This window comes from Uloborus diversus, chromosome 2 (genome assembly GCF_026930045.1).
Source record: "Uloborus diversus isolate 005 chromosome 2, Udiv.v.3.1, whole genome shotgun sequence".
Classification (NCBI taxonomy): domain Eukaryota; kingdom Metazoa; phylum Arthropoda; class Arachnida; order Araneae; family Uloboridae; genus Uloborus; species Uloborus diversus.
In genome coordinates, this window is record NC_072732.1 from 86,194,375 (window position 1) to 86,482,732 (window position 288,358).

The window sequence follows — 288,358 nt, forward strand, 5'->3', positions numbered from 1 at the left end:
TTGGGTTCAATTTTGGCGCCAATCGCGCCAAGAGGGTGCTGAATTTATTTTTTATTATCATTATTTTTTAGCGAATAAAAATAGTTTTATTAATGCAACAATAAGAAAGATAAATCGTAATAGATTGTCGTCTGCGTATTTCTCGCGATTTTAATTGTATGGAAATGATCGGAAATATTATCTCAATGATTTAAAATTTTTAACTGTTGCCATCTTATGTTTGTTAACAAATAAAATATTTGTAATTAATTCAAGCAAGGCTTTTAAAATAACTTTCAATTTTCGCTCTTTGCTTTGCTTTTGCAATAATTCAGACATTGGGATGGTCGTCAAGTTTTTGCATGTGTAATTTCGTTTTTGTTGGGAATATTGCTTCCTCGTCAAGCATGGGGAGGGATCAGAAAAAAAAGGAAAATATAGAAGAAAGTTTCGTAATGGTCACAACATACTAGTTTAGTATAATTTATTTCTTATGTGTTTATACTCTAATTCTAATTAAGCAGTTTTTAAACATACTTTTTCATTAAGTAAGTGCGTTTAAGCTTCTGAAATTGTGTGGTAATCGAGGGGAAATAAACAACTACTCTACATTCCAAAAATGCATTCACTAACAACTAAAATGAATAAAAATACGAAAACAAAATCTCGAAAGAAATAGCTTTTTTCATTGTTGTATGTGACAAATAAAGCATTTTTTTTTGGCTCCGACAATAAAAATTATAAAAGTGCCGCACATTTATTTCTCTTCCTGAACGTTTTCCCTATTACTCTACATTGAATACCATTGCTTTCTTGGGTAGAGTTTTCCCCTTCTCTCCCTTACCCGCTCTGTCCGCGGCTTCAAGTGCGCGCTGCAAGTTTACGGCTTTGGGCGTCTCCCCTTTCTTCTATCCTCCTTGGAAAATACGCGGCGATGTCTCATGGGGGAATGGTAGAGATAAACTTTGCGGCGGAGATGTCCCGTGCCCTTCGAGACCAAGGGGCTATGGGGTGCAAGGCTAATATTCTGGTTAGGTGGTCAGTCAAACGCGGAACTCCAAGGGTTTAGTTCCCAACCACGTTTGATACTCATACTGTTTGAACATATAAGTACTCACTCTTTATTTTCGCAGATAGTATTGGAGGCCAGAGCCAATCTCTAATGATATGCATCCATCTCTGAGCATCGGCTTCGTTCTCGGCGGCCAAATACATCAGCAAGGAATGACTCGATGCAATAGCCCACGTACTGAATGGTCTCGAACTAGATCTGCAGCGAAATAGGCGCAAGCCGTCTCGTGTTGCTCGTATTTGCTTTTCAGGTTTCTCTTCGGAATTTCTGGAACATCGTAACACGAGCTGAGGTTCCCTTCGACCAGCAGGCTGAGAAATGGAGAAGTTCACCCACAACCGTCGCCAAACCTAAATGGGAAAAAGTTCTAAGTGAATCTGCAAATTCTATCTGGGTGTACTATCAGACTATCTGGGTATACTGCCCTTTTTAGGTCAACTATTTATTTGAGAAAATCTTTTAAAAGTTATAAACCTGGGCGCAATGTACTTATGTGGACCGGGGTAGCCCGATCGGTTAAGCGTCAGGCTTGTGGATTCGATACTGGTCACGGCCAAAGATGCTAACATTAAATCCGCTGTTTAATTACAATAAAGTCTTCAAGATGCCTCTGATTCGGGATCTCAGATGTTGATCAGCTCATGGTATAGATGACAATGACAGCTGAGCCTTTCCCATCTAAGCGATTAACCAGCTCGGTAATAGGCGCGGATGCCCTGGAGCATGGGCGCCCCCCCCCCCAAGGGGGGAAGTGGAGACTCGAGTCCCCCCTTAGAAATTAGAACTTTTTTGCTTATAGTACTTTTTTCTTTGCAAAAATGTGAAAACATTTCTTCTCCAGCCCTTAATGAATGGACCTCCATGTTATGGTAATTTGCTCGTCCACAATTACAAAATTAACAATTTTATATTTCAATTTCGAAGCTGAGAGACTACCATGAGCTCATCGATAAGCAGACGTGGGGGAAAACTTAGCTCCACCTTTCCAAAATGGGAATTTCAGATAAAATTTGAAAGAAAAGATGCTTGATGGCGTACCTACTGAATTTTATGATTTTCAAAACCTCACATGTGATATGATACTAAAGCAGTGAGAAAGGTAAAATTAGATAAAGAAGAGTTTGCTATAGTTTGTTTTATAACCAAGAGAGATGGCTTTATTCGAATCAAATTAGAATCTAGAAATACGCCACAATAACACTAAGACCGAAAATTGGCAGCAGTCAAATAGTTCAACCAGCGCGCCAAATTATATTTTATAGTGATCAATATGATTTCAGTTTGAGGGCTCAAAAATATTCAAATTTATTTAGCAACTTTTTTGTTTCAAGATGTGGATTATGTCGGCTGTTTCAAGCTACATTTACATTTTCAAATTTTTACGCTTAACCATTGTTCCCTATCGTAGGCACATTTTAATTTTTGAGCTAAAGTTATTGACTAAGTGGAGAATTATCTTTTGTTTTTTTCTAAATAAAGAATGCTTGTATTACTTAATTTTACCGTACCTATGTAAGAATTAATTCATGTGGAAGCAAATTTTTGTAAGTAATAACTTCTAATACTTTTTCCTCAATGTACGGTGCATCACGATGTTCTTCATTTTTGACGCTATATTCGTGAAATTCAAAGCATGTATGAAACTTTAAAGTATAGTTTATTGATAAAATGATCTTATTCAGTGTGTAATCTAAACAAAGCGCCTACTCTTAAGTGATTTACATCAAATTTATCAAATTTTTATTTTTGATGAAATTATTGTAACTTTTCCCAGTTTTTATGCAGTAATGGTTAACTTCAAGGCGCGGGGGAACCCTCAAGATATTTTTTTCTGTCGAAATCCTTTTGCCCGACTAAATATCTCTATAAAAGGCAACTTTTCCGCAATATTACTTAACGTTTATCAGATGTTGATTTTTTTTCACTCCACCCTAGTGCACACCCCCATGCTACAAACTAATTTTGTGTCAAATTTCATGAAAATCGACTGAAAGCTATTAGGTCTAGGAGCTATTCGTGTCACAGAGATCCAGACATCCAGGTATCTAGACATCCAGACAGACGTCCAGACTTTCAACTTTATTATTAGTATAAAGATAAAGAAGAAGATGATCAGAAATACTTTGTAAACAAAGGTTCTACACTGAGTTAAACAATTATAATTTTTTTTTTTACTTTAAAAATTTGTTACATATTTTTGTAATAATAAATGATAATATTGGTTCTTATTTTATCCTTATATTTGTGCGTTACTTTACCAACAAAATTCATAAGATTCAAATAATTTGAAAATTTTCGAAGAATTGTAAGTGCCATTTTTAAGGAGTATTTAGCATGTGTGGAAAGAAAATATAATATTCAAAAGAAGTACCTTCATTAGACTTCTTTCATTACTTCCTCTTGGTGCTTTCACGTCTAGAAAACCTTCTACCAGAACTTTATCACTATCGGCCGCCATTTAATTTGAAGAAATAAGATGTAAAAATATAGGATGCTAAAAGGGAAAGGAATTAATTGCAATGATGTTGGGAACAGCCTCTAGCTGATAAGAGCTGTTTTATCTGTTTTATCAGTGAACAAGAACAATGGTTTTAATAATTGCATCTAAACAGTCCATTTTTCTCAAGCAAAAAATGAATCACTTCCTTTTTTATCTTTAGATCGTGTAGCATTTAAAAATATTTCGAAGCATTTTGAAAGTGCATTTTTCCTCTTTCATTTCCACGCGAAGTGTAAACGAACCACACATGAAAAAGGTCTTAGATTTATGCAGGAGCGTGCATGGGGGGGGGGGGCGGGGGCGGGGGGGGATGAGAAGAGACATCTATATTGGCCCGGTCCCGAGCTTGAAGGGGCTCGAAATTTTTAAAATGAGTTTGTGAAATTTTTAAAATGAGTTTGTGATGTTGTGAAAACAATATAAAGCCCGTAATAGTCAATAACCGTGAAAGTCATTTGTGATGCTGTGACGGGGCTCAAAAGTTCTGTGTACACCCCCGGATTTATGATATTTTTCATAGTTTTCGCATTAAACTTGAAATTAGTTTACTTTGAAGTGGTAAAAGTATTGATGGTCTCAGTCTCCTCCAGGGCCGATCCTAGCAGTTGTGCAGCGTGTGCACCGCACAGGGGCGGCCAAAGCAAGGGGCGGTCGCAGACCGCATCACGTAGTTCTTTTAATCAAGCAAAATAACTCAAGAATTTCTCACAAAATAATTTATAGTAAGTCGAATAAATATGCTGAGTTTCAAATGTTCAATTATCAAAGTAAGTGCCAATTTCCGGAAATTTGAATAGTTTAAGAAAAATAGAATGTTAAGGCACATTGTGTTGGTTTATTATCTACTCTTTACACAGATGCATTTGGTTACAAAATTTGTGACAGAACCGGTAATTAGGCATGGATACAAAGGAAGGGCAAAGAGGGAAATGGCCCTCTCCTGAAAGGGAGCCTTCTAAAAGGAGCACCGAGGGTGGCCACTAATCCTTACCCCCAAGCTTTTATAAATCGTAAACAATGAAGATATATTTTATGAAAAAAAATATACAAAACAAAAAAAAACTATGCTGAGAAGATATTCTCGCAAGCATTTCAAACAGCTAATTCTGTGTTCAACAATTTTGGATGCGTGTAGAGCCAATGGAAAATTGTGACTCCCTTGAGAGTCAAACATATATGAATAACGAACTAAAATTTTGTAATTTTTCCCCTTATAGCAATTTTTTCTAATTAAAATCACGAACGAACTGTCCGGTTTCAGATCAAGTAGGAGGACAGGGCCCTTGCTAAGGACAGCAAATTTAAGTGTAACTCCAAAACGAAGATCCAAAAGGATGCCATACGAGACTATAGAAGGCTTAAAACTGCGTTTTTAGGACTTAGTTTCGGAAAATTGATTTCAAGGACCCAATTAAGTCTCTTATTCACCCCTTCTACCTTAATTTAATCAAACATAGCCTAAAAGTTATGCCTCCAAAATTCAAAATGTGTCTGGGAACAGCCCTTAATGTCATCAAAAATTGCTTAATCGCATTCTTCGAATTTCTTTTACGAAATTTTTGCAGTGGAGGGCTCCAAAAACCATTCCCTAACATTACCACCAAAGATAGTCTGAATTAGCGCCTTAGAGAAGCCTCTAATCCCACCCCCTCTCACTAAAGTACTCAAAAACTAATTAAAATTGTGCTCTTCAAACATCACTTTCGAAAAACTTTCGGATAAGAACTCCCTATCCCCCTTTTCTCCAAAGTAAACACTACTATAGCTCAAAATTTCGTTTTTTGATTGTTCCGTGGAGCCATCAAACCCTTCCTGCCTAAACTAGCATGAAATTGACTTCAGTTTCAAAAAGCAGCTCGTCAGGACACACTGAAACCTCGCTAGCTTTTTGTTCCATCGTTATCACACAATGCCTAAAATACGATTTTGGGACTTCAATTTCTAAAAAACTCCGGAGGAAAACTGCCTGGTTACGTAACTTTTCACGGAGCTGGGGCATCCCTCATCAAACATCGAGTTGAGATGGAGAAAAGTCTATAGTTGTATTTTTCAGATATTAATATAGAAACTTGATACTGAAATGTGAAGAAAGATTTATATGAACGTCAAGCATTAGTCAAAAAATACAAATTGCTCTTGAGGGGCGGCACATTAGGTCTTTGCACGCGGGCGACACTTTGCCGACACCCTAGGATCGGCCCTGGTCTCCTCCAATGAAAAGCATTTATTTATTTATTTCTGATTTTTTGCTATTTTTATCTTTGCTATATCGCACTTTTTGCGCGATGTTCCATACCCTGCAATATGTATATTTAGTATATCGTCGCCTCAGAGCAACACTAAGACATCTAATCCCAGGAATAACACTAACATATCCTACTGTTGTTCTGAGGTGACGATATATGATTTTCTGAATAGCTCCTGTGACACTATGAAGATACTTGGCACCGACGTGAAACAAACTAAAGAATATTCTGAATTTTAGTATCGTTTCCGATATAGATATTTTTCCTGTCAAATGTCATGTGTATTTGTCCAGACCAGATAAATATTTCAGCGCACTAATTACCTTAACTTTTCTACCAGAGGGACAGAAAAGTAACGTATTTTTTTTTTCAAACAAATATTATTTGACAATTTCCTGTTTTTAATCAGTAATGTACATACTCTTGTTATTAACAGCTTTTAACCATCTAATATGCAAATTTTCGATTCCGGACCAATAAAACCAGATAATTTCGTAGTAGTAAAATGTCTGGAGACGGCAGCTTGGATATCATCCCTTTTTTCACGTTTTTTGTCACATAACTATCAGAATAAAAGGAGATCAGATGATGCAGTGTCGAGTGAGTGTGTTGGGCGAGGCAACCACCTGAAATTCATTGTTTTTTTTTTTTTTTTTTTCAATTTTAGAATTACATTGTAATTTGATTTTCCTTCATTCCTGTCGATATGTGACAAAAAATTCAAAAATTTGGCTGATCTTCAAAATGCCATCTTCAGATATCATGATCCAAAACCTATTGACTATTGATTTGTATCGGTCCAGGACTGAAGATTTGCTCACCAGATGGCAGAATGTTGTTGATAACGGTAGTGGTTAAAACGTGGTTTAAAATTAAAAACTTGTTAAAAATTTAGAGTTTGAGAAAACAAAAAACAAAACCACATTACATTTCAGCCTTCATAAATAGAACTTATTGATTGCTGTTACATGAAATAAAACATGGAATAAGATGAAAGTGCATAGCAGTTGTGAATTCTACATCAAAGGTGGAAAAGCGAGCCAAGAATCGTTTCGAAACTTACATGATTCAGTGACACAAATTCATTCTCGTCTGTTCGTACGCTTTGCTTTTAGCGTTCTTTTTCCTGATTTTTTTCCCATTCGAAAGAGTGTCACGAAATTTCCGAGAAGTTCTCACACTTCGCTTGGGGATTCTATTTCTGTGCTTAAAAAATGAGTTCAGTTGTTTGTTTTGGAATAAATGTGGAGCTGCTGCTACTAGACGATCCTCGTCATAGTGCTATTTTTGTACGAATAAAAGCTTTTGTTTCCGTATGAAGATAGCATGTATAGAAAAATGATGTAGCTAAATGTATATACATATCAGTTACTGTCTTGTTCAGAAAGCAAATTCATTCATAGAATGCTCTTTTTGACAGAAAAAAAAGGAAATGAAAGACATATACAATGATGTTTTTATAGCTATTCTCTCCGGACATTTTTCTACGTTGGTCTGGCAGAAAAAAGCATTTAAGTCTAGCATCTGCGCATACGTTTCATTAATTTTTATCAAGAAACAAAGTTAATATTACTAACAATTTTACAGAATAATGAATACTTTTTGAATACATAAGTAAATAGAAATTGCTGGTATTGCAATTAATAATTTATACCTAAGAAATAACCTAAGTATCAATAATAACAAAAAAAAAGATGTAAAATAATTATAGTCTCAAAGATATTAAAGGATGGGCAGGAGTAGTTCATTGGGATGTCCTTGGACCAATACTTCCTATACATGAACCGGACCTGGACGTCTACTGTAAAAACGATTCAGAAACGTTCCTGGAAAATAATGGGTAGCTGATGTGCCCACTTTCTGCCAGTAACATATTTTGCAAAAGCCAGGAATGTTTTCCACCAAAAGTCAGTAACCATCCTAAAATAATCTTTGAATCTTTCTGAAGAATTTAGAAATCTCCCTGGTTCAAGACAGTCTGAAATTTTCAAGGGAAATTGATGGGTTTGATGTAATTGATTAAAAAATCACTGAGTTACCAAGAAAGCTCCAGGAGCATCAATAAAACTATGGCCTGAGCAACGGCAGAATTGCGAGTAAGAACCAAGTATCTCCCTTTTCTGCAATTCCTGTCTTGCAAAGCTGCAGCTATCCAAAGACTTATTCGCTCTCATTATTGGAGCTTAATCAACCTGGACTAAGCTCCCAAGCTCTCGAATCGATTAAGCTATGGCCTTATCGAACTGTGAATCCGATATACTTATTAAACACTCTTCAGTCAATCTTTAAACCGGTAGGTAAAAATATTTTTCCCAACAGTGGAAAGTCTGCATTCCTGCAACTTGTAAAGCAATTCAGGAAACTCTTTTGCAAATATAATTGATTTTATGGGGAAATAGACGAAAACCCGTGAAATCCATGGAAATAATCAGTGATATTTCGGACATTTTTTACTGCCCAAGGGATCACAGTAAATCGTCTCTGGTGCGATTTAATACGTTGTCCTCTTAATGTCCAGGGGACTTCACAAAGCGCATGTCTAAAAGACAGTCTACACAGGAACGGATATTCGAGGGATCTGTCACGGACGTCGGGAAAGATAGAAAATCACAAGTTTCGAGTTTTTCGTTTTTTTTTTTTTTTTTTTTTTGTTTAATGGGAAAAACAGTAAACGCTTTATTCAATAGCATGGAATAAAAGGTAAACCAATTGGTAAAATGGTTTAGTATCTATGAGTGACTGAAGATGACACTTGTATGTACTAGTCCACGATACTTGGCTTGGAGTTTTTTACTCCGCCTGTAAAATTTACTTTTTGCGACTTTCTATCTTTCCTGTGTCAGCCTCTCAATTATTTACTCAACCAATTGTTACATAAAACCACCTTATCACTCGTTCCTCCAATGCGAGAGCAAAAGTTCTTTTCGACCGATGCACCATATTTTCCTAAATAAATGCAACAGCTCCCTTTGCTTTTATGTTGAGTCTCTAATTTATCAGACATATATAACTGCTAGTGAAACAAGCAAAAACCGTGCATTCTTGCACGGATACAACCTACACTCATTCATTCAGAGAACATCAAAAACACAAAATCAAATTCCTTTTAAGCTGCGAAGCAGTGCCACCTGAACCGAATTTACATATCTGGCAACACCATTTTTGTACATAAAACTGAGACACATGGTCATGAAACAATTAGTTGTAAAGTTAGGCAAGACATTCAAGCATGTACAACATCTGTTCCTAAATCTTTCGGCAGCAAAAGTTAAACCAGTTGTTTCCGTTGGACAAGAAAATTATTGAGTGCTAAGTAGGACTGGGCGATATCATAATTTTAATACCGCGATAAATCATTCTCCAAATATCCATATTTTTGATATATTGATATATTCTTGGGAGGGGGGGGGGTGCAAAGGATCGAAAAACAACAAAAAACATTTCCAAATACAATATTTTTCTAATTCAAAACTTTCCTGGAGGGGGGAGGGAGGAGGGCGAGCTCAATGGTATAGCTCAATGCATGACAAAAGAGCTTCGCAACGAAAAAGTTTTAAATATTCAATTCAGTATTTTGTTTAAATCTTTCAATTTGAGCAGTCTCAATAATTTGAATGTACTTTGAACTATGTTTCGTACTGATGTCGTAAATAGTTTGTTTTTAGTCATTTAATAGTTTTTGCTTTAAGATTTTTTACTTTTTAGTTGAGTAAGATTAAGTAAAATACTAATAATAAATCTTTAAAGAATGCAGCTATAAATGCACTGCAATTTGATATGTAACTTAAATATTTTCGGGAGAAAAAATTAAAATTAAAAAATTTATTTATTTATTTATTTATTTTTGAAAAAATCTGAATATTATCAAAATTAATGCAGTAAACTTCTTTTTTTTTTGGCGTTTTTAAATGAATTTCAAGACATTTTTTTATTTCAATGAAATTTTTCATAATTTTTAAAATCCACGAATTATGTATATTATTCATTTATGTTACATTAGTATAAAAAATGCTTAAAAATTGTACTTACTTTTTATCTTCATCCGACGGTCTTAGAGAATCTTGGTAAACCATCCAATAAATGTCATCAATGGACAAGCTCAGCTTTTTCAATCATGGTAACTCAATTCAATCTTCGCTAATGCGTACAACTTTCACAAACAACACTATGTCATCGCATTAACATTAATGCGTACAACTTTCACAAAAATCACTATGTGAGTGCATTAACGGTAATGTTAGGGTTTCCGGCGATAACGCTTTAAAATTGGATTACCGGTTCAAGTTGTGCCTCGTGTTATGAACGGAATAAAAATGTTCCCTCTTATTATTAAAGATAAAGCTACTAGTATTTTCATTCAGGTATGAGTTGCGATCCGTTAAGTGAGATACGACAGCTCAGATGGAAATGATTGAGCTGGCGGTGCATTTTATTTAATCTCATTAGGTTTTTTTCGTTTTTCATTTCTTTTTTAATACAAACATTTCTGTTCAGTATGTTTCGCAAACCTTTTATTCACGTAATGTCAATGGTTTACGTTTAATTAGAATTATGAACCGAGTTGATACCTCCATTGATTAATTTTTAATTGTTACATTAAGATGCTTTTTTAACCAACAGGCATTCCCTTTTCAGGGCCCACGAGAGGCCTTATCAGCCTTGTCAGAAACTAGGGCCGCGGTCCTTAGAAGGGCCCCGCTCTTGAAAACTTTTTAGGGGGATGGGATCTGGAAACCAATCTGACAATGGGTCCACCTTGACCTTCGACGGCCCTGTTAATTTTCCCTTGTACCATAATTAAAAATAAAATAACTGATTGAAGAATGCAGTTAATTTCTTGAAATTTCAAGCACTCATCCATCATACAGAACTATAAAAAGTTATGTATTTTTCAGTCAGTATTTCAATTTCTCCGTAATTATTTCCCGTATTTCCGTTTCAACCGCTATATCGGACGGATAGAAATCTAAATATCGTTACCGTGGTAATAGTTATATATCGATATATGACGATATATCGTTATATCGCCCAACCCTAGTGCTAAGAGTTTCCTAAGCTTCTCAAAGTAAAGGAGAATAAGGCATGGATCAGTTTTGTTAAAGTAATTCTTCTTTAGGAAATCATAAAGTTATGAGTGATTGCAATACCGGTATACCGCTATACCGAATACCGCTATTTGAAGCTATTTTGCAATTTCGTAATACCGGTATTTGCTGGGGCATAGTAGCAGTGTTTTCGGTATTATCTAAAAATAATAAATAGTTTTATATTTAAGAGTTTTCAATTTAACTGATTAGATATCTGCTGTTATTTTAAACATGAATTTCTGTTTCGATAAGATACAATACCTAAATCAATCTAGAATCTATTGAAGTAATAAAATAATAGTTTAAAAAACTAAAAAAACACGCTTTCGTAGCAAAATGAACTAAAAAGTGAAAAGTAATCTTTGGATGATAGTAGTTGACCAATCACTTAATTTTAATGCAATACAAAAAAGCGTGGGGTGCTGTCTATTTACATTTTTGCTTGGACAACAAATGGAAGAAATTCAAGACAACTCCCCCTCATAAGAAGCTCCTCACGCTTTTTTGTATTACATTAAAATTAAGTGATCGGTCAACTACTATCATCCAAAGATTATTTTTCACTTTTTAGATCATTTTGCTACGAAAGCGCGTTCTTTTTTAGTTTTTTTAAACTATTATTTTATTTTTCTGTTTTTTAGTCTTATGTTGGAGAATCATCAGGCGACGAAGTTATTTATAAAACGAGTGCGAGGTAATATCTTAAAGTTAAGACAAGGGCACCCCGATGGGAAGCTACTGTGAGTCATCGATGTATGTTTGCGGGAATCATATTTATATTACTTTGAAAATTTGAGATGCATTTGAATAAAAGTTTTGTTCAACAATGGTCTGATCAGCAATGAATTTCCAATTGAAGGCTCACCTTAATTTTGGCATAAAATTCGTTAAAAACAATTATATTTCATGTTCTAATTACCTTGGAACATTGAAACAAATTTTGTCTGATGCAGAAAAATGAAAGGTTTTTGTAGATATTTTTAAATAATTTTTGTGAGCATTTTTTAGTGTATTTTTTTAAAAATTTTCCTTTTTCACATTGTTGGATTTATGCCAAAATGTTGATTAAAATTGGATGAAACTAACAATTAAAAGAGTTAATTAATTAATTTGATTATAGAACATTGCATCGTCATCGGGGGTGAGGTCGCGTGCCAAATTTCAAAATAATCCGATCGCAGGAAGTGGGCGAAATTTGAGCTGCAAGATTCCGTTACAAGATACATACATACATACATACATACATACATACAGGTGAAGTTAATAAAAGCGTGTTAAAAATGGCTTCAAAAGCAGGAACTCATAGCACATCAATGAATAAAAGTAACGGACAGATTGCAAAATGATATTTTCATCACTTCTTTCATCTATTACTGCTATTTTAGTTTCATGAGTAAGGAAGAAGCTAGATTTTTAATTACGTCAAAAAGGTTTGTTTTGAATTCTTTCATCTAAAACAGAAAAAATGCAAGTATAGATTGTTTCTCATAATTATTACTGACCCAGGCAAAGCCGGGTGTTTTTGCTAGTTGCATATAAATTTGGTTCAGTGTGCCGCAAGAATCGAGCTAACTATCAAGTGTGCCGTAAAGTAAAAAAAGTTGAGATGCACTGCTATAAACTACCCCCTTGCATACGGCCCTGCACATACAGGATTGCAGGCTCGCATTGAAAGTTCTAGAGGTTTCACGGTTGCACGGAGATTGCGCGGCTTAGGTTGCACGCACCGACTATTAGCGCAACAGCATTGCACATTTGAAATGCATTTTCCGGAGCTCAAATTAACCAGTGATCTTGAAAATTTATTAAATAAAAGCATATTAATAAGGCATTTGCCTTGTCCAAATTTCATTACTATACAATAATTTTTTTTCTTTATGTTGGGATTTTTTTTTTTTTTTTTTGGTCAGTGCATAATAAGCTTTTTTTTTTTTTTTTCAAATAGAAACCTGAAAGATTGTACGTTTCACTCAAACTTTAACTTTTCGTTGTCCTGACCACAAAAAGTGTTTACAGTGCAATTAAGTTTTCCATGTTTTTATGATAGAGTCAGTTAGATAATTGTACTAATTACCAAACTATCAGTACACTGAAAAGAGAAAACTCCAAATTTTGTAACACTGACAATCATGTTGCAATTGATAGGGTTGCTTCAAAGCGTCGACGATTTTATTATTATAAACAGATTCACTTCAAAACGCTTACAATTTCTTAAAAATATTCCTTGAAATAATCATCGCATTAAAAAAATTAAAAAGAAAAAATTCAGCATTCATTTAAATTTTGACATCTTGAATTCAAATTATGTTTTCGCAATCAGGAATTGCGATAGTACCGTACTCGTTGGGTTTCTCGTTTCTAAAAATGGAATGGAATGGAAATGACTAAAAAATTTGCACCCGTCATATTATGACTAGTGGTTTTCTAGAATAGGTAATACGAGGCATATAAATATTAAAAGAAATGATTATAAGGATGCTGGAATTAAGTGAAAGATTTTATCGCCCATATCCACCAGTACACTTATCGTAAAGATTATTTACAGTGTATGAGTGTATAACGTTATGAATTTTTGTTTCCTATCAATCTTAAATGATGGGAACTAATAATCTTGACATTTTGTATTTAGATGAATATTTGCATTTTAAGTTGCAGCGTAAATTAACACCCTCCCTCCCTTTTTAATGTAAAGTCTGCATGAGTTAATCCCTGAAAAAAATAAAGAATAAAATCAAACTGCTGATGATTTGTAATTAGGACAACAAAAATTTCGCTCTCTAAAAAATATAAAAAACAGCCCCGTTGTGTGATAATCTGAAAAATCAGAGCAACATCAAGTTTGGTCAAATGAAGATAAGAAGCAATTCCTGATTGTTGGGGAAAAATTCGCTGGGGGGGGGCTTTAAGAATGTGCCCCCCCCCCCCGTCGAGCTGGGTCTGCGGGTACACAGATCCGGGCCTGTTCCCGCGATTCTACTTTTTTCGTCTCCAATAAAATCACTTCAGTCAAATCCACTGCGGGTATGTCATCAATTTTCACGCCCGGGAGACAGACGCCGGAACCATGAAGTTGGGGCGAGCTTTCTTTTTCCGTCTCTTCTTGGCAGACGATGAACAAAGTCGGTGAAGAATGTGTGCATTGTGAGGGCGCCACCCGCGGAAAAGAGGGGGGTCACTGCCCCCGCATATTCACCGGGGCGTTCGCCTGAATTACATCCTTCACTGCAAACATGAGTATCGTGTCCAGATTGCTGAGTACGGCCGAATGCGAGCCCGGACTGCATTACCGGAACCCGGTGAGTTCAGCTGCCATTATTATATTTAGCACGCGGACGGGCATGAATTTCGATATTTTGCGAGATTTCCTAGCATGGGTTTAAAGAAGAGTTAATATCTTCGCTTCTTTAGCGCATACTCAAGAACTCAGGGGCGCTCCGATAGGAGGTCACTGTGACCTCCTAAAGTTTTACCTCTTTCAGCAAGTTTTGACCGACGGATCTGCCAACTTGGAGATGATATTGCATTTTGAGGTGAAATTTCTCATGCGAGGACGGTGAAATTCTGCTCCGCAATTTTTTGTGGGACGGAAGTGACGTAGATGTTTTTTAACTGTTGCCAAAAACAATGAAAAATAGTAGGAAACAAAATGTTAGAATTCTTCCGCTTTTTCTTTGTTGCCAAAAATAGTAAATAATAATGACAAATTATAATAGTTTGGGTTATAAATTTAACGAATTGATTTCAAGGTTGAACTTAAGTAAGCATGCATTTGTGGGTTTTGGGCAAAACTTTTCAACTAATGCGGGTTTTCGAAGATTTCTTTGATTCAATCAAATGTTTGAAAGCATAATCCACATTGCTTAAGTTTATCCTTGAAATTTGTTTGTTAACTAACAAATGAACTTTATAATTACTGTTATTTTTTATTGGTAGCAATTAATCAAGATGATTTCGAGTATTTTTTAGTTTTCTCTCTGTTTAAAATATATTTTTTTCATTAAAATGTACAATTTTGTTGTAAATATGCCAACGTCAGGAGTATAAAAACATGAACGTGGCGTGAGAGAAAACGTGAAAGTGAAGTTACAGTTCAGAATGTAAAATAAATAAATAAATAAATAAATAAAGAGAAGATAAAAGTTTCACTCCTATCGTGTGTTTTTACGGCAAACATTTTTTTAAATTTAATTTATGATTAATTTATTTTTTTAATGATTTCTAATGTCTCTTCTCACTAAGATGTAGGTATGTGTGTTTGCTTGTATTTCATTATTCGGTTAAGTTTGTAGTTCTATTTGGAAAATGAACTACTTCACACCTCCCAAAAATTTATGTTTGGGGCAGCCCTATCTATCCAATATGGATGCAGTAAACTTCATCTTGCAACCAGACTCGTCATTTAGGGGATCCCTGGTACTAGAAAATCAATTTCTATGTATCTGGGTTTGTTGTTTTTCATGTAACATGCAGGGGTGTACCTATCACGGATGTTATCCGGGCGTTCATTTGTAGTGCCTCCCCCTTCTCGTTCCCAACAAAAACAAAAGAAAAAAAAAACTTTTAATGTTGTACGTAAACATTTGACATTTGAGACAGTGTAAAGCAAAGGGATGTAAGTGGATATTTTAAAGTTTCGAGCACTAGCACAGCTAGAAATACCTTCTGGGGGAAGTGATCAAAAATGCCTTCTGAAAGGGTTTTTTGATCAAACAGCATAACTCATATGCAGATAATTCATACGCATAAACTACTGTATTAGAATTTTCATTTATGTTAAAACTAATGCCTCAAGGGGTGTTTTCACCCCAAAACCCTCCCTTCGCTGCGCACTAGTTTCGAGTAAAACGCGTTTAAAGTTCATATCCTAGGTAGGCTTTCGGTGAAGAATTTTTTCTAAATCATGCTGGAGTATTAGCACCTACCAGGGCTACTATTTCCATCTCTTGCCCCAGAAGAAGAGGAGAGGTACTATTTATACTGGTCAACTACAAATTTCTTATTTTTAGCATTTACATCACTTTGCTTCTCACTGTCTCATTTGACATCCTCTGACACCTCCCAGTTGTTGGTTTCTTGGTTTCAGATGCTCAGATAAATCTGATAAAGTGGGTCCCTGAGGACCCACGTTTGTACGTAAAAATGAAGTTCATACAATTTTCAGAAACAACTCATTCTTAACTGTGTAGTGTAACAAAAATTTAATTCGTTTAAATACATTGAAATGAAACTATAATTACCCAACGCAACTTATCATTAATTACAAAATATATAACGTTTGATAGATTAAAATAACTTAAAATAGTTCAAAACACTTTTTAGAACTGAAGTAATATTTTTATATTTTTCATAATTAAATACATTTTGTTTATAATCCCCGAAAAAGATGTTTGCCTGGGGCGGACCGCCCCCACCGACCCTCGTAGAGACGCTACTGTAATAGCTACTTGTAAATGTACTGTAATACTTGAGTCATCCCCTCGAAAAATTTGAAATGTCGGTCCTGTTTGCACCCCAACACATGCTTCATGAACTTCACTCCACTTTTAAAAATTGAGTCCTGCTGGCAAAAACGTTTGCAGGATTTCACGCTCCCAAATCAAGGAACATAAACAAATTTTCTGTGACTAACCTCCCTCCATCTTTTCTTGTTTATCATTCTATTTTGTGCGCTCTCCAACGTTCTCATTTTATTTTTCTCGCATAGTATTTTTTTTTCTCTCCTAAACAGTAAAAGTGATGACTAAAACAACGGAAGAAATTTAGTATAAAATAATGCTGCGAAAATATCAGCAGCAGAAAAATTAATTTTTTAAACGTGTGTGATTAAAAAAAAATGCTTTGCCCCATGAAAAAAAAGTAAAGGGGAAAAAATATACCTACTCTTTTTTTAAAGGTACAATTTTACTACCAAAAATAAAAAGTAATACTTCAATAAAAGTATGCATTGTAGTTGAAAAGAAAAAGAAAAAAAAAAAACCAATTTGTCATTTTGAAAACAGTAAGTTATATTAACTCTTGCACTTAGTCATAAAATGGGAAATATAACAAAATTTAATTCGAATTTGAATAACCAATTTTTCAAAAAAATGCAAACTGGTTTATTTCAAAACTATCTCAATCCAAATTATTTTTACCTTAAAATAATTACACAATATTGCGACATGTTTTTTTGTCTCTCCTGCTGGTTTTCACAGGCGCTGGCAACTGGACTCCCTAGGAATTTTTAAGGGAGTAATGGCTCTTATAAGAAAATTCATAAATTTGTTTTCATCATTTATTTTTTCAACTACATAAAACCAGTTTAATTCTTAAAGCAAAGTTACTGGAGTTGTTTCTCCTGGATCAAACTCCTGTTTGGCCGGGTGCCTAAACAGAGAACATTTTCCTAATTAATTGGAACAGAATCTAAAGAATGCTCCTATCCACCATTTCGATCTACCTGATATAGATCTGCCAAAGAACTGAATATTTAAAGTCCACGTTGCTCATGGGGACAACATCCGGTAGAACGACTTTGTGTCGTGTCATTCGATCCACTTTATTTAGTGCATGAGCATGAGCGCCATCCTAGAAGGAAATATGAACTAAATGGCACATCGCATAACTAATTTATGTCATGTGTGCTCTATAACAATTTTATCTCTGTTTAGGCATGAAAAATGTATTTTCTTTATATAACTTTAGAATCCTTTCGTTTACTTAGAGCTATTGTGTATGGTTCTTTCATGTTTATCTCCTCGACAAATTTTCGCTTATATATTTTGAAATATTATTTAATATTAAAGGTTAATTCTTTAGGCTGTAAATAATTAATCATTAAATCATGTCTATGCCTTTCGAAACTCTTTGCACCAAAGATATTCACTTGATTCATTTAAGACATACAATACATTTCTTTTTTGTCTCCTGTTTGGTTCTAAGTTTGGCACATGCAGTAAAACCCCTCCTAACGGACACCCTTCAAATGTGGACACCCTCCTATGCGGACACTATTCAATTCCCTGATTCTTTGGTAAATAAAATTATTAAACCCCTGTCCTGCAGACACCCCTCTACTGCGGACAAAATGTTTTGTCCTGTTAGTGTCCGTATTACAGGAGTTTCACTGTATTTATCCTATCCATCTATTACAGTCTAATCCCTAATTTTCACTGCAGACTCAGATATCACTTAAGCACGTTATTCAATTCACGTGCGTCACGGAAATTTTTCGAAAACTAGCTCAGGAAACTATTATTCGTCTTTCATTTCTTTCATATTTTGTTCTTAGGATGCATTTGTAAAGATGGCTCTAAAGCAGCACCGGTACACCAATCAATTGAATCAATAAACTCTGCTGCTTCGAAAGTAAAGGAGTTTGAAAAACCCGAACCATCTAAGTTCTTTTCCCTTTTCTTTCTAGAGTTGTGAAATACACCTAACTGCTGGTTTGTTCACCCCTCCCAAGCGCAGTGACACCCCCCCCCCCGCCCTCAAATGCTGCTGAGTACCTCCTAGACACCACAGATACATAAAATGACTCCTTGCTCCACAAGTTCGGCCAAAGAGTTAGAACTGGTACCAGGGGCGGATCTAGAGGAGGGACATGGGGGCCATGGCCCCTCCCAAAGCCTTGTGATTGTAGGAATTTTTTTTTTTTTAGGGAAAAAAAAGAAAAAATTTTTTTGAGAAGATAACAAAATTTAACACATGTATTTTACTGAAAAAGAAGTGTAGGTCTTAATTTCGAGATAAATTATATCCCTGTCCTCAAAACAAAACTTTTATTTCCAAAATTTTTCTCCATCTTTTACATCATTTCTGGATTCCAACTACAGACACTTGGACGATCTCTAAATGCTGCGGTTCTTCAGAGTATACACAAGACCAAAGAGAGTCTAAATTTTATTTTTTATGGATTTAATTTCGAAACTAGGAGGAGAACCCCCTTTTCCCACGCCCTTTCACAAAATGATTTGATATGTAGCAAAAAAATTGCATTTTAAGTCTTTTATTTGGAAAAAAATGTCAACGGAAACTAGCTTATCCAGTCCTTATCACTTAACTTGCTTAAAAGCAACTTAAATGAATTTTTTTGGAACTTCAATTACAAACGAGTTTTGATAGGACCCCCTGCCTCCCTAGTTTATATCGTGATGAGGAAGGAGGTTTTTTGGAGGAGCTAACGAATCTTACATCCCTTTCTAAAATATGTATAAATGTAGTTAAAAATCGAATTTTTAGAGCCTCGAAGGCAAAATATTTCCAGGAAGGAAGGATTCTAAGCACCTTCACACTTAATTTAATGTATGCAAACATTACCTAAAGGTGCATTTTTAGGCTGGACAGCTGAAGAGCTAGAAGAGCACCCCTCCACTTCAAACTTCTCAATGTATAATGACAGAATCTTTTGGTTTCTAAGCTTTATTTTCAAAAAGTATTTTGGGGCCAGCGCCCAAAACCTGACCTTTCTCCGTACATCATCAAAAATGGACAAAATGCGTTTTTAGTTTCCTAATTTTCAAAAATTACTTCGAAATTTAAATCTTGAAACATTTTTGAGGGAGATTCCTAAATCCACCCCCTCACCTAATGTCTCGATACCCCGAAAATTGAGTTTTTAAAACTTCATTTTAATAAAATTTCTGGTAGTTATCAGGGCCCAATTTCCCAATAGGCAGAGTAGGCAGCTGCCTAGGGCGGGCAAACTTTTCAGGGGCGGCAAATTTGCTATTATAAAACACATTTTTTTAATTAAATTGTTATTCTTGAAAGTAAAATCTTAGCATTCTTTCATTTTCCTCAGAGACAATTTTTTCTTGTAATTTAATAATGATTACTTTGACACATCTTATGAAAGTCAAATGTTTTTCAATCATTGTATTTGCCTAATCATCAGCAAAATTTGCCGAATAAAAATTTTTTTGAGAGAACACTGTGATGATTTCATCGGGGCGCCTCAGAATGTGAAACGCCATCATTTCTTCATAAGTTTGACATTTTGATTCTGGGAATACTTTTTTAGGTTTTTTTGAGTCAAAGATAGTTTGCTTCTTTTATAGAAGGGGGCAGGGGTGGCAGATTTCAAATTTGCCTAGGGGTGGCATGGAGCTAAATTCGGCCCTGGGAAGTTTGTTCAAAAATTTCGGATGGCCCCTTCCAAAACAATCGGCTGGATCCGCCACTGACTGGTACTGTCATTACTTAAAAAATTTCAAGATTTTTTGCTTGAAGGTACTAAAACATGCCAGGTTCCCCATGTTCATATGTGCCCCCCCCCCCTCCCTCTGAATCATCAAAAATTGATTAAATTTAATGTGGGTTCTTACAATCGCATAATAATTTCTGAAAATTTCCTTTTTCTTAGAAAATATACGAAATAAATTTAATAACATTATTGAAACAACCGGAAAACCAGCTATTGCCTTTTTCCGAGATTCAAAAGCATCCAAGAACTGAGCAAGCTTTTATAGATATGCCAAGAAATTCCAGGCAACACAAAAACTGAGTCATGAATCAGCATAAATTTCGTTGCGGACAGATTTTATGATGTTCTGTATCCAAGTACTCTTTCTATAATCTTCTCAAACACTTTCCTGCCGGAGTGCAAAAACGCTAAAAAATATTTCTTAGCGTCTGTTTAGGTAATAAGCGATGATAAGTTGCTGGAAGACAACTAAATTAACTGTGACAACTCGATTGCCTGAAATAACTTAGCCAGCTGGCAGAGTTTCGGCGAATCTTTATTTAATGAAGAAAGTATACATTTTTTCTATGTTTATTCCTCTTCATTCTTTCGAATAAAGTTATCAGTCATATTGCAAGAACCAATTCACCCCTGGTTTTCATGTACCTCGCATAACTAAAAAACTGTACGCCGTAATAAGTTAAAATTTTGTATGTAGACTGAGTGGAGTCTGGTTGTGCACCTCTCTTTTTGGTTGTGCACAGAGGTTCCAAAAGAAGCGTTTACACTTTTTCTTTTTTTGAGCCAAATCGGTGTTATTTTCAATGACGACTAAGAAGCATATTTTTCTTGATTATGTTCGATTTGATCGAACTATATCTACCAGTCACGTAGCGAGAGATTTTCTTCTGGGTGGAGTAAAGAAATTTCTGGCTGCACTTTTGGTGGATAGAATTCGTTCGAATCGAATCATCAGTTATGTTAGAGTTGAATTTTCCCCTGAAATGATGTTATGAATGGACGACCACTTGGTGACAAATTGAGCGACAAATATTTCACTAGGTACTGTTTCTAATTTGTTATTTCAGTATGATTTTTCGGAAAAATTACTTCTGGAATAAAATTTTGTGAAAATCCGATTATTAGGTTGATTAAAAGTTATTCAACGTAACTTGCTTTCTCTTAATGGCATATTCAACTCGATTATGTTCATTTCGATGGAATTTTATCTACCAGTAGCGTATTGAAAAATTTCAAATGGATGAGGCAGTGCAAATTTTTGACTTCGCTATTGGTAGATACAATCGTATTGGATTCGATCGAATTCTGTTTGAGTTGAATGTGCCACTTCAATTTAAAGAGTTTCAGTTGAATTTTTTCAATAATACGATTTTCTTTAAATAAAAACACGAGTTCACAGAAATTCCTGGTCAAACTGGCTTAGTTATACTTTGAAAAACAGAGTACTTTTTAACCCTACTTTCCAAGTAAAAGTCGGAGAAAGACGAAAAAAAGCATGAAAGAAGGCTTACTGCACCTTGAAAATATTACAAAAAACAAAAAAAAGGTCAAAAATAAAGAAAATAATTAAATAAATATCGTAAAATTAAAAATTGGAAAGTATGGTATTGAGATGGGGAAAAAATGTCTGTCAGTCTGTCCCCCACTAATAACTTTTGAGTGAATAGTCCGACTCGAACAATTTTTTTTTGTTCTAAAGATCTCGGCCAGGACACCTCATTCCTATATTTCATTTTTTGATTTGAACTATTTTTGTTCAATTTTGAACAGTTCAAAAAAACTTAACATTAGCGCCTACGGGGAAATTCAAGGCAATTCCGAACTGTGAGGCGACTTTGCTTCAAACAGACTTTGTAAGAAAAAGCTTTTGGTGAAAAACTTGTATATGAAATATCTTTTTGATTTGAACAATTTTCTGTTTAATTTTGAACAGTTCAAATCCCTTAGCATTAGCACCTACGGGGAAACTGAAAGTCAATGTAGATTCCGTACCTGAAAGCGGAATTGAATTTACTTCAAACAAATTGTGTTGGAAGTAGCTCTTGACGACAAACTCTAGACTCCGACTCCGAGAATTTAGGGGTATCCGACTCCGACTCCTGTGCCCGACAATTAGTCGGACTCCGACTCCCCGACTTCGACACTGACTTCGTAGCTTTGGCAAAAATTTATACATGGAGGACAAATGACTGACTCCGATTCTTAAATATTCGACTCCGACTCCTTTATCTCAAAATGAGATTGACTCTGACTCCGACTCCGAATCTATGGTTTTAACTGTGAAATAATTATTGTTAATATGACTTGTTTTTATTTTCACGCTAAAGTTTTAATTTAGGTATTCAATTTTCGGCGGGTAAACTCGAAGTCATTTATGTTTCTACATAAAGATATGCGCAGACCATTTTTTTTTTTTTTTTTTTGACAATTAAAATTACTTTTTTAAGTTGACATTTTATTGTTTTTATTTACTTTGGTAAGTGCATTAATTCATTAAAAAAATATTTTTGGCAACAGGGGAAAAAGAAACTTTTTTCTTTTTTTTGATATGATGTATTTATTTTAATAAGCTTATTAATTTTAATTATTATTTTTACGTTTTGACTCTGTTAATGAATTTTTTTTTTAATGGAAAAAGTGCATTAGCTGCTTTGTTTAAAAGGTGCCGCTATTTTATTTGTTCGTGTATTTTTTTATTTTTTTAGGCATCTAATTTTTTAGAGGAGTGAGGAATATTTTATTCCTAGAAATCAGCTTGAAATATTTAAAAAAATATGTTTGAAACAATTTGCGATTTTAGCTATTTTTGAGAATATTGATCAGCTACTAAAAATTCGTATGCGTATACGGGAAAGTACGCTCGTTTAGTTCTAGATGGAACTTCTTGTTAAAAATTGTCTCAAAGTTCCCTAATGCTGCTAAAAATTAAAATACGTATTTAATTTACATTTTAAACTGCAGCACTTAGAACCTCTGAACTTTGCAGTTTATTAAACACATCTTGTCGTAAAATAAAATATTTTTTTAATTAACCTATTTGACATGGATACACATTTTAAAATTTACATACATACATTGCTGGAAGTAGACTGGCCCCCCAGAGCTTCTCTCTTATAGTGTTAAATAGATTGCATCCAATTACTTATCCAATAATTACTTTTTTTCGTCAAAATTTTCTTCATATGTTTTTTTAATTTTGGTTCATCAAACGGTAAATTTTTTTATAAATAGGACATGGTCATTTTTCAAAACATAAATTTTTTTATTAACATGAGGAACAGCAAATTGAAAAATTGATTTAAAATAAGACAAAAAAAGATAAATTTCTCAGAATTATCTTCTAAACCAGTGGTTTTAAACCTTTTGTTTCCCAGTCTTATTTTTGAACAATTCCAGGCCCCATATGTGTACTGAGACACATACGTATATTTATACAAAAGCCTATATAAGCTTTAGTAGTTTCAGAAATCAGACCAAGATAGCTTATATAAACTTCTTGCATATATTTCGAGCTCAGATTAGAAATTCAAACATCATTTTTTTGATTTACTATGCATTTGTGTTAAATTTAAATTGTGAGACTCAAATTTCATAAATTTATAAAGTGTAACAAATAATAATAAAGGTTAGGGATCCTTGTTCCAAGCATAATCGATGGTCAAGCATCAGAATTACAATTGTATAATTTTTAAATTTAGTTAATTAGATCCCTTCTACAACTTAAACAGTATCATGAATAAAAGTTTATTTAGAACAAAATGTGAATGCTCAGAGATGTACAAGTGCTTAATGTACAAATGCTAACGCATAATGTACGCAAAATATGGAGCTCAAAAGATCTGCAAGTGCTAAGTTAATTTTCAAATGCTTAAGCATAATGTAATGAATAGTAATGCAAATAAGTAACTTTCATCAAGAATATTTCAACACAGACCAAAACAGTTAAAGATGAAAATTCTGGCTCGACATCAATGTTTACTAATACTTCGTGCGTAGCTTCGCGGAATTTGTCCCAAGTGATGAAATACGTTACAATTTCGTAGCACAAAGTTCTTTTAGATAAGTTTATGAGTGAGGGAATTGAAAAAATGTAACAAAATTTGCGAGTAAAAATAACAGTATTTTTTAAAATAGTGTATACATACAGTATATAATACAACCAACCAATCTTTATCTAGCCATCCTCGTTGCAGAAAAGAAAGCAATGATTTTACAAGTGTGCCCAAATGTGACCAAATATGCTTTCAAATGTTTTGACGAACCACCTGTTGTCTGGACTCGGGTGTTGGCACGCGAGGTTTCAGTATCCAGAACACCTTCGGAACACTTTTGAAACATTTTCCTTCTGACGGAGCATATTCAGAACACGGAATAGTGCACATTCACATATCAAGATCACTTTTTCTGAAACAAAGTGTTCCAAATTGTGCAGGTTTATTTGCATTGTAACAGCAGTCAATATTTGTTTGAAGTTTGATCTAAAATGATTGATTTATAGATCAAACTCGTTCACTGGATATTTGATAGTTTTTGAGAAGTGTTTCTAAAAATATAATTTTTTCTCATCCATTTTCTTGGGTGAAAATTTTTGTATTAAGTCGTATAATGATTCTTTAGTCATTTATTTTAACTTTCGTGAAGATTCTGAGAAGAAACGAGAACGTGTGCAAAACCAGTAGAAAATTAAAAAATGTATACCAGTAAGTTTAAACCTGCTTTAAGCACGATGGGGGAAAAGGGGGTAAAATTTCTTTTACAGCTATTTTGAGGAAACCCTAAACTGATTTTTGGTGGTTGAACAAAAACCCGGAAGCCCTCGGAACACAAACAAAAAGCTTTCAATTTGAAAATTTTACCGAAAATCAAATGACTTATTTATAGTTGTTTAAAACAACACAAAAAAGATTTTTCCTCAACTAAAAGGCACATAAAATGCATTTCTTAGTAAAGTAAATAACTTCGGCTTCCATCTGTAAAAGTGTTATTCTTTAATTCCAAGAAAAGCGACTGACACAGCGGGTAGAATGAGTAGAACAAATACAGTTTCCAAGAACACAGTAGTACAGATTCAACAACACACACACACACACACACACACGACTGAGTTTGGAGGGTCGGTATGAGCCTTATTGTTCGTTGAGAAACTTTATAAGAAGGAATACGATGTAGCAACTATTCAGGTGTTTGAAAACCGATACTTTAGTAAGATTGACCTTACTTTCCATTTTCGACTTTTGACCAGGTATTTTGGTACAAATACTCCTCTGTGCGCCGAGCCCCCTCCAACCATAAAATTTCCAAGTGTATACTCCTCCGATTTTGCCCCAGGCCCCCTCAAGGGACGGACCAATAGTTTCCGATTAGGCTGGCATGGCCTCTCGTCGGCCCTGTAGATACTAAGAAATAAAACTGTGTCGTTTATTAATTTTCCCCACGGAAATTTCCCAAATTAGAACATAAACTTCCTGGAGAAGTGCTAACTTTTTCTGTTTTATTTATTTACATTTATCTTTTGTGATGAAAGGAGCAGATATACATTCACCCCAGAGACTCTCGTTTCTTGTCATGGTTAGGATTTAAACGGTTCTCTGAGGAGAGATTTATTTAAAATTTTGAAGGTTTACTGAAAATATATGAGAATGGGGTTGTACCACGACGGGTAGGACGAAAGCATTACGATAAATAAGAATAATAACAGTTCCAAAACGTTCTAATGAACTGTTACAACAGATTGCTACAGTTAACTTGAATGATAATTGTTACAGATGAACAGTAGTGTTTAACCAAACAGGATAGGAGAAAATAAAATCACATGAAATTGTTTAACAGATTGACTGAATAGATATTAGACTATAGAATTTAACTTTTAATTTCACGGTGTGTTAGTCTATTAAACAATACTATTATTTGAATCACAAAAGATTAGTTAATGCTACAAAATATAATACACTAAAAGTACACGATGATTAAAATAATAGAACTGTCTGATAAACGTTATAAAAACTAAAAACTAACACTAATTCAAAATAGTGAAGGATATGATGCTAAGGGGGCTATATGGACATTATTGCGACTAAAAGGCCTGGGGGCCATGTGCCATAAGCATTGGGTCAATGTAGCCTGGGGTCCATGGGCAGATGAGAACAGATGAGAAGGAGCAAGACCACAATGATATATATATATATATATATATATATATATATATATATATATATATATATATATATATATATATATATATATATATATATATATATATATATATATATATATAGATATGTATATATATATATGTATATATCATTCATTCACTTATTTTCTTATTAGTTCGCTATTTTATTCACTCATTTATTTATTTTTGTTTATTCTTTCATTTTCTTTCCTTTTATTCGTTCATTCTTTTATTTTTCTCCCATTTATTTCATGAAAAAATCTTTAATGATCGAATTGAAAATATTTCATTTTTCACTTTGTTCCATAGAGAAAAAAAAGATGAAAAATTTCCACCTTTTTTCTGAGGCACAAATTTACTGCAAAAAAAAAAAATATCGTTTCAATGCCAGTTTTGTAGTAATAAAATATATTTTTCTTCCTTTATGTTCCGTAATTTTCAGAACAAATTTCCAATTTGATACTTTTGAGAAAAGTAAGTTATCTTAACTATTTCACTATATCCCACATTCCCCTAGATACCGATTCTAATGATTATCATTTATTTATTTATTCTTTTATTTATTTATTCTTTTATATATTTCTTTCTTTCATTTATTTATTATTTCATTTAATTATTATTATATTTATTTATTTATTTATTTCCTTATTACTTTTTTCATTTTTGTGCAACTAACAACTTTTAGAAATTGGATCCGTTTTTAACTAGTATGTTGTGGCCATCACGAAACTTTCTTCTATATTTTTCTTTTTTTTTTCTGATCCCTCCCCATGCTTGACGAGGAAGCAATATTCCCAACAAAAACAAAATTACACATGCAAAAACTTGACGACTATCCCAATGTCTGAATTATTGCAAAAGCAAAGCAATGAGCGAAAATTGAAAGTTATTTTAAAAGCCTTGCTTGAATTAATTACAAATATTTTATTTGTTAACAAACATAAGATGGCAACAGTTAAAAATTTTAAATCATTGAGATAATATTTCCGATCATTTCCATACAATTAAAATCACGAGAAATACGCAGACGACAATCTATTACGATTTATCTTTCTTATTGTTGCATTAATAAAGCTATTTTTATTCGCAAAAAAAAAAAAAAAAAAATCAACACCTCTTGGAGCGATTGGCGTCAAAATTGAACCAAAGCCTGTTTACGTATGGATTCACATATATTCCAAATTTCAACCAGAACGTAGCATAACTTCTTGAGATAGGGCACTCAAAATGGAAAAAAAGAACGGGTGATTGCGCTACCCGCTTTTTAGCTGTTGACACAAAAATAAAATCAGTTCTTATACCCACTAAGGGCTACTTGCCGATAAATTTTTCTTTCATTCCGTTCATTATTTCTTGAGATACAGCAGTCACAATTGACGACAAAAAACGTTCTATAGCTCAACCCCCGTTTGAGTTATTGACACCAAAATTGAATCAGCACCTGTTCCTGTTAATACCAACATATGGACCAAATTTTCTTTGATTCCGCCAGTTACTTCCTGAGGAATAGCAAGCACGCGTAACTCGAAAAACGTCCCATTGCTCCACCCCCCTTGGAGGAATTCGCGCCAAAAACTAATGGGCACAAGTTCACATAGGGGCACATAAGTGTACTAAATTTCGTTCGATTTCATGCGGTAGTTTTTGTTGTAGAGCGGCCACAAAAAACTGGTCACACACAGACGTGACACACACACACACATACACACACACATACACACACACACACACAGACAGACATTTTCCAAAAATGGTCGAAATGGACTCAGCACACCTCAAAACGTTCGAATCCGTCAAAATTCGAAATTCGAAAATTTGCACGAATCCAATACTTTTTTCTATATATTAGATATAGAAGAAAGTAAAAATATCTTCCTAGTTTTTACATTTTTACTTTCTTCTATATCTAATATATAGAAGAAAGTATTGGATTCGTGCAAATTTTCGAATTTCGAATTTTGACGGATTCGAACGTTTTGAGGTGTGCTGAGTTCATTTCGACTATTTTTGGAAAATGTCTGTCTGTCTGTGCGTGTGTGTGTGTGTATGTATGTGTGTATGTATGTATGTGTGTGTGTATGTATGTGTGTCACGTCTGTGTGTGACCAGTTTTTTGTGGCCGCTCTACAGCAAAAACTACCGCATGAAATCGAACGAAATTTGGTACACATATGTGCCCCTATGTGAACTTGTGCCCATTGGTTTTTGGCGCGAATTCCTCTAAGGGGGGTGGAGCAATGGGACGTTTTTTGAGTTACGCGTGCTTGCTATTCCTCAGGAAGTAACTGGCGGAATCAAACAAAATTTGGTCCATATGTTGCCATTAACAGGAACAGGTGCTGATTCAATTTTGGTGTCAATAACTCAAACGGGGGTTGAGCTATAGAACGTTTTTTGTCGTCAATTGTGACTGCTGTATCTCAAGAAATAATGAACGGAATGAAAGAAAAATTTATCTGCAAGTAGCCCTTAGTGGGTATGAGAGCTGATTTTATTTTGGTGTCAACAGCTAAAAAGGGGGTAGCGCAATCGCCCGTTCTTTTTTTCCATTGTGAGTACCCTATCTCAAGAAGTAATGCTACGTTCTGGTTGAAATCTGGAAGGGGAAGGGGGGGGGGGGGAGGGGAAAGAGGGAAATTTATTAAATTAAGAGGGAAAATCTCTTATCTGGGACATGCAAAATCACATTACAACGGTATGATACATTGAAAATTCATTACATTAAGCGGAATATTCTTTTAACCGATATTCCAAAATGCAGGCTCGACAGTATTTGATGAGTAGTCTTTTGGAGAATAGTTAAATATTAGTTGATAATACTAACTCTGTATTTGGTACTATTCCCAGAAAAAATGTATTTAACTATTAGTTGAAACTACAGTTTTTCTACTTGTTAGTAGTTGGAAATGAACTACTTTTTTTTTATAGTGATTGCCTAACGCTAAGAAATACCAAGTTGGAGGCTATTTCAGCTCATTAATTTTTTAAATAAAATGCTGGTTATTTATGCTTATAATCGTATTATACATATTTAAATTAAAAATTAAATTTCATTCACCGATACGACCGACGGTGATGGAGGTAAAGAATGGATCGATAGATAAATGTATCACCGTTCTTGAAGTTTGTTTGAAAAAATTAACCCAAGGAGACAAAGAATTGTTTAAAAGACAGAATGAGTTCAAGAACTACAAACATTACTTAGTAAAAAACAGAAAAATGCTTCTAACTACTGTGTCTCTGACAGCATTTTCCCCACTTCTCAGGTTATCCTCGATTCTTTCCTTGCCTAAAAGTGCTACAGTGCCAATTTGGAAGAAGGTTAGGAATGTCAAGTTAAACGAAATGCGTTTGTCTTGGGAGAAATTTTTGCTAAAACTGATCCCGCCTTATGGGATTTACTTCTTTGGCGAGAATATATTGGAAACTCTTGAGACGCGAATAAACTGAACTGTCTCTTGGCATCAAACCAACCTTTTTTGTTCTTTTTCTTTTTCAGATTTAGCCTACTTTTGAACTAAGGAGATAAAATAATAATAACAAAAATTAAAATTTAAACGTATACTTATACACACATGTTGAGTAGGGCGGAGCGTAAAAACATTTTCAATTTTGTTTTTAAACTTGTCCGAAAAAATTGGGTACTGGTGAGTCTGTGTATGTTGCATGGGAAAAGTTTCGGGAAAAACAAAAAAATATCTCCTGCCTCTATTTCTCTGGTGATTTTTTAGTCATTCTACGTCAAGTTAGCCAAAAAATGTTTTTTCTCAACTATGCCACCTCAGGTTTCGATAAAACATTCAGAAGTCTTGCTCTTTGACACCTTAATAATAATAATAAAACTATCATTCATAATTGACTTGGAGGCTCCGCTCATTGTTCACTTCGCTCGCCAATCTTTGGTTGCCGCCTGCGGAGGGTCACAGTTAATGGTTTTCATGGTATTTTAATCAATTTATACCTATATCATACCATAACACATTTCAGGGACCCTCGCACCATTCACTATTTGTGGTTTAACCGGTTGAAGATTGCTCTGTTTTTTGATCCAGCCCAGAAGACGAACAATCCCTGATTCAGCACCCCCAGAGGTATTGATTCGCTTAGAGGACTTTGGAACCATATCGTATTTAACGTGTCCCAATCACCATTAACGATCATGGAGGATCTTTGACCGACTGGCATCGAACCCAGGACCCCTCGGTTACGCTTTACCTATTAGGCCACCACAACCTCAATTCATATCTATAGGGCCGTTTCCATGGACATTTTTGACCCCGGAAAAAACCTGCTTTTCACCGCATTCTTGTTATTTGTGGGGTTTATGTGGAATCTTTCTCCTCCTGCTCGCTTCTGGAGGAAAATCGGTGTTATTACCCAGAATGCATTACGCGAAACAAGTTCGTCTGCTAGCCACTAAGAAAGCTGGGTAAAAACCGCTTTCTCTGGTACAATGGAAAACCTCTTTTTACGTGGAAACGGGGAATTTTTCAATCGGTTTTTTGCCGAGCCAGAGCGGGGATTTACCGGGTCGAAAAGTGTGTTGTGAACGCGGCTTATGATCCTTTAAGACTCAGAGGGGTCATAATGGGCGAATGGCTTCCCGTGGATGTCCTGTACCCAACTATTGACCAAGTAGACATTCACAGTCTGGATGAGATAGGTTTACAGACACACAAACAGTCGCACAGATTTCAGTAGTTTAGAAGAATAATTATTTTTGAAATTCGTTAAAAAGCACTATTTTACTTGTCATCAGTACTTCAAAATGTTGTAACACTATGGCAGTTACAGAGCTGTGTAATAGCCTATTTGAAAGATGATTGTGCAAAGTTCAATATAATGTGTGATTTGAATGCTTTCTTCCTTTTTTTTTTTTTTTTTACCAAACTTTAAACTTTAATGATTTAAAACGCTCATCATTTCCCAAAGTTTTTTTTTCTTTATCGTAACGTCATAACTACCTTAATTCTTTATCAAATTTAATAAGTAAGGCATTAGATGTTTTTCAATACTTTCGGCGAAAAAAAATCAGACAAGTTTTGTCTCTTTTGAGGAGAAACCCGATTTGTTTTGTTTTTTATAATTCATCGCTTTAATGTACAGCATCTCGAAAGTAGAGTTCCACTGATTCAATTGGTTAGAGCTTCATGCTAACAAAGGGAATTATGAAATCAAACTCTTTTAGACCCAATAAATGTCGTTTTAATGATTTATTTTCTTTAGCAAATTTCCGATCCAAATTTCCATGAATATAAAATCTAAACTCGTTGCAGAGTTCTAAACTACAGTTCTATTGCTGATAAATCAGAAAACGAAGCATTAAATTAACATGGTAAATCGCAGCATAAAAGTTTAAAACTTTTTCGAGAACTTAGAGGCATTGATTTTAACTCATTTTGCTACCTTATTGCGCACTGCTTTAGTGTACAGCGTCCCAAAATGGAGGCCAACTAGCTCAGTTGGTAGGGGCGTCATGCTAATAACGAGAGGTCATTTGATTCAACCTTCCATAGGCCAGAAAATGTAGTTTTTGAATGACTAATTTTCCTCAGCTGAATTCAGGTCCAAATTTCCATGAATATGTAACCTTAACTCATTGTGTACAGGATTCAAAGCCACAGTTGTGTTGTTACATTAAAATCAGAAAACAAAATGTTAATTTTAACATAGTAAATGGCATTATATACATAATTTCTCAAAGGTGTTCTTGTGGGTGCGTCCTGACTTCGATAATACTTCATTCAACTTCATCAGTAAGACATGAATTTAAAGATTTTTTCACCGCTATCAACGAAAAATAAACAAGCAAATCACATTTAGCTGTTATTTGAAAAATTACATTATTATTATTATTATTATTATTATTATTTATTTCCTGTTGTTGAGCGCGAATGCTTTGCATGAGTCGCAACAAGTATTTTATTTTAGAGAAGAAATAAAAATATTGTTTGCACACAAAACCTAAATAAACGCAGACGACATTGATCAAGAAAATTTACCAAAATCTATTGTTAACACACTTTTGAAATAAAGACTAAAGGTTGCTCTTGTTGCTTCATTATGTCATCCTAAACGAAACAGAACAGAGCCAGCTCGCAAAGGTGTCAAAATAGCTTTTCGAATGCATCTCTGACGCATGGCAACGCAATCCTGCGCAAGACTTGTTGCTTCTCTTACCTCCTGTTGTTCCTACAGGTATTGGGGGTGGGAGGATGCTGGATGGCGGGAAGAGTGTGAGGGGGAGGAGGTTATTTTGGTCTGATCTCTGGAGGAGTTTGTATTTAGAACGTGGAATATTTTCACGAAGAAGCACATAGTTCGACAACGTCCGCTTCAGTCGACCGAGAAATATCAAGAGAGAGTTTCTTCTTCTTTTGAGTATTCGAACCGAAAAAGTAAGTTTCCTTTTTAAAATAATTTGAAAAGAATAACATTTATTAGGGATAGCCGTTACACCGACTATTTTTAAGCTTCAAATATACCTCCATTAAGTATAATTAATACATAAATTAATGCAAAACTACTAAAAGAAACTATTAAAAGAAATTAAAAAAGGTCTTCATTTTGTAATTAAAAAAAATTGATTGAGCAAGAAAACAAAATCTGAATTAAAGTTTACGCGCAAATGCATGAATGCAATGAAAAAATCCTTTAAGAATTTTAAAAAGTTTATCAAGTCTGCCGGTTGTAAATTTTGATATCATAACTGTGAAAATCACAACAAAATTATGTGAAAGTATCAGAATAAGGGTAAACAATTTTTTTTTAAAACTACATACAATCTCATGTTAATGAAATGACTATTTCATCATCAGCTAAAAACATTTGGGAACGGATACATAAAAAAATTGAGGGAAACGAAGATCCTGAAAATGATATTAATTAAAGCATGAAATTTTAAATATAACTGTTGATAGGGAATGTATGCTTTTAAAACTGCTGCTTCGAAATTTAAAAAAAAAAGAATAGAAAAATGTCAATAATTCAAAAAGTTTTATTTTTGTTTGATTGTTTTCGCTAAAAAGAAAATTTTTCAAGAAACTCGTTCAGTTTTCTTATGTCTTTACGTTGCAATACATATCTCTTAACTGCCTGCAAATGTCCTATTTTCGGTTTGAAGAGAATTAATTCGACATTTGCATGACTGTCCAAGTTACAAATGTGTTCAACTATAAAGTCAACAAACCTAACCACGCAGCATCGTGAAGGCTACTCAGATCCTAATCACAGCATTGCGACGTTGCCAAGTTAAGTTTACCCAACTATAGACGATAGAAAAATGCTGAAAAGAAGAAATTTCAGTAAAACAAAGACATTAAACTCAGGCTGTTCGTCACTAGCCTTTCATTACAATTGGGAATTCTGTTTCAATAGACCAGTGGGGTGCCCAAGTAAAGGCCAAAAAGCCATATAAGGCATTCGAAGCCGATTCAAGTGGTCCGTTATGATCAGTGTTATGAATTGAAATCTATGTTCTGTAGCCTTCCAAAACAACAGATATTCTATACTCGGTGTCAAAACTGTTTGTTGCAAATTTGAAGCCAAATTTTTAGAAAAAGTTTTTTTTATAAAACAGAAGAAAATTTCGCATCAGTAAACTAAGCATGTTTGAATGATAACATTAGTTCTTGGTTTGTAATTTTCGTTCCTTTTCCCGAGCTTCCTTTAGCCCCGAAACACGTGTATGCAGTAATCTGTAATTTTGAGCAATTAAACTTTGCTATCTCTTATCCTCATGTATGTAATAGCCAATTCAGTGATCGAGTAACGCTCTGACGTCCTCAACAATGAAACTCGCGCCATAACATACGTGACGGCATTATTTCATTGTTGAATCACCGAAAATTCAGTAAGTCTTACTACTATTATATATGCGAAAGTTTGTCTGTATGGATGTATGGATGTATGGATGTTTGTTACTCTTTCACGCAAAAACTACTGAACGGATTTTCATAAAACTTCACAATACTATGGCTTATGCATCAGAATAACACATAGGGTAGTTTTCGTCGCGTTATGGGGGGCAAAACCCCCTTAGGGGGGCAATAAAACACAATTTTTGTTTAAATTCTCTAATATTGGGATGAAAAAATACTTGCACATATTTACATTATATGTCCATCGAAAGCTCTGATTTTTCTGCTGAAGATGGCACCTGTTCGAAATTTCTAAGTAGAATAAAAAACGAGTTATGAGCTTTTTAGTTCCATGTTTGAAGGCTTTCCTCAACTCAATACAGTATTTAGTGTATCATCTCAACTCCCTATCGATAGCGGCAATTGTTGTATTGTTGACTATCTTTGCTTTTCGTGACTGTTCAAGGCTTTTCTCAAGTCAAATCTTGAAGTAAGATTTTTGCACAAGATTGGCAAATAATACATGATTTGGCTGATCATTTTCCACTTAAACGGATCTTTAATGTAATTAATGGTTTTTATTATTATTTATGCTGATTGAACGCTTACTCATTATCCAATCAACCAGCAGATCGTCAAAATTTTTGCATGCATTGGGCAGTTTTTTCAACGTCGCTGTTTTTGAAGCCGAAGACTACGTCATAATGTTTCTCAGCTTTCACCATGTGAACAAAATATCGCCAATCAAAGAATTTTCAAAAGACTTTTTTTACTGTGTTAAATAATCCAGCAACTAAATTAGGCAAATCCATAAACAGCACAAAAACTTCCATTAATTTTCCTTTTCGCACAATTTCAAACAATCAACAGATTTTACAACTTATTTTGGAAACATTTCGGATGAAACTGTTTAGCGCCATTTTATGGTGACCAAAAGTATCTCAGAATCTGGCGACGATATCTCTGTAACGAAAATTAATATCATATCGTTTAACAAAGGAAGGAAAGAAGGGGGGAGAATCATCGAAAGTACCCCAAAACGACTCTCGCAAATTCGGTAAAATTGCACCAAGAGCCCACAATGATTGAAATTTCTTAAAATAGCTAACGCAAGTATAAAGGGGATTACGAGCGCAGATACTTTTTTTAAATCACTTCGTACTTCATTAGCCATACAGAGAAGGTTTTAGACTCCATGTTAAAAAAAAAGTATCAACAGATTAATCTTTTTAAACATGAGAAGATTAATTTCATGTTTTGGAAATTTGTATATGCTTAAATATAGTGCTTTCGTTTCTAAATCAATACTATTTTGTTCTTTATACTTATTGCTATTTTAGTTTTATGGGTAAGGAAGAAACTCGATTTTTACTTTCTTCTATATCTAATATATAGAAGAAAGTATTGGATTCGTGCAAATTTTCGAATTTCGAATTTTGACGGATTCGAACGTTTTGAGGTGTGCTGAGTCCATTTCGACCATTTTTGGAAAATGTCTGTCTGTCTGTGTGTGTGTATGTATGTGTGTGTGTGTGTGTGTGTGTGTATGTATGTGTGTCACGTCTGTGTGTGACCAGTTTTTTGTGGCCGCTCTACAACAAAAACTACCGAATGAAATCGAACGAAATTTAGTACACATATGTGCCCCTATGTGAACTTGTGCCCATTAGTTTTTGGCGCGAATTCCTCCAAGGGGGGTGGAGCAATGGGACGTTTTTCGAGTTACGCGGGCTTGCTATTCCTCAGGAAGTAACTGGCGGAATCAAACAAAATTTGGTCCATATGTTGGTATTAACAGGAACAGGTGCTGATTCAATTTTGGTGTCAATAACTCAAACGGGGGTTGAGCTATAAAACGTTTTTTGTCGTCAATTGTGACTGCTGTATCTCAAGAAATAATGAACGGAATGAAAGAAAAATTTATCGGCAAGTAGCCCTTAGTGGGTATAAGAACTGATTTTATTTTTGTGTCAACAGCTAAAAAGGGGGTAGCGCAATCACCCGTTCTTTTTTTCCATTTTGAGTGCCCTATCTCAAAAAGTAATGCTACGTTCTGGTTGAAATTTGGAATATATGTGAATCCATATGTAAACAGGCTTTGGTTCTATTTTGACGCCGATCGCTCCAAGAGGTGTTGATTTTTTTTTTTTTTTTGCGAATAAAAATAGCTTTATTAATGCAACAATAAGAAAGATAAATCGTAATAGATTGTCGTCTGCGTATTTCTCGTGATTTTAATTGTATGGAAATGATCGGAAATATTATCTCAATGATTTAAAATTTTTAACTGTTGCCATCTTATGTTTGCTAATAAATAAAATATTTGTAATTAATTCAAGCAAGGCTTTTAAAATAACTTTCAATTTTCGCTCTTTGCTTTGCTTTTGCAATAATTCAGACATTGGGATGGTCGTCAAGTTTTTGCATGTGTAATTTTGTTTTTGTTGGGAATATTGCTTCCTCGTCAAGCATGGGGAGGGATCAGAAAAAAAAAAGAAAAATATAGAAGAAAGTTTCGTGATGGCCACAACATACTAGTTAATCACGTCAAAAAGATGTGTTTTAAATTCTTTCACTTAAAACAGAAAACAAAAGCAAGTAACGATTTTTTCTCTTAATTATTACTGACCCAGGCAACGCCGGGTTTTTTCACTACTTATTTACAATTTGATAGTAATTTTTGGCGATATTTTGACATGCAGAGAAATACTTTATTTTGACTAGGCTGAACTGGATCCGGTAAAATAATTGTTTTACTGGTAAGAGTGTAATTTAAGGAGACTGAAGAAACGAAAAAGTGGTCAACAATGAACGCTATCTGCTGGAGTTTAGGGATAATCCACTGGAGTTCGAATTAAAAGAACAACTATCAAAATATCACCAAACATACAATTGCTTTGTTCAAATATAGAAGCAATTTTCATCCAACATTCACTGTTGGGTGATTTTCTAGTTTTACTATATTTGAAGCCATTGAAAGCCATTTTGTGCAATAATGATTGATGCTACGTAACAATAGTAAACAACATCTATATATCAAGCACAAATAAGCAACCAGATTGCTGACACGTGTTTCAGGGTTTCATGGAATCCTTTACCTATGCAACGAACATGAGCTTTAAGATGAAAAGTCACCCGAGAAGTCATTAGATTAAAAATCATTTATCGGATGACTTTTCAATTTGAAGCTCACGTTCCTTGAAATAAAAAAAAGGTTCATTGAGACCCCGAAACTAGTGTCTGCAATCTGTTTTCCAATTTGTGCTTGTTATACAGTCAAATCTCGATAACTCGAAGCTTAGAAATCAAATATATTTTTATCTCGAAGTTTTTATTGGGTCCCAAACTCTTGAGGTTGGAGTGGAAACTTCCCATAACTCGACCTACCAATAACTCGAACGTTTTAGCCGGTCCTTTGGATCTTCGAGTTATCGAGAGTTGACTAGACGTTTTTACTATTGTTACTTTGTTGCGCAAGGGGATTTATTCATTTCGATAATTGATATGCTTGTTACAGTGTAATTGCCTCCATTGCAGCTCCAAATGTTAGTATCATACCCCCACATACAAATACAACAGCTAGGGTAATTAGTATGATTTTTAAGGAGAGAATAATTTAAAATATATTTAAAAAAATAAGGATGACAAGAAATCAAGTTCTTTGCCACTCGCCATTGGGATTCTAAACATCAGCAATGTACTCTGTCATGCAAAACTCAATGGCTACTGTAAATACTGTATCTTTAAAGACATATTACTATAATTGATAGATATAAGAACATTGGAATCTATATCTTTGTTACTAGCTTTTGTTTACCACGGAAGCTCACGCAAATGCAATACTGTTACAATATAAAAATATTATTTGAAGAATAAAAATAAATGAATAAGTTAAATAAATTATTGTAGCACAAAGCTTATTTGATCGATTTTCGTATAACAACAAAATAACAATAATAATCATATTTTTCATTTCAGAACGTTCCCTATGCCTGCAGTATTCCCGGAGGGCTCTGCATTGGGAGTAAGATCTACATACACGGGGTACTCCCCCCGGGGCTACAACCATCATCGTCCGGGTAAGTGCCTTTTTTTAAAAAGATAACTAATATTTCACGCGGTTTGTTATGTAGCTCTATCCCATGACTTAATTAAGAAATTATTGCTACTTTGAAATATTCGGCTGCAATTCCTTGCTGAAATTTCGTTCCTTATTAATATAATCCTCGCGAAATCTGAAATCAGAGTAGAGGTAAACGCTTTAGTTTCTACAAAAAATATATCTGTGTGAGATTTTTTTATATCCATAATTCATCGTGTTTGTTGAAATGAATCTATGTAGAAAATTGGGGTTATTTTGTTAAAAAAGTTTCAATAAAAGTCATGAGTTAAATATTGACACTGATCAAACTAACTCACAACGAATGGGTGTCAATTTAATTAAATTGCATAACTTACATAGATAAAAACTACTTTGTGATAAAATCTGTGCGGGAAATTAGTGTTTAGTAAATTGGTGTCAGTTTTTATCAGAGTCAGGCGAGTCAGATACATACCTTTTTTTCATTTTTGATTTTGCTGAAATTTCCTCAGTAGTTTCTTCTAATCATTTAGATGACACATATTTTTTTCTTGACAATTTTTTTTTTTTTTTTTTGACCACTAAAAATACGAAAGTTGGTTCCTTAGTCTTTTTCTAGAATCGAGATTTTTCAATTCGATTATGTCTGTGAGTTGGGCATCAACCAAAGTATTTTTCGCTATTTCATCATGACACTTAGCATATTGCACATGACGACATACAACTTGAAACATATTGCACATTTTATAGCTAACTTTCAGTGCAGCGTGTTTGGGGTGACTAATGTTTGTCGGTGGAAGTGAAAAAGCATCATGTTTCAGATTTCATATGCACTGAGGTTATTGCAGTGTTCACCTAGCAGTTTGTTTTGTTCATCATATTTTTCACCTGAATAGCTCATTAGTTGCATGGCTTTCCTTCAGGGCTGACGGGAAAAAGCTTTTCGTTGAACTTTAAGAAAGCGTACTTTTCGTGATTTTATATTTCCGTGCACTGATGGTCAGTATAGAGCTTGAATAATGAATAGTGTATTTCAAAGAAAAAAAAAACTGCTGAAGGATTTCACGGCCGGCGTCAATATAAAGAAAAAACATATCCGGGATTATTTGCCGTGGTCGAATTGGAGAAGAAAATCCAGACGTTTCGTCAAGCTCTACGGTTGATATCCTCAGTGGGTAAGTTCGATGCGACTGATGAGCTGCTTCGGTCGCTCTGGTATTTAACCAAATACCAGAGCGATCGCTCTGGATAGCAACAACAACTTTATCACTTTATAATAAAAAAAATATTTTTTGACTTAGAACAAAATATTACAATATGAATATCAATTTTTGAAAAATTGACTGTATTATCATACGCTTAATCTTCAGCGGTGTTTTTTCTTGCCTGGAATAGAGTACATGTACTAGTACATAGCTGAAATATTACCAGAAAGATGGTGCTAAAAGCAAGGTAGATATTGCACCATTTCACTTTACCCGACATTCCCCTACAGATAGTATCAATCGGATGCAATATATGTTCAAGTGATCAGAAAATTAATTGCACAAGCAAAAATATGGCAGGCATTGTGTTAGTATATAGTAACTATTATTAGGGTAAATAATATACTGCAGGAAAAAAAAAACCCTTAGAGTTCATCCCTAAAGGATATCACAATTTTAGGATAAGGGAGAGGAGAGGGGTTGAGAAATTGTGAGTTTGTGACGAGGGAAAGAGAGGTGGCAGCAAGAAGTTTGACATAACACATATTGATTTGTGTGAAAACATTTTTAGTAACAATATGTCTATGGAATATAGCATGACATGGCATGTGGCAAGAGGAGTGTGGCAAGGTGAAGTGCGACACTTTGAGGCAAATGGGTAGAGGGGGTCAAATGTGCTGAAAAAGCTGTAGACTCATTTATGAACTCCACTAACCCTTTTTTTTCTTTCTCTTTTTGTAAGCTTTTTTCTTTTAAAACCGTCCTAACCATAGACTAATAATACAAATAGACCGAGCTATGGCAACCTTTTTGCTGCTCATAAACCAAACCATGTGACTGGTGGATATCCTAGAAACAGCAGACGTTGATCATAGCAGACGATCAACGCCCGCGAGAAATAAAATAAATAGAATTGATGGAACACGGAAGAATGATCTTTTATGGAGTCCAATTTGTAAATTTGTTATTCTAAGTTGTAAATATTTTGTTAATATAGTGAGTTTTTCGTTTAGATAGTATTGTGAGTTTTCTTTAGTCAATTTCAATAACTCTCTAAGCAATTAAAGGTGCAAGCGCCCAAAAAAGAATCGGCAAACGGTAAGATTTTTACCTACAATTTCAATTTAAGATACCGATTAGTACATTTTTGCGTTAACTTTAAACGTTTACGCCACTACGTGCACGCCAATGCTGACGTAGCAGTTCCAAATGAAATAAAAGTTACTGAAAACTGTGATCAAAAACTAATTACTAATGTCAAAATAATGCATAACTAAAAGAAAAAAGTTCAATCTCTGCACCTGGAAAGAAATTGTAATGAAAACACATTACGGTCTTAAAATACATGTCGAGTTCCAAACTATAGATAATCCTGCCATCTAGCAACCATGCTGCCAAAGTTTTCGCCAAACCTCCCACCAGTCACATGATGTATCCATGAACCAATTTTTTCATCAGCAAGTCTGGGAAAGCACGGTCTACTCTTATTATTAGTCGAAGGTCCTAACAGTTTCCTAACGGTCCTAACTGTTTCCTTTGGATTTTTTGTATCGTGCTCTTTAAAAATCCAATCTTTCTTTCATTTCCTCTATTCATTTTAGTCAACTATGGTGATTTCTAATCTTTGAGTGATTTTTCTTTTCTTCAGTGCAGGGGAAGGTAGTCCAAAGTGTATTGATCAAAGTTCCTGAAAAATAACATATGATTAACATTTTATATTACACTAGCTGCGTTGCCCGGCTTTGCCCGGTCCTACTTGAAAATAAAAATTGTGTTAAGTGACGTATATTCAACAATCAGGCGTAAAAAATAAATTTAAAAAAAACATCATGATTTCCCTTCCAAACATTGACGGCAAATATTAAAATACTTTTAAGAAATTAAATCCAGAAAAATGGATCTAAAATGCGTAACCATGGAAACGCAAAATAAAATAAGTTTAAGGAATTAAAAAGCGAAAGAAAATGGTTCACAATTTGAATGGAATCGAGATTTCAGAAACTTGATTTAAAAAGGCTTGTAACTTTTTTCCCTTTCGAGATAAAAGCTTATTTTTTCGACCATAGGTTGAGTTAATTCTGGAGCTACAGCAACTACAGCAACATAATTTTCAAACACATTTGGAAGGCTTCAATTTCTGATTTGTTTAGCTTTTGAAAAGACTATAAATAGATCTCAAGACCAAACTATGTCTTCTTTCGGTTTGGACTTGAAACATACATATTCCTCTCATGGGAAACTATCTATCGCTTGCTCACAAGTGGAAAGTTATCATACCTATCCGTGTTAGCAAAACAGAGGTTAAACAAGAAAATTATGCATAACTTGGTGCTTAGATAATTTTCAGTTTTTAAATAGTACAAACAATATATCGAAGTCAATGTTATCGATTTCATTTACAAATTTAATTTTTATATGTATTTAATTTAGTTAATATATTTTGTAAAGAAGTTATTGATTACAAACTATAGAGAAATCTGAGATAAATAAAGTGCACATTCTAAAAGTGTATGTTGGTTTACGCTTAATTTCTACGTTCCAATATTTTACAAACAGTTTCGATATTTACTATTACTTTCAATTTATTTTGCTTTGATTTATGGCCGAAGTCATACTTGCAAAATTTACTAAGAGTAAGTATAGTTCTTTTGCCATTGAAAATTTAGTTAGTACTTACTAAATTCAATAAGTACGTAGTTCAGCCTAACACGCTCATTATCAATCTCATATGATATGTTTTAAAATTGGCTAGACTATTTTAAGCTTCAATAAAAATATTAATTAGATTCTATCAAAATATTGAGTAAAAGAATATTTAATCCAACTACTTCGCCACAGCAACGCGTGGCTGGGTCAGCTAGTATATATATATATATATATATATATATATATATATATATATATATATATATATATATATATATATATATATATATATATATATATATATATATATATATGATGTTTTAACACAGATGTATAAATCTCTGAAAAACCGAATGGAAAAAATATCGTAATTCCATTTGAAAAAAATTGGGAACAAATAGCGGTTCAGCAAATACTGTTCAGCACATTAGTTAAAAATAAATAATTTAATAAAACTCATTTCCCCCTCAGACTTCAAGTACTACTTCGTAACACTCTAACGGTATTCTCAACCTCTCGTTTGGTGAACCACACCGATCTTTGGAAAATTTTACTAGTCTTCAAAAATTCTTACCTAAAAAAACTATTTCTTATTAAAAAATAAAATAAATTGAAGTCCTTTTAATGTTGATTTTTTGATTGTTTCTCGTAATTTTGCGCAACAGTGAATTTCCAACCCCTTCAGTCTGCATTATGAAATACTTAACGAAAAATATTTCTATTTTGTTGACAGTGTACTATATTAAATACTATCTTATAAACAAAATCTCAAGTTTTTAGGCGAATAATTAAAAGAGTTATGATGCGTTCAATATTCCAGACATAATTTTTTAAAATAAATATTTCAGGTAAAAAAAAATGATGAAATATCAATCAAATTTCATCGTAAAGTGTTCTGCAAACAACAATAAAACATAATATAATCATTTGAAATGATCAATTAAAAAAAATATGTTTAAAAAAAATTCATCGCCTTTATAACGAGAATCCATGGTGGGAAAAATGAGCCAGTCTTAATCTCCCAATCCTTCTTTGTTAGTGTTGTCAATCCTAAAACGAAAAATTCTTGCGCATATAATTAACAAGCAGAATGTAAAGAGTCAAAAAGAAAAAAAAAACAAGCAATTTCATCAATTATTAAATGATTAGCATCTGTTTAAAATTTATGTCCGGTATACTGGAAGCCATGTCTGAGGGGGAAATGAACCTTTGGTCGTAGGGAAAAATAACTTTTGTTTCAGGTGAGATCAATAACTACTCATCCTTACGTTTAAGTTTTACCGCAAATAAATCATAATGAAAATGTTAATACCAACTTGCGCAACAGTTCTTTAATGTTATCGGTTTTCGACCGATCCGTGAATTTTTTTCAGATTTTTACCGGTCAACGGGTCAAAAAAGGTTGGGAAAGGCTTTTCTAATTGATTACAGTTCCATCACCCAAAATGAAAATAAAACCTTTTCGTTGACTTTCGATATTGTAGTGGATTTTTTTAAACCAATTCTTTTGTTATCTTGGAACTATTTATAATTTTTATGGACAAATATTGAGCAAAACATATTTATTAATTGTCTTTTAATAGTACTTTTCATTACACATTGAAATATTTTTGCAACGAACCTTCAGGGGCCTCAAATTTTGTTCGCTGTAACGGGCAAGTAATGTAATGGAAATTAAATCAGGACTGAAAGTTTATTTCGTTGAATTGGACATTTCGTTGTATTGGTATTCGTTGTAATAAGATTTCACTGTACCAGCTTAAGTTTTGACTACCCCCTATTTCTTTTCTCATACCAAAGAATTCCATATTCACGTAATTATGTATAATCTTAAAATAAGAGATATGTGCTATTGAAAAGCATTTCACCATCAGGAGCCAACTCATCTCTTGCTGGTGAAGCTCGATATTTTAACTCCTCACTCCTACATAGCCATAACAGGATGTGTCAAAGACACGAAAGTCAAGATTAAGAGCATTCGAAAATGTTGGAGGAAAGACTAGAGGTAGGGGACTTTGAGCATCTTCCAAAGAAAAATCGGGCCGAAGATCAAAATGACTAATTCTTCCTTCCACTTCCTGACTGAAGGGTACAGATTCAGAGTAAAAACAAAGTTCCTCTTGCTGCTCAAAATAGAATGTAATTTTTTCTATTCATAAAGTTCACTCTCAAGGAAGTGAGGGTGGATGCTAGCGGGAATGTATCAGCTATATTCTATGCCACGTTTATCAAAACATTTTTAATTTTATTGATGAATATTTTTTGTCTTTCAAGGAAAATTCGATGTTCATTGAAAATAAAAAGAATGTTTTATTCAGCGAAATGTTGCAGCACAAGGTCGCGATTGTATGAATAACTAGCAAAACGCTTCTACCTTGCATCTACACACTACATTCAATAGCACAACGCCTACCATAACTGAAAAATACACAAGAGCCCTTCACGCAGAAGACAACGTACGAGAATAACCAATCATTACAGTAACCACATTCAATATTATTTTTGAATGATCTATACCAGGGGTTCTCAAACTTTTTCGACTCACGGCACCCTTTGACGAAATAGAATTTTCTCGTGGAACCCTAGTCCATCTCTGTTATAGGGTAAATGCGCTAAACAAGACCATTCCTAAAGTTCATAGCCAAATATCACGCTCATTTATGTCGGAATTGGCACCAGCTTTTGCATAATCATCGGATGGCCTTATTGGGCTACAATCTCATTTTCTAGGGTATCAAATCATAGGAAAAAATGACGGTACACAAAGACATTTTTCTCTTTGAATATGTCAATTACATAAATAAGGCTTCAAGCACATTTTTTATTTTATTTTATTTTATTTATTTATTTATTTATTTATTTATTTTTTTGGTAGTAAACTACAGTTAACCATGTAGAAACAAAATCTACAGTAAAATAAGCTAAGATAGTTTTGACATTTCTCTTCTGTAATAACTTTTGCTACATTGTTGCCTGGTAATCTAAAACTGCTTGTTGAAGAGGCTTAATTATCAGTCAGGCTTTATGATGATGCTGAAAACTAGCGAACTTTTACTATGCTACATCAAAAAATAGGGGGATGGCTTTATTGGTCTACATGGCCTTATTTGGCACACCAACCTAACATATAGATGGATATCATGGACACTTCGCGGCCCCCCTCGCCTCTTCCTATGGCACCCCAGGCGGCACCCAGTTTGAGAAATCCTGATCTACACAAAGTAAATTAGGCTACCTAATTCAATTCAATGTGCGATAATATTTTCATTTTGAATTGAGCTCTTTTTCCCTTGATTGCATCGTTCGTCATATTTTTTCCCATCAGCTCTTTTGCCATTGAAACAAGTAGCTTTTCCAGCAAGATCTTGTGAATTTAATGTTTACATCAGGAAAGACTCAAATCTTATTATTATTTTTTTTAAAGAATTCTTATAGCAATGTGTTCATTCAATGTACCGTATGTTTTGAGTTGACTATCAAAGATATTTTCACTCTGCCAGTCTTTACTGGTTTCTGTCAGTTCATCTTGCGTAGCTTGAGTTACTTAAAATATTTATCGATTAAAAAAAAAAAGCGTTAAATAACCTTTTAACCCCAATGAAATTCGTCACAGATGGATTGTCTGGCCACTAAACCAATAGCAATTTTTTTGGGGCGACTGAAATAGTTATTCTTAGCTCTCTATTCCGCTTAAGGTATGATATTATCTACATTCTTTGGTATTGACTCGAGTCATTTCTCTCTTTGCAGTTTCTCCGTTGCTCTCCAGAGGGGTGCGGACGCAGACCACGCCGACATACACCTTGACCTCCGCGTCGTACTGGGACCCTCTCCCATGGTGGTACGGAACTCCAGGCTTAATGGAGTATGGGGACTGGAGGAGCAGCTTGTGGGATCGTTCCCCTTCCCCGCACATCCACGTCCCTTCCTACTCGTCCTCACTGCCTTTATGGACTCCTTCGAGGTAAGCTTACTTTTTATATCTTCAATAAACAATGAATATGAGTATAAACTTCAAGATATTGCCTTAAATGTATACTGGTGGCGTCCCGTTCAACATAAGGTCACAATCACAAACTCTGGTAACTGGATTTGTTCAATAGCCAAGAAGTCGGTTAGAGAATTCTGGGAGAAAGCATGTATAGAAGAACTGCGGAGCCAGAGGAAAAGTGAAAGACTCCGATTCTGTGAAATTTACAGCCTTCTACTCCGACTCCTTTACCCCAAAGTCAATCTGACTCTGACTCCGTCTCCGCAAGCACTGGCAGAAATGCGGACTTTGAGAGAGGGAAAATGACTCCAACTCCATTACCCAAAAATCAGTTCGACACCATGACACCGACTCCGCAGCACTGATATATACAATAAAAACATAAGAGTAAGGAAATTAATTGAATTGTTAACAAAGACATACGTTATATAGAAAGAGTTAAATCATGATGCATTATATCTAGTAAGGGATGCATCTAACATGGCGTGTGGATTGCAGACGCGCCATGCAAACTCAAATCAACTAACTGTTAATGAGGCTGCGAGAAATGCTTGTGGCCACTAAGCCCTGTTCTCTAAGATTGCGACTTTTAAAGTCTGGAGGACTGGTTTCGTGTAATGGATCTTCCTAATGCGTCCCAAACATATTCTATTGAGATAAATCAATACCTTTGTGCTGAAAAGTAAAGTAAGAAATAATAACGTCAAAAAGCACAAATTGCAGATAACTGCAATTTGTGCTTTTTGACGTTGTTATTTCTTACTTTAATGTTCTATTGGATTGACATCCGCACGACAAATGTCTCTCTTTCAGGAAAACGTTCCTGACTATTTTGGACATTGGAAATTTTATATTTAATGATAGTTAAAATTATTTAGAATATGAGCAAACAGAATTTTTTCGATAAAATATTTTGACAGAAATTGAAGCTATATTGTGTATATTGTATACTATAACATTTAGATTGGAAAGCGATCTAGCAGAGGAGGCTATATCTTGCTCCGAAATTACTCAGTTTTGAATTCTGAGGAGATAAATACTGCGCTTTGTCCGCGTAAAGCACAATCTTAAAGACTTTTTTTTTTAATTTTCTTTCGGGCTTGAAATCATGACCTTTTTTTTAGTCTCTTCAATCAATTGCACTCAGCTCATTCCGATGATAATGAACATTTTATATGATTTAAGTACAGGTGTTTGTATTTGTTGCTCGGTCAAACTACTTGAACTGCAAATGATTTTCAAAGGAATTAATTATATGGAAAGCTTTTAATTCTTCGTGATGTTTCAATTTATACAATACAATACTATTCATCACAAAAATTCATTTTAGATATTTCATCACGGTTACAGTTTACTTTTGCTTTTCCAGGGCGAGGTTAATGGATCTTCCCCATTCTCGTTCAAAGTACGAGATGGACTGCCGGTATCTTCCGTCACCCATCTGGCGATCTCGTCTGGGGTCCTCATTCGGGCAGTACATAAACCAGTGGAGACTATGGTAAATACACCTTTTCGAGTCCATCTAAAGTTATAAGTTCAAATTTTATTAAACATATATTTTTGTATAAAAACCTTGTAGATCTTGACCACATTCATTTAGTCAACAATAAAGTGGTTCATGGGGAGTTGCTAAGTCGTCACTTTCTATACTGCTCAGTGGCTTAGAAAAGAGTGGCAGGCGGAGGTTGTCATAACATCGGATGGAAACATAAAACTACATACATAACAGGGTGAATTCGTAAATTTTCCAATCCTGGAAAGCCATTGAGAAATAGTCAGAGTACTGACAAGACAAGGACGAAACCAAGGTGTTGTTTGGGGATTTAGCCCCCCCCCCCCCCAGAACTTTAGGTTTAAAGTCATTGCTTGTATTTAAGAGAGAAAATACATGTTATAACCCATCCCCCCCCCCTCGCTCACCCGACACGTACCTTTCATGTGGTCTCCTAACAGCTAGTGAAATTGAATCTATATCAGCTACTTCCTCACCCTTATAAAATGTTACACCATTCATCCATCCACCAAGACGGTTAATAAACAATTTGTCAAGTCACATTGTATAGTTTCAACCCCACAAGACATCAAAAATTGCCTCATCTTCGAAGATGGTTTGTCTCAATTCAGCTCGATATGACAAATTAATAAAGCTCTAGACTAGGAATTCTAAATAGGTAGCCACTGGCTACCTAAGTCCCAAAAAATGGTAGCCACTTTTGTACTTTTTGTAGCCATTTTTTTTTTTAAGTGTGCTCGCAGCGCAAAAAATAACCTATTCACTATTAGTAATATTGTAACGGATCCGGCGAGACTTCCAACTCTCTTGAAAGGACGTCACAGTTCTTGATAAAAACACAGGAGCTTTATTTACACTATGTACAGAAGAAATCGTTAACAACTGCTAAATTAATGATCAGCAATTAAACAAATATCACTCAACACCGTAAACTCAACGGTTACACACGTATTTACTTCCAAATACGAAAACAACACAGCGAAACGCCTCGCCATAAACAGAGAAAATACGCTCTCAGTTCGAATTCTCAATCGAAACTAACTTTTTATCACGCGGGACGCTTTTATAAACATCGAAAGAAATCTCTCAAATATTCCACAATATTCCAAACGCATCTGGAAAATAGTAGACTGTTATCAAATTTTATCAATGATCAAAAAAGAAATAGGGGGATCGTATACTTTAGCCGAATGTATAGGGGTTGTATATTCATTACGGGAAACTATTTACAGGTTACGTTACTACAATAATTACTATTTACAGAATTTGTAACAATATTAACAACAAATTAAAAGATTTTGATACTCTATAAACACTAGAAATAAGATTTCCCTGAATATATTTTTTAATATTAAGATATACATGTAAGCATACAACAAAAAGAAATATTTTGCACAAGGTCAAAATATGGCTCTACTTTACCCTACAGTTGTCAGTTATAAGATTTTTTCCCCCTTATAAATAAAGTAGCAGTTCGCTTCCATTAATCCAGAATTTTGTTGATTTTCGCTAGGTTTGCCAAACTAATCTGGATCTTCTTTAAGTAGGTTGGGATATGGTTCTATTAAGTTTGAATTTTCTTTTTTCCTGATCGGAGCTAGTTCCAATCATTGCGGCTTTTCTTTACTTCAGTGGCTCTGATCAATTCCGTCAATATCAATGTAAGTCTTATTTGATTCAAATGAATTTTTCCCTATACGCATAGAGTACTCTATGCCTATACACAACTTTTATTTGATAATCTCTTATTAAACGAATACATACTTTATAATCCAGTGGCTTATATATGTTTTTATTTTGGAGGGGGCCCATATAACCAAGATTACTCCCCCCCCCCCTTTTTTTTTCGTAACTTCAATTTTTTGAGTGGAGAGCAACAGTGCGCTGATCTTCCCATCCTTTTCGAGATGGGACAAGGAACTGTCACCCAATGGTGCAACCAAAAAAATTGTCTTAAGACGGCATTTTTTAAAAAATCTTGCTCCCCCCCTCCATCAAAATTTCTGATGGTGGGGGGGGATTCGGGGGCTCACTCCCTGAATTTTTTGGAATCGTTGTCCAAAGAACGCAGTTTTAGACTGTCTCTGGTGATGCTACAGGGAGAAAAGAATAGGAGAGTCTTTTGCGGAAATTTTTCGAAATTGAAGTTCTAAAAACGCAATTTCAGATTAACTTCGATGATGTTACGTTCATGACAGTTCTGGGGCTCTCCCTGATAACTGTTTTGAAACTGAAGTTCTAAAAAACGAAGTTTAAAGCAATATTCAGTGATATTGGGTGGAGGGATTTAACTCTTCACATCAAATTTTTTGATATTGTAGTTTTTTCAGATTTCATAAGGGAGCAGTCGGAACCTCGTCCGAAAGTGTTTCGAAATTGAAATCTTAAAAGCGTGATTGTGGACCATATTTGGTAACGTTAGGGGTTCGGCCATTTTTCAAAATTGAATCTCCATAAAAGCAATCTTAAACGATTTTCGATGCTTTCATAAGGCAAGGCGTTTGGTAATTGTCACCCGGAACTCCCGTTGCAACGCGATTCGACTTATGCAAAATGGCTACAACACGATTTTTTCACCAGTAAATAATTTTAGACCTAACGAAAATTCCTCCCCGGCAACACGAAAATTTTCAGAAAGAATTTGCAGTGTGAAAGCATCAGCCTTGCTATTGGCTACTGAAAATATTTTTTACGTAAAAGGACTTTCATCCCTTTAGCATCACTGGCTGCTGAAATTCCCTCACAGTACTTCTTCGTTTGTGTATACAAATAACTACTGCGCATTTACTATTTTACCATATGTTTTTCAGTCTAAATGCGAAAATTGATGAAATACAGGGTGTTTCAAAATGAATATCGGGGTTTTAACATGTTGTAATATTTGTTACACCAAATTTACAGCCACAAGTGATATTTATCAAATGAAAGAGAAACTCTCAAACAGTTTTACATAATAGCCTACAAGTGTTCAATGTGAGCACCATTCGTCACTCGGCACACGTCAAGACGATATGCGAGTTCTTCCCAAACTTTGATGAGTGTCTCATTAGTAATTGCTGCAACAGCTGTTTCAATCCTGTTCCTTAATTCGGGAAGGTCGGCTGGCAGTGGAGGCACATACACACGGTCCTTAATAAGCCCCCAAAAATAGAAATCACATGGCGTTAGGTCGGGTGACAGTGGAGGCCATGGGAAACAAGCCCTGTCATTAGGCCCCTCACGGCCAATCCAGCGGTCGAGTACAGTTAGGTTAAGCCAATCGCGTACCTCATTATGCCAGTGAGGCGGCGCGGCGCACCATCTTGCTGAAAGATGAAGTTTTCTGTAAAACACAAGACGCTTTCTGTTCTTTAGTCGCCATCTTTGCTACAAGCGCTTTCTAGCGGATTGCAGCAGAAACATTCCACGCGCATGCGCACTGATGCCAACAAACAAAACCGTTTGAATTTCTCTTTCATTTAATTTATCTCTTGTGGCTCTAAGTTTGGTGTGATAAATATTATAAACACGTTAAAACCCCGCTATTCATTTTGAAACACCCTGTATAATGATACCTATGAGCAATGTTCCATCTAAAGTTTGTGAAGACAGAAAGAAAAAGAGAAATTTTCTTACAATTAAAAAAAAAGCTGAAGGTTCTCGGTGTGCTTGAACATATAAAAAATGCGTCGAAGCGAACTACTGCACAGTACTGTCCAATCCCGGATTGTATGGAATTTTCAAACTTCCAGATAAGACGAATCTATCTGAATGAGGGGGAAAAGTAAAAATTTGATGCTGGTGTTCCGCTCATTTGAATGAGACTCTGCTTCTTCAAAAGCTGGTATCGCTGAAAAATAATAGATTCGTCCATTTCCGGCGGATGTTTGTCTTTCCATACAATCCAAGGTCAGACAGTATTATCATAGTACATCATTTTATTATCACTACGTACTGTACGTACCGTACTGGCTTATTTTATGTCTCTCTTTCCCGCTGATCACTGATTTTGTGCATCATAACAGTATTTCATGTTAATTAAAACAGCTTTAAAAAAATAAAAATAAAAATTCAGTTCTTTACGTAAGAAACGGTATTGTATGATTAAGGAATCGTTTAAAACAGTTTGAGGTAGTTTTAATAAGTGTCTAAAATAATTAGGTATGCTTATAAAAAAATTTACATATACCCTTTTCCACAGCGCGAAATTTCGACTTACGCGAGGAGTCTTGGAACGCATCCCTCGCGTAAGTCAGGATTCGACTGTATTGTTACCATGGACACTTCGCGGCACCCCTCACCTCTTCTTGTGCGGTACCCAGTTCGGAAATCTCTGATCTAACGAATTGTAATTATTATTATCACTATCATATTTATTTATTTTTTTTTTTTTTTTTGTAGCTAAAATTTTGGAAATTATTTGTGAGCAACTAAAACCAAAAATAACTACATTTATTCAATTTTTTTCCAGATTTCGGAGGGGACTCGGGCCCCGTCAGCCCCTTCCTTATATACGTCCTTGTTATAATCTGTGTTACAATTTTATATCTTTCAGTGAAGTGTAATTTTATGTAATACTTAGCTGATAATTTTCTGTAAATTTTGCTTTCCAGCCGAGGAACTTACGTCTAAGTTTAGGTAATGGGGCCAAGGTGGGCGATATGTTTTATATCCGAGGAGAGCCCACCCCTGAAGCCAAGAGGTAAATTCCTTTTTAAGCTATTTATAATTGGAACAAGTAAAATTATTTCTGAAAATTTTTCTGTTCTGTTAGAAATTCTTTATTTGTAATGTAGTAATGTACTTTCAATGTAAAAACTATCATGAAAATTAGTACTTAATTATTCTACCATTCAATGGTCTCAAGACTCTTAAAATGTTAACGCGAAGCGACAAATACCAATTATTTAAAATATTGTAACTAAATTTTTGTACAGGCTATGATTAAAATTTTAGTTTTAAATGAGAGATGAAAATCTGAGAAAAAATACATAATCCAACAACAATTAAATAGAGCTATTTTACTACAAAAAAAAAAAATAAATAAATAAATAAATAAAAATTATTTCTTTCTCAAGTTTGAAAAACAACATGTTTTTAACAGCGTGCACCTAAACCTAACCTAAAATTTATAAAAAAAAATATTCATTTATTTTTTTGAAATTTAAAATATAAATATCATAAATATCTTACTTCACCAAAAGTTTGGGAAAATGTTTTTTTTTTTTTTTTTTTTTAAGTAAAATACATGAAAAGTTTAATTTTGGGATATCATACGTGGAAAACGAAAAACATTCTACCGAATAAAGGAGGTTTAAACGGCTGTTGTTGACAAAAATCTCTTAGGGGAGAGTTAACGTTTTTTTAACGATAACAAGAAAAGTTTTCTAGTTATGGTAATAAATGAAGTATCAAACTGTTATGCGCAACACATATTTTTTTTTAATTTAAAATTTTAAAGTTTAAAAGTTTGAAGATTCCTTAATGTATGGATTATAATTTATTCGTAAGCTCCATTGTATTACATTTAGTGATTAAAAAAAGCGAGCTTTTAACCTTTTTTTAAGTTTAGCATACATATAGTACAGTGAAATCCCGTTACTTCAAGGGACCGCAAATTTTGTTCGTTGTACGAGAATTTGGTTGTAATGGAATTCAAATAATGTAACGGCAATTATATAGGGACTGAAAATGTATTTCGTTAAAACGGAAATTTTGTCGTATTGGTATTCGTTGTAACGGAATTTCACTGTATATATATTTCACGAAATACCGACAATTTCTTAAAGGTTAATGTCATACGACTGAAAATACTGAAAGAAAGTACAGTGTACTGCTAAATATTAGATAGTAATTGGCATTGCAGAGAATCAATTTGGCATATGCTAATTTTCTTTAACCTCGGAATCCTCGGAATAACGTCTTAAGTTTTAAAAATCCATTTTGAAATGTTGTTTCAAGGCTTACGAAGCATAAAACTTATTTTCTTCGGGACTAGAGATTGTTATAAGGTGTGGTTACTATTCTTCTGGTTAACCATTCGCTTGACATTTCAAACCTCATCAGAGTGTAAAATGAATCCAATGTGATGTAGGAACCTATGTAACAGCTATTTTTGAAATGTTGCTTCAAGCCTTACGAAGTAAAACAGAATTATTTTCTTTTGAGATAGGGATTGTAGGACGTGGTTTACACACAAGGTTTTTGATTAACCTTTTGCTTGCAATATTTCAAAATTCTTCAGAGTGCAAATAAATTTGAAGAAGTTTCTGGTCTCCAAGTTAAACGTAAATGTATGTAATTTTAGAAATTTTAAAGAACTGTTTTAAAATGTTTTTTCAAGCCTTACAGAGTATAATAGAATTGTTTTCTTCTGGTAAAAACTTATAGTGTGTGGTTCATCCGTATTTTTTCTGGTTAACGTTTTACTTGACATATTTGAAGCTTCTTCAGAGCAAAAATGAGTTCAAAGGAGAAGCATGGCCTGTTTATGTGGACGCTTGCATTTAAATCAAGATTATTCATTTGTGCTCTTGAAGAATCAGGATTCAAGTGAAGCAAAAAATTAGTCAGAAGCCTCTTGAATAGGTCACTTGTCTATAGGCCAGAAGGAATTCAAGGTGTTACTTTCTTTGTGAAGAACGTTGCCCAAAACGCATGATAATTTTGCATACTTTTTAATTTAATCAAAACCTATAAGTAAAAGCCGAGTTTTTTAACTTTATTAATTATTCTCAAAGAAGCAATAAGTAGAAAATTTAAGGAATTAAACAGGAGTATTTTTCTGTTAATGATTATTACTCAGTAAAGAATGAATAGACATGATTGGCATTCACTATGACATAAGCCTGGTTAAAATAAATAAATATATAAATAAATAAATAAACTTTTATACTTGTACTTGATCATTTTAATGTAAAATAGCTTTATACACAAGTAATAAGAGAGGTATAAATATTTCAAATGTATTGTTTCAATTCTTAATACTTTCTATGTTTCATCAAATCACAAAGACTTTTAATATTATGTTTTTTCAATTGAAAAATTTGTCATAATTAAACTTGTTAAGTAGAGGAATGTTTCCAAATCTTCCCCTACTGTTCCAAATCTAAAATATTTAAAAGATAAAAAGTTTCCATGTGTGAATAAGTTTTGAACTACGGGACGCACCTTAGACAATGAGCGATTACTGTAGTATGTTTTCTCTGCACTGGGTGTTAAGTTGCAGTAGAATGGTATGTACAGACAAACGTCACTTTTTCGTTGGTAATATTTTAATTATGTAGTAACACATTTAGTATAAGGGCATTCAAATGAAACCAGGTCACTAGAGTAAATTAACGGCAGCAATTTTATTAACTCAAAAATAGTCGCCAAAACTGTTGGCATATTTATCCCATTGCGACACTAGGCGGTCAATTCCATCTTTGAAGAAGCTAGTAGGTTGCTATCGCATAAACGACCGAACCCAGTCACACTTCGTCGTCCATTGTGATCTCCGCGATATTCGGTGTGTCGTCTGCGAATAGCTTGTTTTAGAGGTCTAAAAACATGAAAGTCGCACAGTGAAAGGTCTGCACGGTAAAAGGGTGCACGGTGGATGTTCCAGCTAATGCGTTTCCAACCGAAACTACTGCAATGTCGTCTTCACCGCATTGGCCGCATGTGAACGCCTTTGGACAGCCTGCCTGGCTGTTTAATGGCTCGTCTAAAGATCTGTAAAGCGGCTTATTAACTCTGGACATTGATGGTGGTTCCTCGTTTCAGGAATTCGACAAGCAGTGGGCTCAAGAAGTGGGCCCCTCCCCCCTTGTGGTCAAAACAGGACATGTTTCTTAGTGGACGATAACTTGTGTTACCACCTTCTCTTCGGCGTTAAACCACGCTCTCACTGTGCAACATGAAACGTGTCGCATGCGTCAGTCTCTCTACCAATGGATGGTGTCTCCATACATGCAGTTATGAGGCATCACCAGCATCACCTAACGTCGTGTGTGAAGTTAGACGCAGTGACCTGGTTTCATTTGAAGGAACCTTATATATTCCAGTGAAGATAAAGTTAACTCTGAAAATCAAAGAATATGATAATAAAAGCAATTTTCAAATATTAATACTCATATTGTAACATTTTGTTGTAAGGCAAAAATATTTTTAAATAATAAAGTTCTTTTTATTAACGTTCAAAATATTAATTGAGTTCTACTAATATTCGGTGCAGTATTTATTTGTTTAATGTTAAGCTTATTTGTGTTTAAAATAATTTGTAATTTTTCAAGTGCATGCGGAGCAAAGTGAAATAGCTTGTTTTCTTATTCAATACTTTGTCAAATCACTTGCATATTTTTTAAAATAATTATTTCATTTACATTTTTTTTATTTAATAATTTTCTTATTTATTCATTGATTCACTTATTTTCTTATTCATTGTCTATTTTATTCACTCATTTATTTTTCCTCGTACATTAATTAATTACTTAATTTTTTTGTTTGTTTATGTTTTCCTCTTTTCGTTTTATTTATTCATTCATTCCTCTATTTACTCATTCATTTGATCAAAAATATCTTTAATAATCAAATAAAAAATATTTCATTAGAGAAAAATTTCCTTTTTTGCGTTGCCCCATGGGAAAAAAAAAGTGAACATTTTCCACTTTTTTTGGAGATACAAAGTTATTGCCAAAAATAAAAAATAATGTTTCAGGGCAAGATTTACTATAAAATATATTATTCCCTCTTTATGAACCATAAATTTTAGAAAAAAATTCCTATTTATACATGTTGAAAAAAGTAAGTGGTCTTAATAAAATATACAATTATGGTTCCATTTCATTTTGCCCCACATTCCCCTACGTAATTCAAGCGATGATTGCTAAAAATATTTGAAAAAGAAAAAATTGCTTCAAATGTGTACCATTATTGCCATGCTTTAAAAATGTGTTGCATAAAATCACTACTAACGGATCAATTCAACAGCATGTTAATTTTAACGTAATTGTGACACGAATCGCAAAAGTCAAGAACTATAAAGAAAATAAAAGCAAAAACGTTTAAAAGAATTTGATACAAAGTAAAGTGACCGTTGCGTTCAAATAAATATTTTACGAGGGTCATTCAATCCTCATATGAATAATAGCCGATGATCGAGTAACCCGGGTGTTTCAACAATGAAACTCGCGCCACGGCATGATAATTTGATAATATGTTTTGGTAATGTTGCATGTTAATAAAACATGCAGGGAAAGACTTTATTGTGACAAGGCTGAACTCGATCCGGTAACTTAACTGTTTTACTGGTAAGACTTTCCTTTTCGGAAAACGAAGAAACCAAAACAAGTAACGATATCTACTGGAGTTTCGAGTTAATCCACTAGTGTTACGGTTAAAATTTCAACTATCAAACTATCATCAAACAGGCAATTGTTTCGTTCAAATGTAGAAACAATTTTTACCCGTCATACCATGACGGCCGACTTTCTAGTAATTAAAGAAACAAACGGACGTGGAGAAAATACTGTTTACTTCTATGCATAGTGAAACTTTCCCTACTTTTCAATATAATCTCGATTAACATTTATGCACTTGTCCCAACGGGTTACTAGCGTTTTTACAGCGGCTACAAAGAACTTTTTGTCTTGATGTCGGAGCCAATTTCCCACATAATTTCTTGGCATTCCCGTTATCCTGAAACTTTTTCCCACTTAATGAATCCTTTAGTTTACCGAACAAATGAAAATCAGAGGGTGCTTAATTGATCCTATAAGAGGGATGAGGCAGCACCTCCCAGCCAAATTTATTTTAGCAATGCGGTTCTACGGGTTAATAGAACAACGGGAGAACTTGCGTTGTCTTGCTACAGAATCAAACCTCTCCGAGTATAAACTGTAGCAACACAAAACTTGAACTTTTTCTGCAATCACATCCACTCTCCCCCCCCCCCCATGGTGTTCTGTACGAAGAATGTCTTAATTCGAGCTTGAAAGTAACTTGAAACTTCAATAAGCCGGTCAGAAAAGTGCTCTTCAGACACTGACACTCGACCACTTTTGAACTGCTCAACCAACTTGTAAAGATTTCCACGGTTCATATAACTTTCACCGTACTCTTTAATCATTCTAGAGTAAATATTTTGGCTGGTTTTTCACTTTCATCCTTCAAAAAACAAATCACAGAACGCCATTTAACCATCAAGAAGACTCGACATCGTTTAACATAATAGAGCAACGTTTATTAATCCATTGTTTAGATCTGATCACAGTGAGACCAACTTAAGATCTTAAGATCCCAACTGTATTAAACTTGTACTACCACTAGTCTTTTCTCCACATCAATTTGTCTCTTTAATTATTGAATGCCCCTCGTCGTATAAAGAGAATCAGATATGTATTTTAATGTTTCAGCAGCACTTTGCCCTTAGTCTCATATCCGTGTCCCTCCCACTCCCCTGCTTTAATTTTTATTAGGATGTTCTTAACGAATTTTCTCTCATTATATTCATTTTTTAATGTGCTCTTCAGTTTCGTCATCAACTGGCAGACAGGCCCTGGAAAGTTCGATGACATCCTTTTCCAGCTTAATCCTCGTTTGGAAGAAGGCCGCGTGGTGAGGAACAGTCGTCTTGATGATACGTGGAGCAAAGAGGAAAGTTCTTCGGACTGCCCCTTCAAACCTGACGAACCTTTCCTTCTCACCGTGGGCGTAACCCCGTTGGCTTTCGAGGTGCTACTCGATGGAAAAGAATGGCTAGAATATGCTCACAAACAAGACATCTCAAATGCCATGACTCTTTTCGTTGAGGGTGATCTTCAACCATTAGACATAAGCGTCGATTCTGCATTGGTATGTTTAAAATGATTTCAAACAATAACCAAAAAATTTGTTTTTACCGTGCAATATTAATCTACAATAGCTGTGTTTTGATGAACCTTATATTATACTAAAAAATCGCCCGCCAAGGTATGACGGGTGAAAATTGCTTCTTCATTTTAAAAAAGCTTTGCTTTCTTGTTTGATGATATTTTCATAGTTGAAATTGTAACCCTAACTCCAGTGAATGAACATTAAACTCCAAGCGTTCATTGCTAACCATTTTTTTCGTTTCTTCATTCCCCTAAAATGACACAGTCTTACTAGTAAAACAGTTAAGTTACCGAATCTAGTTCAGCCATGTCACAATAAAACCTTATTTCCCTGAAAAACATTACCGAAACACATTATCAAATTATCATGCCGTGGCGTGAGTTTCATTGTTGAAACACGCTGGTTACTCGATCACCGACTGTTATTTTTATGAGGATACTTGACCGGCTGAAAGTACCGTATGACCTAAACTTCGGAATCCCAAAATTTGGAACATTTTTTATATATATAAAAGTATAAAATTTTAAGAAATACTTTTTTTTTTTCTTTTTTTTTTAAATTTTTAAGCGTTTCGATTCCTCGACGTTTAGCTATTACCTTTTGAAAACACAGCACTTTCAGTTCACCTTATTTTTACGTTTCTTCGATGCCACGTGTCATGTGTAAATTAGCGTTTTGCTGCAATTTTGTAGCAATCTTTTAACATCCACTTTCGGTTAACGATAATTCTTTCTTTTTCTTCTCATAAGTATCAATGCAAGCCTATTGAACAAATGTACAAATCTATTTTTAGTAAAAATATATATTTTTTTTATGTATCTATCGACTTATGCATGACAAATACTGCACAACAGGAGAGTTTTTACTATCTTTTCAGTCATAATCTGAAATCCGGAAAAGTGGTGGTCCCGAGCATTACGGATTTGGGGTCCCATCCAATAAACGTTGACATTAGGCAGGGCCAGTTTTACCTCTGAAGTTACAGGAAGCTCCGTTTCATTTCATGGTCCCTGGCTTTCGGTTTGGGAAAATGTTTCGAAGTTTTACAAACATTATTTTCAAAAGTGGCCCGGCAGAATCCAGATTTATTCTCTCTCCTCTACAGAAACTGACAATAGATACGGTCGCATTGTAATTCTACAGATAGTTATTGAACCGGATACATTATAGTTCACAATAAGTTTTTACTTAAATGAATTAATAAATTGTAATAAAAAGCACATTGTAAACAAACTTGGCCTAAATCTTTGAAAGCATAGTGTGTATTTTCTTTTGCTTAGGCAATTTTTCTGGGGAAGAGCACCTTCAAAAACGGGTTTCAAAACACATTTTTGAAGGTGTTTTCCCCCAGAAACTGGAATTTAAAATAAGTTTTTCATTCATTTTAGCCCCCCCCCCCCCCCCTGTGGGAGGCTCAAGTTCCGCGAGTCTTTACAGTAATTACGTCCTGGCATCAAGATCGATAAATACATGCTGAACAAAACGTCTCTAGACGAGAAACAAGAAGTAGAATTGAATTTTTTGGTTTCTTAGAAATGATTGATACTGTCTGACCACGGGTTGTGTGGAAAGACAAACATCCGTTTTACAGCCGGAAATGGACGAATCTATTATTTTTTACCAATGTCAGTTTTTGCAGAAGCAGAGTCTCATTCAAATGAACGGAATACGCGCATCAAATTTTTACATTTGTCCCTTATTCACATAGATTCGTCTTATCTGGACGTTTGAAAATTCCATGCAATCCGTGGTTGGACAGTACACATGTTTACTGATTATAAACATGGCTCAATTCTCATGGGAGCTCAGCTTTCGAACTTGCCAATTTTATGTGAATTTTTAAATGTTAGTTGAAATCCAGGCTATGCATGAAAATAATTCTGAAGACTGTATTGTTCCCGTACTTCTTTAGTTAGAAATGAAACGCTGACTTTATCCAAGACATTAAATAAAGCAACTAAATACTTGTTTTTCTTTTTCAGTCGAACCTACCATCTACAATGAATGGAATTAAAACCAAACCCATTCGTCTTCTTTCATTATGCCCTGTAAGTATGAGAATGACTTTTTCGTGCACTTTTATTAAACTCACAACGTCTGTTATGTACAAATTTTAAAATCAATTGTACACTCAGCTGTATCTTACGCTGTATACTGTCACTCGATTTCTGCTTGCTGGAAGGTGCGTAGAAATATATTGACAAGTAAATAATGTGTACGATAAAACTTTCATGACTGCAGCAACATGCAAAGGGAATTGAAACTTCGAAAAAGAACGTACAGAAATTTATGATGCATGCTGTTTGATCATCAGAATCCGGAATTAGCTCCTTCTGATTTCCATCTTTTGCTCACTTGAAAATCTTATGTTTTCAAACTTTACCTCGTTTGCTTTCCAAGCACGAAACTCCTGCGAAGCCTATAAACTTGAGGGTGAACATTTTCTCAGATTTTATCCTATTCTGTTTCCAAGTATAAAATTATAGCTCAGACTCAACTGACGAATTGGTTCACATTTTTTTCCCTTACTTGATCTACTTTATTGATTAATACAAGTGTTAAAACCATTTTGCTACGATTGCCATAACATAAACGAATATTACGTAGAAAACATGATATCGATTGAATAAATTCGATTTTCCAGCTTGCTTCATTAAAAAAAAAAAAAAAAAAAAAAAATTGAACCGGTGGAAAATTTTTTACATTTGTGGAATATTACTGGAATGACTAAGAACATTTTTATAGAATAATTTGTATTTTTATTTTAGGAACTACCTTCGACTTCCAGAATCACAGGTGGATTTGAAAAAGGATGTTTCTTACTGCTCTCTGGCAAAGTCAACGCTCAACCTAAAAAGTATGTGAAATCTTCTTTCTGCATCCTTTAAAGCGAATGCTGTCACAAAAACAATATATCATATAAAATACATTATTAACTAAAAACTTCACCCATAAACTGAATACCGGGTCTAAAGGAATGCAAAATTCATGCAGTTTCAAAAACAAATATAAGGTCGCCATAAATTTTTTAAATTTGTAGTTTTAAAAATGCATTTTAGACAGTTTTTGGTAATGTAAAGGGGGAAGGGAGAGGCACTCCCCCGGTCCGTTTTTGAAACTGAATCTTTTGAAACACAATTGTCGATTATCACCTATTATGTTTTGGAGAGTGGGCTCTAACCCGAAATTTTTCGAAGTCACAGTTGCAAAAAGTTTTAGATGTTCTTTCGTGATGTTAACGAAAAGAGAAATTCGGGGCCAATCCCCGGAAATTTTTGAAATTGAAATTTTCAAAAGACTAATACCATCTTTGGTGACGTTAAGGGGACCGGCAATTCTTCCCAATTGAAGCTAAAAAACATAACTTTGGTTGACTTTCAATGATGTTGGGGGGGGGGGGGGGGGAGTTTTCGGAAGTTCTCCTCCGGAAAATTTTTGAAATTCAAGCCCTGAAAACTAAAATTAAGACAATCTTTAAAGATGTTGGCGAGAGATAGAGAGAAAGAGAGAGAGAGAGGGGGGCGGGACAGAGATACATTTAATTTTTGGGGAGCTCCAATGGAATTTTTTTCAAAATTGAAGTTTTAAAATCGAAAGTTTAGACAATCTTTAGTGATATTTGGCGGGGGGGGGGCATCTTGAATTCTTCCGAGTTTCAGTCCAAAAAACGAAAATTTTGATAACTTTTCTTTTGCATGTAAAACTTTGAAAATCCCCGCTGGCTACAGCCTTGCTTCCACAGACATTTTGCAAAATGTAAGTCTTTAAAATGCTATTGCCGACACATCAGTTAGAATTAGGGGAAGGAATGGGTTCAGTGATTTTTTGGAAGTGAAGTTCTAAAAAGCGCAATTTTAGACGACCACTCGATGATGTTATGAGGAGAGTATTTTGAAGCATTCCCCCAGAATCATAATGAAGTTGTGAAACGCACTTTTAGAATACCTCTTCTAAAGGAAAAGGGAAGGAATGGGCTCGGGGACCTTCTTGGATAAACCTCTATATTTTAGTTGTTTTAGAATTTAAATAAAAATGATGCGGCAGCTATATATATAATCCCCCCTCTCCCCACCAAGCATGTGTAAACCAGATACGTAGTAAGAAGTAAAAAATGCAATTCCCCCTCCTTAAAACAATTCTGGATTCATTATCGTGTTGCATTATTTGCTACACAGAACTGATTGAACAAGTGCAAGTAAAATGATGAAAAGAAAGAATCTTTCAGCTATAACTTTTTATGATAAGTAGATTAAGACCTTCTGTAGATTCCTTCTTAAGGTTAAAAAAGATATTTTGCCTTTCAGATTAGAGGTAAGCATACAATGTGGGGATAGTTCTGATGAGAGTGACGTGGCTCTCAAGTATCAAATCCTCTGGGAGCAAGATGGAACATCAAAAATCTCACTCAATTCTCGAGAAGAAGATAGCTGGGGCCAAGAACTGAAAGTGAAAGAAGTCGAAGGCCCGTGTCCGAAGAGGCCATTCGATTTCCTGATCGCGAGATCTGAAGATGGATTCCATTGCTTCATAGATGGACAGGAAAATGCCCACTTACCATATCGCTTGGAAGATCAGCTTCCGAACCATGTGACTCTGTGTGGAGATATCGAAACTCATAGGCTGCTGCTGCTTTAATCCATGCAAAATTGACCAGATAGAGGGGGGATATTTTGATCATTTAAATAGTTTCAGATTAAGCCTCACTTGGCTTATTCTATATTCAAGAGAGAATAATTTTGTAAGGACAAAAAACTATGTCTGTGATAACTGAGAATTAAAGGGCAATCCAAGAAACCAGTGTTTTTTTTTTCTTCAGTAAAATAAAATGCAGTAAAATAGGATGTCAGTTGTAGTCAGCAAGTTTCTTGTGCTGTGCAAATAATTATAGAAACTTTTCTTAGCAATGAAAATCTTACTTTGTTGTTAAATGCTATAGTATTTCTTTGTAACTTTACCTTGTAACAAGAAGCTATGGTACGTTGCATAAAAAAAAAAAAAAAAAAAAAGAAAAAAAAAGAAAAAAAAAATAGATTCAGAGAGCTGCTGAGAAATTATTTTAAAACGCTATAAAAAGTCCTGTATTTAATACATTACAATTTTTAATTGTATGCAAAAACTAAATGTTTATTATACCTATGAAGAGCAGACAAATTTTTCAGCAATAAAAATCTGCCATAACCACGTTGTATCAATGAACTAAATTCAATTCTAAAATGTACCCTTGATTCCAATTTAGGTTTATAAATTAGGCTGATCTTTGCTAATGCTTTTTTTTCTCTATCTCATCAAATAATAGCAAAATTAGTGCGATTTTTACTTGCTGTGTATTGCTTTCCATTCCTGCTGGGTGATATATATTTACTAATAAACTGAATGTTCCTCGGTTGCTCCCGCGCTGAGTGGCTTGATAATCTTAAGCAAATGAAACAATAAAAGACTACTGGTATGGAGAACCATTTAATCAATTATAATTATTGCTTTAAAAGTATAACAAGTTAATATTGATGCTTTCAATTTTTATAATAAGAGTAGGTGTAAATGCTTAATAAATATGTTCATAAGTTCAAGAGTGGTTTTAAAGGATAGTTATGTTTGTTTAACCATTGTGCCACAGTACAGCACAGCAAAATGAAATCGCAAAATGAATGGGTGTAAACTATTCATTGCATACTGGGGTGCCTGGATTTTGATAGATAGATCTTTACACTCTTGACTGGTTTATGATTGTACAAAGTCATGTAAAATAATTATAATAAAGAAATTTTTAGGCAAATGTTTCATAGAATTTGTCATGCGCATATTTTGATTGCAAAATATTTTGTGACATCATGCAAATATTTCAAATAGTGAAAGCCCTTAAATTGCATAAGAGTAAAAGTAATAATAAAATTTAATGCTCTGTTTAGGCACACTCACTAACCTGGAATTTTAAAGTGAAAGTGCTGACTGTACAAATGTAAAGGAACATAATAAAGCAACTCACTAAATATCTTTCAAAGGATGCCACAGTGTGTCAATAGTGCGACATAGCTTGCATACAGGGCTGGATTTAGGGGAGGGCAGGCGGGGCTACTGCCGCCCTCCCCTACTGTATGTACATATATATATTTAATATATATGTACATACAGTAAAACCCCTCTAATGCGGACACTAACAGGACAATTTTTTTCGTCCACAATAGAGAGGTGTCCGCAGGACTTGGGTTTAATAATGTTATTTGCATTGGAACTGGGGAATTAAAAACTGTGCGCAGAAGAGGGGTGTCCGCCTTTGAGGGGTGTCCGTTAGGAGGGATTTTACTGTATCCGATATTTTTGACCCTTGAAAGTTAGGATATTTTGTAAAAATTTTATTGTGGGGGGGGGGGGCTTTTTTGTGGAGGCCCCGGGGCAATAGCCCCGCCTGCCCTCCCTTAAATCCGACCCTGCTTGCATAGGTGAACTTGGAGAATCAAGAGTAGCTGAGTATATACTGCCGTGGGAAGTTAAAGCACAGTATATGCAGAAATGAGTTTTTTGAGATATTTGAAGAAACACGTTATAGATTCCATACTAACAGGGAAATGTTGAAATTTGACGGGGGTTTTCGTGATTTATTTTTATTCAGAAACCAAATAAGCAAGTTTGTGCAATAAAGCTAAAGTACAATAAATTACAGGGTTCGTACACTTGTGGTTACAAAAAATTTCCCGACTTTTCCAGGTTATTTTTTAAAAAATTCCAGGTCAGTCGCTTCATTCAAAATTAAGTTTAAGTAACAATATTTTCAAAATAATCAAAATTGTTTAAAGTAGCAATGCGTAAGAACTCAAACTTTTCCACTTGTAGATTAAAAAAAAAACAACTTGGATTTTTTTAAATTTTTTCTTTCACAATTTAAGTTTTTTTTAAACATTTTGTTCAAAATTGTTTTTATTTGTTACCTACTTGTTGAAAACAAAGTACTTTCAACTTCTTTTAGCGTTTCTTTGATGCCCCATGTCATGCATATTATCTGCAGCAATCTTTCTCTGCTTTTGGTTTACAATTCTTCTTTTTATTTTCTTCTTTTTATTTTAGTATGTAACACAAAACATATTGAGCAAAGTACATAGCTATTTTTCAGTATAAATAAGATTAACTTGTTGCATCGATGGGCACACCATACAATGCATAATAACAAAAATCAACATCCGTCGATCATAGGCCAATGCCAATAATCATCAGTTTTGTTTTCTTTTGCTTATAAAGGATGCTTACATTAAAATTAAAAATTTTCTTTTCTAGAAAATAATTAATTTTTAAAAATTCATAATTAATTGCTCATTTACTTTCAATAGTTTACATTGAGACAAACATCCAATTATGTATTTGTAAATTTATGTCTATACTTCCATCTGGCAAACAACCAAATATGGCGACAAAGTAAAAAAATTAAGATAAATAATAGATTTTTGAACTTGTAGCAAAAAAAGTAGTTATAAATAATTAATAATTCTTAAAAAACTACAATTATGACAAAATAGTCAGTTTTTAGCACATAAGAGTCTAAATCAATTAGAATACAAAAAATGTTCTGAAGATAAAATTTTGCATTTTTCCAGAAAATAACTACAAATTATCCAGAAAAAAGGGCACATTTTGCATTGTTATCAATAGTTTGCATTGCAATAAACATCCAACGCCATTTTCAGAAACTTAGGCACTTAAAAAGTCTTGTGTACTGCCATCTTGGGAATGACACAATATGGCGGCTACGACAAAAAGTAAGAAATATTTTTTTGAATTTGAGCATGAAAACAATTTAAAAATAACAAATCTTCGTGAAACTACAATTCAGTTGTAAAGTTTTTAGCATATTTGCGTCCAAGGCAATGAGGATAGGATCAAGTTTTAAGATCAAAATGTTTCATTTCTCAAGAAAATTATTTTATTGAAAAAAAAAATTGCAGCACATTTTGCGTTGTTTTCATTAGTTTGCATAAAAGAAAACATCCAGCTCTGCTTTGTTTTTGGAAACTTAGGCATTTAAGCATCGTGTCTACTTCCATCTTATGAATGACCAAAAACGGCGACTACGTTTCACACTTAGCTGTGTGTGTGTGAAAAGACTTTTCGATAAAAAACGATTTTTCCGATCGACCCCACCATCCGCAGGCTTGTGCTTCAGAAGCAGTAAAGTGTCTTCTCCCCTGTTGAGTTTGTGAATAATTCCTGTTCACTCTAGGATTTTTTTTTCGTGGGAACTATTGGGGGGCAAAAATGGCGTCTGCGGAAGTTTTTTTTGTGAGTCGCCACTTTTTTTTTATTGCCAGCGTCATTTTGCCTCAAAATTTTTACAATTTCTTTCAGGAAACATGGCTGAAAAGAAGATTAGATCTCACAGAAGAAAATTCCCTGGAAAAATTGAAAAAAAAGTTTTTTTGGAATACATTTGGAAAATTTCCTGACTTTTTTGACTATGTCATTTTCCCTGACAATTCAAGGTTTTCCCGGAGCGTACGAACCTTGAATAAATTAAAAATGCAAAAGAAAAAAAAAGAAAAATTTGCAGATACTGTACAGTATTTTCCCACAGATATACAGGGTGAGTTCGATCGAATCTGCCATACGAAAGGGGGTTATAGATGAGCCCAAGTGGAGCATAGAACCACCCATTATCGTGTCCAATCCTTAACCGTAACCGAGTTTTGGTAAATTTAAGGAAAATGAGTAAAAAAACAAAATTTTGAGAAAACGGCCGATTTCTGAAATTCTTGTAGGACATACAAGCAAAATTAAGTACATATTTGGAAAGAGCAGACTAAATCCTACAAAATGATATCTTTCGCATTAAGATAGTCGCATTTTACCGAGAGCTACAAGCTTTGAAACATTGGACACACTCAGAATTAAAATGGTGCCAACATTTTTAATCGACATTTTCAAAAACAACCATAAGAGCTACAATCGGGCAAATCTAACAAAAACTGGACCAATCCATTAGCTTTCAGATGATACAACAACAAATCATATTGGGCTTCATGTTCAGCTGAAATTCAGGCTTTTGTTTGAAACAGTGTAAAAATCTGCATTCGTTAAAAAAAGGAAAACCGGCGAAGAGTCGCACTTTTCTGTTTTGAATTTTCTGTTTCACGATAGCATGTTGCTTTCTTTGTTTGAAAATGATATTTTTATATAAAAATAATAGTTTTAACATTTAATTTAGAGAAAAAACACATGAGATAACGATTCGTAGAAATAAAAGAAGCATTACTTTCCCGTGCTTTTCACAAAGGGAAAATCAAGAACAAAAAATGTTACACCAACTTCAATTAGTACATTTAATAAACCTTCAAAATTTGCAATAGCTGCTGAAATTGGTCACTGCCACATCTGATACACGCTCTTGCCCTTTTGCGAACGGAAACAACCGTTGCTCTTAAAGAAATTTCATTCCTTAGTTTCCCTGCTGCTTCAGCAAGCCGGTCGCTCAATCCTTGCAAACTTGCTACTTCTGTTTTGTAAACTTCTTGTTTTAAGAATCCCCAAACAAAGAAGACCACTGGCGTCAGGTCTGGGGATCTAGGGGGGCAAGGGATGGGGCCCATACAACCAATCCATTGGGGATGCTGTTCAGTTAGAAATTCCCGAACGGCATTTGAAGAATGTGGAAGGGCTCCATCGTGTTGAAAATGATTTCCGCTCTCTCCTGAACAGGAATAGTATCAAGAAGGTCAGGCAAATGATGTTCAATGAACTCTAAATATGAGCTTCCTGCATTATAAGGCCTTAAAACGTATACAGACCCATCAAAAGACTTCCGATTACGATTTATGATTGTGAAAAATATCGTCTGAAAATAAAAAGCATTTGTTTAACAAAACAATTAATGATAAAAACTAAACAGAATTATTCATTTGTCATAATATTTTATGTATCGTTTGCTTCTTTCTGATATTTTGTAAATGTGTTTTGAAAATTGCTAGAATTATGATTCTTTGTGTGTTTTTAGTTTTTGAAAGTTTTCGTTAAAGTTTCTAAAGATAAATTGCTATATTCTTTTCTCGATTTTTGGGTATGTCTCGATTTTTTAACGAAGAGTATGCTGACATGCATTTCGTGTACGGATTTTGTGATGGTAATGCTCGCAGAGCCGAGAAAGAATACCGGCTCCGTTACCCAAATCGTTCTGCATCTAATAGATGTGTTTGCCTCTATACATCGAAAGCTCAGAGAGACAGGTTCATTTGGTACGTTGTTCGAGAGGGGCCAGGATCACCGTTCTGCCAATGTTGAGGAGTATGTGCTGGACCGAGTAGTGGAAAACCAAAGTGTGAGTTCACGCTCAATTGCTATAGAAGGTGGACTATCACAACGTAAAGTGATGAAAACATTGCACCAAAACAAGTATCACCCGTATCATTTTACTCTAGTACAAGAACTGCGCAATTCAGATTTAGAAAAGCAGGTAACATTTTGCAGATGGCTACTAGCACGAGACACTGAAGATCACCATTTTCTAAGAAAGATATTGTGGACAGATGAGTCGTTGTTCACTAGAGGGGGCATCATATATTTGCATAACTGGCATCATTATACTGAACATAATCTTTTCTTAACCCAAAACTCATCATTCCAAACTCAATTCAGCATAAATGTTTGGATTGGCGTAATAGGAGATCATTTAATTGGTCCGTATGTGTTTCAAGGTAACATAAAAGGAAACACATATTTAGAGTTCATTGAACATCATTTGCCTGACCTTCTTGATGCTATTCCTGTTCAGGAGAGGACAGAAATCATTTTCCAACACGATGGAGCCCCTGCACATTCTTCAAATGCCGTTCGGGAATTTCTAACTGAACAGTATCCCCAATGGATTGGTCGTATGGGCCCCATCCCTTGGCCCCCTAGATCCCCAGACCTGACGCCAGTGGACTTCTTTGTTTAAGGATTCTTAAAACAAGAAGTTTACAAAACAGAAGTAGCAAGTTTGAAAGAATTGAGCGACCGGCTTGTTGAAGCAGTAGGGAAACTAAGGAATGAAATTTCTCTAAGAGCAACGGTTGTTTCCGTTCGCAAAAGGGCAAGAGCGTGTATCAGATGTGGCGGCGACCAATTTCAGCAGCTATTGTAAATTTTGCAGGTTTATTAAATGTACTAATCGATGTTGGTGTAACATTTTTTTGTTATTGATTTTCCCTTTGTGAAAAGCACGGGAAAGTAATGCTTCTTTTATTTCTACGAATCGTTATCTCATGTGTTTTTTCTCTAAATTAAATGTTAAAACTATTATTTTTATATAAAAATATCATTTTCTTAAACAAAGAAAGCAACATGCTATCGTGAAACAGAAAATTCAAAACAGAAAAGTGCGACTCTTTGCTGGTTTTCCTTTTTTAACGAATGCAGATTTTTACACTGTTTCAAACAAAAGCCTGACTTTCAGCTGAACTTGAAACCCAATATGATTTGTTGTTGTATCATCTGAAAGCCAATAAAATGGGCCAGTTTTTGGTAGATTTGCCCGATTGTAGCTCTTACGGTTGTTTTTGAAAATGTCGATTAAAAACGTTGGCACCATTTTAATTCTGAGTGTGTCCAATGTTTCAAAGCTTGTAGCTCTCAGTAAAATGTGACTATCTTAATGCGAAAGGTATCATTTTGTAGGATTTAGGCTGCTCTTTTTTCAAATATGTACTTATTTTCTTTGTAGGTCCTACAGGAATTTCAGAAATCAGTCGTTTTCTCAGAATTTTGTTTTTTTACTCATTTTCCTTAAATTTACCAAAACTCGGTTACGGTTAAGGATTGGACACGATAATGGGTGGTTCTATGCTCCGCTTGGGCTCTTCTGTCACCCCCTTTCGTATGGCAGATTCGATCGAACTCACCCTGTATATAAACTACAACATCATTTGTAACTTTCAGTGGCAGTTTTCAAAACAAGCACTGACTGGAGGATATTTAATCTGTTTCCTGTTTCTATTCTTTGTTTGCAAGCATTTCCAGAATCAAAATAGGTATGTGCGAGGTGATTTGGCTTTGTAGTACATATGCTACAAAAGTTTGATGCTTGGAAGAATTAAAAAATTGAAGAATTAGAAAAAGTTACAGTAACTTTGCTAATGCTTCTTGAAGTGTCTGGAAGGAGATTAAAAAAAAAAAGAGTGAATATTCTCAGAGTGGTTCTTGATTTGTTATTTCATCCTGTAAAGGTTATATAAATAAAACAGAAAAATAAATACTCACACACTAAAATTCTAAAAATATTCAAATTTAAATTTATTTTACATGTGATTCACACAAGTTTACAGATAAATTTTAACACAGAATAAGATATAATGTATTCGAAATATATACTACATTTGTACACGAACAATTCATTAAAACTCATACTCTACATAATAAATAAGGAAAAAAATCAAATAAAACTGTTCAGGTCTTTTTTGTTGTCCTTAAATTTTTATTACTGCTTGGTTTTTTAGCAGTACTATGCTTCACAATACGATCACCTCTAAAAGCAGCACTTAAAGCACTCGGGTCAATATCTAGATTTATTTCATTAGTCCTTAAAGCTGTGTCTATTTTCAGACTGTTTGTAGGTAACTGACTGGCACCATTGGATGGAGATGTTTCATAAGCCGAATCAGCTGCATAACTTGATATTCTAAGTTGTGTTTGTGGAGAATATCTGTTCTTCAGAAAAGATGGCGATTGATTTTCTTCTCTAAAGGAGTAAAAATAAAAGTTTCAGAGCAAAAGTCTCCATTTGTTTTAATGATAATAGATACTACTTAAATAGAATTTGTTAATATGATTTTAAAGTAAACAATTAAGGAAAAAGATAACATGGGTTAAGAATTGGATCACTGTTAATCAAAATTCTAATTGAATATTTTGGTTTTCCATTTAAATGATGCAACAATACTAGCTGTATTTTACAGGCTATGGCAGCCCGGTCAGTTAAGCACTAGGCTTGCTGATCAGATGATTGAGAGTTATGGCCAAAGTCCATTGTACATGCTAAAAGCAGCTGATGCGTGTTAAATATATCGTTATTGCAAAGGGTATATTGATTCCTGTAGGCGCTAGCTCTCAAAGACCCCATGGCATGTTAAGGTCCAAACTGTGGTAGCAATCTAGTCCAAACTCTTGAGACAATGCCACCCTGCTTCCATAGATATCAGTACAGAGTTCACACTCTTCCAGCAGATTAAAATATAGGGCTTTTATATGGCCTTCTTCCAGGACATTTTTTCACGATACAGGTCAACTTCAAGCCAGTGAGGCAACAAGAAATTTTTCATGGTGAAAAGAGTTTCGCTTATAAACACATACATAGACACATATATAGGTATACAGTAAGACCTTGTTACAATGTTACTCTTGGGGACTTCACAAAAGTAACCTTACAAGTGGGGTGTCCTTATTAACACTTTATTTTGTTAATAAATAAGCATGCATATAAATAGCAAAATTCTTTGTTAAAAATAATATGTTAGAAATTATCAGTTTATTAGGTTGTAACTTTTTAGTAAATGTCTTTGCTCGTTTATTAAATGTCAAAGGGTTCGTCAAATTGTAAAAAATAGGGCCTTTGATTCATTTTTAGGGCTTTTGCCTACTAAATATAGGTTTTACAGGACCCATGGATTATCTGCTTTGATACTTGAGCAGTTTTACCAAAGCACCATATAAGCATCCCGATATTCATAATTTGCCAACCTGATATTCATAAGCATATTCATATTTTATTGCCCTGGCTTTTAAACTATTTTTTAAAAAAAATTGCCGATTACTTTTAGCTTACTTAATAGAAAAAGTTCAAATAAAATATAAAAGAATGTTTAATTTATCATTAAAAAAGAATTCTAAAGATTCTAACTGACCAATTATCATTAAACAATGAAATTATTTTTAGCTTTCTAGCCCAAGTTTTTAAGTTAAAAAGAGAAAAAAGAAATCCAAAAGAGGGTTAAAAAAAGAAAGGGAAGCTTAGGCGTAACTTACTTAAGCAAAAATTAAGAGTAGTAATTATTAAAATCTTACTTCGGCATAAATATTATTGGCACAGGCATAAATCAATATTTCTTATTTTTACGAGAATTGCCACATATCGTTATTGGCTCTTTTACTTTCCTCCTTAAAGCAAAAAACAAAAGTAAATGGACTGACATACTTCTCTCAAATACAATATTTCATGGAGAAAAGACTTAAGAACAGAAAACGTCATTGAACAGAAAAATAAATGACAAAATTGAAAGTTAGTAGATAAAACAATTAAAAACTATATAATAGAAAAACAAATGTGTTACCTCAATGGCAATTTTGAAGGCGCATTATCCAAAGAAGCAAAGTTTTGGGGAGACTTGTCAAAATTAGGTGTAATAGGTTTCTGTGTCAAAATCTATTTTGAGTAGGAAAATAAATGTTTTAGTAATAATTATTGTAAAAAGCATATTATTCGATACTTCAAAATTAATTACTAAATATTACAAAAGCTTTAAAAATAACAGCATTGAGTTCATAATTAGAGATACAAAACTTCCAATTCCTGTAGTGAATTGAGGGAACTTAAATTTTGAGTTGACATGCAATTTTAGGAATTTCAATCAAAGAACACTGACATTTTTAGGAAAAATTTACTAGTCTTGAAAATGTTTCTGCGGAAACAACATTTTTTGAAATTCTTTTGTAAAAACTAAAACAAAAAAAAAAAAAAAATCTATTCCTTACAAACAACATAATGGTCAAACACTTTTCTGAAGATTAAAAAATATCTATATAAATGAGAAAAATGGTGTCTGTAACAGGCTCAAAATCAATCGGATGAGATTTGAGGGACAAAAGTCAGACGAAATGTTTCACTTAGGCATACAGAATGATAACGTTGATTTTCGTTTATTAATCATTCAACTAAAACATGGAAAAGGAAGATGATAAGCATATCATACGATTCAAATTCCATCACTGGACCCAAGTACAAGCAAAGTGCAATGAAAAAAAGGAAAGAGATTTGCTTCCTGCTGTCAATCACAGCTTTTCCATGACCCACAAATAACAAAACATTCACAAGACTGATGAAGAACAATCAAGATTAAATCGCAGAAGTGCAGCACAAACAATCATAGTTTGTAGCCAGGATTTAATTTCGTAGTGGATGCAATGTATTAAGAAATTGATAATAATATTAATTTAAGAAAGAGAGTAAAACCCAGACCAATAACATACATCCTCAAATCTGAATTTGCTAAATATCCTTTTTCAAACTAGTAGTTCTGGAAACAGAAAACACTACATAACACAAATATATAGATTAGTTAAAAACTTGATTTGAGGTTTCTAGGAACCCCTTTTTCAATTCAAAGTTGTGAGCTTTTGGATGTAAACACATTCCATAAAAGCAACAAACACAAATAACTGGAGCTCAAAGCCAAACTTTATTGTACGATTCCCTTCCCAGAAAAAAAAAAAAAATGCTAATCAATAACTTTTTCCAAAAAATCCCACATTGCTTAACGGTTTCCCTCCAAGGGAATCATGCAATAAATTACGGGTTTGAGCTCCATTTTGTTTTGCTTGTGGGTAATTCCATGGTGTCGGACGTAAAAAATGAAGAAAAATTTCTCAGTTTTAATTCCATTTACCAAATATAAACTGTTCCAAAATGATCAAATTTATTTACAAGATACTTACTACATCCCACTGAATAAAAAATCATGTTAGTTTTTCAAAATAGATCCCTAAAGTATAAATTAAAAAAATTTAAAGAGTTGGTGTCGGACGTAAACACACAAATAGTAAAATTGATGGTTCACTTAAAAATGATTAAAAGTCTGTGAATTGGCTTACAGTTTAATTTTAAAAACAGCATAATTCTAAAGTACACTTATGATTGAAGCATATATTACAGTTTTCAAATGATATTATAAGGAATAAAATTATTTAAAAAAATATTTTTAGCTTGGTGTCGGACGTAAATTTTCGGTGTCGGACGTAAATTGTTCATATTGGATGTAAACTATTGCTCTTAAATGTAAATACATAACAATGATTACAGTTATAAATATGTAAATTATAGGTAACATATACTGAAACAAAATTTACCAGGTAAATTCAAAAGTAGGGTTGATTGGGGGAAGTGGGACACTGGGGTAAGTGGGTCACCCCCCAAAAACTGAAATATCCATGTGGTTTTTATACTTTTTTACATTGATCGAGTCATAGTTCATCATAGTGATTGGTTTTGCATATATTTGGGTTAAGTGGATTTTTTTCTAGGTCAGAGAACTTAGTCAAAAAAAAAAAAAAAATTGAACAATATTTTTTGACGAGTTTAAGCAGCATTTTTCAAAGAAGTGTTCCCCGGTTAGCATTTATTTTTTTATGATCATTAAACATTTATGTACAGTTTAACTTAAAGTGCATACTGCAGTCAGAATTTTTGAGTAAAATATTATTAAAAAGTGTTTTAGAGGAGGGGCCCTACTTACCTCGTAAAATTTTGCTATAAGACGTCCCCAAACTATGGGGTAAGTAGTCCCCCCCCCCCCCCCTAACAGTGAGGATTTGAAAATCAAAAGCAACTTTGATGAAATATTTGTATTACTCAGGGATGAGAGTGGTCAGAGGGCAAAAAGGAGGAAATCCAAAAAATTACGTAAAAGGGATGATATCCAAAAAAATTTCGTGAAAGGGATGATATCCAAAAACGCATCAAAATAGAACCTGGAAGCCATGATATCCAAAAATTCAACAAAAAAATGGCTAATTTACCAGTTTTAAAGGTAATACGTATTTAATCAAATATGAGTAATAATTTTGTACAATTTGCGACATTGTACCATTTCTTGCAAGGGTGTTTATTCCTAAATAAATCTAAATTTTGAAAAAGAGGCAACAATTTCTAACCCGAGTCCTTGAACAAAGGGTTGGGGGAGCCAGAGTTCAATCTTGGCTGCATCACACAATAGTGTCAACTTTTCATATTTTTTAGAGAAAAATACATTTTTTTCATTAAAAACATTTGAGTTTATAGTGTTAAACGAGTGAGAACATAAATTTTAAAATTAGATGTTTGTAAAGTAAAAATTTACAACAGAGAGAAAAATCTCAAATTTCTTTATGTGGTAGAACATACTTTTCATAGTAAGAATTAAATATATATATATATATATGTATATAAACGATTGGTTATCTTTTTCCTTGCATTGGAACCTAAAATTTGTTTTTGAAAACTTCCTAATACAATTTTGGAATAAAAAGAACAACTTGCAGCTGCCTCATTTAATCATGAAATCTCAAAACTTTTAACAGGTTGTAAAACCTAAACCATTTGAGATTCACCATAAATATTTTTTACTTTCTTAAATACACAAAAAACGCAGCCATGCCAAGTTAAAAAAAAAAAAAAAAATCGAGACTGTGGGTGCTAAACCACATTTTTTGATTGAGTTTTGCATTTTTTCTAAAATAAATTAAAGAAATAAAAATATTATTGAAATGATGAATAAAATAAGCGGATATAAGGTAGAAAAGAGTAAAAAACCACCCAACAATAGAAATAATTGAAATACTTTCAGGATGCAAAAAGATTGAAATCTCAAACGAGGCATGCAACTTTCGGCGCAGCACGTGTTTGACGTCGTTGGCATGATTCCAAAACGTACGTTTTTGGCAGATATCGCGGAGGACGAAGATTTAAGGCGAAAAAATAGAACAAATAAGAAATTAGAAACCGAAAATTTTAAAAAATCGTATTTTTTTCCGATTTTTGAGAAAAATAAGGCTTGAAAGAGGCAAAAAAGGGGAGGAAAAGGAGGAAAGGTTTTAAAAGCCAACAGAAAAAGCCGGAATTCCGGCAAAAGCCGGAAAAATCTCATCCCTGATTACTGAAATACAAGACAACTATGATGACTTAGTAGGAATTGATAGTTCAGCTACAAAAGCTGATGATTAGTTATTTGCAGGCCCGGACTGGCCATAGACTTGACCGGGACTTTTCCCGGTGCGCCCTCTCGAAAGGCGCCCTTCTGTCGTTTTCTTATTTTCCAAAACAATGTTTTAGCTATATGGAATAAATTATGTGAAACAAAGAAGTGATTTTGCATTTGAATATTTTTACATGTAATAGCAATGTTCTTTTTATTTATATAAACGTTCCCTTTTATTACCCCCATAAAGCAATTAGTCCCCTCTCGTTTCGTAAACAGTCTACTCCCAGGGCATCGTTTGTGGCTTATCTATTGCTTCAAGGTTCAGTTCTGAGGACAAAAACGGACCCATGGTGTTACCCCAATAAAAAAGGGATGTGAGGGTGAAAGTAACAGCACATATCTATGGTCAAGAAAACGAGAATGGTTTTATTTATTGACAGTACACTTTAATTGCTGTAAGAGCGGATACCATGATTCCCTGTTCTGCTAACGATCATGAGTGCAATAGAAGCAAGGAAGAAGACAAATAATGGTAATATTCGAAATCTGCGCATTAAAAATAGTATAATGTCGAAATAAGCCGCATAAAATCAGTATTTTAGTGGATGGATGAATATGAAGACAGATTTCACATTTTTTGTAGCTCCACAAAAAAAAAAAAAAAAAAAAAAAAAAAAAAAAAAAAAAAAAAACGAGGACAGGACTGTATGGTGATTTCTTGACTTTTTGAGTCAAGACCCTCTTTTTTGGAACTAAGATTTTCACATGGCGCCCTTCCCAAAATAAAAGTATGACTTGTAACTGACAGTCAAAAATAAATATGAGTCGTGTATCTGCATGGAATAGCCCTTATTTATCTTGCAGTTCTGAAAAAAATGGAAAAAGGTGTCATAAATAAGTTTAAACTAGTTGAGCAAAAATAGTAAATTTTCGAAGTGGTCCTAGGAGGACTGCAGGGCTCCCCGGTGCACAGTTGGGGAATTACTGAACTAAACAATAAAGATGCCGAACAGTTTTAAAGATAAAACATTTTTCGATTTTAAACTCAAATTTTTGTCAATTAAAATCATAACAAAAGTTCAAGATCTTTGCCGTTGGCAAGCTTTATGTTCAAAACATATTCCAGTTTTTGTAAAAGATATAATTCCTTCACTGTCTTACTAGCCAGAGGTGTGCACAAAGGAAGGGGATCATGGCATAACCTTTGGCATTGAAATTTTTGGGGGGTAACTTAAGAGATTTTTTAAATTTCATTTTGGGGGTCACGTTCTCGGGGGGGGGGGGGGGCGTAGCATTTGGACGAGGGAGTTCGTCATTGCCCTGGCGGTGGGGGGTTGTCGCCCTTGTCTAAGCTACAGTACTACCTTAAACATATTTTTATTGAATTTCTGCATAAAATCATTACATTATTACATTTTATGCTTTTTTTATATCATTTTGGGAAGTTTTTTAATCTGTGCTTTCCCTCAGATGAAGCTCTATACCCCCCCCCTTGCTATCCTGTTAACTTATGAAGGTTATTATTGATAAATTTTGCATTAATGAAACAATACAATTCATTAAGAGCGAAACGAAGTCTGAAGAAGGAATGTATAACGATGTCGCTAATAAGTAAAATGCAAAGGTATTACTACTAGTGATGTCGTTAAGGTGGCCGAAAGGGGGGGCTTTCCGCCCCAGGTTTGACCTGTCTGGGGGAGGCGGTGACACCAAAAGTAGAACTGCAAGTTTTTGAAAAATATGAAGCTGAAATGCATTTTTAAGACTTCTAATTTGAAAAATTTCCAGGGGGTGGGACTGCCCGGACCCCAATATTTCCCACTCCACATCATGGAATTACTACATACTTCTATACTTAGAATTAGGTTCAAATATTCAATACTTAGACCTAGTAGTGACCTCTTATACCAAAAAAACTGAAAACCGATTATCTTTCCCTGTATGTGAGATACGTTTAAAGTAATTACGCAGGGCCAACAATTCCACAGAATCCCTCCCTTTTTTGATCTTTCGACGCTCACATTCGTCTAGGGCAAATTACATAAAAAACATTCATAGTTTTTATTTGTCTTTTGTATATTATCCTGTTATTTGTATGAAGCTGAAATGCATTTTTAAGACTTCTAATTTGAAAATTTTCCAGGGGGTGGGACCGCCCGGACCCCAATATTTCCCACTCCACATCATGGAATTACTACATACTTCTATACTTAGAATTAGGTTCAAATTGTCAATACTTAGACCTAGTAGTGACCTCTTATACCAAAAAAACTGAAAACCGATTATCTTTCCCTGTATGTGAGATAAGTTTAAAGTAATTACGCGGGGCCAACAATTTCACAGAATCCCTTCCTTTTTTGATCTTTCGATGCTCACATTCGTCTAGGGCAAATTACATAAAAAACATTCATAGTTTTTATTTGTCTTTTGTATATTATCCGACTTAAAATTTTGTTTTTCACAAATACAGTTGTTTCTAAAAATTGTAAAATTTTTATGTTTACATAAAATCTAAAACTTTTTTTCTTGCGTTTCGAGGAAGTGGGGGGGGGGGGGGGAGGGGTGACATCACAAATTACCGCTCCGAGTGTTCCCCATGCTAGGTACGCCACTGGTATTACGAATATTAATAGGAGTCAAGAAAGACTATATTAGAAATGTAATGTGAGAAATATCGAAATAACCTTATTCGTTTTCTATCTGCAGTTATAGTTATACACATTTCAGGATAGTATAAAGCCTAAATAATAAAGAGAACTTTTTCTTTCACAGAATAAAAGTTAAAGATTCTAATCAGTAAAGCATTTTATGATCGTCTTTCGAAGCATTCTTGTACTGTACAAGAGCTTTTGAGTAACTATCTTTTGGTAAGCAGAAAAAAGGAAGCATACATATAGGCCACACACTTGTTTTATGGCTTTAAATGACACCTTTTAAGATGCTTTTTATGGATAAGGATATGCGATGCTTGGGGATTCGTAGCAGTGGATTTCTGCTTGACACGGGATGACAACTATCATAAATTCTATGCAGTTAGACTACAGAGGTCCAATTTGCCGTTACTTACATGAATCGAAGAGTCATTTGGATCAGATTTTTGCATTAGTGAACAAGTAATTTTGAAGCGGCAGCAAAATTGGATATATTAAGTCAAAGATCCTTTCAACAGTAGGTTACTCGTTTCAGTTTTTATTATTTTTTTAATTGCGAAAATATTTTTCTTTATGTATAATCTTAACTTATAGAATTACGATCTATGATTCATAACTAACTGCATTATGATCTAGCTGCAAAATGACAAATGATATAGCAAAACTTTTGATAGTACATATGGTTAAAAAAACAACGTACTTAGATAAGCTGAAAAGTCTTGTGTTATCAATTGAAAACTATTATTTTAAAAAGTAAAAAATATTAAAATCAAGCCTGTCCTTAAACTATTTTTTTTTTCCATTCTCCCTCTCTTTTTAATATGATTAGTTCATTTTATGACGGCTCTTTCTAGGTTGCGTCAGTTTTCAAAAACAAAATTTCACACTCAAAAAGTTTTCTAAACTTTTAAGACAACAGAACCATAAAAATGAATGGAAACGTAAAAAAGTAACACTTTAGACAGCGAGAATTTCTGAAACGAATTTTCAAAAATTAGATCCTAATCTAAAAATGTTTAGGAAAAAATATCATCACGAGAAAAACCCCCTGTTTTTCTTACCCTGCGGAACAAAAAACTTGTAATTTTAATTTTACTTCGAAAAAAATTAAGGAATTCTTAAATGAAAAAATTAGGCAAGAAGGGGAAAATGGGACATGGGCGGTCAAGAAATTTATTTGTTCTTCTTTTAAACTGAAATCTTTGATTTTTTTTGCAAAAGTTTTATCAATTAACTAACTCTTTCATTTATTCCTTATAATGGTCACAAACAATAATAGTAATTATAAATGTATATCTCTACATAAAAAATGATTTCTTAAGTAATTTAATTTTCGAACTTTTCCCAACAGTTCCAGTGTTATCAAAATAAGCAAAGAGGCAATTAGGTTTACTGGATGAGTTAGTTCGATTGGTTGTATTTTCTTGTAACTTTTACCCAAGATATTTGCTATGACATGATCATGTTGTTAATCATACTAATAATAAATAAATAAATAAATATCGGATTTGAAAAAAAAATCAGACTTTTAAAATAGACTTTAAAGACTCTAGATATTACTTATGTTTTATTTATAAAAAATATGTATTCTAAACATTAAGCAAAAAACGTTACATTTTAACTCATTTTCATGGTTTCATGGGAGCAGTTACTTTATAGCATACATAAGCTGTTTTCATTACATTCGTGTCAAATTCGACGTTTGAGATGCAAAAAAATAATAGTATACTATAAGTACAGAACAAATGAGTAAACATAATTCGAATAATCTTTTGATTTTGAGGACTGAAATTAATTAATCATCAGTGTCATGTCTCATGTTATATACACATCCACACTAAATTCTTCATCTTAATTCTTCTTTATTAATTTTTATTTTTGATAAATTATAACATTTCTTGACTTATTACCCACATTGTAAAATTATGTTTTCCCTTCATGACTGAATGCCTTTTTTGTATTGCTATTCATCCAAAAACATACCTTTTTTTTTCTTTAAGTTGGTGTTGGTACATTTATAGAAACTAGTAATGGCCTGATATTCATTACCACTCTCTCATACTCTCAAAATAATTGCATAGCTAAAATACTTTAAAGAAGCATCATGCAGAGATTTTTAACAGTGCAAAGAAAAAAAAATACTTTTAATGAAATGGTATTTTTAATTTATTCTTTTTGAGTTTTAACTTTAGCACAATAAATAAAGTGAAAAATTTTTTTTTTTTAACAGTCTTTGAAAACGGACAACAGTTTCAAACCTGATATACATCTCTTTTTAATTTTGAATTGCAGAAGCATTTTGTATGACAAACTATCATACGCAGGAAAAAAAACTAAAAAAAAACCTGGGCATGAGTATCGATCGCAGAGAAAACCTCGTCAGCATAAGGAATCGACAAATTCATGTAACAAAATGACAGCATCATGTTTTAAAACAACTGCAGATACCAGTCAAATTCAATTGACAACACACACACACACACACAAAAGTATCACAGCAAGAGGTGTTTCCTAATGCTGTTAACTAGTGAACGATGCATTTCTGAAAAAGGACGAACAAGAAATGAATTTTCGGAAGTAGTGTCTGTTGAGAAACATTTAGCAAAACTTCTCATTCTTCGAAACTAGAAATTCCCCCCCCCCCTCCAACCGCCCCCCGGCGTTACTCAAATTTTCAGGGAGTATTTTGGTGGTCTTTCTTCTCTCTTTTTTTAGGGACTCTTTCTAGGGATAATCAGTAATATTTAAGGGGATGTGCCAACACTCTTGTGGGGGGGGAGGTCTCTCCTACTATTTTTTAACTTGCAAAAAATATGACTTCTCGTTTCGACATTTTCTGTAACAAAAAAAATGGCTTTATTTACTTCTCAATGATTTTTTATCCCCTTAAAAAGTCCACACCAAATCTTAATTTCTTTGATATTATGGAGGCTAAATCGGCGCCCTTCAACTCAACCTTCCCGCGCCCTGTTGACCACCCAGTCCGGCCCTGGTTATTTGTGAAACTTACATGAAAGAAAACCATCAAGATTTATATGGGTTGAATGTTGATAATGGTTCTTCCTTAGCCAATTTTACATAGACGTCGTCATTTAGTGTTTCTAATTTCTTTTTACATTTATAGTTTTGGCAAATTTGTCAAAATTGATCTTAATCAACTGTATTACATTCATTCAACACACCTTTTCTCAAAAGGGGTTCTACTTACCCCTATCAACCCTAAATGTATATACAATAAATTCACTAAGTTGTTTTTTATGCATGTTTCACTTTAACTTTGAAATTAAAGGCAAAAAAAGGAAAAACACAGTTGAAAACATATGCTATTTAAAGGAATGTAACAGTGTCGGACGTAAATGGTGTCGGACGTAAAAAATTTTTTACGTCCAACGCCTAGATTTTAGTAAAAAATATTCCCTTGTTACAAAATGAAAATAGGTTACATCAAAGAGATTGAAATTCTTACTTTGTACCCAAAAATACATGTATGTAGCTTCAAAATTATTGGCTCAGCATAATTAACTGCTCATTTTGGTGTCGGACGTAAAACACTTAATGTACCCCAGAGGAATTATTTTACAAATCAAAATGAATTATATTTTGACGCATTTTTGCAATATCACCAGCAAAGCTCTGTATCATTAAATGGTTATTCATCTCAATTCATAATATTTGCATGAATGTTTTGGAAAAAACAGAATTTCTTCAAGAGTCTCTAAATATGGTTTGAAAATACTCAAGATGTTGACCTTGGTTTAACCTGCTGTAACTTATTTATAACTGAAGTGATCAAATTTTAGACAGGCATTTCAAAATATACAATTCTTTACCTTTAAAATGACACCTCATTTGTTTACATATTTTAATTTTGAAAATTTGATCATCTGGTTGACCTTATCATGGACTTGCCCTTGTGTTGTTACTTGCTATTTCAGCTGTCTGTTGTTCATTTTTGTAGCTTTTACCAGATGCCTTTACATCCAAAAGCTCTCACAAATCACTGTTCCCTCGCAATCACTGCATCCAGTTAACCCTCACTAGGGTTGGTACTGTGGTGATTGGTGGGGTTTAAATAAATAAATAAACCCTGAGAAACATGTGTCTGCAATAATCTGTAATTTTGTGCTACAATACATTGTATAATTCCCGTTTCTTCTCGGCACAAAGGTATTTATTTATTTCTTAATAGTTCTGGAATTTAAAACGTTTTTACATCAACCAACTTTTAACAGAAGGACTCAGACAATAATTTTGCTTTGAAGTCGCTGCTAACCAAAAACTATAATGTAAGTGTATTTTGCTGTAACAACAATTTTTTTTTTTTTTGTGAAATAATAAAATTGTTTTTCAATGGGGGGGGGGGGGGGGAGGGGGTATGCTTTTCTATTCAATATTCCTCCTTTTAGACCAGGATTGGGAAATATGTATTAAAACTTGAGTTTTCTTTTATCATATGAGTAAGAAAATTATGTGAGAACAAATGAACAATTTCATTTTTCATTTTGGGAAGGGTACAGACCATTTAGACCCTCCCCTTGGCTAAGCCACAGCTTGTAATATAATTGCTTTATAATGTAATTCAATGTATGTCAGCAAACTTCTTTTAAAATCATGTAAATAAGTATTAATAATCTTCAAAAACTATATTATAACAATATAGTAATTTTGACATAATTGCTGTACTTCAATGATATTTTGTTCCAATAATTTGCAGGTCTGTCGCTATTAAATTTGAACTTATTTAAACAGTGATACATCTGCTCTGCCTTAGTTGTTTGAGCACAATGTCATTCAAAGTTAACTAATCAAACATGCACAGAGAAAACGTTAATTCACTCTTACAGCGATGTGCGGACGAAAACTAGCTTTTGGAGCAATCTTGGGAGCAGGAAAATAGTGAGTTTTGAGCAGCTTGGAGCAGTAAAACGGTGAATTTGGAGCAACCCGGAGCAGTAAAATTGCAAATTTGGAGCAGCTTGCTGCGGCAAAAATTTAAATTTTGCATCAATTTGGAGGAACTATGTATATTTCACGCACAGAAACATGTGTGATATTATAAAATAATAAAAAAGGAGATAAGGATGCAAAAACGCCGTAACTCCAACTACTAACTGAAGCTCTCTTAATTACATTTATTATTATTTTTTTATTATTATCATTGTTTTTGTCTAACATTTTAAATAAAAGACAAGTCATGTCCTGCTCTACATTTTCCTTACACTGATTTAAATTTAGTTCACATATTTACTTTGCTTAACATACCACTACTTTTGCGCACATCTAAGTTACAGTGCTTTGATACCTACGTTTTAAAATTTGTTTGCATTTATGTTGTTCATATACATGTAAACGACATAAGATATAATACATAAAACTCAAAAGCATATTCATAAAAGCTAAAAAAAAAGCAAAAAAGAATGGTTAAATTTAAAAACTTTACCTCGACAAGTTACAAGTGCGATTTAAAGAGCTATTAATTAATTTTGTTTCTCCTTTTTTTCCTTTCTTTTTTTGGTATGCGTAGGTTATTTACTTACATTTGACCTTATATATATATATATATATATATATGTACATATATATTTGTTATATATGTTATATACTGTACTATTTAATTATGATATCTGAAGATCAAGCAAAGGCAACATTAAAACCTTTAATTTTTAACTGTTTGATATTTAATTACAAAATTAATTATGAAATTACAATGAAAAAAAAATGATTTTGAAAAATGATGTCATAAGAAAAGGAATTTTAAAATACACGTGGGGAAAATATGAAAAAATAAATAATAAATAAAAAATAAAATTTTAAAAAAGGAAAAAATGCTAGCATATTCATTACCAGAGCATTAGAATTCTCTGATTTTTGCTACCTTATGTATCGTCAACCTAAATTAGAGATCATTTTTCTGCGCTAAAATCTTTAAAAACCTAAGATTAAAAACTGGTGAACAGTATTAATTTTTACAGATGGCATTAGCTTAAATCAATTTGGATGCAACTAGATTGAAATTTTTGATTGGGCGTGCCAAGAAGACAAACTTGCAAGTCCTCTTCTTCTGAAAACAAAAGATAAGAATGGTTGAAAATATTGGTCAATACAAAATTTTTCAAGTCAAAGGAACAGAATCACATTATAAAGTAAAACAATCGAGTTTTTCAAAAGCGGATGCAATCGGATTTTGAAATGTATAAAAAAACTCGAGATTATGTCAAAAATCATAAAAACAAACTAAATGCATGAACTTGGATGATTATCTGCAAAAACTACCAAATATGCTGAAGGAACTGCAACATTACATGCAAAATCATACTTTTGGCGCAGGTTTGTCCGATTTTGGCGCAGAAAAGTTCAGTTAGCGATCTTTTGGAGCAGTTTGGCGCAGGATTGGCCATTGGCGCACCTGGCACATCCCTGCCCTTGAATCCCCAACATTGTCCCCCCCCCCCCTTGAACTGCAACATTTCAACATTTTCAACCACAGAATTTTCAGAATGCATTGGAGTTTTAAGCTCTGTATCTCAAAATGAACAAAAATGGAAGCGAACCACAACCCAACAAAACTTTATGAGTAAAGAGTCAAACATAAATATAAAGAAATCCAGGCTTGGCAACTATTTTTCAGTAATTGCCTTCTTTGATCATATAATATATGTATATCACATACATCATTAACATGATAGTATAATAAAAATAATAATGATTTGTACATAATAGTGAAATGATTCTAAAAATTGAGTTTAAAAGTAACACAGATGATAGAGAATAAACTTATTTTTATTTTTCATTGCAATCTTAATATATAAAAATCTTCTGTGCGGACGTTTGTCACCATAAGGCTTTTAAACGACTGGAGCGATTTTTAACAAATTGTTTGTGTGCAATTCAGCTGTGGCAAGCGTGGTTTCAAAGCGCGATGGATCGAATCGGAAACGTTTTTGTTAATTAATTAATTAATTTAAGTATTGGATGGCTATATCTCCCAAATGATTAATATTTATTTTAATCTATTGTTGAGCGAGAACTGAAATAAATATTTAACCCGTTGCCAAAGGACAATAAGTAAGCCAGCTCTGCTTTTTGTAATGAAATTTCCTACTGTGACATTTCAATTGAGAATAGACAAACATAGAGAGAGATAGTGAAGCCTTCATTTCTTGAGAGCAACGATTTTAGGTCCTGTAATATACTATTTTAAAGTTAAATACTGGAAAAAATCGGGTTTCTTTCACTAACCAAATGATCAGAAAGTATCGTACCTAGCAACATTTGTTTCTCGGCGCAAATCCATCTGAGTTTTGCCACAAGTGGCAAGAATTATCAAACTAATCAGTACATTATTATAGGAGGGGATATTTCGATAATTGGGAATCTGGTGATCTTTCTTCATTGGCGTCAATTTTTGGTCTAGCGCCTACGCGAGAGGTATTTTTCTTTGCAGATTAAAACAAAGAGATCCGAAACATCTATTCACATAGGGTTGCTATAAATCTGCAGGGTTACCAAAATAAAATTATTTACGCCAAAAATGAGACGATGGCGCCAGATTCCCAATTATCGAAATATCCCCTTGAACTAAAATACGGTGGAATTTAAAGACGAAACAAATTTTATTTTAGTCTAGATAAATTGCAACAAAAGATCAGTGCAGTGGAAGATTTTTATCCTTGGCGGAAAAAGATAGTAAGTGAAACAAATGCTCAGAGAGAGAGAGAGAGGGATTTAAAAAATTTCGTTCAAAAGATCGGATGGCTAATCGGTCGGAGTTCACTCCGCTCACTGATCGACTGGATTAGAGTAACGTGGTGGCTTGGCGACTTCGGCCATAACAATAGAGTTGCGGGATTACTTGTTTGCATTTTAAAGCTATTGTTTATGTAATTTATTGTATTTTTTGTTTATGTAGCGAAATATTTCAAATTGCAAAGAATTGTTTTTGGTTCTTAAAGAGTGTTTAGTCATGTTAGTGAAGAATGTTCATTTTACATCGGGAAGGGTGGGGGGAGAGTGGTTTTCGCTTATTCAGTGAACTGTTTTTACCTTTATCATTTTTTTAAACGATACCCTTTCAATTGTTTTATTTTTTTTCATATGGGGGACGTTGCAGCGGGATTTGCCTTTTATTTTTGATGGGTAGTTAGTTTTTTACACTAAATATCTGAGGACGGTTTTTATCCTTTGAGTATGGCTGAAGGAACAAATCATACAATGTATGAAAAAAAAACTTTCAAGTATGCGAGAAAAATTAGTTAATAAAACAACTGCTGACATCAAGCAGCTTAAAACATTTCCTTTTTACTTATTTGTTTCAAGAAAAAGGTTCAAACACTTGATAGTTTGTTGAAATTTTTCAACTTTTCAATTTACAAAGTTTGAACACAACAACGTCTGTCGGGTCCTCTAGTTTAATTATATTTATATATTTTCCTCCTCAAACCTGTTTTAAAATCAGTTCTATTTTTTACTCCATTTTTCCCAAAGGAAAAATAAATAAACAAATAAAATATTTCTTTGGTAATTTTTTTTTTCCATTTTTTATATTTAGTTGTCTCTTCTCTGTAAGGGTGACGCTTTGAAAAAATTGGGGGGGGGGGGGCCTCCAGGAGCATGTAACCTCATGGGGGCTCCCCCCATGAATTGATTTTCTTGTCATTTTTAATTTTATTGACCTTGTTTTAATGTTTCTAATGAAAACTTCAAAACTGAATGAAGAATTGCTCAAGTCAAAAAGTAAAACATGGGAGACTAAACTCGTTATAAGCGAGTTCGACTGTATTTATTTATTTTGTAGGCAAAGCTTTTCCCCTGTTTTAGTATGCAGCTGATTCAAGCGGCTACTTAATTTGTAGACTAAAAAACATTTTTAAAAAGTTGAAAGTTTTCGATTCAATTTAAAAAAGGGTGGCAATAAATATCAATTTTTAATTAGAAACAAAAAGAGTAAAATATTAAGGTAACTTTTGATAAACATGATCTTATATTTTCAGGAAAACAAATTATTTAATACTAGTGGTACTCGCATGGCTTTGACCATTATAGAAAAATTGAAAGGTCTTTTGGTTCGCCTGTATATTTAAATAATGTATGGTGAATTTTCTCGTCAATTGGCTTTACCCATTTTATGGTTCCACGTTATGATAATTTCGCATCTCGCCAATTGGCTTGTGCCCATGTTACGGTTCCACGTTATGATAATTTCGTATCTCGCCAATTGGCTTGTGCCCATGTTACGGTTCCATGTTATGATAATTTCGTAATTTACTCGTCCGTCTTATGATAATTTTGTTCTTAAAAAAATAGAAAAAGAACCACATTAAATTTTTGAATAATCGCTTCGAGGTGCCATGAAAATCGGCGGAACGGTCAAGGAGCTATGCGCGTCACAGAGATCCTGACAGACAGAGAGACTTTCTGCTTTATTATTAGTAAAGAACAGAGGCATATTTTAAAACAAAAAATACCTGGCCTACACTTGGTGGACTGGGAACCAAATTTAACCGAGGTAAACACTGAGGCACTATACCGCGGTCCGTCATTTGTCTGTTTAAGAACTTGATAACTGAAAAAAGAAAACATCAATGCAATATTAATTTCAATGAGATTCTTGATTTCAGATGCAAAATACAATCAAGAATTCATATATTGAAACACTCACCATTTTCTTTATTCTTTAACTCTTTTTCAAGAGAATGGTTTTTTTCTTTTAAGGAAGAAATCATTTCAGATAAAGATTTTGTCTGTCAGAAAAAAAATAAGCATCCATTGGTTTTTAGTTACTAACAACACATAAAATTTCATCAAACAGTATTTGCATCTCACATAAAAAGATTAAATATTTAGAAGTTAAAAGAGTAAATTCAAGTGCAATATGACAACTAAAAAGAAACACTAATTGATTTAGATCTATCTGTTTATGTTTAAGCATTGTTGTACAAACTTCAAAGCTATAATATCAAGTTAATGTTGAACTGGGCACGTTAGTGGAGAGAAATTTTATTCTTAATTCATGTTATTATTTGCCGTGAAGAATGAAATGAAAATACAAAGACATAGGTACCTTGGATATATATTACTACAAACGTTTTAAAAAAAAAGATTTTCAGTGATAGAAATTATTTTGTGCATTTTTTTCTTCTATTTTTGAACTCAATGATGATCATTTAATACACAGAAAAATTATTGCCTTAAAAACATATTAAGAAAAACAATCAGGAAATTATCAAAAATAAAAGCTGAAAACAAGTAAATTTTTTAGTTATATGAGACACAATTAAACATCATAAAATTTATCATAAAAGTTTAGATTACAAGACAGGGAATAACATTACTATAGTTTTAAATTATGCAAAGAGCATAAGTTCATGATGCATTTGTACAGAATATAGATACCTTGCTTTTTATTTCTGCCAACTCTAGAGACTTTTCTGAGTTTTTTTGCTGCAGAGTCTCAATCATTTTTTCGTCTTTAGAAATAGTACTTTCTTGCTTTAATATAACTTTTTCTTGTTCTGTAATCTAAAATGCAAAATACAAGTTGGCAAACACAAAAGAATATCATACAAATTGATAACAGTGAAGAAAATCTTTTAAGCTACATTGACAACATAACATTTATCAGAAAAGAAAGGAAACAATCTAATTATATTTGTCATAAGCCAGGGATCTGGCCAGAGGATATTTGGGTCCGTTAACGGACCCTTCACAAAAATCCGATCAACCAAAACGGACCTTTCACAAAATCTCGATCAAACAAAACGGACCTTTCACAAAATCCCGATGAAACAAAACGGACCCTTCACAAAATTCTGATAAACAAGATCGGATCTGTCACAAATTGTTTATTGAAAGAGCAAATCTGAAAGCAAAATAACGCATATTTCTGTGTATAAACCGCATATTTCTCTGTATAAACCGATAATTTTTGGAACCTTTTTTTAAGTCAAATTAGAGGGATCAGCTTATACAAAATCGGCTAATTTTGAAAAAAAAAAGAAAAAATCGGCACTCTTGCGATGCTCCTGCAAGCGATAAATAATTGCTACTGCCAAATAAATATAATGGTTGTTTGTTTTATCACAGCTAATTAGCAGCGGTGTTGTTGTAAACTTTTCTGAAAAGGCATTGGTAAGCACTTTTCTCCACTCATGATTTAATAAACAATAATAATATATATCTGCGAAATGAACTTAGAACTGCAAAGGGATAGTAAGGGTGAGGAAAAAATATGATCGCTTCAGATAGGGTTACCAACTTCAAAACTATCACCACTTAGCGTCTGGCGTTGAACCTTTATAATGAGATTAGAAAATATTCTCATCATTTTGTCGGCTTGTCAATATTTGCGTTTTTACGGTGCGGTGCGATGTTTAATTGTTCTTTTGGGAGAAAATTATATGGGTTTTGATTTTTCGATGCTAACAAGGATGATTAACTTTAAGTAAACTCTTTTAATTACCGTTTTTTTTTTCTTTAGATGTCTACATTTTGAAAAATGCAATCTTTTAACATCCGATATGAGAATCATATTTTGTTCTTTTTTCAAGCTAACTTCGCTTTATTAGGATTCAAATAAATGAAAAGTCTCTTTATTTCTGTTAGAACTCTCATTTCAAGTTTTAAAAGCCAAATTCCATAAATTCTGTTATGATTCAAAAATTAAAATGCTGAATAGATGGTTTATTTTATTATTATTTATATTTTTTTTTCGGGGGGGGGGGGGGGGGTCAACTGTGTTCACAGATATTAATGATATGTTATCATAGGACTCTAAAATGCAATTTTAAAATAATTTTATCAAAAATATTTCTTTTACAAGCCGTTTTTATACTTTTGACGCCTTCACTTTGAGAATTGCGATCTCTTTGCATCCGCTATGGGAATCCGATTTTTCGAATTTTTGATGATTATTACGCTTTGTTAAGAGGTAAACAATTGAAATTTCTTTTTATTTTTGTTAAAATCACGGAATTTATAAGTTAGAAACGAAATTTCATGCTTTTTAAGAGTGTCTTGGGTCAAACAGTTGAATGCTGAACCCTATTCTGAATTTTGTTTTATTTATTTATATTTTTGTTATAATTATTTTAAATACTGTACAGAAATATATCTAGTATAATTTAACATAATGCAGAATGGTAGATAAATATTGATACTTGAAAGAGCGATGCCCCCCCCCCCACGCCAAATATCAGAAAAAAAAATCCAGAATGATTTTCTCGTCATAGAAGAAGAAAACACTCAACTTTAAGTTTAATTGATGCAGTTTGTGCCATCTCTAAATTCTAAAATTTCGTTTTAACAAAAATTTTTATTTTTTTTTAATTTTATTTAATTTAATTTTTTTTTTTTTTGCGAAATTTTTTGATTTTTCACAAAATTAATTCATTTTTCACAAAATTATTTGATTTTTCACAAAAAACGGACCCTGTGAAAAAACCTGGACAGACCCCTGTAAGCAGAGGCGGCGAGTGGATCTTATCATTGAGAAGGAATACTAATGGAGGTAGCGACAGCAAATGTCTCAGTCAGATAAGCTTCAAAAACATTTCTCCCAGGTCAGGTGACTAGTTTGGCTGGGAAGTTGTCGCTTTTTGGCACGCAATCGCTCTTTTGGCTCTAAATATTTTTCAGACGACGGCACTTATTATGAAGTTGGGGCTGCAAATCAGAGCTGCAGAGTTGTAGCGAAAATGACACTCTGGCTCCAACTCCTTTATCTAAAACATAGTCCGACTCCGATTTCAACTCGGAGTTTAAAAACCGTCGGACTCGGACTCTTAACATCGAAATCAGTCCGGATCCAAGTCCGACTCCGCAGCCCTGCTACAAATTAGAGTTGCGGAGTCGGAAGTAAAATGACCGACTCTGAGAATTTTTGAGCATTCGACTCTGACTTTTTTTCTTCAAAATCAGTTCGACTCTGACTCCGCAGCCCTGCTACAAATTAGGGTTGCAGAGTCAGATGAAAAATGACTGACTCTAACTTCGAGAATTTTAGATCCTTTGACTCCAACTCCTTTACCCAGAAACGCAGTCCGACTCTGACTCTTGCAGCTTATAAGGACTTAGACTCCTGATGCCGACTCTTTTACGCCAAAATCAGTCCAACTTCAACTCCGCAAGCCTGCTACAAACTAGGTTTGTGAAGTCGGAAGAAAAATGACCGACTCTAAAACGGGGAATTTTAGAGCCTTCGACTCCGACTCATTTACCCCAAAATTAGTCAGACTCCGATTTCGTGTCAGAGTTTCAAAACCTACGACCTCCGACAACTTTACTTAAAAATCAGTCCGACTCCGACTCTGCAGCCCTGCCACAAATTAGGGTTGTGGAGTCGGAAGAAACTGGCCGACTCCGACCCAGGGAATTTTAGAGCCTTTGACTCCTACTCCAACTTTTTTTCACCCCAAAAGCAGTCAGACTCCGATTTTGACTCGGTGTTTCAAAACCTTCGAATTCCGACTCTGACCATTTTGCTTCAAAATCAGTCCTACTCCAACTCCAATTTAGGGTTGCAAAGTCGGGAGAAAAAAAGCAGACTCCGACTCCGGGAATTTTAGAGCCTAAGACTCTGATTCCGAACTCGCAAGACTAGCAATCAGTAATTATACACCAAGCTTACAAAAGTAGCAGATAACATACAGTACAAATCTTTTAATAAGGATTGATTTCGGATAAATTAGATTTTGAATTGTTTCAGCACATAATGTAAATATTTATTTGATTTGTTGATATTATTATTTTGAATTTCAACTCTTAAACATTGATTGTTCACCAGAAGGTTTTTAGAATGAAGGTCTTTCTTCCTGTCTTAACTATCTATGCAAATAACTATTTGACAGTTATTAACATTACTAATTTATGTATAATTTTTGCACACATTTCTGGTAGATCGAGACAATTCGTGAAAATTAAAAGTATCCCTTTTTTTTGGTAAAGTCTGCCCATCTCTGTTCAATTCAAATGAATATGTATTCTGAAAAAATATCGTCTGCTTTCGAAAAACAATATTATTAAAACAGAAGATTAAAGCCAAGCCAAGTAAGAAGAAAACAAAGTAGAATAATTCAACCGCCCTATTTTTTAATTTATCGTCTGCGTAAATTTATTTTTATGATATTTTGGAAACAATTAAGAGTTGTTATTTTTTCTGAGAATATTAGATCGACCAAGTGTGTTGTGAGTAAGCGAAAGTTTTCAGCCTGAATTATTGTGATAAGTTTTTATGTTGTGCATCGGTGTAGTTAAATTGAGCGCAGTCTACTCTTATTATTAGTCTATACTGCGAACCTTTTGCCAGTTTTAAATAAATAACGGATACAAATACAGGCCTGTCATTCAAACTCCCCCTCCCCACTTCTTCCCGGATTTTAAAATATGATGTAACTGCATTTTCATGTATTTTGATTTTTATTCCTTGTAATGATGGTCATGTACAAATATATGTTTAAAGAGTTCGCTCATTGACTGAAAATTTATGGATTCTTGTGCCTTGTAATCAATGTTTTGAAATTATTTCATATGCAGGCACACTAGTATTTAAATTAAAGCATAAAAGTAACAAATATTTATTTTCAAATCTAAAACTTGTTCTAAACGCATCTGCTGTTCATAGGAGCTTGGCGAGAAGCTACTCGCCAACAAAGCAAACGTACACAAATTACTCGAGAGCCGTTAAAATAATTACTAGTTAAGTAAAAAGTGTTTTTATGGAACTAAAATGTTATTTGCACTCATGATATACAATGTTTTATTACATTTAAAGGTAAAATCAGTACAAAAATTTAAAAATTATAGGCAACTGTGGGAAATGTACTCGTTGAATGCACATATGTTATTTTTTTCTTTATTTAGAAGTAAAAAACATTTGTACATACCTGAGAAAAGTTACTGGATTTCCTGGTATGGCTTTTTCTTCACAATTATAATGCTACAATACTGCTTTATTGCTACAAATCTAATTTTTCCCTTCTACAGTTAAATGTTTTTATCATTCATGGCTTCAGCTAATGAAAACTTCTTCAGCAGTTACGGTCAACTAGAAATTGCTCCCCAGGTCACATGGTATGGTTGCCGTTTCGCGATAGTAGGGTTGCACTCTCTCCATCTATTCCTTCTCAATGGATCTTATAAGTGCGGGACAATTTTTTTTTAGAAAGTTTAAGACTATTTTAGGCTATCTTGAGTGACTAGGGGGGGGGAGGGCTTCTGATGTTCTCTAGCGTAAATGTTTTGGAATTGTAGTTTATAAAACACCGTTTTAGTAGAGGTTTGTCAACGTCTGGGGAATGGAGAGGAGTTTCCGGGGTTGTTCCCGTAATGTTTTTTTAAAATTTAAATCAAGTCTAATTAACAATAATAATATCAAAAACGAAGAAGTTTCGATTGTCTCTGGTACTGTAAGAGTAGCTTTTCCTGGATTTTTTTTTTAAACTGACATACTAAAGATGCAAATTAAAGCCATCTTTAGCAAACTTACTTAGAGCAAGGGGTTTGGGATTCTCTCCCAGAAATTTTGTAAAGTTTAAAACATTTTTTAAATGTCTTTTTAAACGTTATTTCAGAGTTCTCTTTTATTGACTTAAGGAGGAACGAAAGGGTTCCGAGGTTTTCCCAGATTTTTTTTTTTTTTTGAATTGATGAAATCCTAAGAACTGAGTCTTGAACATCCTTTGGGAACTTCAACAAAAGATCTCCGGATTTTTTTCCTTCTCAATTGAAGTTTTTATAACTCAAATTTAGGCCATCTTTGAATTTAAAGAAAGAAGAGAGTGCGCTCGGGGATTTTCTCCCAGAAAATTTTTAAAATTTAAGTTTTAAAATTGAAATCTTAAACAATATTTGGTGAAATTAATGTTCGGATAATTTCACTCAGGATGTTTTGAAATTGAAATCTTAACCCTAAGGCAATCTTTGAAAATAAAAAAAGTGCAGGGGCAGTCGCCCCCCTTGCCCCCTATTCCGAATTGCTGCCACTGGTCATACGCATTATGCACAAACAGGAGCAATATTAAAAGTTATACCCAGAACTAAATGAGAATACTTATCTGTTTACATAGATTTTACAGCATCAGATCATAATTCTTTCAATTAGCTAAAATTGCAAATTATGTCAACATACCTTTTTAACATTTAATGCTGATTTCTAAAACCAAAATATGCCTTTATCATGAAAAAAAAAATGATGAAATAGAATTTGTATTAAATTCAGTTTCTGAAGTTGTTAGGTTTTACTTCTCAATAAATTTCAACTGTTAATAACTTCTCTGTTTGGAACACTTTAAAGTTAATTATTTTTTCGAATATTTTTGCGTATAGTTTCACAAAAAAAAAAAAAAAGAAAGAAAAAAAATTCCTGTAACATACTATTTTGCAGTAGTGTTAAGCAATAACTCTACACTAAACTTTAATCCTTCATAGAACTTGAGAAATTGCAGGACCTGTTAATAAATATCCACAAAAAAGTATGCTCTCAACTGGTGTGAAATCTGGAGGTTGTGCTTGTGAGAGAAATGACAGAAATCTTATCAGTATTATAAATGTTGGGATAACCACATAGTGCTCATAATACAAATAGTGATCATAAACTCATAATACAAGGGAGTTAAATTGAAACACAACCAATCAGATAGATTTTTTACAGACAAAAAGCGAGGGAGCATATAATACACTGAACTTACTGCAAATGCATAAACATCATAACTTGATAATCTAGTGCTATGCACGATGCATTACCCCATGCTGCATGTGTCCCAAAGCAGGATACTTTACGATGTTCTACAAGGTAAAATCATTTGACCAAAATTGTTCTGCAAATACTTCAAGCATTTTATGTGAAAAAAAGTGACATTTTCCACAAATTGGGTGCCAAAAATCAAAATTGATTCATATAAGAGTTTTTTTTTTCTTTTAACTGGGCTGTTGCTATTTATTTCTGTGAAAATGAGATATTTCTGGAAACATCAAAGCTTTCAAACCAAATGACTAATTAAAGAGCACTGAACTTGGAAAACTAGTTGGTCATGAAAACGATAAAATCAAAAAAAAAAGTTAACTAGGTGTCAAACCTAAACAGATTGAGATTCTCCAAAAATAGTTTATATGCTTTGTCAAACCATTTTTTTGGTTAATTTTACATGGCATGAAGGAGCCATTAAAATAATATTACTAAATAAATAAATAACTAAAATAATCAATAAATGAGTCGATTTTGGGTAGCATATAATAAAACACTTCAAAACTTTCTAAACAATTGAAATATTTTCTGGATGCAATGGGATTGAAATCTCAAACAAGACACGCAATTTCCGTCGATGAACGTGTTTCAATGTTGGCATGTTTCCAAAACATATGTGTATGGTGGAAATTGTACTGGATGAAGATCGATTGAGAAAGTTCTACAAAGGACTTATTGAATTCAACATCGTGAGCTTTCTGTCAAATTATAGTAATTTGTGAGAATTTTAGATTTTCTTGTAATTTTAAGAAACAGAATTTCTGCAAAATTCTACCTTGAGTTGGAAGATATTTGAAGAAAATCTGCAGTTTCTGCAAATTTTTGGTACTGCAGTTTTTGCAAATTTTTGGCACTGCAGTTTCTGTAGATTTTTGGCACCGATGTTTCTACAGGTTTTCTGCACTACAGTTTCTGCAGATTTTCTGCAGAAATTTCCCTGAAATTTGCAGTTTTCCTCTCATATTTGAACAGAATTGTTCTGCAGCTCAGGCATCTGTTCTGTAGTATTCTGCTTTGGGGTGCATGTGAATTTACAATTAGAATATTTTACTCCATAAGAATATTCACAACCTGTCATGGTAAAGTCACAGTGACATCACTGCGAGTGACAATTGTCATAGTGATCAAACCAAACAAAAAGAAGTCACCAAAGAGAAGAAGTCACATTTTGACACATTTGTGATTTTTATGTGATTTCACTGCAACATCACTGTAATAACTGAACTGGATCCAATCGCTTTGTAATGTTGTAAAGACATAAAATTGTGACCCTTACGTAATTTGATGCAGAATATTTTGCTTTTTTTTCTAAAACCAAACTAGTCTATTTATTATTCTGTCATTAACAAAAGAATTCAAATGCAAAATTTTAGCAGAACAAATAAATTCCTTAAAACATTTGAGATGCAACCTTTTTGTGATTGTTGCAAGATGTCCTGTTACATCACTGTCTTCTTGCAGTGGCATCACAAACTGATGTCTTTTTTAATTTGGAAGCAAAGTAACTGTGACCAAATTGAGACTGGAATGATTTTGTTATATCAGAATATCATATCAACCTAATTGTATTATAAAACCATTATTTGTTGTTGTAGTGAAATGTTCAGAGTGTCAGTCACAAGCTGCTCAAATCAGAATGTCTCATGGGAGTCCTGTTACATTTCATTACCATTCAGGGTCCCCCATACCTACCACTATACATGTTTTAACCGGTTGAATGGGGCCCTGGAGACAAGTTTTTTCAGCCCGATCAAGAGCCAAGCAACCCCTGATCGAGATCCCCAACAAAGGTATTGATTGGGAATGGGAACCGGAGGACTTAGTGACCACGAACATATTTAACGCACCTTGTCATCATCAATGAACATGAGAGATCTTCAACGGATTTGCATCGAACTCGGGACACTCTAGAGTTTGGACAAACTTAACTTGGCAGCGACATAATTTTAGGATTAGGATCTGCATAGCCTTCAAAATGTTGATAGGTTCAGTTTGCTAGAATTATAGTTACAAGTTTGATACTGTATTGATGCATTTGAGTTTAACAAGACTTTGCAGCAATGTGTTGCATACCTGTAGATCCCAAGAAACACAAAAGCTCAGGTCCTTAAAAACATCTGAAAATTAATAAAAAGTGAAAACTCCTTTTTGAATAAATGCACTAAACGTAACCTTTTTTTTTTTGTTGTCCATGGGTACAACACCCTGTTCACCTCGTGGACAAGCGCCTTTGTACTCATGGACATACAAAAATATATATATATAAATAGGTCTGAGGAACTCAATTATACTAAGTACATTTTCATAAGCCATTTTATATGGAAATACTTCAAACATCCATTAAAAATAACATTTAATAAAATATCTAACAGAAATTAAACTTTGAAAATTAATCGAGGTTTTTTTTCCCTTTTTTAAAAAACTTTCCTTAATTTTTAAAATTAGTGAACTCTTTAAAAATGTTATTACTCTAAGGAGAGTTAATGATGTTATGAATAATTAATATGTTTTTAAACAAAACAATAACTAGATTCATGATATTATGGCTCTCTATTTACCTACATTATAACCTCAATTTATATGCAAATTGAAACCTTTAACGAAAATTAGCCCATTACAAAAAAAAACTCAGTTCAGATTAAACCAACGAAAATCTAGAAAAGTAAACTTTAAATGAAAACAGGTGGGATTGTCGGTCTGTAGATCCTACAACAGGTGGGAGTTACTTCAACACTTATCTTCGAGCCCTACTTCACATTCATCATCATTGTTGAAAACAAATTTCGGACGTTGATGATAAGGCACCATTTTGAGGTACTTCACTTAGTAAGAAGACTCACATGTGACCCAAGGAGACTAAAAATTGCTGACCGTGGGCACATATGGTTATTTGTCCTTGGGTACAAAGATACGCCATTTTGGTTTTGCAAGACAGTCACATCGACAGGACCAGTTTTATAACATTAAAAATCAGAAACAAAACCTTCAAAATATAGGGAGTCATGATACCTACAACAAAAATGAATAATACAATACACGACGGACGAAAAAAAAAAGAAATGGATCATGTTATTTTTTACTTAGATCCTACTAAAACCGAAAAAATGCAAAAGAATCTTAAATGTTCATTTGATGGCGTTGAAACTTCCTGTGGTACTGGAGAGGGCTGTGACACACACGTTGAACCCAAATTAGGATCTCTCTCGACGATACCCAGAATTTCCCAACCAACATCTGTAGGTACAACCGTCCGTGGGTTGGTCTAGCTTCCCCTACTCATTTATTTTGATTTTTTCTTTATTATTTCCTACTAGTGGTACCCGCACGGCTTTGCTCATAGTTGAAAATTAAAAGGTCATTCGGTTCGCCTGTATATTTACAAATAATGGATCACGGATTTCTCACCAATTGGCTATGTTCATTGGCTCTCCCATTTCACGTCATGATAATTTTGTAATTTACTCGTTCATCTTATGATAATTTTGCTCCGGAAAATGTTCTTAACACCTTGAGGACCAGTGAAAGGAAAACAAAGTGCAGCTACGGGACCGAACGTTCCGAAATGGAACGCCGCCATCGGCCCCAGCATTTACAGCAGTTAAGTCTAACTTTACAAAAATATTCATATAAAGTCAGTATTTCAAAATAATGACTTCAAATTTTTAATTGCGTAAACAATGTACTACTGATTACAAAGAATACGACATTATTAGAAGAGAGTAAAATAAGTAGAATACTAAAATTTTAACTATGCGCACAAAACTAAATGATATGCACACAAAAACAAAGTTAGACATCATGAGTGTGGAATCAAAGAAAAAGAAATGTAGCTAAAATAATTTGTAAAAAATGTAATTTTAATTAAAAGAACTTAGTTCAAAGAATTTAAACTAGTTAAATTCCCAGACGACAAGTTTCAAAACCACTTCATTAATGCACTCGAAAACATTCCACTTAACTCACTTCACTAACCATTTTTATTGCAGTTTTCCAGTCTCCAAATGAAAAAGAATAAATAAAAAAGAACAAAATCAGAAAGGATTCAAAAATAATCATGAACTTCAATGCCCCTTTAAATCATTTGTGTACTTTAATTGAGCGGGAGAATCCTAATAGTCTGGAACACATAAGCAAAAGTATTTTAACCATCCTCCCCTTCCCCATAATTTATTCAACTAGATGTAAATCTCTTTCAATTACTCGTAACAAAAAAAGAAGCAAAGATATAAACAAGAGCAGTTGAGACCTAAAAATCATATGCGCAGAGCAATGATTCACTGTCTGTTTACATCTATCCTAATGAGAGGCCCAAATAAGACACTGGAGCCTGTACATGAAGGTCAAACAGCACGTGACTCGAATATGGGAAATTATTGCCATTTAGCGCCATCTATTATCGTTCAAATATTCAATTCAATCGTTCCATTTCGAGAAAGCATATATGTGACGCTGGGACGTAAGTATCGATCAGAGCGCATAGCAGAGAAGTGCCGCTGGGCTGATAAGAGAGGAATCGTTGAGTCTCACCGAAGAGACCCTGGGTGTGAACGGGTTAAAATTAAAATAGAAAAAGAACAAAATCGAATTTTCAAAAATCGCTTCGAGGTGTACACCCTCATGCTACAAACTAACTGTGCCAAATTTCATGAAAATCGGCCGAACAGTCTAGGTGCTGTGCGCGTCACAGAGATCCAGACATCCTCCAGACAGAGAGACTGAGCTTTATTATTAGTAAAGATATGCACGTCCAATGGCAAAAACTGGACAAAACTGATTTTATCCAAGCCGGTTTCATCAAGGGTTAAAACCACCACTGGCTGAAACTCTAACAACCCAAGGCCTAAAGTACAATGTCAAACCTTCTTAATACTGAGTGACTTCAAATAAAAACATAAACCCTCTCAATTTAACTCCTCTTAAAAATTTCATGTTTCAGTCTGCACTATAATCCCCCTCTGGTGGGCACCCCTGCTCTTACAGGAACAAAAGGTGGTTTTTGTAAGAGCATTATTAGAGTTCCTGTAGTGAGTGGTTCCATGAGTAGTTCCTGTAAGAGCATGTATTAGATAGGTTTCATAGCAAAAGCTAACAACAACAACACACACACACACACACAAAAACTTACTCTTTCACGATTACATTTCACTTCCACTTGGAGCTTCATAAGGATATCATTTGATTTAACTAGATCTTCTTTCAAGCTTTCATAACTTTTAGCTTCAATACTGATTTGAACTTTTAACCGTTCAACTTCAGTTTCCAATCCTCTCTAAAATTAAAAAAAAAAACAACAGAAAATAAACTCTAAAAGTTGTTAAAATTGTGTTGAAACTATATATATAAATTAGTTTAATACATAATAGGGCTGGGCTATGTAGGAATTTCCACATTGTAAGCCTTACATCACGATGTTGTAATACATCATGATGTAACTCAAGTGGTTTTTCATCTTTTTTAGTTTTACTTAAACTTGTTTGTTTTAATTTTACAAATTATGCATACAATTTTAAAATATTAAATGTTGTGGACGATACTTACTAACAGATTCTAACACCCCCCAGTAAGAAATGACCAAAAAAAAAAAAGGTTTAAAAATACAAAATAGGGATGTGTCGTTCATTAACAAAGGGTTCTAAAAGACAGACTCCTTAAAATGAACGGCAGATCTTTTTAGTGATGGTATTTATTCTATGTCGTTCTTTCCAGGGCATATTTGAATGGTTTTTTTTTTGGGTAATTGCCCACACAGTCAAATATAATTGGCCCCACAGTCAATTAAAATTGCCCACCTACATTTTCCTAAATTTTACCATCGGTTATGTGTTTCTATGTATTTTTTATTTTTCTGTAAAAAATGGAAGCGTGACCCCTAACTGTTCCCACAAGGAAAAGTTTAAATAAATAACACTATTAAACAACAATGTCTCGCACTCCAAAACTCATAGATGGCAGCACGTAACACGTACAGAGTTTTGTGGATTGACGTCATGTAATCTTCCCGTAGAAATTTTTTTTAAGGTGAAACCGGCTCCACATGTCCTGTACAAAGCTTGTAGTGCGTGGCCATATGAAGCATACGTTTTTACGCTCTCTATTACATTCTGTGTTGCAGTTGCATTCGATCGAGTATGCAAGTATGAGTGCGAAAAGAAAATCACAGCAGCAAATTTCTATTAAAGATGCATTTTTTGGTGAACCTAAGAAAAAGAAACTAGATTCAAATGGTTCTAATGAAGAAGCAAGCATGATAGAAAAGTCATAGGCGACATTTGCCGCATATTTCAAAGCCTCCAAGAAAGTTTTCAAAAAAGCAATATCATTCTATCAGACATCATCACAGTTTTGAATATAGCCATAACTAAACTGGAGTTAATGATAAATGCACCTTATCCCAGTGGTTTCAAAGCTTGGGAGAAGAAAAGAAAGATGACCATAAAAGAAGATACTTCAACGTCGGGAGAAAGTCAATTCTAATGTCACAACATTTTCAAGACATTTTGAATCAATAAGACAAGAAATTGTCCTATCATCAATAAATATTCTTAAAGATAGAGTTAATGGCAAACAGGCTGAAACTTTAAAAACTTCCAAAGCCTTATGCGTTGCAGGATCAGCGGCAGAAATAATCTCCATCGGAGAAAATTTACTTTCCAAACTGTTTGCGAAGGAAGTTTCTGAATTTGCAGATTCGGTATGTGAAAACTAACCGCGGATTGATCAAATTCCAACTCTCCCAGCTAATTCGGACATTAGTTCCTGCACTTCCACAAGACTAAAGAAAATGTTCGTCATATCCAAAGGGCCACTCAAAAAAGTTGCTTGGAACACTTAACGTGGCAACTCCCCGTTCGATGCATGTGGAGCAGGTAGTTTCCAATTATAATATAGTCAAATCGGACCATCGTGCTGGAACAACAATTGAAACAATAAACAAAAGATTGAACATTGCTCTAAATGGCTGTGGGACGGCTTTTTTCAACCCGCGGCCCTCCGTCATAAAATTTCTGCAAATTAAAAACCGAAGAGAAGGAAAACTAGAAGCTGAACTTTACAAAGAGAAGTTTTATAAGAAATCTTTTTTTGAAAAAGACAATGTTATTTGAATTTGGTTGCATTAAAATGAAAATGAATGTTTGTATTATAATGAATGGAGTTAAAAAAATTCAAAAACTGAGTGACTGTTTGAACCAGTGGTCGGAAGTAGCGCGCTACAAGTAGCGACGCTACTGAAGTAGCTACATTTTTTAGTAGTTTGTAGTGTAGCGCACTACTTTTGAAAATAAGTAGAGTACCGAGTAGTTAGCTACAAAAAAAGTAGTTTGTAGCGATTTCTAAAAACTACTTTTGAATAAAGTTTAAAAAAAAAAAAATAAATAAATAAATAAAAAACGAGGTTTCAAACAATCTGACTAGTGCAAGTAAGTCTTATGCGAGTACAACTTGCATCAATCAGATTCAAAAGACTGAAAAATATGAGTTGACATCAAACATATTTTGACGCCATAATTTCAATCTGTTTGACGCCATTAGTTTGTTTGGCACTGAAATTTTCACATTTCCGCAATATTCGCTTTGAGTGGAGCATGACTTAGAAAGAAAAGAATATGTGATTACTGACAAGTAGTACCACGTACCACGTTAGTATTTTCTGTCAGCAGAGAATGTCCCGTGGATGAACATTTTATACGTCAATATCCGGCTAATATGGAAGCTACTGTAAATGTTATGGAAGAGAATGATATTGAACTGCTTTGGCCGGCTGACAACAAATATTACGTATGATGACGGAAATTTTTCCGTTTCATGCAAACTTTGCCAGCTAAGCTTTCGATATCAATGTCATCGACATATGCAGCCGAATCTCAACTTTCGCAAGGGATGCGTTCCAAGACTTCTCGCATAGGTTAAAATTTTGCGTTGTGGAAAGGGGTATACGATATTTTATGAACATAATATCATTTTAGACATTTGAAAACATCCTTCAAACTGCTTTAACCGATTTCTTAAATTCCTATTACCGAGCTTAAAGTTGGAGAACTGAAATTTTTCTGTATTAAAAAAAAACTGTTAAATGCGGTTAGGATGCACAAAATCAATGGGAGAGAATGACATAAAATGAAACAGTACGGTACGTACATATAGTATGTAGCAATAATAAAATGCAGTACTACAATGGTACTTTACAGTAGATACAGTAATTAATTTCGACGCACTTTTTAGTTGTTCAAGCATATCGGAAATCTTTAAATTTTTTAGTTGACAGAAACTTTCTTTTTTTCCTTCCATTTTAAAACTTTATATAAACGGCCCACTTATGTGAAATTATGTTGCATCAACTTCATATTTAAAATTTGAGAGTTGTGGAGCAGCAATTTGTAAATTAACAAAGTGATGTTTCGACAAGTACAGTGCAGAGTACTTTTGCTTTCAGTGATGCTGAAGGGAAAGTCCATTCACGAAACTAATATTTAGTGGCCAATAAAGAAGAAGATACTTAAGACTTGCGATTCCCTCCCGAATATTTTCGTGTTGCAGGATGGGGAATTCGCGTTAGCCCTAAAATTCGTTACTGGAGAAAAGTTCACTATTTAGCCATTTCGCGTGAGTCGAATCACATTGTAGCGCAAGTTCAATGTAGTTTAAAATTGCACATTGAAGTAAAGTAAACATTCTTAGCTATAACAGCAAATATCCAACGTTGTTCAGCACAAATAAACAGATTTCCGAATACACGTGTTTCAAGGTTTCAAGGAAACCCCTTTTTCAATTCAAATTTGGGATATTTTTCCTAATTCTTTATTTTTTCTTTTTTTACTGATGTAGTGTTGATATATCAACAAAATAAAAGGATTAAATATTGTAAGTTTTTGAGGTCACTCATTGAAATTGAAAAATGCTTTTATTTTGTTTTATCAGAAGCGTAAGAAAAGAGATGATGTCCAGGTCCGAACCAGTAGCTTGAAGTTCAAAATCAATTAACTAATTCCTACAAAATATAAGCTCCTATAAAATTTACTCTACTTATGATAAAAATTAAAGTTTCTCATTTGTTTAAAAGATGTTTTTCACCATCAAATCAATTTTATGTACATATATGTATATCTATGTAAAATTTTAATCAAGTTATGACTGCATCTATTTATATTTTCAAGTAGCCGAGTTGCACTTCTTGAATGAAATATTCACTGTCAGGAAAGGATAAAAAACTTGAAGGTTGGAATCGTTTAACTTTTTTAAATCCTTTCTTGCAGTGAATATTCATAAAATCGGAAAAAATGGTTTTAATGACAAATTGGTTCAGTTTATCCATTCATCAATCCATTGAAAGAATAAGTGATATTCCTTGTTCCAATGAGCCCATTTATTAATCTAAAGCACTTTTTGAATTTTTTCGTTCAATCCTCAAACGGTGTGTATGTGTATGCTTTTCATTCAATTATTTTTTAAGTAGCGAAGTAGCGACTACTTTTCAAAAGTAGTTTGTAGTTGCTACATTTTGAAAAAAGTAGTTGTAGTTAACTACTTTTGTAATGAAGTAGTTGTAGTTCGCTACAAAAAAAGTAGTTTTTCCAACCACTGGTTTGAACTATTTTACAGCGTTTTATGTTCTTTACACTCTTTTCCTATCGAACAAAATGACCATTAGCAATAATTTTCCTTTTTCCAATTTTCACACCCCAACTCTTTTTTGGCGATTATTTAACTAGCATTAACTGCACATTTACAATCCCTACCCCCTTTTGAGAAAGTTGGAGTTGCCCACAAAGTCAAATTTCCTTAAAATATTCCCTGGTTCTTTCTGTCTCATTAAATTTCTGAATTTTAAAATAGTTTTATGTCTTTTGATTTTACGACTTTCATTTTAGATATTCAAAATCATTTTTATTTTATTTTCACCTTGGTATTGCTTTGTAGGGCAATGTTTAATTGACAGTAATTTATTTATTTATTTCTTTTTCAAAATGTTTGACGTCAAGTCAATTTTATTTGTTTATTTTTTTTTAATAAAAATTTAGTTATGTAATTTTACACTATATAGGAATCGAATTTACCATTTTTGAAATGGAAAACAGATGTCTTACCTCTGGATCACCGAAAAATAGTTTACAAAATGAACTATAATTGCTTTATACAACTAAACTTTGAGCATATCTTCTCGATGCAAAAAGATATGAGTTATTAAAAGCAAAGTCACGCATATATTCCACAAGCTCACATCTTTTATTTTAAAATGGATTTCTGGAAACACCAAAATACGTATCTGCAATTTTTGTTGCTACTTTGCGCTTTGAACTATGCTTTTTTTATTTCGCAAGTGATTTGCAAAGCTATGTTTATCAAAATATTTTCCGGTAAGAGCTATAAAATCTTTTTACACTTTCTGCATATTTTGGAACGAGTGAAGGTCTTTGTCAACTTAAGATACTTTCACCATTGTTTGCTTAAAAAGTTTCCTATAATTATTTCGCCATCGTTGCTAAGCCCCAACAGCTTGACAAACTGCTAATTCAACGTTTTTATGAAAAAATTAAAGATTAAAACAATAATGATTGTAGATAGGTGTCTGTACATTAATGCTTGGATCTGTAATCAGTGCAGTGTCGATGAAACCGTTTAGAGAAAAATTCTAAACCTGTTTATTGACATGAGATGTACACTGGTTTGTGCAATACACAATGGACTATTCAACACAAAAAGAATTTTTCAATTTCAACCAGTAGTTCCTGAGATTAGCATATCAAACAAACGAACTCTTCCGCTTTATATTATTAATAAAAATTTATTTAAAACTATTTTTTACAATTAATAGAAAAAGTCTTTTGATTTAGCACAAAAAAGATTTTTTATGTAAAACATTTTTAGATTAATAAAATTAATTAATCATATTATTAACAAAGTTAAATATTTCACAATTGCAATAAATAATTGTCATGATTGTCTAAACTTTGAGAAAGGATGAAAGCAATCTTAGCATTAGAGTAATTTCCATTAATTCCAGCCTTAAACTTAATAGGGCCCTTAACTGTTTCAGGTATGGGGTCCCCTTTCGTAGCATGAACCAGGGCTGTGGAGTTGGAGTCGGTGTCGAAGAGTCGGAGTTGGGCTGATTTTGGGGTGAAGGAGCGGGAGTCGTTCGAAAAACTGCCGACTCCGGGTATCTTTTTTTTGCTTTAATTTTCACTGACTTTCCTTGCATTAAAAAAAACTGACTACCAATTAATTTGATTGCATGTTTAAAGCCTACTAATAAGAAAATAACTGTCATTGTGAAAACCAGCTGGCTTGAATGTTTATTGAACTTTCTGTAACAGCTACCTATGCCGTCTCCCAGCTTGCTTATTTCTAACTTTACTTAACTGATAGCAACTGTTGACGAACAGTTTTGTTGCCTAACATTTTCTAAGTAAGCACTTTCAAATAATAGTAATGTCTTTTACCTGCATCTCAGTCATGAAATAGTAAAGGAATGTATGTATCGCTTGAGCAAGTCGGGAAACTTTTGAGGGTGCTTGGTAAATTCAAATATGTGTTGGCACAAAAGTGCAAATCCAAAAGATGCGATAAAACATAAATGTTTTTTTTTCCAATTTAAAGATTTTATCTAGGAAAGCTTGGTTATCACTGAAAAGTACAAAATCAAATTAGTACATGATTTATTGGTTACAACATATTGGTTATCAATAACTGTAGTTAATCCAATGAAATTAAAATTAAAAATTCAGCCAAGAAATGTAGGTATAGTAAAAGCTATTCGTACAAAGCTACATACCACCGCATTTTGTGTAAAATTTACTCCAGATGTACATGTACCTGACCTCTCTCCGCAATATAGTGCAATATTTTTGTTGAAATTTTTAAGATGAAATTTAAGATTTATTGGGGACATTTTTCAGAATCAAAGTATTTCAATTTTTATAAACTCTGAAATTAAGTTTAGGTGTCATCCACCATACGGGTGTCACCTGGGAGGGGGGTGGGGGGGATCGCCCCTCTCAAGAAAAGTTTTTTGCTTTCGCAAAAAAGTTTTTTTCTCTCAAAAAACTTTCTCTCATTCTTCTCTGTGCTTTCAAAAATTGAAAGCATAGGATTTGATCAACATCTATTTGTTAAAAATTACAGGGGAGCAAATTACTCCTTTTAAGTTTTTTTAAAAATGGGATTTTTAAGTAACCTCACTTTAGAAATTGCAACTATTGAATAATTTAATTTTCAAATAGAATTCCTGACGTTGTATGCATCTTAAGTTTACAATAAAATACAACGTGAAAATTTCATAAAAAGCAATTGATATTTCAATCTCTGTTTAGGGGTTTCCCCCTTCCGATGAGGGGCGGGAGTGATTTGAAAAAAAATAAAGCCAGAGTCGGACATTTCAAAATCATGGAGTCAGAGTCAGGCAATTTTCTTCTGACTCCGCAGCCCTGGTTTGAATAACATTTCTCTCGTTGGTGTAAGAAACATTTATTTTATTTTTTCCCCCTTTAATATGTTTGTCTCTTTCCTCTGATACATACAGCAATACTTTTACTTTTTTAATTGTTTTTTCCATGATATGCATTTTTGGATTGGCCTTAAGAGAGGGAATAGTATCGAGAGAGGGACTCAAGACTCCCGTTTAAGTGGAGTATAGAATATTCCCAATTGTAAGGGACCCGGGGGTTTCGCCCCCAGAGGAAAGTTTGCAAAATAAATATAAAATTCTGCATTTTGAAGCCACATAAGATGTAGTTTGAACTACAAAAATATCAGCACAGAAATAAACAACTTTTTAAAAGTTCTATACACTTTCGTAAATTTAAATAATGCACAGTAAAAATTGTTTGTGATTTGACAAATCATCGACAGCAGTTGACAGAGAGAAAGAGGGCGGGAAGAAAAAAGAATGCATTATTATTTGCTCATATTGGCTTTCGGTACAATTAGTTTTTAATCACTCCTCCAACCCACCGACAAATACAACAATGAATTAAATATAAAATAATCAATTGTAAAAAATGCTTTAAAAGAAATGGTGTACAGATTTAGAAAATAGGTAAGAAGAGAGTAACATGCTGCCCATTTGAACAATTTATAATTTATACACTTGATAAGAAATACAATTGGAGCCCAACTTTGCTCGATTTTCAAAGACTTATCTCATTATTTTCAAGGACTATAGAACAATTGAAAATATTTAACTCACTTCATTTGTATTTTCCAGTCTCTGATATTTTAGTACTTGATTGTACATTTTTACACTCCAGTTCTAACTTTGTAAGAAACAGTTATTTTAAATTTAAAAGGAAAAACAATATAGATTTCTCATGACAACAACTTCTCTTAAGTTGCAAGTGGGACAGAAAATGAAAAGGAATAAAGTTAGTGCATTTTTTTCCATGCTAAACATATTGACAATATGCAGAAGTAAGATAAAAGCACCTAAAGAAGTTCCAAAATACTGCATTCGGAATTATATAAATAGCAAGATATGAAACATGCGAGTCTCAAAAATTTGTAATATGTTTCAGAAACGTAAGAACCATGGTTTTTACATATTTGGTGTAGGATAAAGCAAGGAACTGAATTTGACATATTATTTGTATTCCTTCATCCTACCCATTTGAACTTTGTAGCCACACTTTTCCAAATTTTCAAGCAATAGAAAACGAAATTTATTTTTTCAAGTACTTTTCCTTTTTTTTCCAGAACAAATCATACTAATATCCAGGAGTTAAGGGTCTCTAGCAAAGCAGGGCCCTAATCTGTAGCTTGTTTAGCTTGTATGTAAATCCAGGCGCCTGGCCTTATGCCTAATTCTCCCCCTCCCCCAGAACAAAGCGACTTGAAATTTAACTCCATCCTAAACGTTCTTCATCATTTCACAAAAAAAAAAAAAAAAAAAATAAATAAATAACAATATTATTATCTTCACTAACTATACCTTTGGTGAGCATCATGGCCAAATTTTGCAATTAGTATTTGTTCATACTCAGATGTAACTGAATGAATTTTCAAAAGGGCAAGGAAAAAAAGGTCAGAGTGAAAATCCTCACCAAAAAAAAAAAAAAAAACATAAAGACTGGAATGTAAAAGCGTACCAGCGGTGAAAATGAGTAAATTTCAAGCCAAATGCTCAAAAGTTGGCATGTATGAGGTGAGAGTACAAAACTTACCTTTTCCTTATGATGAGCTTCAATTTCATTTTGCTGTTTGTGCATAGCCTGTTTTTGATTGTACAATTCGTTCTCTAATTCAGTAATTTTATTTTTTAGTTGACCCTTATGCCTAACTTCAGATTCCAAATCATCTCTTTGACGTTTGATAGCATTAAGTTTTACATTTAATCTTCTCTCTTCATCTTCTAATGATTGTATTTTTGCTCTAAGCTCTCTTATTAAATCATCTTTTCTGAAGTTACTTTCTTGTAATTCCTGCGTTGAAAAAAAATTGGTCAACAGAATATAATAATAACATAATACTTGACAACAAATAACAAATAGCATTAGCATTTAATTGCAATAACAAATAGCATTAGAAGCAATACTTCTTCAAATTGATAGCTTTTTAGACATTTTTCTACACAAATAGAAATATAATAAACAGAGAATTGGCAACTTTTCCGTGGCACGTCACTTGGCTTGATTTAAATCTTTGTGATCTTTTATCGCTTTGTTTATTGCCGTCCTACCGACTCTAAAGCCTGAATGAAATCTTCATACTTCAAATTATAATAGAGCAAAGCATTTGATTCAACTCAACATTATACCATAACTTTATTGATTTTGCTAAAGCTTTTGACAGCATAAATAGGGAGTCTCTTTGAAAAATTTTGAAGATCTATGGACTGTTGCAATAAAAACTGGAGTAAGATAGGGATGCATGCTGTCAGGACTGTTATTCAACATACTAATTGACTGGACAATGAGACACACCCTGAAACAATATAAAACTGGAATAAGATAGACTTTGCATGATCATCTTGATTTAGACTGTGCAGATGACTCGTACTATTGTCAAACCTTGAAACTATGAAGTCAAAAAGTAAGCTGGAAGAAAGTGCAGGAAAAGTTGGATTGAAAATAAATGAAGCCAAGACAAAGATGATGAAAATCAAAAGTAACAAAAATGAAAAAAATTATATAAATGGAAAGGAAATAGATGAAGTCGACAATTTTATTTACCTTGGGGCATATGTTTCATTTGAGGGAGGTACAAATAATGATTTATTAATAAGAATTAAAAAAGCTCAATGTACCTTCAAATCTGTATAAAATATGGAGATCTAACAGCATACACACAAAACTCAAAATACAAATTTTCAATTCAAAAGTTAGAGCGGTCCTACTCTATGGCAGCATTACATGGAAGCTCACTAGACAGCAAATAAAAGAGCTTGATGCCTTTCAAACTAAAAGCCTGAGAAAAATATTAAACATATACTGGCCAAATAAAATATCGAATATAGACCTATACAAATGTACAAATTGCAAGCCGATAACCACACTGATAAAAAAGCACATAATGTCATGGATAGGACATGTTCTCAGAATGCAGGCAATAGACCCTACAAGAACTGCTCTCACGTGGACCCCTGATGGCAAGAGGAAGGAAGCGCGGGCGTCCGAAACTAGCCTGGCATCAGATAGCCATTCAAGAAAGAAATGCCTTCTGTTGGGCAAGCTGGGGGAGTGCCAGGGAGGCGCATTAAACCGGTCGGGATGGAATGTTACGCCAGCGGCCTCATGCGCCACTAGGCGTTAAGAAAATCAAGTCAAGTTATTGCCATCCTGTTTGATCAATGTAGCATAGAAACTACTTCTTGGGTGATATCATGTGTTATTTTGCTGCAAACAAGCCTTTATGAAATAAGCTCTAAAACAAGACTAAGAGTTTCATTAAAATGAAAAAAAAAAGTCTCAACATTATTAAAGAAATGCATTAAATTGTAAAATAAGCCGCCAAGTTTACAAACAAGCTGTTAAATAACGCAAAAAGTTTCATTCAAATAATCCACCAACAAAATAAAATAAATAAAAGCAAAATGTAAAATCAACTGTTGAACACATATATATGCTCATTAAAATGTTATATCAGAAAAAGAGGAGCAAACATGATGACATAGAAGTTATTTTTTATTTTTCACTTAGGTACAGAAAGTAAAAAAGTTGCCAAGTCAAGAGGCGAAAATGTAACAGAGACATTTTTATTAGCCTCTATGATCTAGAATTGCATAAAATGTAGGGAGCTTGCATAAAGAATAAAAATATAATATAATAGTGCCTTAGTGAGCAAAAAAAAAATTTTATTGCTAAATTTGTAAAAAAAAATTGGCGGCCAAAACCTTAACCATATATCTCCTAGTACAGTAAAAATAGGGGTCGGACCCAAACATCCAAAAAAAAAAAAGCTAAACCTGGTGCAAATTGTTTATTACCCTCCCAATAAGAACAGGTAAAAAGTCCCACCCCATTGCGCGTCGGGTTTTGGAATGGGGGGCATCTAAAAATTGCTATTTTGGGTATTTTTCCAGAATTTGTTGAGTAAATTTAAAGTGAAAATATTATGTTATACTAAATTTAAAAGCATGAAATTAAAAGCGTTTGACCCCCAAGAGGGATGACATGACGCACCAATGCTACAGAGCCCCTCCTATCCCCGTAAAACGAAGCAGTACCCTCGAACCCCCCTCCATACATTTCATATGGAAACATTATTTTATGCTAAGTTAAAGTTAGAAATCAAGTATGTCCATCCTCCAAGAGCGATGGTGCAGCTCCTCTCAAAGCTACAGAACCCCCCCCCCCCTTTCTGCCAAATAAAATAAATCCTCAGTACCTCCCCCCCCCCCCCACCTTTTATTTCAAGTAGAAGTATTATTTCATGCAAATCTAAAATGTATTAAATCAGGACTGTCCACCGCCATAAGAACAGTAGCTCAGGTCCCTAAACGAAATTATATACTAAAATATTATCCTCCCCCCCCCACCCCCTCTGATGGTGCAGATTTGATTAAATGGCCAGAAACATTACGCTGAACTGTTTTTTGCTTTGAAATGATTTCTCCTAAGCTTGTAACAAAAAGTCTTCGTTATCAAGATGTTTTTTGGAATCTAGATCCTCAGCAAAATCGTTATTGTTGTAGCTATGTCTAACGCAGTTTGTGCATATAATTGAGCACTTCAGTCCACTTTCAGACTTTTCAATTATTCACTATATCCAATGAACCCCTCAGAGCAAGCACAAGATTTGAGACGCAGAAAGTCTTCTAGAGCAGAAGGCTTAGCTGTTGTAATAGGACGCAGATTATATTTCTGTGGTGCTTTCTTTGCACCCATCAAAAATGACACTAGCTTTCCCATACTTACAAGTGACCTATACACTGCGTTGCTGGCATATTTCCTTGAAGCTTACATATCATTACCAAAAATATGATCAAGCAGGTATCTTCCATCTATTACATATGAGGCAGTGAGAAGCAAAGGGATGTAAGTGGCAAAATTAAAAATTTGGAGATAACCAGTACAAATGGTTGGTGAACCTCTCCTCTATCTTGGGGCAAGAAATGGTACTAGTAGACCTGGTAGTTGCTTCTATACAGCTTGATTTAGAAAAGAAAATCAGTGAAAGCCTACCTAGGATCTTATCTTTAAACACGTTTTATTCAAAACTTGAAAATGTCCACTTACATCCCTTTGTTTCTCACTGACTCATATATGACACCAGCTGTTCGTTCTGTGATGTTGGATGAACCTTTTGCTTCAGATAATAGCACTTTAACGATACAGGATTTCTTTCCTTCTGAAACAAGATTCATCGAATACTGATGGAGGATCAGCGCATAACTCGTACCAGAAGTTTTTTAGCAATTTGTTATTCCATCTTTACTGTTCATACCATTCGGTGTAAAAGATGGTTTGTGCTTACACATCTTTACAGATAGTAACTACTCTCGTAACAGAAGCTAAAGACATCACTGCTTAGCTCCGTTACAAAGAAATGCCACAAAATTGTTTGCCTTCAATTTCCTTTGATGTTACTCCCCGAACGTTAAAGGTCTCATCGCAACTCACCTTATCATCAATGAGCAATACCACTACCAACTTGAGAGAGAAGAAACTTCTGGGGGCTTTAGAAACGGATTGTGATTTCCAAACTGGGAGACAAAAAGGTGTAAATATTTAGCATTCTATTGTTGTATTGCTCATTGCTCTCATCAAGACTTATTCTATCGTTGAATCACTATAGGTTCTAGACCACCTGAATTTGTCACTGCGTTAGATCGTTAGATCGAATTCTTTTTATCGCATAATATACTCAAAAGTTTCAGATAATGTTGCAAGAGTATATGTCCGCATATTTAGCATAATTCACATATTCACATAACCAGCTGCGTAAAAGAGGTAGCTTGGTGTTTGCAAATGAGAACCCCCACCGACTTAGTGGGTGCAGAATTGCTGCATTGCCCAGCTCACTATTGGCAATTCCGGTTTGTCCCACCCTTACGGTGATGGCAAAAGATTGTAGAAAAGTTGAAGTAAGTTAATCAAGAAGAAGTAGGGAAACTTTGGACAATTTGGACTATTTTTATGCTGCTCAGGAATTTTGTTTTCCAGCGCTCTAAACAGTTTAATAACTCCAGTCACAAATAACTTGGTTACTGAGCTCGCTTAGATCTTTTAGAATTATCATTCTGATATTACCATATCATTGTGAGGCATTTTGTACTTCGGAAAAGTTTAAGTCAGGGAAATTTTTTCGTAAACTTCACTGCAATAGTTGATTTTAGAATGTAAATTCAGGGTTACCCCCTCCCCTCAAAGCAATGGCGCACCCCTTAAGTGTGACGGAGTACCCATCCAGAATAAAAGTCCTTAAAAAAGAAAGAAATACCCCTTGGAAAAACTGCCTTAAAAATTTCAATGACGCAAAGCTGCTCCATGGAAACCCCCCCTCCCCCCGCCTGTGCACCCATGTTAATTAGAATTTTTTTCTGTGAGAGTTTATTGTTTTACTATTATAGAGTGGTTTCTGCGAAGTTTGAGAATTTTTTTTAAGTAATAGAAATTTTTTTTATTTAAATAGAGGATTATTTTGTCCCCCCCCCCCTTCCCCCAAAACCCGACGCGCAAAGTGCTGGGACTTTTTACCCCTTCTTGCTGGAAGGGTAAGAAGTAATTTACAACAGGTTTCACTTTTTTTTTTGGATGTTTGGGTTTGGCCATTTTTTGAGCTAATTTTACTGTACTATCCAGGTGGTAGTCAAATTATAACATCACTTAAGTTTGCACTGAAATTAACACTAATTTGTCACAAAAAAAGGTGTTTTTTTGGAACATTTGAATGCAACCAAAAGGGGAGGTGCAAAACTACACCCCACCCAGAGTTTACTTACTGCAATTCAACCTTCTATGGCAAACCGTTTTTAAGTTATGCGAGATACAGACATACATACAAACGACAAAAGAAAACTTGAGAAAACTAACTTGGAGATGTCCAAAATGGATATTTCGGGCATTCATACCCTTTTAGGTACATGTTCATGTGCTGAAGGGACACAAAAAAACGTTCAACATTTATTCCAGAGAAAAAAATGGAAATTTAGGCTGAAATTTGAGTGAACAATTTTTCGCACTGACGATACTTCCTTTAATATGTAAAAAAGAAAATAAAATAAAATCTGACTGAAACTAAAACAATTCATTTGAAAATAAAATACTTAAGGGAAAGCAGTCGAAACATTTTCAGTAAAAGACAATGCAGTTCCAAATTAAATTTTAATACATATTAGTATTGTTAGATCCAATATGCAAAATCTTTTTTTAAAAATGATAAACATATTAACACAACTTAAAAATGAACATGGCTGTTTGATTAAGAAAACATACTGAAAGAAATTTTGAGCAGTTAATTTTTGATTGCCATTAAAACTCATCATTGAACTAAAAGGTTAAGTTTCATATTAGATTTTTGTGAAAATTCATAAGTCAATTCACAGATCAGACAATAATCTTGAAATCAGCTTCAAGTTAAAAATATACAAGTCATATTTTATACATGAAGCAAATTTCATACATTAAAAATATTTTGCGAGGTTTCAATTTTTACGGCTTCAAGAGGCTCGAGAAAATAAGTGCTTTCCCAGTAATCAAACTTTGGAGTTTTTGAAAACATTTTGAATTGCATTCTGTTAACTGCCTTGCGATTCTTGGACACATATCTCGTCCATTTAACATGCAGCTCTGGGACTGCCATACTGCAAGGTGTTTGAAAATGAGAAAGCAAAAAGGCATAATTTTGAATATATCGGGCATAATTTTGAAGTAGACTATACTGCCTTCCTAAGCCTAATGGGAGAATCTCAACTTTTTTTGCAATTGCATTGCTAAGGAATGTTTGAGAGGTAACCCATCTTTTTAACAAGCCTAAAGGCCGTGTCTCAATTATAAACTGTCAAAAATCACTAACACAATTTGACGTATCTCAAATATATTGTTATTTCCTAAGCTAAAAAGCATTGTCTCAATTTCCTTAGTGTAAACGTTTGTAGTTAAAATTTTGCGTTAAAAGTGTGTGAGAAGTTCAATTTTATGAAATGTCGATTTGCCGAAAATTACTCTCTCGAGATACGCCCATTAGGCTAAGGAGCGCAGTATATCAATCAAGAACACAATAAGGTTAGGAAATTTGTTACTTTTTTGACACAATGTAACAAGAATGCTCATTAATTATCTTTTTTAAATACTTCATCTCATGTTATACCTGAAAGAGTTTATTAAACGCTATTAGTAGGAGAGAGTGTTGTACCTTGGTACACTGCTAATTTCTAAGAATCTATTTTTAGCAGTTTTTTTTTCTTTTTGTAATATCTAATGGTAACCTTCACCACTAAATGGTGCCATAGTAATAATCAACATCAATAGAGTTAAATTGGCGATTTAGTGAGAGAAAGAAAATTTCATGACTGTAAAGTAAATATTTTCTTCATTTTTATGTCTTTGTATTTGTAAAACTAATCAACTGAATTTTATTTTGACATTAAAGAGAAGTACTTTAAATATCTTGGTTAAGAGAGAAAATAATGATAGTGCATCTAGATTTACCACTATTTTTATTTTTCTGAAACCACAAAGTGATTGTACCTTGGAACAGCAAACAAATTGTACCTTAGGACACGTCATCCAAAGGCACAACATATGCATGGTTCTTAATAATTAAGATATGTTTAGGAACATGGAAAAATATAGGATAATAATTCATTAATTCATTATTCAGTATTTAATTCTTCTCATGAATTTTTTTTTTTTTTTTTTGATGTAAATTGGATTCAAATATATGGCTGTGTTTCCTGAATCATGAAGAGTTTCCCATGGTACAACAGGATGTGTCAAAAAGTACAACAGGATGTTGTGAACCTTGGGACAGTTTGGAACCCTTACTTTAAATGACTGGAAGTATTTTATTTTCAAACTGTCTGAATTTTAAAAAAAATATATATATTGCAGACAAATAGGTTGCAGTATTTTAATGTGACTCTTAGATTTTAAATTTGATTTAAATAATTGATGTTAAAAATTAAAACTTAAAATGAAAAGTGTTCCAAGTTACATCACTGTCTCCTACAGCAATTTGAAATGGATTATCTATAAATTTTGTGAAGAAACAAATGGCCCTTTATCTATTTTTTCAAGAGAGATTTTAGATTTTTTTGGTCATCAGCAATCAAACGATAGTATAATACATTCAAAAAGAGAATTTACAAACATATTTACATAATCTGTGGTTAAAAAAGTAAGAAAATAAACAAAGAACCTTATTTAAATTATCTAAAGCATTCACTCGAGCTTCAAGCTGTTGAATTTGCTTACGAAAGTTTTTATCTTTTTCTCTTCTCTCCTTTTCAATTCTCGATTCTTCTTCCTTTAGTTTCTATAAAAAATATTTATGACAGAAAATATAAATATTCTCATGACAGTTGTACAGAAAATTATAAACTAAAAATAAGTTGTTCAAAAGTTTATTTCCATGTTGAAATCTAACTATTTTCAAATGAAAACATGATTAGAATAGAAAAGATGATTTTTAATCAAGTGTATAACTACTTTCTAGGCTAGTTGGTCATGGGAAATTTAAGAATATTCTGGCTAATGTTGAGGGCAGACACTTATAGTTTTGCTGCTCCAGGTGATGTTGACAAGTGACACCACCTCGTCTTGTAACAAATATTTTTTTCCTCTCTTAAATCATCGAGCATTCTTTCACGAATTGCTGTAATTTGAGCTACAAGGAACAAAAACCTAAAGAACTAATTTGAGTAATCCATTTTTTCCTTCTTTTTGCCTCCTTACATTTTGCTGTCATGAAATTTTCCGTCCTAAAAATCTGCCGCCCTAGGCAGTGGAGACAAATGAGAAACATAATTTTGTATTCATTTGTGCTTGAACTGAATTTATGCATCAAATCATCAAAGTTTGCTGTAAATATGGGCAAAGCAATAAAAAGCAGTGAAAAGTGTTCAAGCATCATTCACAATCAAAGCTGTTAATGAGGAGCCGAGATTTAAAGAGAACCCGAATTTAGCGAGGAAGTCAGAAAGATTTGGTTGGTACAATGTAAAGTTTGTTAGCTCATAACTTGTTTTTAACAAACACAACTTGCTTACAGCGAGCAATACTTTTGTGTTTCATTAAGTTTCTACTGACTTCCACATCTTAGCTTATTATTTCTTGGAAAAATTCCTTTAAAACTCTGAAGTCTACCGAAAGTTAATGTGGAGTCATAAATTCTGAAAACAAGTTTTTTATATTTGTGGAATAGAGAAGCATAAATTTTACACATTAATTGACTTCAATCTTGTAACTTCTGAGATAAACAGGGTGTATCAGTACAGCGTTAACAGACTTTCAGGGCAGATTGAGTACACCTAGACCATGGGAAATCACATAGCAATGCATAGTCGGAAACGCCCTCCTGGCGAGGTAGTGACGACACAAAACACCAAAAAGACAAGACAGGAATAAGAGAGTTAAACATATATATATTATCGTTAGTGCAGCTAAAAACTAAGAAAAAAGAATATTAAGGAACCAACGATTGTCATTAATGTAGTTTTTCGAAATCACGACCCCAGGCCATGGTGCATGCCTCATATATCTGGCTCATTGAAGACTGAAGCACCATTCGGTTTATGTAGTGATATCTATCGTGTACACCAGACAAAAACTTACAAGCATTTTTGCTGCATTTAAAATAATAAACATGTTTTCTCCTCTTATTTGTGTCCTGTCTTCCTCGTGCTTTCTGTCGTCACTATCATGTCAGGAAAGAGTTTCCGACTATGCATTGTAGTGTGATTTCCCATGGTCTAGGTGTACCCTATCTGCCCTGAAAGTCTGTAAATGCTGTACTGATACACCCTGTATGATACTTCTCAGGATACTGTGCCTCAAATTTGAGGTAATGCAAATGGAAAAAAAATAATAGTGAAAGCTATGGCGAAAACAATAAATGATGACAAATCATTAAATTAAGGAAATTATTAAATCGGGTATCGTTAAATCCAAGTTAGACTGAACATTTTTTTGGCTAGTTTTAAACATCATATTTTATGGAATGATGTGCCATTTATTTTCATTATAAATGCACATGAACACTTTTAGTAGTTTTTAGTCTGTAGTGTGTTCAAGGTAGTATTTTGCTAGGGTAAGGAGTTTTTGCCAAATGTAAAGGCTTTTCATGACAGAGTGAGGATTTTCGATGGACCATATTCTTTTAGCTCGTAAGATGAAAACAGACTCTAAAAAAACAAAGACAAGTTTTCTTTTACAGGATTTGGCATTTTATAGGGCATTTCAAAATTAAATTACATTGATGTATTTGCACATTTGAATAAGCTTTAATTACAAGTATTAAAGCTCGAACAATGCATTTGAATTCTTTACATGAGAAACTGCTTCATAATCAAAAGCAAGTGCATATTCCTCCACTAATGCTAACTGCATTGTTTGCATAGTAGGTGCATTTTTGCTGCAACTACTTTTTTATTGTGAGTACTAATCTTCATTTAAAAAGTAAAATTAAAGAGGAGAAATGAAAAAGTGTTTCACAATTTAATTTGCTAAAGAATGTAATTATGTTTGCAATGCAGAATATAGAGATTTTTGAACAACAAAATTTACTGCTTACTTCCAAAAATGTGTAGTATATGGAGGATTGTATTTAATAGATCAGCAGTTTAAATGTATTGTGTTTCATAAAATTTAAAAGATCAATGTTATGCACACAAGAAGCATCATTTTTTTAGATAAATTGGGATGGAAAACATATTAAACAATTAATCAATAAAAATATAATAGTGAAATATTTTAGTAAACAATACTTCTAAATAACACATTCATCTCATACAAGGGCAGATTCAGACTACCATTTTATAAGGGGCTTGGGAAGAGGAGGGGGTCATGCTGAAGTACATAGAGTTTTGGGAGCGAATAATTTCTGAAACTGCTTGGGTGTCAATAAAAAGCACCGAACCTAGTAAAGCATAAAATTTCAGAAGAAATGAAAGCAAGTAGTATTTCAAGTATTTACTATTATAAATAATTCATAAATGGAAAAAAAAATACTTCAGTACTTTACATTCTATTCATAAACTAGTTGAACACAATCTGTATGAATAATATTGTCCGCAGTTTAGAGGGATGGGACTCATACAAGCCTCTCTTTGAATCCGCCCCTGATTGAATAAACATTAGATAGAAAATTTAATGTTTGCATGGAAAGAATACATAAAAAAGAAGAAAAATAGCCTTCAAACTCTAAATGAACATAATTTATTTACATTTTGATACTTTTCTTTTTCCACCTGGAGATCTCTTGAATACTTATTTTCTAGTGTAGCCAGTTCTGCACTTAGGTCTCTTTTTACAGCTTCAAGTTCTCTGGCTTTACACCTCAAAGTTTCCTGATAATCAGACGACTTTTCTTTAAACTCTTTTTCTAAAAATGTTAACCTATTTTGCAACTGTAATTTGTCTTCCTACAAAATAAAAACAAAACAGTTGATCTATAAAAGCTGCAGTTCTTTAGAAGTAGCAAAAAAATGTCATAATATTAAGTATTTTTAACCAACTTCAAAAAAGGAGGTTATGATTTAGTATTGCAGCTTTTTCTGCAGGTTTTCGTATTTCTCCAAGAATACTGGACCGATTTAAAAAAATTCTTTTTTTGTTTAAAAGGGTATACTTTCCAGATGGTCCCATGTAAATTTGATCTGGATCTGATGAGGGGTCCAGGAGAAATCTAAGAAATTTTTAATTTCATACGTTGTGGCTACGTAGACCAGCTTTCGTCAGCTGCGCGCACGTCACAGGTCACGTGGTTTTGGCATGAATGGTGTATTTGTTCGACGGAGGAATCTTGTTTAAACAACATTTAATTCTCACGCATCTCAATGTTTGATTTTTAGGGTGCCGCCTGTTGATTTTAATTATAGTCTTACTAATGTATTTATTACTCAAGTAGCAAATCAGCAAATTAAATGTATTTTGCTTCAAAAACAGTTGAATTAATTTAATATAAAAAAAAAATTTATTAATAAATAACTTCATTTTGTCATTAAAATGTTTTTTTTTCCTTAAATATTTCGGTTTTGAAATATATTTAGTGTTCAATTCAAGGGGAATTAAAGACAAAACTCCCCCCCCCCCCTACAGTTAAATTTATATTCCTTAATAAATATATCGTAACTTGTGTCGGATTTCTGAAGTTTGACAAGTATTCCAGATTTAATATTTCATGACGCAGTAAGTTTAATGTACAGTTATGGCAATACTAATTAACAGACTTCGTTGGAATTTTTTCATGTACTATGCTCCCAGTGGCGTAGCTACACTGTCTGCCGCCCGGGGCAGATCCTCAATTTGCCACCCTTTTAGTGGGAAGTAGCATTAAAGAGTCCAAAGTATTTAAAGTAATAATAAGTTTTTAACAAAGAAGAAAATAAACTTTTTTTTCTTCATATTTTTCTTGCAGAAGAAAAAAAGCCCCACCAAAAAACTCCAAAAGTCAGGTCAAAATTCGGAAATTTAGACAATTTTCAGTAATGCTAATAAAACAGAGGCTTGAAGCTCCCTCCAGATTGTGTGTGTGCTTTTTTTTTTTACTCAAAATTAAAATCAGTTTTATGTTTACCTTGGTGACGTTAGGAGATCCGGATTTTTTAAGGAAATTTTCTGAAATTGAAGTGTTAAAAACGTAATTTTGCGCTGTCTTTGGATATGTGAAGATATTGTGGAAGGTTCAGGGGGCAATGTCCTTAAAGTTTTTCAAACAGAACTGAAAAACACGTAAGTGTTGCCTAGTATATCTAGTGGTGTAAGGGCTTCCCCTAACTCCAACAAAAACTGGATTTTCCTTCCAAAATATTTTTAAATTTGAAATCAATTTTAGGCGATCTTTGATGACGTTTAAGAGAATAGGGAATGTTCGGGAGCTCTCTGGAAGTTTTTCGCTGCCGAAGTTTCAAGAACTTAATTGTAGGCTATGTTTGGTGACATAAGCGGGGGGGTCAAATGTTTTCAAAAATGTTGGGAAGTCAGAAGACTCTCCTGTCTCTTTCTGAGCAATTTTTTGAAAATGACGTCCTAAAAATGCGACTTTAGAGGCTGATTGACTGACAACGTTATGAGAGAAAAAGTTCGGAGGTAGGTTTCTCACCCGAAATCTTTTTCGAAACTGTTGCTCATTTTAAGCTCTTCATTATTGAGGAAAAAAAGGCTTTGTGGGTTTCCCTCGGAAATTTCAAAAAACGAAATTAGGAGCCAACAATGATGCCGTTAGGTAATTTTGTGCACATGTGGGGTCTCTACCTAGAATTTTTCTGAAATTGAAGTTCCAAAAACTAGACTTTAAGCTATTTTTGGAGTATTGGACGGAAATGGGGATTTTAATGTTCAAAGTTGATGTCCTAAATACACATTTTAGACTATCTTTAATCACGTTACAGGAAGGGTTTGACTACCCTCAGGAATTTGTTGGTATTGAAGTTTCAAAAATTCGATATTAGGATAAATGATGAGATGTGAAAGAATGGGGTGAGCGCTATTCCTTGGAAATGTTTCAAGACACAAGGCTTAAAACTGCACTTTTCGGCTGCTTGGTGACGTTAAGAGATAGGAAGGTTTGATTGCTCTTCCCAAAAATTGTGACATTTATTGATGATTTAACAATGCAGTTTTAAGCTGCCTTTAGTGGGTCAGAATGTTTCGGCCTCCAAATACAAAGCTATCTTTGGCAACATTAGACAGCGAAGGGAGAGGGGGTGAAAATGGTGCAACCAAAAAATGCTGGTTTAGTCTATGTTTCGCCAAGTTAAGGTAGAAAGGGATGGTAAGTGGGTTTCCTCCGGAAATTCTTCAAAATTAAAGTCCTGAAAATGCAATTTAAGCTTTGTGACAGTAGGAAGAAGCATAAAGATTGCAGAAATTTTCCTAATTCAAAGTTTTAGGAATGCAAATTTAGGGTCTCTTTGATTTCTCAAAGGTAGTTTTAACTCCCTTTTGGATCCATGCTTGAGCAAATCACTTAATGTTGACAAACTCAGAAGTTTCCGCCCAGGGTACAAGCAAGACTAATTTCCTTAGAGCAGAAAATAGTAAAGGGAGGGAGCAAGTCCAATCATTGGCTTAGCAAAAGGTGACCCAAGACCCCAAGTTACATGACTCAACAACGATGAATGGTTGGCCTGTTTTGCGTGAAACAAACGAGAGAAACCTGTTTCCTTCCAATGTTTTGCTTTAAAAACCTATCATGTGACTTGAGACCTTGAATTCACCCATGAAAGTCTTCACTCCCTCCACTTTATTTCTTCTCAAAGCTTACTCTTTCCCCTTCTCCAAATCTGGAGCTGCTATATTAGTAAGTTTGAATGATTTTCTTTTTCATTGATAGGGGGACGATAAGATAAAAAGGCCCTTTACACTTGATTAACCATACTGTGATTCATGAGAAGAAAAAGTTGTGCATCAAAAATCAAACAATAGTGCTGAGATGTCTTTTAGTAAAACATACTAGTATCAGAGTAACTTTGAATTACAGTAATTTTATTATCATAGTCGGACCAAAACCTTACAATTCGAAGACTTTTTTTTTGCCTCCAGTAATAGATCAAAAGGATGATTTCCATATTGGAAAAATGTGTTGAATTTTTTCGCATCAAAAGTGTGAAATTGCCGACCCCCCCAAAAATGCCGCCCGGGACGGACTACCCCTCCCTAGCTACGCCACTGTATGCTTTCCGATTATTAGAAGACTCCTAATACTTTTTGTTTTCCTTATAACTCGGTCAAAAAGGAAAATTTCTCAGTTCTGAAAAAACAAAAAAAAAAAAAAAAAAAAACTGTAGGCTCTAGAAGTAATATTGCTTCGATACATAACTTAAAATAACTAATAAAAAATTTCTAACAATTGTTTTGGCATTAAAACTGAAATTTCTGTGTTTTATATAACATGCAGCAGAACACATAAGCTACTAAAATAAATATGTCAATTTATTTTTTGGGGCATTTTTTAAAAAATACTTTCCTTCATACATTAGTCAATAGTTGTTATTTTTCAGTTTTAAAAAATGCTATGTATGTTTGAATTGGTGCTTGTGTTTTATCGATGATTTTTCTATTTATATTGTTAAGATTTTTTTAAATTACTTGCTGTTGTTTCATACACTTATCATTGTGCTACCTATGAGTGAGGCAATACAATTAATAATATATGTAGAATACATCTAACACATAGCTGCAATTTGCACTGTTTAAATGTAAAACATTTTATTTTAAGTATTGATTATATTAAGTAGGAGAGGGGGGCACCTTTGAACACAGTAAATATTATCTTTAAAAAAAAATTTTTATGTTTTTAATGTATATGGCAGCACATTACTATTGTTTCACTGCAGCAAACTAAGCCAAGTTTGATCATTTTGCATGCATACTATTGTCTGAGCAAGGTATGTGTTTTTTTCTCTCTAAAATCTAAACTTTTCAAAACAAATTTGTAAGGTTTTTGTTAAAAAACCTGTAATTCTACAATTCTAAATGATTTTATAATATTTAAAGATAAGTTTTAGCTTTAACTTTTAGGTTTTGTTTTGTTATTATTCTTAAGTCTACTTGAGTAAATTGTTCTAATTTCTAATTCCATATGATGGGGTACCTTTGAACAGAAAAGTTGGGGCACCTTTGAACAAATGAAACTTAGAAGAAAAGAGTTATAAATGCACCTAAATATTACTATTTTATTTTGGATTTAAAACAGGGTGGCGACAGGAACTGTGAAAAAAAGTTCCCTGACTTTTCCCTGATTTCCCTGATTAAGTTCACCAAATTTCCCTGATTTACGTTACCAATGATAATGGTTTTCTTTCTTTGCTCTACTTGAAATCCATTGTATGTTTGTATAAAATGCAGTATTTTAAACGTTTTAAGTTGTGTAAAGTTGTTGAACTAAAGATATATTTTAAAAAGATGCTACTTTTTTAATAAAATGGTTTAAAAAAAACATATCAAGTCAATTTTTTTAGGGAAAAAAAAGCCTACAAAACAGCATATTCAATTTTTCTACATGGAAAGATTATAGAAAATTAAAAAAAAAAATATACTTTCCTTCCAGAAACCACTTAGCATAAGAATTTTAAGAAACTATTAAAATTACTCTTAAAAACATATGTGTATTTATGATAGAACTAAAAAGCAATTGAAATTATTTTGAACTAAGTTTTCAAACAGTATAATAATTGTTGCAAGAATAACAAGTAATAGTGAAATAATAGAAGTAATGTAGTTATTCTTATATAACTAATTGAGATATTTATGCAAAACAGATGAAACCATTTGACATCCATTCATAGGGAGCTTTTCTCTAATCAAGAACATAGGTTTTAATGAATAAATACAGCATTTTAACAATAAAAAAATAAAGATTTTTTCTTAAGTGCACAAGTTCACTCTATTTCAAATGATTTCAGTATGTAACGAAAAAAAATCTTAGATTCCTTTCGTAAGAAAGAACTTGAAAATGAGAGAAAAAAAAAGAAAAAGAAGATAATTTTAAAATATATAAAAGAAGAATACAACTTGGTTATAAAATTAAAGAATCACTTAAGTCTGAAGAAAAGAAAACCTTTATAATCTGCGGTGACAACAAATAGTATAACGGCAAAAACAAAAGTTTTTTAATTGAAAGTTCAATTTTAGCAATTAAATTTAAAACGCGAGGAAGTAATAACTTTTAAGCTTTTCTAGTATTAATACGAAAATCAAAGATTTCTTCTTGAAATCATGATTACAGTATGCTAATTACTTCGAGACAACGGAATACAGGCAAAGGAGCTAAGGCATTAATGAAGGCTTCCTCTTTGCCTGTATGGTTGTTTATTTTACATAGCATTGGAAGCGTCAAAGGAAATTTCAAGCTAGGTAAAATAAACAACCTAACAGACACAGAAGCAATCTTAGGAAGTTCATCCTGTGGTTAATAAGTAAGATTCAATGACGTTGAGGAAAAAAGATGCACAAATATGCGGCAGCGTTTAATCGCACCTCATTAATTTTACTTTTTTTTTTTTTTAAACAGATAATTGGCGGAAAATGCGTAGGGAATTAGGGTACTTAATTTCGTAAAGCAAAAAAAAAAATTTTTTTCTTCATAAAATCAATTTTCCCTGATATTTTGTTATTTTTTCAAATTTCCCTGATAATTCCCTGACTTTTCCCTGATTAATAAAGTTCCCTGACTTTTCCCTGATCTCCCTGATCTGTCGCCACCCTGTAAAAGAAAACTATGAAAATGAAGACATACAAATTACTGAATAGTCTGTTTTTTAATATCAAAGTTCTATTGATATATAAACTAGAGACGTACCGAGTAGCACTTTGGCCGAGTTGCTGAGTACCGAGTACTTGGCCTTTCACTACTCGGCCCAGTACCGAGTTACCGAGTACTCGGCCTTTCACTACTCGGCCGAGTTACCAAGTACCAATTATGTTTTAAGAAGAACCACCGACACACATGTGATGAATTTTGAACTTATTGGAATAGTAGTATAGACCTCCTTGTCCATATAATAGTTTTTAAAACTAAATTCCTGCTGAAATTTAATTTTGCGTTATATTAAAACAATTTTGTTTGTGTCAAAAATATTACAAAAAAATTATTTTTAAAATTAAAAATAAATAAATAAAAGGTATGATTTATCAAGTTGGAGTTAAAACAAATTACATTGCAATCCCTCTAATGCGGACAATTTTTTTTTGTCCGCAGGACAGGGGTTTAATAATGTTATTTGCATTGGAACTGGGGAATTAAAAATTGTCCGCATAAGAGGGGTGTCCGTTAGGAGGGGTTTCACTGTATACCAATCAATTATAGTTCTAGTCCACCAAACATAAATAATTTTTAAAAGCAGACAAAACAAATGTACATGAACATTGCAGACACGTGTTTCTGACCCCCCGTTACAAGGAACGTCTTTTTCAGTGCATAACATGTGAGCTAAAGAATGTAAAGACATACAACAAAAAAATCCGACTTTTGTCGGATGCCTTTAAATCCACGAGCTCCCATTTTGTGCATTGAAAAAGAAATTCCTTGTAACGCCAAAACACGTGTCTGCAGTGTTCCTGCACTGTGCTTTTAACGTTGTTTTATTTAATTTTATTTTTTAAGCATAGGTATTTTTATATTTTTTATAACTAATTTTTGTTTGTAGCAAAAATCCATTTTTAATATAAAAATTCCATATTTTCTATACTTACCTTTTTTGCATAATTTTTAATAAAAAAGTTTTATTAACTTTGGGGACATTAAAATATTTATTCCACTGAAGCATTACAAACTTCATTTTTCTCAAAATTTAAATTTGACTTATAAATTTTAATTGTAAATGATTGCAGAATATAATGCTTGCTCTTCTTTTTATAAATTTTAGTATCTGTCTTGGACAATATTCAATTTTTTGCAACTACTCGGTATTGGCCGAGTATCTGATCAGAATTTGGCCGAGTACCGAGTAGTTACCGAGTACTCGGTACGTCTCTAATATAAACCTACTTTTAATTACTACTCTTGTTTTTTATTTTGCACATTGCCATTATTCCTATTAGAGAAAAATGTCTTCTATAAAAAAAATCCAATTTTGAAGATATTATTTTGGATACAGATGAAGAGGAAGAAGCTCTTGTTCTAGAAGATTTGCATGTCAACCATTTCATTATAGTTCAATTCCAAACTAAATGAACTGTTCTTCATTACGTTGGTCAAATTGAACAGCAATTGCAAGACAAAACTGAATTTAATGTCAGGTTTCTTCGCAAAAAGGAAAGCAATAAATTTTACTTTTTCCAAAGCATCAGGCATCAGCACAGTAAATTTCTAAGATATAGTTAAAAAAACTACCACAACCACAGATTTCTGGAGGGACCTTATGTGCTGTTACAACATTTTGCTTTGATGTCAATTTTGATTCATATAAAATTAATTAAATAGTTATAACTTTTTAATTTCAGTTAAATAAAATGCTCTAATTTTATTCTTATTATTTTGTAATTCTTAAAGGTATGTTATTTTTGATAAAATTACTCTATTATTACAATTTGATTTTGTTTGTTCAAAGGTGCCCCATGCTTGTTCAAAGGTGCCCCTACATGGTTATGTATTTAATGCACACAAACATATCGATCTTCCATGGAAACATTTCCTGTTTTGCAAAAATATTGAGAAAGATAAGAAAACTGACACTAACAAAAGTTGGGGCAAACCTAACCTGGCAGCATTGTGAAGGCTATGCAGATTCTAATCACAGCATTGTGATGATGCTAGGCTAGGTTTGCCCTAGCTATAGATACATGTAATGGTTCAAATTTTTCAATAAAAGGTGCTTTCACATGTTTTAGGGCTACTGAAATTTTTTTTTCAAGAACGAAAACAAAACTACAAAGCATTTAAATTCTCTCCCTCCCCTTGTTCAGCTTTATTATTTGTCCCTTGCTTTATCATTTGTCCGTGTAAAACCAGGATATCTAAATACTGATAAACCATGTAAATGATACGTGCAGAGGACTTCAGAGTGCCATGCCATGAACTTTTCTCCTACCTATGGGAAAAGCTCCCTGTTGCTTCAAAATTTACACAAAAGCTAATTTAATTGCATATCTATCTCCATTTTATGATAAGTTTATTAAGAAACATTCAATGAAATGAGAGAAAGGGGGGATCCTAGGATTGGAAAGGGGGATAGAACCAAACACTGATCAGAGGTGAAGAGTACTAAACCTAAATAAAAGTCCCAAAAGAAAACAATAGCAATAGCAAAATTCGGCAAGCTCCTAATTTGAATATCATAAATTTGTCAAGGTTCAATAACATGAAGACCAAAAATTTTAAATCTATGGACAGAAAACATTTTGCAAATCACATAAGGTAAAGGTAAGTTTCTTCATAAAAAGGGAACAACAACAGGTTGTTTAAAATACAAATTCTACGTATAAATATGCAAAATTTGAAAAGGAAAGCGTAGTAAGATAAATTTTCAATTTAATATGAAAACAATTGTTTTCAAGATTATTTACTAAACAACTGTTATCACAAAATACAGGAAAAGTTGAGAAAAATCAGCATTAGAATAAAAAGATAATAGCCCTAAGCAAAACATTAATTATTTTCCAAAAAAAAAAAAAACTTTTGAAACTACAGTAAACTCGCCTTTAATCCATTCCATTAAAATGCCACGTAAACCAAAATCATGTAAATTAAGACTTCACTTAATATTAGTGTGAAAATAGGGATTAGGTTCTAATGGTTAACAAAAAAATTCTTCAATCCAGAGTTAGATAAATATGTAATAAATTTCAGTAACAAATCAAACAGGTCATTTGAGGCAGTGAGAAGCAAAGAGAATTAAGTGGACTTTTTCAAATTTTGAGTAAAACACGTTTGAAGTTCAGATCCTAAGTAGGCTTTCATTGTAATTTTTTTCTAAATCATGCTGCATAGCAGCACCCACCAGAGCTACTAGTACCTCTTGCTCTAAAGCAGAGGAGAGGTTCTCCTACCATTTGTACTGATTATCTTGAAATTTTTAATTTTGACACTTACATCTCTTTGCTTCTCACAGCCACATTTGTCATTGTCAAAGAATGTTACATAACTTTCAATGTGAAAGATTTTGATTTTGTCATTGATGTCTGTATTCTAGATAGTTTTGTCCTCCATTGTCTCTTTTGAAACCCTTTCTTCAATGAGCTTGTATGAGTCTAATAACTTTGCTTCTAGAACTCTTTCTTCTTAAAATAATTACAAAAATATATGTCTTCGGTGACCTAAACTTGCTTATTAGCAAGCCAAAACACTGTTCATTGCACGTTATCAGCAATCTCAAGGTTTTAAATTTTGAAGGAAGGGAATTTTTTTTTTTTTTTTGTAACTCTGCTTTTGAATGAAATAAAAACTCATCTGCATAAAATAAATTAAAGACGTCAAATATTACACCGTGTATAATCAAATCTGCTTAAAATAATGGTCTACTGTATTAAAAAACATACTATTTTCAAAGAAATCGGGCAATTTAAAGCCTACCTTTAGATTTCGAAAACATGATACAAGATATTGTTTAACAGCAGATTCTGAAGCTACCACTAGTTTGATAGATAAATGTGTTAAATGCTTGAATGGATTAGTTTCTATAACATCCAAATTTGATGGTGAGGAGATATTACCAAGTCTATCATTAACATTAAATGTTAATATGAATCTGAAAAAGAAAAAGAGCACAAAATCAAAACTTTGCAAAAGTATAAATCAGATAATAAGATAAATAAATACCTTCGTGCTGTACAGTAGAGTAAGAAATAACAACGTCAAAAAAGCACAAATTGCAGATTGCTGCAGACACATGTTTCGGCATTACAGGGAACGCCTTTTTCGTGCCTGCAGTAATCTGTAATTTGTGCTTTTTTGACGTTGTTATTTCTTACTCTAAATCAGATAATGTTCTAATTTAAACAGATTTTAAAAAAGCAGTTTTTTCTGAACTACAAGTCTTAGTGGAAAGATAGAATGAATTACAATAGACTCCTGGTTATCTGCAGTAATTAGCTAATGGAAAAGCCGATCTGCTAAATTGACAAATAATAAGGAGATATACTGAACCTCCTAATCAAAAACCCTTAATGTCTCAGAAAAAAATCCGACTGCATTTTGCAAAGTTTCTATGTATTTTCCAACCATAGTTATCTCGTTTCCCCCCCCCCCCCCAAAACCCTTGAAATGTCGAAATTTTTGCACAGAAGCAAGTTTCAATTGCTGCTTTTTCCTTGGAAAATTGTTTTAACAGAACCAGTTTCAAAGACAATTGCTTGTACTGATGCTGATTGATCTGAACAACAAATATTTTTTACAACTAGGTATAACTTGAGAATGCAATAGAAATAGCATTATAAGTTTATAAAGTCTGACACTGATGAAGAAAACCTATTTTAAAAAATAGCTATTTCGGATTTAAATGAAAGTTTTAAAACATTTTATACCTATCTCAAAAAGCTTTTTTGGCTATGTAAATACATTTCTATATGAATATCTTTTGTAGTTCTCAGAAGATTTTGACTATTTTTAACTTCTCACCAAACGCCAAAGTAACCGGGATATACCTTCTGGTAAGAGAGGGTTTAGTTACGGTTGGGTCGTTCCACGTCAAATCAACCACAAAAATGGGATTTTAACACCCACCGTCTCGGAATTTGATCAAACTTGGTATACTTCATCCCTTTATGGTTACAAGCAACCCCCTAATTTTTTTTCTTTCAGTATCAATGCGTTTTGATTTTACAGCCTTTTGAAATTTGGCGATTTTACATTTTTTGTCATTTTCCAGACACTCAAACTGAGATGTTGTTGTTTACGAAAAAAATTATTTCTTGGTAACTAATGCTATAATCTTTTTGAAAATTTTTACTCAAAATAGGAAGACTTTGAACATGTTGATAAAAAATATTTCAATAATCTTAGTTTGCACAAATTTTTTTTAAAAAATTAGAAAATTGAAAATTTTGAATTTTTTTTTCAAAAAAAGATGTTGGCAAAAAACTGAATTTCAACAAAAGGGTCAGTTTTAAAAATCATGATTTTTTTAAAAAATGATCATGAATATGTACTCTAACTTATCCAATGAAAAACATTAGGGGACTTTAAGGGATTCTGCCCCCCCCCCCTCCCGATTCTGGAAAAAAAGCATAAAACATCATACAATCTCTTCCATATTCTTAAAAACAGAATTGTCAACAATTATGACAAAAATTCAAATATAATGTGTTGAATATAGAATTCAAATATAAAAAAAATATACTTAAGCTTCTATTTTATTTGAAATAGTTTAAAATTTGTCAAATCAACCACAAAAATGGGATTTCAACACCTACCATCTAGATTTTGATGAAACTTGGTATACTTCCTTATTTTGTGGTTAAAAGCAATCCCCTAGTTTCTTTTGTTTCAATCTCAATGTATTTTAATTTTATAGACTTTTGAAATTTTTCGATTTTGCATTTTTTTGTCATTTTCAAAGATACTAACTGAGCTGTTGTTAATGGGGGAAAAAATGTTTCTCAGCAACTAATGATATTACCTTCTTGAAAATTTTCATAAAAAATGTTAAGACTTTAAATATTTTTATAAAAAATATTATAATAATCTTAGTTTATACAAAGAATTTTTTAAAAATCAGAAAGTTAAACATTTCGATTTTTTTTTGGTCAAAAAAACCATTGTTGAAATTCTAAATTTTTAACATCAGGGTCAGTTTTAAAAATCATGATTTAAAGAAAAAATGATCATGAGTATGTGCTTTAACTTTTCCTATGAAAAAAGTTATGGGTCTTTTAGGGATTCTGTCCTCTCCGCCCTAGAAACAACAAAAGCATCATAGAGAAAAGTTTTTCCATGTCTTTGAAACAAGAGTTCCCAGCAATTATTTAAAAAATTTAAATATGAAGTGTGTTAAATATTGAACTCAAACATATAAATTTAATATTCAAGCTATTTTTTTATTTGAAATAGTTAAAAATTATTACAATTATATTAAATATAGACACTCTGAAAATAAGATATCATGAAATTCAAAAGTTGCAAACAACAATATCTGCATATGGATTACTGCATTTTAGTCCAGACAAGTTAAAACAAAAGTAAAGTCTTAACACCAATTCATAATCATGCAGTTTCTAGTACTTTCAGGATCCCCCCCCCCCTACGTTTGAGAAAAATTGCTATCGTGGAACTGCTTTTCCATTATAGTTTTACTGCTATACAATGACAAATTCATCCTTTTAATTTCTTGAAATTACATTTAACACCCCTTAAAAAATAATGGCCTGATTGTTTAGTAATAATATGACTAAATAAAGTAAATTACCTTTCCCCCTCCCCTCAAAGCAAATTAAGAAATAAATTAGTATTTATGCACCTCTCGTATTCAATGGATTTTTATATTTTTTAATGACAATCGGAAAACAAATTATTATTTGCATGGAATTTTTTTTGTCCAGATTCCCCCCCCCCCAGTTTAATGACATAACTCGCAACTTTTCCTCAACTTACTGGGGTTCCAAAATTTTGTATCACTTATGCTTATTAATGCTTAACATTCACATTATAAAAATTAATTCCAGTAAATGAATTTTCTATTATTTTTGTTTTCTTTCTTTTTAAAAACAATAATAGATTTGAATATCTTGTGAGGAATAAATACATAATTGTTGAAAAGAGATAAAAGCTTCTTGTTAGTGAGGTCTGCTAAAAAAAAAAAGTCCTGCTCATACTTGCTTAGAAAACAAGTAATGGTGCCTTCTTTCTCTACATGTCTCCCATGGAGTACATTTTATCCTACCCTATCAAAATTGCACTAACAGCACAGAGTGGTTGCTGACTCCCCTGGATAAAAGATAGAATTCTCAGAAAGAACTTTTCTAAAATTTTGAGAAAAGGTCAATATGAAAGAATGAATTGAACTAGAATAACTAGAGTAACAGAATAGTTGACTTATAGGAGTTCTAGCAAAATGTGTGTCAAGCTAGAAAGCTTTTCAACCATTGAAGTTAGCATTGGGCAGACCCTAAGAAAAATAAATGTCGAGTTACCTGGATTATCAGTGTGTCCAGTTACTGAAGTTTCACTGTATTTAAACTGGAATATATATAAGGTTTATAAATCATTTGTAGAAAATAAAAAGTGGCTTAAAAGAACATACTGCCCTTGATAAAACTAATGCAGCAGTTGAAAGAGGGATCAAGAAAAAGAAAGTGTATTTTAAATAAAAAGTAGTTACCAATCTCACAGTCATAATATAAACAACTAACTATAAACGTAAACCATACAGCTTGCTGATCAGCCGTCATCTAATACCAGCTGTTCCTTTTTGGGGGCTAGTAAAGCAACCAAAGTTAGGGAGGTGACAGGCAAATATATTAAAAAGAAAACAAAACATCTAAAAAAAATTACTAATGAAGTGTAAAATAAAAATACCTGTCATTTGTACAAATGCCAGGTTATTAGGATCCATTTATGATCATAGAAACACTCAAGATAACAAAACACACTTTTAGGGTCAAATGAGATCATGGGCGCCCATATGCAAAGTCGCAAGGGGGGCTCAAATATTTTCCCGTGGTTTAGCTGGATATTTTCCCTGTAGAAAACAATTTCAGGACAGATTAGAGTCATTAAAATTAGACATTTTTAATAACTTATTCATTAAAAGGGGTGGAGAAGAAATATTTTTACATTTGTGCAAAGAAAAAAGTACTAAAAGCAAGGAAGTTCTAATTTGAAAAGGGGGGGCTCGAGCCCCCCCCCTTGCCCCCCTATATGGGCGTCCTTGAATGAGATTGTTGCAAAGCCTTAATTATAAACATTTTGGGCAATGGTAACCATTTTAAACTCATACCCAATAAATTGCTATGTTAAACCAAATCCAAGTTTCAGTTTGATATTGCATTCGATTAATGAATCAAGTTAAAAGCTCTGAGCTGGTATTTATAAGATTTTTAATACTTTGTATAAACTGCCTAATTATAAATTAGAATTAAATAAAAAGTTTTAATTTCTATGTTGCCCTAAGTTTAACAATAATTTTTAGCATGCATAAATTGTTATAGGAAAATTTCGAATTTTGCGATATCTTATTTTTATTGTTTATTATTAATTAATTTAATTAATTATTTACAATTCAAAAAATCTTGAGTATTTAAATGTTTACATTTAAGTTCAAACACCAATGTATTTCAATATTGAAATTTTCTTTAATGCAATTATTAACTTAGCTTGTAATATTGTGATCAACTTTTTTTCATTAATCAAAATAAGGGGCAGGGGGGCAGAATCCCTCAAAGTCCCCTAAAGATTTTCATTTTATATGTTAGCACACATGTTAATGATCATTAAAAAAAATATATAAATTATTTTAATTTAGACCCTCATGCCAAAATTTTAAAATTTTGACTATCATTTTTTTATTGAAAATATTAAAAAATTTTCAGTTTGTTAATTTTTTTTAATTGCTGAATATAAATTTAGATTTTTGACATATTTTTTTCTGAAATACTTGAAATCTTAATATTTAATATAAAAAATTTTAAATTTTTTTTATCTTTAGTTATTGAGAAATAATTTTTTTTGCAAACAGCTGCTGTTCATTCTCAGAGAACTGTAAATGACAACTAACGCAAAATCGCAAAACTTTGAAGGGTCAAAAAATAAAAACTATTTTTAATAGAGAAGAAATACTTTAGGAGGTTACTTAGGACTATGAAAAGTAGAAGTATACAAAGTTTCATTGGAATCTGAGATGGTGGGTGTTGGGGTGTGGTTGAACTGACATGGAATGACCCGGTTACAACAGTCCTTACATGGATATAAACTCTCACATTAGGATTGACAAATATAGCCAAGGGTTTGGGGGGAGTAGGAGGGGGGACAACCTGCCACCCCCTCCAGGCAACAAGTATCAGCTAGCATATTTCATATGCACATAATTATTGCATTATTATTATGTTTTATGTAGAGACTAGCATGCAAAAGCTTTGTCACTGACAAACCCCCAAGGTAAAACAATGCACCCAGTTTTTTCTATCATTTTCAGTTTTCAATGTTAGGGCCACCTGCATCACTTTAGCTAATATTTTACAAAGAGAAAAACTTTATTAGATCAGGATAAATATGCTTTTAAAAAATATATGTGTATATAACTTAAACAGGGTTGCCACTCTATTCTGGGAAACAAATTCCCAGCATTTTCTTTGTATGAATATGAAGTCATTATACAACCATGGGCAGGTAAAGGGCAGTAACTGCAAATTTTTCATTCACCTATTTTTCTCACCTATTGCCAGGCCTGGCTCTTGGGGTAGGCGAACTAGGCAGCCGCCTAGGGCGGCAGATTTTAGGGGTGGTAAATTTCAAAATTGAAATTTTTTTAAGCGTATGAATATTTGTTTCAGCGCCACAAGATTCACTGCTTCAATGCTAAAAAAATATTAATAATAATAATAATTTAGAGTGTGTAGCTTGGATATGCAAAACTCAGTTTGTAATTTAACTAGAAACTCCCTTTAATTGTGTAAACACTTTACTATTATTTTTATTTTATTAAAATATCATTATTTTATTGTTTTATTACTTATTATTCAATGGGGTGGGGGTGGCACTTGTCCATATCGCCTAGGGTGGTAGAACCACTAGAGCCGGCCCTGTCTATTGCACGTTAGCTTTACAGTACAAACTTGCTTATTTGGTTTCCGCTGGAAAAAAAGCGTGAAAAACACGTCTAATTACAACATTTCCCTACAGTTAGCATTGAACCCAACACACATTTCTTCAAATATCTCAAAAACTCATTTCTGTAGATTCTGTCGTTTACCTGCCCACGGCAGTATAAATGAGCAAACAGATATTTGACAAAGAACATTCATTCCTGATAGTTTCATCACAGGAGGGAAAAAACAAACAAATCAAAACAACAGGCAATAAAGAAAAAATTTATTTTAAATGAAATAATAGTATGGCAATTGTATTTATATTAAAAAAAATTCTTAAAAAAATCTCTTTACCATTAAAAAATGCAAATGTAAACAGAACAATAAATATTGATCACTAATTTTGAGCTCTCTAAATTAAATTAGCATAAAATTCAAGACTCATGTCAAAAAAACGAAAAAATAATTTTGGGTTTCATGATACTAGACATTTTAATATTCACTTAAATAAACAAACAAAAACTTAAAATAAAATTACCATTTCTAATTTTATTTATATTTCAAAAATATATATATTATTATTATTATTTGGTAATTTATATATTTGGGCATTGATTTTCGCAACTTCAATTTTAAAAAAAATCATGAAATATCTTGCATTTTCCAGGTTATTAAAAAAGTTTTCAAAATTCCCTGTATTTCCCCTGTTTTTTCCTTTTTTAATTCCCAGTATTTTTTCTGTTTCTTCAGGCTACCTTACGGCGTGGCAACCTTGTTAAATGGTTTCTTTTTTTTCAATCAGTACAAAATTTCATGAACAAGCTGTATAATAATTAGGTAATACTCACTTTGGGGTTGTGCTGCTTTCTTCGTGCATGCATAATTCAATAAGTTCAATGAACTTCTGAGGAAATGCAGAAAAATCAACTAACAAGCCTTGACTAGTTTTGAGGCTGAAATTTTTTAAAGTTTTAAATAAAATTCAAAGTGCTCAGTAAACATGCATTCAAAAAGGAATTTAAAAACAATATTTAACAAATAAATTTGAAATATTTTAACAAAAATGTAATGAAAAAAAGCTTTGAAGAGCAAACAAAAAAGTCATAAGTAAAAAAGTTTAGTTCATATTTTTAAAGTACTAAGTGGTTTCAGATCAACACTTTACACAATATCTTAATTTAAATGATTATTAACATAGCAACCATGAAGATACTGTAAGTGCAAATTTGTTCCCAAAAAATAAACAAGGCATTTAAAATCGGAATGACTTTAAGCTCTGAAATTACGAAAAAATGCAAATAAATTTTAGAAATAAAATATAAACCTTTGAAAATCATCTTCAGTCAAATGTAAATTGTAGAGGAAAAAAGGGTCATTGTTATCAGTCAATGAAACCACTAGTTCCTGTGGAAGATAAAATATTAATGAACATTAAAACTTAATTAATGAATTAAATATATACCCTTTTTTTTGAGTGAATTAAGAGCACATTTACAAGAAGTTTGTGTGAAAATTATTCTAAACAAAATGCAGTAAGCATCAAAAATGAGTAAAATACTATTCTTACATTGGATACAAAGATGCTGCGTTTTACAAAATGAAGGCATCAGAAGTAGAAAAACAGCAAACAAAATAATTTAATCAAGTGGGGAAAAAAATAATATTGTATTTTACAGTTCTACACAATAAATGATCTTAATAAATAAATACATAATCAACGAACATTTGAGGTCAAGAAAAAAAAATGGAGGTAGGTAGGTGAAAGCATAACAAACTGCATTTTGGGTGCATAACTGATACACAATGACAATTACTCTTGTTACATACCTTAATTTAGCAGACTCTACAAGTACAAAAATTCAACTTCATAAAATTACATAGTTCAACTTATGTTAAGTTAAAATATTATATGCTCAATTGTTTTAATTTTTTTCCAAAAAATCAGTAATGACTGATAATAAGCTAATTGTGAACAAAATGAAATTTGCAAAAATTAACAAGTAGGATAATTAAACAAAGACAAAAGTAGTTAATATTTTAATCATTAAAATAAAAAATAAAACAAGTTAATCTGAGATAGCACACGTCAAAATAAATTCTAATTGCCAAAAGTATAAAAATATTTATAAGAGGCAAAAGGATTGAAATTTCAAACATGAAAAGCCATTTTCCGTAAAGTCTGAGGAAGTTCAATGTTGCCATGATACCAAAAACAAATTCCTTTACTAGTTATTGAAATTAAACAGAAAACAAACTAATCTAAGGCAGCATATATGTCAAAATAATTTTAGACTGTCAAAAACATCAAAATATATACAAGATGCAAAAGGTTGAAATTTTAAACATGAGAAGCCATTTTCGTAAAGTCCGAGAAAGTTCAATGTTGCCATAATACCAAAAATAAATTCCTTTACTATTTACTGAAATTAAACATAAAATATACTAATCTAACGTAGCATAGATCTCAAAATAATTTCCAACTGTCAAAAACATCAAAATATTTACAAGATACAAAAAGATTGAAATCTCAAACAAAGCAATTTTCTGGATGCTGAATATCGAACACATATTCAAAAAATTGCACTGCGAAAACATTCTTTAAAAATTTTGAGCATAATCATATGATTTGTAAAAGAATTCAGGCACTAAGAATTCTTTCAAAGTTTTTCAAGCGCTTGAAAATGAGCCTATTTTTAAAAGGCACTTTTCAAGGTTTTTCAAGAGTGTTACAAATCCTAGGAGTTATAGAAAATTGTGAATAAAAGATCTACCGGTTAGAGGGACTCGACTGCATTACATTCATTTTACACAACGTGCTATGTAAAAATTATTTCCTAGTGATTGCAGGGGAAAAAACTGAACCTTTTTTTTTATTTTGCATCTAGCATGAAACAATAAGCACTTATTATCTTCAATAAAAAATCATTGTTTCAATGTTTTGTCTGTCATAGAAATCCAAGATTCCACTCATAATTTGCTTTTTTCAAACTTCAATTTTGAATTCTATGCTTTTCACAAAATTTAATCATCATAAAATTACTCTTCATACCTAGAAAATAGTTCAAACCAGATTCATTTTCTACTTAATTCTGAATTTAGTAAAGAGATTAAGATTTGAATAACAAAATAATAAACACTTGCTTTTCCATAAACACCAGATGAAGCTTTCTGCCATTCAATACTTAATAACAATCTGCTACTCCTGCAAGAAAAGACAGTTTCAATAAAAAAATATAAAAAAGAGTTAATTACTTTAATCAATGCAGATCATGTTATTTATTCACTGAATTAGGCTGAAAAATAATGTAAACAGAAACAGAATAGTGGTTAGTCACAACACATAGGGACAAGTTTTAACCAACTCGCTAAAACATACTCCAAAATCTTCATTCCCATTCCCTGATGAGATGGAAAGATATATTATTGATTTTTAACAATTGTAAATACCAAGAAAAGATTCGTTCATAATAACATTTTAACAGTAGCTAATATCAAATTAAAGTCTTTATCAAGACAGTTTCAAAACAAATTTATCATTTTTGCAACATTATGTACATCAATAATTACGTCAAATAGGAAAAATCGAATATAATTCACCAATGAAACCACTCAAACAGTTTTCAATAGTCAAAAGGGGAAAAAACACTGGTTCAGCCTCCAGTGCAGTCTGCCCCGGATTGAAAATAGCACTTTTCAAGTAAAAACATGTTTGTCTTAATCTTTGAGTATAAATACAGAAAATATGATACGGACATCACAAGACTTTTGTGTACGCCTATTAAATAATTTATGTATTTTAATAACTATACGGATATAAAGATATGGGTATAGAGTATGTGTATTCATGTACGCAAATTAGACGTTATAATTCTTGAATACCTGATTTGACTGGTTAAGGTGTCTTTTATGGTGACAGGCACAGTCTTGGAGAACAACTTCTGCTCATCTGTATCGCTTGGAAGCATATTTTTTTATTCCATTTGGAAAATACACTGGAAAAATATAAGTACTTGAAATAATTCACACAAAAAAATCTTAATCATGGAACTATACTCAAAACAAGACCAAGTTGGTCTTGTATAAAACATTCGTTAGGCAAATTTAATAAAAGAACAATAAAGTTATTCCTTACAAATGAAAAAGAATACACTCGCTTTGAACACAGAATAAAAAAACAAAGAAAACAAATCAAATAGAATATTTTATTCAGTATTTAACGATCACTGACACTTCCAGTGACAATTATTTTCATGCATGTGAAAATATTTTGATTGAACTTGGGCGCTATTCCGTTTTCATTGGTTGTTACGTTACTGACGAAACGGAAGAAGTGCAAGTGCTTACTTCCCAGGCGTGTAACAGGGGGAATGTTCGGTTGCGTTCGACGAGCACGACCGAGCGCGACCGGTTGGTTAATCACGTGACAGATAATGATCACGTGCTCCAATTAACCAATCAACTGCTTAGAATGATAAACGCTGCGGTAACCGGTTGATCAGAGAACGCTGCGGTTAGTGACCGGTTACCTACCGGTTAACCGGTGAGGTTCGTCGAACGCAACCTTCGAGTACAGTAGCCGGTTAACTGAAATAGAGAGTGCGTTCGACGAGCACGACCGAGAGTGACCGTTAATCACGTGACAGCTAATGATCACCTGCTCCAATCAACCAATCAACTGCTTAGAATGGTAACCGGTTGATCATAAAACGCTGCGGTTAGTAACTGGTTACTAACCGGTAGACCGGTGAGGTTCGTCGAACGCAACCAGAGTTAAATACCATAAAATTGGCTGATTTTAAGCAGGACATCCCCCCCCCCCCCGAGAAATTTTTAGTTACGCCACTGTTTATGACAAATTTCACATTTTGTCTCTGGAAACCAGACACATATTTCCAGTGGTTCTCAACCTTTTTGAGCACTTCTTCTTTGAAAAAAAAAACACAATTTGGCGCTAGTGAACAACAATATTCTTGAAAAGATTAATTCCTAATTAAAATTTAAATGAACTAGGGGGCTCCAATCCCTATAATTATAGTGTCTAGGCACTATATACTATGATACTATAGCCCCCTCCTCTGTGACGTTCACTAACCCCCGAAGATTGCTTCGCAACCTTATTTGATTAGCAAAGATTTTATATTTAAATCGTCAATTACAGTCGTGGTGCCTAGAGTCCCTCTAGTGGTGCCTAACCTTTTTCTGTCCGAGGGCTACACCCACACCTCATATTAAAATCATTCCTGCTGATGGTCAGAACTAAAGATGGAAACAGTCCGAATAAAACCGGAAGAAAACGGGAAAAAATCGCTTTTTTCCCGCAGGGGTTTATTTCCGATTCGGAAAAACTGAAAAATTGAATTTTTCAACTTTTCAGGAAGTTTTAACTGTAAATTTCAGTAAAAATTGATAAAATTAGTATATCTCATACTAAAATTCTGATGCTATTTCCTCCCCCCCCCCCCCTTGTATTCTAAAATATCGTCTAACTTTGATAATGCAAGTTGTTATATGACAGTAAAATTTGCATATATAGATCAAAAAACATTTAATACTTTTTGCTCAAAAAATTAAACGTTTTCCAAAAAATTATCTCAATAATATCAGTTATATATTTATTTATTTACTAGAGTGTCTTAAAAAATGAAAGTCGGTTTTTCAAGTCGCACATCCTCTTATATTTTTTCGTTTAGATCAAAACAGCTGTGAAAAAAGTTTCATATAATTTAAACGGCTACCCGTGCCGACTTGCGCCTGAAATTGTAAACTAACCTTGAATACTAGGCCGAATAAGATATTTTTTTGAAGTTCGAAATTTCATGTTGATAAAAAAACCGTTGCCTATATAACCCAACATGTACCATAAAAATATTTATCTAAATTAAAAAATATTTAGGTGTCTATCAGGAGACCTAAAATTTATAATTTTCTTCACAAGATTGATTTTTTTCGATTTTTTCGATTTACCATACAAAAAATTACACATACATTCAAAAAATAAAATATCAAGTTCGAAAATTATTAGCGAACACATTTTCAAATCAACATTTGCAATTGAATAATAATAAAAATGATAATAATAATAATAATAATACATTTAAAATGAAAAATTTAACTCAAAATTGAAAAGATCCATATTTTGAGTATCATGTGGGAGACTTAAATGTAGCAAGAGAGCAAAAATTGCTATTTAGCGCTATTATAGACTCGATGTTTATATTTTTTTATCTTGATTACTTCTTAAAATTTACATTACAGTTTTAAAAATATATAGAGAAATTAAATAAATTTTTTGAAGAAAATTACAAATTTTAGTCCTGATCGACACCTAAATATTTTTTGATTTGGATAAACATTTTTGTGGCACATGTGTTTCTAGAGGCAACGTTTTATAAATATGAAGTTTCAAACTTCCAAAAAAATTTTTTTTCGATTCGGTCTAGTACACAGTGTTGGTTCACACTTTCAGGCGCATGTCGGCATATGAAATATGGCAACCCGTTGCCATATTTCAAATTGTAAGAAACTTTTTTACTTTTTTTTGACCTAAAAGTAAAAATATAAGAGGGTGTGCGACTTGAAAAATTGACTTTCGTACTTTTTTTTTGGGGGGGGGGACGCCCTAATATATATTTTAGTATTAACTTTTACATTCCATTGAACAAAACCCAACTAACTTTTACATAGCACAGAACAAAACTTAAACTTAAATAAAAAGTTTTGAAAAAATACAGAACTTAATTATTATGAATTCACATGGCAGTAAATTAAACACCACTTTAAAAAAAACATTCTGCATACTCTGCCCTGCTAAGAATAGCAGTGGAATCTGCAGTAGAGCTTAAACTGAGATAGTGCGTTTTAAAGTTTGGCTCTTCTATACATTTGATTCATGTCTTTTTTTTTTTTTTTTCTTTTGCAGAATTTTTCTAAAAACTATTTCCCGATAAAATGACCCTAAAATATTTTATTTATTAAGCAAAATTCGAAACAGAGAACAACTTAATTACAATAACTCAATTTCGTTCAAAAGTGCAGGTATGACTACTTTTACTAATGTGCTTACCACGGCCGCATAGTAAACTGAAACTGCAGCGTGAGTTTTGGTTCAGCTTTAGAAACTATTACGCAGTTTTGGTCTGGGGGTTCTGTTGGAAAGATAAAGGAAAACAAATATAGTTTTGATTTGGACTTTGACTGGATTGGAAAATATCAAAACTCAAAAGCTTTCATTTTCATACAGTAAAGTTACATTGCAAAGGGGGGGGGGGAATCATACTTATTTTTCTTTCAAACAATATCAATCATGTTTCAATGTCAATGACTGCTGTAATTATTTCAAGTTTCAAAGGCAGTCTAAAATATAAAACCTAATTGTTATGAGTAGACACACCTTACCCAATATTATTCGTTGAACCACGATTTGATTTATTTCTCGTGTTTGACCAAGAAAGCTCTCGTTTATAAAACAAAATGGCTATTTTTTCTTATGAAACGTACCTATATACGTATTTCTGTCAAGTAGAAAAAGAAGATGCCTGGATCGCATATGTTTTTTAATGCTTAACCCATTATATGTTTCAAGAAAAAATAAAAAATCCTATTTTTATTCATAAAAAAAAATCAAATTTTCCTATTTTTATAGAAAATCCCGGAAAAAACCGGTTTTTTTCACCACTTCAAAATTTCCGGAAGTTTTACATCTCTAGTCAGAACACAAATAATGTTTCAATATACATATTTTTTTTCAAAATAACATTAGAAAAAAAAGAAAAGGAAAGAAAACCACAAACAAATGATTCCTGTTATCATTAATTTATGCTTAATTTTATTAAATGGCATTTGTTTTTCAGAAACCAGTTCTGAATTGAGACATTTTCACTAATAGTGCTTTTTCAATTTGTAAAATGGAACGAAACAACGGGTTACACGGAACAGCTTCGTGGGCCGGATGTGACTCGCGGGCCGTGGGTTGGCCACCACTGGTCTATTAGAAAGAATCAGATTATAAAAAGCGTTACGAGTTCCGTTTCGAACAGAATGAAAATCCACCTCTCCCTCCAAAGGAAATTTAAGTAAAGAGCTTACAAATAAAGCACATTCCCGCTCCCACCCGAAGACAAAAAGAACTTAATAGAAATATGCATAACCAAGATATTTATTTAAATAAAGGAGCTTTGGAATTTTTAAGAGCACCCCTTTCCAGGGTTTCAAACTAACTTGTTGTAACTTGCACATGCACAGCTATATGTGCTAAAGGAGCTCATGAGCATTGCAAAACGGCAGTTTTGTACGTTTGAAACCATAGACTAATAATAAGAGTAGACCGAGCTTTCTCATTCTTGCTGATGAAGAAAATTGGTTCATAGATGTATCATGTGACTGGTGAAAGGGCTTGGCGAAGACTTTGGCAGCATGGTTGCTAGATGGAAACAGTATCTATAGTTTGGCACTCGACATGTATTTTAAGACGTAATGTGTTTTCATTATAATTTTTTTCCAGGTGCTGAAATTGAACTGTTTTTCTTTTAGTTATGCATTATTTTGACATTAGTAATTAATTTTTGATCACAGTTTTCAGTAACTTTTATTTCATTCGGAACTGCTAGGTCAGCGTTGGCGTAAACGTAATGGCGTAAACGTTTTGCGTCAAGGTAAAAATGTACTAATCGGTATCTTAAATTGAAATTGTAGGTAAAAATCTTACCGTTTGCCGATTCTTTTTGGGCGCCTGTATCTTTAATTACTTAGAGAGTTATTGAAATTGAATAAAGAAAATGCACAGTACTATCTAAACGAAAAACTCACTATATTGACAAAATTTTTACAACTTAGAATAACAAATTGACAAATCGGACTCCATTAAAGATCATTCTTCCGTGTTCCATCAATTCAATTTATTTTATTTATTGTTGATCGTCTGTTGCGATCAACGCCCGCTGTTGCTAGGAAATCCACTAGTCACATGGTTTGGTTTATGAGCAGCAAAAGGGTTGCCATAGCTCGGTCTACTCTTATTATTAGTCTATGTTTGAAACGTCGCTTTCAAATTTGTGGTCTCTATGGTAATATTTTACTCTTCAGCTCTGGGCTTGAATTAATATAAGCCTAGGGCTGTTCGCATCAATAAAAATCCTTTACATCTGCTGTTCTAATCGAGAAAACTGGAGCGAACTTTATTTGATGCAGAAAGAAAAAACTCTTTTGAACGACATAGAATATTGAGGGGTGTGGGAAATGTTTTATCTCTTTTATAGACTACTAGCTGCGTTGCCTGGCTTTGCCCAGAGTACCTAGAAAAAACCCATTGCGTCAAGTGAAGTATCTTCAATAACCAGGATTACATGAAAAAAAAAAAAAAAAAAACCATCATGCAAAATTTTCTCGCCAAACAATGACGACAGATACTGAAATACTTTTAAGAAATTAAAATAAAATCAGAAAGATGGATTTAAAAGGCGTAACCATGGTAACACAAAATAAAATAAGTTTAAGAATTGAAAATGAGAAAGATGGAAATAAACAATGTATTCAAAAACGTTACCGTGGAAACGCAAAATAAAATGGTTAAAAACTTGAATAGAGAACAGATTTTTGAACTTCATTTAATTCGCTTGTAACTTTTTTTCTAATGGAGATAGAGGGTTGAACTTTCGACCTTAGGTCGAGTTAGATCTGGAGTAAAAAAAAGCAGCTCTTTCCAATGGCGTCAAAAAGAAAACTGTGGGACAATTCCTTCACTTTTTATTGATGGATTTTATGAAGAAAGTAGTGCCTAAATTTCAGCTAAGCCTAAAAAAATTCGAGCTAAAAACGTAAAAAACTCCCGCCGCAATTAAGTTAGAGCATTGGAACAAATTGCGTAGAACGCGGAAAATTCTTCCCTTTCCAACGATATATAGTATTAATATGTGTAAGTAATTTTTAACCCCCATATTCGGGAATTTATGTGAAAATTGGGCCTAAATTGGAATAAAAAAAGAACTATGCATTGAATTGTTTTCGAACTAGTCTGCAAACCTTCTCAGGACTTAAAGGAACAAACTGTGAAAATTTCAGCAAAATCGGCCGGGTAGTTCTCGAGTTTTGCGAGTTCAAACACACAGACGCTTTTTGGAGACTTTCATTTTATACTATGTAGAGATTTATTAAGCGAAATTTCAAATTAAAGAAATCAGTTACAAAAAAACTAATATGAAATTCAAAATAAAACATCTTAGATGCAAACCTCCGGGGCTCGAAGTAAATTTGTACAAAATTTTAAAGATGTAGTTGCTATGGTGTCGTCTGAACGCAGGCCCGCCGCAAACAGAATTTAACAATTTCTTTCACGTTACTTTTTTTTTTAATGCATAGAGAAAATGCAAATATCGTTGCCTCAGAGCAACAGTAGGATATCTTACAGTTACTCCTGGAATTAGATGTTTTACTGTTGCTCTGAGGCGATGATATGACAAATCAATTTCATCCAAGCACTCTTAAGGCGATAAGGGGCTTTCAGATGAGTAAAAATTGGTCAAACAAACGTTTTTTCATTTATTATATTTCTAAAAACTACACCTTTAGCTGAACTGTTAAAAAAAAACTGAATCGGTGGAAAACTGGCGAAGTTATGACACTTTTTGTGGGAGCCACGGCCCCTTTTTTTACTAAAAAATGCATATAAGAAATGCATATAAAATGCATGAGTAAAAAAAAGCATATAATATTTAAATTTTTAATACTAATACCATTTCTAATGAATCATAAGACCTTATTTGTGGTGAATTAGTATTAAAAACTAAATTGTTTATTCAATAACAAAATTTGCAATAGTAAAACAGAAAATGCTGATTTCCTCAAAACCTAATTTTCGACATAATTACAAAACTCAAACTGCTCCTTGCAAACGAATTATTATTTAAATCTGCTGAAAATTTTATGCCAAGTATTTAAGTGGTTTGTTAACATTTTGTTGTGAAAGATTTTTCTGTTTGTTTAGTTTTGTGGAGTTTATTTGCTATATTTTATTGAAATATGAACATATTTTATCGAAAACGTCTAGTTTTTTTTTTTTTTTTTTCTCATTATTTATCTTTATTACAAAATTTTAAAAAAGTAATTCCAACATCCTAATTTTGGTTGTTTTACGTATCATATTTAGCTAGTATTTTATAAATTTGATGAATTTTCGTTTGCAAGGAGTAATATGACAAAAGCATTATAGAATCTAAATTTAAATTTAAAAATAAATTAAATTTTAAAAAAATTCAATGAAATTTTATAGTTGAGCTGGTATTAGCATCATGTAACTATGCTGAAAATTTCAAAGAAATTCATTGAAAATTACTTTAAAAAAAATTGAAACCCCCGTATCGCCTTAAACGAAAAATAAATAAATAAGAGTACCTCTTTTGCGTTTTTTTTTCTTTTATTTTGTTTCCTTTCTTTTTTCATATGAACTGATTGATATGAAAGGAAATAGTAGTTAACTTAGATCATAAATGTTCATCAGTTTTTAAAAAAGACCGAAGCACATTTTTATGAAATTTTTTTCTTTTTTAAACTGGAATGAGAGGGGAATTAAACACACTGATACGTACAATAAAGAAATGAAAAGTTGAAAATTCCTAAACTTGATGATGAATGGCGAAAACTTTCTCAAAGTTCAACCGAGGAGTGAGGGGGAAGCTCCTGAATTTTAAATTGTTTCTGTTTTAACTTGCGATTCCTTGTCTGTTCTCTTAACAATCGGTTTCTCATACGTTTTAACTCTCGATATTCGTTGGCTTTTTAATACTTCTATTCTGTCTTTTAAATACTATCGCCGCTCATGAATTTATTGCCCCCTTCTGAAACTAAATCGCTCCTAGGTTGGGAACTACTAAGGTACTGGTATTACCTAATCAAAACTGCAACACAAAAACTGCATCGCTTATTGTTTCATGAAATGTGGATTTTCATTCAAACTCTGATCATGGGGTTAATTAATATGCTGAATATTTTTCAGACGTTGAATTCTGTTTTGAAAAATTATCAGGTTGTGATTCAAATCTTATCACCTCAGCAGTTACAGAAGCATGTATCACACTTAATAGAACCATCAGACAGCGAAAGTGAGGATACGGAAGTCGACTTCAAAATTTCATTTATATTAGATACTGCTATGAAAGCAAGGGCGGATCCAGCATTTTGTTTTGGAGGGGGTCATCATCGGAAAAGGCGAAGGGGGGGGGGTGCAATTTTTGGGCAAAAATTGTGGGTCTGAGAAAAAGTTCCAAAATATAAGCTCTAAAACCGCTGATTTAGGGTATATTTGGTAGCTTAAGGAGTGCTCATGACCCCCCTCCCCCCTCTGGATCCGCGCCTGTATGAAAGGACTAAATAATTTTAAAAACATATTAAATCACATGATTAACAGAAGCAGCATTTACAGAGCATCATAGTGATTGAAAGGTTTCTTTTTGAGATCAAACAAAAAATATGAGGCTGGCAAAAATTATCGAAAATTTTAAAATCAGCTAATTTGTCAGTACAGTAAACTCCCGATTTTCCACGGGACAGAGTGGCACCGTAACCACGGATAAGCGAATCGTCAGATAATCCGCAAAATGGGTAGGAAACGATATCAGTGTATGCAATAGTTTAAAACAATCAACAACACTGGCATACATTTAAACTTTAGTTAAAGCGATAACAGTGTGAGGGAATAATGAAATTAAAGACAAAAAAATATTACTAATTGCATACGCATTACGTACATATGCAAGCAAATGAGCAAATCCTGCATTTGTTGAATCAGGTCAAGCTAGGTTACATGAAAACGTGCAGGGGAGTCGATGGAAACTTTTTTTGAACCGTCTGGTCTGGTCACTTGTTTACGCGCGTAAGTAGTGTAGATTTAAAAATCAGCAAAGTAGTGTAAATATATGTAAATAGCGTGGATATAAAAATCAGTAAGCAGTGTAATCATTAAGTAGTTTTATTCTAAAAATAAGGTTTCAATTAGTCAGGTTTATGTGACGTTGAAATGCTTGATGTATTTTTAAGGGAGTGGCAAAGAAGAAATAGAAATACACAAAAATAGATTTTGTCCCTGTTTCGTAAAAAATGAGTTCATTTATCTGCGCTTAGTAAATCGTTCACCCCCCCCTTTTTTTTTGTAAGTGAGAAAATCCGCGGATAATCGGAAGTTTACTTCTGGATTACGTTTTGTCTGATCGGTATGAAATTAATTTTTAAATAGTAAATGTGTTGTAAAATATTTTTAACTGCGTGAATCTACTTTCATTAAAATTATTTTGCAGCATTTTTGGAAATTTGGTCGATCCTTGAACAACGTGTTTTTTTTTCATACTACGTTTTTCTCCCCAGTCGCGCGCAAAAGGTTAAATTGGGGCTCTATTGTATATATGGAATATGAAGTATGTATGGAGATTAACCTTTGCCCCTCTCTCTTCTCCCCCCACCCCCAAAGAAAAATCTGAAATGACGCGGGTCTGAAAAGATTCAGGTTCGATCAGAGGCACCCCGATGGGAAGTCACGGAGGTCACTGTGACCTCACAAAACTTTCCTTATTCGGCAAAGATATCATCATTCGACGAAACTTGGTGTTGCTTCGACCAAATTATCATCATTCGGCGAAACTTGTGTTCCTTCGACCAAATTATCAGCATTCGGCGAATTTGGAGTTCCATTCAACAAAACTATCATCATTCCGCGAAATCTGGAGTTCCATTCGGCAAAATTATCATTATTCGGCAAAATTTGGAGTTCTGAAAATTGAGAATTCCCGCCCTCCCAAAACTTTCAGTTCAGGGCGTCCGTCCCTGGGCTGGATTTGCTATGGACGAATTTTTATTTTATTTTTTATCAGATCATTTTATACCGTTGTTTAGGTTGGTAGTGGAAGTTGGTGTCGTAAATGTCAACATAAAATTTCTGAATATCTGTTTTAATGTTTTTGAAGTTTTTTGGCGGCATTTTAATTACGAGTTCAAATTGAGCCCGTACTGCACATAAAGCGACGAATATCAATTTACCGAATAAAACTACGTAATTTGAAAAGATGTTTTTGAGCGAAACAGAAATATGAATAAAGTTAGTAAATGGCCTCGGACGGTCGGACGTTGTGTGCATGCACTTGGCAAAAAATAAAAACAGCCTTGGCGTGTAAATTGAGCTACGTAACAGGTTCTCCTCCCTCCCTTTCCTCTGTTCCACCGAGTGATAATAGGAAATGCATACGACGGGTAGTGTAGTGGAGGTGGGTGAAAGTGTGATAAGTTAAGTTTATCAGCTTCAGAACAAACAGACCCGAAACAGAGAAAGCGTTCCGTCGACGGCGAAGTTTTTATGTGTTTATCAACCAGCTGTTGATCTCGTTCGAATGATGCCTCTGCGATAATGTGATTTGGAAGTATCAGTTGCGAGGAACGTTTGATTCATGTGGTCTAGCACGCGAAGAACTTTTTTTGCTCAAATTTTGTTTAATTAGAGGACAAAATGGGGGACAAATTAAAGGGATACCAGATTAGTATATTTACTACTCTATTCATAGGATATGCTTGCTATGCTTACAATAGAAAATGCGTATCCCTTGCTATGCCGAAACTTATGGAAGAAGGGCTGGACAAGAACCAAGCTGGTAAGAACTTTGTTTTGTTTGCATTACACTTCTGTTTAAATTTTACAAGTTAAGTTTGACCATGGAGAGATGGCGGATGACCTCGAAGCGGGAATATCATTTGTAATAGGTAAAATCAACTGGAAAGCGCCTAGTAGTAAGAGGCGAGTTCTCAATGATCCTATATTTTCCAAAATTACGACAAACAACCTATTACAATGATGTTTCCTCTTCAAGGTCATTCGTCATCTCTCCGCGGTCAAACTTTACCCTTTGTCATCTTGAACTGCTTCAAGCTTGATCTTTATTAAATGACTGAACATTCATTATTCGTCATTTGAAATGCAGATTTCTTAAAGTAAAAACTGTGGTATCAGAACCTGTGGTCAAGTTTTATTTAAGGAACTCGATTGAACGAATAAATGAATAAGTAAATGAATAAATAAATAAATTAACGAATCGATAACTGTATTGCTGAATTGTATGACGATTGATGAAGTTATAATTTTAATACTCATAAATATTTTAAGATTTTTGAGTCAGGATTGAGGAGTCCAATATATATTCTGGAATATATCTATTGGACTCTTTGCAAGTATCTGCTAGCTGATGTTTGGATTTAAGGCATTTTGAATTTCTCGATGAACTTATTCATGAGCACTCTGTAGTTGGGGAAGGTATCGTTGAAGAATTGTAAAATAAGATATAACACTGTTTTAGCTCATACAATTGCGCATTAATGCATACACGTGTTTCGGCGTTAATAGGAACGCCTTTTCCAATTCAAAAGAAGTGAGGTGATGAATGAAAAGCTATATCAGAGAAAACTTTGGCTTTTGATCTTACCGTTTTCTTTGAAGGAGGCAAAGACAAATTTTGCAGCCCTTTACACTCAACTTTAAAATCATAAATGCTTAACCATTTGTGAACAAAAGGAAGTAAAAACATACAAGTTTAGTTTTCCTGCAACTATTTTAAGTATATTTTAACATCATAAAAATAAAATTAGTTGTAAATGCAAAGCTCGCGTGGAAATAGAGGGGTCCGTGGGTTCCTTCCTAAAATTTTGTTAAAGTGTAGTTCCAAAAAAAAAAAAAAAAAATAATAAATTTGAATTTTGACATCTTGAATTCAAATTATGTCTTTCGCAATCACGAGTGTGTGTAGGCATGTGTATATGTGTGTGTAGGTACGCGTGTGTATATATGTGTGTGTGTAGGCTTGTGTGTTTGTGTCTGTGTTCAGGCATGAGTGTGTATGTATGTGTGTAGGTGTGTGTGTGCGTATGTGTGTTCTTGTAGGGTGTGTGTGTATGTATCCGTGTGTGTGTGTGTAGGATATGGACGCAACCTGCAGATGGTTTTCGCTAGAGATGCAGCATCGCGAGGCCGGTCGACGGTGGTGCTGCAGTGGGAGGCGGGGGGAAAATAAAATCCTAGGACAACAAAACAGTCAAATGAAAGCCATAATCAATTTGTGATTGCTCCAAAAAAAAAAAAAAAAAAAAAAAAAAAAAATGGAAATTTTAGACGATTTTAGTGATGTTCAGAAAGAAGAGTTTTAGGAACTCATCCACGAAATTTTTTTTCAAAATCAATGTCTTAACAAAAAGTTTTGTCAAGAATCAAACGAGCCTATCTTCTCGTATACCGAAATTGACCTTCTAGCATCCCCGATCAATGTCCTCTTTATTAGTTAAGACTGCAAATTATGTTCAACACACCATCTCACATTTTAAGCTGATTCCTAACTAGTATGTTGTGGCCATCACGAAACTTTCTTCTATATTTTTTTTTTCTGATCCCTCCCCATGCTTGACGAGGAAGCAATATTCCCAACAAAAACAAAATGACACATGCAAAAACTTGACGACTATCCCAATGTCTGAATTATTGCAAAAGCAAAGCAAAGAGCGAAAATTGAAAGTTATTTTAAAAGCCTTGCTTGAATGAATTACAAATATTTTATTTGTTAACAAACATAAGATGGCAACAGTTCAAAATTTTAAATCATTGAGATAATATTTCCTATCATTTCCATACAATTAAAATCACGAGAAATACGCAGACGACAATCTATTACGATTTATCTTTCTTATTGTTGCATTAATAAAAATATTTTATTCGCAAAAAAAAAAAAAAAAAAAAAATCAACACCTCTTGGAGCGATCGGCGTCAAAATAGAACCAAAGCCTGTTTACATATGGATTCACATATATTCCAAATTTCAACCAGAACGTAGTATTACTTCTTGAGATAGGGCACTCAAAATGGAAAAAAAGAACGGGTGATTGCGCTACCCCCCTTTTAGCTGTTGACACAAAAATAAAATCAGTTCTTATACCCACTAAGGGCTACTTGCCGATAATTTTTTCTTTCATTCCGTTCATTATTTCTTGAGATACAGCAGTCACAATTGACGACAAAAAACGTTCTACAGCTCAACCCCCGTTTGAGTTATTGACATCAAAATTGAATCAGCACCTGTTCCTGTTAATACCAACATATGGACCAAATTTTGTTTGATTCCGCCAGTTACTTCCTGAGGAATAGCAAGCACGCGTAACTCGAAAAACGTCCCATTGCTCCACCCCCCTTGGAGGAATTCGCGCCAAAAACTAATGGGCACAAGTTCACATAGGGGCACATATGTGTACTAAATTTCGTTCGATTTCATGCGGTAGTTTTTGTTGTAGAGCGGCCACAAAAAACTGGTCACACACAGACGTGACACACATACATACACACACATACATACATACACACACACACAGACAGACAGACATTTTCCAAAAATGGTCGAAATGGACTCAGCACACCTCAAAACGTTCGAATCCGTCAAAATTCGAAATTCGAAAATTTGCACGAATCCAATACTTTCTTCTATATATTAGATATAGAAGAAAGTAAAAAAGCAAAATATGCCTCTCTCATCTGATGAAATAGTAAGTGATTTATACGTATATATAGATAGTAGATGAAAAAATAAATGCACAAGTAAAGTAGTAGCACCTTTTAAACGCGGCAGCTAATATATATTTTTTTTATTAAAAATTTCAACAATTTTCGAAAAAAAAGGGCAAAAATAAAAAGCAAATTAAAACTTGATTTAAAAAAAAATAATTTGTTTCTCTTTCTTTTGGGTAAAAGAGTCACTCCGAATGTCCTTCTATTTTCCGTTGCCAAAAATAAAGTAAATTAGTTAAAACTTTAGAAGGAAAATAACAGCAAATAATCTCAACTATCATTACTACACGGTAAAAATCAGGGCTGTGAAGTAGTAGGGCGATGTCGGAACCGGACTGATTTTGGGGTAAAAGAGTCGGAAATCGAAGGCCTGAAAACTTCAATAGTTAGAGTAGGTCATTGTACCTATTTCTGAAAACGGAGTGGAGTCGGATTTGTGGAATCGGAGTCGAACTGATTTTGGGGCCCAGGAGTTAAGGGTTAGAGTCGAAAGCCTAGGGATCAGAGTTCGACTTCGCAGCCGTGGTAAAAATGTGTGCTTTGAATTCATTTTATTTGTCAGTCATATTTATCTCTGACTTGAGACAATGTTAAGTCTACAAGAGAGGTAGTGTTTCCATTTTTTTAGCAACTGATTTTCTATTTATTGAAACTAAAAATTGAGAACCTGTTCAGAATCCACACAATTTTTTCAATGTTTCAGTACCTTCTCCCGTAGACGTCAGTGTTAAGAATTTTTGAGTTGCTCAAAAAATACCCTTAAAATAGTTAAAAAGAAAAAAAAAACTTTTCTATACATCGCCATCAAGAGCTTTGTCCAACAAAGTTTGTTTGAAGCAATTCCGTCTCTAGAGTTTGGGATGTATGATGCCTTGAATTTCCCCACAGACGCTAATGTTAAGTTTCTGTTTAAACTGTTCAAAATTGAACGGAAAATTGTTCAAATCAAAAAGTGAAGTTTCGAAAAAAAAAAGTTAGAACCGGACTATTCTCTGAAAAGTCATTTAGGGGGGGGGGAGGTTAGGAGGAGGACGCAGACTGACAAACACATTTTCCTCACCTCAGTGCTCTATTTACAAACTTTAAATATTTCAATATTACTTAAATTATTTTTTTATTGTTTACTTTCTTTTTGTTTTGAGCGATATTTTTAAGATTCATTACGCCTTTTTTCATGTTTTTTCTGCCTTTTTTAAACTTTTACGAGAAAGTAAGCTAAAAAGACAGCAATGCCAGGTTCTTGAGAAAGAAACTCTTCGAAACTGAAATGCTAAGAAAAACGCTTTTTTTTTAAAATCATTTTTCCCAAACAAAGATGATAATGTTAGGAAAAAATGTGCTGGGGTGTTCTTGAAAGTTGCCGTTTTGAGAATCCGGATGGTGTTTCTTAAAAGATTTTGATGCAGGCAGATAATACAAGATAAACCTGCTCATTACCGTTTGGATGCCCATAACTAGTCGTTTAGCGCATCTGAATTTTTTACTGTATTCTGTAAAACAGTCTTTTTGGTTGCTTTTCTAATTCAGAAAAAAGCAAACTTTAAGTAATAATGAGATCCTAACTTTCGCTACAACTAAAAAGTTATAAATTAGCGATGGGTCGTTCATGAACGAACGAGTCTGGAAGATCAACGCTTTAAAATGAACGGTACAGTACACTCTCCTAAATATGAACAATCGTTCTTTTGAATGGTGATGGGTTTGGAATATGGAACCTCGTATTGATGCTTTACACAACTGAATCTTAATAAATATCTTTTGATTTAATTTTTAAAATTATTTTTTCTTACTTTGGGACCGTTTTGGTTGCTTTCCCTTAAAATATTACTGATCCAATGACACATTTTCAGTGTAGGTGACTAACTCCCGCAGATAAATTAACTGCAACTTTCTTAAGTGAACAGAGTCGTTCACTTAAGTCAACTAAATTTAAACTTTCGTTACACCACAAAAATAAGAGTGAGTTGTGTTCGGAAAATTGATTAAATTTCATATTTACGTAAAACATTGTTTTTTTTTTTTTTTTTTTTTTGAGGGGGAGGGGATGACATCACGCATTACCGACCCATATGACACACTTGCTATTAATTTCACTGCTTATAACACAAAATACATGTCTGCAGTTTTTGCTGCTATTTTGCTCTTTAAATTTTGCTTTTTTTTTTGAGGGGGGGGGGGAATGATTATATCAAGGACTTAGTTCTTGAATATATATTTCGTCAGGAGTTAAAAACAAATGTGCATTTCTTGCACGTTTTGGGAAAAGTGAAGGTCTACTTCTTCACATCTTCGTTATTAAGAACGATTGGAGTGGCCCTGCTAATTTAACATTAGCGTGAAAAAATAAGAGATTAAAACGGCAAAAATCGTGCACCAGTGTCTGCACATCGGAGCAGTATCGATGCATCGGTTTACAGAAACATTATAAACTGGTTTAATAATGTGGGATTTATACCGGTTTTTGGCGATGCATCTCCCCGCCCTATAGTTTAGAAACCTTTGTGGAAATTCAGTTTCCTAGATACTTTTTAGTAAACGCGGGCAGTTGTTTTATTTTTACTATGTAAGCCATCTAAGGAGACATTAGGGGAAGAAATGGGCTTCAATGGATCCTCACTGGCAACTTTTCAGAATTGTAGTCTTAAAAACGCGTTTTTAGATGACTTTTGGTTTGGCGATGCTAGAAAATGGAAGTTTCTGGAGCCCACCCACGAAAGATTTTCGAAATTAAAGCCTGAAAACCATGATTGCAGACCATATTTGGTTACAAGATGGAAATAATAGGGTTCAAGGAATTTTCTCTGACAGTCAGGGCCGATCCTAGGGTGTCGGCCGCCCGTGTGCAAAGACCTAATGTGCCGCCCCTCAAGAGTAATTTGCATATTTTGACTAATTTTTAGCGTCTATATAAATCTTTCTTTAAATTTCTATGCCAAGTTCGAATTTAAGAAAGGGGGGGGGGGGACAGAAGAATGATCTTATAAAAAAGAAGAAGTTTTTATAGTAAGAAACTCCTTAGGTACAATTTATATCTTTGAAGAAAGTAATAGATACCAAAATTTACTAGTCGTAAAAACGCATTTTATGGTCTTTCTTCGGTGACATCAGGGAAGGGACGGTGGAAAGGGAAGCGTAGGGGGAGGTGTCATGGGTTCAGGGGAGGGGATTGCTCCAAGAAAATTATCAAAATTGGCGTATGAAAAATATTTTTAGTTAATCTTTAGTTGTGTTTGGTTGCAAGGACAAAAGAGTCAAGTATATTCAAGGTATATGGAGAAATTTTCGAAATTGACTTCAAATATCGCAATTTTAGGAACTTTTTCGAGACTTTAGGTGAAAGTAATGTAGCAGTTCTTTCCTAAAATTCTTTCAAAATTGAAATCAATTTGAAGCTTTTTTTTAAGACCGTAGCTTAGGAAGATCGGTGTTCTTCCCGAAAAATCCCCGAAACTGAAATTTTAAACCGGCAATTTTGGGTTACCTTTGTTGACGTTGCAAGAGGGAGGGAGATTCAATCGTCTCCCTTCGAAAGATTTCGAAATATAAGTTTAAAACGCAAATTTAAGTCGTCTTTGGTGACGGTAGGGGATCTGGCGGCTATCCTCCGGTAATTTCTCGGCACTATTTTTTCAAAACCCGTTTTTGGCTAGATTTGAAAACAATAGAGGAAACGTGAAATATTCCGAACCAAAATATTTTTCGGAACTGAAATCCATTATAGGCTATTTTTGGGAAGGAAGGGTTTTGGAACTCTTAAGCGGATATTTCTAAAATCGCAATTTTATATTATCTTTGGTGACGTTAACAAAACTGGGAAGCTTCTACGGATCTTTCAGATATTTTTCAACATTAATATCTGAAAAATATAACTATAGTCTGCTGTCCACCTCACCTCGACGATTGATGGATATGCCCCAGCGCCGTGAAAAGTTACATAAGCCTGGCAGTTCTCCTCCGGAATTCTTTAGAAATATAAGTCCCAAAATCGTATTTTAAGCATTGTTTGATAACGATGGGACTAAGAGCGGGCGTGGGTTCAGTGTGCCCTCACGAACTGTGTTTTTGAAACTGAAGTCAATTTCAGGCTAGTTTAGGCAGGAAGCTGTGGCTCCACGGAACCGTCTAAAAACAAAATTTTCAGGTATAGTGATTGCGTTGGAGAAAAGGGGGATCCGGGGTCTTTCCCCAAAAGTTCTTGAAACTGATGTTTGAAACACGCAATTTTAGTTTGTTTTTCAATACGTTAAGTGAGAGGGGGTGGATTTAGGGGCTTCTCTAAAGACGCTAATTGAGACTGTCTTTGATAGTAATGTTTGCGAATTGATTTCGGGGTCCTCCACTGCAAAAATTTCAAAAAATGCCAAAGCAGTTTTATATGACGTTTGATGATAGGAAGGGCTGTCGTCTGAAAACACGTTTTGGATTTTGGAGCCAACATTTTTAGGCTATGTTTGATTAAGTTAAGGTTGAAGAGGTGAATCAGAGACTTAATTGGCTCCTTAAGATCGATGGTTCAACCAGCGAACTTTTCCGAAAATAAAGTCCTAGAAACGCAATTTTAAGCCTTCTTTAGTTTCGTCAAGGAGGTCATGGCATCCTTTTGGATCTTCGTTTTGGAGCTACATTTAAATTTGCTTCCCGGGGCAAAAGCCCTGTCCTCCTACCTGATCTAATACCGGGAAGTTCATTCAAGATTTTAATCAGAAAAATTGTAAAGGGGGAAAAGTACAACATTTTAGTTCGTCATATATATATGTTACTCTCAAGGGAATCGCAATTTTCCACTTTCTCTCCACGCATCCACGATTGTTAAACACAGAGTTTGTTTCATAGTTTGTTGTTTGAAATGCTTGCGAGAGTATCTAATCAGTATAGCTTTTTTTTAATAAATAAAATATGTTTTTATTGTTTAGTTCTATAAAAGCTTGGGGGGTAAACATTAGTGGCTGCCCTCGGTGCTCCTTTTAGACGGCACCATTTCATGCTTCAGAAGGGATTCAGATTTATTCTACTTATTATAAGTTATCTTGTGAGAAATTCTTGAGGAATTTTGCTTGATTATAAGAACTATATGATGCGGCCGGCGGCCGCCCCTTGCTTTGGCCGCCCTTGTGCGGCGCACACTCTGCACACCTGCTAGGATCGGCCCTGCTGACAGTTTGAAAATTGCAGTTTGGAAAACGCACTTTTAGATGATTTTTGATGGTGTTAAGAACAAAGGGGTAGTTTAAAGGCCTAGTAAAGTTTTCAAACTTTAGGGTCTTAAAAACCAGATTGTACGCCATCTTTGGAAACATTAGGGGAATAAATGGTATTAAAGGAATCACCCCTATTTAGAATTATAGTCATAAAAACTCATTTTTAGACGATATTTGGTGATGTTGAGAACAGGTTCGGTTTGGGGGCCCTACGGAAATTTTTGAAATAGAAGTCTTAAAATGTGATTGCAGGCCATTTTCGATTACATTATGGAAAGAAATGGGGCTTGAAGAATCACCCCTGGCCATTTTTCAGAATTGTAATTTTCAAAACTCACTTTCAAATCCTCTTTCTTGATGTTAGTAATAAGGGAGATTCGGGGCTCCTCCACTGGAAACTTTCTGAAATTGCAACTTTTTTGAATTTGCATTCTAAACAAGCGATTGTATAGGTTCCATCTTGCCAACGAAGTTGAAGGTATGGAGCTCAAGTAATCTTTTCCAACTATTTTTAGAAAAAATAATTTTAAAAACGCAGTTTTAGACTATCTTCGGTGATGTTAGGGGACGGGTGGATTCGACATTCTCCCGGGGAACTTTTTCGAAATGAATAAATTTCCTGCTTTCTAATCGGTTCCGGTTGTTGCTAAACAATTTAACCCTGTTTTCTGAAAAAACGCCCTCCATAACTGTTGACTTATAGGTATTTTAGGAGAAAAACAGCAAGCAAAGAAAATAAGAATGGGGTGGGGAGCAATTCTGAGGACCTTAATAGCCATCAATCTTCTGCGAAAAGTGGCAATGAATTTTCGTTGTCAAGTTGCTGACGTTACGTTTATTTTCACATAGTCAAGAGCCGTAAATTCAAATTATTTGCGGGTTTTTGTGCTTAGTTTACAATCTGATTAGTAGTATCTAACTCCGGGGCAGTGTTAGACTCTTTAAGAAGTGCAACATACTTTTTATGTGTGTGTATATTTGCTACTTTATTGATTTCAAAAAAATATAATATATCGAATTTTCCTCGATTTGAATTCTTTCCGTCCACAATGAAAAATTTGAAATGTCGTGTTGGCTTTAAGCCTCCCTAAACCCTGATTTGTCATGGGGGGAGGGGGGGGGGGGCTAGAACCTCTAAAGCGCTAGTGGGCTAAAACCCCCTTGGGTGCTCGCCTGATAGTTCATAGGAGTGAGTCCAACCACCGTTCAAAACTTTGGTTTTACTCCAAAAAATAAGTGAAAATATTGTGAAAAAAACTAGCAAAAAAAAAAAAAGCTTTTGATGATTTGAAGAACATTTTAGGAATGAATAACCCTTTAGTAAGTCGCCCTTCTTGCCACAAATATTCATGTTTTTGAACTTTTTAACCTCTCCAGCTCTTCAGGAGATTGTTAATGGTTAATGTGTAACTCCCTACTCTTTCAATTCAAATTAATGGCTAAGAAATTAACGAAAACCGTAAAAAATTAGGAGAGCCATCTCCAAAAAGTGAAGAGAGGTTGGGGGAGGGGAGGGGGAGAAAAAGTTGGTTGTTTTTAGATTCAAAGGGTCATTTTGGACATAAGTATTATCAAAAATAGTGCTAAAAGCTTTTTTAATTTTTTTTTTGCCACGCAGGGTAATAGTAAAAAATAATTCAGGTTCCTTTTGTAAAACGTGTCAAAAGTATTGTATTTATATATGACACTTTCATGCAGCTAAACAAGCTTAAAATATTTTTATATGACTACTACATGATGCCATCATAAATGGAAAGTAATAGTTACAATAAATGGTTAAGAACAAATGTAATACCTCCTTCTCAACAATGCTTAACGTTGTGACAGAGGGGAGAGGGATGAAAAAAATTTGGAAAAGTGCATTAGTCAGTTATCCCCTAAACCGTAAACAAATCACAAGCACGATTTTTTTTAAATAAAATTGCACTATTATTGAGACGTCCAGTGTTTTTGAATGGACAATTTTTAATGTAGAAAATTGGATTCGTTCATTTGACTGTTTGAAATTTTATATTTCTAATGAGAAATGTCAAGGCAACTTGCTCAATACTATTAAGCTTTTTGGAAGAAATCTTGTTCATGCAGAAGTTTTACGTATAATCTATGTTTTGCAGCATCATTTCATTCGGGAAGACTTCGATAAATTGGGAAATTGGCACTCTTCGTCTATTGGCGCCAAATTTTTGTCACCAATTGCAGCGCGAGAAATGATTTTTCTTTGCATAAATAAACAAAGAGCAAGGAAATATATTTGCTTACGGTTACTACAAAACGGGCAGTTCACGAATGAAGTTCCGCTTTAAGGTGGGGTTCACGAAATAGTAACAGTTTGTGAGAAGGGAGAGGAAAAAGGAATGACAAGAGGGATATACAGAGAATCTGACAACAAGCCTTTTTGTTTGCCTTTTTGGAACGTTATGAAAAGCAGCAAGATAGGGTATGGTGAAGTGCGAAACATAGTGACACAAGGGGAGAGGATCGAAAATGTTGAAATGTGTGACATCAGTTATGCACCTCCCTTAACCATAAACAAATAACAAAGACGACCTTTTCTAAAAATGTACTATTATTGCGACGTCCAGTGTTTTCGAATGGACAGTTGCCACGAGTAGAGTTCGTTCATTTGTTACTTGGAAATTTGTATTTTTAATGACGAAGAAGCAACTTATTCAATTAAATAGACGTTTTATAAGTAATATTGTTCATACAGAAGTTTTACGTATAAACTGAGTTTTGATGCTGCTTTTCATACGGGAAAATTTCGAAAATTGATAATTGGTGATTTTTATCCTTTGGCGTGAAATTTTTTGTTTCCAATGCCAAGGCGAAAAATGTTTTTCCTTTTCCATGTAAACAAAGAGTAGGGAAATATCTATTTGCAGAGGGTTAACACAAAGCAACATGATATCCAAAATAAAATTATTCAAGCCAAGAATTTTACGATCACATCAATTTCTCAATGGGGTTGTTTCCTTCAGTCAAAAGTACAACTTTTAGTAACTAAAATTAATAATATAAGCAAACAAAAATAATAATAATAATAATAAAAATAATAATTATAAAAATAAAAAATAATGTGGAGCCAGAAAACTTTTATTTTCGCAACAGTTATTTTTATTAATTTTTTTAAATGTCCGATTTTGGAGATAATACGTGGTCTTTATGACGCTACAAGTGATGTACTTTGGCGCGCTACTCAATTTTCTCTCGAAATGTTTACGCTTTGCTATAAACTGTGCTTCCAGGTTATGATAATTTGCGCTTGCTGTGCGCTAATGGCATCAGTGAATAGCATTTCGTCGCTTTTAAAGTCATGTGCAGAAGCGTAAAAAAAAACGAATTTCAATCTGCTCACCGACTAAAATCGTTGTTGAAAAATTACATTATTTCAAATTATTTAAAAAATGGTTTAAACCTATGTCTTTAAGCATGCTCTTTCAGAAAAAATTACTTTTAAAATTTCAGAAACGACCCCATTACCGAAATATCATTTTTCATCCATTTATTTTGAGATTAACAGACAAAATGCAAAATTGGAATAAATGTTTACATTAATATATTTTTAAATGGGGGAGGGGGGAGTAAATTGAATATATTTTCAATAGGGGGCAGTAAACATGAGTAAGAGTAGAAATAAAAATGTTGGAAATAGTTAAATTAATACAAGTTTTCTCAAACATTCATTTATGAATATGGTCGAATTTTGACCACTGGTGATCATAAATCAATGCTATATTTAGAAAGAGGATTGCAATTGGGTAAGAGATTGAGTTCATAATTACAGTAGAATTTGCACATACATTACTTTGTAATTAACTTTTATAAATAAACAAATTTATTAAAAAAGGCTCAAAAGTAAAAATATAAATGTAACGTAAAAAAAACAAACCAGGATTATTAGACAATAACAAAAGATGCGTGTGCATAAATATGCATAATGTTCATATCAGAGTGATTCCACATCAACTGACCGGATTTTCAAACTGTCCCCACTCGATCATCCCCGAATGGGATGAAATTTTAGAACCGTAGAGATGTTTTTGAAACTAACCTGATGCTAATTTTCAGCTTCCGAGATCCGAAACCTGAGGATCTAGGATCTCCAAAATATTGTGCTCCAAAATGGCGGATCAGCTTTGTGAGAAGAATTGCCATATTGTTTTCAAGGTTACAGAAAATTTTATTACACTGGAAGCATGAAAATTTGGGAGCTTAAAGTACATTAGGCTGTTGATTCGTTCTAGTATTTATGCGAGTTTGAACTCATAAGATTTTGAGTAGCACGTATATAAACTCGTAAAAAAACGCTCTATTATATTGAAATCATCATTTTTGAGACCGTTTAATTAAGATGATTAGATGTCTTGTTTTCTGACATGAGTCTAAAACTACACCATGTAGAGCATAATTACAGCTCGTTTTCAAAGTTATTGACTCGGGCGTTTTAGAGTAATTGACCTAAAACTTTGATTCTTTTTGTTTCAAATTATCAACTTTGATAACGCGTAATTTAAAAAGTTGATTAGTTGCCATGGAACCTGAACCTTAACTTACACCACTCGGACTAGAACTACAGCTGTGTTCCAAAGTTGCTGACCCGTCGCGAACAAAGTTATTGACCTTTAAACTTGGCCATTTAAAAAAAAAAAAATCATCGACTTTGAAACCGTTTAACTACTAAAGCCAAGAGAAAAGAAAGCTATTTTATCTTTTTCTTAGTACTATACTGTGGTGAGTAGTTAATCATATACTTATTTCCGAGGGTTACTCACGACTTTAGCAGATATCCGGGCCTAAACAAGGCAAAAAAAGTAAAAAAAAAAAAAAAAAATAGCAGTTTCAATTGACCTATGTCGTACATGTAAGGAAAAAGTACCAACCCTACCCGGAATTTTGTTAGCTTTTGTGGTTTGTAAAGGAGTACAAGATCTTATCCGCTGAAATCTATCCCTTTCCCTCAATACAATAATGTTTGCAAAATCATAGCTATTCTAGAAAATTTATTTGATTTTTTTTTTTTCTCAAAGCAGTTCGAAAATTCGATATTAACGATTTTAATATCGAATAGAATTCATCACATTTCATTGACTGTGAATGATTTTTTTTTTAACTTTTGAAGGGCACCAGTCGATTTGAAAAAAAAAAAAAAAACTTAAAGCGATACTAGCATTGGGGTGTGACAAAAACAGCTCTACAAATCAAAATCCAGAGATATTTACTCTTGAAGCAAGAAATACTAAAGAAAGTTCTAAAAAGCAAACGGTGATATATTTGAGCGTGATCTGTTATATTTCTATTTCATCAACTACATTTTTACTGAATAACTGCTACAAATAATTAAACAATTATGTATTCTTTTACAGGGCTCATAATCAGTAGCCAGAATGTCGCTTATGCAATCAGCAAATTCCTTGGTGGTATTCTATCTGACAGAATAAGCGCCCGACTTCTGTTCTCCTCTGGATTGACTGCTTGTGGTGTGGTTACGCTAATCTTTGCCAATTGTTCATCAGTGGGGCTATTTTCCGCCTTATGGTTCCTAAATGGTTTTGCTCAAGGCTGTGGCTGGCCAGCTTGCTCTAAAATGCTTAAACAGGTTAGTAAGTGACTATAACTTTTCAATGAAAAGTTGTTTAGTATGTTCCTTATGAGTTACATGATCTACGACAGAACTCAAAATTAGTCCCGATCGCCCAACTAATGCCACTAATGAATTTGCAAACCACAAATCTTAATCATAGTAAGATAACGTAGCTCCATTGCGTAAAAACTGCGGAAATGTAATTTATTTATTATTATTTTTTTTTTTTTTTTTTGCGGACTTGTAAGTCACTGTTGTTTTGCCTTCCCCTCCCCGAACTCTTTAAAAAAGAAAAAAGATCAATCGGTACAGAAACGATTTATTACAATTTGCAATTTTTTTTCAAAAATGGATGGACGACCAGCAGTTTAACAATGATTCCTAACTCTTATTTTAAGAGGAAATCATTATGCAATAGTATTCTACTCGCAAAACACTAGTCATAATCAAATATCACAATGGTGCTCACTGCTCTGTGTGGGGGGGGGGGGGAGGGGGGTCATGCTGAAGGGATTGCAACATTTGAACATGTTGACGCGGGGTAGAGGAGGGTAATTTTTTGTTCTAATTTAGGGAAGTGCTCCGATATCTTTGAGATGGGGTGGCCATTGCCGTTATAGTCTAAGATCCCACTATTCTTGACTTACCCTCATCAAGTTTCCTAAAATTGTTACCATAGATGAAGAGTAAGAGTTGTAAATAAAACTTGAAAGTAAGAATTTCTACCTCTTGCACGTGAACTAATCAAGGTTGCCACGGGTTGAAAGGTGCATAAAAATGAGTAACTTACCCTCATGTCGCGAAAGTCGCGAGAGAACGCGAAAGTTCTCTCGCGACTTTCGGTTGTGTTAGTGAGCTTTTTGCACTGATGAAGAGACTCCATTGTAGCCTTGAAATAGCTATATGCTGTATTTTCTTCAAAATTTGTGCTTTATTTACGTTGATTTTTCACTTTAATGCATTATCTTTTTCTCCTCCCTAGCTCTTTGTCGACGGTTGTGAGTTAATTTGATTTTTCGTCCAAAAAACAATTTATACTGTGAATTATCTTTATTTGCAAAAGAGTATATCGTCGCCTCAGAGCAACAGTAAGACATCTCTAATCACAGTAATAACATTAAGATATCCTACTGTTGCTCTGAGGCGGCGATGTAACTTATAACAAAAATTTGTTTTCCTATTTTCCCCCGACATTTTTGTAGTTTCAATTATCCCTCACAATGACTTCACAATGCCGAATTTTATATTTATTTTTCAAAATTTTCTCTAAGGGGGAAACTTCTCGGACCTTCTAAAATTGAGGATATTCTATACTTCGCGTAAATGGGAGCCCTGCATCACTCTCTTGAAGCCATTCTCCTCCTAAAGGTCAATCCAAGGACAGCAGGCAACACATAAAAAACGACAAAAAATAAATTAAAGCATGGTTTTCTGTATAAACAAAAAAAAAAAAAAAAAAGACAGAAACCTAGTGGGGGAAAAAAATGAAAAATTTTCTCTTTCGAAACCGACAAAAAAGTTATCCGGACTACAAAAGGGGCTCCATACCTGAAATTGGGCCTCGCTAAGTATAAATTCTATCCTGATTATGATATAACTTTTAGAAACATAACGATTTGCTTGCGTATTTTTTCTAAGGAATTTCTTTTTGACATACAATTAAATAAGTTCTGTTAGTCTTTAAGCGTATTTTCTCATATTCATAAATTATGAACGTTAGGAAACAATATATCTGTAAATTTAAAAATAATTTCCCTCGGTTTTCTTAACAAAAACTATATATAGATGGCAGCACCAAAATTTACTCGTAAATTTCTTTTATCACTCTCTAGACTAGGCTTGCCAGATTTCAGAAATGTTGAACAGGGACAATACTCTCCCCCCCCTCCCACCAGCATAGCGAGCATTCATAATGGTACACACCCCTGGTTGGTTTTTAGAGGGTAGGTCTCAATGTTATGAAAATACGGTTACCAATTATCGGGCTAAACTAGGGGTAATAAACAATACATGACGCGCGATACAGTTGGAACATTTCATTTCTTTGACTTAAATATTTTTAAGTTACTTTAGTTAGAAGAAAAACTTTTACTGAGAAAAAAAATTGAACAATATTTACATGCTCTTTGCATTGACTAGGACTTCTTTAGAAAGTCTTTTTGTTTTTAACCTTGTGGTAAAAATCCCCACAAGCTAATCCGATACTAATTTTACAAGTCAATGTTACAAATCGGTACCTCAGAGTTAGACTAATAGTAAGTTACATAATCGCTACTTTACAGGAGATAGTGAAAACATTTATTTAGCGCATGCAAAGGATACGACGCGTGCTCTTGTAACACTGGTAAATTATTTTTGAACTTTTTTGATCATCTGTAATCAAATTTATCTTTTTCCGGGACAAGAAGTAAAACGGCCGGGACACTGGCATTTTGTCTAAAAACAGGGACTGTCCCGGTCAAAACGGCACGTCTGGCAAGCCTACTCTAGACATACTTTTAAACTCTTGAAGAAAAATTTCTCTGTCTAAAATTGCGTTTTTTGAACTAACCTTTATTGTTAAAAAAATCTGTGTGTGGGAGTGAGGGGGGAGGGAGAACCTGGAATCCACTATCCTCTTAACTTCTTTTTTTCTAATCATCGAAGATGGTTTAAAATTGCGTTTTTCTTTATTTTTCACGTTCGATATAAAAAAAAAAAAAAACGGTGGAGAGTCTCAAAGGAGGGACAACCCCCTCCCCCTCCAGTGTCCGCACCTGCGTCATGTAGATAAGGTCTCTAAATTAAATTTACATCTCTGAAGATATTAACAAAGATATTTTTCATTTCTCAATCATTTGAAGAGTCTTTTGCTGCATAATTTATGTAGATTCAAAAGATTTTTGTTATGATTTTGGAGAAAGGTGGGGTATAGTGAAATAAGGAAATATTTACTTTGCTTTTAGCGTCACCTATCTGGGAATATTTTAACTGTGTAGCAGCACAAGTAGTCTATTCCGCAGTCGAGAGAAAACTGCCAGCAAAGATTAAAACATACGATAATGCAGGCAATTTTCAAAAATTGATACTCATATTGTAATATTTTGTAAGTGAAAAATTTTTTTTATCATAAAATGATACAGTTCTTGTTATTAACATTTTAAATATTAATTGAGACCTTCTGATATTCTGTGAAGTATTTAGTTAATATTAAGCTTGTTTTTTTTATTTTAAATATTTTGTGCAACTAGTCAAGTACATGTGGGGAAAAGTGAAGTAGTTTAATTCTGTTTACTCTCTCAATCATTTACTAAATAACTTAAGTCTTCATTTATTAATTCATTTAAATTCCTTCATTTAGTAATTCACTTATTTTCCTATTCATTCGCACTTTTACTCACTTATTTTTCTTCATATATTAAATGATAATTGATTATTTTATTTTCTTTCTTCAATATTTTCCCACTTATTCATTAATCCTTTTATTTACTAATTCGTTTAATCAAAAATATTTTTTATAATCGAATAGAAAAGATTTCATTTCGAAAAAATTTTATTTTTAACTTTGCCTCTCGAAAAAAAAGTGCTATTTTCGAAAAAAAGTGCCATTTTCCCGCTTTTTTTTTTTTTTTGAAGGTGCAAATTTACTACCAAAAATAAAAAATATACTGTTTCAATGAAGGTTTCATTTTTAAAAATACAGCGATACTTCTTTATGTACTGTAATTTTCAAAATAAGTTTCCAATTTGTTCCTTTTGAAAAAGATCAGTCATCTTAACTTTTTCACTTTGCCTTTACATTTCCTACTCTTTATTTTTCGAAATCCAACTGAAACGGATCGTCTGAACCAAAAAGCAGTTCAGCATCAAAACATTGTAACTTTTTTTTCTGGGGTGTCTCTTTCGAGATCACTTTTCATATCAGTTTGTGTATTTAATTATTTGAAAAGAAGGGATACTATTTCGAATAAAACGATGGAATATTTACTTATCAAGATGTCCGATGGTGTTTTTCTGTTGCAGATCTTAATATACAGATGATGTAACTAGGGGTTCCCTCCCCCATCTGCAATAGCACCCCTCAATTTTGCCAAGCCTCCTTTTCCCCCCCAAGAATTGCGACCCTCTAATAAATAGACTTAAGTTCTTCTAAAGTAATTTCTAAAAAGTGCGGATGGCTTTTTTCTGTTGCAGATACTTATGTAATCGGTATTGCATTTATATGCCTTCCCCCCCCCATAAAATGTTGAATTTATCGACCTAAATATATCGATGTATCGCAGTATTGAAATTCTGATATTGCTCAGCTCTATTTAGTACAGATAATGTCCAACACTGTTGAAATTTGTTCATCAATTTAGACAAATTTCACATTCTAATTACATTGTTTTTCATTGATTCTCCATTTGGGTATTATGTACAATAAAGTATGAATAGTTTGTACATAAGTAATTTTTGCAGGGTTTTTAAATATCTTGACTTTTTTGTTTGAGAGTGGACAAATATCTTTAAAAATTCGTTCTAATCATAAAGAAAAGTTACAATTGCCGAACAAGCATAAGTTGAAATAATGCTTTTAAAATTAATATTCTGTCAGCAATTTTCAAGAAAATAGAATTTTTTTTTCAATCAGAACTGCAAATGTAACGAAGTAGGCAGTCAGCAGTCCAAATTTACGATCAGGAAAAAAAAAAAAAAAATCTCGCCCTGTTTGGTACTGTAGAATTGCAGAATTTAAAGCGAACGAAGCACTGAATTCATACTACTTAGTTACTTCAAAATATTATCTGCTTCAGTTTAATTATTTACTTAATTTTCAAAGTGGCTAAAATTGAGTGGAAATGCGAAACATAGAAAATGTTGTGACATTAGTAAAACACTTTTTTTTAGATATTTTTCTCAAGTTGGGTTGAAATCTTATTTTTACCCGACTGAGCGTGCACGACGCAAAAGGAGGGTAATGTGTTTATCAGCCTATGTATGTCTGTTCCTATGTGGCGTTCTACAGGCTAAACGCCTTGGCCAATTTTGGTAATTCTTACGTCAATCGATTTGTCTTAACCTTGGGAGTGCCACTAAACACATGACAGTAATCAAAAGTGCCATTTCAAAAACCAGTTGCCATTTTGTCAGTTTGGGATCGGCGCACGCTGGGTGTCGCACGCTACCTGCGTGCGACAAATGCAAGTAGTTTTCGCTGCCTGAATTTTTTTGTTTACCAAGTCTACTAATTGGGGTTTCAATGGCCAAATGGTCTAAGCGATTTCTTCTCCCATTTGAGACGGTGGATCAAGACACCCTCGCTCCGGATGTACTTTCCTCTCTTTCTGATGTAAATTCTTCCATGTGTTCTTTATATGTATTCTGTACTGTAATAAAAAATATATGATGCGTAACGAAGGCAAGACATTCAGATTGTAGTCATCATCAAAATAAACCCGTGCAATAAGCACCAAAAGAAAGAAAGTCTACTAATTCGATTTTCATCTCTAACATGTTGCATTTGTTTTTGCCTTGATTCAAGGGACTGAGTTTAGCGACGTGTACTTTCTTGTCAGGCTTTTTTAGTTTTGCGAGAAAGAATTGAATGACGGGGCCTCAGTGGCCGAGCGGTCTGACTGTTTGATATTGGCACACTTGAGGCGGTGGGCTCGACTCCACCCTCGCTCCGGTTGTACTTTCCCTTCTTTGTGATGTAAATTCTTTCATGTGTTGTTTATATGTGTAATAAAAATATATATCATGCATGAGGGGGGCAAGGCACACAGATTGTAGTTCTCATCAAAATATACCTGTGCAATAAGCACCAAAAGAAAGAAAAGATTATACAGGCTGTTTATATAGCTGTGTTGAGGTTGCCATAAGTTCGCGCATTTTTGCCAAAGGTGAAGCAGATGTAGCTTTAAGCCGAGTTACGTCCCTAGAGGAACTAATTATCAGTAGTCTAGACCACCGCAAGTTACTTAATAAACCTCACGATACAAACTCTTCAATGAAATAACAAGATTGCGAAATATATCGTCTCATAATCATAATAACTAAGTCAATGAAAATTAACTAAAAAGTGTAAAATAAAAAATTATTAAAGAAAACAAAAAACCTGACTGCGTAAAAACCAAAAAAAAAAAAAAAAAACTAAAAAGAAAAATGTATAAGCCCAGTAATTTAGAATGTTATTAAGTACTACTGAAAAACTACACCGTTGAAATACAGTGAAACCTCCGAATAGCGGACAGTCAAGGGACCAGAAGTTTTGTCCGTTATTGGGACGTGTCCGCTATTAGGTGGAACTACTTAATTTACCTTTTTCAAAATGGGCTGTTGTTCCCTTTGTGGATCATAATCGAAACAATTGCGAAAGGTTTACTACATTTTACGTCAAGTGTAATTAATCTGTTTGGAGTAATACCCCGCTTATTGGGACGTTCTTTGCACGAGCAGCTCTGAACCGTTTCATGACAACCTCGTCGATTTCACTGGTTTCTGTTTTGCGAAACTTTACATTTTTTAAATTTTCATTCGAACTCACAATCCACAATTTTCTAATTTCGTCTTTATCTTTTAAAATTTCGCTGATTTGAGTTTTCCCAACTTGAAAACGATCGGTAAGACAACGCACACTTATTTTTTTCTTTTTCGGCAACATCCAAAACATTAATTTTTTCTTTCAGTTTCAGTCTTTCTTTTAGTTGCCATTTTAAAACTCAAATAATATTGTCACACAAAAAAAAAATCAACTAAATCAACACGCCTTCAGGAAAGTTTGCAACTGCAAAGCTACGATTGTTGCATGAAAAGCAGGTTCGCTTGCCTCTCAATTCATCTCAGGGTATGAATGAATATCCCATTACCAACGGCGGCGATTCGACGGAGCAACCCCCCTCTCCCCCCCCCCACACACTTTTTATGGTTAATTTATTTATTTTATCTCGAGCATCACTATTGCATGATTGACAGTTGGTAATATGACTTTGAATATGGGCAAATCTTTTTCATATCTTAAAATTAAACAACCCAATGAAACCACGGCGCCATAAAGCCGACTACTACCGGCGCCGGTCTGCTCAATTGCATCTCCCGAGAGCCCCAGTTAGAAAAAGCGTCCAATTTCCTCTTTTTTATCTTAACTTTTGAATAGTTATTGTGTATAAAATTCATTACAATCTTAAGAAAAATGTACGTTAATTGTTAGACTGACATCAGTTTTCACTTATCTGCTTCAATACTCTCAAAACTAGCCGTATCAAAATTATGACTTTTTTTTTTTTTCATTTTTTGCTGTCCGCAAAAAGTACCATGTCTTTTAGTTCTTTTTTTTTCTACCCCCAAGTTTGAAGCCCCAATCGCTGCCTCTGCCAATTACCACCCTTTTAATTCCAAGAAACAGTGATAAGGGAATGACGGGGGGGGGGATATCAGTTGTGGAGGATGAAAAGCTTTGCAAGCAAAAGATATTCCGGAAGTACTACGATCGCAAGGGAAATTTTTTGTGAAATGACTGTCCGTTATTCGGAGTGTCCGTTATTCAGAGTGAATTACATGGAATGGCCTATATTGAGGGACTGGGACTTGCAAAAATGTCCGTTAATTAGAGGTGTCCGTTAAGGGAGGTTTCACTGTAGTTTTAAAACCGTACACAGATAAGACAAATCATATATTCAAAAGCAGAATAGAAGGATCAACAGTCGGGGCCCATTCCTTTCTGATTCAAGGAATCCCGTAAAATTTGAATGGGCCCCGACTGTTGATCCTTCTAATTCTGCTTTTGAATATATGATTTGTCTCATCTGTGTACGGTTTTAAAACTATTTCAACGGTGTAGTTTTTCAGTAATACTTAATAACATTTTGACCCGCGGATCGGTAAGAGCTTTTGATAAAGATTCACGGACCTTTGACGCTTTTTTTCTTCCTTGTCTAAAAGGAAGAGAGAACCCTTGCACTTTCAGACCGTTAAAAAATCTTGTGGTTTTTTATTTCATTTATTTATTTATTTTTATTTATTTATTTTTTTTACGGACCGATGAGGTTATCCCCCTTTCTTCTTTCTTTTTCCCCTTCCAAAAGAAAGGAAAAAAAAGAAAACCTTCGTCTCAGGGACTGTTAAACAATTGTGAAGATTGTTTTTGTTTTAAAAAATAATAATTTTGTAAATGATAACAGCGTAATAAAACGTCACTTGTTTGTTAAAGAATTGCTACAAAAGTATTTAAATGTTTAGAATAGGATTAGAAATTATTGCAGTGGCGTACCTAGCACGGGTGACACCCGGGTTGGTAATTTGTGTTGTCACCCCCCCCCCCTCTACAGACGCAAAAGAAAAAAAAGTATGTAAGCAATAGATTTATGCAATTTTCAGAAACAACTTTATTTGTGTTATAACGAAATTTTAAGAGGGCTAATGTACAAAACACAAATAAGAAAGGGAAGGGGGTGTCGGGGCTTTAACCCCCTGGAAAAATTTCAAATTTGTAGTCATAAAAATACATTTTACCTTCATATTTTTCAAAAACTTGCAATTCTACTTAAGGTGTCACCGCCCACCGTCCAGACGGATGACACCCGGGGCGGTTCGACCCCCCCCCTCCGAAATAGCGCCACTGATTATTTTAATTAAAGCAATGAACGTTGCTGAGAAGCCATTGGAAACTACGAAGACAAATCGCAAAAATTGTGCAAAAGATGTGTCGTATAGGATAATATTATTACTAGAAAATCCCCCGTCGAGGTATGACGGGTGAAAATTGCTTCTACATTTGAACGAAGCCATTGCCTGTTCAGTGATATTTTGATAGCTGAAATTGTAACCCCAGTTAACCACTCCAATGGATTAACCCTAAGTATGTACCGGTCATTGTTGACCATTTTTTCGTTTCTTTATTCCCCTGAATTGACACAGTCTTACCAGTAAAACATTTAAGTTACCGATTCGAGTTCAGCCTTGTCACCGGGTCATTCCATATTAAATCAACAAATGGGCCGTGCCGCACCATTTTTGATTTTGATGAAATTTGGTTGGTAATATGTACCAACATCATGTACTCCAAAACAGTTTGTTTTATTTCTTGAAAAAAAAATTTCTCTGAGATATAGCCCTTTCTTTGTTCCACGGATGCGTAAAATTTGCCTTTTTTGACCTTTCTTCTGGGAGCTGTAGTGGATTTATTTATATTAGTCGAAAGATCAAATACGGCTTATTGTAAAGCTAAAAGAATGAACTTTTGTTTGTGCATAATAAAAAACTATTTAAGTTAAACCTAACTAGAAAAATTTCAAGGTCAAAACGTGGTTAAAAAACTGCTGTTTTGGTTATTTTGGGCATGAAAATAACAACGAAGGACTTTCAGTAACAGGCTAATTTTTTTTTCTGTTGCACTTAGGTATACATACTAGAAGCAGAAGAAAAATTAAGCTACTACTGATAGTCCTTCATTATGAAAAAATTGCTTAAACTTGAGAAAAAATGAAAAATGTACTTTTTCACCCTCCAAAAAAGCCCGGTAGGTAAGGGGATAAAAATCTAAAAATGCTATGGTAAGAAGCCGTCACATTGCCCTTTAAAACAAAACAAAAACTGTCTTGTTATTCCAAGGCGTAGAGGAGATATAAGCGTTTCAAAACTGAAACATTTAGGGGGGTTTTTTTTGCACAAGTTGGAATATTATGAGCATTAAATGAATCTCTTTGTGAAATTTGTTTATTTAAAAAAAAAAATTGCCCTCAGCTAGCAGACGACATTTTCCAATAAACTGCTACAGTAAAAAACTATAGAATTAGACACAAAACATAATTAAAATAAATCAAATAACCACTTGATAAAATTTTACATCGCTAAGTTTTTACATTGTCCTTTAAAACAAAACAGAAACTATCTTTTATTTCTTGGTGAAAAGCAGATATAAGCTTTTAAAATAATACAAAACGACCGTCTGCATGCTATTTGATACAATGTTTAAAAAAATAAAAAAAACATACTAGTTACCAAATGAAACACATTTGAGGTAAATTTAACTGAAATATAGTGAAATAAAATTCTGTACAATAAATGACGTTCAGGTTTAAGTAAATATTCTTACACAATATAATTTTACACAAAAATTGCTTTTAGTTTTTACTTCGTGTTTACAGTTTTGTGTCTAGCGTTTTACTGGAATTTTTTTGTTGACAGTAACAGCCTTGAATTCTTCTAACAGAGATGGCAAACGGACATGAAGAATCCCGAGGCTGACAGGAACAAAACTGCAAAGTTCTTGTTTGTGGGACAGGAATTGCAAGTTCGAACCTTGCCTGCAATTGATGTTTAGTGTCTTCAATATTTTGCTTTGGACAAAATACAAATTCAATATTTTTGATATTTTTTGAGCAGTACTCAAACATATCAAGCGGATTTTTAATTTGGTTTTCTAATGTTCTTTGAAGACTAGCTTTTCTTCACAATCCTTTTAACAGCCCCACCAATACCGTCACATGGTCCCTTTCCATGGCATGTGGCGAAAAAATGCCACTCAGCTTTCATTCCAAAATCCTGCTGGTGGTAACACAAGTTTATGAAATTTTTCTTGTTCTTGTGCTGGGCAGCTGACCCATCAGAAAAATAAATTATTCTCTTCAGATCAGGAAAGTATGCCTTTAAATTTTCAATTACTAATTTCTGGAAAGCGTGAAAAGCTACAGTACTATGTTCTAATGAGTCACTAATTACGCAAAAGCAACGGTTTTTCAACTCTTCATTTTCTTTTAAGTATAACATAAAGGGATGAACTGTTGTTTGGTTGCTTGACCAATGATATGCTTGTACTTCATCTTGTATAATGAAAGAAAAATTTTCAGAAAAGTCCCCCATTAATATATGCATTCTTTCTCTTGCAGATCTTTCTTCTTTAAGTTCATGAATTCTGTTTGTTTTTTTGCTATGAAATGATGAACTTTAAGTTTCTCTAACATTTCATGTAACTTCTCCAAATATTCTGCAAAAGGAAGAAGACTGGTTGACAGCTCGCAGCAGTCGGTAGATACCCATTGTGAAAATTTTATCTCTGTTTCATCCTTTTCAAAATCTTTCTATCCTTCTTCAAGTATTTCCCGCAGCTTATCCCAGTAAGCAAATTATCTTGCCTTAGTATTGCATAAAGGTTGACATGCAAGAAAAATCATCTTGCATTAATGCTGCCTCAATGTTGTTATGTTACTCCATTTATGCTGTCAGCAGGCTGCCACAATATTGACTGACAAGGTGTATGCAGCATAATATCAGGAAAATATCAAGGTAGGCTGCTTTTGTAATATTGCATACGTATTGATATGACAGGATAATATCAAGATGTTGTCATGACAGCATGAAATCAAGGTCTAGGCAAGATGATCTTGCTTTTGTAATATTGCACAGTGGCGGATACAGCCGGCGGGCAGCCGGGCATTTGCCTGGTGGGCCGGTCATGCTTCGGGCCGATCAATTAACAGCAAAGTCCTTCGGGCCTGTCTACTAACAGCAAAATGTAAATATTGCGCGGATGTGTTTAGAATAACGCAAATTCGCAAAACGCAGCCTCAGCTCCTCTTTAGGCATGGTCTAAAGCTTGCGGGTGGAGGGAGGCAGGGACCTCAGAAAGAGGGGGGGGGGAATTTCTGAAATGGGGCTGCCCCGGGCCTGATTGCCACGCATGCTGACTAGGTCTAGGGCTGGGGACCCATGTTCTTAAGGGGCCCCAAATGTTTCAAATAATTGTGCATAGCATTTCAACCATATGAAAAATACATGTACTTAAAAAAAAATATGACTTATTAATTGGAAAAAAACTTCTTTAAAGGGAAATTTTTAATCATTCTGCCTGTAACGAATTTTTTTGGTCACGATTATGAGGGGGCCCAAAGGGGATTCATAAATGTACATAAGTGATTTATACATAGTTGTGTGATTAGACAAAGAGGCCTCCAAAAGTGCCGTGCTTTAAAAATGTAAATCAAATACACAGGGGGGCTCCAAATTAATTTGGGCCTAGGGCCTCACTTTTAGTTAGTCGGGCCTTTGAGCTGCCAATATGTTATTAGTGGTATAATAAAAAACAAATGAATAAATTATTAAAAAAAAAAAAAAAAAAACAGGGAAACCTTAGCGGTCGTAAAAAGTTAAAATACTTTTGGTCTCTGACGCTTTTATTTAAAAATGACAATTCACAATAGCTATAAAATGCAACTTACAACAACAGCCGACGTGAGATCATGTCAGCTTAGTTGGAGAATAGGGGCCCTGCTCGGGCGACCCTGTTTATAACAATTGGAATAAAAGTGAAAAAATATTTTTTTTTTCCGTAAAATTATTTTAAAAAATGCAATCTTAAAATACCACTGAGCAGTATGAAAGACTCTAGAGTATTAAGATTGTCAAATCAAAGGCCAAAGGCCACCGAAATGTAGCCTAAGTTTCAACATTTTTTGACGAAACATAAAGTATTCTGTACGCTGTACAAACTCACGGTTTCGGGCCTCTCAGTTTAAAAAGAAAATAAGTTGATAAAAACCAATTTCGGAAGAATTCCGTGATCCCCAGAATCTCCCCCCCCCACACACACACACTTCCTACTATCATCAAAGATCGTGCAAAATTTAAATTTTTGGGCTTCAATTTTGAATAACTTCATAAGAGAACAGCCGAATCCACTCCCGCCATAACATGGAATTCCAGTTTCGAAAATTCGCTGGAGGAAAGTACTCGAACCTCTCCCATTTTTTTAACATTCACAAAGATGGTCTAAAACTGTGTTTTCAAATTAACAGTATCAAAAATTTTTTGGGAAATTGCTCCGTCCCCTCCTCTTTCTCGACATCATCAATAAAGAACGTTTTAAATCTAGTTTTTAGTGCTTCAATTTCGAAAATTTTCCGGGGTGAACCTTCTGAAAACTCCTTCCCCTAACATCACTGAAGGTCAGCAAAAATTTCGTTTTTGGAACTTAACTGTCGAGTAACTGCCAGTGCCTTAGTCTTTACCAAAAAAGGCTTTTAAGACTTCAATTTGAAAATTTTCTGGTGAATGGCCTCGGAATCTATCTCGACTTAAGGGGTCACAGTACTTTTCAAACATTTTTTTTTTAAATTTAAGTAAGTTTAATATTCCTTTGAAACCATAACATGCATACTTATTTCGTAATCAATAATTTATTTTCAAAATTTAAAAATATTGCCTACTTTTTTAAAAATCCAAAAAAATGAGGAAAATTTAAATTTTTTAAAATTCCTAAGATTTTTTTACTTTTGCACTAATTTAAAACAAGTTTTTTGCTAAACGATCACTATAATCATCTCTCTAAAAATCTGTGCATTCATTTGGTTATGAATTTATTAGAAAATTTTCTGTGATTAATTATGTAAAAAATCAAAGTTTTTTTTAAAAAAAATTTGGTTTTTATAGATTTAACATGCTCTAAAATTTTGAGTAATTTATAAAATGCTTATCCAATGCACAGTTTTTTCAAATATGTTATCTAAATTGCAAAAAGTATTACTTTAAAGCTGTATCTTTAATAGAAAAAAATCCTTAGGGATATAATGACATGAAAACACAAAAAAAACCATCATCGAGAAAAAGCAATTTAAAGTTTTTCTTTTGCATAAGAACACATAGCGAGCATGGCCTAAAACCACTCATAACTTTTGAAATATTTGAACTAAAGCAATGAAACTTTTCCCCTGTGTTCGGAATAGTTTTTAGTTTTGAAATAAGCAATAATCTTTTTTTGATCGTTTCATCATTTTTGAGGTACTGTGACCCCTCAAAATCACCAAAGATCTTCTAAAACTGCGTTTTCAGAACTAATACTTTTTAAAAAATTTCTGAAGAGAGCCCCCGGAACCGCTCTTCATACCATATACTCGAAGATATTTTAAAATTCTGTTTTTGGATTTCCACTTCCGAAAAATTGCAGCAAGAGAAACCCTGAACTAACATCACCAAATATTGTCTAAAATTGAGTTTTTAAGTTTAAAATTTCGAAAATTTTCCGGTGGAGAGGCCCCGGACCCCCTATTTCAGATTCAATGTTAATCTTTCCATTACGTTTATACTGCTAGTACTTGAATGACTCCCAGAAGCCAAAAAGTTAAGTCCTCATATTTAAGTGATATCCCAATCATTAAGTAAAATTTAATATCTATAAGAGCTATGGGGCCGCTAAATCTCCTAATGCCAGGGCCGATTTTTTCAACCAATCCGCCACTGATATTGCATACGTATTGATATGACAGGAAAATGTCAGGATACATTGACATGACAGTATGAAATCAGCACGTTTGCAAGGTGTTTTATCTATTTATTTATTTGTATTATTTTCACTTTAAACTCGAGAATTAAATTTCATTCTTTAATTATTTCTGTTATTCTTCAAGATAGTTTTCTAGCCTAAGAATATTTTCTTAAAGCTGACATCTGATCGGAAATTCATATAAAGGTATTAATAGTACTCGCAATTTAATTTAAAAAATGAAAGTTTCTTCGTTTTGCGTAATACTTGACTTATTTTTTAAATTCATGCTTCTAATTGTATTATAAAGACATAAAATGCCTAGTTAGGAATAATTGCGGAAGTTTTTATAACACATTTAGGAGTAAAGAAAGCAAAATAATAAATAAGTAAATAAATACAATAAAGTACATTTCCAAATGGATGTCAGCATTGAAAATATCCCATTGACAAAACACATGAATTTATCTTAAAGAATAACATAAATAACCATTGAATAAAATTAATCTTACTCATGAGATTGAAGTGATAATACGAAATTCTGGGCTTCATGTCCTTTGTTTCAAAGTCTAGGGACGAAAAAAGTTATTTTCGGCCATTTTTAACATTGATCGCACATCGTCTGCGATATGACTTGTTTAGTACTATATTAATAAACAAATGCAGTTATCAGTCATTCATAAGTTATTCCTAAAACAATACGATTCCACACTAATAACTAAGCAACCAACTTAACGAAGCCTAAAGAAATGCAACGCCACGTGCAGCTCCTCTGAACCGACTGAATCGTAGGTCGAAGGAGGAAAGATGTGCCAGCAAAGCGAGGGACGCTGGGTAGAAAGAACTGTGCGCATGCGCAAGTATCAACGAAGGTCCACCTGTTCTATTGTGTACTAATTACCTTGACGGCGACAGCATGAAATCAATATCATCTTGACGGCGTCAACATGTATGCAATGTTGTTATTGTAAGGTAATATCAATATTGATATTTTAAGATGAATGCAATGTTGCATACGTGTTGTTATTGTAATATTGCTTTTTAATCTTTATGCAAGCTTTATGCAGTATGAAACACGTCAATATTGACGCCGTCAGTATAATATCAAGATCTGTCAAGGTTGATGCAAGAAATTTTGCTAGTAGGGTATCAGTTCCTGGACATTCACTACACTTTGCAAGGATACAAGACTCTTTATCAGTGTTGCAGACCATACAAGTGAGGAGATACTTGTAGTTCATGTCTGATTTCAAGGCCGAGAGCATTAGTTTTACATTCTGGTGGATGATGCATACACATACAGAATGAGTTCCAGATGCTCCAGCTAGAATGCAGAATTTAGGTCTCAGATCTGCAAATTTTGAAAACCCTATCTTTATAAGGGGATATTTTTCTTTGAAAGCTCTATATAGCTCTTTGAGGTTGCATAAAATTAACCTTTTTTGGACATTAACTTTTTCTCCGTCAGGTTTTCTGACTGATATGCAGTCTCTTTGTCCGGCCATAATTCTACTGTTCTCCTCATTTTCGTAAAATTGATGTACAGTTTTGATTGAGCCTTCATCAAGTTTATTCCTGGCTTTATTCTTTCCACTTTGTGGTAATACCGACTTCAAAAGGGAGGCGGTTATTTCATACCGTATGTATGTTTTTTTTTTGTTTGTCCACTCACAGCGTCTCACCTAGTGAACCGATTTTGATGATTCTTTCTTTAATGGATAGGGGATGGCTCAACTTAGGTCCCATTACTTTGTTTGACCATATTTGTCCTTTAGAAAAAAAGTTATGGGCAAAAAACCATAAATTTCATGCAATTTCCCTATTAAATGATTAAATACTGTAACGAAGTTCGCGCTTACCTTCCGTGGATAACGGTGGCTCAGTGGTAGAATTCTCGCCTTCCACGCGAGCAGCCCGGGTTCAAATTCCGACTAGGACAAAGTGAATGTAACTAAGATTTCGTTTCTACTGTTTCTCGTTTGTTCTATTGATTTCTGTATCTTTCCGATTCTGGAAAATTCCGGCATTTTCTCAAGTGGTAAAGATACATTTTTAGTGTCAATCGCTTAAAGTTTAAGATGTGCTTATAGTTTTTTTTTTTTTTTTTTTTCTTAGTATGTAGCATTTTTAGGAAAAAAAAAGGGTAAAGTTTCATGATGGTAACTTCTTACTTTTACAGAAATATATACATTTACACTAAAAAGGATGAAAAAAAAAATTTTGGAAAAAAATAGAACCGACTTCAAAATTGCTCTAAAAAGGGAAAAATAATTTTACTCTTTAAACACCATCGATAATACTTTTAAACATAATTTTTGAAGTTGGCGCAAAAACGATAGAACAGATCATTCACCGCCATAATTCAACTACAACTATAAATTTTACCAGGCCTAGTTCCTTTACTACCACATACATTATGCATTGATAACAGCATCTTTGAGTAACGATATAAATGTTTCGTTTCTAACTTTGGATGATTTTCTGAAAAAAATATGAACGAAGCATGGTTACACTGGATTTTACTTTTTGTTTTTGCGCCAACTTCAAAAATTATGTTTAAAAGTATTATCGATGGTGTTTAAAGAGTAAAATTATTTTTCCCTTTTTAGAGCAATTTTGAAGTCGGTTCTATTTTTTTCCAAAATTTTTTTTGTACTAAATATTTGGATTGTCGAGCAAGGTACTGACTGACGTTAAATTCCCTCTGGATTTTATCAATGCTCCAACTACTAGGAACTAAACTTAAAATATTTTTTTTCTTGTGTAGAAAATGCAACTTTCATTTTTTCTTTTAGCTTGTGAATTAGTTGTTCATACTCATTAGCTAAATTACAATGCAAGTTTTGTGAGAAATTCTCATTGTCAGCAGAAATGTTCAAATCAAAGGCTTTACTTAGTTTTTCAGCTGCAGATTTAGCTATTTTACTAACTTTCTTCTTTAAAATTGAATCCCTTTCTTCAACTGAACGCTTCTGTGCATTTACTGGAGAAATGTTAAGGGCTATGCAAGCTTTGTTTACTTCTTTGACGAGAGCAGGTTTCGGTTCAAAAGAGCCTAAGCACTCATTTTCAATGTCACTATCTGTGTCTCGTTTAGAGGTTCTAATTTTGTCCAAACATCTTGAACATAACACTTTTCCTGGAATTAATTTCAGATTAGAATTGCACATTGAAAGTTCAATTGATATTTGTCTTAGGGATTTTAATAGGTTTTGAGTGAATATTGTAGGGGTCGGAGCAAGATTTTCCATAAATATAAAAGTATCTGTTCAAAAACTTTTCCCTATGAAAAGTACAAACATTCTCTATATCACTGCATCCTGTTCTGATTGAAAATAATTTTATATCTTCATCTGCGAATTCAAGAACTGAATGTAATTCTGAATGTTTAGGGTAATGTAATTTATGACATATCTCTTTTGTAAAGATTCCAATAGAACAAGAGTCCTCCATCATACAACTTAACCTTTGTAACAAAGGTTTCGTTCTAAGAGCGCTGCATTGTCAAATCAAATAAAAGACTTGAGAGAAAAAGCAGAAGCTGAGTTGTTTATGAGAAACTTACATTATCTGGAAATTTAATTCTATGTCGTTTGGAAAACTAATTCGTTATTTGCATTGCCACATTGGTAATTATCGTTGACTAAAATCCAAAATTAAAAAAAAAATGTTTACACTTTACAATAAAACCATTTGTGCTATAAATACCAAATAGAACATAATTTTAAGTGGTTATTAGATTTAATTTAAATCGGTTTTGTGACTAATTATATCGAAAAATTAACAAATTTCACAAAGCAGATTCATTTAATACTCATAATATTCCAACTTGTGCAAAAAAAAAAAATGTTTCAGTTTTGAAACGCTTATATCTCCTCTACGCCTTGGAATAACAAGACAGTTTTTGTTTTGTTTTAAAGGGCAATGTGACGGCTTCTTGCTATAGCATTTTTAGATTTTTATCCCCTTACCTACCGGGCTTTTTTGGAGGGTGAAAAAGTACATTTTTCATTTTTTCTCAAGTTTAAGCAATTTTTTCATAATGAAGGACTATCAGTAGTAGCTTAATTTTTCTTCTGCTTCTAGTATGTATACCTAAGTGCAACAGAAAAAAAAATTAGCCTGTTACTGAAAGTCCTTCGTTGTTATTTTCATGCCCAAAATAACCAAAACAGCAGTTTTTTAACCACGTTTTGACCTTGAAATTTTTCTAGTTAGGTTTAACTTAAATAGTTTTTTATTATGCACAAACAAAAGTTCATTCTTTTAGCTTTACAATAAGCCGTATTTGATCTTTCGACTAATATAAATAAATCCACTACAGCTCCCAGAAGAAAGGTCAAAAAAGGCAAATTTTACGCATCCGCGGAGCAAAGAAAGGGCTATATCTCAGGAAATTTTTTTTTCAAGAAATAAAACAAACTGTTTTGGAGTACATGATGTTGGTACATATTACCAACCAAATTTCATCAAAATCTGAAATGGTGCGGCACGGAGGTTTCTGAAAATTTGTTGATTTTATATGGAATGACTCCAATAAAGTCTTTCCCTGCATGTTAAACATAATCACACATATTATCAAATTATCATGCCGTGGCGCGAGTTTCATTGTTGAAACTCGCGGGTTTCTCGATCATCGGCTATTATTTATAAGAGGATTGTATTTTTTTTTTGAGCAAAGAAATTTTTTTAAAGTGAACGAGCAAAATTCTCTGTGGACCGGTCAAATTTTTTCTGCTACCGCCGGACCATCAGGTGAGAAAATCGCTGATGTAAACAATTGATAGTACTTGGTTTTGCACAACTAAATGGAGAATGAAAAAAAATTGGTGTTATGCTTAATTAGTGATAATTATTAAAATTGATTTGTACTATTTTCGTGAGAGTGACCAATATGCTATTGATGATAATTTTAGAGTAAAAGAGAGAACAACGAAGAGGAAAACTGAAGTTTCACAGTCGAATTCACAAATATGTTTCTGAGCTTTTTGTTTCAAATCATTAGCATCTAATTTTTATTTCTTTTCATTTTATTTTAAGTGGTACTCCCCGACCCAGTTTGGCACTTATTGGAGCGTCCTATCAGCGAGTGCCAATATTTCTGGTGGACTTTCTCCGTTCATTTCTGCATTCCTGATTCTTAATTACGGATGGAGATTCAGTCTTTTAGTTGCTGGTTAGTATTGCTTAATTAGATTAGTTAAAAGTGATCACGCATTTTTTGGAACATTATGTAAGGCTTAACAGATCGAAAGAAGTAGTTGAAAATCTGCAGGAACTTGTATTCGAGTATTATATGTATCTTATTCATTTTGACAGTGATTTTAACCTCAAATTCTTGGGCAGAAGTTACAAATATTTGACCCTAGAACTACAAACCGGGTAGATATCTACTCCAGGCAAACTAGATTTTCAACACTTTGATTCAAATCAATTTTAATTCAATTAAATCTTGATAAAATTTAGTTGCTCTTCGCTATTTTCTTCCGTATGAAATAACAATGAAACCATGTACTTATTGTCAGATTACAGCTTTCAAAGTTATTTTACGAACAGAACACCCATGGGGTGAATGTAACATACAGGTAAAAAAAATGGGTTTGTAGTTCTTGGGTTAATTTTATCAAAAGACCACAAAGTATGAATAATACGCATTGCATGTGTTTTACATTAGAACACGTGAAGCTTGATGCACTTTATTTATGCGTAATAATGCATTTAACATACAATAATTGCATAAACCAGAAAATGGCAGGACTAGTATAATGTTTAATACCTATTTTGACACTTTCAAAATTCTTGGACTCAAATATGGATTTTCCAGTTTGCGGTAAATACAAATAAAAACTAAATAAATAAATAAAAAATAAAAATAAATTTTGAAACCACAATAAAATTATCACACAATACAATTAAATATTATTAAATAGGAACTCAATGACAAATTCTGAAATAAAATTTTAAACTACATTTTTCTTAATAAAAATTAATCGAAGTTAACATCGCTACAAAGGAAAATATGAAAACTGCTACTTTATTTCCTAATGCTATAGTTTTAAAATTGTGTATTACTGTGTATTTTAAAAGAATTGCGACCCACAGGTTGGGAACCGCTGTTTTAAGGCCCTACCGTTTTCCCAGAAAGCGCACCACACCCTCGCAAACAAATAGTATTTTATTATAAAGATGGATTCTTTTAAATAGTTAGCTTTTCGGCATTTATGTGGTGTACATTTGGTGCAACATCAGCTAACCATTTTTGTAACAAATTATTAATACTTTTAATTTCTTACAAAATTAAAAATCGGCTATAATTTTGTCAATTTTTCGCCGCTATGCAGGGTAAGTTTAAAGCTCCAAATTTGATATTTATGCGTTTACTTCTAATTATAAATTTCAGTTTGTTACAATTTTAATCTTCATTTCAAGATCTTCTCTTCATTTAGTGTTCATGCTTTTCATTTTTAATAATCTTAATATTTTCAGTTATTAAGAGATTCAGCAGCACGTTTGAAATTCCTGTTTTCATCTCTAAAAAATGCATTAAAAAGGAGGTTAAAGCACCAGAAGCTTATGTAAACAATTTGATCAATCATTAGAATTTTGTGTCACAAAGGACATGACAAACTTATTTCATTGCTTAAAAAATAGAAAACAAGTTCACTTTAAAGCTAGTAGAGTTCAATGATCTAATTAAATCACTCTTTGTGATGCAGAAGCTGTTATATCGAGGAAACTAGAACGATAAAAGTCTATTCTGATTTATGCGATTTTTTGAAATAAAAAAGAATGTATTAGTGAGATTTAGGTTTCGATCAATCAATCAACTGCAGATGTAATACAATGTGAAAAATGTACCAATTATAAAATTCGTTTTCTGTATTCGATATTTTACTTGAAGTTGTTTATCTTTAAAAACATATTTTAAATTCAAGATATTAAGAAATATTTCAACAAAAAATAGAAATTAATTTAAACCAATGGTGCCCAACCTTTTTCCATCCAAGGGCCGCACCTCCTATTAAAATGATTCTTGCGGGCCAGGACACATTTAAAATTTGAAAATATTTTTTAAAGTTTCGAAATAACATGAGAAAATATGGAAAAGGAAAGAAAATTAAAGATCGCAAATTGTTTTCGCGATTACCAGATGCTTCTTTTATTAAATGAATCTGTTTTTCAGGTACCAATTTCTGAACATTTGACTTTGAATTTGTAACATTGCCATTAGTTGCATTTCCCGATTTGTGACAAAAAAATAAAATTAAGGGCCATACGGATCAGCTTCGCGGGCCGGACGTGACCCGCGAGCCGTAGGTTGGACACCACTGTTTTAGACGAAAGAAAATATTAAATATAATAAATTAAATAACAAAATATTTGCTTTCAAAACTGAACCGAAGTGAAGAATATTGAACGAAAAACAGCTTAGTCTTGAACCTCTAATCGGGAGATTTTATGCGTTACAAATAAATGAGATTAAAAGAGTAATAATAATTGCACAGTCAGTTGTGTGAGACTTTTTTTTTTGTTTGCTTGTTTTTTTAGGATCTGTATCTGTGGCTTTGGGGATTTTCGCTTCATTTATCCTTGTGAATTCTCCTCCAGACGTAGGTTTGCCATCTATTTCAGGAAATTCAAATTCTCAGAAGAGCAAAGGTAATGGTAAAAGTTTTTAAAATTCATTCTTTAGATGCATTTCTTAAGAGTCCTTACTTCATCTCTTTTTAAATAACCCAAAATTATATAAAAAGCAATAAGAATGGCAGTTTCGGGGTCACAATTGTCAGCAATTCTTATTGTTCAATCCAAAATGTTAACTTTATTATCATTTTTAATTTATGTATATCCTGTTAAGATACTTTTTATTTAATTGTTTAATGTAAGCTTAGCACGCGAATGTTGTTGTTGCATCTATGATCACTGCCGCAGCAGCATTTATTATGTTTTTAAGTTATTAATAATCCCCATTTGTTTTATTAATTCCATAAATTGCCTTGAATATTGCTTCTACTTTGATCACCTTTGGATAGTAGAACTTCTCACCTTCAGTAACAGCAACGATGTAACTATTTTGAGAAACAATCTAGTTTCAACCTAATAATTGTGTAAGATCTGGCTGAAGTTGACTTACCCTCATAGGGTTTCCTAATAAGTTACATAAAAAATAGAAGATATAAATATTACAGACAGAACGATATGGGGTTGTCTAAGCAAAAGTGGTCAAATCATAGGGTTGTTGCAATTTAAATTTCAATAATTGAGTAATTCTGCAGATTTTCTGCATTTATCTTCGAATTGTAGAAGAAATTTAGAAGGATTCTTCAAAATCCCTGAAGATTTCTTGCGGAATTTCGTAACGGCGTCACACAATCCTTTTTTTTCTGCCGAAATTTCGAGCCGAATATAAGTCATGTCTTGGAAATTAAGATTAACTTCTAATTTAAAAAACGCTAAAAATTTGCTGATTGCTGCAAAACTTGAAGATATCTGCAGAAGTACTCAATTATTGAAACTTCAAATCGAGACAACTATACACTGTGAAAACGATTCAGAAACGTTCCTGGAAAAGGATGGGCAGCTGATGTGCCCAATTTCAGTCAGTAATATATCTCGCAAACACCAGGAATGTTTTCCGCTAAAATTCAGTAACCTTCTCGAAATTATCCTGAAAAATCCCGAAATCTTCCCGTTTAAAGCCAGTTATGTCTTTAGAACATCAGAGTTATCTTACGTAGGGATAATATAACAGCTCCAAAAGCAGTATTGCTACCCTGACCAAAGCTAAGCCAGAATTGCACGTAAGTATAAAGCATCTCACTTGATTGCAATTCTTGGAATGCCACGTAGTCCATAGACCTATTCGCTGCCTTTGGAAGCTTAATCAGTCAGGACGATACGTAATTGAATCAAAGTCGATAAACTTTATAAATACTCAATTAATCTTTAAACTGGGAGCTATAAAAATTTTTTTACAACAGAGAGAAGTCAGCATTCCTGCAACTTGTAGCAATTCAGGAAACATTTTGACAATGATACTTGATATTTCCAGGAAATAGATAAAAATCATTGAAATCCCGAAACGTTACACGGAAATACTCAGTAACGTTTCGGAAATTTTTTAGTGTATGATTTGACCACTTTTGCTTAGACAAAACCCTATACCTTAGTGTTTGCAATACAGTTAACTCCTGATTATCCGTATAATAGGGGGACACAAATTTCGTGGACAAACAGCAATGCAGTAGCTAAGAAAATCAATCACACTAGCACACATCTAGACTATAACTGAATGAAAACACTAGCAATGTATGTAAAACGTGTATATAAATCTAGAAAGGATCGCTCATATAACTGCTGCAAACGAATTTCATAAACGCGAGAAAATCGTTCAAACATTAACTTAAACAGATCAATCTAGGTTTCATAAAAAGCGTATAGTGAAGGGGAATTTTTTCGAACAAAACTGGTCTGGTTACTTGTTTATGCTCGTGTAGCGTAGATCTAAAATTCAGTAAGTAGTGTAGATCTAAAAGTTAGGTTTCGTTGACTTGGAAAGGTTTGATGTCATTAGAAAGGAGGGAGAAGAAAGAAATAAGAATGTCTAAAAACAGATTTTGCGCTTGTTAAGTCAAAAATGGTGTACTTTTTGAAAGTGAAAGGTCGTGGATAACCCGCAGCGCGGATAAGCCGTTCGCAGATAATCCTTAGTTTACTATATATATATATATATATATATATATACACATTTCTATACAACTTATGAGGAAATTCGATGAGGATAGGTCAACATTAGTCGGATCTTAGAATATGATGTTCGTTGAATATTACATTTCGCTGTTGGATTGGTAAACATTTTCCATTATTTTAATTATACTATAAAATTTTTAGCAATTTATTTCGATTTTTAGGAGAGAAAAGCGAAGGATCAGTGGCCGATCTTTTGAAGTGCCCGTCTCTTTGGCTCGTCTCCTTTTGTTATATGGTTGTGTTCTGTGCCAAAACTAGTACAGTTGATTGGGGACAACTTTATATTTTGGAGGACAGAAAACATACGCAATATGTTGGTGAGAACATCTAAACATCTTTTAATCAAACGTATTGAAGGTTTCAATAGACTCTTAATACATTTACTTTATTTTGGTTTATAAATAGCAAGTGCGTTTACCAGCAGCGTTGAAAGTGGAGGATTTCTGGGTGGAATTTTAGCCGGATATCTGACTGATTTGGTGCTCAGAAATAGGCCACCAAATGTAAGTATGTTATCAGTGCCTTAAAATAAATGCTTGTTTCACGAAAGAAGAGAAACCATATTGATCAAATGATTAATGTTGTGTCTTAGGGCCCTTTCATTAATTACGTAAGGATCCCGAGGGGGGGGGGTGGAACCTCTACACACCCTTTCTTTGAAGAGGGGGTGGGGGGTAAAAACTAATTCTTACGTTACATTTTCCAAAACGGTATTTTATACTATAAATCGCATTGTCAAGTAGTTTGGCAGGAATCAAAGGTAAAAAACGTATTGGGATGAGATGTTTTTTACTTGTTTTACAAATAATGAATATTGTAAAATTTCATAAAATAATCGCACAATGTATGGAATGTTTTATTTTTAAATAGTATCGCAGCATATAATATATTCGAAAAATAAAATTCTTTGATTTACGTCAAACTGGGAGTTTTAGTGTAACTGTTCCTTTTCTAACATTTTATTGTTTTCAAAAACGAAATGAAATCTTACGTAAGGACACTGGGGAGGGGTTTGAAACATCTTACGTACCCTTACGTAGAGTTCCGGGGGGGGGGGGTCAAAATCTGCCAATATTATCCTTACTTAATTAATGAATGACCCCTTATTGCAGTGGTTTCCACACTTCGCATACGTGCACCCCTTTTTCTATGTAAAATGGTTTTGCTCCCCCCCCTGAATTTTCTTAGTTATGCAATTTTACAAATGCTATGCAGAAGTATGAAGATGCATTTCATGAATTAGAAAAACAGTTTTCTATTTTATGTAAACTAGCTTTTATGCGCCAAAATCATAATAGTAACATATTTACTGATAATGTTACTACATTTAACAACTCATACAAAATTACTGAAAAATAGTTGTTTCAAATACCCCATAGTTGAAAGATTAATACAATTTTAATGCAATGGTCTACTTTTGAGCGCATTTTTTTTTCAAATTGTGGTGTCATTGGAAATATATGCTCTTAGTGTAGGCTCTCAAGTCTTGATGCTATAGCGATGACACATTGCTAATTTTCTAATTTTGGAAACTGATTTATTTTTTTTAATTATAATTTTTTTAGTGCGTATATAAAATCATATGTTAGTAACAGTTGTAAGCCCCCTTTAAAATTATTTCCTTCCTTGTCTTCTCAGTTTACTAAGAAACTGCAACAAAAGCAACACCGTACTGATTTTATTCTATTTTACACTTAGATCCTCTTTAACAACACCTTATACTTTTAGAATAGCAAGTTACAATGATTTTGGAACCCTTCCCCCTCCCCTTCTTTTCAATCTTAATGTTAAGTTTCCTTAAAATCCATTGCTACTGATAAGGCTAAAGCATTCTCAAATTATTTTATTGGTTCTTTATTAATAAAGCAGAATAAACTATTTTGAAACACTCTTATCTCAACAATATAACAGATACGCCGATGCAGAACGAAAGCAAAATGATTGCGTGCAAATTTGAATGTTTGCAGGCAAATGCTTTACAAAACTATTTATGTCAAATGTTAGAAATTTTTTACTTGTTTCGCTTTTTCCACCCTAAGTCTTAATTGGCCGCTATTTTGTTCAAAATTCAAACGGGCAGTCTGGGCCGCCCTTTTTGATTACAAGCGTTTATGTTTGTGAGTAAATAAATATGAATTGTTTTGTTAAAATAATTAAAAATAATGCTATCCCATCTATCTACATATCGCATCCCGGCAAAGAAAGTGACACAGCTCAGACTTTTGGAAAACGAACTAGCTATCGATTTAAAATCTAAATTTAATGCTCTTTCTCGCCACAAAGCTCGCACAAAGTTAGCTTGCATAACTGGTGCTTAGTGGCCTAAAAACGGAAAAATCAATAGTGATATATCATTGAATTTTCATAACTTTTAAGAAACATTTTCGAGCTTTAAGTTTGTATTATAAATTTAGACAACAAAAACGAACCAGTACACATCCTTTTATAATCCTTTTCGGACGTTAATACTTGAAACTAAATTACTTAAAACTACTATTGCGTAAAGCCTTGATTTCTTCCAATGCTGTTATTTGGAGTTGAGGCACTTTCCTTTCCGTGGACTGAGATCTATCTGTCGGTCCCTCTAGCAATCTATTCATACGGGTTTCGAAGCGCTTAATGAAAAAACCGAGACGAATACAGCACAAAGAAAGATAACATTAAATACAGAAATAATTCTAGTTTTATTTGCACATCTTACACGTATTATAATGTGTGAACCCTTGGTACATACATCAATGCGATAGTCCCGTTCCTGACACTCTTACTCTATTCAACTCAACGTGGTACAACGTAATGTTATTGACAGCACGGATTATCCTTGGGTATTTTTTTTTAAGATGTGGGATATCGCTCGTTTGGAAGCAGACTGCCACAATACGAAATTTTTAATTTTCTTTCTTTTTTCACTTAAAGGAATTCAAATGACGTTATCATCTTTGGAAAATAATGACAGATTTTTTGTTCTAATATTAACCACTGGAGAGCACAGCGAACTTACGTTTCGTAATTCAAATTGATCGAAGAATTCAACTTCAAACGCTTCTCCTGTAAAATTTCTTCTTTTTTCGTATTGTTGCATTATTCTTCCAAATGAGCGATATGTATGGATAAGACCATGTTTTCAAAACCCTTTTGGCGCGTGATTTGAGTGGATAACACGTGCTGTCAATAATATAGATGGTACCATGTTAAAAAGAGTATGCTAAGAACTATGTCACATTGTATGGAATACGACTATAGGTTCACAATCACACAGAGAGTCGTTGTTGTGCTGTGCCGGCTGGGCTTAGAATTTGTGGTGCGCTGCTTCACTTTTCCAACTGTACTGTAATTTGGTGAGAAGTCAGACTTCCAAAGCACTAGCATGCCATAAGGACCCCTTTTATAGGGTAGGCAATCATTCACGGCGCAACACATCCACACAAAGAAAGGGCAAGGACATAACAGAGAAAGTACATCCATGCTCTAGCCGGGATTCGAACCCAGAACCTCCCCATCTGCAGTCAGATTTCTGACCATTAGGCAAGGCGGTTGGATCACAGAGAGTAAGATTTGTTTATGAAACTGGAATTCTTTTGCATCTGTATTTAGTGCAATCTTTGTTTTCGGTTCATTTGTTCTAGTTTGCATTCATTTTTTGCTACATTGCTTCAAACACCGGAAGGAGTTATGAATAACCCTGTAGTGGACATATATATTCCATCGCTTTATATTGCACTATTTAACTATTTCAGGCCAACAAAGAAAGAGGAAATCCTAGAATGCCAATGGCAGCATACTTCATGTTTTGCGTTTTATGCTGCTTGCATTTGTTACAATTTTCTGTCACAGAAAATTCGTCTAAGGTGAGTAACATTTAATTACCTTGATTTATTATTAATCTTAGTACTTAATATTTAAACACGTTTATTTTATCTTATAGTTTAAAAATATCAGTACAAATTTGTCTTTAATTGATTTTGTGTATTTATTTAAAAAAAAATATTTAGTTAAACATAACAAAGAGAACAAATGAGACTATTATATGCTTCGATAACTTAGATTCTCACTTATATTTTCCCTAGTAAACATTAATAATGTCCTATTTATGTTGATTTTCTGTTCTTGTGGAACTATTCTGTAGTGAAAACCTAATGTAAAAGTCGATAATTTGCGTCAAAAGGTTTTCTCTCTCTCTGAAAAAAAAAAAAAAAAAAAAACTGAAGCCTTTTTTTTTCAAAGTTACATTTTGGAATTTGCCCTTGTTCGTACCCCTTCCCCCTTTTTGGACTCTGTGTACCCTTACTGATTTTGAAAATTCGGCGCCATTGGTAGCAGCTATGTACTATCTGACTCATTAGTTTGCCCAGTATCTAGGAGTCTATTGAAAATTGTCGAAACCCTGCGCAAAATGAGTTTAGTTCAGAAACCAAAATGGATTATTTAAAAGACTAGAACGCAATCAATTTCAAAGAGAGAGAATGTATCGAACGAGTGGAATGTATTTCAAACGTTGGAAAAGAAAAAAAGTAATGTTTCAAAAAAGAAAACAATAAAAGAAATGAATCATAATAAATCCCCATTGATATATAATAGAGAATTCACTGATCGAGTAATGCTCTTGGTGCCTTCAACAATGAAACTCGCACCACGGCATGATAATTTGATAATATTTAATATATTTTGGTAGCATGGAAATGCTTAATTTTGACAAGGCCAAACTGGATCCGGTAACTTAATTATTTTTACTGGTAAGACTCACACATTTTAGGAGAAGGAAGAAACAAAAAAAGTGGTCAACAATGAACGCTATGAACAGGAGTTTAGGGTTCATCCACTGGAGTGAGAGTTAAAATTTCAACAATCAAAATATCGCCAAACAGGCAATTACTTCGTTCAAATGTAGAAGCAATATTCACCCGTCATACCTTGATGGGCGATTTTCTAGTTAATAAATAAAAATTAAAGTTATACTAATGGAACAGTATAAAATTATGGTATCCGTAGAATCATATCAATGCTCTGAATGAATATTTAAAAAAAAAAAATCTGAATGACTTCGATCTGCGAAAGAGTTTGTAAAAATTTTTAATGAAAGTTTAAGCTACAAAAACAAAGCAAACTATTTTTACTTTTAAATTAAACAGCGTGAGATGCAATTTGTTATTAATATTCACAGAGAAACTCTCACCAACACTCTTTTAAGAAACCATTTCATATGAACATATTACTTTTTTTCTTTTGCTCTTTGCCTAAAGCTGATAAATTCCCCCAGGAATCCGTGAACGCGTTCATGAAAGTTAAAAAGAGACGACATATTTTCATGCCCTTGCGTAGAATTTTGAGGGGAGAGGATCAAAAATATTTGTCGGTTTTGCAACAACGCATTTCTCCAATGCTGCTTTCTACCCTGAAGATCAGGGGGAAATATGAAAGAGGAAACCATTTTAGGCTTGCCAGACGTCCCGGTTTTCAGACAACTTCATGTCCCGGTAAAAGATAAATTTGATTACTGATGACTAAAAAAGTCTAAATAATTAAAAATAATTAACTGTGAATAATTATTAGGATAATTATTTTGTCATTTGAAACGTTGTCTTGCAAAATTAATATCGGATTAGTTTATGCGGATTTTTACAACAAGATTAAAACCAAAAAAAAAAACTTTTAAGAAAAGTCTTAGCAAATGGAAAATAAATGCAAATATTGTTCAAACTTTTATTTTTTATTCAAAATGTTTATTCCTACTAAAGTAATTTATAAATATTAACATTTAAGAAACAAAATGTTTAAATTTACCTGCCTTTGTCATTCATTATTATCCTTGTCTTAGGCTCATAATTAGTAACCATTTCCATACCATTGAGAATTAACTACTCTCTAAACCAGCCAAGGATGTGAATCTTTTGAATACTTGCAACATTAGACGGGGGTGGGGGGCATCTCGGTGTGCGTCCTGGTTGAACATTTAAAAATCTTGCATGCCTAGAATTTTCATTCGCTTGAAATTTGACTTAATTGAAATGTACTTTTTTTTTTCTAATGGGAGGAATTAAAGTTTACACTTTTCTTAGACAAGGCACCGCATACGTTTTTTTCTTTATTATTATTTTTGCGTAGACAGGAGTAGTTGTTTAAACTAATACAGGGGAATAATTTTTAGCAAAATTTCTTTTGAGTTGTGGTTTTTGAGTTGTTATGGAGTCAAGGCATACTGATTTTAAAACTGGAATTTGTTCTCTTCTACTACGTCAAGTTTTTTTTTCTGCAATTTATGTGACTTTGATACATATAACCACTTTCTGTGGGAGAATGCGTATCAAAAAAAATCCTTACTGCTCTCCTATCGGCTGATATAAAAAATTTAAAATTGAAGTCAAGTGTTTCGTTTCCAAAATATTAATATTATTTGTGACACATTTTAATTCCCTTTGTTGTCATGTTAAAAAAATACATTTTCCCTAAAAAATGTAAAATATATCCGTTTTCATCAAAAAGACAAAGTAAAAATTTTTTTGTACTGTGTATACGATGTATGTATTTCTTGTTTACCTAAAAATATTTTTCTTTTCTCCTATATTTTTGAAAATGTTCTATATTCTGTAAATTAGTACCTTTGAACCTTATGCAGCTTAAAAACTTGGCAAAATGGGCTAAAACTGAGATCCTTTTTGGACTCGGGCAAAAGACAGTCAAAAACAAGTGACAGATCTAAATCATCCAAATCACTATTGCTCAATGTTATTTCTGAGAGCTTTTGGTTTTCACACCATAATAACTATCCATTGCTTTGGGAAATAAACTATTCTTCTCTTTGCTATCGCCTGCTGTAGTAACACTCAGAAGTGATTTCACTGTACTTATTCTGTGTCTTGTCAAAGTCATAAAGAGTTTTACATTTAAATTTTTGAGATTTTCTTTTTATCTTTCGCAGCTGTGGATTTCAACACTCGGCTTCGTGCTCGGTGCTGGGTTCTACGGTCCAATCGCTATTTATGGTGTTGTTGCTTCTGAGAGTGCTCCTGACAATCTCAGTGGAACCTCGCATGCTGTAGTGGCATTGGCCGCCAATGGTGAGAATAATTGCTTGTTTGCTAACCCTTTAAGGGTTTTTCTGTGTACGATTGCGCCGGAACGTGATCTCATCCGTATTTAAGGCAAATAAAAGCTCCCACATTAAAGAAAGAGAAATAACATTTTTTAATTGATAGCCAATCCAAGGATTAAATCAAAGCTAGTGACTTTACAAACCAGAGGGTGAGTAATAATTTATTTTTTTAACAAAGAAGGTTAGCGACGCTTTTATGCTTCCTCATCGGCTACAATTTATTCCATCCCCCCCCCCCAAAAAAAAAGAAAAAAAAAACCTTCACTTAGAGCAACGTTTTTAAATTTCTTTGGTTATGTGGAACCCTTTTCGTGTTCACTATTTTGACGGAACCTTTGGGGTTTTTCTTCCGTAGTATATTATAACTGTAACATTCTAAAAGTGTTTAACTTGCAATAAATTAAAATTATTTCAAATGATTCTTATTATCCACAAAGAGTAATTACTAAAGCTTTTTAGGCTTTATGTATGAAATTTGAACACTTATGTCAGTCTTAGAATTAAGTCTGTTGTGATACTTATTTTTGTTGACTCAAAGTTGATAACAAAGTTTCACACATACTATATATAGATGCAAATGATGAAAATGCCACTCTCAACGACACTTCAATAAAAGTTTCGTTTCTTACACTGACATAATCAGAATGATATACATTGACAGTAAAAGGGTTCACAAATAATCCACAATTCCTTTTGATAATTTCTCTACTGTTCAGTCTAAAAATACTGATTTAAAGCTTCAGTCAAACAACACATTCATCGAATTTTTAAGTGAGTAAATTCAATTTTACAAAAGAATGTACATTACGCGAATCCCTTCATAGACCTCCACGGACCAAAATATTCCACGGGACAAAATTAAGAAAGCGATAACTTAGAGTATCAGGACTTTTGATTGTGCATGACGGAAGATGGAACAAAGAGCTGTTAGTGCAAGTGTTTAAGTCATATCGATTTCTTTGGAACGAGGAACAAGTATGCGTATTTTATGGCTGTTGTAAAATCAATATACACAGCAGCTAGTTTAAAAAATATATATTTTATTTTTACTACAGAACTAAAATTCTAAATAGAGCTCAAGCTAAGGTTATATTTTGATACTGCACATGAAAGCGGTTTTGACCACTACTTATTGGTCAGTGCAACGCTCTAAAGCGAGCAAACTTAGTTAAACTAGTATTTTAACCTCAATATGATGTGGCGAGAAAGGTGCCACATATAGACTACATTCTCCTCACGCTGACTGCTAATTTCTGCCTTCCTGATAAATAAGCACGCATTCTACTTATATTAGCTCTTTGGTTTTGACCTATAAAATAGCATGAAATAGAGCTCCTATGAACCCCGCATTAAAGGGTGGGTCTGGAGATACCAATAGGGTGTCAACAGTGTGGACGTAACCAGATGTTAGCAGAGGTTGCCAGAACCTGGTGTAGCTGAACATGCATATTGTCTTCTGCGTTATTGTTCAGTTTATGCAATCATGAACCATGAAAATGTTATTTTTCATGTGTAGTACGGAATCTGAACGGCGATTCAGCTTTGATCTCACTACCTTTAGATTAAGACAGTAGTGCCCAACCTTTTCCAACCCGAGGACCGCACCTGATATTAAAATGGTTTTCGCGGTTCAAAATATTAAAAAAATTTCAAAATAACGTGGGAAAAGAAGGAAAATTACAAACCAACCATTGTTGTTATTGATTAATTGTTCCTCTTTTTATTGAATGCATCTCTTTTTCAGAAACCGATTTCGCACCGTTTGGCTTCAAATTTGTGACATTACCACTAATTGTGTTTTTCGATTTGTAACATTGAACAAAACAACGGGCCACACGGATCATCTTGGCAGGCCGGATGTGGCCTTCAGTTTGTAGGTTGAGAGACCGGCCGTGGTGACCTGATCGATAAGGCATTGGATTTGTGACCAGATAGTACCGGGTTCGATCCTAGCCGGTCGAATCGACCGTCTTCATTAATGGTGACTGGGCGACGTTAAATAACAAAGTCCTCCAACTGAAACGATACCTCTGGTGGTGCTATACCAGGGATTTCTCGGCTTCTGGTCTGGATCAAAAAATCAGAGCTGTCTTCATGGTCCCATCCAACTGGTTAAAACATAACTAGTGGGAGGTACGGGGGATCCTGGAGTGAAAAGGGAAAAGTCCGTAGGTTAGGCACCGCTAGATCAAGAACTGTAGATCTACCAGCAATTATCACTGAAATATTTTAAATACTGGAGTTAAACATGCCTTTACGCTTTTTCATTGGCTATAATTTATTTTATCGCTAAAAACTATTTTCATTTATCGGACGAGGGCTTTTGATTGCGCATGACGTAAAACAGAACAGGAACTCTTTTCATGTTGGCAATAATCTATGTAAAGAGGGACAACTACTCTACGTATTTTGTGACTGCCGTGAAATCGGCATAAAAGTAGCTAGTTAAAAAAAAAGCCTTTATTAAAAACTACTTGGATGTAAAAAGCAAGATCATTACTCTCTTATGCAGTTACGTTTACATTTGAAAAATGATCTGATGATTCATATCAATCGTTGTGAAGAAAATGTTTATGTATGCCTATTCCACAGTGAAATTTTTTTAGTCTTTGAGATTAGTTTTATACTGAAAATAACGTATATATATGTTTGGTTTTTTTTTTTTTTCGTTTCAGTTGGTGCTATCATATCAGGACTTCCGTTTAGTTACATTGCAAAATACTACAACTGGTCTGCAATTTTCCTAATCTTAGAAATAGTAACTGCTTTGAATCTTGTTATAATGTTTCTTTGTAGAAATATGAATTACAACATGGCCAAAAGAAAAACGCAGTGAATTTTACTAGATAGTTTATTTTTGTTTTTCATTTTAAAAATATTTTATATGTTCTGTATATATATATGATGATCTATGAAAGGTTTTCTATTAAAAAGGAAAAAAAAAAGTTTTTTTCTGCTTGAGTTGTTCATTATGTTTCTTAAAACATATCTGCATTTTTTTTACTGGTGTTACGAAAATTATAATTACCGTTCTTTTTTCTTTTCATTATTACCTCTCAACTCAGCATCATAATTTTGATACTTTCCTACAATTGGAACGTTTATAATAATTTCTTCAACTAAAAAGTTAACTGCGTGGATGATATCTCGATCGTATTAGAAAATCAATATCCGCCTTTTACTCTCCTTTGATTTCATTGAACAAATTCTGCAAACGTTATCTACAAGTTTGATTTTTATGTAAACTCGAGTTTTGAGATAAATTAAGTTCTGTTAAAAGCTTTTAAGTAAGAACTATCTTCAACTTTGACATAAAATATACTCCATATCTGTAACGATAATATAAAATAAAATGGTACACTTAGGCGTATAACATCTTTTTACTATATAACCGTTCAAGAATATCGTCGTCTCAGAGCAACAGTAAGACATCTAATTCCAGGAATAACGGTAAGATATCCTACTGTTGCTCTGAGGCGACGATATATGATAGTTGAAAAACAAAATTTAATTTTGATCTGTTCAAGTATAAAGTGAGCATCTTCATTTCTTGCTGGTCCCTCGCAGTCACTGATACAGGGAACATTTTTAATCACTCGCCTAGAAATAAATTTTCCCTGATAATTAACTTTTTCATTTTTCGCTACATTTGACATACTTTGAAGAACTTTTCATTTTTAGGATTGCGTTTACTTCTAAAAAAAAAAATGTCACAATATTTTAAAAATCAGTCTAAGCTGTTTGCTCTTAATCTATCAATGTGTCTTACATTTGTACAAAATAAGAAGCGTTCGAAAAGCTTCTTACAGGTATCAGAAGGAAACCTTTATTTTTATTGAGTGGAGTAACATTTTGAGAAAAAAAAGACGAGCTGTTGTGTGAATCACATGACTTCCTTTTTCACCAATTTAACAATAATAGTGCCTTGGAGTAAGTAAGGAAATACTTTAAATATTGTCACCCCAAGTTCGACAATAAGCGATGCAAAAAAGCGTTTTACAGATATTAATTTTCCCATATCGACAATTTTAACGTGATTCAATGAATAATTGTAGCCAAAAACGCCAATTTGAAACTAAATTCGAAAAAAATACTTTTTTTTGCAAAATTTGTTGTCAACTTGGTGACAAATTTTGGCTACTAAAAACTTGGCGATGTAAGCCAAATGTTAGCCAAATTATAACATCACTTGAGTATTCATTGACACTGATTTTCCCCCTAAAGGGGTGTAAAAGACCCCTTTTGGAACATCCGAATGCAATCAAAAAGAGAGGTGCACAACTAGACTCCACTAGGAGTCTACATAATAAATTTCATCTTTCTGCGGCATACCAATTTTGAGTTATGAGAGATACGTACGTACATACAGACGTCACGAGAAACCTCGTGGTAATTAACTCGGGAATCTTCCAAGTGTATGTTTCGGACGTCCTTACGTTCTTAGGTATAGGCACTTTGGTTTAGGGCCAAAAAAACAGCTCAAAACTCAATCGGGGTGAGTAAAATGGAAAATTAGGCCGAAATTTAACGGAATTTTTCTTCTCGCGAATACAATACTTCCTTTACTATGTACAAGGAAGTAAAAATTCACTTGCTTTTTATTGTTTGTCCTCAGGCCACTTAGTTTTGGCATACAGTCATTCAGGGTAACTTTGAGCCAGCTCAGATAACTTTGCATCAGTTCATATTATTTTATAGTATAGTTTATAGGGTAACTACAAATGATTCATTCGTTTTTAAAGCGCTTTTTATCCTAAAATATTGCACGTACAACGATGAGGAAGCTAGGTATGAAAATAACCTCATCAGTAAGTTCGCGATAATTCGAAGTCGGATAACTGGGATATTACTATAACTCGAAGTTTTTATTAAGTTTTTTGACCCCTTTGTCTTTAATTCCATGCTAATTATTTTCAATTTCTCGGTTAACTTCCTTTAACTCGAAGATTTTTTTTTCCCAAAATGACTCGAAATTTATTTCCAAAAAAAGAAAGCAACAAACAAACAAATGACTATGAGAGAAAAATTAATTGATCTTCACTTGCCATTCTTGCACAATAGACCTCTAAAGCAAGAAGAGCACCTGTTGAACCAATGTGGATAAAAGAGCTACACTTGTGGAAATGAGTTAGCTTGTTTAGTTTAATTGTACTGTACTGTTTACACTTTGACATGTTGCTGGACTACACTCCCCCCCCCAATTTGCGTTTAATCTGTCAAGTTGTCAAGTCAACTGATTGTACCTTTATTCAAAGGCTGACCTAAGTTAAGATGCGTACCCCTTCATTCTTTAGTTCGATCATTTGCTGATACGTTCCTGAGAGACAGAATGAGTTTTTTTTACTATTAAAGATATCTAGGCAAGTACACTGTCAAAGATATTACAAGAAAAAGAGAAACTTCTAAAGCAGTAGAATCCATGGATCCGAATTTGAAACGAATGAAGATGTGCACCTTTCCTGAAGTAGAATCTGCTCTATTCAAGTGGTTCCAGCTGTATCAAAATGAAAACCATGCTTTTGATTTTTTTTTCTCGTAATATTTTTGATTAAACTGTGCATATTGTGCTTAAAACCTTTTTAAGTTCTGTAATTTTGTCTGCTATATGTACATTTTAATTAAAATATTTCATGGTTTTTAACAGTAAAATGTCGAAACCCAAGACTGGCAATAAATCGAACTTCCGATAAGTCGAAGATTTTTATCGGTCCCTTTAGATTCGAGTTATCGCGAATTGACATAAACTTATTGATATTTGTCATTGTGTTAACCAGGCGGTAAAATATGAGTGCAGTATTTTTAAAATGGCGACAAAACAAGAAAAGCGTGCCTTTTTGAGTGCGTGTGTGTTACGTCCTGGTCGAGTACAGCGTCTCTTGGTAATAGTCATCACTGCCGCATGGATGCTATCATTGAGTTCATCTAATGCTTTTGGCTGTGTTTGTACATATACAAGGTCATTAATGTGCTCCAAAACAAAGCGACGAGAACAGGTGAACAGCATGCGAGCTGTAACACAAAAAAATCCCCAGCTTTTATTGCTTTGTCGCCATTTTAAAAATATGGCACTCGTACTCTACCACCGGATTAACCACAATTCCAAATCTTGATGAGTGTTTGGTTATTTTCATGAATTTATGTGCAATACTTTTGCACATATAGCGTTTTGAAAACGAAGGAATCATTATTTGTAGCTACTCTGTATTTTAAAATAGCAAAGAGCAGAAATCTTACACCTTGTCAGAAGAATGCATCACTGGGATTTATAGCTTTTTTTTCTAAGTCAAATAATCTAAAAAAATATGAAGTGTCGAAAAGTTATCCGAACTGGCTCAAAAATACCCTTAATAAAAAGTTTTCCCCTCTGTCTTACTCGCAAAGAAAACAGCTATATTTTGCATATTAATGAGGATGGCAAAATAACTTTAAACTCTGCACATTGTGTTCCATGTTCTAGCGGAATATTCCTGCACAATGACTACTCCCATCTCGAATGCTCCCATGGGACCATGAGTAAGGACAAGGATTGGGACAGGGATGTAGTCAATTTCATGAAGCAATGTCTGTAAATCTTCTTAAGTAATGTCTTAAAATCTTCTTAAACCGATACTTTCATTGTACAGGAATATGCTGTTAGAATTAGATCAGACAACGAGGCATTTCAGTTTTCAAGCGGAAGATCTTTTAAACAGTTCAAAGCAACGTGTAGAAAGTCTACCACAATTAAGTTCTGTTTCTGCTTTTAAATTCTATATAGCAGTAATAAGTAAAGTAAAATGGATTCGACAACGGAATTTTTTTCTAAAAAACGCTACGGTTATACTTATGATGTACGATAGCTTATGTAATGCAAAATTAATAAATGAAATCCTTTCAAATCGGAAGGGATTGAATAGTTTTTCAAACATATTTTGTTTCAACACCCTGAAATCTATATTAGATACTCTATCCATAATAATGAAGAGAAAACCCATTATTTGGTTTATGGTGTATTATCAAGTTTCTTTCTTTAAAACTCAAACGTTTAATTAATTTGGAATGTGATTAAATGCCGAATTAATATTGATGCGAGAATGTAATGAAAGAACTAGAGTATAGTTGATCACGCAGATAAATAAATTTAAACTTTATTAAATAAACCATCTTTACGGACAATAAAAACATAACATGCATTTCTATTCTTGCATTTGTGCAATAAAAATACATCGAGGAAATCTGCTACTGTTGAGAACGTTGTTACAGTTCGCAGCAAATTTCTGTCTCAAAATACATTTTAAATTAAATATAAAATACGTTGAATTCGGAACATGCTATACTTAGCGTTCAACACAGATCATTTACTTAACATATTTAACTATAAAACATGAAGTAAACATAAATATGTTAAATGAATATGGTAGAATTAGCTTACTTGAAGATTTTCAATTTACAACAATGAAATTAGAAGAGGTTAGCGATGCATGCATGAAAAATGAAAAGTAAAATACATTAAGAATATACACTTTCATAAAACTTTTGAACAGAAGAATACAACATGCATTATTTTTTATCTTGGCACTGCTGCTAAACTGTTTTCGCTTAGAATACAATTTAAGTTTCTAGCCTGCTGTTCATTTTAAATTCTCCTCTTATATTCATCAGTCTTTTGTATTTGCAAGAGATAGGCGCACTTTCAGGTTTTATTATACTAGTTTAGTTACCTGATAAGTGCTTCTAAAAATAGAAACGTAAGAAGAGGATTAACGAGATTCCAGGCACAGCCTGTAAAAGTTTAGAAACTGAGCAAATAGGCAGCAAAAGAAATAGCCTGTTTTGATGAAAATTTGCGAGAAGATGCCAAATTGTAAAACTTTTCATTGCATTGTAACATTTCAATGCCTGTTTTAGATTAAAATAATTTTATGCACGGAGAGAATCTCTTTTAACATAATATTGAATAGAATTGTATTACCAAATTGGGTGAGCATAAATAATTAGTGGATTATAGTTTAGCTTCAATCGGATATGGCCTGCCAAAATCTTGTCGTTGACTTTGCAAATTATTTGCACTCAGTGTTTTGACTTGAAAAAGTGTATACTCAAAAGATGAAAACATTTTTGTGAAAATTTAGACTCTTCTTATACTTGCTGCCACGTTAAGGTCTAATGGAGGTTCAGTAGTCCTAAGCTTAGGCTTTCCGAATTTCAGAACGCGTGGCCGATTCTGAAATTTTTTCTGAACAGAACGAGTGCTTTCAAAATTTTCCACTTTTTCTTTACTCTCAGTAGAAGATTCGTTCTCATCAAACGTTTTTACGGTAGTAATGTCAGGAACTTCGGTAGTTTCTACAAGTTCATTATATGGTTCAGTGGATTGGATATCGTCAGGCACTGCGTCTACGGATATCTGTGTGATTGATTCTGATTCTTGGAGCGGAACCATTTCTGTTGCATCTCTCCATGATAAGTTCGAAGAATCTGCTTCTTCATCGTGACGAGCAAACGACTCTGTTACATCACTGGGTTCTGTTGTGGTAGTTGTGCTTTTAGGGCGTGTCCTTCTGGTGTAAGGCCTTCTGGTTCTTGTCGAAGTAGTTACTTTTGTGTAGCGCTGGGGCTCTTGCTTAGATGGTGTTGCTGTTGTTGTTGTAAATTTATTTTGGAAAACTGCTGGTTTTCTAGTACGAGGTTTTCCAAAAAGATTAATTCTGCTGCCGTATTCTTCATTTTTAACGGATGATGCACTAGCATGAATTTCTGCTGCAGTTGTAGTGCTAGTTGTACGACGTGGTTGAGGCGTTACCTTTCGCACGTTATATCGCTCCGATGCTGACTTGGTGCTAGTTTCTTTCTCAGTGGGTGCACTTGTGGACAAGTCAATGTAAGATGGATCGTCATCAGGAGCTGCGGTTGAAGGTTTAGGACGTCTTGGTTTTGGTCTACGCTTCCGTGTTCTTCTTCTTGTTGTCACTTCTGGTTCTTCTGTGTACAAAGATTTTTCAGTGATAAGCTCTTTACTTTTAGAGATTTCAGGGGAATTATATGTTTCAACGTAGGGAGCTCTTCCTTCGGTGGACTTCGAAGTAATATCAGATTCTACCGAATGCCCATGAAATTCTTTGACTTCTTCCTTCAACTCAGGAGATTCAGAAGTAGTTCTTGGCTTCGGAGAAGTGACTGGACGTTTTGGAGGGGGTGGGAAAGTTGGAAATGCGGGAAATGTGGGTCTTGGTGGAGGAGGTCTTCGTTTGGTCGTTGGTCGAGCTGTAGTAGTTACTTCCCGTGTAGTAATTTCGTCGTCAAAATCTTGGTATCGATTTCGGTATGGCTTTCCACTACGAGGACGTTCGTATTCTGAGTCTCTTTGATCACTAACTGTCTCTCGACTTGGATAAGAATTTTCTCTCACTGGGGCTTCAGTCAGTGGTAAGAATCCATTTTGAACTTCTGAATCTGAATTTTGATAAGGACGTCTAGAATTTGAGGCTGTTCCTCTGTATCCGGGTCGTCTGACGGCAGGTCGTTGAGTATCAAATCTCTCGCCCGAATCACCTATTGTTGATATCACATTTACGTCATTGTAATTTAGGTCGCCTTGTGGTGGGTAAGAGAATGAATCTTGAGGTCTGGAATAAGTTGGTCTTTCAGCAACTGGTTGAACATCAGTATATTCTGACGGTGGTCGTTCGATTTGAGCGTGAGGACGAGATCTTGGTCTTTGAACTTGTTCTGGATACCTTGAATGAACTTGATTTGGACTATCATCTGAACTTGCTGACGGTCGATATCGGGGAGATGAATTTTCATAGTACCTAGTTGTCACTGGAGATTCTTCATGATATTGCTGCCTTGTTGAGGAAGGTCTCGTTCGAATGTAGGAGCTTCCTTCACGCGGTGCAGGTGTTGATCTGTACCGGTATACTGGTCTTTCATCAATACTTCGTGTCGGCTCTTCAGTTGGCCGAGGTCTTGAAGTATGAGTTGTTCGAGGTGGATATCTATCTGGATTTCGAGTTCTCTGCGATGGCGGAGAAAATGTCGTTGGCGAATAGTTGTGGGTTGAATATACTTGTGGCTCTGTCGGCCGACGTTCTCGTTCAGATTGTGTTGAAAGTTGTGGGCGTAATCGCTGATTTGGTTCTCTTTGACTATAAACTATTTCTAGTGGTCTATTTTGCACATTTTCAGAAATAGGTTGATTTTGATATGCAAGATCGTACGGCAAAGCATATGGATGACTTGGAATGTTAGGCACGTATTCATTTGAAATAACGTTTCTTAATGGAAGGTTTTGTCCAATTTCAGGTTGTAAGACTAACTCGGTTGGAATGTACGGTGCATCATTTTGAGGTCTGCGTGGTGCTTGGTTTTGTTCTGAAATATGAGGGCCCCTATTAGGTGGTTTTCTTTCAGCGGGATTCTTAGCAGCTTGTTGTTCATCACTTTGATTTAGACGAACTCTATCTCTTTGCCTTTCTGGCCTTCGTGACGCTGGTTGCTCACTTGGATGTGATGGTCGTCCTCTAGTTCTTGGTGGCCTTTGAGACGAACGCACTGGTACCAAAATCTCCGGATTTTCATTTCTAGTTCTAATAACAGAAAAAAAGAACATAAATTATGTGAGAAACTTAAGGAGCTTTCACAATTTCCTCATTTTCGGAAATAAGTGGTTACGTAAATGTAAAATAATGTAACATTTTTGTACGTTTTAGGGCCTCTTTTGTTTATTATCTTTACGAATGACATCAATGAAAATATTTCTGGAAGCATGAATTGTTTTGCTGATGATGTAAAAGTTATGGGTACACTTAGGTCATGGAAATAAGTGTACGAGTTATTGTTTACAGGGTTCAGTCATTAGTCAGGCAGAAAATGTTATGGATCTGGGTATCTTAATAAATCAGGATTTCAAGTTTAGTCAACAGTGCAGCATTGCAAGTAACAAAGTCAACAATATGCTTGGGTTTATCAATAGATCTATTTCAAACAAATAAAAGAAGGTACTTTTGTCTTTATATAGGAGTTTAGTAAGACTTCATTTGGAGTATGCTGTTCAGTTTTAGTCGCCTTATCGCCTTATCTGAAGAAAGATATTTCTGTATTGGGAAGGGTTCAAAGAAGGGTAACTAGACTAGTAAGGGGACTTTCAGATTTAGATTATGATACCAGACTTAATAGGCTTAATATGTATAGCCTGGAGCAAAGGAGAGTCAGAGGGGACATGATTCAGATATTTAAATTTATCAAAATGAAAGATGTTAATGAATTAAATTTTTGCAGGGAAAACAGGACGAGGGGTCATTGTTTTAAGCTACTTAATTCTCAGGCTAACTTGGAAATCAGGAAAAACTACTACTTTAGTGGGTCGTGGGCACTTGGAACAGCTTACCCGAAGAGGTGGTAATGAGCAAGGGGGTGGATAGCTTTAAGAGGGCCATTGATCTCCATTGAGGACTAATAAATTGACTAGGATCAGCCTAGTTGAGCCCAGAGCCTGTTGCTGGTCGTCACATTTGTATTTGTAAAAGGGCGACATGGAAACAAGCCGAAATTCAAGTCTGCAGTACAGATACAGATAGCGCAACTATTGCTTAACGCATAAAGCTCACAAGCAGGAAAATTTTTTTTACAGTTATACTTGTTCTTAAAACAAAAATACATACTAATATCTTTGCTTTCATTCATAAGCTCTAAAAATTGATGGTATTACGGGATGCGGGAGCGTCCCGCCCCGCCAAGGAAACCAAACGTCAGCAGCCAACAGAAGCAAATCCACCGCCAAAGATGAAAGAAAATAAAGCGACCAAGAACAAGATTACACGACAGAACGAATTGGGGTTTTTTGGGTTTTTCAGCCCTCTGTATCTCAGCCCCATGAAGACCCCCGGAGTTGATTTTTGGTACACTCAATCTCTAGTGGCCCCTGACGCCGTAAACCAAAATACAATCCCCTAGACCATCAGGGGGAGAAGGTATTAAAGTTATAAAATCGCTGTTCCAAAAAGTTTTCGCTTTCTTTGACAGGGCTACAGCCCAGACGAAAAAAGGAATCAAGCTGAAATTTCGCACACACATTCTTTGTGCCCTACTGATGTGTCTTTCTTGCCATTTGACCCCCCTTCCCTTCCCCCCTCGTTTTTACCCCCCAAATTGTATCTTCCCGGGGTTCTATCACAGTCCCCCGGGGGGATACGGTAATGATTTTTTGTATAGATATTCTTGGGGGGACATTGAGTACATATATAAAAATTCAACCCTCAGGGACATCATGGGCCGGAGTAATTGAAGTTTGAAAATCACTAATTTTCCCTAAATTCTTATGTACTTACTATTAGCTTATAGGGTTTGTTTATCTCGGACTGCAATTGCAAGGTTAGAACAGATCTAACAGTTATTCCAAAGTTGTCTTAGGAAATGAAATTCAATCAAGACTAAAACATATCCAACAGTTGCGACTAGACGTTAAATCGTGGATATCACAAATTTGCCATAGCGACTGTGCATGCGCGCAGACTTAGCTCATTGGGCTTTCTGTTTTCAGATTCTATGTTGTTTGTTTATACTTAAGCAGAGAAACAAATTAATGAATGTGATTAGAATGCTGTCCTCCCCCCCCCCCCCCAGTTTCGCCGATACAAAATTTCTCTTCTTCCTGTTTTTCAGTTTTGATATATTTATGGGGGGAAGAAATTTTAAATGTCGGCGCGAAACTGGGATTAAACCATTACAATATTTTACGTGACAAATTATATGAAACTGTACGCATATGAATACGGCACATATAACTTTTTAATTGAAAGCGAAAAATAGCACTTTTTTTTATTGGTTTGCTTATTTTCTAAATTAATGGATTTTTCAAACAATACATATTGAATTGAAAATATATGAAACTAGCTGCGTTGCCCGGCTTTGCCCGGTCCTACTTGAAAATAAAAATTGTGTCAAGTGACGTATATTCAACAATCAGGCGTAAAAAATAAATTTAAAAAAACATCATAATTTCCCTTCCAAACAATGACGGCAAATATTAAAATACTTTTAGGAAATTAAATCCAGAAAAATGGATTTAAAATGCGTAACCATGGAAACACAAAATAAAATTAGTTTAAGGAATTAAAATGCGAAAGAAAATGGTTCACAATTTGAATGGAATCGAGATTTCTGAAACTTAATTTAAAAAGGCTTGTAACTTTTTTTCCTTTCGAGATAAAAACTTATTTTTTCGACCATAGGTCGAGTTAATTCTGGAGTAAAAAAGGTCGCTTTTTCCAATGACGTCAAAAAGCTTTCTTTTTGGGACAAGCTTTTCAAAGTAAAGTGGTTGCTTGGTGAGCAAAAAGCTTCTCACCAAACAGGATCAACAATTTAAAAGATCTATCCATATTTCTGAGGAGTTGAAGGTGGGAGGAGGTTCTGTGGATAGTAGCTGTGATGAAAAAGGAGAAGAGGGAGGATGATAGTTTGGCAGATACTTGGCGGGCAAACTAGATATCATAACTTTTTATGGCTGAGGGTTTTTGGGTTTAGGATGCAGGTTTTCTTTTTTGTGCGGAAAAGTTAAAGGTTTTCTTGGCGGGAAATTTTTACAACAGGGTTGTTTTTGATGAGATTAAGACATTACAGGTCAGGAAAACATTGAAAAAACTACTATTTAAGTGAAAAATTGTTGGCAAAAAATATTGCAAAGCAAAAGTGTTGGTGAGCAGTGCATGACAGGAGCAGGGCAGTCCCAAGAGAAGGGCGAGTGGAGCAATCGCCCGGGGTGGCACGAAATGAGGGGTCGCCGCAAGGTGCCGTCGTTTCGACGGAACGCGACAACATTCGCATGAAATGAGGGGCGCCCCTCATCGTATAAAATGCCCCGATTGTATAAAATCAGGGGCGCCTTGCGGCGCGTCCTCATTTCTTGGTGCCCGGGGCGATTGCCCCGCTCGCCCCCCTCTTGGGACGGCACACAGTCATAGGTACACAGTCATAGACTTACAAAATAGAGAATCATTGATATGATTCTCTATTTTTTACTAGGGCACGAAAATATTCCTCGCTCTAAGTCTCCAAAACATTAGTTTCCTTTGTATCATTGAAGCAGTTACAATTTCTGAGAACATAACTGTTAAGAATCAAACAAAAGGTACTTCTCTTGTGTCTAGTTCTGACCAAACTTGCTTGAATTCTGCCCCTGCGTGTAGTGGCGTAACCAAAAAAAAAAAAAAAACTTTTACTGGGGCACATTGAAAAAACAAAAACAAAAACAAAAAAAAAAAAAAAATTTAAAAATCCGATAGAAAAAAAGGTCAAAAGGTGCCCGGTCAAAAGTTTGAAACTTCTAGTTTTGAAAACGCAATTTTAGCCTTACAAACGTGATTATAGGCCATGTTCATCGACGTTAGGGCAAGGGAGGAAGCTCATAAACTGTTTCTGGTCGATTATTTTTTTAAATAGATTGAAATCAATTTCTTCTCCTCCTGCAAGTTTTCGAAATTGAAGTTTCAAAAAAGTAACTTTTGACAAACTTTCAAGATTTTATGGCAAGAGAATCTGGAGTATTTCCCAGGAAATTTTTTTAAGATTATGGTTCAAAAATTTAAGCTTGTAAGTGTTACATAAAAAGTAGTCGAAAACTTTGTACTGCATAGTGAATAAAATATAACAACGTATATAAAGTACAAATTCAAAATGAAAAAAGGTTAAAAAACCAGCAAACAGCTGTTTCGGCACTCTAAAATACAAATGCCATCATCAGTGCAATTAAAAACGAAGACAAGTTCAACCCGACTAAAACACAGTCGAGGCGAACATTGGAATGAGAGACTTGTAAGTGTTGTTTAAAAAACCCATTTTTTGTGACGTTTCAGAAAGTAGGCATGGGGACCCTTGCACGAATATTTTCTTAAGCGTCTTAAAACTTACGCACGAATTTTTTCTTAAACGTCTTAAAACGCAATTTGTAAGGTCATATTTTGTGATATTAGGGCCTGTGGTTTTTCGAAATTTGAGCTCCAAAAACGCAATTCTGAGGGATTTTCGATGTTGTTGAGTATTTGTGGGTTTCTCCCTAAAACTTACAAATATTTGATGCAGAAGAATAACATCTTTGTTTATAACATATATGAAAGTTGGTATTAAGTTAGTACAATTAAAACCAAAAAATTCTTGAAAAGAATCATTGGATGAGTCCAGATAAAAATTTGATTTTGATGCAATTTACTTCGATAAATACATTTTCTCTTTATAATCAGTAACTTATTTATTCGTGTTCTTATTTTGATCAATATGAATAACCAATTAAGTTTTAATTGTTTGTTTTTTATCTAGTAGAATAACATTTTACTTGTTGAATTTTTAATATTTCCATTTTTTGAAAAGTTTTTGGAGTATTAATGTTCCACAAATATTAGAAATAGACTCATTGCTTCTGTTTTAATTGGATTATGCATAGCCCTCTGATTGTTCTGTTCATTAATATGTAAGAAGTTCAAGTATGTATTATACACTGATGTTATAGCTAACTTGATTTTTCAGTGTGTATTGGAGAGGGGGGGGGGCACAGTGTTTCGATTAATACAAAATAGCTGGACAAAAGTCGAGTTCAGAATGCATCATTTCATCACACAAAGTTAAAGTGTTCCTAAATTAACATGATTTAATTGTTCATGATGGATATTATTTATACTAGTAAGTACTTTTTTACCCTAATTTAATTACTCTATCTGATAATTAAACAATATGAAAATTTTTTTGAAGATAACTGAAGGGATTTTTTGCACGTTTAAAACTTTTCAAGTCATGGTAATGGTTTTACCCGTTTGTACCCGGGCCAAATTTTCTGTATATAATAGCTGCACTTTTCCCTTTATTAATAAGGCGTATTATAGTCAGCACACTCTAGTACAACACATTTTTTTTCGTTAAATTACTTCTTTCGAGTAGGGATATTTTTGAAGAATTATTGAAGCACTCAAAGTTTTGGGTAAAAAAAATATGTTGTACTTGAGTGTGCTGACTGTAATACGTCTTATTATCAATGGGAAAGCTGTAGCTACTATATACAGAAAATTTAGCAGGTACAAAAGGGTACAAATGATTGCTATCACTTGAAAATTTTGAAACAGGCAAAAAATCCGTCGTTCATCTTTGAATTTTTAAAAAAATATTGTTTAACTATTAGATAGATTAATTAAATTAGAGAAAAAAGAACTTACTAGTATAAAAAATATCCATCTTGAAGAAAAAAATCACATAAAATTAGGAACACTTTAATTTTATGCGATGAAATGACGTCTGTAACTCAAATGATTTATTCAATTACAAACGGATACGTACCTTTGAACCTTATTAGTCACGTGACAGAAGGTAGTACGACATAAACAAATAACTAAGTATCATGTTTTGGTTTATTGTTTGCATTATCCCAATACCAAAGTTTAGAATTTTGAACATGACTTTTGTCTACCTAGCGTGTACTAATCGAAACACTGTGGGGCGCCAGGAAACTTTTGTCCCGGGTGCCGTCAGGAGACATCTTTTCCAAAGTTTTCGGGAGACTCTGCTTGAAAACCATTTTTGAGGTTATATCAAAACTAGGGTGTGTGCTCCTTTATCCGTGGGATAGAAACTTTCCCGCACGTAACGCTTCATATACTTCATTAAAATGTAATAATTTAAAAAAGTAATGACGAAATTATTTTCTTTAGAAATCACACATACATTTGCATTTTCTTGAGCAACAATTTTTTTTTTCATTACGATTTTAAAGTATTCACTTCAATGAAATATATCAGGACGTCACATGCGGGACAAAATGAAGTTGAAGTACGTCTTTAACTAAGTAAGACCGTTGCTCTCGCTAAAAGGTAGTGGTCAAAGCCGCTTTCATCCTTACAGCCAATAAAAAAATTTTGAAAAAAAAAAAAAAATAGAACCGACTTCAAAACTGCTCCAAAAAGTGAAAAATAATTTTATTCTTTAAACACTATCGATAATGCTTTTAAACATAATTTTTGAAGTTGGAGCAAAAACAAAACGTAAAATCCAGTGTAACCATGCTTCGTTCATATTTTTTTTTTCAGAAAAACATTTAAAGTTACGAATGAAAGATTTATATCGTTATTCAAATATGCTGTCATCAATGCATAATGTATGTGATAGTGAAGAAACTGGGCCTGGTTAAATTTATAGTTGTAGTTGAGTTATAGCTGTGAATGATTTTATCTATCGTTTTTGCGCCAACTTCAAAAATCATGTTTAAAAGCATTATCGATAGTGTTTAAAGAATAAAATTATTTTTCACTTTTTAGAGCGATTTTGAAGTCAGTTCTATTTTTTTTTCAAAATTTTTTTATTCCATTCTTTTTAGTGTAAATGTAGGTATTTCAGAAATAGTAAGAAGTTATCATCACGAAACTTCACCTTATTTTTTTCATAAAAATGCTCCATACTAAAAAAAAAACAACTATAAACACGCGTTAAACTTTAAGCGATTGGCACTAAAAACCTATCTCTGTTCCTCTCTGGGATCCATGTGTAGTTAATTTAATTGTAACCATTTAAGTATTACGTTTTCCGTAACTAATTTCCATTTCACAGCATACAAGTTGCTTGTTATGCAATGCTGTATTTTCTTACTTAGTCCCGATCATCTGTTATTGGCATAAATGATAACGATAAAAATTCTACTGTGTGTGTGTGTGTGTGTGTGTGTGTAGTTGAGGCAAACCTAATGGTAGGTAGCATTGTGAAGGCTAAGCAGATCCTGATTACTGCATCACCTCGCTTCAGGTTAGGTTTGCCCCCACTATGGGGGAATAGCACTGAAGAAGGGGAAATTTCGATAATTCACACAGGGTTACTATAAATCAGCAGGGTTACCAAAATAAAATTATTTACGCCAAAAATGAGACGACAGCGCCAGATTCCCGATTATCGAAATATTCCCTGGAAGAAATTTGATGCTTGCTTCAGAGAAGCCTTCATTCAAAATTATCATTACATTTACTCTTAATGTTACTGTCGTATGGCACCAAACTTTCATAACAATGGGTTTTAAATTTAATCATTTAATAGGAAATTTGCAAGAAATTTGTTGTTTTTTGCCCATAACTTTTTTTCTATAGGACAAATATGGTCAAACAAAGTAATGGGACCTAAGTTGAGCCATCCCCTATCCATTAAAAAAAGAATCATCAAAATCGGTTTACTAGAAGAGACGCTGTGAGTGGACAAAAAAAAAAAAAAAACATACATACGGTATGAACTGATAACCGCCTCCTTTTTGAAGTCGGTTAAAAAATAATCATATCGCGTGTTCTAGTTGTATTGCTACTCTATGTACGGAACCAACTTTTAAAAATAATTTTTAAAATATTTATTTTATGTAAAACTGTTCAACTTTTGAAAAGTATTTAAGATATATGTTAAAGTTTACCTTTCTCTCTCCAATATTTCTCGAACAAATTGATTTGGATCTCCGTTTGCTTGTAACGAATAAGATGTAGGAAGGCTATTTATAGGAGGACGATTGTTCTGAATAGGACGCCGTTGTTGGTCTTCAATTTGAGGTACTTCTGCAGGTCTGTCTTCATTGGCACGTGGTGGTTGTCGTTGACGTGGCGCTTGTGGTTGAGGGGGTGGGAGCTCAGGCTGAGAGAGCGGAGGTATATTAAAGACATTAGGATCATGTTGAACGAAAGGACCATTGAATGCCAGAGAGTCAAATCCAGGAAATCCTTCTAAAAATACATTTCTGAATCCAGGTATTTGAGGGCCGGTTGGAATTCGTGGTCTTTGCTGTCTATTTCTTGTCTGATCAGGATTTCGATCAGAATTACCTACTGGTCTTCCATTATCTGTGTTTTCTATAGCGTGCGGCTGTCGTTGTGGTACTTGGGACTGAGCAGAATGCTGGGGAGGATTATTACGCGTTTGCTGTTCTACTTGATGATGAGGAGAGTTGTTTGCTAATTGAGGTTGTGTTTGATGTTGTATAGGATTGTTGTTTGGATCTGGTTGTGTTCGATATCTAACAGGACTATTATTTTGCTGAGGTTGCCCTTGTACTTGTTCAGGAAGGTTGATTGGCGGTCCAAAGGCAGGAAATCCGCCATTTTGCAGAAAATCTTGGGGTCCAAAATAGTAAGATGTCTGAGGGGCGTTATTCAAAAACTGAGGTTGGAAAGGGAAAGTTGGTAACTGCAACGGATTTCCTTGCGGTGGAGCATAAGGGGCTCGATTATTTGATTGCGAGTCAATCTGTGGACGAACAGCTTGTTGAAAATTGGATTGCCTTGGTCGTTCCCGTTGGGGTAATCTTTGGTTTTCAGGATTTCTATTTTGACCACTAGGAGTAGGGATCACTTCCCCGTTTGGCTGTCTAATCGGGGGCCCTTGATTGGGAGCATAAAATAATACATTTTGTTGTTCTGCTGTTTCCTCTTGCCCTTGCAAAGGATCAGCTGAGACGGTTACAGCAGGATCTGGAGATTGTTTAGGCTTCTTTTTTGATTTCGATTTTTTCTTACGCCTAGTTTCTATCGTAATGGGAATTGTTGGAGTGTCAGCAGGCACAATTGCTGGAGCAAATGGCAAATCCAGTGCATCCTATAAAAAAAAATCAAGATAAAATTATTATCAATACAGTACTTATAAATTGACCTTAACATTTTATTTATAGCGAAATTACCTGGCGTTGCCTTGGAAATTTCCTTGGAGTACGTGTATCAGAAGCAAAAGTGAAATCAGGAAACTTTGTATAAATGACAGCATAAGGCCGTTGGACGTTTAAAGGCTCTATAACCATTCGCTTTCTTCTGCGAGGGTGCTTTGCTGGAGACTTTTTATCATTATTTGAGACAAAAAACAGCTTTTTTGATTTACGCCGATATGAGCTATAATCATTTTCATCTACATTCCCTGCGTCTTTATTGTACACTTCCACTAAATAGGCACTATTTTCGTCAGCTCTCCTTTCTAAACCAGGAGAAGCATTAAAAAGTCCATTTCTTTTTTCTAAACTAGCGTGAACTCGAGATCCTCGACTAAAAGTTGATGGGCTTAATTTTACCTCACTTGAATCACTGTTGTCTAGTTGAGATTTCTCTTCAGATTCTATCTCTTTCAGTACACTGTTGAAAACTTCATATATTCCATCGACACCCTGAGTTAGCAATGAATTAGTCTTTTCATTTTTATGTTCACCAAAACTTAATGGCGTTGTTGACTGTTTTTTTGTAGATGAACTAGGTTGACTAAGCACTCTAGGAAGTTTGAACTCGGTAGCATCGTTGAAAGCAGATGCTGTTGTATCTTTGGAAGATTTAATCTGGCTTTGGTCTTCGGGAAGGGCCAAATAGATTTCTGAATCTTCGCACGCATTGGAAATGATGTCTTTGAAGAGGCACACCCTGTGCTTCGATGAACTCTGAGAGCATGGAATAGTTACACGAGTTCCATCTTCATGACAGAAGTGGAAGACTTTGCAATTAAATCTAGGATCTGCATAGTACCCAGAAGGTTTATTTTGACAGTTAAATTGTTCTCTTGATAGCACTTCTGCATTTCTGCTATACTTTGACTGAACTTTTGCTTCCACCTAAAGTAGAAAAAAGCAATTTAAAAGTTGAAAGAACAAAAAATTAAATCACTATACTCCCTTATTACATGCTTATAACATAATGCTTTTTAACTTTGAAAACAATCATAATGTACTCACCAAAATTCTGCTGTAAAAAAAAGAAAGCATTATTAAGATATTTATTAAATGGCCATTGGTCACACCCTCATACTTTCAAATATACCGAGAAAAATTTTCTACCTCAATCTTCTAACGAACAATAGTATTAATTTGACAGGAAATGGTCAGTCTCGAATGAAAAAAAACAAAACAAAAAAAAAAAACCTCCCGTAGTCACACACACGTATTTACTCCCTAGCAATGTAGTCTGGTAATTAAATTTTTGTTCACATCACAATTACTGTACAAAAAAAAGTTGCATTTATTATAACTTGAACAAACCGGAAACATTAACAGACATAAAAAAACGAAATTTAAATTCTAGTAAGAACAGTTGCAAACTTCACAGGACTTTCTCCTTCTAAATTTTCTAGCGACTGGATTTATTTTCTTGTAGCCGTCTAATGTATTTTATCACCTTTAAATAGCCGATATTGCTATTTGACACAGTAAAGTGGTGGCGAAAGTGTATTAGTTAATGCCTCAAAGAAAGGCTTAAATTTTAACAATATTGTAGTTTAATGTCTCCAAAGCGTTCATAATGCAGTTTAATGTCAAAAAGGATGCAATAATAAAGTTCAACTGCTTTAAAACGTGACAATGAAGTTTAGTGTCTTAAAGGTGACGACAGAGTAGTGTCCAACAGGTAAGTTATGGATTCAACTGGATAAAATGAAGGGGTTTCCTACCAGTTAAAAGTGGCATTAAAACTAAGAACAGTTCTGAAGATATATTCTAAAGCTTCCTTATACACAACTAGCTTTTACCCGCTGCTTCGTTCACGTTGATATAGGTTATTTTAATCGATTGATTGAGGTTAATGATCAACAGAGACAAATGTCAACTCGTTACCAAAAAAGGGTTTGTACCCAGTTTCTCCAACATTCGAAATCCCCCTCCCCTTTTAATACACCAAAAGGTATGGTTAAAACTGAAACCCGGGGGGGGGGGGATAAACGAAATGTCGGCAAAACTGGGGAGACGCACCCAAAAAATCACACAAAATATATCAGGAAGACCTTTAGAAGTAGTAAAGTTAGTACGGGTAATTCTTAACGATTCCAGTTCGCGTGAGGTTAACAACGCTTAAATAAAATCCAACATTTCCCTTATCACATCAAATGGTGTTCAGCGCTACGCCGGCCATCGAAATTATTACTAATTTTTATCTTATTTCCGGAGAAAGGAACGGAACTGAGTCGACGCAGGTCGCTCCTGAATAAATAAGGAGAAATACGCCAAAAATTGCAAAGACAATAGTCCGAAAATAGGATCTACAATCACAACAAATCCTGATTCTAATAATCTTCCTTTAGAGTGAGAGCATCATACTTTTAAAATCCCCATCAGAAGGAAATCAACTGTTTCTGAATAATGTCAACGGTCCTGTTTAAAGTACCAAAAAGTTCATAGTAAAAATACCATTAAAAGCAGAGTAAGCACTTTTTTTTTTCCAGTCCCCATTTAACTGAGAACAATAGTACAAAAAACTTTCAGAAAGAAAAAAATTCCCTAAAATCTGTATTAGAATGGTGATATCAGCGTTTTCAAATAACATCGACCTCTTTCTGAAAATCTCCGTCATGATTAATTCCCAAAACCTTCATCAGTAAAGGTCCGATAGCATAAAGAAAAAAAACCAATATTCTTCATTGTTGCCGGTAAAATATGGACATTAACTTCACAAAATCCTGATTCGAATCATTAAGCCTTAAAAATTATTTTCAAATAAAAAAAGAACCGACTTCAAAAAACAAAGATGAACAAAAAAGGTAAAAATAATTGGTCATACTTGCATATGGTTTCCTACCCAAACGTATAAATCAAGTTTATTTTACAATTACAGTACAAAAATCAACTAAACTAAACACCCAGTTATAAAATAAACTGATTTTTATTACTATACGATGAATTATTTTAATACCTAACTAATTATATACGATCTCTTAATTTTTAATAAAAATTTGAAGTCAAGGTCTCCTATAAACTACTACCTAACGTAACTGACAACCCGCCAAATCCCGAGTTAAACACTAATTTAACAAAACTCTAAAATCTTTAAAACTAAACCTACTCAGTTACGTTAGGTAGTAGTTTATAGGAGGTATTTGTGGTTTATAGGTTTTCGTATTTATGCCCGAGAGAGAGAGAGAGAGAGAGAGAGAGAGAGAGATGTTATGAGATTCTGATAATATTTCTGGGAAGAGTCTCCTAATATACCCTGATAATATCATTGAACATCTTATATATGATTCCTCTAGCCTGTTTTTCTGTCGTACACGAGATCTTATTTATTCCTTCATCATATTAAATGATTTACTCCTCATTTCAAACCCTATCGTGTCTGCTAATGACAAAAAATGAATTCAGGGTCTAAATTGCCTCCTTTTTTCTTTTTTTGGTCAAAAAAAAAAAAAACCCCTATTTTTATTGAACATTACTTCACAGCCGAGTGCGAAGACACATTGAATCGGTCTGCTAAAGCAGCGTGCTAATAAGGGGAAGGGCTTGGGCTCAAATCTGGGTCGAAAATAGCGTTTTAATGTTTTTTTTTTTTTTGAGCAGAATTCTTATCCAAGTTTCCATTGATAATTCTAAGCAGCAGTTCTGTTGTTGTTAAAATTAGGAAACAAAACATTGATTTTAACACTGTCAATCGCAGTTAAACTTTAAAATTTTTTTAACAAAGTAGAAGCATAGATTTCAATTTATTTTGCTGCTTTGCTACGCATTGGTTTAGTCTATAGCATCTCGTGGTTACACTGAAATAAAAAAATTCTTCCTTTGAATGTTAATGTTTCACAAGAGCCAGCCAGTCATCTAAAATTGCGTTTCTGGAATTTCAATATCGGAAAATTGGCGAAGGCAGGTCTTGAACCTCTCCTCACACTAACATTACCAAAGATGGTCTAAAACCGCGTTTTAACAACTAACTTCGAATATTTTATGGAGGAGCGTCCTCCCCTCCACCCTAAAGCCCTCGATCCGTCTCTTAAGTGGCGACACGCTCCAGCGTCAGCCATTTTGTGTCGTTCCGTAACTTTCTCCCTATTTCAATAGTAGAAAAATGCAGAGTTTCGCTCATTGAAAAGTATCTTTTTATCAACGAATTTTTACAGATTTTTAATCGTAACTTATGTAACTGATAATATACATACAAAAATGTTGAATTTCACCTTAGTAAAATATTTTTTTTTTTAATTAAACCGAATATTAGCAAAAAGGTGTTTTGAAGAAATTTTCGACTATTTTTAAGAGTAATTTCTTTTTTTTTCCCCATATAGACCTTCTGAGTTACAAATTACTTGAAGTGTTTTAAATATGCGTTTTATTATTAGAAAGTTTTGGTGTAGTAGAACCAGGGGCGGATACAGAAAAATCGAATAGCACCTCCTCCTTCCCCCTGCCACATACGGTGTTTCATAACAAAGTTTTCATTACTTTATTTTGAAATGTCTTTTTAAAAATTTTTTTAGGATCCCTTAAGCTAATGATCCAATTTCTAAGAACATACATATTATGCACCAATATACTTTGAATGTGGACGTAAAACATCTTTAACGTTTCAAGCCAATTAAATACTAAACCATAATAATGTTACCGAAATGCTATTATACAATTATCGATTTTAATTTTAGGAACAATGTCGTAATGATTATAACACGAGGGCAAGGTTATTCAATAAAAAAATATACCCATACCTCATTTGAGGTTTTAATATTATTATATAGTATTTTAACTATAAAATATTATTTAATTAAGAAAATCATAGCTATTAAACATATAAGTTTTACTGAAAAATTCAGGACAATTTCTGTGTGGATTTCGTAGCAGTTGCTGATTGTTCTTGAAGCCATGATACAGTTGAGATAACATATTCATATTACATACCGCCTCCATTAATATCATGGTTTTCTCAAGAAACTACGATATGATTTCTTTCATTTTGCATTTTTTATAAGCTGAAAAAGAAAAAGCTATTATTTCGCAAATAGCTTCCAGGATCAAAATAATTCTTTTAGGCCCGTCTGCACATTTTTTGAAGAATGTTAGTTATTGATTCCATCAAAGAAAAATTAATGGACGAATCGCGATATTACGTTCCCTTGAATTCAAAACCAGTGAGTTAAAAGTATAAATGTATTCTGCCACTCTAGGACTCCAGTATGACTTCTTTGGCAAATAAAAATGCTATTATTCAAAATATGCTCTATGTGTGTTTTGTGTTCTGTTTAATTAACTATATAAAAAAATGCTATGGAGAAGTCAATTAAAAATAGTGAATAAAATAGTTAAATAAATTCATCCTTTTGGGGGGACATGGGCCTCCTGCCCTCTCCTTAAATCCACTACTGAGTAGAACAATAGTGAGCTAAATTAATTATGTCATAAATTATTTGTGGGCAACAGTTTGAACTTATTCATGCAAAGCAGTATCATTTATATTACTAATGTGTTTAGTTTTCTTATGGAAAATAATTCACTTCTAAAAAATTGCAAAATTTCTTTTTGTTTTAACTAATAAGGTTTTATTTTCAGCAGGACACTTCCATGTTTTTTTTAAATTATATTTTTACACTTTACTAACGTTTTCTTGTTTCTCATGACGGTTTTACATTAAAAAATGCCTTTCATTTAAACCTGATTTTTAAGGATACTACTAGTTCTTAAAAATTCAACGAACTGATAATAAAATGTAACCAGTTTGAAATCAATATTTAAAAAATAATAATAATTGAATTATTTGATACCAATAGGAATTCAAATAAAAGAGTGCAGATTACATCTGTGACGAACTGTTATAAATAGTAATAATGAATTTGTAAATTAACAGATACTGGGATAAATTGTATATATATATTTTTTTTTTATTAAAAAGGTTTTCACATCAAAATAAAAATTAAACGGAAACAGATTTTTTCCGGGCAAAAAAAAAAAAAAAAAAAAAAAAAAAAAAACCTTCACGTAATTATATAACTTGGCTTGAGTTACATGTTACTATAATCTCAAAGAAGTTTAATTTTTTTAATGAATAATTACGTAGTTTTAATATCTTAATTTTTATACGCAAAATAGATAAATAATTAACTTGGCAACACACTGAAACTCATGGCTATGACACAATTAAAAGCAAAACGACGTGTTCTTAAAATAATTTTGCTACAGTTATTGAGACATTTTGAAACCAACTAAACAATAGAAAATTTACATTAAAAATAAATAAAATAATTAGTATATTTAAATTTTGACGGTTTTGTTATCTTAAACTCAGAAAAATCAGTTTTGAAAACAGGGCAAATATTTTACTACTGCTAGCCGTTACATAGTTGAGCTTTACAATATTTGAAGGAACTATTTATGATGATTTTAGTGAATGTCGTTATTATCCCAGGAAAATTAACAAACCATCAGACAATTTCATGAAAAGTAAAAAATATTACAATTTCAACAAGAGTTTCATAAAGTATCTGAAATTGCGCAGCAGTATTGATGAAAACATTTAAAATACATAAATAATCTTTCAATGTACTTCGATATAGTAATTTTGAACTGTTAGAACATCTTAATGAACTACACCAAGGTATCTTCACATTAAAGATAGCGTTTGATGAAAAATACGAATAGCAAAGAGAAAATATCTAGTATTCCGCACAGTGAAATCACACAGGCAACGACACAAAATGGCGGACTGAACCCACGTGACTGCCCGCCTCCAATCGCAGTCGAAAGCGGCGCGCAGTTCATGGATCAAAGCGTGTCGCCACTTAAGAGAAGGATCCAGGGCTTAGCTTTATAATACAAGAGAAAGAAATAGATCAGGGGGAGTCATAGCTTATATTAAAGAGAAATACTACTTTTCTGATCAGAGTATTTTAATGAATACTGCTGAGGCATTATACTTGTATAATAAGGAACTTGATTTTTTTATAGTTTTTATTTACAGGGCTATTGAATGTAGTATAAATGATTATATATTAGAACTTGAACAAAAGGTAAAAGGAATTGTATGTAAAAACATTTTGTATATTGGTGACATAAACATTGATACTTTACAGAATAACACGACAACAAATGATTATATTAATACTATGTACACTATGGGTTTCAAGCAATATGTTGATATACCAACTAGGTGTAATGACCTAAGCTCATCCTGTATTGATCATGTCTTTTATAAATGTAATTACAGAATAGATAGAGCAGTAACAGCTGCAGTACATAAAACAACAATAACCGATCACTATGCATTACTAGTAAAAATTGATAACAAAAAATTATTAGAAAAACATTTGAAACGTAATCGGAGTAGCGAGCAAATAATTAAAACATGCATCGATTATAGAACTTTTGAACAGGATATTAAAGAAATTAATTTCTCTAGCTTAATAGATGAAAACATGGAGATAAATGAGATTTATAACACTTTTATCAGTAAAATTAAGGAACTCATGGAAAAAAACAAGAAGATAAAAAAAGCTAATAAATTAAAAAAACAATGGATTACACAAGAGTTGGTAAATATGATCAATAAAAAAGAAAAATTATATAAAAAAACAAAACAATTTCCTTATAATGAGGAATATAAAAATAATTATAAAGAATACAATAAACAATTAAAAAAGTTGATTAAAAAAGAAAAAGAGGATTTTTTTCATAAAAAATTTGTCCATGCTGGAAAAGATGGAAGAAAACAATGGAATATTATTAAAGATATTACAGGGATTAAGAATAAGAATTCCATCGATGTAGATAATAGCAATGAACTAGTGGAAAAATTTAATGACTTTTTTATAAATTGTTGTGTGGAAATAAACGGCGATAAAGCATCAAACTATGATAATAACATAACACACCAAACAAATTCTATGTATATTTACCCAATGGAAATAAGTAAGGTTAAAAATATTATTGATAATATGCAAAATGACAAAACACCGGGACATGACGGAATTACAAGTAATGCACTTAAGATAATTGCTAATTATCATATAGAATTTGTGACAAAAATCATCAATATTAGTCTACAAAGGGGGGAATTCATAGAAGATCTAAAAAAAGCAATAATTACACCGATACACAAATCAGGTGCTAAAGATGACTGTAATAATTTCAGACCTATCTCAGTTCTACCAATATTCTCAAAATTATTGGAAAAATGTTATAGCTCTCAGTTGATGAATTTCTTAGAAAAATATGATTTTTTCCATAACGCACAATACGGATTTAGGCAAAACAGAAATACTGAAAAAGCTGTATTAAAATTAGCAGGTGAAATTTATGCGAACATTAACGAAAACTATGAAACTTCAGCATTATTCTTGGATTTACGTAAAGCATTTGACAGTGTAAGCATAAAGATTTTGATAAAAAAGTTATACAATGTTGGAATAAGAGGAATACCTTACAAATGGATATTATCCTATCTCACGGACAGAAAACAAGCAACAAAACTAAATAACTGTATAAGCAAATATAAAACAACAAAAACGGGAGTCCCTCAGGGATCAATTTTAGGTCCATTACTATTTTTAATATATATTAATGACATGTCATACATTAAATTATACGGTACAATTACTCTATATGCAGATGATACAGCATTAACATATTCTGCAAAGAGCATTAATGATATAAAAAACCAAATGGAACTTGATTTAACTGCTATAAATAAATGGTTAACTGACAATATGTTATCTCTTAATATAAATAAAACAAAATACATAAAGTTTGATTTAAAAAAGAATGGAATTAATAAAATTGATTTACGCATAAAATATCACGAACCAACATGTGACAGCACAAATAACTGTAACTGCCCTACCATAGAAAGAGTCGAAAATATAAATTATTTAGGTATAACTTTTAGTGAAAATTTAAAATGGAAATGCCATACTGATAAACTTGTGAATAAGTTAAGAGGTAGAATACATTGGCTCTATCTATTGAGAAATATAGTTGGGAAAAAGTTTCTTAGATGTTTATTTTACGCTTGGATTAACTCAATAATTACGTATGGTATTTGTGCATGGGGAGGCGATTATGAAACAAATCTTACCAATTTAAATAGAACTTATGCAAAAATTTTGAAAATAATTTATGGAGCTAAACAAGAACTTAATAAAAACGATACTATTTTACAAAAGTCAGAGAAAATCTATAATATCAGAGAAATATATGCACAGAGAATATTGTATTTTTTGCATAACAACAATAACTGGTTTGAAATTAATGAAAAACAATATAATACTCGAATTTCAGGTAAACAATATAAAGTTATAAAACCAAATAAAATGATTATTAAAAAACAATTCTTTTACTTGGCACCGCGGCTGTTTAATGAACTAACGGAAGATGTTAGGAATGAGAAGAACTTTAAAAAATATAAAAAAGGGGTCAATGAATATATACAAAATAATGACATTGTATCAACAATTAACTTTTAGCTGATAAAATATACTGACTTGCCAACCGGGGGGGATTTTGTATTGTAGTTTTTATACTACTGAATGTTTCAATGCGAGTTATTGTGTTTTTTTTTTTCTCTGGAGTCAAACAGTCCAATAATTGTTCTGTGTAAAATTTTTACTACTTGTGTAAAATTAATTTGTAAATATTTCTGTTAATACATATTTGTGTTTGTACTCCATACTAAATCAATTAAAAAACACTGCGGACAGTGCCTTTGGCGCTCTTTAGTGTTAAATTTAATACTAACTCGTGTTGAACTATAGTCAAGATTTTCTTAATGTTTTGTTATGAAGTTTGTAATTTATGTTTTATAATTTGTAAGTTTTTTAACTTTCCTTTTTTTAATTTTGCTTACTGTTATGTATGTGTATTTTGTTTGTTAATAAATTTTTATCTTATCTTATCTTATCTTTACTCCCCCCCCCCCTAGCGCCAACATCATTTAAAATAGCCTTAAATTTCGTTTAAGGGCTTGAATTTCGATTAACCACAGGGGTAAAGCTTCCGAAAACTCTCCCTAGCATAATTGAAAGTCGAATAAAATTGTTTCTAGATTTCCAATTTCGAAAAATCGTCTGTCCTCATGACGATATCAAACATGGTCTACAATTGCATATTTTAGATTGTTTATTTTCGAAAAATTTCTGGGAGCAGGCCCCCGGACCTTTTCTCCCCTAAACATATTTTAAGATCAGTTAAAACTGTTTTTGAACAATAATTTTGAAAATTTTTTGTCAGAGATCCCGCAAAACCCATACTCTTTAATGTAATTAGAGAAAAAATATAACAACTGTGTTTTTCAAGTTTCAATCAAGAAAAATGGCTGGGGAAACGCCCCCAGACCGCTTTTCCACCCTAACATTAGCAAAGATCGTCTAATTGCATTTTTAAGGCCATACAAATTAGGAAAAATATATACTCTTCTTGATTTTTGTGCTAATTTTTTTATAGTTAAGGGGACAAAGGTTGGTTGTCCAGAAAGTTGGGGGAGGGGGGCACAAGGGGGCACGTGCTCCCTTGTGCCCCCCTGACACTACGCCTCTGCTTCAAATCATTATGGGCTGTGTGCCTCACTTTTAGTTAGTCGGGCCTTGAGTATAGTTGGTGGAAGAGACAAGTGTCGTGTCGAGGCCTCGGGTTTTATTGGCACACAGGGGAGGGGGGGGGGGGAGGAACACCTGTTTTCAGTCGGGCCCGCGCCTGAAGGTGGTCCAATATTTTAAAAACAAGGTGTGAAATATAGGGGTAAACAACATGGAGGGGGGCTCGGAAATGTCCTTTGTGCACGGCTCTGGCTATGGTGGGTACAAATGTCTTCTTTATATTGTATAACTACCTCTCACTTATTTCTTCCCAATTCAAAACTATTACCTGGCAAACCGGGAAAACTGTAAAACGACCTTATGACCCGTCTTTTACTTTTCGCTAAGAAGAAAACGAGGTAAATAGAAAATGCAGAACATTTTGAAGGAAGAAATCTCTAAAACTACATTCGACTATATCAAGTCACACCTGTAAGAACGCCTTAACCTAGCTAAATGAAACAACTGCCCTTAAAAGTTAATCAAAGTACGAAACTGCTACGAACTTCCTTGTGCGAACAGCAGCGACTTGTTGATAGTTTTCAAACAAAGCGGGGAGAATGCTTCGGGAGAGAGCTTGTGAGAAAATCTAGAACAAGGTCATCTTTCCCTAGCTACCAGACACGTCTTTATAAATAATAAGGTAATCAAAACGTTTTGCCGCCAAAGCACTGTGAAGAAAATAGGTTGCTAGAGCGTTCCTATTTGCGACACGTGGAGTAGTGACCTTGACCTTACGGCATTATTTACGAAAGAAAGGCATTAAAAATAGTGCTCATGAAAGTTATGAAGTCAATGAAATCTTTATTACTTTGTCTAATACTATTTTTTATTACATAACAAAAAGTAGTATTAGTTTAACACATAAACAGGCTTTTCACTATTCATCAGCATATAGTTTAATTAAAAATAACAGAAACGTTTTTTCTTTTATTTGAATTTAACACACTTTTTACTTCTTTGTACGACGTGTAGGAGGAAGCATTGTTACAGCAGAACCAGGTTTTATTTGCATGGGAACGCACGGGAGCTGAGTTCCTGTACTTCATATCAGTTCTAGATGAGTTATTACATTTGAAACGGAATTTCTGCTGGTTTACGTCTTCAAAAAGTTTCTGAAGACTACGCAGCTGCCTCACTTCTTTTGTTACGAATAAGCCCCGAGTAGAACCCGCATGTGGATCCGGTGACCTATTTTGACTCGCGTAACAATTTTTTTTGCGTATGTCACTTAAAAAAAAGACAGAGGGTTTGGGGGGGGGGGGGGGGTCGTAAAGACACACGATAGATAAAGAGTGAAACTTAAGTATTTCATGGAAATATTTTAATTATCCATCTTTTCCATTTATATTGCAGAGATTGTGTTTATTATTTATTTATTCTATTCTTTACGGCACTTTTGGGCAAACAGGTAGATGATTTGGAATAGATATTTCTTCCACCCCGTCACATATGAAACACAAGCGCAAAATATAGGAGAATGCACTCGCACAGAGCAGAAGATCGAACAGGCCCTTAAACACAACTGCGATTCAACCCATTTTTAAAAGACCTAATGAGAGCTAAAATTTCATCAACCTCAATATTATAAGAAATGTCATAAAACTCATAGGAATGATTTAATTTCAAACTAAGTATAGTATCATCATCATTATTTTTGTTTGTGAAAAGCGCGACAAAAACATTTGATTGCTCTTAAGAATTCCTGACTTTACTTCCCCTGATATACCGCTCATGTAACTCAATTTGTTGATCTTTGATGATAAATTCAATTTCACCGATATTCATCTATAAAATTCACCTCTAAATAATTAGTTTGTGGGAAAATATGGAATTTCCTATTTATAAACTTCAATTAATCTACGTTGTTGTATTCTCGTATAAAGTGTTTGATAATGCATCAATTAATTTCATCCATTTATGGAAGTTTCTTTAAGCACAATAGAGGCAGTGAGAAGCAAAGGGATTTAAGTGGACTGTTTAAAGTTTCGAGTAAATCGCGTTTAAAATTCAGATACTAAGTAGGCTTTCATTTAAAAAATTTCTAGATCCTGCAGTACAACAGCACCTACTTGGGCTACTAGTACTATTTCTTGCCCCCAAAACACAGAGACGTTCTCCTATCATTTGTACCGGTCATCTCCAAATTTTTAGTTTCGTCACTTATATCCTTTTGTTTCTCTCTGCCTCAATTTAGGTTTCTCTTTGATGTTGCCGATCAATTATCATATTCTAAAAACAAGGGAGCACTAACAACAACGAAGAAATTATCAAAATAATGCTGCTCAGTGAAAATATTTGGACAAACGTTGTGATTTGACTCATCGATTTCTACAATGGTTGTACTCTCAAGCGGGCAATTGACTGTGAAGTAAAAATCCAAAATCACCTTAAGAACAGAAAGTTTAGTCACGCTTCCTAGCGCTAATCCTAACTGCTCTTATGCGACAAGGAAAGATGTTTCTTAATAGGTATTCTTTGTAATCGTAATTATGATTCTTCCGGAGTTTAAGCGTAACAATTTTTGTAATTCATTGAGCAAGTTGTTTCCGTATTAGCTATGATCAGACTCGTATTAGCTATTTACTTATGCAATAACGTCAGGCATATTTTTTATTTTAAATGTTAAAAACAATTTTCAAGTGTACGTGGGAAAAGTGAAATTGTTCGTTATCAGTGGTTAGTTCAATTTTCTTACTCATTTATTCAGTAAATCACATACGTATTATTTAATTAATTAGCTTATTTTCATTATTTCATTCATTAATTCATCTAGTTATTCATCCATTCGCCTATTTTTCTTATTCATTTACCATTTTATTGAATCATTAAAATTTTCACCTATATTAATTAATCAGTTAATAAATTTGAATGTTATCTCATTTTTTCCATTTATTCGTTTATTTATTCATTCATTTGATAATTTTTTAAAAATAATATATCAAATATTTTTTTTTCACCACACTCCGTGAAAAAAAAAATCATCTTTTTTTAAAAAATACAAATTTACTGCCCAAACTAAAAATAATATTTCAAATGCAAGTTTTATCGTAAAATACATTGTTCTCTCTTTATGTACTGCAATTTTCAAAACAAATATCCATTATTTTCGTTTTGGAAGAGGTAAGTTATCTTAACTATTCTACTTTGCCCCACACTTACTCCCTAGTTGATAAAACAACTGAAAGATTTTTTTTTTCATCAGTCATATTTGATTTGATTTACATTTTTGGTCCAACCTCACGTTATTTAACTATCGTATATTATATATGTGAGAATGAACAAGTGAAATGGTGTAAGCAGTGGCGACACAAAGCATTATTCCTTGCAATTTAAAGACAAATGAGAGAGAAAAAAAAAACAGGTATGGATAAGGACTAGTTTGACTTGTGAATTAGAACAGTTAAAAGCAGTGTGAATGCATACTTCAATATGACAAAGCTACCTGATCGTAATTGAAAAAAAAGAAAGAAAAAAGACAGTTGTTTGTGAAAAACAGCGTCATCTCATTTTACTATGATAGAACTGTTTTACAACAATAGAGGCTTTTAGTTTCATTTTCACTTGCTTTTTTTCTGACGCTAAATCATATGATTTATCTCTTCCAAAACAAAACAGCCAATTAAATTACCCGACAGCGTTGCGTTCTTTCTTGTATTCTTGTAGGTCACAATGGCTCTGAAGCTCGAACTTGTAGTTTTTACTTAAAAAAATATGAGCAGATGAACATAATTGATGAAGTAAAACAGGTTTCAATTGTGATGATTTAGAATATTTTCAAACTACTGATAAATAATTATGCCAGTCTTAATGTAAAAAAAAAACCTTTGTTAGTTTTTTCATACGTTAGCCAAGGAAAACGTATAAAGACACATTTAGAGTATTAAGGTTTGAAAATAATTTATTTGAATGTTTCATTTTATATGTGCAACAGTATACAGTGTGGTCCCGTTTAGCCTGCAACACCTCTATTTTCGCAACCGTTGGTCCTGGATGCATACTTCCAACTGAAAAACTAGTCAAAATAAGGTGCAGAGTCAAGGATTAGTGAGTTTAATGCGAAAAGGTAAACTAGTGAAAAAGTATGAAACCTAACACTTTATACGGACCCCAGGTCCCCTAGCTTATATTTAGGGAAATAATCTCCACGGAAAAATAATTCCTACCAAAAAAAAAAAGAAAAAACTGAAATATTTGAGACCAAAACTGATGGAGATATTCGAGTTCAAAATTTTAAGGGACCATATAGAAGATGGGATTGGAACTTATCACCCTATCAGAAGAAAGATAGGTTGTCAAAGTAAAAAAAAAAAAAAGTATTTACATTTTCATTGCTGTTGAGAAATGTGAATGTTATGCTTGGAGAAAATAGCGTAAAAAGCACTTAAAAATCTAGTACAATTTAAAACAAATACACTCTATGCAAAAATAAAATTTTGAACCGTTATTAGCCGCTATATTTCCCCCCCAAAAAGTGTTATTGAGTACGAATGTAAAATGGCGTAGGTAAAAAAACGCTGCGTTTTGTATCTCAGTGAATGTTGATATTTTTTGTTCTAATTGTTTATTCATGCTTTTGATTCGCCTAAATGCAATGCAAAAGATTTGGAGACTATATAGAAAATTAGATTTCGTATCTTTTCGCTTTTTTTTTTTTTTTCAGTTTCAAACGTTTCATATCTTAACTCTGTATCTTATTTTGACCATTTTTGCTACCTGCAAAAGACTAATCTTTAAGCAGTCCCTTTGGAAGAAATTTTTTTTATAAAGATTCACCGTCACTGTAACAGTGAACAGAACGTGTTTCTCTAACTCCTGCTATCTTAAATAAAAAAATGAAAAAAAAAGAAAGAAAGGAAAAAAAGGTAATTAGGATGAGAAAATAAAGATCTGATTTTTATCGCTACTTTGCCCTAGTACACTTTTTTTATAAACATTATATTTACAATGTTTACCGAAATGTTATTTTTTTTTTTTTTTTTTATCAATTTTAAATGTTGGGATTCAGTAATGTGGAAATTTTGTATTTTGATGAAGTTTGCTATTTAAGTATATCTACATAGGTGTTTTTTCCGAAAAAACTTAATTGTACACAAAAAACCCTGTTTTTTAACCCGATTTTTTACATTAAAAAAACCCGTTGTTATTGTAAAATCTGCTCGAGTTAAGCACAAAAAATATAGCCAAAATGATACCGCATGCAATTTGTAACCATGACGACGAAAATTAGCCTCCTTGAGTAAATATTAAAAACAACAAGCAACATTTATTCTCGTCGTCATGGTAATCTGAAAAATTAAAGGAACATTAATTTGATCTATTAGGGTAAATAAGCAATTCGTGATTGCTCAAAAAAAAAAAAGAGCTATGGTTGTGCACCAGCATTGAACAGCTAACTCTATTACTGCTAAAAAAAACTTTCTTTTTGTTTGTTACACTTGTTCTAAATTATAAAAAAATAACTCCCCACTTAGGTCGCAAACTAGAAACTTAGTTTCACAATCTGTGCGAAATTCTTTTCTGCCCACTTTGATGCGGTAATACTTATGTATTGCATGTAAGTATAGACCAAGGCAACTCACAGACTATGAGGGTGTTGCCATAAAAAAAGACTAATGCAAAGACGTAATGAGGGTGTCCTAAATACCAAGAAGTGCGTGATGGTCAAGGGCAAAGTATATGTTTTTTTAATAACTGAATAACGCTGATATATGTATTTTTAATAGATCTGAAAATCGTGAAGGAAAACAAGGAAAATCGTTTTCACTGACGCAAATAAATCATTAAAAACGGAGTCATCAATAATTCTTCTCTGCAATGTTCTTAAATGCCAACTATCAAGATTCGTATTTGTTGAAGGGAACATTTAAAAAAAATATATTAGAGAAAATGAAAAGAGTTTGCGTTTGGAAGAGAAAATAAATAACATTCCGTTGGGAAGCTGTGTTTTGAAACAATGATCGTGTAATAGCATATTCTTCCAGTATTTATTAAAGGTCCTGGGGGAAAGGAAGTATTGCAATTTTAAATCATGATTGTTGAATGCTCTTTTTAAACGCTTTTAACATTCAACAACAATATACGTTTAATGGTTAAAGCACCTATCTATTCAACTCTTTTTCCGGAAGATTTCTAGATTTTGAGCATTCCTCACGATTGTGTACACGATGTGAGGAACCATTTCCTGGATTTCTCCCCAGGAATATTGGCAGAATGGTTAAAGTACTAGGGTTTCCAATTTCGCGCCGAATTCAGCCTCACGGGATTTCGGGATTGGAAGGAGCCAATCTTGCGGGACCCCGGGATCCTGCAGGATTGACTTTATTCTTCTCAAAGTTTAATTTTAGTGTCAAATAGAAAAAGTTGTGCTTTTTAGGAAAGACTTTTTTTTTACTTGAATTTTCTCGAATTCCGCACACCATTAGTAGAGTACTACAAGTCATATGCCAATTGGTAACTATCGTTTGTTATGCTGAAATGTGCCCTTCACTTTGCATGGGATGGGAATTGATTTTTTTGCAAAAAAAAAAAAAAAATGCGCTTGATGAAAACGCGTGTTTTGGCTCCACCAGAGCAGTTGATTTTACGGAGCTTAAATAATTGTGGACATTTATCAAAAGGTCCTCAAAAACTTCACGATCTTCTAAAATAGATTTTTCTTTTCGCATGGGAGTCATGCTTGACTTTTAATCAAGAACTGCAAATTTTGGACAAAAACGATGGCTCTTTGATTTGTGTATTGCTGTACAAAACTCAACTTGCATTGAGGATACCCAACCTTGTTGTTGCACAAACGTTGGTCATTGTACCAGTGCATTTGGGAGAGAATGCTAACTGCTTTCACTAAATCCCAGTCTCAGTAAAAGTTTTTGGATAACTTCTCGAATTTTGTCTCTTACTTAAAACGGAGACATTCAAAAACTTGAGCCACTTCGAGTCATCATGTTCTTCATCCAAGCTCTGTCGCCTCTTTCAGAGTCGTGCCGAATATTGCAGATTAGTCAGTTAATTCAACCAACACAATTTTCTAGTTACCACCCACATTTATAATATCAGCCTAACGGTGACAAAGACGTTGGCTGGCACTTTCTACAGGTTATAGAACAGAAATAATGTTAGTTTTCTCATTGGAGCTCCTTCGGAGAAAGATTTTGTGCACTTTCTGCTTCGAAGAAAAATATTGTGTACAAGGTTTTGAGTGATTTCCTTCAGCTTACTGAAACGTTCCAACATTGTATTCAGACTACTCCAGCGGGTTTTGCAATCTGTAATGCTCTTTCCTATTTTTTTCTAAGGCGCAATTTTCTTGGTTTAAAATTTTAGTGAAGGTTTTCTTAAATTTTATAATTTTTACGTAATTTATGAATTGCTTACGCATGAAAAAAAAAAAACTCGAATGATAATACCGATTCATTCTTAGAAAAATATACTCTTTTTGTTGTGTTCTTAAATGGTAAATCCATTGTTCATCATATGAGACACAAGTTTTTTTTTTTTTTTTTCTCTTCTTGCAGAAATACGAGGAAGGTGATTCAAACTTCAAGATGCTTGTGAAAAGATTCGTTTTATGAGCGGCAAAAGTTGGATGGCGTTTGCATGGAAAATCTTTGCGAGACTGGAAATCTTGCGGGATTTTGCTCTAAATTCCGTAATATTAATCCCGCTAAATATCGTGCGGGATCCCGCGTTATTCGGGATCGGGATTTTTTTTTTATTGGAAACCCTACTCTGCCGCGGGCAGGTAAAGGGCAGTAACTGTAAATTTTTCATTTTTATTTATTTATTTTTTTTTTTTTGCATTTTTGTCATCCATTGTACGTTAGCTTATTGTACACTTCCTTACTTGGTTTCCGCTGAGAAAAAAAGCTCGAAAACAACGTCTAATTCCAACATTTCCCAATTGTTAGTATTGAATCCAACACACATTTCTTCAAATATCTCGAAAACTCATTTTTGCAGATACTGCCATTTACCTGCATACAGCAATACTGCTAACGCATAACATTTTTAAAGTACGATTTTATTGTACAACTATTGTAATTAATATTTAAGCAAGAAGTGCTATAAATTTATCGAATGTTTAATTTTGTTAAGTATTACAAGCGCTTTAGTTTGCTCGAAGTAGTGCTCTACATCGAGAGCTGCAGAGCAAAATATGTTCCTCTCCATTGAAATAATGTGACAAAGTTTATTGACTTAGATCAATGGTGAGGAAAGGGGCTCTTTGAGGGAAGAGTGTCACTTTTTGGAGGAAAAAAATGTTAATTTTTGTATCGTAGGGGAAAATACAAAAGACTGGAAAGCGTTATTTATCTCCTTTAACGATCAATTTCATAGTAATTAATAATTGTTTTAACATAATTAAGTAATGATTGATTACAATAGTTTTTGATAGCAGTGACTTTTTTTTGTCCTTAATGATAATATAGCTATACACTATGGTGAAACTATGTACTCGATATCTAACCAACTTCTCCAAAAATGCATGTTTTTTTACGATCTAAAACGCTACATTTGGAACGCCATTTGGCTCTCCTTGGAGTACAAAATCTTGTGGATTTTCCTATCTTTATCTTTGCTAATAATAAACCTGAAAGTCTCTCTGTCTGTCAGGATGTCTCTCTGTCCGGATCTCTGTCAGTCTGTCAGGATCTCTGTGACGCGCATAGCGCCTAGACCGTTCGGCCGATTTTCATGAAGTTTGGCACAGAATTAGTTTGTAGCATGGGGGTGTGCACCTCGAAGGGATTTTTTGAAAATTCGATATGATTCTCTTTCTATTCCAATTTTAAGAACAAAAATATCATAAGATGGACGAGTAAATTATGAAATTATCATAACGTGGAACCGTAACATGGGCACACGCCAATTGGCGAGATACGGAATCATCATAACGTGGAACCGTAACATGGGTACACGCCAATTGGCGAGAAAATTCACCAAACATTATTTGTAAATATACAGGCGAACCAAAAACCTTTTAATTTTTCTATTGCGGGCAAAGCCGTGCGGGTACCACTAGTTCTGAATAAAGATGCATATATTTATTAAATCCCGAATTTTAGCGAAAAGGACACAAAATTAACCGTAAAAGTCGTTTAAATTTTACGATGTATAACGCCGTTTAAGAAGAAAAAGTAAACGAAAATAATGCGTGACCGTGCTGTCCGATCTTTTAAGTGCCAACAAAAGCAAAAGCGTTTTGTTAATTTATGTGTCGGTGTAGGATCTCGTTTTCTCAACTTCACTCTCTCATGACAACGCAATTGTGTTCGAATTCACGCTCTGTTTGTGGCATCAGTTCTGTTACGATGCCCTTCCGCTGGCTTTGGTCGTACGACTTGTCTCTCAAGGAAAATGCGTAGTAGATCGGAAATGTCTTCTTAAGAGATTGCACGAAGGTTAAAGAAAAAGTGGTTTCTTTTTCATTATCGTGTGTGTGTGTGTGGAATTTTGCTCATTTTCACCCAGAATAATCTCTGCTTAGTGTGATTGCATCGGTTCAGCAGACTTTAATTCCATGGAGTGGTCAGTAAACGATTTGTTAAAGAAGACAAACCTCTTGATGAGAATTTTCATTTACAATCGATTAAAATTTTATGGCTACACACTATTCAAAAAATTATAAGAATATCTTTTTATTTCATGTATTTAATTTTGCATTTTTCGGTTGAAGATGTGGTAAAGAGTCTTGGTTCTAAATGTTGTATCTAAAATCAGTTAGTTTTAGAGAAATTCGACTTTTTCTGAGTTTTGTAATCAAAAATGTTTATATGAACAAAAAAGTTTCTGTTTTTGTCTATATATTTGTTTTCTTATCCCTATATTTTTTCCACTCAAAAAGTCTTGAAGTTTTTTGTATAGGTGAGGAACAAAATTTGTAATGGATATAGGTGAAACATGTATACAAAAAATGGATCAAAGTTCGAGTTTGAAGAATTTTGTTTCAAGTTACCTGCAAAAGTAATTTCAAAATCTAATTTTTAAAGTTATAGTAACTCTCTTGGTCTTATTAACTCAAAAAATATAAATATAAAATTTTCAAAACTAAAGATTAAGCATTTAATTAGTTTTTTTAACTTCAAAAATTTGTTTTTTAAATTTCAAAATAACGACTGACAAAATTGACTTTTTTAAGAATATGTTTAAAATTGTAAGCTTATAATACTCCATTAATTGCATTTAATATTACTGTTCTCATGGAAAAAAATAGTACTGCGTAAAGATGTTTATAAGAATAAAATTTCTCTTTTTCGTGTTCAACAAAATTCCCATGTACCAGAAAAATTCTAAAAAATTAGAGAAGATGTGAATCACGCATTGTTAACAGTACCACCGACCTACTTGAATTTAGAAAGATTATTTTCAACTGTAGGAAAGCTGAGCACTCAAATGAGTTCCAGACTTAGAGATAATTTAATAAATGAATTAGTTTTATGACATTTGTTTCTTCATTTTATATTTATTCACAGTACGTTTTCATAAATAATACGATTTTTGTACAAAATTATGATGTGTGACAGCAAAACAGTATGTTTTCAAACATTTTTTGAGAAATTTCAAATACCGGTATTGAATTTTTGGTCCGGTATTGCAATCCCTAGTTGGTACGTTTTTATAACTTGTAGCCAAAGATTTGTTTTACAGAATGCGGAAAGCTTTTTTCACTTTTTTTCAATAAATAAGATCTATCAATGACTGTCCGTCATACGCTTCAACGGATTTTCCATCGATGCGTTAGGAAACATCTGCGCTCAGGTGAAACAGAAAAAAAAAAAGAAAGAAAGTAAACGAACTAGCGAGAATAAAAGGTGAATCGTAAAAGAAAGTTTAATACTTGAAATTAATTACATTATGACCTTCATTGGTATAGTAAAACTCACAAAACTTTAAATGGGAAAGAAGTCAAACTTGCAAAACTGTTTTCACATAAAAAAAAGGACAAATTGTGTAAATTTTCACGCAACCATTTAAACACACTACAGGGCAGTATTATTGTAACAAAAATAACTGGAAAGAAAAAAAAAGGCTAATCTTTCTCTGAAAAGGGCAGTTTTATAGTGCAATTACGCGAGAATAAAATATTGATAAAAGTTTTCATTGACTTACTTTATTTTTTCGGTTTATTCCTCTCATCAAAACAGAGAGCACTTAATGTTTTCTTCCTTACACTAGTAGGTGTAATTTCGGTACGTAGCATCAAAAAATGACCATTATTTTGCATGCAAAAAATTACCAAATAAAGTTTATGTTTACAGCAGTTATTTCTGCCTAAAGTCTACATAAATTAATAGCTGATAAGTTTTGAGATTAATTTCATAGTGTGTTTTTCCTTTTACTTTTCAAATGGACTTCCCATCGCACTGTTACATTTAAATTTACTTAAAAAGTAAAAGATGTAGGGGAAAAGAGGGGTCATGTGAACACGGGGCACATGTGAACATGGTATGTTCTACTAAGATCACTTCAAGCGAAAAATCTGGGAAAATTCTCAAATAAGAACAGCAGCCTTTGGTTGTACCTCTTGGAAAAACATTTAGAGCAATGAGACATTTTGTTTCTGTGGTGGCAACTTCTTTGTTTTCGCAGGTGTGGGAAAATTTTCATCACTGTCTTCTGCACGTGATACCATTTTTAAAACTAACTGCTAAACTCTAAATGTAACTATTACGAACCATTGTATGAACATTCAAGTAAATTTATGACGATGTTTAAATTGTTTTATTAAACTAGAAATTTTTTATTTTTGCGAATTAGCTCAAAAGTAGACTATGTGGCACTTGTGAACACAACATCTTGCGACACAAGTGAACAGTTCCCATAGCCACTCTCCATAATATTATTATTAGTGTAGGATATTTTAAGTGCTAAAAATTTGTAAATATTTATAATTACGTATTATTTTCCTATAATTAGTTAATAAATTTACTGCTAATTGATATTAATGGTATTAAGTATTTATTTATTTATGTTTATTAATTGCATTTTTAAAATTGTTTTTGTTACTAAACAGTTGATCAATAATTTAGCTTTAAATAATACTTACAGGAAATAATATTAAAATACAGTATCGAACAATTTATGAAACTTGACAGAAATATATATATACAGTTGGCTCTCTGTTTAACGACTTTCAAGGGAGCACAAAAAATCGTCCTTAAATAGAAACCGTCGTTAAATAGAGAGTCAACTGTATATGTGTGTGTGTGTGTGTTTTCCTTCTTCAACGTTTGTTTTTGTTCTTGTAGTTGAAGATAGTTACTTGTCTAAGTAAAGAATTTGATTTGTCGTCTTATTCAATTGCGATTATTCTTTATAACGTTTTTATTATAGCATTGTTCATTTGGTGAAACACTTTAAATTGCAGGGGGGGGAAGCTTCACTCGCTAAAGGGCAGAGTTACAGTAGCCTGGTTGCTTGGCTCGTTAAGCGATGAACTATGTATAGTTGAAGGATTATTTTGAGTTTTAAAGCTACTGTTAATATTTTTATGTGTTTTGGCGAATAGTTTTAAATTCCAAAAAGACTTTAATAGGTGTTTTGAAAAGGTGTGTACGCATTTTAGTTGAAGAAAAATGATCATTTCACATCAAAAGGGGGGCGGGGGGCCCATGGATTTTTTTTTTTTTTTTTGTATTCAACGGACTTCCTTTAACTTCTTAGCACGGGCATCGCTGTGCGGGTACTGCTAGTATATAATAACAGAAATAAAGCATTGTAAATTATCACACTTTCCCTGATGATATTGATGAAATCTAAGTGAAATATTGTTAAATTCTTGGTGAACCAACTTTTGACCATAGTTGACCATCAAAAATTTGTAATTTATTTAAAAAACGTAAATTTATTCAAAATAACTTGGTGTCTTGAGCATCAGGCCATTTACGATGGTTTTGGGTCTTTTTTTTTTAATAACTATGACCACTTCACCCCAACCCAGGTCATTAACACATGTAAAAAAGAAAATGCCATTAAGTCATTTAAATAATTTTTTTCACCCGAAAATTCAGTGCAGCGTGTTCATTAGTAATGTAAAATAACGACGAAAAAATTTAAAGTTTTAAAATAAATTCTTGTATTTACTCTTTACCTAAGTTGAAAAAAATGGATTTTATGACCACTTTACCCCACCAGACCTCTATCTGATGTAAATATATACACTAAAAAATCTCGGAAAACTCTCTGAATATACAAAAAAGCTTTCCGTAATACACAGATTCGTACGCCCTCAGCAGTTTTCTGCTCTTATCAAAAACCTTTCCTGTTTAGCAAGAAAGTAAGATTCGACGCATGCGCAGCTCACACGGCAATTTTACAGTCCTGCACCAAATCCAAACTGAAACTTTCGAAAGCACGCAATGAAAACAATTGCTGACTCATGTATGCGAAGTAACACTCATCAAGGGGATTAGTAGAAGTTTTGTTCCTCGCATGAATTCACTGAAGATAATTTTAAAGTCTTATATTTTCTTGCTTATGTATCGTCATGAGATTGAATTTGAAGCTATGTCACTTATTTTTAAGTACGAAGTTTAACTTCTCGACGCATGCTCGCGGAAGGAATACAAACTGAAATTAAAAACCAAATAACTGCCGAGAGGACGCCATGTAAATTCGTTGCGTCGCATAATTTGTGTAGGTAATTTACTTTTTTCTTGGATACTTTTTTTCTTTCTACCAAATGGGTAATTTTTGTTGGCAGAATTTTATTCTGTCATAAAAATCACCTTTTTGGTGACCAAAGCCTGCTAAAGACCACCACCGACGAATAGGTAAGTCGCTTTGAAACTCTATTACTTTAAAGAGATTTAGTTCATATAAATCTCGTTAAAAAAAACTATTTTCCTCAGTATCATTTTTTCGTTGTGAACTATTGCAATTTGAAAATATATTTTACATTACATAGAACACATACTTGAAGTGCAAGTGTGTCTAGTTTTATTCTGTAAAATTTATGAATTGAAGATTATAAAAAACTTTAAATAAGTGTTACTGTGTACTTTGTTTTTATGTGTCAATCTCAGTTAATATTTGGCTGAACATTTATGTATCAAGCATTATGAATTAAATGTTATAATATGCAAATTGTCAGGTTTGATAGTTCGTCTTTAAGGTTGCATGTTTTCATTCTCTTGTAAACAGTGTAGCTAGATTGTATAAAGTAAAAAAAAAAACTATCTCTTGTAATTAGGAACATAGTGCTTCAGTATTATCTAAATGACGATATCTCTTTAAATATTTGCATTAGCGAAACGCTTTAAATTAGTTAAATGTGTATTAATTTCTTTAACAAATAGATACATATATGTATTTAAAAGTGTCTTCATTTTTTTCGTTTTACGAGCCTCAATTTTACCAAAAGCAAAAAAAAAAAAAAAAAAAAACCTTAATAAAATAGTTTTGTATTTTTACACCATATTAAAGTATTTGACTTATAATTTATATGATACTTTGATTTATAATGTATATGATACTTTGATTTATAATTTATATTATACATGAAATATTATTTATCTCAGCAGAGCTTCATTAGTACGATTTATTTTAGTTGCAATGTACCTGCCCTTAAGGAAAATAAGCTGCAAATATAACAAACAAGAATTATTTCTCAATAATATATTTTTGTATATATATGAAATACACAAGCAATGAATAGCAATGAGAAAAAGAAAATTAAAAGTAGCAATTATTAGAATAAAGTTGAAAGGTTGAATTCGGAGCTCATCAGCCGTGGAAGATTTGTTAAATATGGTCAAAAGACCAAAAGATATTAAACTATTTACTAAATAGAGAGTGTTTAAGCTCTAATATATGCATTACATTGGGCCAAACGCACCATATGCTAAACTATATGCAATAAACAAGAGCTTAAACCTAAAATTAAAAGTAGGGGTTTTTTACCTCGGCTAAATTAAGAAATAAGTCCCTATAATTTGTCTTCCTCAGGACAGTACCTACTGCATGCATACTAGTTTAATGTAGGACAGTCAGGAGGAATGAGTCAGTGGCAAAAATGGAACAGCTGCATTTACATGCCAAGATAAAAAGTAATATTATTTCATGTTATTGTTTTAAAAGTGATCATTTTTAAAACACTATGTTAATATACAATGTACATATGGGAAGAAGACGAGGGGCGTTCACCACGCAGACTGTGCCATTGACATTTTCAGGGGGTTGTTTTTTTAAGGGGGGGGGGGGCGCTTCATAGCATTTTATGGGTGCACCATCACTCTTATGGTGGGGGGGGGGGATTCTCGTATATATGAAATGGAATAATCATGTAATAGAATTCAATGTTTTAATAAATAAAATATATATTGCATTTTGCGCACACTGTAAAAATATCCTATTTTGAATAAGTATTTATATTTGTGATGAGCTTGAAAAGGGCAAGAACAGAAGAATCAACCCGAATGGTTCCAGTAGGGGGACTTGATGTCATATTTAAATTCATCAATTTCTCTTTAGGTAATTTTCGGTACACTTTGTTCGCCAGAGAAATTGACTTGAGGTGAACGAATTCCGGAATGCGAAGGGTAGGTAAGTCCTGTCAAATTTTATCCGAAGATAAAAGCTATCAAGTTTGATGCAAGACATGTTTTTAAGTTCTGCATTAAAAATACAATATGTTGATAGTTTTGTCTTGAAAATATTGAGAGAAAAACTGAAGTTTAAGTGGGGATTGTTTAACAAACAATCCCCACTTTTCAGAAGGTACCCCCCTCCAATTCCCCGACGATTTTGTGATTAGGAATGAAACTACTAGATTATTTCATAATTTTTCAAAAATTTATAACTGTGCATATGTTATGCTGTTAACCATGCTATTTGTCATTAGAAATTCAAAAAAAAAAAAAAAAAAATCCACGAATGATTCTAAAATTGCTTGTTTCATTGCTCTTAGATATGAAAGAATTGAAACTGATATGGCATGCAATACTATAGTAAAGAATTATTTTTTAGAAAAAATCACGGAAAAAGGATTCCGAAATTCTCAGAAACGTTTTTGAAAATTGTTTGGAGAATTCCGAAATACTCGGAAACGTTTTCGAAACTTTCATGAACCACAGCTGCACAGAATACTCAGAAACATTTCTGGAAATTACGGAAAGAGGATTCCGAAATACTCAGAAACGTTTCTGAAAATTACAGAAAGAGGATTCCGAAATACTCAGACACGTTTCTGGACATTACAGAAAGAGGATTCCGAAATACTCAGAAACGTTTCTGAAAATTACAGAAAGAGGATTCCGAATTACTCAGACACGTTTCTGGACATGACAGAAAGAGGATTCCGAAATACTCAGAAACGTTTTTTAAACTTTCATGAACCACAGCTGCACGATATACTCAGAAACGTTTCCGGATTTTTTTTACAGTGTACTTGCCCGCTATTAAAGTTCCAAACATTGTAATGGGGTCGTTTCCAAAATTTTCAAAGTATTTTTTTTTTCTGAAAGAGCATGATTAAAAACATAGGATCTGACCATTTTTTAAATAATTTATTTAAGTTTAATATTTTTAAAAAAATACTTAAATCGGTGCGCATTTATTGTTTACACTTTTGTCGTGTGACATCACAAATGATGAAATGTTGCCATTCACAGAACAAAATATTTAATTCGCATCTTTACTCATGTGCATTGGCAACGATATGGTTGATAGCAAGCATAGAGCGCAATTTTAATTCGCTGCTTGATTATAATAACGTGGAAACGTAGTGGAAAGATGCACCAAATTGCATAATTTTTTACGTCATAAAGACCACGCCTTGTTTAAAAAATCGGACATTTAAAAAAATTAATTTAAAAAAAACTGTTGGGAAAATGAGAGTATTTTCTGGATCCATGCAATTTTTTTTTTTTTTTTTGCTAATTCTATCCATTTCAATGACTAAAAGTAGTACTTTTGACTGAAGGAAACCACCCTATTAGGGAACTAATGCATCTAATTTGATTTTTTTTAATAAACTTTATCTGCAAAATTCATTATGGTGGAGATCTTCGTCATATAGCTCCCTGGAACTTTGACTGCTCGCAAACGATCACTTTTTGTGTGTAATTAAAGCGCCAGTATTTGAGAATTTTTTTAAAATTTCTATAAACGATCGAACTGCTAAGGGCGGTTTACTTGTAAAATTACATACAAATAAATATTTTATTAATAAAATAAAATTATTTCAGATGTAAAAGCTATTTGAAAACAAAAATAATTACTGCTAAGCTGTTAAGAAAATCCGTTAACTTATCATAGTTTAAAATATTGTTGCGTTTGCTTATTTTTAGTAGAATAAATTTTAGAACGCTGAAAAATAAATAAATAAATAAAAGTTACCTTAATAGCGTATTTAGATGTTTCTGTTGTGACACACAATACTAATTGCATAAAGATGCAGTTATAATTTCATAAATTAAAGTATGCTAAAGCTTTGATTTTAGACCTCCAAATAGAAAAAGATTGAATACCCCTGCTTTATCGAAAACATATTTTCATTAATGCGTAAGCAGAAGGGAGATTTTAAATATCCCACTTAAAATTTAGTCCCTTTTAGTTTTATAGCAATTCAATTTGGCCATTAAGGACTTTCGCTTCACTAACTGAATTTAATTCATTTTTCAAAACACATTTCCGGTCCTATTAACGTCAGAGAGGTAATCTAGAACTCAGACTCAACCGCACAATTGCCATCAGCCATTCATTCGAGCAGGTTTCATCATCAAAACCTAATTCTACACATCAACAGTCTTCTGTGGAAAGAGATGTACACTCAAACAGCAGCATTGATCTCGCGTGCAAAAAAAAAAATAAATAAATAAATAAATATATTTATTGCTTGAAAGGAAAATGAAATCTATAACTATGTGTGACAGTGCGTGAAAAATTTGACGCTTCTGAACTCGCGCAAGAATGAAAATGGCGCGACAGTTTGAGAGTACCGACGATAAGACAATAGAATGGGCGCTGCTTCCTTTCGCAATGTGTTCTATATTGTTCGGAGAAATTTTGAACGAAGAAATATATTTTTGTACTTTATGCATCAGATTTCAACAATTCGGAAGCAGTCAGTAAGAGTTTGACTGTAAGAACATTTAAAAAGGAACAATTATGTACTTAATACTCCATTGCGTTTTGAGAAACTCTAGTTGCATAAAGACAAGTTTTATGGGGGGATGGGGGTCTGGAAACCAAACGCATAAGTGCCTGATTTTTATTACAATTATCCTGCATTGACTCTAGCAAGAAAAAAAAATCAAAATGTTAATCAGGCGAATTTTCCTGAAGTAAATATGTAATACGTTCTTAAGGGTGATTTTTGGTCAATTTGCTGAAAACGCAGCATTTATTACTGCAGCGTTTAAGTTTTGGGATTCTGAACTTTTTTTTTTTTTCAATTTTTTTTCCATTTAAAAATAATCAAAGAATGCATATAAACATTTTTAATTTTTCCAAACTTGTCCTGGCATATAAAATATTTATACGTCGAACTTTATATTAAATTTCTGAGTATAAAGCTGAGTCAAATGTCAAACATTTTTTCTTAGTTAAACCTTTTTTTTTTGCAGTAAATAAGTGACGATATAAGTACAGTATTTTATTTAAAATGCTCGAACATGCAAGTTGATTTTTAAACTTTTTTTAAAATGATAAACAGTAAAAATAGGATTATATTTCTCTGTTCCTTTTCTAAGGAAAAACATCCTTTTCGAAAATTATAATTAGATCTGTCTTTTTAACATGTCGCAGTATGAAAAGAATGGTGACACAACTCAAAAAAGCCACTTTTTCAGAGGAAAGAATTTTTTAAATTGTTGCAATTTGCAATTTATTGCTGCTTCATTCATAACAATTTCTAATTATTGTATTGCCCCTTAAAAATGATTAATGCTATTTTTTTTATTTCATGCATTTTTGTGCTTGCCTTTCAGGCTTCCTTGGGATTTTAATCAAATTTAGGTCAAATTAGGTTTTAATCAATTAGCATATACCGGCAACTTCGCTAACTAGGACTTGTGTCTTTATTCCATACTAGTGGTACCCGCACGGCTTTGCCCGTAATAGAAAAAATAAAAGTTCTTTTGGTTCCCCTGTATATTTAAAAATAATGTATGGTGAATTTTCTCGTCAATTGGCTTGTATCCATGTTACGGTTCCACGTTATGATAATTTCGTATCTCGCCAATTGGCTTGTGCCCATGTTACTGTTCCACGTAATGATAATTTCATAATTTACTCGTCCATCTTATGATATTTTTGCTCTTAAAATTGGAATAGAAAAAGAATCATATTGAATTTTCAAAAAATCGACCGAACGGTCTAGACGCAATGCGCGTCACATTGATCCAGACATCCTCCAGACAGAGACCCTTTCAGCTTTATTATTATTAGTAATAAACGATTAATTTTTTTTAAGTGTTGTCAGTTAAAAATCTCATTTTCGGTATTTTTTGATTTGCGTCACTATTCTTTTCAAGCGACGATATGATGATTCATTACAAAGTAACTTTGCAATCAAGTTCAAAACAATAATTTCATAAAAGAAGGATAGGTCAATTTGAAGTATTTACAAAGTTTTTTTACGCGAGCATTCTATTCTTGATAGTGTTATCAAAATATTTTATTGTTACGAAACCGGGAAAATCTTTGCTTTATATAGCCTTCAAAACTTCGAGCAGAGAATTAAAATTATATAATTTCTTAAAATCTCACTCAAAAATGAGCACACTGTAAAAAAATTCCGAAACGTTACTGAGTATTTCCGTGTAACTTTTCGAGATTTCAATGGTTTTTATCTATTTCCTTGAAATATCAAGTATCATTGCCAAAATGTTTCCTGGATTGCTACAAGTTGCAGGAATACTGACTTCTCTCTGTTGTAAAAAAATATTTTTAGCTCCCAGTTTAAAAATTAATTTATCGTATACACAAAGTGAATCGACTTCAGTTCAATTACGGCCTGTCCATGCTTATTAAGCTCTCAGAGGGAGCGAATAAGTATGGACTACGATGCTTTGCAAGAATTGCAGGCGAGTAAGATTTTCGATACTTGCTGGCAATTTTGACTTAGCTGTGGCCATGTTTGCAATACTGCTTATGGAACTTTCTAAATAAATTAGGAAGGTACCAAGCTATTATATTATACCTACGTAAGTTTACTCTAAAGTTCCAGAGGCAATTTGACTGATTTCAAATGAGAAGGTTTCTGAATTTTTAAAGAGACTGCCGAGATAATTTTAGAAAGGTTACTGAATATTAGCGGAAGACGTTCTGCTTTTTGCTAGGTATGTTACTGGCAGAAATTGGGCACGTCAGCTGCCCATTATTTTCCAGGAACGTTTCTGAATCGTTTTTACAGTGCATTGTAAGGCTTTAACTAGAATTAAAACTTTTATGGAATAATTATTAGTTCAGAAACTATAAAAAGAATAATCGGATGACGATGACGTGGAGCAAAACTTTGATATTTGAACTTTGTAACTAAAGAAATCCTTAGCGAAGTATAATGTCCTGCTTTGGAGCACAATGTCTTGTGATGAGTCAGAATTTATTAAATATTATTTCTAATGAAAAATTGTAGTGGAGAGGAAATATTTCACGTGCTTTTATAACAATTAACTTTTTTACAGTGGCTCTGGAATGAAGGTAATATGCCTTTGGTAATTTAAAATTTAATTAAAAAAAGAGCTTTGAAGTAAAGCAATACAAGACAAGCTTCTATGAATAAGTTATTTATAAACGTAGCAACCATATTTGAATAAGATTTGAACCAGGTTTTTAAATATCTAGTGTAAACTGTTAGAATATGTATAGAGAAGTTTATATGTGACAATAAATGAATTTAACAACCTGAGATAACGTCTGGGGGCTTACACTTCACATTTATTTTTTATGTTCTGAGTAAAATTGTTTAAAAGGAATATTTAAAACATACTTTTGTAACAAAAGTAAAGTTTTCCTGTGTTATTAACTAAACTTATTCTTAAAGTTTTATCAACCATCAATTGCGTTATTCGTTTTGCTAATTTTTGTTAATTCATCAAAGATCTTTGAAATATTCATTCATATTTAGTAGAATAAAAGCTTCTTTCGCACATTAAACTGAGAATTTCTGTTGCAACGAAAGCATTTTCGTTCCAACTAAATAAAAGAAAAGCTATGAAAACAGTATTTGACTATTCATTTCGATCAATAGCTAGCATTAAAACAAGCCTTTTTTTATTAAAGAGCTTGAAATTAAAAAATTATGAAATTGAAGTTTCCCCCCCCCCCAAAGTGAAGTTATGCATTACAATTCTTGGCATGTTGTTCATTTTATCCTCTCTTTTCGGTTTTACTTAATATTTTTAACTCATTCATCACTAAAAATAAAAAATAAATGTAACACAACAAAGAGTAAACTGAGTATAAATTTCAGTAAATTGTATAATGTGGGGGGGAAAAAAAACTTAAATTTAACTTACTTGATCTAGATCATCATTTTTGGCTGTATCTATACCATAAGCTCTTGAAAAGCCTGTTGAAAAAAGACAACTTAGTAATTCATTATCAGTATCTATCAACAACAAAGAAAGGAGTGTACTAATTAACTCAGACGCAGAAGGTTTTCTTTTACTTTGCACAAAGTTTCTGAGGATGAAACTTGAAAAAATTGATGAATTATGGTACAGTAGAATCAATTTAGATGTGCATTAAAATAGTTGTACGAGAAACCTGCACGTGATTTTAATTGTTAGATAAATTTATTGGATATGACGTGACGTGTTAAACAAGAGTTATCTTTTTTCCACGTCAGTCTTCAGATTTTTTCGTTTATTTCATACGTACTCTCTAGTTAGAATAATACTTTAAACCAAAATTAAGTTCATTTAATTGAAAATTCAAAGTAAGTAGATTAGTTCAATGTAATTTGAATTGTATCCTAATTTCCTGTACTTATACTGACTTAAAAAATATGATTTGAATAAAAGAATCAAATTTACATAAATGAACAACAAAATTATTTGCTTTTCAATAAATGAATAAATAAGTAAGAACAATAAATAAATAAACAAATGAATAAAGTAATGATAAAAATAAAATCGATAAATATGTTTGCATTCCAATCTCAAATGAATTCTTCTTTAGATTCTTCCAAAACTTTAATCCTATTCATTACTCTGAATTTTTTCTGCAAACGTAATAATGTAAAATTTCGAAATATATTTGATTGAGCATATTTTGGAGGAACGAAAAATTTCTTCTCAAGAGCAAAAAGATAGATTTTTCGAAAACACAACAGCAGTTCCTCACGAAATATTCCAACTACTCACCAAATTCACTACTCACCCTGATTGTTTCAACTCGTTTATGTTGATACATTTCCAGTTGATTTTTAACATTAAGTGCGCGTGATTTCCAAAAAGAAGAAACTCATTTTGTAACCAACTATTTCATGATGAAAGGTTAACTGCTTTTTTCAGTTTTAATTGACGCCTTGAACAATTTTAATATAATTACCTGTAATGGCGACGACAACGACTAGCATCCAAGAACACCTCATAGTTGGATTTTTATTATTTTAATTTTCACATGGCCTTTGAAGTGTCCTAGATAAAACAGGAAACTTCATATTAATTAAATAAATAAGAAACTTGAAAACATGCTGACTAATTGTTGCTACCTAAATGAAATTCTTAGACTTGTTGAATTTAGGTACTGAATTTTTTTGTATTCTTGTTGCATAAAAAAAACTTTTTATTTAAATGTATTTTATTTCAACATGTACGCTACTAAAAATATTAAATTAAACCACATATTAATCTGATTTTCAGAAATTTGAAGAGAGATTGAAGAAGCGAGGTGGCCTAAATTAATTCATAGTAATAGTTTTGTAAAGCACAAATTAAGCTCAATGCAGTTTGAAAATGGCGCTACTATTTTCAAAATGTTATCATTGTGCTGTGTTATGTATCTTTCTTTTAAGATAATGGTAGGTTTTCAAAATTGTTGTATGGTTAAGAGTATATTACACCCTAATGGATAGTGTTGCTTTTAAACTTTGAACATAGCTATGTTTCGAAAAAATTTTTTTTTACATGCGTTCGGTAAAAATTTCTGAGCAAAATGAAACAAACTGCATGACAAATGCTAAACTTACCTCGCATAGGTATAAAGACATTCTTTTCTGTACATAAGAATGTCTTTATACCAATTTCTCTCGACTAATATCATTATTTTCTAACATTATTACTATCCCGTCAAATTCCAATATAAATTTCTTCTTTAACCACCATTAATAAATTTTACCTAATTCTTTTTCACTTCTACGCGTATTTATGTACGGAGGAACGTATTAGACACCAAAACATCAATTTTGACCACCTCCGAGTTCGTTTTGATGAGTTTTGTCGTGGCCTCTGTACGTGTGCAAGTGTGTACGTATGTATCTCTATCGATTCAAAAAGAGCATGAATACGCTCCCTAGCGGTAGTTTAAGAAACTACCGAAAGAGGTAAAACATTCCGTTCCACGTTATCTCTTTCTGGTAAAACATAGGCTTCAGACAGTTTGTGATGTTAAGCAAATTTAAAACGAATACATATGAGAAACCACAAAAAAAAAAAAAAAAAAAAAAAAAAAAAAAAAAAAAAAACTTACCGTCATTCGCCAAGCTTAAAAGTAAGTTATATGTTACGGCATTTGTTTGTTTCACTTATTTTAGCCGCCATTAGTCAGACCGCAGCGCATCTTTTTTTTTTTTTTTTTTTGGAATGGGGTTGGTTCCGAAAGTTTAAAAGTTTTTTTTTTTTTTCTGAAAGAGCACGCTTAAAAACACAGGATTCAGGCATTTTTTAAATGATTCGATAATGTTTAATATTTTTTGACAATTAATGGAATCGGTGCGGTAAATTCATTTTTTGCGCTTCTGCACATGACATCATAAGTTATGAAATGCCATTCACTGATGCCATTAGCACGCACAGCGGAAATTATTATGACCTAGGCAATGCGGTTGAAAGCAAAGTGTAAAAAACATTTAGCGCTGCAATGGAGTAGCGAGCCAATGTACATCATCAGTGATGTCATAAAAACCACGCCTGATTTCTGAAATCGGACGTTTAAAAAAATTAAATGAAAAATAACTGTTTGGAAAATCAAGTTTTTCTGGCTCCATGCTATTTTATTTTTTGCTTATTCTATCAATTTAAGTGACTAAAAGTAGTAGGGGAATGTGGGGCAAAGTGAAATGGAGAAATATTTACTCTGCTTTTAGCACCACCAATCTGGTAATACTTTAACTATATAGTAGCACATGTAATCTATTCCAGTCAGTAAAAAAAATACCACCGAAGGTTAAAGCATATGATAATACAGGTAATTTTCAAAAATTGATACTCATATTTTAATATTTTGTTGCAAGTCAAAAATAATTTTTGTTATCATAAAATGATAAAGTTTTTGTTTTTAACATTTTAAGTATTAATTGAGACCTTCTAATAATCTGTGACATATTCATTTAGTTAATATTAAGCTTGTTTGTATTTTAAATATCTTGTACTATCAGTCAAGTACATGCGGGGCTAAGTGAAATAGTTTATTTTGTTTACTCGCTCATTCATTTACTAAATCACTTGCGAATTCATTCATTTACATTCCTCCATTTACTAATTCACTGATTTATTCATTCCTTCATTTATTTACTTATTTATTCACTCTTTTAATTGTTAATTTATTTTCATCATATATTACTTCATTAACTAACATAATTTTTAGTTTATTGTTTCAGTATCTTATCTTTTGTTCCTTAAATCATTTATTTACTTATTCATTTGATCAACAATATTTTCTGTAATTGAATAAAAAATATTACATTAGAAAAATATTTCGTTTTTCACTTTGCTCCATGGAAAAAAAAAGTGAAACTTTTTCACTTTTTTTTTTTTTTTTTTGAAGGAGCAAATTTTTTGCCAAAAAGAAAAAATACTTTTTCAATGTAAGTTTTGTAATAAAATAGAATAAACTTTATTTATGTACAGTAATTTTCAACATAAATTTCCCATTTGTTTATTTTGAAAAAGCTCAGTCATCTTAACCATTTTACTTTGCCCCACATTCCCCTACTTTTGACTGAAAGAAACAACCTCATTGTATGATTGTATCAAGTTACTTTTTCCCAAGACGTCAGCCGGTATTGAATTTTTCCGACCGGAACGTAAGCTCAAGGGTGGTTGTAGGATTTAAATAAATCGTCGCTTCGTTCAATGATCTATATGGGGAGGAGGGGTATTCTCTAGAAAAAGGATAAGGGAATCAAACCGTTTAGCTCTGGATGAGTTTCTTGTCGTAATTTCGTTCTACAACTTATTTCACCTACGCTTGATAGCTTAGATGAAAATATCACCTACATTTAAAATATTTCCTATAAAAGCTTCTTCAATAGTTGAAACTTACTAAAATATTACGCTTAAAAGTTCGAAAAAATGAATTTGATATCAATTTCCTTTTAACAAATGTTTTTCGCTTTACATAAAACAGTTTCTTTTTTCTTTTTCTTTTGTTGCTTTTCGAAATCAGTATTAGAGGTCAAGAAGTAATAAGTTTAAATGCTAAAAGTAGTAGTAATAGTAGTAGTGATTTTCAGCCTGAGCCAAAAACTGAGCGATGTATTTCTTTGTCTGTTGTTAAAAAAGTCGATGTTAATGTACGAGAAAGTAGGCACGTTTCATTCTAGACGAAACTTCTTGTTCTCCTCCAAATGTAGTGTTGAATGAGTTTGAAAACAAAAAGGGATTTTTTTAAAAATAACATGAATAAAGAAAAATAATAATATAATAATTTTAAAAAAATAAGGAAAAAGCTTGTGCGAACAACAGATTTATTAAAACATTTTAATGTGAATTTTTTTTATTTAATCAAAACAAAATAGAAAAAAAAAAAAAAAAAAAAAAAAAAAAGACATCCAGCACTCAATACCTAGTATCCAAACCTAATCCTCCAGCCTGTGGGATTGATTTGAATTTTGACGTATTGAATTCAAATTATGTTTTTCGATTGAACCCGACTCGTTGGGTTTCTTGTTCCTAAATGGATCTTATCACAATTATACTTATGATAAACATAACTTGAATTATAGACTTCAAAACTGAAATTAACGCCAGGGGCTGGATGTTAGATGTTTGCTGTGATGCTGGATGTTGTGTGGTAGTTGCTTTTCGTGTAAAAAGGATTCTATAAAGTCGATTCCGGGGGACATGGATGAAGAGCTGGAGGAGTGACCGTCGGCTCTGCCCAAGAGGAGTACCTGCGTGCAGAAGCCAGTGAGCCTCAAACAGGGTAGGACGCCAACTGTGGTCAAGTGAATACAATAAGCAATCGTGATGGCTCAATAGAAGGAACTGTTTTAAAAGTTAAAATCGAATTCCTGTATTAAATAATATAACTTCGTTAGATCATTGAAACTTATGAATATATATTTGGATCAATGAAAATATTTTTTAAACGGATAAATACTACTTAAAAAGTTTTGAGATTTTTAATTTACCAAGTTAACTTGTTACTACTTGAGTGTTATATCTTTCTTTGAGACGGTGATCTTCTATTCGACTTATTTAAAATTTTAAGATAAATATTTTTCTTATCTTTGATAAATAAAGCTGAATTCTTCGTACATTTATTTAAAAAAAAAATACTTTTAATTACGTATCTACATGAAATATAAAATAATATTCTCTGCCAATAACAGACGAGGTGAATTACAACTCACACTCCATCAAAACACTCCAACTCTTCTATCCAATTTCTTTTAACTTTGCCATTCCAAAAAGATAAAAAGCAATAAATGGTACAGACGATAATTAAATAATGCAACGAAATATACATCATTAATTGAAAAATGCAACGAAATATACATCATTTAAAGCGATAGTAAATCTGTAAATGATAAATGTAATGCTCAGCAGACGGTAATTTACAAGCAGCACTAACATCTAAGTAAAGTACTATTTTTCTACGAAATATTGACTGATGTCCCACTTTTAATGGGTTCAAGATCAATCGAATTTGTTTTCTTTCACGCTTTCTGTTTTACTTTTCCAGTCACATACTGAGAAAGGTTTTAATTACAGCAATAAAGTCATTGATCATTACCGCGTGGACAGAATTTACCTTCCCCAACTTCTTGCATATGAAATGAATATTGCATCATCTATCATCTTCAGGGAAAATATTACATAATCGTCTAAGTTGATTAAGTACCAAATATTTCTACAGGAAACGGATCTTGGTACAGCAAGCGCATAGTAGTCACGTGATCAAGAAATCAAAGATCAGACAAATCGGAATCAAGTCCATAACCACCTTTTTAACTTCTGGGTCAATGTTCATGAAAATGAGACATTTAACCTAAATACCTCTCTTTTTTTAATAGCTTATTAAGAACCAATACAGTACGTGAATAGTGGAAGAGGAAGTTCCGAGCTAAAAACAGCAATTTATTCCCAAAAGATAAAATAAGTACTGATATTGAATTAATTATTTTTAAGATAATACAGTAGCAACGCATTGGTTGGCGTGCTGATAGCATACTTTAGAACCGCTTTGTCATTAAGTTGAAAAGATTATACTTTGTTTTTTTTTATTAAGTATAACTTTGCATAATCATTGGGTATTGAATGATGAAATGCTAATTTGTATTCCATATTTCCTTCAAAGCGATACAATATTTTGTAAGATGTCACGAGCGCGCCTCTTAATTTAAAATAGTAAAAAAAAAAAAAAAATTAATAAAATGAAAGCAGAAATAAAAATAAAATAGAACAACTGGCAACAAAATTCTTGAGGAAAAACTCGAAAACATTAAGGACGTTAGAAGTTATTTTTGGCAATTATTTTCTAACTCAAATAAATCATAAAAACAGGTGTTAAAATACACATTAAAACCGTCTTTCAAACGGCCCACATTAAAAAAAAATATGCTGAAACGGGAATTTATGTATGCATTATAATTTTTGTTACTTTTGAATAAAAGTATGATTGCATTTGAAAGAAATAAATATATTTTCAAGGTGAGACATCTTTTGAAAGAAAATATGAATTAAATATCTTCTGTTTCCTACCTACATAGAGAAAAAATGCAAAATAACGGATAAAAAAGTGACAAGACGTTTACTGCATGAAAAATTGAAGATCATCCAATCCCCTTTACTGGCAAACGCTCAAAAATTAATTGGTAAAATAGAGTAATTATACAACGAAACAATAAAAATTTGCATAATGCTCCCCCCTCCCTCACACACGCACAAAATATTGTTTGTTTAAACAGGGTTTTCGGAATTTCTTGAAGCGAACCTTAATTAAAATCACTAGGCATTTGATAAACACAATATCTTTAATTTACGAGACATGTTACATGTCTGTATACAACGCAAGCTATAATACATATTACATACTATATACATACATGGGCACCGGCATAGGGTCGCAAGTGTGTGCACTTAAAATAATAATAATAATAATTTGGTAATTTTTCACCAAATTCAAAAAGTATATATATATATATATATATATATATATATATATATATATATATATATATATATATATATATATATATATATATATATATATATATATATATATATATATATATATATATATATATATACATATATACATATATATATATATATATATATATATATATATATATATATATATATATATATATATATATATATATATATATATATATATATATATATTGTTTACACGAAATAAATAAAAACGAAAGTCATTTTAAACGAAAGACAAACTACAAAATACTTTGACTATAAAGTACATCCTGAAAAATATTAAAGCTATGTTTGTATATGTATATGAGTGCCAACATGCGTTGCAAAGGGGTGCACTTATATCACTTGACTTTTTAAACAATAAATTTAATTACTTAAGAAAGCTCTAACAACAAAATACTATAAAAACTACAAAACACATCTTGAAAAATATTGATCTCAATTTTATGTCCACAAGTGCCCTTAGGTGGGGACAATATCACACTGCTTGGCTTTAAAAAATGAAAAAAATAAATAAATAAACAACGAGAAACAAAAAAAATACTTTAAAAAAATACAAAATACAGCACGAAGAATAATAATCTTACGTTTAGTTACTTAAAATTTTTCAAAGGAAAATTAATTTAATACTGTTTCTTAAAATAAACCTTTTTTGTATTTTTTTCAATTATGATTACTATTAAATAAGAAACAACAAATTCATTTTAAGCAAAAAACAAATCACTAATTACTTGAAGTAGAAAATGCAGCAGACCCTCGTTTTACGCAAAGGTTACGTTGCACGAAAAAGCCGGTAAATCAAAATCACGTAAATCAAGACTTAAAAAAAGGACTTTGGTTCCATCATTAAAAAAAATGCATCATGCAGCCACAGATAAATATGCAATAAGTTTAATGTTAATTTATTTCAAAACATATGCACAACGTGAATAAAGAAAACATGAATTGACTTAGTGTTTATAAAAAAAAAGAGAGCTGGTTATCAGTCTTTTGACATCCATAAATAATTTATCTCTGTAGCTCTTTGTACTGCTATTAACGCATTCATTATTACTCTCACCACTTCCCTGATTGCATCTTTTTCAACTAAAAAATCAAAAATATCATTTGCCATTGTCAACGAATTGCTCAAAATATTCAATGTGAAAGTCTTTGGTTGTCAGTTACCGATGTGGACATCCTCGATGCTTTCGTCCTCCTTTGTCACTTCTAAAAGCTCTTCTTCTAGTGAGCTCTGAATTGTGTGAGTTTAATAACGTTACTTCTGGAAGAGTTCTGGAAAGTCACATAAGATATCTCCAGTGGCCCAAGCTCGCTTATTAGTGAGCCAAAATGCAATTCATTGCATGCTATCTGCAATTTCATAAGATTTGAACGAGGGGAAAATTTTATCTGTTTGCAAAGTCGCATCCGCGTAAAATCATAGCTTATCATTGCAAAACAAAATAAAGATGTCAAATCTTAAACTGTGTCCAATCAAATCCACATAAAATAAACCAGCATAAAATCAGAGTATACTGTACATCGCGAAAAATATTAATTTCAAGTTTATATCCATGAGTTCAGGCAGCGGGGTGAAAGGGAGTACATTTTCACCTTAGCTTTTAAAAACAAAATTTAACTAATTAAACGTAAAAACTACAAGATTCTTTAAAAATTACAAAAAGTACACAAATTATTAATCTCACGTTTATGTCCCGAGTTCCAGTAGGTCGTGCAAGGAGGTGCATTCTCTTAACCCTTGACTTTTGAATATGAAATAAAATTAATCCATACTACAAAATACCCCCTGTTTATAAAATTACAAAATACACCAAGAAAAATAGGGTCATTCCATACAGATTCAACGGATGAGTGCGCTCGACCATTTTTAATTTTTTTGAAACTCATATCCCAAAAAGATGCATATGAATGATGTTTAAAACTACTTTTATTTTTTCTCTAACCTTAACCCTTGATTTTTTAGAGGTCATCAAAAGTCATTTTCGCAGTCAAAAATGGGACTTTAGACCTTTGCATTTTGGCCAAAATCTATTTGAATTACATTTATGGCAGCTAATTTTACCCTTTGATGTTAAAGTGCATAAGATGATAGTCGTACATGCTGAGTTACGTGGCTGTAACTTAATAATTAAAATAATGGCAACAGGTTAAAGTTCAAGGTCAAATGTAACATTTTTACTCATTTCAAAGGGTCATAACTCGCTTAGGGGATAAAAACACAAAGTGAAATATGGCAAAAACTAATCACTGGAGTCACAGTAATGAGAAAATATAGCTGTAATTGTGTGTTTGTTTACCCTTTATAAATGACAGCCCTTCAAAGATCAGAAAATTGAGAAAAATGACATTTTTAGACCCCTATAAACCAAAAGGGGATGGAATTAAAATTAAAATTTCTTGGCCGATTGAATATTCCATTCAAGTACTATACATGTTATATATATTGTTTTGTGTATTTGGTTTGTAAAAAAGATACAGGTCTTTGAAATTGAGCAATTTTGCTAGTTAATTTACGCACTAAAACAGAAATAAAAAGTGTGAAAACTTTATTGCACTTTCTTAAATGGCCTATATAATATATTATACTGGAAAACGATATTTTAAGTATAAAAATACCTATTTTAATTTGATAACTTAGAAATATTTGGACATAAATGAGTAGTTCATACATGATTGACAGCTTAAGTAGTTCATTTATAGACTATCTACATCTACACACACAAATTTTCAATTCATACAAACATACGCTCTGTACATTAACTTATGTAACTTGCCTAACGTGCAAAAGCATTATCTACAGAGTTGAAAGGGAAAAAAAAGGTGCGTTTTTCATTTCTTGCTTCAGTGTAGTTTTGAGAAAATGAACTCACGCAGTAGTACTATAGTTCTGGTGGTGACACAGCATGTGGCGTACTGAAATACTTTACTCAAATACACAACAAGAACAGAAAGAACTTTCTTACTTTATGTAATCACGAAACGGATGTCAACTTGAGAGCTGAATGGCATTTCTATGCAATATCACACGGTAATGGACATTGTAACAGAATCAGAAGAACCGTAAAAAGAATTGATACTACTAAGACTAGCTTGCAAAGAACTACTAGAAGTCACATTTTAATTCCTACAGAAATGCATACCTTCTGCATTTTTGCTACTCAACATTGCATGTATCCTTGTGAGCATTGAGTATATTAAACTAGCTGAAAAAATGCTGCAAGAAAGGTTTGACTCTGCAAATAAAATTCCCAATACAACATTTAATCACTGCTTTATGCCATCGTATTTACATATTATCTCTGTAAAATTATTGTCCCCTAGCAATAGGTATGAAGAATAGTGTGTTCTAAACTAAAAAGATTATCAAAAGAAAATGCCCATTATTGTCAAAAAAGTTATTACACAGCTTGTGTTGATCACTAAATTTAGAACTCCTGTCATTGTCATGCTCCTTGTACATTTTCAAAGTATCAAATTATGAATGTACCTTGGTAAAGCATTCCAAAACGCCATATACTTGAGTCACCATTACAACTGTAGGACTACTAGGTGAGTTCATTTTTCAAAACTACACTCAAACAAGAAATAAAAAACGCGCTTTTAAACTTTAAATTTTGTATATATAATGTTTTTGCATATGTTTAAGGCAATTTAGATATGTTAATGTGTATTGAAAATTTGTTTGTGTAGATAGTCTATAAATTAACTACTTAAGCTGGCAATCAAGAATGAACTACTCATTCATGTACAAATATTTCTAAGTTATCAAATTAAAATATTAAAATAGTTTTTTTATACTCAAAATATGTTTTTCCAGTATAATATATTATATAGGCCATTTAAGAAAATGCAATAAAGTTTTCACACTTTTTATTTCTGTTTTAGTGCGTAAATTAACCAGCAAAATTGCTCAATTTCAAAGACCTATATCTTTTTTACAAACCAATACACAAAACAATATATATAACATGAGTAGTACTTGAATGGAATATTCAATTGGCCAAGAAATTTTAATTTTAATTCCATCCCCTTTTGGTTTACAGGGGTCTAAAAATGTCATTTTTCTCAATTTTCTGATCTTTGAAGGGCTGTAATTTATAAAGGGTAAACAAACACACAATTACAGCTATATTTTCTCATTAGTGTGACTCCAGTGATTAGTTTTTGTCATATTTCACTTTGTGTTTTTATCCCCTAAGCGAGTTATGACCCTTTGAAATGAGTAAAAATTTTACATTTGACCTTGAACTTTAACCTGTTGCCATTATTTTAATTATTAAGTTACGGCCACGTAACTCAGCATGTAAGACTATCATCTTATGCACTTTAACATCAAAGCGTAAAATTAACTGCCATAAATGTAATTCAAATAGATTTTGACCAAAATGCAAAGGTCTAAAAGTCTCATTTTTGACTGCGAAAATGACTTTTGATGACCTCTAAAAAATCAAGGGTAGTGGTTAGAGAAAAAATAAAAGTGGTTTTAAACATCATTCATATGCATCTTTTTGGGATATGAGTTTCAAAATAATTAAAAAATGGTCGAGCGCACTCATCCGTTGAATCTGGATGGAATGACCCAATATTGATCTTACGTTCATATACATGAACACGGGCAAAAGTTGCACTTTCACCCCCCTGGCTTAAAAAAAAAAAAACTAATTTCGAAAGTGATATTAATAGAGTATTTTATTTATCTATCATTGTGTACTTTAAACAGTTACTAATTTTGAATGAATGAAATTTAATTCATTTTAAGAGAAGGACAAATTAAAAGTTACAAAAATATTGTGATCAGAGAAATCAAACTCATGAATAAATGATTTTAAGAAATACGAAAATACTTCTTAGAACTATCTTTCAATAGATAAATAAAGAAATTAAATTAAAAAATATATTCAAAAGATCATTAAAGAACCTAATTAAAATGTAACTAATAAATTAATTAATCAACATGTGTATACCGGTGATATGTTTTCCTTCATTTTGTCAAATGCAAAAATAAAACTGTCTCAATCGGTTGTTAGAGCATACTTTTCGGCTTTTAAATTCTTCAATTTGGCAACGTTTTGCACTGATAAAGATAATCCTAATAAATAAATAAAAAAAACCACTTGGTTCTAATTTTGATGGTTAGACGTTCATTAATCACACCAATTTTCTTTTTTATTTCTGCCACTTTAGAACTAATGAAAAAAGTACTTATCACACTACTCATCCCAAATAAATCCTTTATTATTACGAAACTTATGTTCTCTACTATAGATATGATATTTTGATGTAGCTTTTACTTGCGGAAACTCACGAGATAACACTACCAAGATAAACTTTTGACGCAACAGAAAGAAGGATTTAGAATTTTATTTATTCATTTATTTATTTTACCGAGTTTAAGCTACTGTAAACTTTGGAAACTAATGGAGTTCTTAACTCAATTCTTCTTGCTCACAATTTTTAGAACAATTGAAACAAAGCTGAGGATCTTTAGATTAAAGATATCTAAGAGATTGATATTTAATAGGCTTTTAATGGCAGTACGCATCTTTTTCTTATGAGTTACCTACTCTTTACAGACTGAAGCACAGTTCATGTTCAGAAACTGTTTTACTTTTATGGACAAAACAAATTTGTAGGACAAAAATTTAACTTTCTTTTTCGTTAAATTGCTGTTAAAGACTCAATTGTGCTGTATCAGTTCCTTAGCTTTTTAAAACTCAATTTTAAGTAAAGTTAAAAAAGTTCCTTTATAAGTAATTTTATCTGTAAGTTATAAAATCTTAGAAATAATTGCGGCAGTGAGGAGCAAAGGAATGCAAGTGCCAAAGAATGGTAGGAGAACCTCTCCTCTGTTTTGGAGCAAAAGATGGTACTACAGTGTAAAACAATGTGTAAACTTACTCCGTAAAAGTGGTGGCCTCCATAACAATGGACAAACAACTTCATAACAACTTAACTGATAAAAGTGTTGTATCGCTCATAACGTTACACCAGTTTTATCAGTTAAGTTACTCCATTACTATGGAGGAAGCTGGCCGCCGGATTAGGTTACACAAAATGCAGAATGCTGCCACCGTATTTACGGAGTAGGGTTAGACATAGTTTTTACAGTGATAGTAGCTCTGGTCGGTGTTGGCTATATAGCATGATTTAGAAAAAAAAATTCAATGAAAACTTATCTTGGACAGGAACTTTAAACGAGTTTTACTCCACACTTGAAAAAATACACTTACATCCCTTTGCTTCTCACTACCTCAATTGAAACTCAGCTATAAGCCATTAATAAAATAATGCTATGTACGGCATTTCAAATTCGTTTTATAATGTTACCATACTGGACCAAAAATATTTCTCTTTTACTTTGTTTAAGAAAAATCCTAATGAAATATTGATATCGATTATGTCCATATGTATAATAAAATTTCTACGAATTTTGATGGCTGCAAAGCAATGCTTATCAATTTTCTGCGTCTTTAAAAACTCAGTTTTCAAAGCGACAACATCTCAACAGACATCACTGTCAAAGTGATGAAATCCCGTTACAACGAATATCAATACAAAGAAAATCTATTTCAATGAAATAAATTTTCTATAACGATTTAATTTATATTGCACTATATTGGTACCCGCACGACTTTGCTCGTAGTAAGAAATTAAAAGGTCTGTTGGTTCGCCTGTATATTTACAAAATATGTATAGTGAATTTCTCGCCAATTGGCTTGCCCATGTTACGGTTCCACGTTGTGATAACTTGGTAATTTACTCCTCCATATTATGATAATTTTGCTCGGGGAAATGTTCTTAAAATTGGTATAGAAAAAGAAAAAAATCGAATTTTCGAAAAATCGCTTCGAGTTGCACACCACCCATGCTACAAACTAACTTTGTGCCAAATTTCATGAAAATCGGCCGAACAGTCTAGGCGCTATGCGCGCACAGAGATCCAGACATCCAGAAAGAGAGACATCCAAACAGGGAGGCTTTCAGCTTTATTATTAGTAAAGGTTGCTTGAATTCCATAGCACCGATATTCCTTTTACAACGAAAAGACTTTGCGTCCCTTTGAAGTTACTTGTAACGGGATTTCACTGTATTTTAATTTTTATTTTAAAGGAATTTTTCTTTCCTATTCCTGAACAAATTTTCTTCAATCATTTTGAAAAATAATACTTTTGTCTCATAATTAGTTTCAGACTTTTTTGATAATAAACGCACACTCAAAACGTCCTTTGTCTGCTTGATTAATATTGTTTCAAAAAATTGAAAAGAATGATGGGTGAGACATCCGGCTTGAAAAGAGGCAACAATGAATATTGGATTCTTTGATTAAAAAAAAAAGGTGATCCATTCAAAAATCCATCCCATCTCTCCTTCACACTTCGTAATTATTTATCAACACATGCCTCAGCTTTTGTTTATTCTTTTTTTTTCTTTACCAAAGTATAAAAAGGGACCTTTCTACAGAATACTGAATAGGAAAAGAGTTTTTCTTTTAGCAAGGAAAAGAATGCTATTAGCATCCAATAAATTAATTTCTATCATAAAATCACTCATACGGTTCACAATGAAAAAATGCCATTTGTTGCAACATTTTCAGAAAGAAAAAGAATGCGATCAATGTGTAAAATAACTCTAATCTTATTCGCAAAATTATTTTTTTGTGTGAAGTAAGGAAAAGTCATTGTTAGTAGGATAAAGACGTGATAGAATATTTTATTATAATTGATTTCAAGGAACTATATAATAATAATAATAATAATAATAATAATAATAATAGTAATAATAATAATAATAATAATAATAATAATAATAATAATAATAATAATAATAATAATAATAAATATAGTAATGAAACAATCCGCAGCATTAAGAAGTAGTAATACTAATATATTTATTTACATTCATCCGCTCTTTTATCGTTTAACCATTTGGTTTTTGTTAATCGTTTCACTCCAATTGAAAATAAAAAAGAACTAGCATTTTCAAAGAGTTTGTCATAAGTTAGTCATGAGTTTACTTGCGTAAAGTAAGATATTGGTGAGAAAAATATTTCGAAACAAAGTTTTCCAAAAAATTATATACAACTTCTGTAATACAATTCCTTTTTAGATTTTTAAACGGAATATATTTAGTAGACATGATATTTTTAAATTATTTTCATTCGAAATTTCAAAATTCAAGTTTTTTTAAAAAGTAAAACGGTAACCTTTGTGTTTAGAAAATAAATGAGGCCTCCAATGCTTCATATCAAAAACATAGCAATGATTTTTATAATTTGCGCTGTATATAGTATTTGTTTTTTTTTTTTTTTTCATTAGCAAATAGTGATTTTCACTCTACAACGTCTGAATGAATCTGTCGTTGAAGAAATACTTAAAAATAGTTTCCAAACTGGCTTCAAGAGTTGAAATAGTAGTTTGAGTTCCGAAAAAAACTGAAACGATGGCAGATATTTATTCTTCTTATGCAAACCGTGCTTACTTGAGTATCCTACGTAAGTTTTTAACTTCTAGTAGTCATAGGGTTGCGCACAGGCCAGTTAGTTCAAATTTTTCCATGGAGTACATAAAAAGGGGACACATAAACAATGCAAAGGGCATATACTTAATGTAAACTATATTTAAAAAACCTATCTTAAGGATGAAAAGACATCCGACAAAAGGAGGTTATGAATGAAAAGACATTCAACAAAAGCTTTTGTCGAATGACTTTTCCTCAATAAACTCACTTATTTTGCATTGTAAAGGGGGTTTCTTCTAACTCCGAAACACGTGTATGCAGTAGTCGGAAATTTTGTGCAATTAAACGTTGTTGTTTTAATATTATTTTTAAGCGCAAACGTATTTATTCAACTTAACTGATTGATGTTTGGACACAACATTTTTTTTTAAAGATTCCTTTGACAACGTTTAACTTTTTAATATGGCTACAACTGTAGATTGATGGCATAACATCAACGTTTTAAAATACTGCTGTTCGGAATCAGCAGTGAAAGTAACGAATTCATCAAAAATCATTAATGGTTTCGTAACATCGATGATTTGAATACATAGGGGAAGACCACCTTTATTGAACCCAATATGAACAAGAGGCCCGTGTCGCTAAATGTGAAGCAAAACAAAAATGAAAAATAGGGCATCTGAAGTCAAATTTAATTAGGAACAGTCATTGATACTTTCTTTAAATAGGACGGTTTTTTTTTTTTTTAAATATTTTTGACAAAGTTGCAAAAGTTCAATTTAGGAATATATGCGCCGATATTGAACCATGCGCTTCCTAAATTGGACCGTAACAGTAAATGATATAATAACTTGCATTTGATGAACTGTACAGTCTTTTTACAGGATTTGCAGAAGAATTTCATTTGCTTTGAGCGACCTTGGCGCAGTGTTGATGAACCCACTAATGGCATTTCATACACTAAATCTTGCTATGCAGTTCATCTGTAAGGCAAATATTGCAATACCAGTTGTTTTGTGCGGATTTTTGCTCCTTCTTTTGCTGCTTTTTCTGTTTTGTGTGCTTTTTCTGAGGCGATGTCGTTAGAACGTTTTCTGAAGTAGGTTTCCTTCTTCTGCCTTCCATTTTTTTATGCGAAGGTAATATGTGTGCCCCCTTAACAAAATCATCAATAGAACCGATGATCATAACTTGATGAGAAATAACCATTCATTCCTCGGAACTTGTATTAATTTTATCCGTACATTGTTCTTGCGCATCGTGAACAGCTGACACCGAACGTATAGCATGTTCACTTTGGTAGTCTTATCTGAACTACAAACTTCTGAGTTGGTTGCTTCAAAATCGCTGTCAATTGTTACTAACAACAACAACAATTGTTACAACTAACTGGTCAGACTCTTGTTCCAGAGAATCCATTCACAGAATATTGACCAGTGGCCGCGCTTGCAGTTTGTCAATAAGAGTCACCTAACAGTTATCTTATTTTATATTGGTAATAGACCTATTTGGATGTTTTCGGATCCAAGTATCACAGGTTCGATTGAAATATATGGACAGATGCTTGAAAAAGTTCACGTCTAAAGGCTGTAAATGATGCTTAGTGTGTGCTGGAAGAGGAAGCATTATTGCACCGCTATCGTTAACCAAATTTATAGCATTGCCCCATATCATCATTCCTACAAACAGCTAAGGCTCTTTCCATTATTTTCCCCGTCTAATAACCATACTTCTCCTTTAAGACATCTTCTAAAACCAAGACTGATAGAAATTAACGTAGCTTGAAATTAATAAAGAATCAGCTAAAGAAAAAAAAAAGGTTAACGAGCACAAATTTCCGTTAATTAAAAAAAGGGAATTTTATCTAACAAAACTGAAATTGAAGCTTCTGGTGAAAAAAGAAAAGTTGAAAAAAAAAATCTATTTCATGTGGTTGAAGCTTCTAAGCAACTTACTTAATAAAACCAGTGTGAATGCTTTAATAAACCTTATTTAATATTTCAAGTAATCCTAAAAGCGCATTTAAATGTCACCACTAAATTATTTTTTATAAAAAAATTAAAAAAGTTTTTGAATTTCATCTTCTTAAAATGGACTACCGGTCCTTGTAATTAATAAAATAATCAGGCAACAAGTAACATGAACAAGCATAAATTTCAGTCAAATTGAAAAATTATATTTCACAAAACTGAAATTGAAGCTTATTTTATTAACATCTAATTTTATGGGTGGCAGCTTCTAGAAAGTGTGCTTGAAAAAAAAAAAAAGTCAAAATGAATTTCATGACTTAGTGTTAAAATAGGCTCAAAATAATCCTAACTACGTTATTAAATTACACTAATCACTTATTTTATTACGTGATAAGTAAAAAGGCTTGCTTAATTACATGTTCTTAAATTGGATCACCGGTCCGACATAGGAAAATTTTTTCGGTCCAATAAAGGAAAACATGCCATTTTATTTTCTTTTATTTATACATTGTCAACAAGTTTCACAATCGGGCATGTAAATACATTGCTGCAATCTCCATTAAATACTGTTTGAAATACTATAACAGCAATTTTCTCAGTTCACGAGTTTTAGTATTATTCTACAAGTTACAAGTTCTCAAAATAAGATCAAACACGTTTTCAACACAAACCACATCGTAACTCCAGCTGTGCAGATCGAAATGTGACTAAACTTCATCCTCAAAGGTTTCATACACAAATCTTTGTATTTCCACCGGTGGAGTGTAGCACAGAACTCTACGCTAAATTTTAAGCACCCGGTCCAATTTAAGCAGTGGTCCACTATAGGCGGTGTTCTTTAAGCACCCGGTCCAATTTAAGCAGTGGTCCACTATAGGCGGTGTTCCTCTACACATAATGTAGTATAGTCAGACAGAGGTAATGTAGTAATTCAAACCAGACAAGATCTCTGAACTGTCAAAATATAGTCAGCAACGACAATAAGAGTTGAGAGTCTGGTACTATTTTCATCTTGTAAGATCCCATTATCATGGAATAAAATAACTACTAGCATTTATATATTCGAAACACAAAACATTTTCAAAAAATAAAACACATATTCACAATTTGAAAATATCAGCAAAAGCAATTAGTACAAAACTCTAGCTTAAAAGCTTAATTACAAAAAAAAAAAAACTTTTTCGAAACTGAAATAAAAAAACACTCGAAAGTACAAACCCTCTGATTCCGAACAAATTTTGTACCAAATTTAAAGGCTATGGATGCTATGAGGTCTACTGGAGATGGAACAGCCACAGACACCATTTCACAGTATCATTGATTTAACTTTTCTAAAATATATGTATAGTGAAAATTGTTTACACAAGGGCTTAAAACTAACATTTGCCTTTTATTTACATCACATAACTTTTCATCTTAATTTGTTTTGTTTTCCTTCTTTCTTCTCCGCATTATGATAAATAATTGATATTTTACTCAACACGAGATTGTCTCTCAAACCTACACATCTTACAAGGGTGTCAAAGCATCTTACAAGTGGGTCATTGGAGTCATGACCCTCTATCTTAACTCCACCAAAGATGTCTAAATTATTGAATTCCTAAATTAGGAATTTCAATAGAAATTAACTACTGGGGGACAGTCTAAGAACCCTATTCACAAGGGTGCCCACATGGGGGGAGCAAGGGGGGCTCAAGCCTCCCCCCTTTGAAATTAGAACTTCCTTGCTTTTAGAACTTTTTCTTTGCAAAAATCTAAAAACATTTCTTCTCCAGCAATAAATGAATAAGTTATTAAAAATGTCAAATTTTAAAAATTTTAATCTGTACTGAAATCCGGTTTCTATGGAGAAAATATTTTGCTAAACCATAGGGAAAATATCTGAGCCCCCCGCCCCTTGAAATTTTGCGTATGGGCACCCTTGCCTCTTCATAGCCAATAAACCCCTTTCCAATTTATGCAGTAATATTTCAATAATGACCATTTCCAAAACCAGTAGCCTGAATCGCCCTAGGCATCTTATTACCCAATCAAACAAAACTCGACAAAGAGACATCAAAACATCCCGTGCAAAACTATTGATCTGGAACAAAGTAACAAGCCATCATTGTTAAATCCAAAAACACAACAAATCGTAAGTCCAAAGGAAATGTTTCCTTTTTGTTACAACCTTGTTTAGAAAACGATTGCTTAAAACAGCGAGCAAAAAGTAAATCCTGCCTGGAGGGCATTTGAATTTCGTACAACGTCTATAGTTTCACTTGTTCTTAGTTTATCTGCTTAATATTTCAAAATCGGTTAAGTATTTAGATTAAGCATTTTTTAATGAAGCAAATTTTTTTAATTTCTCTCATTGAGCTCAGAAGTTTTCAAATAATTAAAACTATGTAAGTGAAATCATGAAATAATAATTTTTTTTTAAATATGTATGCATCACTGCCTCCGCAATTAACTTTCTCAGCTTCTAATAATAGTTTTTTTTTCTTCGCAAGCTCGTTTGAAATGACATGTTTTTTAATGATTAAAGTGAAAAAACAATGAAAATAAAGTACTAATTCTCAAGAAAATGCGGCATAAAGCTATTTCAAACTCTCACGACTTTCTTGTTGCGTGGTTGAGTTTTTTGCACTGATGAAGAGGCTCCATTGTAGCCTTAAAATATCTATATGCTGAGAATTTGCTTTATTTGCGTTGGTTTTTCACTTTAATCATATATTAGCACAAAGCTTATTTGATCATTATTCTTTTATGTTTTAAAATAGTTGAAGTAAAAATGATGTGCCTAAATACAGGGTATTTGTAAAGTCTTTCACTGACTAAGAAAATTTATTTAAAAACCTGTTTAAGATTTATGCATAACTCTTTTTTTTTTTATTTTGATCCTCATTTCAGAAACTTATTTACAGCGTTTATACACTTCTAGTTGTGCACCTTTCTTAGTTCTGAGAAGATTCAGACGATTTCCAACTTCGCCGGGTTCTGGCGCAACCAGAATTTTCCTTTTGGGAGGTGAGGATTTGGTCTTAGCAGTCCCTGTATGGATATAAACTGTCGTATTTGAATTGGCAGTACGCGTTAAAACCAAAGCTTATTGGGATCGACTATAAAAAACCTCCCTCGCGACACCCCAAGGAGTTTTTTCTTTCATAGAAGCAAATTTTCTGTTTTCATTATTAATGCTACCTTACATGCCTTTAGCCAATGTTGTATTAATAGGAGAAACAAATTAATGAGATTTGGATCAAAATATAAAAAAAAAACTAAGCGAAAATCATAACTTTTTGCTTGATATATTTTAAAAATCGTGTTTCAAACTCTGAGGTTTATTAGCTTTGAAGGAAAGTATGAAAATTTGCGATGTTTTCCAAAAACCTGTACAGTACATTTTTCAAACAAAAACACGTTTTGGCAAAATTAAGTTTCTGAAATCTAAATAACACGGAAAAATATCTCTTATAAATTATTTGTATTCGGTAAATTATAAACTAAATTTTGAATTTTTAGGGGACACATATGTTTTATGGTCCTTAACTTTTATAATCCATATTTTAAAAAAAATATATTTATTTAAAACATCTTCTTTCGCTAAAAATTTCTGTTTAAATCATGACAAAAAAAAAAAAAAAATAAAAAAATCGTGATAGTTTATGGTTAAATAGTCACTTGGCAGCGCCCGGCTTTGACAGAAAAAAAAATTCCATCAAGTGTCCCATCGATAAAAATTGTGAAAATGCCTTACTATTTTAGTAGCAAAATTTATTCGTCCTAGAATGAAAAGAAGCAGGCATTTTAAAGTGCACTAAACTAAAAAAAATACCTACAAATGCACATTCGAAAAAAATAAAAAAAATCTATTTTTGTTTTCCATCTCATTGATGCATTTAAAAGTTTAAAATTTATCTAATTAATAGTTTCTTCAGTGAGTATTTTCTTGCGTTTTGAAAACTATAGAATTTCAATTTTTTTTATAATATTTTAAAAGACTAAATTAGGACATCAGACATAGTTCCCACGAGACCACCTACTCCAGATTTTTGAGTGGACATACGAGAGCCCTCAGGTTTTGTGAGGGTCATAAGGCCTTTTCAGAATGCCACTGGTGTCTGCTGGTGAGGCCTTACCTGCTCACATCTTAGTTTGCTTGGGATTTGCAAAGGATGAGATCCTTTGCAACTCACAATTGTTTTTAGACATTTTAGAGATATTTGGATTCATGGGAATTGTCCAGCCCTGGTAGAGAATTTCGAGGTAAGTAAAAAAAAAAAAAGACTAAATTTAGTATTTTGCCCAACGGCAACACGATGCATTTAACGGTTAAAAGGTAAATGACATTAAATGGGCAAGAAAGTATATCCTAAAGGGAAAAGAATAAAATATATATTTAGCCATATAACGGATTTCATATTATAAATGTTTAGAACAAGAACATACGAATAGGCTTCAAGTGAAAATTAGCTATATTCCTATCACGTACTAGAGTCAAAACCGTCACGACTGTTCCTGACGCTTTTTTCGTATTACAAAGCACATACAATAACACGACATTGCCTCTCGCACCTTGTTTTTAAGAAAGATGATACTCGAAAACGCATTACGTAGGCTTAATATCAAGAGATGTATAAGTTAGCATTGTCTGCAAATTTTAAAGACAGAAAACGAAAGTCAATATAACTTCAAGGTCCAATTTAAAATAGGTTAATAACACATTTCATTGACGCCAAAAAAAGGAACACAATGGAAACTTAATAAAGAAAGTGCTTTGTTCTTTATTTGCTACATTTTACTTTTCTTGGCTAAAATTTACTGCTCCATTTCACATACACCATAATTTAAAGCAAAAACGAAAAAAAAAAGGAGACAATATCATCACACAGCAAGAAAAGGAAATGTGATTTTTTTCACTAGAAAAGCATCGTTTGCAGACTTTACGGTTTGTTGATCTTTCGGATGCAACGGAAAAAAAAACTGACACTTGTTGCATACCGGCCCCACTGACCTACAGTACTACTTGCCACTTATAAGACCCACGATACTAATCTACGCCTTGAAATATTCTTCGTTCGTCATTTTTAGGTCGCAACGAGAAGCATTTTGCTGCTAATTCTAAACTCGGTCATCTGGTTTAACAGGGAGAGAGTGGAAGTTGCGTTCTAAATGTGGTGATATCGCAGCCTGGATCGACACCTGCTGTGCTACTCCTCCTGATATCAAATAAAACATCTTCTCTTGAAGAAAGAAATCCTTCCTTGAGGAGTGAAATTTTTTCGGAGGAAAGTTCTTTCAATGTCATACTGTGATGCTTACTAATTTGAGTGGTTTATTTGCATATTTACCTTTGCAGTCAAACGGATCTTTCGGTGTCGGTTGCTCAGTTACAAATGTTGAATTAGATCCGTTTGGTAAATAGATTTTTACGTCATGCGGCGAAGCTTTTAATGCAAGAAAACTAGATTTAAATAAAAGTTTCTTGATCCTAATTTTGAACTGCTACACTTTCCGTGCAGAAAAAAGTTGTCTTGAATCATCAGCTGTTGCAATCGATTAGTTTTTGTGTACAAAACTAAAGAGTATGAGAGGCTTTACCATTTCCTTTTCATTTCAGTGATTCTTAAATCCAAGCTTTTGATATGATAATAGGGCGGAATGATAGTAAGCAGTGGGAAACTATATTCCAAGAAAGAAAAAAAGCATTTTTATCCTGAAAGAAACAAGGTATTTTGGTTAAGTAAAAATATTTCAAAGCCTTTAGATTCAATTGATTGACTTAAATGAAGATTTTTAAGATTTTCCCTTTTTCTTCCTTTTTGTAGATTTAGAACAAGATTACAAAACTAAATGTGTACAAAAAAATATGAAAAATGAATTAGCAGCGAAATAATTTCAAACTTTTTTAAACGAATCTTTTAAAGATATATAAGTTTGAAAGGGCATCAGACTGGAGAAGTTCAGTTAGAATCTGTATCGCTGCTAGAACTTTTCCCTGGGGTAAAGTGTTGATTATAACAAGCCATATTTTTCCCAGGGGGGAGAGATTTCGTCATAGCAGTCCTTCCATGCACGCATATTCACATACTAGGATTGGTGATATAATAAAAAACCAAAAATTCCAGGTTCAATAACGCATCCCACAGTAGTTGATCAAAACTATATTGATAGAATGTTGCTTCCTAGACAGGGTTATTCCGCTTTCTGTCGATTTTTTGTCGTAAAATAAATTTGAAAATCGTTTATTACAAGCAAATTATTACACAACCTCTTAATAGCGTAAGAATTGTGTTTCTAATACAAAAAGTCAAATAACAAAAGGCTGGAATATTGACCTTCAAGCTCTAATTAAACCACAATACTTTCCCACACTATGCCAAATTAAACGATCTTATCTCTTTCTGTACAGATTAATTTGCAATTAGCATATTTTTTCTTCCTCTCAAGAAGCGAAATCTGCATTCACAGCCATGATGCGAACATGACCTTACATGCTTCAGTGGTAATGTCCTTTCCAGACTGTGTTGCTTTTAAGCTAAATATGCAATTATTTCAAAAATGCTGTAATGTTTAGCTAGGTGTGAATGTTTTTACATCTGGATAAGAGTCGCGTTATTTTTGTAAGTACATTGTTGTAGCCAAGTTCTGAAGTCAAGTCAGTCAACATGTTTTAAAAGTCAAGTTATTATTTACTTAGGAAGCTCTAATAGGAAACATTTTTCTCTACTTGTTAAAAAAGATTAGGAAAATGAATTCAAATATTAATCTGCTTTTGTTGAAGATAAAATGCTTTATAATAATTACCATTTAATTCTTTTGTAAACTGCCGGTATCATTTTTTTCTTGTTATTTTAAATATCTTAAAACTTTCCTGTTGACATTTCAAGCTACTGTCATAGGCTTAATCGCAAAATTGCTTCACTTGTTTACGCATACGTCTTGTCACAGGAGGAACATAAATAGTGAATAAATTCAAAAATTATGTAAAACGGTAAGATGATATCAAGTTTTTAATTCCTGTGGGAAACATTCCCAGAACTTAAGTCTTGCTTTGTTGATGCATAATAGTTATTAGCAATTACTTCTATTTCCGACAACTTTTCCGATTGACGTTTAAAATATAGTTTGTTCCGTCGCACTTATCACACTCTAAATTTTCACATATTCCAAGGAAAACTCATATAATAATTCATTTCAATGGCTGCGTAAGACAATATTGTTTTAAATAAATTGCTTTTTCAGTTAATATTACGAAAATATTCAGTATTATTTGCTAATAAGATTGTTAGATCCACTTCCTGGAACTTTTCGAACGACATTTTAAAGTCGTAATCATAGACAAATATTATTCGTTCGCAAAACAATTTTATATTTTAGAAGGAGCATAAGTAGTAATTGAATATAATTTCGCAAAAAAAAAGAAGAACGAGACGATATGAATAAAAATAAAGACAAAAATTAAAAAATAAATTATTTCATTGTTTTGATGGTAAAAGTTGCCGAAATTTCATTCTTGCTTGCTGCTATAGAGTTGCAAGCTTCTATGTTGGGAGATTTCTGCTGACATTAATTGCTCATGTTTATGTACTAAAACTGCCAAATAGTACACCTGCTGATATTGAAGTCAGATTTGCATATTTCATAATGGAACTCAATAATGATGAACAAAAAGCAAGAATACTAAAGTTTTGAAAATACCTTTGTTGAAAAACGAAATCTTTCATCGAAATTTTCAGTTAAATTTGTTTTAGAAAAATGCACCGCTTCAAGGAGATTCTGTTTTCGTGATGCGACCGTGATACGCTGTTTTCTAAACATCAGTTGAGTTAAACATCGATGAATGAAGGACATTTATTTTTAAACATGAATGTTCTTCGTTCTAAGTTTCTAAATATTTTTTTCTCAAAATACATGCGAATATCAAGTTAGGAATAACAATTAAATCTGAAATACGATTTTTAAATAATTTTTTTGCGCTACATGGATCATAAAAAGTATGAGACTATTTCTGAATTTTTAGAAAGGAGAAATTTATCAATAATAGCCCTTGATGTAATTTAATTGTAAAGAGAAAAGGAGGAAATTCAGCAAAAGGTGTATGTTTTCTTTAAAAATTCATTTATTTTTTTTAATGTATAAATATCGCTAGAAAATGATCATAAGCTTATAATGCCAATAGGTATTTTTACTTTTAAGGAAAAATGTAAAAAAAAATGCAAGCGTGCAAAAAAGAGTGAAACAAAGATATCCCATTAAAAAAAAAGAAAGAAAAAGCGTATGAGAAGTGAGGAGTTGCTTTCTTACAAGCAAGAAGAACTCATTACCAAAACGAAGCTGAAGAAAAAATTCGTTAAACAATGGGGTCGTTTCCAAAATTTTAAAACTATTTTTGTCTGAAAGAGCATGCTTAAAAACATAGGATCTGACCATTTTTTAAATAATTTGTTTAAGTTAAAAAAAAATACTTAAATTGATGCGCTTTCATTGTTTAAGCTTCTGCCGATGACATCACAAATGATGAAATGCCATTCAGTGTTGCCGTTCACTTAACAAAATATTTAATTCTCATCTTTACTCACGTGCATTGGCAACGATATGGTTGACAGCAAGCGTAGAGCGCAATTTTAATTCTCTTCTTGATTATCATAACGTGGAAACGCGATAGAAGGATGCCCAAAGAGCATCATTTGTGACGTCATCAAGACCACGCCTTGCTTGCAAAATCGGACATTTTGAAAAATTAATTGAAAAATAACTGTTGGGAAAATAAAAGTATTTTCTGGGTCCCTGTTTTTTTTTTTTTTTTGCTTATTATATTAATTTCAGTGACAAAAAGTACTACTTTTCACTGAAGGAAACAACACCATTCGAAAGCTCCCAAGGAACCGAAACCTATATCATGGGTTTTTCCAGCAAGTAAGACTAAGAATCCACTTTTTATAAAGTGAAACTGATATTAAACGAAACATTAAATTCAGTTTTAGAAGCTACACCTCTTGCAATATTACCCTTACGCATTGAACTAAAGGAAACTTCCTTCTAGTTTAACGCCTTTAAGTAAATAAGTTGCTAAAACAACCTTGTCTTTTAGGACGTCACTTAGATTTTGCATTTAGATAGTGCGAATCTAATACGTGTCTTGCTCTCCTATCAAGTAAATCAAAATTTTTAGCTAAAGTCAAAATTCGTAGTTGTCCTGATTTTTCTACATTGGGTCGTAAAATAGTACCCTATCTTTTCTTTCAACGCATTTTTTCTGGTTTATTAAAAATTGGTTATTAAAATATTTTTCGCTGTGTTGAATGACAATAAACGAGAATTCAACATTCCAAAGCAATTGCTGCATGTGTTGCAGTGTTGCTATATGAATTGCTGTTGAGATTTTTTACCAACTTTGCTACATCATTAAATCCAAGTAAATATTTTTAATAAATATAAAATATAAATTAATAAGTGCATAAAAGTAAAAAAGGTATTTTTCATTCAATATTCGCGGTTGGTCTCATTGAATAAAGAATGATTACGATTACTTATGATGTACAAAAATATCATTCAAGTCTTCAAACGCTATCAATGCTACATTACTGCTAAGAAAACTTTAGAACATTAAAGAAATGATGCAAAATAAAATTAATTTGATGTGGACAATGAACTATACTAAAAAAATGTATATATATTGGTAAAAAAAAAAGAAGCAAGTAAAGTGATCTTGATTTGACTTTATCTCGTAATCTAAAAACAATGAGCAATTTTCGTGCAGCAAACAGGAATTTTCCTTATTTACCAGCTTACGTCGTTCTTGAAACATAGTCCGCTACAGGAAAATCCGATACAAACGCCTTTGATCATTATAGTTTTTATCTACACTTTTTTTTACTGTTTTCCTAATTCTGCCGAAATTGCTAAAATAAGATAACTAGGACATTGGAGTAAAAGCTCTTTTTTGCGAGAAAAAAAACCGTAATATAATATATAAAAATTTATGTAATTTTAGAGCTATATATTTACGATGGAGGTATAAACATTCCAAAGAATATGGCAAAGTTCAACGAACCGAAAATGTTTGAATGTTGTCACGGAATGCATTGAAAAATCCTTGTTTCCTTTTAATTTCCCAGTCCTTTTCTTGAAATGAGCGCTCCAGCAGTTTTATTATCTCGTTTTGTTTAGCTGTAGGTCTCTACTTACGGAACAAAATTTTTTTGCAGTTTTATTGAAAGGAAAATAGAAGGTGATAAGTTGCAGGAGAGATTTACTAAAGCTTCGTTCGTTAAAGTTTTATCGAGAGAGTGCTTGACCAAACGGGGTGGAAATGGGGTCATTTCCGAAATTTTAAAAGTATTTTTTTCTGAAAGAGCATGCTTAAAACATAGGATCTGACCATTTTTTAAATAATTTACATAAGTTATAAGTTGAAAAAATTAATTTAATTGGTGCGCTTTCATTGTTTACGCTTCTGCCGATGACATCACAAATGATGAAATGCCATTCACAGAGCACACAATATTTACTTCGCTTATTTACTCACATGTACTGGCAACGCTATGGTTGATAGCAAGCGTAGAGTGCAATATTTAATTCGTTTCTTGATTATCATAAAGTTCAAACACGGTAGACAGATGCACCAAAGTAAATCATTTGTGACGTCATAAAGACCACGCCTTATTTGAAGAATCGGACATTTGAAAAAATTAATTAAAAATTAAGCGTTAGGAAAATGAAAGTTTTTTTCTCGCTCCATGTTTTTTTTTTTTTTTCTTCTTATTCTATCAATTTTAGTAACTAAAAGTAGTACTTTGACTGAAGGAAACAACCCCATTCTCAATATTGTTCGTTTTAGTCGTATCGAATATTTTTCTCCAGAAATGAAAAAAATGATTCAATTAATTTTGGTTTACTTTTTCTGAAGTTAGAATAATGCTTAAAGTTTCAAACTTATTCAGTCCGAATCTCCGAAGGTTTTGACGTGTGTCATTGTTAAAAATAATTTTGAAGAAGAATGGGCAAGATTTCATTCTTCTACTTCACATTTGTTAGAGTTTTAAATAACATGTGAAGCCGCAACCCAATAAACTAATTCGTCTATTCAGTAGACAAGTGCAAAATTTTCTTGTCATTTCCTAGAATAAAAGGAAGCTAATGTTGGCAAAATTCATTACAGAAAAAAAAAATTGATGTAGTTTTTCTAATAAGTTGAGCTGTTTATTTATTTTGGTTCACTGGCCAAACTGCCTTATCTATTAAACGCTAAAAGCTTAAAATTCTGAAGAAAAAAAAAAATATTTCTTTTTTTTTTCTACCCTATCAAAACTCGTTTTATAAATTTCTTAATATTTTTTTTGTTATAAGAAATTTAACTAGATTTATATCCTGATAAACTGATTAGTTTCCTTTCCCTTTTTTCTTTTCTGTTTTTTCTTTCTTTCTTAATTTCCTCATTTTTCAAAAAAAACAAAACAAAACAGAACTGCTTTACGAGAGTAAAATTATGAAACCGCTTATAAAACTGCTGTAAATAGTACAAAATATAGATGTTATCTGTGCCTATGAATCACACCCAACTGTAAGTTGGAGAAAAAACACCAACTATCTAAAACTTGGAGTTAGATCCCAAAGCAAATTGTAAGTTGGAAGTATTTTTTAAATTTATGTTAAGTTTTACTTGTAGAATCTGAGTCTGTGTCAAGCAATCAACTGCTATGCAAATATTAGTTTTTGTTTTGAGTAGTCAGATTCTTCTTTTCATTTTCTAATTTATAATTTAAAGTTTTGCTACAACATAGCACTGTAACTGAATTATTTTACAAGTTCACGTGCTATGTTATAGCGCAGACCATGCTATAGTTCAGACCTTGAGTTAGATGTGTTCTTTCATTTAAGGTAAGGTACACTGCAATTGTTTGTTGGTCAACGCAGTTATTTATGAAAATTAAAGTGCACTACTGGCCATTAAAATTGCTACACCAAGAAGAAATTGCCAGAATGAAGCTAAATTTTGCAATAATTACAAACTCAATAAAGTTATTTTAGTTTCAGTCCACACCATTGGTGATTTATTGCAAGAAAATGATGAATATTGGAGGACAAGGCCGTGATTAATTTATTGTTATTCATCTACAATGAGTAATTGAATTTTCACAGTCAAAAGTGATATTATTTTTTAAACTCGTTATTAATTGATATTAAATTTGAAAAACTAAGAAAAACAAATTTACTGCATAAGAAATGATTTGATTTAATATTCAACTCTCCCTCAGATGTTCAAAACTTAAAAATCCGCGATGGATTTTCGTTCTCCAATATTGATTCAGTCCGCATGTTTGGTGATTTATTGCTATTAAATGACTGATATTAAAAGATAATTGATAGGCTGTGATTAATTTATTTTCATTCAACCACAATGATTAACTGAATTTTCATAGTCAGAAGTTACATGCTTTTTCCTATTCGTTATTTAATGCGAGAAAAATTTCTAAACTAAGGGAATCAAATTTACTACGTAAGGAATGATTTAATTTATTGTCCAACTAGTCTTATATATATTCAGTAAATTACCGCCCATTAGCCAGGGCTAAAGCAGAAACATGTGAAATACACCACCAGCTCTGTCATTTCCAGCCGAGGACTGCAGTTTCGTGCTTATTAGCACTCATCAGTCCGGCATAGGAAAGTGACTGAGCTGGAGATGGAAAACCTCTTAAGGAAGCCAAGAGTGCGAAACAAACTGGTAGCTCATATAGAATTAGCAGACCAGACGAGTGACCGAAGCAATGGTTCGGTTCAACTCGAAGATTGAACGCGAGGAAAGGTATATTCAGTAAATTACCGCCCATTAGCCAGGGCTAAAGCAGAAATACGTGAAATACACCACCAGCTCAGTCATTTCCAGCCGAGGACTGCAGTTTCGTGCTTATTAGCACTCATCAGTCTGCTAATTCTATATGAGCTACCAGTTTGTTTCGCACTCTTGGCTTCCTTAAGAGGTTTTCCATCTCCAGCTCAGTCACTTTCCTATGCCGGACTGATGAGTGCTAATAAGCACGAAACTGCAGTCCTTGGCTTCCTTAAGAGGTTTTCCATCTCCAGCTCAGTCACTTTCCTATGCCGGGCTGATGAGTGCTAATAAGCACGAAACTGCAGTTCTCGGCTGGAAATGACTGAGCTGGTGGTGTATTTCACGTATTTCTGCTTTAGCCCTGGCTAATGGGCGGTAATTTACTGAATATACCTTGCCTCGCGTTCAATCTTCGAGTTGAACCGAACCATTGCTTCGGTCACTCGTCTGGTCTGCTAATTCTATATGAGCTACCAGTTTGTTTCGCACTCTTGGCTTCCTTAAGAGGTTTTCCATCTCCAGCTCAGTCACTTTCCTATGCCGGGCTGATGAGTGCTAATAAGCACGAAACTGCAGCCCTCGGCTGGAAATGACTGAGCTGGTGGTGTATTTCACGTAGTCCTATATATGTTCAAAAATTAAAAATACGTGATTGATTGTGGTTTTCCACCATTGATTTATATCAATTAAATGTTCAAAAGTTGAACTATATTCTTGCTTTTTCCTTCTTTCTTTGCTTGTAGTTTATCGCTCGGAAATATTGAAGACAATACAAGTTTAAAAGCCAATTTTCATTAATCTTTTTTTTTATGAGTTTTTTATTTAACAAAGTAATTGATATAGATCATATCACTAGTGACAATCAATCATATTATTCTTTTGGATTATTAAGAAAAGAGAAAACATTTTCTGATAAAAAGTTTTTCTTTCTTCGTTTGAGTAATATGGAATTTTGATTAAAGTTTGGTTCTAATATTTATTTAAAAAAATGTGTGTCGTAAAGACGCACAACAGTAACTTTTATCTTTTCACTCTTTTTACATCCTTAACTGTCACTAAACATACATGTTTTCGCTCCCGCTACATTCTTTGTGTTTTCTGCACCTGACTTAGGTATATTCACAAAGAAATTACATATTTTAATGAAGAAATTAGGTTTAACAACGAGAAAATTAATACCAGAAATTCGCTTTCTGAATGTTTCCACAATCAATGTAAATAATACTAATAAAAAATTATTTTTGTTAATAAAAGTAAAAAAATAATTTCAAGGCTGAACTTGAGCAGTGGGGTTTGCGCTTTTAAACTGATGAATTGACATGAACCAAAGAAATCTTCTAATACTTGCATTATTTGGAAAGTTCAAATTGCCCTAAACTCCCAAATGTATGCTTGCTTAAGTTCAACTTTGAAATTAATTTGTTAAATTTAAATAGAAAACTAAGTGTATGATTACTAACATTATTCTTTGTTTTGGCCAGAAATTAAAAATTGAAAGTACTTTAACTTTATAACTACTATTACTTTTTATTATTTTTCGCAGCAATTAAAAAGCAACTATGTCATTTCCGTCACACAAAAAGGTAGCGGTTTAGAATTGCAAAACCCTCGCATAAAAAATTTCACTTCAAAAAGATTCATTAAAATAGTTAGACTTTGTTTATTATTTTGAGATAGAAAGTTTTACCAAACATAACGTCGATCCTGATGTCAATTTGATGTCAAAAACAGAATTGATGAGACAATTACTGAAACACGCGATTCTGTGTTTGCTTTCATGCTCCATAACTTATCCTTGTTATTTTAATATTGTTTTTTTTATAACTTAAATATTGTTACATGTTCGTAGCAAATATTTTTTTTAAATAATGACGTACTTAGAATTTTTGCAAGTTATTGGTGTCAAAAAAAAAAAGTACACAAGAAAAAAATTGCATTAAATTAATTTCCATTTCTACCGAAGAACCTTATCTTCGTCTCGCGTACGTTTTGGGGATGCAAGCGGATCAATTTTGTACAAAGAGATTAAAGAAGCACATTTATTAAAATAACATTTTAGTTGAGATTTAGATGATACATTTCTTTGTGTCAGAAAATGCTGCGAAGAGTTTGAAGTTTAGTGGAATCGTTAACCTTAAAATGAGCTTGCAAAAGTAATCAGAGAGACTGCTTATAACTACTACAATGATGTACCATTTTTCGCGTTTTTAAGTTTTTCATGAAAATGATTAATAGTCTTTTACTTAGTTACTCGTTGCTTTCGCAATAATTATTTTCTTAAAAGTGGTTGAAAATGTAACGATAAGAAACGTCAATCATCAATCATGCACTGTCACTTTTAACCTGTTTTGGCAGGGGAAATAATAATGAAAACAGTTAACATTAAAATTAAAATATAGAATTTAGATGAATCGCTACTGATAAAAAAAAAAAAAAAAAAACGAAATGTATGTTAGCAGGTTAATCTGTTTTTCCCGTAATCTCTTACAACATTGTAGGGGGTTGTAGGAACTGGCGGTAATTCCTTTCTTAAAAATTTCTTGATCTCAGCAGAAGTATCAATTTTTAGTTTGAATAATTTTGGCAGTTAAAAAAGATATAATTTGTTCTAATTAGAATTCTTGATTCTATACCTTTAGATTAGTGAGTCGTATTTGAACTCCAATCTCACTAAAATGCATTGCAATTTTGTAGCGCTTTCTTTGTTTTCAGTTTCAGCTAAATCATCAGAAAAAGTAAATGAATGAATTAAATGCAGCACAAATAGTCTTCAAGTGACAAACCGTTTTCCAAAATGTTTGTCTATGAAAGATTTGACACGAGAAAGGAAACTACATTTTAAATCACCAACCAGCTCGCCAGACCTGAGACCACCAAAGCGCAGAGACACCATTAACAGTTTCTAAAAAAATATCTTCATATTTTTAGCCATTTAAATCTATTTCAATACCCATTTTAAAGAGCAACAAGTGTCGAAAAAGGCAGATATATTTAATTTTCAACGGAAGACTGGCAGTATCTTTTCCACAAGTATGCCGTTGACCGTCCCAATTGCTTATCAGAACAATTTCACGGTTCTCAGTGCGACATGAATTACCACCCTTCTTTTGATCTTCTAACAAAGGGGTGAAATTAAACGTTTCACTACTTCGATGAATATCAATCAAGATAACTCCCTGCTTGTTACCTCATGCTTGTTAACCCAATTATTATAAATAGTTCCCTGTTGGATAATCATTTAGTTGTGTCAAAAAAAGGGAAAATTTCAAAAAATGTTTTTTTAAAGATTTATTTTTCCATAAATGAGCTCGTAATCAACGAAGTTTCTATTAGATCATTAAATTTCCATTTTATTTATTGCCATTAGACCTTATTCTCCTCTGCAAGGATGGAAAGTGGTATGTTCAGAAAGTGTTGGAATTAAAGTTGCTTGAAATAAATACTCCATACATTTTTACGTTGTACTTGTAGAATGATTTTTGAAGTGAAAACTTCTTTAGGCGCATTGATCATTTTTTTGAGATGGGAAAAAACAACTGAACTCGCGACAATGTTACCGACACCAGGAATGCAGCGCATTGACGTGTTTTTAAGTGAAAACTTCTTTAGACGCGCTGGGAATTTTTAAGCGAGCGCCCTGTTGTCGAATCTCTAAGGCACTGGAGTGCGGGCTCTGAGATTGCGAATGCGGACCTTAGGTTAGAATATTCATTCATTCTCCTTGTACATTCCCAAGTCCTTCCCAAAGTTTGTAGAAAATTTGAATGTAATATAACATGCGTTATTCTCCATGTAGGGAGGATGGCCCAAAGCGGGTAGGCCTTCGTATGGCCCCCCATGATGTGTAAGCAGCGATGCATATGTTGTGCTTATATGAACTCTAGGGTGGGACTAAAAAAAAATTTCGACTATAGCAATTTCTAATAGCAAAAAAAAAAAAGTTGTGTATTGCCATCCTAAACGTAGGAAAAATAATAAAAAAGAAATATTATTTATGTCTTCAAATCGCGCATTGGCAGCAAAGTTTGAAAAAAAGAGTAAAAAATGGTCAATTTTCAAATATTTTTATAAAAAATTAAATGTTAATTTTTTTTTGTTCTAATACTGTTTAAATGCTTTCTTTTGATAGTCTTTTCTAGCTTATTTTGCACATTGCAGTATTTCTTCTTTTAGATCCCAGTTATAATTTTCTTACAATAAATGTGCACTGCGCAGCCCCTTTGCTGGAAATATAATCATATTTCATTGCACTACACTTTATACAGAAAAGAAAACGTTACATTGATCTCGCTTTCCCAAAAACCAAGACCTTTCAGTCATTCGCATTCATTATCACGCTAATGGAGTACTGGGGCTGTATATTTTCTGAAGTAAACTACTAATGGAAAGAAGACACTCGCAAATTATGTGTTTAAAAATTATGCTTTTATAGTTCGATGAAATTAAAACTTAAAGAAAAGAACAAACTTCCGTGGACCCCTGTACCCTTATTTAAAGCTACAAAATCTACAAGTCAGGTGTCTGATGATCTTTTTAAAAGTCGTAGATCCGGTGGTTAAAAAAAATGCTTAATTTGCCATTTTTCAGAAATTATTGTTGGTCATGGCTGTAGACCAGAGGCGAAATACAAAGGAATTGGATTACACTAAGACGTACAATACAACGCCAAAGATTACCCATCAAAAAACACTTCTATAAGGGAATTTCTTCCACCGATTTAAGGATTTGAAGCTAACTATAGCAGTTAATTGATTACCTGCATTTCATTGATGAAGTGGAAAAGAAGAATATCTTATCATTTGTAGAAACTATACATTTGCATAAGTATGCATTCTTAAAATTCCCATATCACACTCGGGCAGTTGAAAGGATTGTGGAACTGGTCAGTGAATTTGTAGAAATTCATTAGAGGTATTAAAACGTAAGGGATGGATTTGTATGAAAAACTTTATATTCGCCAACATCAATGCCGAAACGGAGTCGAAAAACCAACTTAAAACCTAGATCGAAACTTAGAAACTTGTTTCAAATAATATAGTTATTGTGACTGTTACTTTACAAATATATAAGTCCTGTAAATAAGTAATCTTGGTAATTGCAGTGTGGAACACTAAGTGCAACCACCTACTTGTGCTGGTTTCTGGATTGTTTATGCAAGAAAATATACTTACAATTCCAGCAAAGAGCTGTATGCTGCACATTTGTTGTAAAATATTATGACTAATATCAAAAAGAAGAAATACTGCAATAAGCAAAATAAGCTAAAAAAGACGATTTTTGGTTAATTTCACGTAACTTTGCGGCTAATGTGAGAACTAAAAACTGTAAAGGAATGTTAATATTTACAAAGATATGTGAAAAGACTATTAAAAGAAAGCATTTAAGTGGTATTAGAACAAAAAAATTTAACGTTTAAATTTTTATAAAAATATTTGAAAATTGACCATTTTTTACCTTTTTGTTTTCAAACTTTGCTGCCAATGCGTGATCTGAAGACGTAAATATATATATATATATATATATATATATATATATATATACATATATATATATATATATATATATATATATATATATATATATATATATATATATATATATATGTGTATATATATATATATATATATATATATATATATATATATATATATATATATATATATATATATATATATATATATTATTATTATTTTTCCCTTGTTTCGGATGCCAATACACAACTTTCTTTTGCTATTAGAAGTTGCTTCTTGAAAATATCCTTTTTTCAGCCAACCCTAATGAACACCCCCCGAGTTTTAATCAGTAACAGCGGAGAAGCAGAAGTGGTATGGCGCAACCAGGCTTAAAATAAAAAAAAATATATATACATTTCTAAAAAAAATAATAAGTTTTGTAACTTGTGATTAGTTGAAGATCAGCTTATTGTTTTGATTGCCAATAATAATACGGTATTCTGACACCATCCGCCTACAAACTGCGGTAGTCATTTCGCTTGTTTCTTTTTTAAATTTAATGTTATAATTATTGAAATAAACGAGCTGATGTGTGCATCACATGACTTCCTTTTACTCCAATTTAATGTCATTTCCCCATTATTCGCTATTTTAATGTGATTCAATATTTATTCTCTAAATATCACCAACAATGGCCAAATTGAAACCAAAAAAAAAAAAAAACTCCGCCAAATTTGTCGCCAAGTTGGCGACAAAACTTGGCGACCAAAAGACTGGCGATATATCGCCAAGTGTCCGACAAATTATAACGCCACTTGAGTTTACATCGAAATTAACAATGATTTCCCCCCAAAAAGGTGCAAAAGACCCCCTTAGGAACATCCGAAAGCAACCAAAAGGGGAGGTGCACAACTAGACCCCACTACGAGTCTATGTATCAAATTTCAACTTTCTAGGACATACCATTTTTGAGTTATGCGAGATACATACGCACATACGCACATACGCACATACGCACATACGCACATACACACATACGCACATACATACAGACGTCACGAGAAAAGTCGTTGTAATTACCTCGGTGATGGTCAAAATGGATATTTCGCGTGTCTATACATTCTTAGGCACTTTTCCGCATGTGGTCGAATCGAAAAAAAAACTCAACATTCATTTGGGGGTGAGCAAAATGGAAATTAAGGGCGATTTTTGAGTGAAAATTTTTTCGCGAATACAATACTTCCTTTTTTGTAAAAGGAAGTAAAAACGTGCCTTCGGGCAAAGCGGATATAGGATTTAATATGTATTTATTTATAATTTCTTGACTCTTGTGCTGACTTAGATTTTCTATTTTAATAGGATAAGTAAAACTTTAAAAAGTTATTTTTTAGGATGACAATTAATTTGTCTATTAATTTTTTTCAGTTGTTTCTTTATGTTTTCTAAACAAATGTGCTGACTTTAAATTGGATAAGTACAACTTTTTTATATTTTGTTTTATAATGGCAGGTGGCTAGTCAATTATTTTAATCATTTATATCTTCATATTTGATTGGCAAATGTACCAAATCACAATTAGTTAAGCTTACCCACTTTGGGCTCCCTGGTAGGGCAAGGCGGGTTTTTCAAATGTTTGTAAAGTTTGATAATAAATAAATATTGTGTTTGAAATAACACAAAAATCACTTTTTATTTAGAATTTCAAGAACCCTGCTACGAAATAAAACCGAAATCGTTGCGATAAAAATCCAAAAACTGCAATTTTCGAGCGATCTTTGAAAACCTATCTGCTTTCGGCCACCGTCCCTTACATTAAAATCTAAATTAATGATGCGTTTGGTAAAAAATGCGATTTTTTTGAAACTCCGCTTTGCTACAATCATTCGAAAATTAACTACATTAAAAGTTTTTGCTCTTATACATTCTTTACATTCTTTTTAATGTGGAAAAATATTCTTCCAATAAGATTTAGTATTTCCAGTTTTTTTTTTTTTTTTTTTGAAGTAGTCATAGTTTCTGGGGCAATAATTTATGTATATTTCTTTTGTTTTTGACATTAATGTTCGATTTCTTCCCATGAATAATTGATTGATATTGATTGAAATACCGTTTGATTCTAAATTTTAAAGAATGAAAAGGTTTAAAAACTTTCTCTCACTAAAGGAGTATAACGCCTTTGTCATCAGCTCTTGGTTGCACACAATTTGGTCTTGCGCAGATTTACGATTGAATAAAAACACTTTCAAAGCAAAACCCCAGCGATGCAAAAAATCAACCGATTAAAGTACACGTTTTTCGGAATCAGGCTCCTCATGTATCTTACATTCCAGAAACATAATTTAACTAACAATTTTTTTTTCTTTTCTTTTTATTAGTTAATTTCTCTTACGTGTTGTCTCGTTTTTCTCTGACTCAACATTGACTGATTCGATTACAGGTTGTGGAATAAGAATTCCAAAATTTTTGCTTACACAAGCATATTAAACATTATGCAATGTAACTACTATTGCATAAAGTTTTTGAAAAATTGAAAAAGAAATAAATTTTGCTGCGGAATTTTAAAAAATGTTCACGAGTTAAAAAAAAAATTCATATTCACTGTTTTCAGTCAATGCCTCGGATTTTAAAATTATTTCCACATCATTGCTATTTTTTTTTTAATAATTACGGGCGTCCCTCGTATAACACGGTACTTCTACAACACGGTTTCGATATTACATGGTACCAAATTTGCGATTATTGTAACACGGTTTCGATATTACACGGTTCGAAACTTGAATTAAATACCACACGGTTTCGATAAAACACGAAAGTTATATTTAAAAAAGATGAAATTTCTTTTTTGTTTAACTCATCCTGTTAATGTATGATAACTCTTAAAAGTTTTTACTTTGTGTTAATGAAACTTGGTTTCGATATAACACGGTACACATCCCTTGATTTACATTATTTCTAAGTCTCGTATAACACGGTTTCGTATAACACAGAACGCGGTTTCGATTAAAAACGAAATATATTGACATGATTTATGGTACGTACATGATTAATTAGCTTAAAAAATGAGTATAAAAAGTCTCGTACAGCACGGTTTCGATACTACACGGAACGGATTAAACGTGTTATATGAGGAATACCTGTATATCTAATTTAATATTTTTATTTTTGTTATGAATTCCTTTATAATAAAGTACTCTGAAAGAAATAATATTTTTTAAATATTTCTGCTTAATTGTTCTCACTTGAAGTTTTACTTAAGTTTGTAATTTTTTCGAGTATTATTATTATTATTATTATTATTATTATTATTATTATTATTATTATTATTATTATTATTATTATTATTATTATTATTATTATTATTATTATTATTATTATTATTATTATTATTATTTTAATTACTTAAAGTGTGTCACGTTTAATGTAGCCCTTGCGTAAATTATTAAAAAAAAAGAACTTTTATTCACTATTATTTCTAAATGATGCAATACAATGATCAAACAATACAAAAATTATAATAATTACATAAAATTTGCATTTATAACTTTATCAACATATGCGAGTTTCTTTATTTATGGTTAGTTCAAACGTGGCCTCCAGTGGCAAGAAAGATCTCCATCTCTTCCCAGCCACTCAGAATTTATTCAAATTTTAACTTCAAATGATAAATGCTAAGCAAAAACTCAAAATGTTTTATAATAATCTCCCTTATTATTCATTAAAAAACATTAAATTGTGATTAATTTTTAAATTCGGAAGGGAAAAAAATATTATTATTATTGTTTATTTTTTTAAGAATAATAATAATGTTTCCTATTACAGCGAAAACATTCGGAACTTTCTGACCTTTAGAGAAAAAAAATTATTGAAACACGTTTTAATGATTTCAGAATATAGAATTTAAATCTTAATAAAAAATAAATAAATAAATAAATAAAATCCAAAAGAAAAGAAAAGGAAAAAAAAATATCCATTCGCAGAATCAGGTGTGTATTCGAACCGAACTTACCTTTAATTAATCCTCTGAGCAAAATCACAATACGAACGACGACGGATCCAATCAGAACTTCCTCTCACACAAGTTTTTGTTAAGTTTTCTTCTAAGTGATCACAAATCGGTTAAAACTCGTCAAATGGCATGGCGGGCGAAAGAAGTTCTGGTTTTATACGTCGGCGAAGATCTACTTGCTTGTGGCCTACTTGCCATTTGAGGCATAACGAGTATGATATTCTACCGTAGAACTAACTGAACTTTGTTGAAAGTGAATTTAAGGCTGACTGACAGATAGCGGACTTAGTTTCAGAAGTGAAAAGATCTGAAATAAAGCTCTCGTCCAAAGAAAGTGATATTGGAATTTAGTGAGAAAGCGCAGGTGAAAAACCTATGCTCTGCTCAGTGAATGTAAGAAACTATCTTCAGCATTAGTTAAAGACAGAGTTACTCATTCTTAAAAAAATGGTACCCCACCATTTGAAACAATGAATTTATTAGTTCGTTTATATATATATATATATATATATATATATATATATATATATATAAAGGATTCTTTGCATCTTTTAAAGAAGCGAAACTAATTTATTTTGGTAGAGTGAAATATTCGAAAACAAAGCAAACTATAATAAACAAACTAAAACTAGGTATAACTCCATTAAAGAAAAAACTTTCTGAGCGTGAGATGGAAGATGGTAAGGGTCAGGAAAGAAGATATGCGTATTTTAATCTTTAAATATGTTTGACATTTTGTGTTTAAAAATAACAAAGCAATTTTAAAACTCCAGTTGCTTTTTTATAGCTTTTCCAGGATGATCAGTTTGTATTGAAAATACAAAGCATGGAAATACGCATGGATAAACATTTGAGGCGTGTTTTATATTTTTAGTGGTTGAAATAAGCTTCTAGAAGTATTAAAAATGTCTCTTAGAGTTTGGAAAGAAACACCACCTTATTTAGAAGAAATAACCACCTTTTCCTTAAAGCTGATAGGTAATCCATATGAAAAGATGATTCAAAT

General features: G+C 33.0%; 4 protein-coding genes and 1 pseudogene across 5 annotated transcripts; 2 read left to right on the top strand and 3 right to left on the bottom strand.

Moving 5' to 3' along the window:
* Nucleotides 1–3,509, bottom strand: part of LOC129217149 (uncharacterized) — a 47,062-nt pseudogene extending 43,553 nt beyond the window's left edge.
* A 10,474-nt stretch (nucleotides 3,510–13,983) lies between these two features.
* Nucleotides 13,984–64,147, top strand: LOC129235271 (galectin-6-like). 2 transcript variants are annotated; one of them, XM_054868985.1, is made up of 9 exons: nucleotides 13,984–14,180; nucleotides 38,081–38,181; nucleotides 45,785–45,998; nucleotides 47,395–47,523; nucleotides 52,131–52,219; nucleotides 58,032–58,353; nucleotides 60,357–60,422; nucleotides 61,143–61,231; nucleotides 62,679–64,147. In XM_054868985.1, the coding sequence occupies exons 1-9, from the start codon at nucleotides 14,115–14,117 to the stop codon at nucleotides 63,007–63,009; spliced, it is 1,407 nt and encodes a 468-aa protein (XP_054724960.1). In that variant the 5' UTR covers nucleotides 13,984–14,114; the 3' UTR covers nucleotides 63,010–64,147. The 2 variants fall into 2 exon arrangements, with proteins under 2 accessions (XP_054724960.1, XP_054724961.1); XM_054868986.1 differs by lacking the exon at nucleotides 13,984–14,180 and adding an exon at nucleotides 32,484–32,641.
* A 5,987-nt stretch (nucleotides 64,148–70,134) lies between these two features.
* LOC129216392 (spindle assembly abnormal protein 6 homolog) lies at nucleotides 70,135–140,423 on the bottom strand. The gene is made up of 14 exons (XM_054850607.1): nucleotides 140,312–140,423; nucleotides 139,574–139,634; nucleotides 137,757–137,836; nucleotides 137,281–137,385; nucleotides 130,266–130,440; nucleotides 120,478–120,675; nucleotides 117,453–117,569; nucleotides 109,817–110,074; nucleotides 100,789–100,932; nucleotides 89,318–89,443; nucleotides 88,584–88,665; nucleotides 88,390–88,487; nucleotides 72,654–72,745; nucleotides 70,135–71,065 (listed from the first exon to the last, which is right to left on the bottom strand). Exons 1-14 carry the CDS (start codon nucleotides 140,395–140,397, stop codon nucleotides 70,774–70,776), a joined length of 1,914 nt encoding a protein of 637 aa, XP_054706582.1. The 5' UTR covers nucleotides 140,398–140,423; the 3' UTR covers nucleotides 70,135–70,773.
* A 10,252-nt stretch (nucleotides 140,424–150,675) lies between these two features.
* On the top strand, nucleotides 150,676–198,770 carry LOC129217150 (glucose-6-phosphate exchanger SLC37A4-like). Its single transcript, XM_054851410.1, has 9 exons — nucleotides 150,676–151,056; nucleotides 164,563–164,795; nucleotides 184,036–184,171; nucleotides 186,544–186,654; nucleotides 188,907–189,062; nucleotides 189,151–189,248; nucleotides 192,483–192,593; nucleotides 195,662–195,800; nucleotides 198,511–198,770. Exons 1-9 carry the CDS (start codon nucleotides 150,915–150,917, stop codon nucleotides 198,669–198,671), a joined length of 1,287 nt encoding a protein of 428 aa, XP_054707385.1. The 5' UTR covers nucleotides 150,676–150,914; the 3' UTR covers nucleotides 198,672–198,770.
* Nucleotides 198,771–203,942: 5,172 nt separating this feature from the next.
* On the bottom strand, nucleotides 203,943–249,237 carry LOC129216394 (mucin-5AC-like). The gene is made up of 4 exons (XM_054850608.1): nucleotides 249,231–249,237; nucleotides 215,874–216,304; nucleotides 215,250–215,410; nucleotides 203,943–206,403 (listed from the first exon to the last, which is right to left on the bottom strand). The coding sequence occupies exons 1-4, from the start codon at nucleotides 249,235–249,237 to the stop codon at nucleotides 203,943–203,945; spliced, it is 3,060 nt and encodes a 1,019-aa protein (XP_054706583.1).
* Between the last annotated feature and the right edge of the window lie 39,121 nt (nucleotides 249,238–288,358).

Excerpts from the sequence above, each read along its gene's own strand:
- LOC129235271 (XM_054868985.1), top strand. The coding sequence starts at position 14,115 with ATGAGTATCGTGTCCAGATTGCTGAGTACGGCCGAATGCGAGCCCGGA. Across the intron at positions 38,182-45,784 it reads CTACAACCATCATCGTCCGG|TTTCTCCGTTGCTCTCCAGA; the intron begins GTAAGTGCCTTT and ends CTCTCTTTGCAG. Across the intron at positions 61,232-62,678 it reads GTCAACGCTCAACCTAAAAA|ATTAGAGGTAAGCATACAAT; the intron begins GTATGTGAAATC and ends TTTGCCTTTCAG.
- LOC129216392 (XM_054850607.1), bottom strand. The coding sequence starts at position 140,397 with ATGCTTCCAAGCGATACAGATGAGCAGAAGTTGTTCTCCAAGACTGTG. Across the intron at positions 88,666-89,317 it reads TGGCAGAAATAAAAAGCAAG|ACAAAATCTTTATCTGAAAT; the intron begins GTATCTATATTC and ends TTTTTCTGACAG. Across the intron at positions 72,746-88,389 it reads GTCCACCAAGTGTAGGCCAG|ATTTTGACACAGAAACCTAT; the intron begins GTATTTTTTGTT and ends TACTCAAAATAG.
- LOC129217150 (XM_054851410.1), top strand. The coding sequence starts at position 150,915 with ATGGGGGACAAATTAAAGGGATACCAGATTAGTATATTTACTACTCTA. Across the intron at positions 151,057-164,562 it reads GCTGGACAAGAACCAAGCTG|GGCTCATAATCAGTAGCCAG; the intron begins GTAAGAACTTTG and ends ATTCTTTTACAG. Across the intron at positions 164,796-184,035 it reads GCTCTAAAATGCTTAAACAG|TGGTACTCCCCGACCCAGTT; the intron begins GTTAGTAAGTGA and ends TTTTATTTTAAG.
- LOC129216394 (XM_054850608.1), bottom strand. Across the intron at positions 215,411-215,873 it reads ACAACAGTGATTCAAGTGAG|GATGCACTGGATTTGCCATT; the intron begins GTAAAATTAAGC and ends TTTTTTTTATAG. Across the intron at positions 206,404-215,249 it reads TCAGCTGATCCTTTGCAAGG|AACTAGAAATGAAAATCCGG; the intron begins GCAAGAGGAAAC and ends TTCTGTTATTAG.